Source organism: Castor canadensis, chromosome 6, assembly GCF_047511655.1.
Source record: "Castor canadensis chromosome 6, mCasCan1.hap1v2, whole genome shotgun sequence".
In the NCBI taxonomy this organism is placed as follows: domain Eukaryota; kingdom Metazoa; phylum Chordata; class Mammalia; order Rodentia; family Castoridae; genus Castor; species Castor canadensis.
Window position 1 is genome coordinate 86,566,719 of NC_133391.1, and position 288,358 is coordinate 86,855,076.

A 288,358-nucleotide genomic window follows, 5' to 3' on the forward strand; every position below is an offset into this window, starting at 1 on the left:
TTTCACTTTACAAAAACAAGGGGAAATATGCCTTAAACAAATTTCGATAGATTAAGATTTGAAGTTGGTATTTTTAGGAGAATGATTCCCAAAGGATAGAATTCTGAGATTTAAGAGGCAACAAAACCTGCAACATTTGTTAGGATGGTTTGTGCATAGCTCCGTGTGGGTGGTGCAGAGGTCACTGTGCTTTCTAAGGTTTCTCAGCCCTGGAATTCAATGATTAAGCCTGATAGTAGCATGGTGCCCAGGAGGAGCAAGCAATTGCTGCGAGAGTTCTCACAATTGCCTCAGACACAGAGGTTAAGAGAAATGACAGGGCAGCTTTAGCTTAATGTGGGGCACAGAGAGGAGAGCTGCAGGAAGACTGGTGACAAGTACTGATGTGAGGTCAATTTCCTGTTGGAGAACTGCCACCCGGACTGAGAAAAAGTAGCATGACTGAAAGTATCAATTGGGACAGTCACGCATCAGGAACTTGTAAGACAATGTATCACCCCAAATTTTACCCCGATGATGAAGTTATTTCTTGGCATATGACAGGTACTGCTTATTTCCTTATTGGTTTTTTTTGGGTGGAATTGGGGTTTGAACTCAGAGCCTTTTGCTGGTAAGGTAAGCTCTCTATCCCTTGAGCCACATATTTAGATTATTCCTTATTCTTTTAAAACATTGGTAAAGTTATTTTTCTCCTGATTTGAATTTTTTTATTGTAATACAATATGCACAATATAAAATTTTCCATTTAATACGTGTTTGTGTGTGTACAGTTCAGTGAAATTAAGTACATTCCCATTTTAGTCATTCCTCTCCAGAACTATTTGTTCCAAACTGAAACTCTGTACCCATTGAACAATATAACTCCTCATTCCTCCTCCAATAAAGTGACTTTGATAATTATCCATATTAAGAAACTATTAAGTAGAGGACACATAGTAGTTTTGGGAGGAGAAATTTAATTATGGTTATCTTATCTTAGCGAAAAATAATGAATATTTACTATCACCTGAAGAGTATGATTGCTTATGACTATAAGTTTCAAACTCAAGGAGAAATATCTATCACAATTTTTAAAAGAATCTTTTTCAACAGGGAGCATTTGAATCTAAAAAGGTAAGTCTCCCCCTACCCCCAATTTATGCACATATGAATATTCAGACTTTGGGAATATTTTCTCTTCTATAACTATATGGTTACTAGTCTATACCTGTAACATCATCTGTGGTTTGACTTTTATTAATAAATCATTGGCTTACAGGTAACAAAAGATTAATTGTGCATCACAGAAGCTGCTCTGCAGACTTTTGTACTTTCTTTTTTATTTTTGGCAGTACTAAGGATTGAACTCAGGGTCTCACACTTGCTAGGCAGGCACTCTATCACTTGAACTACAATTCCAGCCCTTTTCACTTTGGTTATTTTTAATATACAGTATTGTTTCATTCCTGAGCTGGCTTGGACAATCTTCTCTATCTTCTCCTCTCAAGTAGTTAGGATTATAGACTTGAGCCACCCCACTTGGTGACTGTTGTACTTCCTAATCTATTATTCTTTGGGTTTGTAATGATAATAGTTCAGATATAGATTCAAAATATTACTAACTTTGATGAATATTTAACATTCTTGATTCAACTCTAAATTATTATAGGAGTTGTGAAATACTGTTGTTTATTTTTAGTAAAAAATACGAGTGCTATTTTCATCCAGGTTTATTGGCTATATGATCAAAACAAAACTAGCTTAATTAACTTGCATAATTGTCTATAGGATGTGTAAAAAAATTAGCTGAAGAAGTGAAGGAGATACTTCACTATATAAGTAGAGTACTTTTTCAAGCAAGGTCTATGTCAATTTTCATTCATTTAAATGTTGCTTGTCTTTTCTAATTGATCTGTAAATATTTCTCTTCATCCTTACTCTTCTGCACTTTTGCTATACTGTTTCTAGGTTGTCTACTTTTCTCTATGCTTTTTGCTTTTTAAAAGTTGGAAAATCATCAGCTATTATCTTTCAAATATAGTTTATCTTTTGTTCCCATTTGATGAACCGTGTTACTCAATTGCTGCATTCTGAGTGAATCACATCTTCTAATGAATCGAGTCTCTCTTTGTTTATGGTAATACGGAGGTTTGGACAAGTTCAATATATTGTCTTTCTTCTTAAATTTCTAATTGCTCACTTTTCATTCACTTTTTTTTTTTTTTTTTGGTATTGGGAGTTTGAAGACAGGGTTTTTTGAGCTTGCTAGGCAAACACTCAAACACTCTACTGCTTGAGCCACATTCTCAGCCCTTTTTGATTCAGTTACTTTTCAGATAGACTCTCATATGTTTTGCCCAGGTGGCCTGAACTACTATCATCCCATTATATCTCTCACTTAGCTTAGCTGGGATGAGAGGTATATTACCACCATGCCCAGATTTTTTGTCGAGATGGGATCTCACCAACTTTTTTGCACAGGCTGGCCTCAACCACGATCCTCCTGATCTCTACCTCCCACCATCATTCATCTGTTCTTGATTTATTTATATCTATTTTGATTTTCTTCTTTTGTTTATACGTTTAAACCTAAAAGTGTTTTTATAATGAGCTCAAAGATTATTGCAATAATTTTGAGTTTTTATGAGATTCTATCTTTTTAGTAGTGAATGAGTCTCTCAAATATGATTTTCTTGCTCCCTTTCTTAGTGCCAATCCCTAGGGGTTTGGGATGATCCTTCCTTCTACTTGTCTATCCTTCTTGTCCGTACTCATTACTCTATGGACTTCAGTTTTAGGGTGGCTGTCCTTGCCCTCGGATCCTGATACAGGTGGCAGCACTGAGCTGGCCAGCAGTACAGCTTCAGTCCCAGCAGGGAGAAGTCCTTTGGTCTCTGACTCTGAAAGTTCACAGCTATATTCAAGTGTAGCCCCAGGAGTGATGCCAGCCTCTAGTCACTCCCTAGGTGTCCCAGTTTAGTGATGCCTCTCCTGTGTCTCTGCTTTAAAATGAATACCTACAAAGATCCAGCCTTTACTTCTGAAACTGTTAACCTGTTTCAGGTTCATGAATCTTTGTTAACTTTTTTGAGTGTGGTTTTGTCTTTCAATTCATTTAGTTTAAAAAAAAATTATTGCTGATTGGCAGTGGTGGCTCACAACTTGGGAGGAAGCCTGGGTAAGGCGTTAGCTAGACCCCTTATCTTCACGAATAAGCAGGGCAGGGTGGTGTGCGCCTGTCATCCCAGCTAGGAGGGAAGGGGAAATAGGAAGATTGCTGTCCAGACCAGTTCTGGGCAAGAATGGGAGACCCAATCCAAAACATAACTGAAGTAAAAAAGGCTGGGATGTCACTCAAGAGGTAGATTGGAGTTCAACCCTAGCATTATTGCTGTCTTTAGTTTAAAAGAAGAGAAAAAAAAAAAAGAAAGAAAACTCAAGGTGTGGTCTCAATGTCAGTTTACCTATGAGTGCCCATGTCCCTATGTGCAGGCTACCAAGATGACTAATGCTAAAATTTGTTTGTCAACTACTCTTTGAACTCAATATTTAATAACTTTTTAATGTATGCTCTCACTTGAAATCTGGGACATGGATCAATTGCTTCAGAGCACAGCCCTTTCAGTTATTAAATGATTATTTCAATGAAAAAGGTAAAAGAAACATGACCGCTATGAGACAGCCTGGCCTCTAATAGCTAGGTAATTCATAATTATAGATCTGGAGTCCATTATTTTGATGTTTGTATATAGTTATGCAAAAGCAATTTTTGGATTGAATGATTTGGATAATTATCTGAATTTTCTATTTAAAAAAAAAGTGAAAAGTGAAGTTGGGGAAAAATGCTTTGTGACACTTATTATGATAAGGATCAATGTATGTACATATGAATATATGAATAAAGAGAAAAAGGATCAAAAGTTGAAATAGAAATAATAATTTGTGATGTTAACACTAAAGAGAAAATTAAAGGTTGTTAGTTTGAAATTTCAAGCAGATCAGTTCTCTGAGTCACTAGCTTTGCAAAGTTTTCTTGGGTCTGTTTCTTTCTCTAATGAGTTTTCACAGAGCTTGATGTCAACAACCAATAAGGTAGTTCTCTGTGAGATTCAAAAATGGCTGCATTTGAGTATAGGAATCATTTACAAAAACTTGTATACTAATTAAATTTCAGTAAGAATAACGAGGTAAAAGATCATACTCACTAACCAAATTTAAGAGTGATACTTTGTTGAGCTGCCAAGAAAATTAAAATAAAAATATTCCCACATAATTGTATGAATGGGATGGAAATCCTTGACAGTGGTGTAAGGGTGTTACTCCATTTTTAAATTAAATGTTCAGCCACATGTCAGCAAGTTTGATGAAATGAGACTGGAAAAGACTCATGTGTTTAGTTACTATTTTTCATTATTAGTTCTTAAAAACTCAGTTTTGCTGAGACATGATTCATCCAAATCTTGCCTGAAGGAAACTGAGTGTGTGAAGAGTAAAACACAAGTGAAAGAAATTGTGATTTTTTAGTTGATTTGCACATCAAGAATATGTGTTCTGGGAGTGGACAGAAAGATAGGGGTTATGTAAACGTTTTTCTTTCTGTCTTTGAAGAAGAGGCTGGGAAATGGGAGAAATATTTATGCACACTGCTGGTGGAGAAATTCTAGCTGTGAATAAGCCTGATTTGGTATATCATGGAGCTCTTCCAGGCACAATTTTCATAAGCAGATTGAACCAAAAGATTCCTTGCCATTGCCCAGGTATTCAGCTGACTGCGAGTATAACTATGTGAGATATTTTATGCTAGGTCCTAGGCAATTTTTTTTTCAGAAACAGAAGATAATTAGGGATTCACGAAGGGCTTATGGACATGATTTCTAAAAGGAGTGAATGCTCCAGTGATGGTGGAGTGGCTCAAGTGATAGAGCGTCAGCCTAGCAAGGTACAAGGCACTGAGTAGTACTGCAAAAGAAGAAACAAACAAAAAGATGGTCAAAGGACAGCTCCAGTCCATATTTTTAAGTGTAAATTAAACAGTTGCTAAATATGTATCTTTGACAATTTCAATAACTTCCATTGGCTCATATCAACAACCCAATGTAACCTACTTTTTTGAAGACTTATTGAGACATTTGGAAAATCTAGTAACCATGCATAACCATGGTTTATGCACCTGTGAACTTGCTGTACCTTCTCTACTAAGAAGGAACTAAAACTTTCTAATCTGCTGTCTTATGTTTTCACTGGAAATATTAACTTGGATTTCATTATTACCATTTTTGTGCATGTTCACAAAATTTGTGTTTTTTGAAACCCGAATATCACTCAGCTATTCAGTTGGTGGAAGTTGGGAAGTTTGCGATTCAAGGCCAGCCCTGCAAAGAGCTAGGGAGACCCCATGTCAACAACAAGCTGGTGCCTGGGCACTTCTGTAATCCCAGCTATGTGGCAGACATAAGTAGGAGGATTGCTGTAAGAAGGTAGCTGTGGGCAAAAGTGACACCCTACCTGAAAAATAACTGAATGCAAAAAGGTCTGGGAGCAGGGCTTAAGTGTTAGTAGTGTTACATGTTACTCATGTCTAGCATGCATGAGGCCCTGAGTTCAAACTCCAGTACCACGAGAACAAAAACAAAACAAAACCCAACCCTTATAACATGGAAAGCAAGGCTGATGGATGGGATCTTAAATACAGATTGGCTCATTGTGTTCATCTAAGGAACAGGGGTAGTAAAGATCTCTGTGATTAATGATGTATTAATAAAGCAATAGCCAAATAAGTTGATTAAAAGTCCTCTGCCCATTATACCTAGGTTCTTCTATACTCTAATATTTATTCATAGACTAATTAGCAGTGACTGTGAACATCAAAATCTTAATAGCGTCTCCCTAAATGTCTTTGGTCTATTGAAGAATGTGAATAGGAATTGTTTAAGCCTGGGAGAACTGCACAAAGCATTGATTGTATTGAATAATGGTCTTAAAATAATGCTTGCTTACAATACAATAAAATATATTTACAACAACTCAGTTGCCAAAAGAACACACTGCAGCCTAATGCTAATAGAGTTTAATTCTTAATCATATTCTATGATTATTTTCATAAAAAACAATGTAGGACAAAGATTTTTAATCTTTGGATATGAAATTGAAATCGAAACCACAATAGCCTACACACATATTTTTTCTTTAAAATTTTGAATTAGGTGCATTTAAGACATTTATAAAGGAATTAAAATCAATATACTAAAATGAGTGTCCCATATAATTTAAGAAATAAAACATTACCTATACAATTAGAGTTATGAAGTATCTTTTCTGATTTTACATTTTACTTATCTCTACTTCTATCCTCCTCTGAGAACACGCTCCTGAATTTGGTACTTAAAATTTCCATGCAAGTCTCTTAATTTTGTATCGTAAATATGATTTAAATCATATGTATATGGTGCCAAACTGGATGCATACTTCTACTTCTGCTTATTGTACTTTTCTTTTCTTTTTGGTGAGGGAGGGTTTTAGACAGGCTCTTGATGGACAGAGTCCATCACCTGGCTGACTTTGGACATACAATCCTTCCTCCAGTGTGATGGGATTATAGTTGTACACCAGGATATCTGGCATGCTCATTGCATTTATTGCTTAATATAAATATTTGAAATCCACCCATGTTGATATATGTAGCTCTATTTTATTCATTTTTTTGCATTGAATGCATGCACCACCACTCATTTATCTCTTTTCCTGTTTACAGACATGAACTATTTTAATTTTACAGTATTATAAATAATGTTTCCATAAGAAGCCCTGTGTTAGGGCCCTTGTGTAACTCATGAAGTTCTCTAGTATCTGTAATTACAAATGGAATTTCTCGTCACAGGATATTCCATCTTCAACTTTGCTAGTTCTTGTCAAATTGTTTTACAAGTCAATTGCACCAATTTACATCTTCATCTGTGAATGAGTTTCTAGTTTTCTGTATTCTTGCCAACTCTTGATATCATCAGATTATGTTTTTCCTTAATCTGATTAATGTGAAATGTTATTTCGTTGGTATCTTAAATGATGCTTTCCATATTCCATGAAAAACATGAAACATTTCTTAATCTACTGATTGAATGATTGCTCATATTTCTTCTACTGTGAATTGGTTAGTGCATGCTTTTTTATTACTTTTCTTTGTGGCATTTATCATTTGAAAACAGTTCTTACATATGGCTACTAATTATGTGTTGTTAGTTTTTTTTCTCTATTCATTTAGTCCTATGTGCCTTCATTGTTTGGGCCATTTCTCCCCTTTGTCCCCCCCTCCTTCTCCTTCCCTCCCTTCCCCCCCACTCCCTTGCTTCCAGGCAGAACCTGTCTGCCCTTTTCTCCAGTTTTGTTGAAGAGTAGACATAAGCAATAATAAGAAAGACAAAGTGTTTTTGCTAGTTGAGATAAGGGTAGCTATACAGAGAGATTCCTAGCATTGCTTCCATGCACAAGTGTATTGCAACCTGAATTGATTCATCTCTATCTGACCTCTTCACTACTTCCCGGTCACCTTCCCATAATGACCTCTGTCATTTTAAGGTTACTGTATTAGCTCCTCTGCAGTGGGGGCATCAAACACTTTCAAGTTTTGGGTTTCCTACCTATCCCCATTCCTCCCATATGTGCTCTCCCCTTAGTGTGTGACCCAAGTCCAACCACATTGCTGCATTTGCCTTAGATCTAAACTTTGCATATGAGGGAGAACATATGATTTTTGGTCTTTAGAGCCTGGCTAACCTCACTCAGGATGATGTTCTCTAGCTCCATCCATTTACTTGGGAATGACAAGATTCCAAGAATGAAACTGCTATTTCTAATAGTATGTATGTGGCTAATGTTTTCTAAAAAAATCAAGATAGAATTCATATACTATACATAAAGTTATCCTTTTAAAGAGCTCAACTCAGTGGTTTTTAGTATACTCATGAAGTTGTGCAACCATTGTCATTTCTAATTCTAGAAAATTTTCATCATCTTAAAAAGAATCCCATTGCTCACCAGCAGCCACCCCTAAGTCCCTGCTTAACTCAGCCCCCAAACAGCTACCAGTCTACTTTCTGTCTCTATGGATTTCCACACTCTGTACATTTCATTGAAAAAGAAATCATATGACATGTGCTCTTTTGTTTCTGGCTTCTGTCACTAGTCACTATGCATGATGTCTCTAAGGTCCACCCATGTTGTGACATCCATCAGTAGTCACTCCTGCTTGTGGCTGAATAATACCCCATTTGTTTTTCCATTCAATGAATGATAGAAACTTGGTTTTTTTGCACTTTTTTGCTATTATGTGCAAATTTTTGTGACAACGTATGTATTCAATTCTCCTGAAGTGGAGTTGTTAAGTCATGTGGTAAGCTGTGTTTAAGTTTTAGAGGAAATGTCAAGCTGTTTTCCAAAGCAGCCACACCATTTGACAGTCCTATTAGTACTGCATGAAGGTTCCAGTTTCTTCACATCTTCACGTCCTTCTTCCCCCTCTCCCTAAATACTGGGGTTTGAACTCAGAGCTTTGCACTTGTTAGGAAAGTATTTTACCACTGTAACCATGTCTCCAACCCTTTCCATTTCACTTATTTTTCAAGTAGTGTGTCACACTTTTTGCCTGATCTATGACTAATTAGTAATATTTTTGGAAAATGTTTTTGGGATTTTGGTTGGAATTATATTAAATTTGTGAGTCAGATTGTGAGGAATTTGACATCCTAATGATACCATGTTATTGGGATCTATGATGCTATTATTAATACTTTGATTTATTAATTTCCTATCTGCTTTGTTTGCAAACTTGCATAACTTATTCAATAACATAAAGAGATGTACTTTGTCAGGTTTAGTTCTATACACTTTGATTTTTTTGTGACCATAATGAATAGTTTATTTTGAGCATTGCATGTTCGATTTGTTGCTAGTATGAAAAAATGTCCTTTTTGTTTATCAATCCTAAATCCAGGGATGTGATAAACCCAATAATTCTCATAGTTTGTTTTAATGAACTTCCTAAAGTCTATGAAGATAATATAATTTGTGAATATTGAAAACTCTCCCTTCCTACCTGTTACATTCTAAATTTTTCTTATCATAGTTGCCTGATTAGAATCTTTAAAGACAATGCTGAATTGAACTTTTCATAATGGGCATTCTTTCTTACTTCCAAATTTAATAGAAGTTTCTATTAAAGTTTCATAGTTAAGTATGATATTTGCTGCAAATTTTTGGTAGCTGCACCTTATTCAGTTAGAAATGTTCATTGTTATTGAGAGTTTTCTCATGGATGGTAGTTGAATTTCATTAAATACTTTTCTATATTATTTAAGACAAACATGCAATTTTCAAATTTGTGAGTATGAATAAATTTTAATAAAATACTTCTTTCATTAAACCATCCTTGAATTCCTGGAATGAATCAAGGTAAGTCATTATTTATTTTTTAATTTGAAGGATTTATTTTGTAACTTTTCATTTTTTTATTTTTTATATATGTTCATGAATTATTTTTTTCTACTTTCTAGCTGTATATTTTGCTAGCAGTTGATTGATCATGATTAATCAAAGTATCTAATTTTGTAGAATACTTTTTCTCCCTTTTTTGTAGTGATAGAGATTGAAACCAGTGCCTCATGAGTTCTGTGCAAGTGTTGTACTATTGAGCTGTACACTTTCCCTATAGATTAGTTTTTAAACATTCTTAAGAGCAAGATGCTAAGAATTGTGGTCTCTGAACAATGAGAGCACTTCTTTTTTCCAAATAGGTTGAACAAAATAATTTGTTTATAAAAACCCTTTCTTTAAAGTAGAAAAGAGACTGTTTGGGGAGAAGGGGTATCCTTGGGAGCAGGAGGAGGACAAGAGAGGGCAATGGGGATGAATATGATCAGGTACGATGTATATGTATATGAAACTATCATAACAAACCATTATTTTGTATAATTAATATACATAAGTAAATCTTTTCTTAAATCCTAATGCATTTTTCTTACATTTAAAACTTTTTTCCTTCTGGATTAATCTGTCTGAGCACTTTATTGATTACAAAATTCACTTATTATTTATATGTAATTTTCTTATTTTTTTCTGTAGTTATGTAGAATGTTATTTTTGTGCTTATCATGTCTTCCTCAAATACAAACTCTTGTATTCACAACTTCTATTATAGTGGTTTATGTCTTAGGAAGTCAATAGATATTTTTAGTTTTGCTTTGATTTTTATTAATGAAAATATTACTTTAAATAATACTTAGCTTGCGGTTCTACATATTTTGTGGAAATTCTGTGTGTCATCTTTTAAAGTCTGTAAATCATTGAATTTTTTTCATTTTGTCCTTTCCCTTGACTTTCATTCAACTCTACCTCTCCAGTATTCTCACCCCTATCCTAGATTTCTGGTTGACATTTCTGGTTGATGGTCATCTTTTCCAGGCTTTGATTGGGCCACTGAGCTAAGTGTCAGTGTAGTGAAAGATGTTCTTGACTATGATGTCTGATCATTGTATCCATGCTATATTCACTTATTTTTCCAAGCATGATTGTCAACAAAATTTCATTGAGCCCAAACAGCTTCTGTAGGTATATCAAGTTCTTTCACTTTAAAAGGCAGCACAAATCTTTTTACTGGGAAAATAAATGATTGAATCTCACCTCATTCTGAATGAATTAGAGTTGGCAGGCATGGGTGTCTGGAGCTGACTTGCAGTACTTGATGCTAAAATGTAGCTCCTTGTAGTAGTTATAATAAATTAAGGCTTCTGTCAGAGGCTGAAGTCATGAAAGTTAAAGAAAGAAGAAAAATATACTGCTACCCTTTATATTTTGGCTCTGAAAGGAATTTTAGTCTTCAGTGGGTTGACGGAACAAAATAGACAAACCAATATTTTAGGAAATTGTGCCAAATTTCATGTGTAGATGCCTGTGAGTGTCTTGCACTAAGCCGTGAGTTATAGCAGTGGAAGCCTAGAAAGGGAGAAATGATATATATCTTAAGGCTTGTAGAGCAGGCAAGTTCCAACTTCAAAATCCTCTGTTTTGAATGACAACATTGTCCAATTTCCTAGCAAAAAGCATGCTGTTTCTCTTCCTGACCCTTTTCCAAATAATGGGAGGGTTAATTTATAAACTGTCACTCATAGGACATGAAAATATTTTTCAGTTAAAAGTCCAGTGACAGGCACATGACAACACCAGTGGGTATTCACAGACAGGTGATAATTTTCTACAGCTAATTATCATTATTTTTCTACATGGGACAGTGTAAAAATGCAGAATAATACATACTTTGATAAGGTGCGCTTTGTATAAAGTGGCATTCCATATTAACTCTACCTAATAACTTGAATAGCTCTTTTTGTTTTTTTAAGGGCCACAACTAGAACAATCCTAGTCTGATCCACAGTTGGAACACTTTCTGTGAATATTTTTTATCCATGTATCTATGTTATCATTGCTATTGTGATCAAATTTTTAAAATGGGAAAATCTGTGGGCAAGCTGGAAGCAGTTTCAAGGTATCAGTGTCCTGAAATTGAATCTATTTTGCTCCTCACTCATTTCCATCTTGATAGATTTCAACGTGGCTCAGAACTCTTGCTGCTACAGAGCTCCCCAGCAACAGGAAACTGCCCAGACATCTTCCCAACGTCTTTAGTAGTCCATTTGTCAATGTACTGAAAATATTTAAATGATGTGGTTCACTTGTCTTTCCCGTTATTAGTTTTTAAATTGTGACAAATTAAGTGGGCATCCTCTGGCTTTAAATAGGCAGCCTGAAATATTAGCAGCAGAAACAATTTAAAATATTTTTAAAAATCTGAGAATGGCTCAGATTACTTAAAGTTATAATCATCACAAAACCAATAGCAATAGAAAACAGAGTTCAATACTGCTGCTGCTGGGTATTAGAGGGCATGAAAATAGTGATTAATTTTTCTGACTTCTAAAGATAACCTAAATAGAGTCAATCCACAAAAAGAGGTATGGAAACAGAAAGTAAAAAGAAAGCACATCTATTGCAAATGTAATTTAAATCTCATCATATTTTGAATATTCAGTGGGATCCTCCCAAGCTTTCAGTTTCTCTTTGGAGTGAAATAGGTTCTTAAAAGTGCATTCATCTATGCTGCTAGAGTATCATTTACTAACAAATGATTGCAGCTGCATCCCAGTGGCCTCAAAGAGTTTTAATGTTGCTTCCAGATGTGCTTAATTTATTTCCAGGGTATAATGTTTGCCATGGGAAGCTTGGATGATTTTCTCACTTATCAATGCCAATTTCTTGGAGGTAGGTAAAATTTTAGTCTACTTTTAGATGGAGAAATAGAACAGGAAGATATTATGGCTTCATTAATATCAAATGAGAAGCGCTTAACAATCTTGGGCAAAATATTAAGTCTATTTTCTACTTCATGAGCTTATGCACCTGGACTTATGCTTCTGCAAGGGTTTTCTAGAACTCTTCTTTCCAATATTCAATTTCATACAACTAATGATGATTCTCAGGAATTTAAAATTTTGAAACTTGCCTATGAGCCTAGCTTTCTAAAACTCCAGTGGTTGATTTGTTATAAAATATTAAGAGGTTGAAACAAATCTAATTTTCAACTACTTAAAGGAGTACTGAATTGTAGCTGTTAACATTCTTCTAATGTTGGATATGAATAATTGTATAAGGTATTTATTACAGAGCAATCATATAAATTTTATTTTGGAGCACATTAAAATGAAGACCTATTTAAATGTAAAATTCATAGTGTATCTAGAGCAATTGTGAGTAGTTATTAAAGCTACTTTGGTGATGTGCAAACTTAGCAAAAGGATTTTTGAGAGATTTTTCATGAATATAAATCAAGTTATTGAAGATATTCAAGTTTTTTTAATTGAACTTAAATACTAAAGTAGATGATCTAAACTAACACGTGTCAGAATCATAGAAAGCATCACTTTGTAAATGATCAAGTAGTGTCAGTATTGGAACTTCTACCATGGGTTTATGTCCTACACTTTTAGAATTATGGGTAAAATAGCATATTAATTCTGAATAACATGAAAGCAATGTGCCTGGTACCTTGGAAGATTTTATGAATTCAATTCCTTCTTTCTAATGTCAAAGTTAACAGGAGTATGTAATCTTCCCCAAAGAACTAAGTGCTGACTCATTGCAAAACCAAAAATTATTAAAATTATTGAAAATCTTTTATTATCCTTAGAAAAGGAATCACATTTCATTTCTTTTACATTGGTCAGGAAATCCATATAATGACCCATCCATTCTTCACATGTGTTTGTCAAGCATATGGTTATAAGGTAATGTCCAAAATCTTCAGTTTTTGGAAGTAAAATTTTTATCTGATTTAAGTAGAATATCTTGGCTGCATGTGAGATGATGAGAAGCTAAGAACACTGACAATTTTTTCATTGAGAAAATTCAGTTACCTGCTGGAATAATGCTGATTCTAGGTGCTCAATAACCGTGTGAATAAATAAGTAAAATGTGAATTAGATATGTTGAATAAGTGAATGAATGAAAGGTTACTGAATATATCTCCTAAATCTAGCTTACAGAGGTTTTAATTTAACTCCAAAATATCTAACTAAAACACTGGTTATTAGATTAAATAATTTCCCGGGGTTTGCAATTAAATTTTTTGCTTGGTAATAATCTTGTGTTATGTGAATAAGGTGATCAATTATAATAGTTTTAGTTCCTATAAATAGACAACTTAACTCATTCAGATCACTCACAAAATTAATCAGATGTTTTGACATCAGGACTTTATTTTGAAGCTTCCAGTTAAGGTACTTGGAAGGTAATAGGAAAGGCCATAGCAGTAAGTCCACAGGGTCATGCAGCTAACTTGTTTGCTAAAGTAGTATATTAGTATTAGCTTAGTTTTCTATTGATATAACAAAATATGTGAGGATGGGTAATTTATGAAGATAAGTTTATTTAGCTCATCATACTGGAAGTTCAGAGAGAATGGGGAGAGTTACTTTATAATAACATATTCTCCAGTAACTAATACACTACTGTGGGACTTAGTTTACTCTCTCAAGACCTAAAGAACTCTTATGGACCTCACTGCCTCTCAGAGCATTAATGAAATTTGGGGATCAAATTTCAACATGACTATTGGTGGGGAAAAATAAACCACAGCACATATTTCAACTGCAATTAATTGATACCAATTCATGTTGTCATTTCTATTTACTCAGAACATCGTTGTTTTGGCCAGATGACCTTGGAGTGTTGAGGGGCACCTCTCCAACCTGCCATGGGGAAACTGAATTGTAGGTATACTATACCTGGGATTACTTACATATATTTGCATGGTTTCAATCTCCTTTCTGTTAGTTACTTGCTGTCCAGGTACAGTGTAATATTCCAGCTGCCTATTAGACTGATTCACCCAGGTGTGTAGGGTCAAAGGTCTTATAATAGTGTGAATGCATTTTATAGCATTGAGCACCATGGGTAAAAGATGAGAAATATGGTTGGAAGAATACAAATCCAGAAGTCAGTTTTAAGAAACTATTTTCAATCACCAGATGTTTAAATTGGAAGTGGAGGATTCAATTAACATTAATAACCAGTCAAAATAGAAGTTGTCTCTCATCATGAACATACTCTATAATGCATTTTTGTAAAACTCAACTGTAGGGCTGGGGCATGCTTCAAATGGTAGGGTGCCTGCCTAGCAAGTGTGAGGCCCTGAGTTCAATCAAGTATCATCAAAATAACAACAAAAACTCAACTGTATCCTACAACAGTTTTGTTTTTTAATGGGAATTTTGTGAAATAGAATGTATCAGAATTTCTGTGTTACAAAACACAAACTTCTAGCAGTTCTACAAATGGTAATTATGTTTGTGGTAAAATTTTATGTGTTATACCTTTCATCTATTGTTAATTAGAAGAAGTTATCACCACTGTTAGAAAGACTGAATTATTGTTTCATTCTTTTTATAGGAGAAGATGTTACAAAATTTTTATTATATGAAGAGATGATAAAAAAATTCATTAAAAAATGAAAGACCATTAAAGGGGTCTTTCAGAGAGTTTGTTAAATAGTACTCTTGTATACATTTTTCTCAACACTGGAGCAATTTTTGTTTCTTGCATACTGCCTTTCATAGTCTTGATTCTTTTGTGCTCAGAACATCCTATCACTGAGGAACCACAATCATGCTGCTTAACAGAATGGTGATGCTGTCCCTCTGTTCCAAAGCCTTGGCTCCATGGTTGGTCCTGATATTGTAGCAATAATCCCCTACACTTGCTAAGGCCCAGCACTTTCCTCTAGGATTTGCCCCCTAGAGTTTGGGAAACTCTTTAAAGTTCTGCTAGAAATCTAGTGCAAATGTTTCATCTGCTTTTGGTTTGTGGGTTCTGAGCACATGGCTTCCAAATGTCACATTTAGAATGTAGAATTCAGTAATTTTCAAGCATTTTGGTCAAATCATCAATTTTATCCGCTGTTTTTCTGTGAATGAACAATACATGATATCTAGATCTTTTTCAAACATCTCTCTGTCTTCTCCTTATCTTATATAACGTAACTTAGCTGACATGTTCTTTTCAAAGGCTAAGAGCTTTTGGGGGGTTGTGTTTTGAAAAGAAAGGTGAGCTCTTTAGCTTCACTTTCTAAATATTTTAATAATGTTACTGAAGCCTGGGATGCCATCTTTATTCATCTGTCTCTTTTGTTTTTCTGCTCAATGTAGTGCTTATAGTGAATGGCAATACATATTAATAAGCATGTAGTTTAATAAGACTCAGGTTAATGATGATAATTATTCCTACATGGTGTATTCTGACAGTGTGTGCAAAGATATTCATTCTTCAAAAAAGCCCTAAGGCATTACAGATAATTCTGACATCTAGCACATTATCTTAGAAGAAGGTTAACAATGTTGTGTGATACTTGGCTTTCTCTTTTTTTTTTTTAAGTGAACATTTTAATTACCTAGGGATAATGTCCATGATTGGAATTCAGTGAGTGGGCATAGGGCCAAAAACTTTTCAGGAGATCCATGAGAGGGTTAGAATTTAACCATTAAAACTTACATAGGCTTGCAAGATTGAACACTAGGAATGAATAATCACAGTGAAGAATTAAGAAAAGATCAATATTTTAGCTTATGTTTGAGCTAAATTAGGTTCCTAGTATGAAGTGAATATTTTTTTGATTGACCATAATAAATGTATGAAATCGTAAGTTCTGCTTCTCTTTACTTCCCAAATTCTCTGCAAAACCAAACATGCTCCTGCGTAATGACCTTGGGCTCCGTTTTCCATGTTGTTCCCATCCCTTCCTTACTATCTGAAGTATTAATGACAAATGACTAATTAACAGTTCAGAATGACATTTCACTTTTTTACCCCCTGAGTTGATTACATTTTCAGAAGTGTTGAAATCTTAGCTCAGGCACCTCAAGTGAAACTCCTGCCTGGGCCGGTTTGGTAACACTAAGGAGTGAGGCCAAGAGAGTGTTGTAGTGAAACATGCAGGCCTCTGGAAGTGGAGCCACCATTGATCATTTCCAGGAGACTTTTCCTGCACAGAAGTTATAGCCCAGCTTTGTCAAACATTTACTTATTCAAAAGAAGCTTGGAATCCTGAATTTTGTGAATTCTTCCCCTATTAAAACATTGTAGATTAAAATAGTCCAATATTTTAAGGTCCAAAACCAGTCTAAGATGCACAAGTTTGTGATTTCTTGTTTGAATTGAAGAAATGAAGTTGTGATGAATATATTGTGTGCATTTCTACCTCTGAGGTATAAGAAAGTGGAGATCCCAAACTTCCTGAATGTAAGGCCAACTCTTTGCCCTTCTTCATGCTGTTTCATTTGCTCTGGGTGCCCATACTGCCATACTTTGGGGTTTTATTCACTTAATTTTTTTCAAAAATTTTGAACTGGGGTCTAGCTATGTAGCTCAGGCTAATGTTGAGCTAGCTATGTAGCTGAGGCTGGCCTAGGACCCATTATCCTCTTGCATTAGCCTTCTGAAGATTACAGGTGTGCAGTAGAATGGCTACTTTCCTACTCACTTTTGATGACCTTGATTAAATATCTTCCACTTTGTAAAGCTTTTTAAGCCCCTTATCTGCTTCCAAACCATTTCTCCACTACTTTCCTTCCTTATGGGATAGACCCAATTACCTATTGTGTTGCTGTGGCATCAGGTGTATACTATAGGTAACACTTATCTGAATGTGTACTAAATATCTGTGGATGTGTTGGTGTCCCCAGTTACCGATTTGAAGTCTGAATGGATAGACTCCTCTTTTTATCACTTTATCAGCAGTATATAATGTCTGCCTCATAATAAACAATAGTGTTTACTGAATGAATGAATGGATCAACAAATGATTATTAGGAAGCTACTTCAAGGCTTAAGTAGCCTTATAAAATTCTCTACCCCTAGAAAACTTGTGGATATTCAAGATACTAAGTATATATTTATTCAATAGGAAATGAACGCCAGCCAATGGGGTAGGTTATACTTTGAAGAGTTAGAGTGGCACAGAAGACATTCTCAGTGCCTGAGAGCCTTCAGTCACTTCCTACTAGGATAAAATAGGTTCTTAAACACTCCCTGATCCTTAAATGTAGTTAAGTATTAATAAAATTATGTAATATATGCATATATACTTAAATTTATTTAAATGAAATTATCAAGTATATATTCTATCATCGATCTCTCTCTCTATATGTATATAACAGAGATGTACTTATTGCTTTTTACTATGAGCTTTTAACATTTCCCTGAGTGCTTTTTCTAATTGAGGTAAACATGTAAAAGCTTCAGTACCACCACTGAGCAGATACTATTGAGGCAATTCCTTATATAAGGTCTAGTGGTTATGAAGTACATTTTTTAGAAGTGAGTCAAGATGAATTTGAATAAACAGCCATCTGGCAGTACTCTATCTATTCTAAATTATATGTGCACAAATAATTATTTAAAATGTATTTGTCTAAGTCAACGATATCTAACCCAGTCATTACATAGGGAAAGTATTCTGTTTGAGTCCTTCCCTAAGTCTGCAGCTCAGTCTTCTAGAAAACCATCTTACTTGAACCTATGACATTTGGATTTATATGAAAATAAGTTATTGATTAAGTTGACAATCTGATGTCAAAATATCACCCAAGAATTTTGTTCTACATGTTGACCAAGGAAAGCATGTAAAGGTGCTTCCTCTATAGTAGACATCTACATCCTTATGGTCAGTTCTTTTGTTCTATAGATGAATCTAATTAGTTGAATAATTTAGAGACAAAGTCAAATGATGCTTGCCAGTTGTTTAGTCACTTGTACATTTTGATAATAATTGAACAAGTTAATTAGTTGTGTGAGAACCAGCCAATGAGAATCAACTGAGTTAGAGTTGTAAGTTTGCAAACAACAGTGGTCACTGCTAATCTCTTAAGAAGAAAATAGTTTGTTACTAATTTAGTTTCTGTTAGCATGCTGTACACACAGCATACTGTAGTATTTGGGAGACTGTGCTGTTTTACTCACATTGGACACTTCAGCATCAAGCAGTTATAAACATGCTCATTATTCCCTTTGAGGCAATGCAAGCAATTCAACTAAATTCAAATGCACAGATTTTCAGCATGTATTTGAATCTCTTCCTGGGGCTAAGATAGACCTGCCTCTAGTCTCTCCACTTCTTTGGTAAGCCCTTCAATATTAAGCAGTGGAAAATAAAACAACAAATGTTATTCAGCAGAAAGATAAAAGCCCAATCTATGTAAAGTGGGACAGAAGAAATGGAAACAGAGCATGTGGATTTTGCATGCTGAGCCTCATAAAATGCAAGCATGAATTTCCTCTCATAGTGAGTGTGGTCCAACATTAAACAAAGCATGGGACATGATTATGAGAGATAGGATCAGTAGTTGGAGAACATACAGCAAGCTGTTTTACCCACATTGAATATAATATCACTCTTCCGATCTATTAGGCCCTCTTGGAGCACATCTTTGTAGATTTTTGCTGGTTCTCAGAAATGCGTTAAAAAACCCTACAGGCTGTAACTGAAATTACTGAATATTTTTTAATGTCTCACATGTTGACAGTCCCGATTTTTGTTATATAAGAAATAACTGCCGATAGTGCCATTTAAATCCCTACTCTTTAGGCTTGTGAATGCTAATGGCTGGGCTGCCGAACTTCAGCTTTTCCTGTAATCGTTATTCCTGGTTTCCTGTGGTGGATATGTATCGAACATAAGAAATTAGCTGCAGAGAGAATTAGAGGGTGTAAGTCTGAGTCATGTAAATGCCAAAAGCTTTTTGTGACATTTTTCAGACTTTAAAAATGGAAATATGTTATTTGCACAGTAGCTCCTGATGGAATATGACATACTGCAGAGATGTGGTGAGTTTGAGATTGGGCTGCAGGCCATTAGGAAGCCTCTGTGTGAGCCTGGGGTCTAAGCAGAGGAATAAAGTGAATGGTAGAAGCATGGAATTTGCTGACAAGCCAAAGAATCTTTGTTACATCAAGAACTGCTAATGAGAATTAAGAACTTGCTTGAACATGTTATCATAAATATGGTTTAGGAATATAATTTTCAAACGATGTAATTTTTGTCTTTATTCCAGATAATCTTACATCATCATCATCATTATATCAGCATATGAAAAAAATCATAGTTAAGTACATACTTTAACTCCTATATTTCAACTAAGTCTGAGCCATTTACTTAAACTGAAATAAGAAATCTCCCTAAATGGTTTCTGAATGTTTGCTGTGTCTTTAGAGGTCTAGGGACTAAGTGTGAGGGGACAGTAGAATTTCCTGTGAAGGAAGCAGAGGAGCCCCATTTATCACACTGTCCTCTACCTCTTGTTTCAAACCTTATAGAGATGGAGAACAGCCTATTGGGGGAGGTAGAAACTATCTCTGATTTCACCTGAAGTTTGCACAGTGGATGAATCTCTTTAGAGATTTATTTCTGCTTCAGGCCTTGTCTTGCAACCTGTTGAGCTCACATTTCCTATAAACTCATATACATAGGGGGTTATATCCTTTATTGTTTAAGGGTAAAGTAATTTAGTAATCTCATGCTAATTTTGATATTTTGCTGCAGTGTAATGGACTATCATGAGAAATAAGCTTATTTAGCCTCCTTTGCTTTCCATTCTAGAAAATTCAGTGTTTAGTTATTGAAAAATATAGATTCTAGATTCTGGGAAAAGAGATGGTTTATGTTTGGAAGAAGAGATGAATGACCAAGAGAATTCTGAAGGAATTTCCTAAGTGTTGTCTGGTAATAAATGATAAGTCAAACAAAAGAACAAAAACAAGACAAAACAAGAGGTAGAGGTCTCTTTTTCCTTTTAAGAATGCCATATGAAAGACTGTCCAGATTTCTCCTTTTTGTGTCCTATCAGTGTAATCCTACTATTCACCTTATATTACCAGTGATGCTTAATAATGCTGCTATCCCCATACCTGACATCAAATGATTTCTGTATATCTCCCTCCAGCTCATAACAAAAGACATGTTGCTTCTGTTGGAAATCTCTCCTCAGGCCTCCTTGACCTGTCTCTACATCTTCTTTTTGGTTCTGGCCCTTATTTTATTTCAACTTTATTAGACAGTTTTAGCTATTCTCTCAACCTCTTGTCTCATCCCACTTCTTCCTCATTATTCACATAAAAACAAATAATGCTGTTTATGTTTTCTCTTTCTCTACTGATGTCCAGGCACCTTGCAAACATGAGTCTGAAAAGAAGTATCTAACTCCCTCCTGAGAGACATGCAAACCTGAACTCATGACCTTTCTTTTCCATGCCCAGTTGAGAATCCTTCTGTTGTCCATAGGAAAAAGTTTAATGAACAGTCAAATCTAGTCCCAACTTGGTTCTTCTTCATTCTCCAGTTGACTTTGCCATTTTCCCGTGTTCCACCACCAAACCGACAGTCTCACGGCTACACAAATTATCATTTGCTTTCAAAACTTCGTATCTTTTTCATATTTAGTTCTCTGCCCAAAATATCTTTCTTCATCTTACAAACATCCTCAAGACTCTTTCTATCTAGCATATTTTTTAATACTTTCCTGACTTTCTTATGCTGAGTTAGGGTTTTCTTCCCTGTAGGCCTTTACATTTTGGCATGTACTTACCTTTTTATATGTCTGACTTGCCTGTAATATTACAAACCTCTTTATGATAGTGAGTTTATTTTATTTGTCCTTGGATTTCTAGCTTTTAGCACAGTATCCACAAATAAAACACAAATAAAAAAACCCCAAAAAGCCTATTGAAATGGATGAATAAATGAATTAATTGAAGATGTAGCTATTGGCACTCTGCACCAGTTGTGAAAAGTGGTAGAAATACATATGTTGAGTATCCCATACGTTGCATGTACAGAACATGATGCAGACAGCAGCAAATTCATGCAAGGAACACCTGCCGTTTTCCTTGCATAGACTCTCTGCTTACTTTGAGGTTTATCCATCAATGCCTTTTGAAGAAACATTGTTCTGCTAACAAGGGGCCACTTTATTGAGTTCTATTAGAGAATTTCACTACAGGTTTAATTATTGTTCACCTTGGTGTCAGGCTGCTGTCTCTTTATTAACTAATCATCCACTGGCCCAGTGGGGTTCCTGTAGCCTCCAGGTTTCTCAAGATATGTCAAATCTGATTATCTGCCCTTATTTTACATAGATTAAAATTTAAGTTTTTCTAAACTCAGTGAAGAAACAATCTCCTACTGCTTAATATATGCGAACTATACTAAGGCATGCCTTTACATAACCTGAACTGAGTTAGTCATTTGAGCTTTGTTAATTAGCTGTGGAAAGGAAAGTTAGATTAACCAGAATAGTAAAAGGATAGAGTTGATGAAATTTTTATTTTGTACTGCAGCACAGAATACTTTAGTGTTATTACAATTATTTCTAATTACCAGTTATGGAATAGAGATGACAGATTGGCCTTTGTGTATATATCAACATAACCTCACAGTTCAGAACTTATTTTTGCATCACCACTGCTCAGATAGGAAGAGACTATGAGTTTGGCTGCCCATCAAGCAACAGTTATTCTACAAACCATTTCATTGATTCCAAATCAATATGCTGAGAATTATTTTTATAAAGCCTAGCTTTATAAAAGTCTTTTAAGTTCAAATCTTCTGAAACATAAAGGTGAGATATTCTGAAATATCATGAAGTGCCACAGGGCATAAACTATGTCATAAATGTCTTTTCATTTTTAGCTGGCTCAAAAACTTGAGTTTAGTGTTTTGTGATCTTTTAGAAATACTCAAGTTCATCTCAGTTTATATTCTATGAAACTTAGTCATTTATGTGCCATAAATAATAAAGTTTACTACCATTTTCAAATATTCTGGGAAAAAATTTTCATATGCAGGTCTAATATATGATTAATAAAGTGTTAGATTTTTTTCTAAGTGTATATGATTATAGAAATTCTTTATATGAATTAGTTCAAGAAACCCAGAAGTTATGTACATTAATGAAAGTCATGCAAATATAAAAAATTCATGATTTTCTTCATTCCCAGGATATTTCCCAAAAGTTCACAATTTAATTCATAATTAATGGATAATCAGAAAATATTCACTTTCCACCTTTATGGTAATTATCATATAATTTCTGATTATTTTAGATTATATTTTTTACATTAAAAATGTGATAGTAATTTTGATATAATTTCAGTTTTATAGCAAAACTATAAAGGAGGTTGAACCAAAACAGAAAATACCCCTTGTGTTATTAATGCATGATAATTCAAAGATAAAATAATATTAAAACAAACCAGAAAATATACTTGAGTTTAAATCCATTCTAATTTTATCGAGATGTTGCTAGGCTTGGTTTCATTTGAAGGCTGTGTTTTCTTCTTAATTTTGTTATTACTTATGTAGCATGTTGTTTTGTGGTACTGGGGATCAAACCCAAGGCTTCGTGCATGCTAGGCAAACGCTCAACCATTGAGCCACATCTCCAGCCCTGCATGTTGTAGTCTATAAATAAAAAGAGCTTTTCAGTTGTTTCATTGCTGTGGGAATTCTTTTTTCAGTTCTATTTGTTGTTTATTTGTATGCATTTGTGTTTTAAGACCTTTTTAGTGGAAATTTGATCCCTACAACTCCTTTTCTTATGTTCTCTTTAAAAATATTGCATATATTGTCGCTATTTGGAGATTTATTCATTCCCTTATCTTGCAATGCTGAGGATTGAACCCAGGGCCTCATGTATGCTAGACAAGTGCTCTATCACTGGAGCTCACCCTGAGCCCCTTACACTCTTGAATCAGTACCTATTTCCACAAACGTTTTGAGTTTGCACTAGTAAAAATTCAATCTTATTAAGATACAATTTTAAACAAAAATGTAGAGACTTTAAATTACAATGTGTGTTTACAGCCATGTACACACATGTAACTCATCACTCCAACCAACATGTTTCTATGACTCAACATTTCCTCCTGCTTCTCGGCACTTCTCTCCATCCTACTTCCCAGCTCAAAGACCTGATTTTGGTTTCCATTGATTACTTTTGCCTTTCTTCGAACTGAATGTAAATGGAATCACGATGTCTAGTCTTCTGTGTCTGCGTTGTGTTGCTCAACATAATTCACTATGCTGCATACATCGGTTCTGTTTCTTTTTATTGCTGAGTAGTGTTCCATTGTTACAATATACTGTGTAGCTCATATACCACAATAAACCACATAGCTTTGAGCTATTTCTGCTTTTGAACTATTATGACTAAAGCTGCCCTGAAGATGCATGTACGTGCAGTGTGTGTGTATCTGTTTTCATTTTTCTTACATGACTATCTAGGAATGGAAATGCCGAGCTATATGTGTTGTTAACTTGGTAAGAAAATGCCCAATCACTTTCCAAATTGGACTCATATCACCACACAGCAGCAGTGCCTTACAGTTCCCCTCCGCTGTATCTTCATCTACACTTGCTTCTGTTAGTTTTATGAGTACGAGCCATTCTTGTTGGTCTGAAGTAGTATTTGTGATTTTGATTTTAATTTCTCTGATACTAATGAGCTTCTTCTTACCTTTTCATGTGTTCAATATTTGTAAGTATATCTTATGGTATAATTTGTCCAAATCTTTTACCCATTAAAAGTGTTTTTTATTTTTGCTGAATTAAAGGGACTTCTTTTTGTAATAGAACTTGTTCTTTTTGCACTAGTCCTTTATTAGGTCTGTGTATTACAAATGTCTCTTAGTCTGTGACTTGAATTTCCATTGTTTTAAAGGATTTTCTTTTGAAGAATGGAAGGTTTTAATGTTGAAGAGTAGTTTATCAATACCTTATGTTTGTGTTGATTTGTTCTGTCAGTAATACTTGGCCTAACTCAAAGTTGTGAAGTTTTGTCCTTACTTTCTTCTAGAAATTTTATAATTTTGTTTTTGCATTAGGTTTATGCTCTATTTTGAATTTGTGTGTGTGGTATAAATTTGATATTCATTTTAATATTCAATAACTCATCAGTATATAGAAAGACTTTTTTTCTATATTTTTTTCTTATGAACTTACAAATCTATTTGCTAAATCTAATAAAGTTTTTATTACAGGATTTCCTATGAACATAATTGTGTTGTTTGAGAATACATGGAGTTTTTAAAACTCTTTTCCAATAGTTATGACTTTTGTTTATTTTTCTTACTTTATGTCCTGGCTAGAACCTTCATAACTCTGAATATGATTGGACAGAGCAGACATTTTGCTTTTTACAGTCATAGAAGGAAGACATTGTACGTAGTGCAAAATTATGTATATATAAAAAATATAAAATATATTTAAAAATATATATATATACATGTTTATGGGTGCATTTGTCAGATAAAGAATTTCCTATTTGTTTATTCCTAATTTGCTGCAAGTTTTAATTATCAATAGATGATGAAATTGTAATATTCTTCTCGATATATCGACATGATCATATGACTTGCTTCTTTTATTCTGTTAATGTGGCAAATCATTCTTAATTGATTTTCAAACTTGGAAAAGCATTTTTTGCCCTTATTGATTTGTGTGTGTGTGTTTGTGTGGTACTAGTGTTTGAATTCAGGCCCTAAACTTGGAGCCACTCCACCAACCCTTTGTTGTGATAGGTTTTTGTTGTTGTTTTGAGGTAGGGGCTTGTGAACTATTTGAACCGCTATCCTCTTGATTTCTGCCACCTGAGAAGTTAGGATTACAGTTGGGAATCACCGGGGCCGGCTCTGATTTTTAACTAAACATTTTATTTGATTTTGTTTTAACTCTACTTTGCATATCAATTATACCCTCCTTGAAATTTTAGTTTGAAATATGTGCATATATATTTTTATATGCGTCTGCACATGCACACACTAATCTAAATCTATTATCCAATACCACTGTAACACTTCAGAACTAATAAAGTGGCCTTTTAATAGAATAACTAATTCTTCTGTCCTGTTAATGATGACATTCCTTGCTATTCATTTCCCTTATCTATATGCTATGATCATGTAAAATATTGCATTGCTTTAAACAAAATGTCTTTTAGATCAATTGAGAATAAGAAAAATCTTGGATGTTACTTTACATTTATGTTTTCTTTCTCTGATGCTTTCTTTATGTAGAGCCATGTTCTTTTTGAAGAACTTTTTTAATGTTTCTTGTAAGTCATATTTGATGATAAATCCCCCGCCCCTTTTTTAATCTAAGAAGTATCTATTTTTTTCCTTCACTTTTCAAGGATAATTTGTTATTGTTTTCCTTCAATACTTTAGATATTTCTCTCTACTCACTTCTTGTTTCATAGTTTCTGACAAGAAAACTGCTAGAATTGTAATCCTTATTTCTGTATAGGAAAGATGATCTCTAATACCAGCTTTTTTCAAGATTTTTCTCTTTATCTTTGTTGTCCCCTAGTTCAAATATGATATCCTTTTGTGTAGGGTTTGGTTTGTTTTACATTCATTATTATTCAGTTCAAAAGCCCTTGCTATTTTTTTTCTACCTACTCTTTACTTAGAAACATGTATAATTACTAAATATTTGAGAATTAACTAGGCATTGAATTTTTATTAATTTCTAATTAAATTCTTTGTGGTCAGAGACCATGTTTTGTAAGATCTCAATTTTTCAAACCTAATAAGATTCATTGTATGGTTATGTTGATGAATTTTCCATTTGTAGTTGAGAAGAACATATTTTTCAGTCTTTTGTTAATGTCAGATTAGATCAGATTGGTTGATAAAATTTTTCATGTCTTATATCTTTGTACCTTTTGGCACATGTATCCTGTCAGTAACTTTGAATGGTGTGTTAAATTCTCCAATTAAAATTGTAGGTTTGTCTGTTTCTTCCTTTAGTTCCACCTATTTTTGCTTCATATATTTTGGTACTTTCTTATTAGCCGTACATTTATGCTTGTTATGGATTCTGTTAAATTAACCCTTTTATTATTATATAAAACTCCCCTTTCATATAGTATTTCTAGTCTTGAATAATAGCTTCTTTTATATGAAAATTGCCAATCAAGCTTTTTTTTTTTTAATAAGGAGGAAAAGTCTCTTGTGGCTTGTAGTTTTGTATGTTTCAGTCCATTATCAAGGCATGAAAGCCAAGTACATTAAGGAGGGAGCCTGTGGCAGAGTAGCTGCTCACCTTATGGCAGCTGGGAAACAAAAGAGAGACAGATAGGATGGGGCAATATCCTCTTGAAGGACACCCATGAACACCCTAGCTTCCTTCCAATTGGCCCCACCTCTTAAAGACGCCACTGTCTCCCAATAGCATGACAGGCTAGCAACCAAATCCTTAGCATATGGTCCTTTGAGGGACATTTAAGATCCAAACCATAGTAGCTTCCTTCCTCCTCCCATCCCTTCCATCAGCCACTGATCTTTTCGATTCATGTGCATATTTCTTCATTGGGATGTTGATTCTTTGGGGGTTGAGTTTTTAGAGCTCTTTGTTGATTCTGGATATTAGTCACTTATTGGAAGAATAGCTGGCAGAGACTTTCCCCATTCCGTGAGCTGTGTCTTAAGTCTAGTGACTGTTTCTTTTGTTGTGCAGAAGCTTTTTTGTTTGATGTAGTCTCATTTGTTCATTCTTTCTCTTAATTGCTGATCATGGTGTTACTTCTTTATGCTATTATTTTTAGTGTTTGCTCTACTGAATGCAAATTTAATCTCATCAGAATATAGTTAGAACTAACATTTTACTAATCCACAACTTGCATTTTGTACATCTTATAAATATGAGAAACTAACAATATACTTGGCGTCTCAACCTTGTGTTATAATTTGTCAAATATTGTCATTTTACATTTGTTATAAAGTACCTTGTAGTTATATCATTTTTGCTGTAATGATTCAGTTGCTTTTTAAGAGAAATTAAGAGAAGGAAAAAGAACCAATCATTCATATTTACTCACAATTTAGCATGCCTTCTTTTTTTTTTTATTTTAAAGTATCTTTTGCTTTATTTTGGCCATACTGGGAATCCAACACAGAGTGCTGTACATGCTAGGCAAGGGCTCTACCACTGAGCCACATCCCCAGCCACTCCACCAGCTCTTTTATTTTTATGGTCTATTTTTTTTCCTTTTATTATTCATATGTGCATACAAGGCTTGGGTCATTTCTCCCCCCGGCCCCCACCCCCTCCCTTACCACCCACTCCGCCCCCTCCCTCTCCCCCCCCTCAATACCCAGCAGAAACTATTTTGCCCTTATTTCTAATTTTGTTGTAAAGAGAGTATAAGCAATAATAGGAAGGAACAAGGGGTTTTGCTGGTTGAGATAAGGATAGCTATACAGGGCATTGACTCACATTGATTTCCTGTGCGTGGGTGTTACCTTCTAGGTTAATTCTTTTTAATCTAACCTTTTCTCTAGTTCCTGGTCCCCTTTTCCTATTGGCCTCAGTTGCTTTAAGGTATCTGCTTTAGTTTCTCTGCATTAAGGGCAACAAATGCTAGCTAGTTTTTTAGGTGTCTTACCTATCCTCACCCCTCCCTTGTGTGCTCTCGCTTTTATCATGTGCTCATAGTCCAATCCCCCTGTTGTGTTTGCCCTTGATCTAATGTCCACATATGAGGGAGAACATACGATTTTTGGTCTTTTGGGCCAGGCTAACCTCACTCAGAATGATGTTCTCCAATTCCATCCATTTACCAGTGAATGATAACATTTCATTCTTCTTCATGGCTGCATAAAATTCCATTGTGTATAGATACCACATGTTCTTAATCCATTCTTCAGTGCTGGGGCATCTTGGCTGTTTCCATAACTTAGCTATTGTGAATAGTGCTGCAATAAACATGGATGTGCAGGTGCCTCTGGAGTAACAGTCTTTTGGGTATATCCCCAAGAGTGGTATTGCTGGATCAAATGGTAGATCGATGTCCGGCTTTTTAAGTAGCCTCCAAATGTTTTTCCAGAGTGGTTGTACTAGTCTACATTCCCACCAACAGTGTAAGAGGGTTCCTTTTTCCCCGCATCCTCGCGAACACCTGTTGTTGGTGGTGTTGCTGATGATGGCTATTCTAACAGGGGTGAGGAGGAATCTTAGCGTGGTTTTAATTTGCATTTCCTTTATTGCTAGAGATGGTGAGCATTTTTTCATGTGTTTTTTGGCCATTTGAAATTCTTCTTTTGAGAAAGTTCTGTTTAGTTCACTTGCCCATTTCTTTATTGGTTCATTAGTTTTGGGAGAATTTAGTTTTTTAAGTTCCCTGTATATTCTGGTTATCAGTCCTTTGTCTGATGTATAGTTGGCAAATATTTTCTCCCACTCTGTGGGTGTTCTCTTCAGTTTAGAGACCATTTCTTTTGATGAACAGAAGCTTTTTAGTTTTATGAGGTCCCATTTATCTATGCTATCTCTTAGTTGCTGTGCTGCTGGGGTTTCATTGAGAAAGTTCTTACCTATACCTACTAACTCCAGAGTATTTCCTACTCTTTCTTGTATCATCTTAAGAGTTTGGGGTCTGATATGAAGATCCTTGATCCATTTTGAGTTAATCTTGGTATAGGGTGATATACATGGATCTAGTTTCAGTTTTGTGCAGAAGGCTAACCAGTTTTCCCAGCAGTTTTTGTTGAAGAGGCTGCTATTTCTCCATCGTATATTTTTAGCTCCTTTGTCAAAGATAAGTTGCTTATAGTTTTGTGGCTTCATATCTGCATCCTCTATTCTGTTCCACTGGTCTTCATGTCTGTTTTTGTGCCAGTACCATGCTGTTTTTATTGTTATTGCTTTGTAATATAGTTTGAAGTCAGGTATTGTGATACCTCCTGCATTGTTCTTTTGACTGAGTATTGCCTTGGCTATTCGTGGCCTCTTGTGTTTCCATATAAATTTAACAGTAGATTTTTCAATCTCTTTAATGAATGTCATTGGAATTTTGATGGGAATTGCATTAAACATGTAGATTACTTTGGGGAGTATCGACATTTTTACTATGTTGATTCTACCAATCCATGAGCATGGGAGATCTCTCCACTTTCTATAGTCTTCCTCAATCTCTTTCTTCAGAAGTGTATAGTTTTCCTTGTAGAGGTCTTTCACATCTTTTGTTAGGTTTACACCTAGGTATTTGATTTTTTTTGAGGCTATTGTAAATGGAATTGTTTTCATACATTCTTTTTCAGTTTGCTCATTGTTAGTGTATAGAAATGCTAATGATTTTTCTATGTTGATTTTTATATCCTGCTACCTTGCTATAGCTATTGATGATGTCTAGAAGCTTCTGAGTAGAGTTTTTTGGGTCTTCAATGTATAGGATCATGTTGTCTGCAAATAGGGATATTTTGACAGTTTCTTTACCTATTTGTATTCCTTTTATTCCTTCTTCTTGCCTAATTGCTCTGGCTAGGAATTCCAGTACTATGTTGAATAGGAGTGGAGATAGTGGGCATCCTTGTCTGGTTCCTGATTTTAGAGGGAATGGTTTTAATTTTTCTCCGTTAAGTATAATGCTGGCTGTAGGTTTGTCATATATAGCTTTTATAATGTTGAGGTACTTTCCTTCTATTCCTAGTTTTCTTAGAGCTTTTATCATGAAATGGTGTTGGATCTTATCAAAGGCTTTTTCTGCATCTATTGAGATGATCAAGTAGTTTTTGTCTTTGCTTCTGTTAATGTGGTTTATTACGTTTATTGATTTTCATATGTTGAACCACCCCTGCATCCCTGGGATGAAGCCTACTTGGTCGTGGTGAATAATCTTTTTGATGTGTTGTTGAATTCGGTTTGCCATTATTTAGTTGAGGATTTTTGCATCAATGTTCATTAAGGAGATTGGCCTATAGTTCTCCTTTTTGGAGGTGTCTTTGCCTGGTTTTGGGATAAGTGTAATACTGGCTTCATAAAATGTGTTTGGCAGTTTTCCTTCCCTTTCTATTTCATGGAACAGTTTAAGGAGGGTTGGTTTCAGTTCTTCTTTAAAGGTCTGATAGAATTCAGCAGAGAATCCATCAGGTCCTGGACTTTTCTTTTTGGGGAGACTCTTGATTGCTGCTTCAATTTCATTTTGTGTTATAGATCTATTCAGGTGATTAATTTCCTCTTGGTTCAGTTTTGGATGATCATATGTATCTAGAAATCTGTCCATTTCTTTTAGATTTTCAAATTTATTTGAATATAGGTTCTCAAAGTAGTCTCTGATGGTTTTCTGGACTTCCATGGTGTTTGTTGTTATCTCCCCTTTTGCATTCCTGATTCTACTAATTTGGGTTTTTTCTCTCCTCAATTTAGCCAGGTTTGCCAGGGGTCTATCGATCTTGTTTATTTTTTCAAAGAACCAACTTTTTGTTTCATTAATTCTTTGTATGGTTTTTTTGGTTTCTATTTCGTTGATTTCAGCTCTTATTTTTATTATTTCTCTCCTTCTATTTGTTTTGGGATTTGCTTGTTCTTGTTTTTCTAGGAGTTTGAGATGTATCATTAGGTCATTGATTTGGGATCTTTCAGTCTTTTTAATATATGCACTCATGGCTATAAACTTTCCTCTCAGGACTGCCTTAGCTGTGTCCCATAGGTTCTGGTAGGTTGTGTTTTCATTTTCATTGACTTCCAGGAACTTTTTAATTTCCTGTTTTATTGCATCGATGATCCATTTTTCATTAAGTAATGAGTTATTTAGTTTCCAGCTGTTTGCATATTTTTTGTCTTTACTTTTGTTGTTGAGTTCTACTTTTACTGCATTGTGGTCAGATAGTATGCACGGTATTATTTCTATTTTCTTATATTTGCTGAGGCTTGCTTTGTGCCCTAGGATATGATCTATTTTGGAGAAGGTTCCATGGGCTGCTGAGAAGAATGTATATTGTGTAGAAGTTGGATGAAATGTTCTGTAGACATCTACTAGGTCCACTTGATCTATTGCATATTTTAGATCTTGGATTTCTTTATTGAGTTTTTGTTTGGATGACCTATCTATTGATGATAATGGAGTGTTAAAGTCTCCCACGACCACTGTGGTGGCGTTTATATATGCTTTTAGGTCTTTCAGGGTATGTTTGATGAAATTGGGTGCGTTGACATTGGGTGCGTACAGGTTGATGATTATTATTTCCTTTTGGTCTATTTCCCCTTTTATTAGTATGGAATGTCCTTCTTTATCTCGTTTGATCAATGTTAGGTTTGAAGTCTACTTTGTCAGAGATAAGTATTGCTACTCCTGCTTGTTTTCGGGGGCCATTGGCTTGGTAAATCTTCTTCCAGCCTTTCATCCTAAGCATATGCTTATTTCTGTCGGTGAGATGAGTCTCCTGTAAGCAACAAATTGTTGGATCTTCTTTTTTAATCCATTTTGTCAAACGGTGTCTTTTGATGGGTGAATTAAGTCCGTTAACATTCAGCGTTAGTACTGATAGGTATGTGGTGATTCCTGTCATTTAGTTGTCTTAGTTATTTGAAGGTTTCATTGTGTGTACCTAACTTGATGTTACTCTCTACTGTCTTGCTTTTTCTTATCCTGTGGTTTGGTGCTGCCTGTCTTTTCATGGTTAAGTTGGATGTCACTTTCTGTGTGCAGGATCCCTTGCAGAATCTTTTGTAATGGTGGCTTTGTGGTCACATATTGTTTTAGTTTCTGCTTATCATGGAAGACTTTTATTGCTCCATCTATTTTGAATGATAGCTTTGCTGGGTAGAGTATCCTGGGGTTGAAGTTATTTTCATTCAGTGCCCGGAAGATCTCACCCCACGCTCTTCTTGCTTTTAATGTTTCTGTTGAGAAGTCTGCTGTGATTTTGATGGGTTTACCTTTGTATGTTACTTGTTTTTTCTCTCTTACAGCCTTCAATATTCTTTCCTTAGTTTCTGAACTTGTTGCTTTAATGATGATATGTCACGGAGTAGTTCTATTTTGATCTGGTCTGTTTGGTGTCCTGGAGGCCTCTTGCATGTGTATGGGAATATCTTTCTCTAGATTTGGGAAATTTTCCGTTATTATTTTGTTGAATATATTACACATTCCCTTCGCTTCCACCTCTTCTCCTTCTTCGATGCCCATGATTCTCAAGTTTGGTCTTTTGATGGAGTCAGTGAGTTCTTGCATTTTCTTTTCACAGGTCTTGAGTTGTTTAATTAATAGTTCTTTGGTTTTTCCTTTAATTACCATTTCATCTTCAAGTTCTGAGATTCTGTCTTCTGTTTGTTCTATTCTGCTGGATTGGCCTTCTGTTTTGTTTTGCAGTTCTGTTTCATTCTTTTTTCTGAGGTTTTCCATATCCTGGCAGTTTTCTTCTTTGTTGTTGTCTATTTTTGTCCTGAGTTCATTTATCCATTTATTCATTGTGTTCTCTCTTTCACTTTGGTGTTTATACAGTGCTTCTATGGTTTCCTTTATTTCTTCTTTTGCTTTTTCAAATTCTCTATTTTTATTGTCTTGGAATTTCTTGAGTGTCTCCTGTACATTTTGTTTGACCCTATCCAGGATCATCTCTATAAAATTCTCATTGAGTACTTGTAGTATGTCTTCTTTTAAATTATTCTTGTGGGCTTCATTGGGTCCTTTGGCATAGTTTATCTTCATTTTGTTGGAGTCTGGATCTGAGTTTCTGTTGTTTTCATTCCCCTCTGGTTCCTGTACTAATTTTTTGCTGTGGGGAAACTGGTTTCCCTGTTTTTTCTGTCTTCCCGTCATTGTCCTTGGTGTTGTTACTGTCCCTGTACTGTGTGTAATTAAGTATTTTCTAGCTTGTAATAATAACAATGGTAATATTTAGAATGGAAGAGTGAGCTGAGATGGAAAGCAAGAAGTTAAAGAAAAGGGGAAAATAAATATACAGACAAGAGGGAGAAAGCAGAACAAGGTATCAGATGAGAGTTTTAAAGGTATAAACAGGGAGTGTTATTGTACTAATCGACAGTAAGCTGAACAGACATTAGAGAGACAGAGAGAGGATTGAAAATCAAAGATAAAAAAATAAAAAATAAGTAAATGAAAGTAATATCTATATATAAAAATGAATTAAAATAAAATGGAAAATAGAAAATTAAAAAAAAACAAAACCCCCCCCCAAAACTTCCAAGTTTATATGCAAAGCTGTTTCAGTCTTAATAGTTTGGGTGTCCGTCTCAATCTCCAGTCCTGGAGTTGGTGCCTCAGATGTTGTTCTGTAGTTGTCTCATCAAAGGGGATGCATAAAGTAGAACAAAACTACACACTCACACACACACACACACACACACACACACACACACACAAAAGCCCCACCAAGTGTCCCCAGTTCAAATGCAATACAGTTTCAGTAAGTTTTTCGACTTGCAGGTGTAATTCGGTTGTTCTCTCATCAAAGGTAGGGAGAAAAAGAAAAAAAAGCGTCTGGAGACAGTTCTGAGAGTGGTATCTGCAACTGTGGCTTGCCTGCCTGCTGCTCTCAGCCTGTTGCTGGCGGCGTTATTTATGCAGATCTCTGGGGTGAACTTAGCACTCACCTGGTCCCACAGGCTTTGTTTGCTCAGATTTCTCCTGTGCAGGAGCCTCTGCTACAGGCTTTCCCCTTTCCAAGAACTGGGACAGGTGACACTGCCCCCGCGTTGTCAGGCCTGCGTGTTTATTTACAGTTCATGTGGGAGGTGGGTCTTCCCCCCCTCTCCTCTGAAGTTTTCCTCCCACTGCCACTTTCAGAAGCTTTCCTGCTCCTGCTTACTGGGCGGTGCTGCTGCTACTGCCGGCCGCCATGTTTGTTTACAGTTCACGTGGGAAGTGGGTCTTCCCTCCTCTCACAAGCTTCCCCGCTCCTGGTTGCTGGGCGCGTGCCCCGCTCCCGCCAGAGGCTCTCTGGCCCGCCTGGCTTGTTTATTTACAGTCCCGGGAAGGATTCCCTTCCCCCAATCTTCAGTGCTCAGGGTGCCCCACCCTCTTTCCAGCGTGTCTTAACTGTTCTTATTGCTTATTACTTGGTTTCTCTTTTTTTTTTTTTTTCCCCGGGTGGAGGTCAGTCTGTCCAGGGGGCTATGCTGCTCTGGCCCAGGCTTGTCTGTGGGGCTACCGCGGTACTGCGGAGCTCACCTGGTCTGCGTCTTCCCAAGGAGTATGGGCGCCAGCCACTGGTGGCCCCGGGGGCCCTCCTCGTTTCTTTGTTTTATGTGAAGTGAGATTCTCTGCACTGGCTGGAGATGTGGAGGGGTCAAAGTTATGCCTTTTCTCAGTGATTATGCCTGCAAAGTGTGTCTCCAGCATCTCTCCAAGATTTCACCATAGGAGGGTCGCTTTCTGCTTCCTACCTCTAGCCACCATCTTGGAATTCTCTTGAATTTCTTCTTTTGAGAAAGTTCTGTTTAGTTCACTTGCCCATTTCTTTATTGGTTCATTAGTTTTGGGAGAATTTAGTTTTTTAAGTTCCCTATATATTCTGGTTATCAGTCCTTTGTCTGATGTATAGCTGGCAGATATTTTCTCCCACTCTGTGGGTGTTCTCTTCAGTTTAGAGACCATTTCTTTTGATGAATAGAAGCTTTTTAGTTTTATGAGGTCCCATTTATCTATGCTATCTCTTAGTTGCTGTGCTGCTGGGGTTTCATTGAGAAAGTTCTTACCTATACCTACTAAGTCCAGAGTATTTCCTACTCTTTCCTGTATCAACTTTAGAGTTTGTGGTCTGATATTAAGATCCTTGATCCATTTTGAGTTAATCTTGGTATAGGGTGATATACATGGATCTAGTTTCAGTTTTGTGCAGACTGCTAACCAGTTTTCCCAGCAGTTTTTGTTGAAGAGGCTGCTATTTCTCCATCGTATATTTTTAGCTCCTTTGTCAAAGACAAGTTGGTTATAGTTGTGTGGCTTCATATCTGGATCCTCTATTCTGTTCCACTGGTCTTCATGTCTGTTTTTGTGCCAGTACCACACTGTTTTTATTGTTATTGCTTTGTAATATAGTTTGAAGTCAGGTATTGTGATACCTCCTGCATTGTTCTTTTGACTGAGTATTGCCTTGGCTATTCATGGCTTCCTGTGTTTCCATATAAATTTCACGGTAGATTTTTCGATCTCTTTAATGAATGTCATTGGAATTTTGATGGGAATTGCATTAAACATGTAGATTACTTTGGGGAGTATCAACATTTTTACTATGTTGATTCTACCAATCCATGAGCATGGGTGATCTCTCCACTTTCTATAGTCTTCCTCAATCTCTTTCTTCAGAAGTGTATAGTTTTCCTTGTAGAGGTCTTTCACATCTTTTGTTAGGTTTACACCAAGGTATTTGATTTTTTTTGAGGCTATTGTAAATGGAATTATTTTCATGTATTCTTTTTCAGTTTTCTCATTATTAGTGTATAGAAATACTAATGATTTTTCTATGTTGATTTTTATATCCTGCTACCTTGCTATAGCTATTGATGATGTCTAGAAGCTTCTGAGTAGAGTTTTTTGGGTCTTCAATGTATAGGATCATGTCGTCTGTAAATAGGGATATTTTGACAGTTTCTTTACCTATTTGTATTCCTTTTATTCCTTCTTCTTGCCTAATTGCTCTGGCTAGGAATTCCAGTACTATGTTGGATAGGAGTGGAGATAGTGGGCATCCTTGTTTGGTTCCTGATTTTAGAGGGAATGGTTTCAGTTTTTCTCCATTAAGTATAATGCTGGCTGTAGGTTTGTCATATATAGCTTTTATAATGTTGAGGTACTTTCCTTCTATTCCTAGTTTTCTTAGAGCTTTTATCATGAAATGGTGTTGGATCTTATCAAAGGCTTTTTCTGCATCTATTGAGATGATCAAGTAGTTTTTGTCTTTGCTTCTGTTAATGTGGTTTATTACGTTTATTGATTTTCATATGTTGAACCACCCCTGCATCCCTGGGATGAAGCCTACTTGGTCGTGGTGAATAATCTTTTTGATGTGTTGTTGAATTCGGTTTGCCATTATTTAGTTGAGGATTTTTGCATCAATGTTCATTAAGGAGATTGGCCTATAGTTCTCCTTTTTGGAGGTGTCTTTGCCTGGTTTTGGGATAAGTGTAATACTGGCTTCATAAAATGTGTTTGGCAGTTTTCCTTCCCTTTCTATTTCATGGAACAGTTTAAGGAGGGTTGGTTTCAGTTCTTCTTTAAAGGTCTGATAGAATTCAGCAGAGAATCCATCAGGTCCTGGACTTTTCTTTTTGGGGAGACTCTTGATTGCTGCTTCAATTTCATTTTGTGTTATAGATCTATTCAGGTGATTAATTTCCTCTTGGTTCAGTTTTGGATGATCATATGTATCTAGAAATCTGTCCATTTCTTTTAGATTTTCAAATTTATTTGAATATAGGTTCTCAAAGTAGTCTCTGATGGTTTTCTGGACTTCCATGGTGTTTGTTGTTATCTCCCCTTTTGCATTCCTGATTCTACTAATTTGGGTTTTTTCTCTCCTCAATTTAGCCAGGTTTGCCAGGGGTCTATCGATCTTGTTTATTTTTTCAAAGAACCAACTTTTTGTTTCATTAATTCTTTGTATGGTTTTTTTGGTTTCTATTTCGTTGATTTCAGCTCTTATTTTTATTATTTCTCTCCTTCTATTTGTTTTGGGATTTGCTTGTTCTTGTTTTTCTAGGAGTTTGAGATGTATCATTAGGTCATTGATTTGGGATCTTTCAGTCTTTTTAATATATGCACTCATGGCTATAAACTTTCCTCTCAGGACTGCCTTAGCTGTGTCCCATAGGTTCTGGTAGGTTGTGTTTTCATTTTCATTGACTTCCAGGAACTTTTTAATTTCCTGTTTTATTGCATCGATGATCCATTTTTCATTAAGTAATGAGTTATTTAGTTTCCAGCTGTTTGCATATTTTTTGTCTTTACTTTTGTTGTTGAGTTCTACTTTTACTGCATTGTGGTCAGATAGTATGCACGGTATTATTTCTATTTTCTTATATTTGCTGAGGCTTGCTTTGTGCCCTAGGATATGATCTATTTTGGAGAAGGTTCCATGGGCTGCTGAGAAGAATGTATATTGTGTAGAAGTTGGATGAAATGTTCTGTAGACATCTACTAGGTCCACTTGATCTATTGCATATTTTAGATCTTGGATTTCTTTATTGAGTTTTTGTTTGGATGACCTATCTATTGATGATAATGGAGTGTTAAAGTCTCCCACGACCACTGTGGTGGCGTTTATATATGCTTTTAGGTCTTTCAGGGTATGTTTGATGAAATTGGGTGCGTTGACATTGGGTGCGTACAGGTTGATGATTATTATTTCCTTTTGGTCTATTTCCCCTTTTATTAGTATGGAATGTCCTTCTTTATCTCGTTTGATCAATGTTAGGTTTGAAGTCTACTTTGTCAGAGATAAGTATTGCTACTCCTGCTTGTTTTCGGGGGCCATTGGCTTGGTAAATCTTCTTCCAGCCTTTCATCCTAAGCATATGCTTATTTCTGTCGGTGAGATGAGTCTCCTGTAAGCAACAAATTGTTGGATCTTCTTTTTTAATCCATTTTGTCAAACGGTGTCTTTTGATGGGTGAATTAAGTCCGTTAACATTCAGCGTTAGTACTGATAGGTATGTGGTGATTCCTGTCATTTAGTTGTCTTAGTTATTTGAAGGTTTCATTGTGTGTACCTAACTTGATGTTACTCTCTACTGTCTTGCTTTTTCTTATCCTGTGGTTTGGTGCTGCCTGTCTTTTCATGGTTAAGTTGGGTGTCACTTTCTGTGTGCAGGATCCCTTGCAGAATCTTTTGTAATGGTGGCTTTGTGGTCACATATTGTTTTAGTTTCTGCTTATCATGGAAGACTTTTATTGCTCCATCTATTTTGAATGATAGCTTTGCTGGGTAGAGTATCCTGGGGTTGAAGTTATTTTCATTCAGTGCCCGGAAGATCTCACCCCACGCTCTTCTTGCTTTTAATGTTTCTGTTGAGAAGTCTGCTGTGATTTTGATGGGTTTACCTTTGTATGTTACTTGTTTTTTCTCTCTTACAGCCTTCAATATTCTTTCCTTAGTTTCTGAACTTGTTGCTTTAATGATGATATGTCACGGAGTAGTTCTATTTTGATCTGGTCTGTTTGGTGTCCTGGAGGCCTCTTGCATGTGTATGGGAATATCTTTCTCTAGATTTGGGAAATTTTCCGTTATTATTTTGTTGAATATATTACACATTCCCTTCGCTTCCACCTCTTCTCCTTCTTCGATGCCCATGATTCTCAAGTTTGGTCTTTTGATGGAGTCAGTGAGTTCTTGCATTTTCTTTTCACAGGTCTTGAGTTGTTTAATTAATAGTTCTTTGGTTTTTCCTTTAATTACCATTTCATCTTCAAGTTCTGAGATTCTGTCTTCTGTTTGTTCTATTCTGCTGGATTGGCCTTCTGTTTTGTTTTGCAGTTCTGTTTCATTCTTTTTTCTGAGGTTTTCCATATCCTGGCAGTTTTCTTCTTTGTTGTTGTCTATTTTTGTCCTGAGTTCATTTATCCATTTATTCATTGTGTTCTCTCTTTCACTTTGGTGTTTATACAGTGCTTCTATGGTTTCCTTTATTTCTTCTTTTGCTTTTTCAAATTCTCTATTTTTATTGTCTTGGAATTTCTTGAGTGTCTCCAGTACATTTTGTTTGACCCTATCCAGGATCATCTCTATAAAATTCTCATTGAGTACTTGTAGTATGTCTTCTTTTAAATTATTCTTGTGGGCTTCATTGGGTCCTTTGGCATAGTTTATCTTCATTTTGTTGGAGTCTGGATCTGAGTTTCTGTTGTTTTCATTCCCCTCTGGTTCCTGTACTAATTTTTTGCTGTGGGGAAACTGGTTTCCCTGTTTTTTCTGTCTTCCCGTCATTGTCCTTGGTGTTGTTACTGTCCCTGTACTGTGTGTAATTAAGTATTTTCTAGCTTGTAATAATAACAATGGTAATATTTAGAATGGAAGAGTGAGCTGAGATGGAAAGCAAGAAGTTAAAGAAAAGGGGAAAATAAATATACAGACAAGAGGGAGAAAGCAGAACAAGGTATCAGATGAGAGTTTTAAAGGTATAAACAGGGAGTGTTATTGTACTAATCGACAGTAAGCTGAACAGACATTAGAGAGACAGAGAGAGGATTGAAAATCAAAGATAAAAAAATAAAAAATAAGTAAATGAAAGTAATATCTATATATAAAAATGAATTAAAATAAAATGGAAAATAGAAAATTAAAAAAAAACAAAAAACCCCCCCCAAAACTTCCAAGTTTATATGCAAAGCTGTTTCAGTCTTAATAGTTTGGGTGTCCGTCTCAATCTCCAGTCCTGGAGTTGGTGCCTCAGATGTTGTTCTGTAGTTGTCTCATCAAAGGGGATGCATAAAGTAGAACAAAACTACACACTCACACACACACACACACACACACACACACACACACACACACACACAAAAGCCCCACCAAGTGTCCCCAGTTCAAATGCAATACAGTTTCAGTAAGTTTTTCGACTTGCAGGTGTAATTCGGTTGTTCTCTCATCAAAGGTAGGGAGAAAAAGAAAAAAAAGCGTCTGGAGACAGTTCTGAGAGTGGTATCTGCAACTGTGGCTTGCCTGCCTGCTGCTCTCAGCCTGTTGCTGGCGGCGTTATTTATGCAGATCTCTGGGGTGAACTTAGCACTCACCTGGTCCCACAGGCTTTGTTTGCTCAGATTTCTCCTGTGCAGGAGCCTCTGCTACAGGCTTTCCCCTTTCCAAGAACTGGGACAGGTGACACTGCCCCCGCGTTGTCAGGCCTGCGTGTTTATTTACAGTTCATGTGGGAGGTGGGTCTTCCCCCCCTCTCCTCTGAAGTTTTCCTCCCACTGCCACTTTCAGAAGCTTTCCTGCTCCTGCTTACTGGGCGGTGCTGCTGCTACTGCCGGCCGCCATGTTTGTTTACAGTTCACGTGGGAAGTGGGTCTTCCCTCCTCTCACAAGCTTCCCCGCTCCTGGTTGCTGGGCGCGTGCCCCGCTCCCGCCAGAGGCTCTCTGGCCCGCCTGGCTTGTTTATTTACAGTCCCGGGAAGGATTCCCTTCCCCCAATCTTCAGTGCTCAGGGTGCCCCACCCTCTTTCCAGCGTGTCTTAACTGTTCTTATTGCTTATTACTTGGTTTCTCTTTTTTTTTTTTTTTCCCCGGGTGGAGGTCAGTCTGTCCAGGGGGCTATGCTGCTCTGGCCCAGGCTTGTCTGTGGGGCTACCGCGGTACTGCGGAGCTCACCTGGTCTGCGTCTTCCCAAGGAGTATGGGCGCCAGCCACTGGTGGCCCCGGGGGCCCTCCTCGTTTCTTTGTTTTATGTGAAGTGAGATTCTCTGCACTGGCTGGAGATGTGGAGGGGTCAAAGTTATGCCTTTTCTCAGTGATTATGCCTGCAAAGTGTGTCTCCAGCATCTCTCCAAGATTTCACCATAGGAGGGTCGCTTTCTGCTTCCTACCTCTAGCCACCATCTTGGAATTCTCTTGAATTTCTTCTTTTGAGAAAGTTCTGTTTAGTTCACTTGCCCATTTCTTTATTGGTTCATTAGTTTTGGGAGAATTTAGTTTTTTAAGTTCCCTATATATTCTGGTTATCAGTCCTTTGTCTGATGTATAGCTGGCAGATATTTTCTCCCACTCTGTGGGTGTTCTCTTCAGTTTAGAGACCATTTCTTTTGATGAATAGAAGCTTTTTAGTTTTATGAGGTCCCATTTATCTATGCTATCTCTTAGTTGCTGTGCTGCTGGGGTTTCATTGAGAAAGTTCTTACCTATACCTACTAAGTCCAGAGTATTTCCTACTCTTTCCTGTATCAACTTTAGAGTTTGTGGTCTGATATTAAGATCCTTGATCCATTTTGAGTTAATCTTGGTATAGGGTGATATACATGGATCTAGTTTCAGTTTTGTGCAGACTGCTAACCAGTTTTCCCAGCAGTTTTTGTTGAAGAGGCTGCTATTTCTCCATCGTATATTTTTAGCTCCTTTGTCAAAGACAAGTTGGTTATAGTTGTGTGGCTTCATATCTGGATCCTCTATTCTGTTCCACTGGTCTTCATGTCTGTTTTTGTGCCAGTACCACACTGTTTTTATTGTTATTGCTTTGTAATATAGTTTGAAGTCAGGTATTGTGATACCTCCTGCATTGTTCTTTTGACTGAGTATTGCCTTGGCTATTCATGGCTTCCTGTGTTTCCATATAAATTTCACGGTAGATTTTTCGATCTCTTTAATGAATGTCATTGGAATTTTGATGGGAATTGCATTAAACATGTAGATTACTTTGGGGAGTATCAACATTTTTACTATGTTGATTCTACCAATCCATGAGCATGGGTGATCTCTCCACTTTCTATAGTCTTCCTCAATCTCTTTCTTCAGAAGTGTATAGTTTTCCTTGTAGAGGTCTTTCACATCTTTTGTTAGGTTTACACCAAGGTATTTGATTTTTTTTGAGGCTATTGTAAATGGAATTATTTTCATGTATTCTTTTTCAGTTTTCTCATTATTAGTGTATAGAAATACTAATGATTTTTCTATGTTGATTTTTATATCCTGCTACCTTGCTATAGCTATTGATGATGTCTAGAAGCTTCTGAGTAGAGTTTTTTGGGTCTTCAATGTATAGGATCATGTCGTCTGTAAATAGGGATATTTTGACAGTTTCTTTACCTATTTGTATTCCTTTTATTCCTTCTTCTTGCCTAATTGCTCTGGCTAGGAATTCCAGTACTATGTTGGATAGGAGTGGAGATAGTGGGCATCCTTGTTTGGTTCCTGATTTTAGAGGGAATGGTTTCAGTTTTTCTCCATTAAGTATAATGCTGGCTGTAGGTTTGTCATATATAGCTTTTATAATGTTGAGGTACTTTCCTTCTATTCCTAGTTTTCTTAGAGCTTTTATCATGAAATGGTGTTGGATCTTATCAAAGGCTTTTTCTGCATCTATTGAGATGATCAAGTAGTTTTTGTCTTTGCTTCTGTTAATGTGGTTTATTACGTTTATTGATTTTCATATGTTGAACCACCCCTGCATCCCTGGGATGAAGCCTACTTGGTCGTGGTGAATAATCTTTTTGATGTGTTGTTGAATTCGGTTTGCCATTATTTAGTTGAGGATTTTTGCATCAATGTTCATTAAGGAGATTGGCCTATAGTTCTCCTTTTTGGAGGTGTCTTTGCCTGGGTTTGGGATAAGTGTAATACTGGCTTCATAAAATGTGTTTGGCAGTTTTCCTTCCCTTTCTATTTCATGGAACAGTTTAAGGAGGGTTGGTATCAGTTCTTCTTTAAAGGTCTGATAGAATTCAGCAGAGAATCCATCAGGTCCTGGACTTTTCTTTTTGGGGAGACTCTTGATTGCTGCTTCAATTTCATTTTGTGTTATAGATCTATTCAGGTGATTAATTTCCTCTTGGTTCAGTTTTGGATGATCATATGTATCTAGAAATCTGTCCATTTCTTTTAGATTTTCAAATTTATTTGAATATAGGTTCTCAAAGTAGTCTCTGATGATTTTCTGGACTTCCATGGTGTTTGTTGTTATCTCCCCTTTTGCATTCCTGATTCTACTAATTTGGGTTTTTTCTCTCCTCAATTTAGCCAGGTTTGCCAGGGGTCTATCGATCTTGTTTATTTTTTCAAAGAACCAACTTTTTGTTTCATTAATTCTTTGTATGGTTTTTTTGGTTTCTATTTCGTTGATTTCAGCTCTTATTTTTATTATTTCTCTCCTTCTATTTGTTTTGGGATTTGCTTGTTCTTGTTTTTCTAGGAGTTTGAGATGTATCATTAGGTCATTGATTTGGGATCTTTCAGTCTTTTTAATATATGCACTCATGGCTATAAACTTTCCTTTCAGGACTGCCTTAGCTGTGTCCCATAGGTTCTGGTAGGTTGTGTTTTCATTTTCATTGACTTCCAGGAACTTTTTAATTTCCTGTTTTATTGCATCGATGATCCATTTTTCATTAAGTAATGAGTTATTTAGTTTCCAGCTGTTTGCATATTTTTTGTCTTTACTTTTGTTGTTGAGTTCTACTTTTACTGCATTGTGGTCAGATAGTATGCACGGTATTATTTCTATTTTCTTATATTTGCTGAGGCTTGCTTTGTGCCCTAGGATATGATCTATTTTGGAGAAGGTTCCATGGGCTGCTGAGAAGAATGTATATTGTGTAGAAGTTGGATGAAATGTTCTGTAGACATCTACTAGGTCCACTTGATCTATTGCATATTTTAGATCTTGGATTTCTTTATTGAGTTTTTGTTTGGATGACCTATCTATTGATGATAATGGAGTGTTAAAGTCTCCCACGACCACTGTGGTGGCGTTTATATATGCTTTTAGGTCTTTCAGGGTATGTTTGATGAAATTGGGTGCGTTGACATTGGGTGCGTACAGGTTGATGATTATTATTTCCTTTTGGTCTATTTCCCCTTTTATTAGTATGGAATGTCCTTCTTTATCTCGTTTGATCAATGTTAGGTTTGAAGTCTACTTTGTCAGAGATAAGTATTGCTACTCCTGCCTGTTTTTGGGGGCCATTGGCTTGGTAAATCTTCTTCCAGCCTTTCATCCTTAGCCTATGCTTATTTCTGTCAGTGAAATGGGTCTCCTGTAAGCAAGAAATTGTTGGATCTTCCTTTTTAATCCATTTCATCAAGTGATGCCTTTTGATAGGTGAATTTAGTCCGTTAACATTAAGCGTTAGTACTGATAGGTATGTGGTAATTCCTGTCGTTTAGTTGTCTTAGTTGTTTGAAGGTTTATTGTGTGTACCTAAGTTGAGGTTACTCTCTACTGTCTTGCTTTTTCTTATCCTGTGGTTTGGTGCTGCCTGTCTTTTCATGGTTAAGTTGGGTTTCACTTTCTATGTGCAGAATCCTTTGAAGAATCCTTTGTAGTGGTGGCTTTGTGGTCACATATTGTTTTAGTTTCTGCTTATCATGGAAGACTTTTATTGCTCCATCTATTTTGAATGATAGCTTTGCTGGGTAGAGTATCCTGGGGTTGAAGTTATTTTCATTCAATGCCCGGAAGATCTCACCCCACGCTCTTCTTGCTTTTAATGTTTCTGTTGAGAAGTCTGCTGTGATTTTGATGGGTTTACCTTTGTATGTTACTTGTTTTTTCTCTCTTACAGCCTTCAATATTCTTTCCTTAGTTTCTGAACTTGTTTTAATGATGATATGTCATGGGTAGTTCTATTTTGATCTGGTCTGTTTGGTGTCCTTGAGGCCTCTTGCATCTGTATGGGAATATCTTTTTCTAGATTTGGGAAATTTTCTATTATCATTTTGTTAAGTATATTACGCATTCCCTTCGCTTGCACCTCTGCTCCTTCTTTGATGCCCATGATTCTCAAGTTTGGTCTTTTGATGGAGTCGGTGAGTTCTTGCATTTTCTTTTCACAGGTCTTTAGTTGTTTAATTGATAGTTCTTCGGTTTTTCCTTTAATTACCATTTCATCTTCAAGTTCTGAGATTCTGTCTTCTGTTTGTTCTATTCTGCTGGATTGGCCTTCCGTTTTGCAGTTCTGTTTCGTTTTTTTTTTCTGTGGTTTTCCATATCTTGGATGGTTTCCTCTTTAATGTTGTCTATTTTTGTCCTGAGTTCATTTATCCATTTATTCATTGTGTTCTCTGTTTCACTTTGGTGTTTATACAGTGCTTCTATGGTTTCCTTTATTTCCTCTTTTGCTTTTTCAAATTCTCTATTTTTGTTGTCTTGGAATTTCTTGAGTGTCTCCTGTACATTTTGGTTGACCCTATCCAGTATCATCTGTATAAAATTCTCATTGAGTACCTGTAGTATATCTTCTTTTAAATTATTCTTGTGGGCTTCATTGGGTCCTTTGGTATAGTTTATCTTCGTTTTGTTGGAGTCTGGATCTGAGTTTCTGTTTTTTTCATTCCCCTCTTGTTTCTGTACTAATTTTTTGCTGTGTGGAATCTGGTTTCCCTGTTTTTTCTGTCTTCTCATCATTGTCTTTGGTGTTGTTACTGTCCCTGTACTGTGTGCAATTAAGTATTTTCTAGCTTGTAATCATAACAATGGTAATATTTAGAATGGAAGGGTGAGCTGAGATGGAAAGCAAGAAGTTAAAGAAATGGGAAAAACAAATACACAGACTGGAGGGAGAAAACAGAACAAGGTATGTCAGACAAGAAGATTTCAAAGGTATAAACAGGAAGCTTTAGTGTACTAATCGACAGTAAGGTGAACAGACATTAAAGAGACAGAGAGAGGATTGAAAATCAAAAAAAAAAAAAAGGTAAGAATAGAAATAAAAAACAAGTAAATGAAAAAAAAATCTATTTGTAAAAATGTATTAAAATAAAATGAAAAAATAGAAAATTAAAAAAACCAAAAAACCAAAAAACCAAAAAACCTCCAAGTTCAAATGCCGTGAAGTCTCAGTCTCCAATCCTGGAGATGGTGCCTCAGATGTTGTTCTGTAGTTGTCTCATCAAAGGGGATGCATAAAGAAGAACAAAACTACACACACACCTGCACAAAAAAACCCCCACCAAGTGTCCCAAGTTCAAATGCAATACAGTTTCAGTAAGTTTTTCTGCTTGCAGATGTGATTTGGTTGTTCTCTCATCAAAGGTAGGGAGAAAAAGAAAAAAAAAAAGAGTCTGGAGACAGTTCTGAGAATGGTATCTGCAACTGTGGCTTGCCTTTCTGTTGCTGTCATCCTGCTGTTGCTGGAGGTGTTATTTATGCAGACCTCTGGGGTGAGCTTAGCATTCACCTGGCCCCGCAGTCTTTGTTTGTTCAGAGTTCTCCTGTGTGTGAGCCTCTGCTACAAGCTTTCCCCTTTCCAAGCACTGGGAAAGGTGACACTGCACCCGTGTTCTCAGGCCTGCTTGTTTATTTACAGTTCATGTGGGAGGTGGGTCTTCCCCCCTCTCCTGTGCAGTTTTCCTCCCACCACCACTTTCACAAGCTTTCCTGCTCCTAATTACTGGGTGGTGCTGCTGCTCCTGCCAGCCGCCATGTTTGTTTACAGCTCACATGGGAAGTGGGTCTTCCCTCCTGTCCTGTGGAGTTTTCCTCCCTCTGCCACTCTCACAAGCTTTCCTGCTCCTGGTTGCTGGGCGTGCCCTGCCCCTGCTCCCACCAGCGGCTCTCTGGCCCACCCGGCTTTTTTATTTATAGTCCTGGGAAGGATTCCCTTCCACCAATCTTCAGTGCTCAGTGCGCCCCACCCTCTTTCTTGCATGTCTTATTTGTTCTTTTTGCTTATTACTCAGTTTCTCTTTTTTTTCCGCGGGTGGAGGTCAGTCTGTCCAGGGGGCTATGCTGCTCTGGCCCAGGCTTGTCTGTGGGAGAACCACAGTACCGTGAAGCTCACCTGGTCCGAGTCTTCCCAAGCTGTCTGGGTGCTGGCGACTGGTGGCCCCGGGGGCCCTCCTTGTTTCTCCGTTTAACATGAAGTGGAGATTCTCTGCGCCGGTTGGAGGTGTGGAGGGGTCAAAGTTATGCCTTTTCTCAGTGATTATGCCTGCAAAGTGTGTCTCCGGCGTCTCTCCAAGATTTCACCATAGGAGGCTCGCTTTCTGCTTCCTCCCTCTCGCTGCCATCTTGGAATCTCCCTAGCATGCCTTCTTGCCCCAGCATTTTCTGATGAGAAGTTGGTTATTACTTACATTTGTGGTCCTCTGTATTGATGTGTTCATTTTCTTCCACTGCCTTTTATATTTTTTGTCTGCTTTATTTTTGGGTTAAGTATTTTATTGTGATATGTTTAGGTGTTGTTTTCTTTGCATTTTTTCTAGGTTTAATAAACTTCTTGTACCTGCAATTTGACTGTTGTCCATCAAATTGGGACAACTCCCACTATTATGTCTTCAAATATTTATCTCCTGTCTTTCTGAGCATATAACTAGAGATATGCTTGACTGCTTGATATTTTTCTTTGAATTGTCAAAGAACAATTCATTTTTGTTCTGTTTTTCTCTAAAATTAAGATTGGATGATTTCAGTGACATTGTAATTAAGTTTACTGACCTTTTGCTCTGCCATTTATAAACTTCTCTCAAGCCATCAAAGTGAAAATTTCATTTCAGACATTGTACCTTTTAGATTTCCATTGCTTCTCCTTTGTCTTTCCTCTAGCTCCTTTCTCTTCTGAGATTCCCCATCTTTTCACACATTAAGACCATATTTTCTTTTAAGCCTTCAAGTATCTTAGTATAAGCTACTCTAAATTCATTGCCTATTAACCTTAATATTTAGACCATCCTGGGTACTGTTTTTATATTCATTACTTTATTTATTTAGAGTAAACCACATTTTTCAAAGGCATTGAGATTTTTTGTTGTTTTTGGACCTCTGTGGGTGACATATCATAAATGATACGCATTATGTCATCTTTCTAAAATAGTACCAAGTTTTCTGTTGATAGATGAGTAATTTCTTGGGAGGCTGCTATCCCCTCTCAAGGCCTGGGTTAGGCTTTGTTAGTATGTTTTACTATTAAGATACAGATTTTTCCAGTGTTTTAGGTGAAGGTTTTTGGGTCTTTATGGTCTTTATGAGTTCTCTTATAAGTGACTGGGCTAGAGCTTAAGGGTTTTCATAGACTATGTATTCACTACTATGTTTTCTTCACTACCAATTCCATAAGCACCTTTCTGCTAGAGCTTTCAGTCTTACCATTTTATCATGATATGTGCAAATCAGTCCTTGAGCTAAGGAAACTGCAGAGATTTCAGGGTTACTCTTCTTCCCACTTCTTTCTCTCTAATACCTTGTCCTATAAATTCTAGCAATTTCAATATCCCTAAGCTCTGAACCTTGCTTCCTGAGTTATGTGAGCCTGCCTTGTTTCTGTTGGTCTACAGTCTCTTCTGCTGTGTTAGGGAGATGAGTCAGAAGGTTTAGGTGACCATGAGATCACTTCTGTATTTCTGTTCTTTCAGAGATTACTGTCTTGTGCTGCCTCTTATTTAATGCCAAATAATAGTTATTTCATGCATTTGGTTCAGTTTTATACTTGGTTACAATGTGTGGGAAACTGCGGTACAAGTTAATCTTTCATGTTTAGAAGTAGAAATTGTATACTATTTTCTTTTAAAGGAGAAAATAACTTTTTATTGTGGAATATGGACCTGAAAGTTGTGAATCCAACCTTGTACAATTGTGTGTGTGTGTGTGTGTGTGTGTGTATCTGTTTGTGTATATCTATATTGTGTGTGGGGGGTATATCTATTTTGGCATTCTTATAGGCATTCTCCTTAAAAGTGGCCTGGACCTTGATATCTATTGTCTTGTATTTTTAGCTGTAGCACCTAAATACAAAATGCAGCAGTGAGGAGCTATAAGAAAAATGCAGATGTGATGGACTAGTAAATATTTACAATTAATTTCTTGAGTATTAAAAATCACAAGTAAAAATTTATGGTGCATTGTAAAATTATATATTTTAGCATGTATTAGGTGACATGAAAAACATCTAAAGTTGTCATATTATATTTTAAGAGCATCATACTACACAATATGAGTAATACTTGAAAACATAGTAAATTAATGTCATATGAAAATTTTAAATTTTGTTTTCTTTTCTTGTGAGTTTGTCATTTTTAGATTTAATACTACTTAACTGGAGATGTTCAGCATTAAATGTATTTCATAGGAGTAGGTGTGTAATTAAGAAAGAGAGAAAGCCATGTGTTAAACAGCATTTACATGGCAAAGAATTTGGCATGGTTCAGATTACAGTGTCTATTTTTGAGCATAACAAACCCATTGTTCTCATTTGATCTTGAATACTGAGCAGCTGGGTCCCATACTCTTTTGTTCTTCCTACACCCAACAGTCCCATTTTTTGTAGCTTCAACTTAACATATTCATTTTTTAAGAAAACTAACTCCTACTTCTTCAAAAAATTTGTTCACACTTTCTTTTTGTTGCTTTTTGTATATATCAGACACTACAAATTCTCCTTTTGCTTACTATTATTCATCCAAAATATTTTATCCTTTAGACTAAAACTTTTAGTTAACATTTAACTTGAGGAGAGCATCTGTGTATTTCTCTGTTCTGTGAAATTATCTGGTGAACCAATTCCTCCCTAAACTTGTGGGCTGTATTTTTTAAAATCCCTGTGTTTAGAGATCCAGTAGATGTTCTGTCCATCTTATGTGATAGTAAAAGTTTAAGGGTCATGTGGCATTAGTAAAACTACAAAAGCTCAATTAATAGTTTGACTTTCACCAAAGTAAAGCAATAAAGATGTCAGCTTTCATTGTATTTTCTTAATAATACTGTGTCCTGTGCCATTAATGTCTACATGTAATTTTTAATTGAAAACAATGGATAGTTCCTTTCTCCTTTTTAGCCAGATCATTTGTAATTGTGCATTTCTTTGTTTTTAGTTAATATGCATATTACAGAGAGTGTTTGTTTTGTATTTGATACACTATGCAAATGACTGATGTCTGCCTTGGCCACTTATGACTTAGGCTGGTTAACTCCCTGTTCAAGTTTATTATAGCCCCCAGAAGATAGAATGGCTTTTTATTACCAGGGATAGAAAAAAGCTTTTTCATACATACAACATGATTTTTCATTCACTTGTACACCCCACTTCTCTCTTCCACTCTGAGTTCCCACCCTTTCATATTCCTTTCAGGAAAAATGACTCAAGATTCACATATACTTACTTGATTTTATTAAGAATAATTTCAGTTTGGGAATGATTTGATATATTGATTTATCCCTATTGTTTAAAGTGTTTGGAAAATCTCTCATGTTAGAGAAACTCTTTAGATTTATTGTTCTATTAAGCATACGATAAAGGACCAATGAGTTCTCTTTTTATGAGTAAGTAGTCTTAAATTTTTAGTAAGCTGTTTACACTATCTGTGAATTTCTAAGGCAACATTTGATTTTCTTCTAGTTCCACTTTATAATTACTCTTATCTTCCCTTGTTCATCTGAAGTGTTGGCTTTTCTAGAGAATTTTCTTGTGTAGAATTCATTTGTTCCTGAAATTTAGAAAGCCAAGGGATGCTAAAATTTGAGTAGAAATACAAACATTTAAGTAATGTGAAAAAATTCAAATAAAACATTTTGAAATGGGGATTTCTATAAATTATTTTTCAGAATTAATTATTATTAATTTTCTGAAACAAATTATTAAAAGACATAAATTCTGGAGGGCTTCCAGAGTTTAGAAACAAGTAAAAAAATTTTTCTACTTTTTTTTTTTTTGTTGTTGGTGCTTGGGATGGAACTTAGGTCCTTGAATATGTTAGGCAAGCACTTTACAACTTAAGCTATGTCTTAGCCTTTTTTTATTTTTTTGTCAGTTTTGTGGTTTGAACTCAAGGCAGATGCTCTACCACTAGAGCCATGCTTGTAACTCATTTTTTGCTTCAGTTGATTTTCAGGTAGGGTCTTGCCGGTAGGAGATAGGCTTAACTAGGTTCCTACTACCTAGGGCCACTTGTGTAGCTGTGATCATAGGCAAAATCCACTACTTCCTGCTCGTTTGTTGGAATGGGGTTTTGCTAACATTTTGTCTTGGATAGCCTTGAACTGTGATCCTCTACTTCTCTACTAGCTGGGATTGCAGGTGAGAGCAACTGTACTTGGCTTTTATTTGGCTTTTGAGACTCTATTTTGGCTAGGTAAATACTCACTATTTTTCTGCCTCCACCTCTGGAGTAGATAAGAAATGGATTTAACAAAAGATAAAGAACAATATTGAAGATAATTATTTGCATAGTTTTCATAGGAAATATCCCTCAGAGTTACAAAATATGGACTGATTTTTACTAGGAAGTCTCTTGAGCCTTTGAAACTGAGGACCAATCTATTGACTATCAAAGTCCAACCACCTTGTGAAGCTATCTTACAATAACCTGGAAGCTTCTTAATCTACTTTAATCACATTATCTTCATATTTTATCTGTTGTAATCTTTAGGGGTGAATCTGAATGTGTGTCAATAACAGGTTGACATTGACCATTACTGCAAAATCAACTTACTTAATTGAGATAATCTTAAGTGACCTAGGAGAGCTGATAAGATTAAATTTTAACATGAAAATATTCACCCTTAACTGCATATTCATGTACTTGACAGCTTATTCCACATCTGTGTCTAACTTTACATTTTCAAATTTTACACAACCTGAATGAACTTTCTTACTATTCCTCCCATTCAAATCTGCACCTCCTACAGACTTCTTCACTTCTTTGCAGATGTTGTCATCACCCATGACTCCTCTTTTTCTCATACCTTAAATCCAGCCTGACTGAAAATCCTCTCCTATCTTCTGCATGTCTGAAACCTGGCCTCTCCACTGCTACTGCCATGGCCTAAAATTGTTAGTTTTTACCTCCTTAACACTTATTACTATTTAACATAAATTTTACTTCTTATCATGTTTATTTATGTTGTCTCTCCACACAATTTCTCAGATTTTAAGATTATGAAGACAGAGATTTTTTTTCTATTTTATTCACTCATATCCTAGAAGATTGCTTCGCAGAGAAGTTTACTACATATTTGTTGAATTAAGTTACTTATGGTGATTATAACCCAGGCAGCAGTATACCTACGTGATCTTAATTAGTCTTCACAGTTTTATTAAAAGGTGATTCCTTATTTTGCATTTTAAGGAACCTAGACTTTGAAGAATAATTTCCCCAACATCATTTAGCTTGTTAATGACAGAGTGAGTATTTTAGCCCTATTTGTTTAGTTGCACATTGGGAATTAGAACACCTCCATGATACTTAACTTTTGTGGCAATTAGTTCCAGCAACTCCAAAGTTAGAGAAAGTTGTTAGAAGTGCATAAGACTTTGTTATAATGGACTTATTCTATTGAGTATAATTAGAAGGTAATTGATCTACTCTAATTCTTATTGTACAAGTGGCAAGAACTCTGAAGGGTCTAAAATTTTACCCTACTTGGAAGCTAACAAATTAGTCTGAAAGATTTTATTTCATTTCATCTTTATTAGTAGAAAACAAGAGATTCCTAGGTTAGAGGTTACTGTAAATAATTAGTCTTTTAGGCCTAGACTTGAAGACAAATTGCTCATATGTTAAAATATTTGAATAGCACATTAATGTCTGTGGCTTAAATTCAACTGTGAAACCTAATGTCAGTTTCATTTTTAAACTGATCATTTAGGAGGGTATGTAATACATTTTATAGATTTACAAATTTAGTTGTATTTTTTGCCTTCAACTGAGTCTTTGAGCAGAATCACCCATGACACAGCTTCAAAAAAACTGAATGTGATTAGGGTTGGGAATCAGAAATCCTAAGCTCCGTGACTCCAGAAACCACCATGAGATGTCAGAGCTACACTTGGGTAATTCTGATTGCTGCTAGCCAAAATATAAAATTCAAAGACCAACCCTTAAATCAGCCTTTAATTACATCTAACAGCCATGAAAACCCCACATAGCACAGCCAGCAAGGTGTGTCTGGCCCTAGGAAAAAAGCTTCCTGGCCGTTTCTCTTTTTTTTTTTCCCCTCAACAAGCAGAAAACAGAGCATCAATCAGAATCAAACTCAGCAACATTCTGGACCCTTAGCCTGTGGAAAACCTCCTTACACTGTACCACACTGAGAAAAGTGGCACCATTTCTACTCACCTGTCCACTCCAAAGCTGCTTGCATGAATCTGCAGAACAAACAGGTGAGAATCACACACCATGTGTGACTTCCCTACCCGCCCCCCAGGAACATAACTCAGTGCAGCTCCTGGGCAGACTGAACCACCCCCAACAAAACTAAACAGCAAACTGTAATTTAACACCAACAGCAGAGGTGGAGGTGGAACACTGAACCTGCCCTGGAGAATGGGGTTGGGGCAAGGAGCTGAACTCTTAGTGCAGAACTCTCAGTGAACAGTAGGTAAAGCAACAAAGACTGAGAGTGAGGGCAGGCTGACAAGCCAACCTCCCAAAGGAGTCATTAGCACTGAGCAGAGGTTGGAAGAGGCACAAAGACTGAGAGAGGGTGTGGGGTGACAAGCCAATCTTCCAAAGCAGGACAAGTGGTGGATCTAGGAACTGGTCTTGTGGGACAGAGACCAACATTCAAAACTGAATTGCCCCACCTTTCTGGGAGAGGAGATGACCAGAGTTTCAGCTAAAGGGAAAAGCCTTTTGTCAATGCTGCTGCCACCTGTTGAAAACAACAGCTCTGACTACCCTGCATGAACTGGCAGACTTACATCACCTTCCAATTGCAACTAACCCTGTGGACAGAAGTAACCAAATACTTCTCACAAACCAGTCACCTGGTGAAACCACATCAGAGCTCTTGCTTGTATGCCAATACCAGGACTGGATGTCTAAGGAATAACTCCAGAACTTTTACCAAAAACTGTACTTTTTGTTTTTCCTGTACCTGGTGTTTTTTTTTGTTGCTGTTTTTTCTGTATTAACTCCACCATCACTATTTTCTTATCCCTATTCTTACCCCCTCACTTTCCCTCCCCTTCCTGTGCTACAATCCATTGTAGCACAACTACATGCTACATCTACAACTTCCCAACTACTCTTTCTGCCTCTTTTCATCCACTCTCTCTTGCTGTCTTTGCCTCTGCTTCCCAGCCCCCATATCTCTTCTCTCACTCACCCCTTTTCCCACTCCCCCTTTTCATGCCTACTTTGTGAATTCCCCAAATTTGTATATCTAACCTAATAAACACTATCCCCCAAACTCCCACTGTTTATAGAATAATAAACACTATCCCCCAAACTCCCACTGTTCATAGATATTATCACCAAAGGGTTTTCTATATAATATGTAAACAACTGATCTGGCATTGAACCTGGGAATTTGTTATTGCTAAATTATACCTCCAGGCCAGGGACAGGAAGAGCACATCAACCTACCTAACAACCAAGTCAGTCACAACACAAAAATTAAATTAAGGGAAAGAAAACTCAATTAAAACCATCAATTAGCCTAGCAAGAACACAGTTGCACAGCATGAAGTAGAGCGATGGGAAGAAGAAGGGATGGAAACCGCTCTCCTCAAAAAAAAAAAAAAAATAATAACTCAATATAGGATTCAGTGGGAAATGAAGAAAATGGAACCCAGTTCCTGACCCCAACAAAACTATGATAAATGTCACTAAAGAGCCCAGTGATGCCCGCAAAAAAATCCTCAGAGAAGAAATCACTGAGAAATTTATGGAGAAGATAAGAAACATGGTTAACAAGAATGTACAAGATGCACTCAAGAAATTTTTAGGCACCAAAAATAAAGAACATGAGAAGACACAGAGAGGGCTTCAACAAATACCAAAGTTAAACAAAGGATACTCTAAAAAGAGAGATATATGAATTAAAGATGACACAAAATATGAAAGAGGAGTTGAACAAAGATATGGAAAACCTCAGAAAAAAATCAAATAGAAATCCTGGAAATAAAAAGTCCCTTTAGTCAAACAAAAAACACAGTGGAAGACCACTCCAGCAGACTAGAGCAAGTGGAAAGACAGAATGTCAGAGCTCGAAGACAAAATAGAAGTTAAAGAAGAGACAGAAGAAATCTTAGTAAAACAACTCAAGAGCTGGGAAAGGAATATGCAAGAACTCAGTGACTCCATCAAAAGACCTAACATGAGAATCATGGGCACTGAAGAAGGAGAAGAGGGGCAAGCCAAAGGGAAACATAATATATTCAATAAAATAATAACAGAAAATTTACCAAATCTCAAGAAAGTTTTGCTATTCAAGTACAGGAAGCCTCCAGGACACCAAACAGACTTGACCAAAATAGACTCTCCCCATGGCATATTATTGTTAAAACAACTAGCATGAAAAACAGATAAAGAATATTGAAGGCTGTAAGAGAGAAAAAACAAGTAACTTAATAGGTAAATCCATCAAAATAACAGTAGGTCTCTCAATGGAAACCTTAAAAGCAAGAAGGGCATGGAGTAAGATATTTTGGGCACTGATGAAAATAATTTCAGGCCTAGGATACTCTACCCAGCAAAATTATCATTCAAAATTGACAGAGCAATAAAAATCTTCCATGATATTAAAACAATATATAACGCCAAGCCATTACTACAGAAGATTTTATAAGAAATTCTGCACAGAGAAGATGAAAGCAAACAAAACCATGAGAGGACTGGAAGTATCAAACCACAGGAGAAGAAAAGACAAGGAATCAGACAGTAGCATTGATTCAAATGTACACAATCAAATCCTTAAACAACAAAAACAACTAAATGACAATGATCACCACATATCTATTAATATTAACACTGAATGGTGAATGACTCAACTTCCCCATTGAAAGACACTGTTTGACAAACTGGATTATAAAGGAAGATCCAGCAATCTGTTGTTTACAAGAGACCCATCTCATTGACAGAAACAAGAACTGGCTTAGGGTAAAAGCCTGGAAGAAAATTTACCAAACCAATGACTCCTGAAAGCAGGCAGGAGTAGCAATTACTTGTATCAGACAAAGTAGACTTAAAACTTACATTGGTCAAACAAAATAAAGGACACTTCATGCCAATAAAAGGTGAAATACATCAAAAGGAAATAACAATTATCAGCCTATATGTACCCAAACTCAGTGCACCCAATTTCATCAAACATACAATAAAGGACTTAAAGTCACATATAGACTCCAACACAGTGGTAGTGGGACACTTTAATACCCCTCTATCATCAATAGTTAGGTTATCCAAACAAAAAAATCAACAAAGAAATCCTAGAATTAAATGACACCATAGATCAAATGAACCTACCTGATGTCTACAGATGTTGTCCCACAACACAATGTACATTCTTCTCAGCAGTCCACAGAACTTTCTCCAAAATAGATCATATCTTAGGACACAAAGCAAGCCTCAGCAAATATAAGAAAATAGAAATAGTCCCCTGCATTCTATCTGATCACAATGCACGAAAAGTAGAACTCAAAAACAATAGCAGAAAATATGCTAATAAATTGAGGCTGAATAACACATTGCTCAATGATCAGTGGGTCATAGAAGAAATAAGAGAGGAAATGAAAAGAGTCCTAGAAGTTAATGAAAATGAAAACATGTCCTACCAAAATCTATGGAACACAACAAAGGCAGTCCTAAGAGGAAAGTTTATAGCCATGAGTGCATATATTAAAAGGACAGAAAGATCTCAAATAAATGACCTAATGCTACATCTCAAACTCCTAAACAAAAAAGAACAAGCAAAACCCAAAACAAACAGAAGGAGAGAAATAATAAAAATAAGGGCCAAAAATAATGAAATAGAGACCAAAAAAAAAAAAAAAAGAATCAATGAAACAAAAAGCTGATTCTTTGAAAAAATATATAAGATTGACAAACCCCTAATAAATCTGACAAAAATTAGGAGGGAAAAGACCCAAATTAGTAAAATCAGAAAGGAGGAAGGGGAGATAACAACAAACACCAAGGAAATCTAGGGAGTTATCAGAGACTACTTTAAGAACCTATGTTCTAGTTAATTAGAAATCTTGAAGAAATGGACACATTTCTAAATACTTATGATCATTCAAAACTGAACCAAGAGGATATTAACCACATAAACAGATCTATAGCACATAATGAAATTGAAGCAGCAATAAAGAGTCTCAAAAAAGAAAAGTCTGGGATCTGATGGATTCTCTGTTAAATTCTACCAGAACTTTAAAGAAGAACTAATACCAACAATCCTCAAACTTTTCCATGAAATAGAAAGGGAAGGAATACTGCCTAACTAATTCTGTGAAGCCCGTATTACATTCATCCCCAAACCAGGCAAGGACACACCCAAAAAGGAGAACTACAGGTCAGTCACCTTACTGAACATTGATGCAAAAATCCTTAATAAAATAATGGCAATCCAAATCCAACAATATATCAGAAAGATCATTCATCATGACCAAGTTGGCTTCATTCCAGGGATGTAAGGATGATTCAAGATAAGCAAATCAATAAATGTAATACAGCAAATAACCACTTGATCACCTCGATAGATGGATAAAAGCCTTTGATAAGATTCAACATCATTTCATGATAAACCTCTAAGAAAACTAGGAATAGAAGGAATGTACCTCAACATTATAAAGGCTATATATGACAAACATATAGACGACATCATACTAAATGGGGAAAAACTGAAACCATTTCCCCTAAAGTCAGGAATGAGACAAGGATGCCCACTCTCCACATTTCTATTCAACGTAGTCCTGGAATTCATAGCCAGAGCAATAAGTCAAGAAGAAGAAATAAAAGGAATACAAATAGGGAAAGAAATAGTCAAAGTATCCCTATTTACAGATGACATGATCCTATACCTTAAAGACTCCAAAAACTCCAGCCAAAACTCCTAGACATCATAAACAGCTTCAGCAATGTAGCAGGGTACAACATTAACTTACAAAAATCTGTAGCCTTTCTATACACCAGCAATGAACAAATTGAGAAAGAATATAGGAAAACAATTCCATTTACAATGGCCTCAAAAAAATCAAATTCCTAGTAATAAACTTAACAAAAGATGTAAATGACCTCTACAACAAGAACTACAAACCACTGAAGAAAGATATCTAGTAAGAATACAAAAGGTGGAAAGATCTCTGATGCTCATGGATTGCCAGAATCAACATAGTAAAAATGGCTATACTACCAAAAGCAATCTACATGTTCAATACATTTTCCATCGAAATCCAATGACATTCATCACAGAGATTGAAAAATCTACCCTAAAGTTCATTTGGAAACACAAAAGACTGCAAAAAGCCAAGGCAATACGGATCAAAAAGAGCGATGCTGGAAGTATCACAACACCCGACTTCAAACTATACTACAGATTCATAGCAATAAAAACAGCATGGTACTGGCGCAAAAACTGATATGAAGACCAGTGGAATAGAATAGCAGATCTGGATATGAATCTACAGATCTTTGCCAACCTTATCTTTGACAAAGGCGCCAAAAGCATATGATGGAGAAAAGACAGCCTCTTCAATAAATGTTTCTAGGAAAAGTGGTTAAATGCCTGCAGAAAACTGAAACTAGATCCCTGCCTGTCACCCTGTACTAGTACCAACTCAAAGTGGATTAAGGACCTTAATATCAGACCTGAAACCTTGCAGTTAGTACAGGAAAGAGCAGGGAATACTCTGGAAACAATAGGTATAGGCAAGGACTTCCTCAGTAGAATGCCTGCAACCCAGCGACTAAGAGAAAGGATAAACAAATGGGACTACATAAAATTAAAAAGCTTCTGCACAACAGAACAAATGGTCTCTAAACTGAAGAGACCACCTACAGAGTGGAGAAAACTTTTTCAAAGAAAGAAGTCCAAATGGCCAAAAAAAACCATGAAAAAAATGCTCACCATCCCTGGCCATAAAGGAAATGCAAATCAAAACCACATTAAGATTTTACCTCACTCCTATTAGAATAGCTAGCATCAAGAACACCACCAACAACAAATATTTGTGAGTATGCAAGGAAAAAAGGAACCCTCATACACTTCTGGTGGGAATGTAACCTAGTCCAACCACTTTGGAAAACAATGTGGAAGCTTCTTTAAAAACTAAACATAGATCTGCCATATGATACAGCAATACCACTCTTAGGACATATCTGAAGGAATGTGACTCAGGTTATTACAAAAGCACCAGCTCACCCATGTTTATTTCAGCACTATTCACAATAGCCAAGCTATGGAAATGGCCAAGATGCCACACTACTGATGAATGGATTAAGAAAATGTGGTATTTATACACAATGGAATTTTATTAAACACAAAGAAGAATGAAATTTTGTCCTTCGCAAGTAAACGGATGGAACTGGAGAACATCATCTTAAGTGAAGTTAGCCAGGCTCAGAAGGCCAAAATCACATATTCTTCCTCATATGTAGATTGTAGACCTAAAATGAATGCAGCAATATTATTGCACATGGGTCACACACTATGGGGAGAACACGCACAGGAGGAACAGGGAAAGGGAAGGAAATCTAAACCTTGAATGTGGATGATATGCTCACTGTACAGGAGCGAATATAGTAATCTTAAACAGGCAGAGGCCACTATGGAAGGTAGTGAAGAGGTTAGGTAGAGATGAACCAACATGAGTTTTAATACACAAGTGCATGGAAGGAACACTAGGAATCTCTCTATATAACTCTCTTTATCTCAAACTTGCAAAGTGCTATGTTTTTCTTATTATCTCTTATATTTTTTCTTCAAGATAATTGGAGAACAAGAGTGCAGAACAGGTTCTTCCTGGAAGTGGGGGCGGGAGGAGGGGTAAAGAGGGTGAAGTGTCCTAAACAATGTATACAAATGTGAGTAAATGTAAAAAAGGATTAAAAAAATAACTGAAGGTGATAAGGAAATAACATGTCTGTATTAACAGATTGAAGCATTGGACTGTGTTCTTTTAAATAATAATAATTCTCATGTTAGGTTGTGTGATAAGAATTTTACTTTATATTATTCCTTAATACAATTTAGGTTCACAAGAATTTAATATAAATTCTGTGTTCAGGTAGACTTCTGTGCACCCTGAAGAAAGGAAGATATGAAAAAACTTCCAGTGGAGTAAAGTATTAACTAACTTTGAAAAAGGCATTTTTAAAATATTTTACAAAGATTCAAGTTTGGGGTGTATTGTTATAACTTCCTAGTATTGGTGTCACTGTTTAAATAAACTTTGTTATTTTTTCCATCAATAATTGTTCATTATTTCTTATTTTTAAATGCATTCTTAGATTTGTGCAAGATGCCAAGATACTATTCAATAATGAGAGAGTTTAAGGTAATGTTCTTTTATAGAGAGCACAGAGAGTGTGTTAGATCTTTAAAACAGGCTTTGGGCAGGACTATGTCAGGAATAGTGAATGAGGAATGGGAGATGGGAGTCTCATCCAATGAGCATGAGTCATCTGTTTTACTACTGAAGTTGACATAGCCTTAAGCAGATTTGCTCTTCAGTGCTTCAACAAAATATTTTACCCAAATGATAATTGGAAAGCCACATTTAGGACACATTTATTTAAGTTTAACTTTTATAGGCAAAAACTGAAGTAGGAATTTTGACAATATCAATACCAAGGATTCAGTATGTGGATATCGATTATAGTGATATTAATCAATGTGAGGTGCCTTAGGCAGACTGTTATAACAGAAAATCAGAGACAGTGAGGATTATAAAGAACAGAAGTTAACTTCTCATTGTTCTGAAGGCCAAAAATCTGAGATGTGGGTGCCAGTGAGGTCAGGTTCTGCCAAGGACTCTCTTCTGGTGGCAAACGGCTTCTTGCTGTAGTTACACATGGTAGAAAGAGGATCAGAAAGTTCCCTCCACATTTACAACTCATTTACCACCCAAAACCCCTACCCCCTAATACCATAATATTGGGAGTTAGGGTTTTAACGTAGAGTTTGTGTCATACAAACATTCAGCCTTTTGCCCATGGGTTGTGAAAAGTTTGTGGAGGGATTGGCTGGCTAGCAAGTATCCTCTTCCCATTTCCTCTGGGAAAGACTAGCATTGAAGCAATTCCAGTTTTCATTTTATGTTTTAGTCAGGCATGTGAATCTGAAAGTCTCAGACATTATTCAGGCGATTTAAAAGGTTTTCCACAAATGGTTTCTTTTATAATGCTTTAAAATGTGTGATGTGGTATTCCTAAAAGAATGTAATTTTTAAGTTCTGTACTAAAGATTTTTCACTCTGAGCCTCACCTGGTGATTGTAGATTCTAAACTTATTAAGTGAAATCAATGGACTGATTGTAATGGACTAAATGTTATGTCCAGTGAGTGATCTCTCTGTAGTGTATACCATGTCCTCTTTTTATATCTCTTGAGACTGAATTTAGATTTTAAAAAAGTTTAAGTATAGGGTGCTAATTACATTTTAGATTTTTACTTGTAGAATTCAAATCTATAAGTAATTTGCTTCTGCATGCTGTTGAATTTGAAAATGTTTATTTACTATCTGGATAATTGTGATTGTAGCATTCTTGAAGGTATTGTATAATTATTTGTTCGATCACTGAGATTGCCCAATGATAAATCAATCATTCCTATTACTTAACAGGCTGCTATTCTTCAGCAGCTGACTACTTCTTCAGCTTTCTAGTAATAGAACTAATTCTTTCTGCTTAAAGTTCATCTATATTATATTATTATGTTTTATTATTCACAGCTTCCAACTTGCCCCCTTTGTTTTTGGTGTGTTCTGAGTGTAGTTGTAATAAACACCTTAAAGATGCTTTGTGTTGTCTCGTGCAGATGGATAAATAGACACACACACACATATATGTGTGTGTCTATATATATATATATATATATATATATATATAAAGTGCCTTTTATGTATCAGAGATATATGTTTAATTGTAGAAGAGTATATCTCCCTTGAAAACTCTTTTATAATTTTGTTTAAAAATATATTTCCCATTAAGAACTTATAATTATTTTGTCAAGTTTTCTTAAAAAAATCACAAAGGTTTATGAGTGAGTTGCATTAAGTTTATAAATTAGTTGATAATTAATGATGATTTATAGTACTGAATCAGAATTTGAAATTTTGTAAGAATATATTGTCCAATATACAATATCTTATAAAATATCTCATAAAAAGTGTGGTGGCACACATCTGTAATTCCAGCTATTCAGGAGATGGAGGTAGGAGGATGATAGTCTGAGTGCCCTGGAAAAAAGCATGCGCTCTTTTATGCCTATGTGAAAAACTAACTGAAGTGTGAACGGCTAGTCATGGTTCAAGTGCTAGAATATTTGTCTAGCAAGTATGAGGCTCTTACATACAACCTCAGTACCCCCCCCAAAAAATCTTAAAAAACAAGGGATAATTAATTGAAATTAAATGGAAAAAATTTAGAAAACTTTTTTATAATTATAAAATTTATTGTAAATTATTAATTCTATCAAGTTTTGAACAAAGTTAGATTAGTGATCATATTTATTTTTATGTTTTTGTTTGTGCTCTTTTTAAAATTTTTTGTGCTGGGTGGGTATATTGTGGCATTAACAAAATTTTTTATAATATATCAAATATGTCATATTTGAATTCACTGCCTCCACCATTCTCCTTCATCCCCTGAACCCCTCTTCCTGGAGTAGTTTCAACATATGTCATTTTTCAATTTACATACATGTGTACACAATATATCATGTTCATCCTCCTTCACCATTTCCCTACTTCATCCTGCCTCCCACCAGTACCAATCTCCCCAGGCAGGACCTGTCCGACCCTCGTGTTCTCCAATTTTGTATAAGATAAAAAGAAGAAGAAGGAAAAAGACATTTTTGTTTGTTTAAAGGTGGCTATACAGGGAAACTCCCTTGTGGCACTTCCATGTATATATATATTTTAGCCTAAACTGGTTCATCTCCTTGATTTGTCTTTTTTCTAACATAGTGCCTTTCTTAGGGTGGTTTCAACTGGTTTAAAAATTCTGTATTCATTCTTGTATAGAGAGGACATCAACTATCTTCACCTTCTTAATGTCCTTCTTTTATTCTCCCCCTCTCCTGTGTGATCTCTTCCTAGCCAGATCTATTTTTCATTGTTTTGCTGTATTTGTATTATGTATATATTCCATTTATGAGAGAATACATATGGCTTTGGCCTTCTGAATCTGGCTAACTTCACTTAAGATGATGTTCTCTAGCTCCATCCATTTACCTGCAAAAGATAAAATTTCATTCTTTTTTGTGGTTGAATAGAATGCCATTGTATATAAGTATCACATTTTTTTAATCTATTCGTCAGTAGTGGGGCATCTTGGCTGTTTCCATAGCTTAGTTAATGTAAATAATACTGCTATAAACATGGATATGCAGGTGCTTTTGTTGCAACTTGACTTAAATTCCTCTGGGTACATCTCTAAGAGTGGAATTGCTGGATCACATAGACAGTTCTGTTTTTAGTTTTTTGAGGAACCTTTATACTGTTTTCCATGGTTATACTAATTTACATTCCCACCAACAGTGCATGAGGGTTCCTTTTTCTTCACATAATCAACATTTGTTGTTGTTTGTGTTCTTGATGATAGCCATTCTATCAGGAGTGAGGTAGAATATTAATGTGGTTTTGATTTGCATTTCCTTTATGGCCAGGGATGGTGAGCATTTCTTCATGTGATTTTAGCCATTTGGACTCCTTCCTTTGAAAAAGCTCTGTTCAGTTCTGAACAGAGTTCAGTTTTCTTCATCTGAAAAAGTGCTGACCCATTTCTTCATTGGGTCATTGAATTTTTGTTTTTAGGAGTTTAATTTTTTTGAGCTCCCTGTATATTCTGCCTATTAATCCCTTGTTAGATATATAGTTGGCAAATATTTTCTTCTTTCTGTGCGCAGCCTCTTCAATTTATAGACATTTTCTTTTGTTGTATAGAAGTTTTTTAAAATTTCATGTAGTCCCATTTGTCAATCCTTTCTCTTAGTTGTGGAGCCATTTGAGTTCTATTGAGGAAGTCATTGCTTATCCCTGTTAATTCCAGTTTATTCCCTGCTCTTTCTTGCTCTAGCTTCAAAGTTTCAGGTCTTATATTAAGGACCTTAATGCACTTTGAGTTGATATTTGTACAGGGTGACAAACATGAATCTAGTTTCAATTTTCTACATGCAGATGTCCAGTTTTCCCAGAAGCATTTGTTAGAAGAGGCTGCCTTTTCTCCATCATGTGTTTTTGGTGCCCTTGTCAAAAATCAGGTGGGTGTAGCAGCATGGATTCATGTCTGGCTCTTCTATTCCACTGGTCTTCATATCTGTTTTTGTACCAGTATCACGCTGTTTTTTTATTGCTTATGACTATGTATTATAGTTTGAAGTTGGGTATTCTGATACCTCCATCATTGTCCTTTTTGCTTGGTATTTTCTTGGCTATTCAGTCTTTTGTGCTTCCAAACAAACTTTAGGGCTGATTATTCAACCCTAAATGGTGTGGTGAACGCCATTGGAATTTGATGAGAATTGCATTGAACATGGAGATTGCTTTTGGTAATATAGCCATTTTCACAATCCATGAGCATGTAAGATCTTTTCATCTTCTGTAGTCTTCTTCAATTTCTTTCTTCAATGGTTTATAGTTTTCCTTTTAGAGGGGTTTTATGTCCTCTGTTAAGTTTATTCCTAGGTATTTTTTTGAGGCTATTGTAAATGGAATTATTTTCCTATTCTTTTTCGATCCATTCATGTTGGTGTTTAGAAAGGCTATGATTTTTGCAAGTATTTTTGTATTCTGTTACTTTGATGAACCTGTTTATGGTGACTAGGAGTTTTTTGGTGGAGTTTTTTTGGGACTTTTAGGTATAAGATCCTCTGAAGATAGGGATAGTTTGACTACTTCCTTTCCAATTTGTATTCCTTTTATTTCTTCTTTCTGTCTTAGTGCTCCAGATAGGAATTCCAAGACTATGTTGAACAAAAGTGGAGAGAGTGAACAATCTTGTCTCACTCCTGACTTTAGAGGAAATTGTTTCAGTTTTTTCCCATTTAATATGATGTTGAGTTTAGGCTTGTCATATGTAGTCTTTATTATGTTGAGATACTGTCCTTGTATTCCTAGTTTCATCAGAGCTCTTATCATGAAGGGATGTTGAATTTTATCGAAGGCTTTTTTCTGTATCTATTGAGATGATCATGTGGTTTTTTTTTTTTTGCTTCTGTTAATATACTGTATTACATTTAATGATTTGCATATGTTGAACAATCCCTGCATCCCTGGGCTGAAAAAGACTTGATCATCGTGTTTGACCTTTTTGATATGCTGTTGAATACAGTTTGCCATTATTTTATTGAGGATTTTGATATCTATATTCACTAAAGAGATTTGCCTATAATTTTCTTTTTTTCATTTTGTCCTTGTCAGGCTTTGGGATGAGTGTAATGAGTTTGGTAGTGTTGCTTCCCTTTCTATTAATTGGAAAAGTTTGAGGAGTGTTGGTATTAGTTCTTTTTTACAGGTTTGGTAGAATCCAGCAGAGAATCTGTCAGGTCCTGGACTTTTCTTTTTTGGGAGACTCTTTATTGCTGCTTCAATTTCATTGTGTGTTATAGATGTTTAGGTGATTAATATCCTCTTGGTTGAATTTTTGATGGTCATATGTGTCTAGAAATTCACCCATTTCTTTTAGATTTTCTACTTTATTTGAATATAGATTTTCAAAGTAGTCCCTGGTGATTCCCTGATTTCCTTGGTGTTTATTGTTATCTCCACTTCATTTTTAATTTTACTAATTTGGATCTTTTCCCTCCTCATTTTAGTCAGATTTGCCAATCTTACTTATCTTTTCAAAAAACCAGATTTTTGTTCCACTGATTCTTTGTATTTATTTAGGTTTGTATTTTGTTGATTTCAGCCCTTATTTTATTGTTGCTCTCCATTTGCTAGTTTTAGTTTTAGCTTGTTCTTGTTTTTCTAGGAGTTTGAGATGTAGCATTAGGTTATTTATTTGATATCTTTCTGTGTTTTTAATATGTGCATTCATGGCTGTAAACTTTGACTTATGACTGTCTTTGTTATGTCCCATAGTTTCTGATAGGTTGTGCTTTCATTTTCATTAAATTCCAGAAACTTTTTGATTTCCTCTCTTACTTCTTGGATGACCCACTGATCTTGGAGCAATGTATTATTCAGATTCTAAGTGTGTGGGTATTTTCTGTTGTTTCTTTTGTTGTTGAATTCTGGTTTTATTGCATTGTGGTCAAAGATTATGCAGGGGGTTATTTCAGTTTTCTTGTATTTGTTAAGATTTGTTTTGTGACCTAATATATGGCCTGTTTTGGAGAAAGTTCCATAGACTGCTGAGAAGAATGTATATTGTGCTGTTGCAGGATGGAATACTCTGTAGGCATCTGTCAGGTCCATTTTTAATCTATGGTGTCATTTAATTCTAGTGTTTCTTTGTTGAATTTTTATCTGGATGACCTATCTATTGGTGGTAGAGAAGTATTGAAGTCTCCCACCACCACTGTGTTGGGGTCTATCTGTGCTTTTAAGCCAAATAGTGCATGTTTAGTGAAGTTGGCTACACCCACACTGGGCACATATAAGTTAACAATTGTTAGATCCTCTTGACCTATTGCTCCTGTTATTAGTACAAAGAGACCTTCTTTGTATCTTCTGACTTATTTAGGTTTAAAGTCTTTTTCTGACAGAAGTATTTTGACTCCTGCCTGTTTTCATGGGCCACTAACTTGGTAAGCCTTCTTCCACTCTTTCACCCAAAGGCCATGTTTGTTTCTGTCTGTAAGGTGGCTTTCTTGTAAATAACATACTGTTGGTTCTTCCTTTTTAATCTAATTTGCCAATCAGTGTCTTTTGATGACAGAGTTGAGGTCATGAGTATTCATTGTTAATATTGACAGGTATGTATTAATTCCTGGCATTTAGTTGTTTGATAATTCCCATTCTTTCATGGCTATGTTTTCATCTTCTGTATGTAGGATTCCTTTCAGAATCTTTTGTAGTGGTGGTTTAGTTGTCATGTATTGGTTTGGTTTCTGTTTATCTTGGAAGATTTTTATTCAATTTTGAATGATAGCTTTGATGGTAGATTATCCTAAGACTGAAATTGTTTTCTTTCAGCACTTGAAATACCTCACTCTATGCCCTTATTGTTTTTAAGGTTTCTGATGAGAAATCTGCTGTTTTTTCCATGGGTTTGCCTTTATATGTTACTTGATTTTTTTTCTTTCTTATAGACTTCAATATTCTTTCTTTGTTCTCTGTGCCAATTGTTTTAACTATAATATGCAGTGGAGAGGTTCTATTTTGGTCATGTGTGTTTGGTGTCCTGGAGGCTTCCTGTATCTAGATGGGAATCTCTTTCTCAAAATTTGGGAAATTTTCTATTAATTTGCTGAATATATTGCATGTACCTTTGGCTTGTACCTCTTCTCCTTCTCCAATGATCATGATTCACAAATTTGGTCTTTTGGTGGAGTCACAGAGTTCTTGCATATTCCTTTTGCAGTTCTTGAATTTTTGTCTAAGAATTCTTCTGTTTTTTTCTTTAATGTCTATTTTGTCTTTGTGCCCTGAAATTCTGTCTTCCGCTGCTTTCAATCTGCTGGAGTGGCTTTCATGTATTTTTCATTTGACTTAAGGCACATTTTACTTCCAGAATTTCTGTCTGTTTCTTTTTTCTGAGACATTTCATATTTTTGTTAAACTCCTCTTTCATATCTTGTGCTGTCTTCTTTTTTCCATTTATCTCTGTTTTTTAAAATAATCTCCTTAGTTTCCTTTTGGAGTTTGTTAAAATCCTCTTTGAGTACATTTAGTTGTTTTGTGTCTTCTTGAGTTTTTGTATCTGTGTTCTCTTGGTATCATTGAGTTATTTTTGTATCTCCTCTTTAAGCTCATTGAACACTCTTATCATTCTTGTGATGTTAGCAACTTGGGGATTCAGCCTCTTCATTTTACCCTAAACCATCTATTATGTTGTTAGTCTTTTGAGGAGTTATATTCCCCTACCTTATTTTCTCCCCATGTTTCTTTGCTCCTGTGTTGTTGATTACTGAGTTGAGGGTTTTAATCACCAGTTACCTTTCCCTTGACTTAATTTCTGTGCTCTGACTAGCTTAGCTGTTAGCTAGGTTGTTGTAATATTTTTGACCCCTGACCTGGAGGTATAACTTAGCAATAATACATTTACAGATTCAATGCCAAACCAGTTATTTACATAATATGTAAAAAGTCCTTGGCAATATTATCTGTAAACAGCAGGTATTGGGGAGATAAAAGTTGTTTGCATAGAGATAGATACTTATGTAATTAAAAAGATGGAGCTAGAAGAGGGGGCAGGGTGGATGGGTGAGATGGAGAAGAGATATGTGGTGTGGGGACTTCAGGGTAATTAGGCCCTCATGTGTATAAAGGTGTAGTTCAGTTATTGTGGAGGAGGGTGCTATTATTAGGGATTGCAGAGGGATAGGAAGGATGAGGGTAATGTGTGAGGTTGTTATAATAGGCTATTCAGTGAGTGGTGAGTGTGGAGGAGGTAAGGACAAAGAGAGGAATTGGAGGGAGAGAAGAAGAAAGTAAAGAGAAAAAAGGAAGAGAGAAAAGAAGAAAACAGAAAAAATGGGGAAGAAAAAGGAAAGTGAAACAAAAGGGGACTAAGCAAATTGATACTTGGACAGAATAGAAGAGGGAGATAGGTAACAAAAAACATGCTAAATATGATATATATATATTTATATATAGTCTATATAGTCCAAGTTTCTTCCTTGTTATGAAGAGGAATGAGTTTCTTCTCAGTTCAATGGGTGTTCTGGGCTCTTTGATTTCTGTCTACATGCTGACTCTTTTGATAGGGACTTTCTCTGTGTCTCTGCCCCTTTTAAGATTGATATACTGAGCCATTTCAATGGATATTGCTCCTCTGTATCAGGCAGCTTTGGAGTGGGGTATCTACTCAGAGTGTTTGAGCCCAAACTTTTCTTGGTGGGATAGGCCATCTGGTGTAGGTGGGTTCTCTAAAGTGGTCCTGCTTGGAGCTGGTATGTGAGCAGTAGCCAGGCCCTACTGCAGGGCAAGCCTGGGAGCTAGAACTGAACTTTTTAGTCTATCACTTTTCTCTTGGAAGTCTGTGAGTTTCAGCCAACTACCAGTTTCTCTAGGGTGGTAGAATGTATTGTTTTTACCAGATGGCAACTGGGCTGCAGCCTTCTGCCCCACTCCCACCAGGTGGAGGTGAAACTTTCCTTCCATTTATTTGGCCATGAGTTTTGTCCAGGGAGTGAGCAATCTGTCCATCTTCTGCACTGAACTATGTGGTTCCTTCCAGAGCAAATGGTGAGTTGTGCTCACCTGGTGGGGTTGTAGTTTCACTCTGCAGAATTGGGTCAGCTCCAGAAAGGTGCAGGCAGGAGTCTGAGGTTCTATGTCTGAGATTATGGCAGGTCCTGGTCATCCCAGATGTTTGCAGAACTCGGTCTGCAGTTCTCTGCATGGCATTTTTGAGAGAGAGAGGGAGAGAAAGAGAGAGAGAGAGAGAGAGAGAGAGAGAGAGAGAGAGAGAGAGAAATGGGGAAAATGTGGTGGACCTGTAGCTGCTGATCTGCAGTGTCTGGGCTTCTGGGGCTGTTATATGTTAATTAAAGGGTTGGTTGTTGTTGCACATTATGTTCACCCTATGTATTGGTGGTATCTTAGTTGGCAAAAAAAACCCAGGTTACTTGATCCTTTCTATCACAAATCTGAAGTATTCTGAAATTGTGGAGCTCAAGGTTCTAGGATTTTTCAACTATCTGCCATCTTGGTCTTCTGGTTGGCTGGACTGTTCAAGTTATTGTTCTAGTTGTTGTAATTTTCCATGTTTCCTCTTCTTATATTTAAGAGGTTTTTTTTTAAATCAATTATTCACATGTTGGTATTTAAATATCCAAATATTATTGTTGTATTGTTTATTTCTCCTTTCAATTTTGTCAGTTTTGATTTATGTTCTTTTGTGTACTTCTTTATAAGTATGCATAGATTCATAATTGCTCCCCCAATTTCTTTATCTCTTGGTCATTATGAAATATATCCCTTTATCCTAATAATATTTTTCCTTAATACCCACCTACTGGGATTACTATAGCTATAGAAACTGTCTTATGACTCCTTTTTGTATGGTTTATCTTTTTTTCTTTAATCCTTTTTTTAAAAATTGAATTTGTGTCCTTGAAACTAAAGTGTGACTCTTGTGCATGCTATTCTTTTCTGTTAACTTAGCTATTTTGATTGGCATATTTAGCCCATTCACATTTAATGTAAGTTTTTGTTTTTTTTTTTTTAAACATTTTTATTAGTACATGATAATTTTGCAAGGGTTTTCCATATACTCATATGTTGTATGTCAGTTTGATCATCCTCTCCATTATTCTCCTTCTCCCCCAACTCCCTTCTTAAAATTACAGGTTCCAGTGTTCCAAATTCATACATGTTCCATATTCACACATGTATGTTGTATTCATACATATATGTATGTATTTGTAAATGTTCAGTAAGATTTTTACCTTGGCATTTTACCCAATATATTATACTTTAATCAGTCTAACCCCTTCTATTAACTCTTTCTTACCCTTTTCTCCCTACCCTGTATTGTTCAACAGTTTTCGATGTGTTTCATTGTAACTTGTCCTTACACAGATGTGATATATTTCATTAATATTCACTTTCTATCATTCTTTTCTTCCTTCTTTAGTTTCCTTTAACTGTCCCACTTTTGGAAACATGTTCTCTCGCTCTCTCTTTATATGACAAAATTTCATTCTTCTTTATGGCTAAGTAATATTCCACTGTATTTATATATGCCATATTTTCTTAGTTCATTCATTAGTTGTAGGGCATATGGGCTGTTTCCATAGCATGGGTATTGTGAATAATGCTGTAATTAACATGGATGTGCAAGTGTCTTTATCACATCCTGACTTACATTCCTTTGGCTATATACCAGGGAGTGGTATTGTTGGATCATATCGTAGTTCTGTTATGGAAGTATAGCTAATATATGTGTTTAGGCTTTTAGAAATTAAACTATAATGTATTTAAGTATGAATCTTTTTGTATTTATGCAACTTGGAGATTTTCAAGCTCATTGATTTCATTCATAGTCTTTATCAAACTTGGGACATTTAGGTCCTTTTTTTTTTTTTTTTTTTGCTTTTACTGTTTCTTTTCTCTCATTTTGGTACATCTCTGGTACATATGTTGATGTTATCCCACAATTGGTTAAAGAACTGTTTATATTTATTCAATCTTCTTTTTTGCTCTCAGATTGGATAGTTTCAGATTAGATTTACCTTCAGTTCACTGAATATTTTCCTGTCATCTCAGTTCTGCCTTTGAGTCCATATATTGGGAGAATGCGTACAATTCTGAGCAGGTAGGTCTTGGACTCCTACTATTATTACTGAGAGTTTCATCAATCCTTCATGAATGAGCACCCCTCAGTTTGTTGTTTGGAAAAATCTCAGGATCCGCATAGGGCTGTTTTCGACAACATCGTCCAGTTTTACAATTTTTTTGCATGTGGGAAGGATTTATTGACAACTTCATGTCACTATCATCAGTTGTCCCTCAACCCCACCCAAACCATTAAATATAATTCATTAGCACATATTTTAAAAATGACTCAAATCCAATATCTAAGAAAGGCAAATGAAAATGAAAATGAGATAATGGTTTGCTTACAAAATTAGCTAAGATTGTAATCTCACTCCTAGGGCTATACCTGAAGGAATGTGACTCACTTTACTCCAAAGGCACCTGCACACCCATGTTCATTGCAGAACTATTCACAATAGCTAAGCTATGGAAACAGCCAAGATGCCCCACTACTGACAAATGGATTAAGAAAAGGTGTATTTATACCCAATGGAATTTTATTCAGCCACAAAGAAGAATGAAATTTTGTCATTTGCAGAAAAGTGGATGAAACTGGAGCACATCATCTTAAGCGAAGTTAGCCAGACTCAGAAGCCAAAAAAATAGCATGTTCTCCCTCATATGTGGATTATAGACCTGAAACAAATGAAGTAATATTACTGGATATGGGTCATACACTAAGGAGAGACTGCTGCTCGGGAAGGATAGGAAAAGGGAAGGAAACCTAAAACTTGAATGTGATTGAAGTGCTCACTGTAGAGGAGCAAATATAGTAATGTTAAACTGGCAGAGGCCACCATGGGAAGGAGACTAGGAAATAGTGAAGAGGACTATTGGTAGAGATGAACCAATTTGGGTTGTAATACACATATGCATAGAAACAACACAAGTATCTCCCTGTATAGTTATCTTCATCTCAAATTGGCAAAAATGCTATGTTTTTCTTTTTATCTTATATGTTTTTCTGCAACAAAATTGGAGAACAAGAGGGTGGAACAAATTCTGCCCAGAAGCAGGGAGGTGTGTGTGTGTGTGGGGTGGCCCAAATAATATATACACATGTAAGTAAATGTTAAAATGATAAAATAAAAAAAAATTTAAAATTAGCTAACATTGAAACTTGTGAATATCAAATGCTGGCAAGATTTCAAAGATGTGGGCATTCCCATGTATTTCTAATTGCATTGTAATGTCAAGAAAATTTATTTTCTATTTTATTAATTATATTTCTCTCTTGAATATGACTTAGTGAAATGTTTTTAAATTGTCACTGTGCTTTAAAAATGTTAATTTGACCATATTATAGCATTAAAATTGAACTTGCTAGTGAAAAAATCTCTTTCTCAGACTTTCATGTATTCTCCCTGAAGGTAATTACGACTATGTCTTCTCTTGAATATTTTAAGAAATCTTCTCTGTATATAGTAGCTCAAGATGGAATACTATAATCTCTTTTCTAAATAAAACAAACCAAGAAAAAAAGAAACAGTTTCTTTCAGGGGTGTGTATCAGCAGGAGAGGGGAGGGTGAAAGGAGAAGCTGAAGGGGAGGTTGAATATGGTTAAAGTACTTTATACCCATGTGTGAAAACAGATCTATGAAACATGTTGAAAGTGTTTTAAGAAGGGGGAGGCAACAAGGGTTGCAGGAGAAGGAAAGAGGAGATGATTTGATAGAAGAATATTGTATGCATGGGTAAATGTATCACAGTGAAATCCCTTTGTATAGCTAATATATGCCATAAAAATAAAAGAGAAAAAAATGCAGATACTAGAATATTCACTACACAGTTTTCTCTAGCTTGCTTTTATCATTAACAAAATATCATGATGATCATATCTTCTCAATGTATAGAAATGCTCTTCAACCTAATTTTTTACAATATACACTAATATTTAGTACCTGCGAGGGATTGTTCCAGGAACCCCTGCAGAAAGTTGAACTCACTGGATGCTCAATTTGCTCATACACAATTGCATAGTGTTTGCATATAACCTATGCACATCCTCCTGTATTCTGTAAATCTTCTCTAGATTACTTATAACTCTGATTGCAATGCAAATGCTATGCAAATATACTATATTGTTTAGGGAATAATGACAATAAAACCCCAAAAGTCTGTACATGTTTGGTACAGATATACTTTTTCTTATGATTCAGCACTTCATTGAATCCACAGTTGTAGAAATTCTGGATACAAAGGGCTGACTGTAAGTCTCAGAAAATTACAGAATTTTTCACTTTTTTTCTTTGCCACTTTCTTTTCTGTTATTTAAAAAATTTCTATAATGGACATTTATTGATTTTTTAATTGTAAAGTAGACATTATTATTAAATATGTATAATCTTTAACCACTAGTGTTACTTTATAAATGTATTCTAGGAAATGATTTCAAATGTGAAAAATAATTATTAGCAAAGTATTTATAGCTGGATACCTACTCAATAAGAATTTCATGTAAACATCTAAATATATTGAGTAAGTACAATATAGCTCATTCATCTGACAGATACTTGTCATTACAATGACAGTAATGACTAATATTTTATTAAGTCCTACCATTATATGCTACATGCTGTTTTAAAAACCTTTAAATGTAATATTAGTTTTTATTATAAGAGTAATTTTGTGAGGTAAGCATTTTTGTTTTTCTTCACTTTATAGGTGAGAAACTAAAGCATTTAAAAGTTAAGCACTTCTTTGGTTATATGCCCAAGAGTGGTATAGAAGTTAGGTCTATTTTTGGGTTTTGAAGGAACTTTGTACTGATTTCTACATGGCTGCATTAATTTACATTCCCACCAAAAGTAAAGATCCCCATCCTCCATCCTAGCCAGCATCTGCCCTTTGTTTTCTTCATGGCAGCCATTGTGATTGGGGTGAGATGGAATCTCAGGGTAGTTGTGGTTTGCATTTCTTTTGGGGGAGAGGGTAATAGGAGGGAGGAAGGGAAAGGAGAAGGTGATGGGAGGTGAATATGATCTAAGTACATTATATATTCATATATATGTATGTATATGTATATAATAGCATAATGAAATCCACTATAACTTTAAAAAGGGAGGGGGGTGCTAAGAAAAAGTAATCAAGGGAGTGAATTTGATCAAAGAATATTATTTGCATCTATGGAAATACTGCTATGAAACCCCTTTCTACAATTAATTTATGCTAATGAAAATAACTAAATATAGAATAGTTAAGTAGCTTGCCCAGTGAAAAGTTTGTGATGATATGCAAAACATTAATTTTATCTAAGTTTAGGTTCCCTACGAAAGGGATTTTGAAGACATGCAGAAGAGGGAGTGCCTGGAGATCAACACAGGAGGGGAAGCCAGAGGAAGTAGGACTGGACAGAGGAAGGCTTTACAGTGCAATATGTAAGTGACCTTGTCACAATAAAAGTCTCAGCAGATGCTGTGGGAGTTGAGGTGTTTCCAAAAATGTCTTGAAATAGGAGGACAAGGCCTTTACTTCTCTGTGTCAGTCATTGGTGAAAGGTTGTGATTGGAGAGAAAAGGTGTGATTTTGGTGAGCTAGCTCTCTCTAGCGCTCTCTCTGGCTGAGAGCAGTTCTCTGGAGTCTCATTTAGCTGGGAGTTCTTCTGGCCAATACTCCCATTTGAAGAAATGAATGCTCTAGTCCTGAAGGGGATCTGGATGATACACAGGGCATCCACTGCAATCGTTGTAAATCCATACAAGGTAAAACAATAAATATTTATACATATGTACACATGTATTTGTTTATTTATTATTATTATTATTGTTTTGGTAGTACTAGGGTTTGAACTCAGGGTTTCAAGCTTTCTAGGCAGGTACTCTACTGTTTGAGCCACACCTCCAGCCCTTTTTACTTTGATTATTATGGAGATAGAGTTTCACTTTTTCTCCAGGCCAGCCTGGAACACAATCTTCCTAGTTTACACTCCCACTGTAGCTGGGATGACCAGTATGTGGCACTACTCCCGGCTTTTTTCCACTGAGATGGGGTTTCACAAACTTTTGCCTGGGCTGGCTTGGAACTGTGATCTTCCTGATCTCAGCCTCACACAAAGCTGGGATGACAGCTGCAGTGCCGTTATGCCCAGCATATGTTTGTATTTTAACCTTATATGGATAGATGATCTCTCTCTCTATATATAAAAACACATATGCACATGCCAGCATGTGTATGCATATATTGCATGTATATATGTATGTATCTATATACATATATGCTTAGAATGAAAAGAATGGATGCCTTCATGATAAGAAATCCATTTTTTCTGAATTAAATTACCCCTTTTATAAATGAACACTACTTTAAAATAACAGATACTCTCAAAAATTTCCTTTAGATGAATTAAAAAATCCCAAGTGTGTAGTTTTTTTTTAATGTACATATTAGAGTATGTGAATCAAAGTCATATGAATGGAAAGAAGCTAACAACTTAAAAAGACTATTAATTTCATATTTGAATAAGAAGGATAACTACAGTTATATCAGGTGGTTATATGTACTTTTGAAAGTTTCACATAAGAACATACAACTTTCTTATTACTGTTACAAAGTTCTGTAATTAGAAGAATCCCTTTCAGCAAAAACCTTCAAAGACAAAATCTACTCAGTCAGCTAATATGAAGTATTTGAACATATGTAATTTGGTTCTTGAGTTAGTCTAATACTCTTTAAGTTCTAGCTTTCATTTCCTCATTTTTGTGTTCTCTTTTTCTTGAAAAAGTGGAGAGAATCAAGACAAGGAAATGAATAAAAAGAACCTGGAGTCAAGAGGTGGATAAAATCGTCTAGATTAATAACGGGTACGGCTGCTTCTGGGTGTGTCAAGAGTACAATTTAGCTCAGCCTCTGGGCAGCTTTCAATATTCCTGACCAACACCAGGGCGCCAGTTTGCAGATTGCTTCTGGCTATTGCAGAGATCATTTCCACAAATATAAACTGGTCTTTTACAATTTTCTCATCTTTGCTCTGAGCCCTCTCACATGTACTCTGCTCTGGGGAGACCCAATATCAATTTGACATAGTCACTTTAGGCCCTCTTTCCCTGTATTCTTCTTGGTGCTTTAAAAGTCAAGGCTTCCTTCTAATGCCATTTATTTTCTTCATATCATTGCTGTGCACTTTTGATGGGAAACCCAGGAAAGTAGTCTAGAACATATTGATCTGATCTATCAAGACAATACTTAATAGTAGCTTGAGGGTACAAGTGGTGAGAACACGAATGACTTAAAATTCACATTCTGGGCTAGAAATCAATCACACTTTTCAACTTCTACCATCCAAATTTTTATACAATTTTTAGGAATTTCTTCACTTTAGGAGTCTTGAAGGAGCAAGTCTTAGTTTGTAAGAATTTAAAATTTTACCATACAGACATTTGTCTTGATCTTTGTTAAGCAGGTTCACCACTGCCAGATTAGCACTCCAGGAGTTATGAAGGTCATTATGCATGACCAGGAGTAGTGTCACAACAATAAAGTGACAAATCTCTCTCTCTCTCTTTGGTGGCAATGGTAGTAATATGGGCTGAATGGGCTTCCAGGGCAGAGGGGCTTTAGAATGATAGAACTTGTTGCTGTGGTCATTAGTGCTCCACCTTTGGGACACATAGTAGGATTACACTTTGTGGCTTCCTTGTTCCTGACTAATGAATTTTGAATGGAAGTAATAGTGTCAATTTTGAGTGACAGTATTAGCTGGTGTGAGACCCTCTCTAGTTCTTTCTCTCTGTCACATTGAACAGTAAAATGCCAAGTACTGACTTCTGTGAGTCAGGGTCTCAGGGAGGGACACTGAAGAGCAGAACTGCAGGTGACCTGTGGTGAGCTATTAGTGCTGGAGAGAAAATAGTCTTTGCTGCTATTAGCTGCAACACAACTTCATTCATCACAAATGATGTAATGGCCACCACCACAGTGTTCTTGGTGGGAAAGTGGCAGCACAGCTGATTGGTGTTTGGCTAGTATCCTTAACCACTTGGTTTTAAAGCATGGTTTGGGGCTATTAACAGAAGATAGTCTGTGGCCTGCTTCTTCATCCTTTTCAACATTTCAACATTTCTGTGAACGATCTGGCTTTTCTTTCAGTAGATTCCTTTTGGCTAAAACAACCAGAACCAGAAAAAATTTGCCCAATCCAACTCTTCAATAGGTTGGATTCTTTTAGAGTCCTGCTAAGAATTTCTCTTTCTTAAATTTGTATATAACCTTTAGAATCTATTTTTAAAATCTAAGCTTCCTCTTGAGAGTGACAAATTACATAAATTTGCTGAATGAATAAAAGCTATGTAATGTACTTTTCCCTAAATTTATTACTTTCAAGTTCCAACGGTTTATTTTAATTCTTATACAATAAATTTGATGAATAAACAAATGTTCATCCCTATTTTCCTTAATTATACTATTAACCTTATTAATATCCCTTCTTACCCTTTGCTGTCCAGATCGAACCATCCTGATCTCATTAAACTGACCATTTCAGTCCACAATGACTCCCAGGGGTTTCTGGAGTTGATTCAGACACTAAAAATCAAGTTCACCCGCTGTCTATTTCCGCCCAACCTGTGCTCGTCAGGAGACTGCAAACTGTGGAGACACACACTCAGCACAGCTTCTCCACTGTGCCAAGCTCTCCTTTAGGTGGAATTTGCATTAAGAGCTTCTTATATCCTTTCCGGCTTTAAGGTTTTAAGATACCTTTCTTTTCTTACTGCTGATTATGTAGAACCCACTTAACGTAAACATAATTTTGTGAGCTTGTGTTTTCATATTTTTTTTTTCCTTTTTCTGTCTGAAGTGACAGTGTCTCTTTGAACCTTGGGTGCTGTCCCAATAGAGCAGAGTTCCTTAGTCTTGGCATAATTGACATTTGGGGTGTGACAGATCTTTGTTGTTGGGAGTAAGGACTGTTTTTTTTCATGGTAGGATGTTTAGCAGCAACCCTGACCTCTCCCTATTAGTTGCCAGTAGGATCCCCCAAGTTATGATAACCCAAAATGTTTCAAGACACTGCCAAATAGCCCTGAGGGGAGATTGCTCCAAGATGAGAATCACTGCATTAGAGAAAATCCATTTGCTTGGCACTTTACTTTCCAAATGAGCTGTTGGTACTTTCTAACTTGAGAATTTCACTCTGTAATGCCCCTTTTAGATAATCCATAAAGATATTAATGTTAATTCCAAGTAAGGAAATAGCAACATAATCTCTCATTTTCATCACTACACTTTTAACATTATAGAGATATAGTCATGGGTTGCATATAAACATTTAAAGTTTTCAAGACAGGAGTATCACATCATTCTGTCTCTATTACGAGCATTTAGCAGTAAACTCTTTTATAGATTTTAGCACTTTCAAACTACTTTAAATCCAAAATAACAGGGTAAGCTAATTACTTTTTTCTTTTTCTTTCTTCAAAAAACCCAAAAATACAGTATTCTGTCTGAGAGGCTTAAAATGTTTGTAAGTGTCCTCTGTGTTCAGAGTAAAAAGAATTAAGCTTTTTATTATTTCGTGTATTCAGTGATAACACCACTGGTGGTGATAAAATCGCTGTTGTCAAAAGAACTTATTTATTACTTTTCCCTGTTCCTATTCTTGTACCCTTTGACCTGGAGGCCTCTAGCAATCAACGTGAAATAGCTAGCAAGGTCATGGAATGACAGTTTTGACAGATTTGTTTAGGTGGCTGGGCATGTGTGCCTGTGCATTCTTGTGTGTGTGTGTGTGTGTGTGTGTGTTGTGTGATGTATCCATATATATCTAGCCATCTAGATTTTTTTGGGGGGAGAGGGGGTTTGGGAGACAGATGTCTACCCTGATAATCTTTACTGATAACCCTGTGACTAGAAATTGACTTGCTACCTATGATGAAGTGAAAACGAGGCTGAGTCAGATAAAGAGGAAATGAAATAGAGTCTGTAGAGAAGAAAATGAGCATGGAGTCAATAGGTGAGAAAGAAGGCTGCTACACAGTGATTCAGGATTATTTGATCAATGCAGGGGAAAATGCAGGGGGAAATAGCAGGCAACCCAGTTGTTTAGTACTTTATCTACAAATCAGTAAGATAGCTGTCTGTGAAATGATTAGCTATTTCAGTGTTGAGTGGGTAATGCTATAGTGAGAAAAGCAGGAGATGTGAATGAACCAAAACAACTCAGGATAGATGCTATTTGGACCAGACCACTACTCATAGCAAAAATATAATTTTAACATTTTTTTGTCTCATCACTACCCATTAATATTATATACATTTTGCATTCTTTTAGAATAAATTGTAGACTGAAGGAAGTGCAAAGGAAAAATACAAAAAAGGCAAGATTTCTGGGTATCAGCATGGATTTGAAAGTTAATGGGAAGGCAGCTGTCAGGACAAGAGGAAACATGAATGGGATGGTTACCCTTGAGCATCAGACCATTGTGATTACTAGTAGCTGTTCCATTCAGTCTTGTCAGGGTCTCTTCACTCTCATGTTTTGAATGTGCTATTTGCTTTTTTTCAGTCTAGACCAGGAATATGTTTTAACTAAATTTATTATTTTGCTATGTCAAACTTAAAAAGAGCTGCTTTGTTTTAGTTTCTTACAAGTTTTGAAATATTTTCATCATATGCTTGAAGATATGTTTTACACAGCAGGTGTTAAGGATCCAATGAGGTCTGTTGGACAAATGAGTCACAAATATGTGTTCCATGAGGCACAATGGTTGAATAGAACCACACAGATGGAGCCGCCCTATTCTATTGAGGAAGTGGTATGTGTTTTTGTAAAAACTGTGATACACATGGTTTTTAGCCAAGGAGCCAGACTCTGAGAAAGTTTTTGGAATAATTTACTTATGTTGTACTGATTTGTGCAGTGGGAGTGTGATGTAAATATACCCTTATTGCATATTACAGAAAGGCCCATGAGGGTCTTAATAAAAGAAATTTGAAACATCTCAGGGGAGCTATGACAAGAATCTAGATAAAATGGATGCTACAAATGAAAAAAAACCTGTTATCTTGTATTTTTTTAAAGTGATGGAGACTAAGAAATAAGCTTGAGCATTTGGGTGAAGGATATGTTTTATATCTAATAGAGGGAAGATAATGACTCACATTTGATCACAAAACATGTGTGGTTCCATGTGTCATATCAGTGAGCAGAAAACAAAACTATTTTCTGAAGGTCTGGAGTTGAGGCCATCTAGAGCCTTTGTCACTTGTGTTTTAGCTAAAATTTAGTAACTAAAGTAAGGCTTTACTACCCAGGCAGTACATCTCAGAAAATATCTTTCTGGTATTTTTTTGTTTATCTCCAAACCTTGCCAGGTATTTTATCACTATGCAGCCATTCACAAGGATGGAGATTACTGAAGACCAAGAGAGAGACTTCAAGAAAGAGCAGTTCAGATCTTATTCTAAATGCATGGGGGACATAATCAATATACTTGAGTCCTATCTCCACTTAGTTGATTATCAGAGGAAAAGAATCAGCAAGGAGATTCAAGGAGTGTTTAAAGAGGCACAAGGAGAGGTAGGAGTGTGAAGAGAAGGAAAGCAAAGGGCTGTTTATCCTTTTTCTTCTTAATAAAAAGGTATAAAATCATCTGCTATAGAGGGAGCCAAGAATAAGCTACATTGGCATGGCATTTCCTGAATAGCTTATTGTTTGATGGCTTTTCTTGGTTAATTGTGCTTCTTCTTGGTTAATTGCATTCTGTTAGCTTGAAAGTAAAGGCCAATAAAGGAATAAAGTGTGGTTCCCACTGAGCACAGGTGAAGGCAAGCCTTTGATTAGTGACTATAGCTGTAGTATAAGTGTTTGTCACTATTTTTGACTTGCTTACTGGATTCATAATTTACATGAAAATGGCTAATGGGTGTACAGCTGCTGGGTTCCTCAGCTGGCCACTTGGTGTTTTGGAAGCTTCATTTCACTGAATTCTGGAAATGCTTCTTCATTTTCCCCACTTCTGACTTCTCATGTCCCCTGCCTGCATGATTACTTGTTAAGAACCATGTTGCTGTTTGTGGGTTAAATAGCCCAAAGGATAGACCCATATTTTTGCTGGCATTGGTGGGATTTTACTTATTTGTAATATTTATTTATTTTCACTTGGTCTTTATGTGAAAATGATGAAATTATTTAAGATGTTGTTCATGCTCATCAGTTTTCTACAGGAAATAAATAGATAGCTGGTGCAGTGGCTCAAGTGATAAAGCACCTGCCTGACAAGCATGAGGCTCTGAGTTCAAACCCCAGTACTGCTCCAAAAAAGTAAATAGGTACACATATGCATAGGTATGTGTTTGTGAGGGATAGAGGAAAAGAGGAAGGGGGAAGGGTAGGGGGAGAGAGAGAGAGAGAGAGAGAGAAAGAGAGAGAGAGAGAGAGGAAGGAAGTGGGACAGGGACAGAGTGAGAGGGAGAGAGGGAGGAGATTTCCTTTTGGACTACAGACAAGTTGATCAATTCCTTGAGTGTTCTATCAGATTTTTCTTTACTCCTTTATGCTTAGTTTCATATGTTTTATACATTATTTCTGGTCTGGAAAAGTTAACACTTTGTCCAGAGGTGTCTGATTTCAAAAACTGATGCATTTTAGACAATATTCAAATTAGACTCAATAGGAAATAGAAACTAACCTCTTTAATATTTTTTCTTTTGAATGTATGAGAATAAGAAGTAAAGGTTGTTACTGTAAACAACAAAACATTCTTATGCCACCTAAGGTTCAGCTGTCACTCTTATTTTCAAAAATACATCTTCAGATTTGCATGATGTACAATTGTTGAGCTAAAGCTAGTATTTATATTGATTTTAGCACCAAAAGACTTGAGGAGAGTGAAAATTTTGTATCCATAAAATCATGCATTGTTCAGAGATCTTCCCTTTTGTGATTAGTGGTCATTTTGAATGCACTTTGGTAAGATTTTTTTAAATTGAAAATAACATAATCTCAAAATATATACTGAAAGCAAATATATCTATGTGCTGTTAATTGCAACACTGTTCTTGTATATCATGGGATTTGGAATAGGAGGAAAAGAGGAGTCAAGGATGAAAACAGTATTTGCCTCTGCAACTGGAAGAATGGCATTCCACTTAATGAAATGGGTAAATACAGGACAAGAAAAGTGGCAGTGACAAAACTCAGAAACTAATTCTTGGTTAGTTTGTGATACTTATTAAATGGAGGTGTGAAACACACAGAGGGACATGGGAAGTTCAGGTTGATGAGGGCCTGGGCAGCTGTTTCATTTACTAAGGAATCTCTAGTACTCTGACCTAGTATTTCTTGAATAGCATTCAGTGCAGAGAATCACTTTGAAACATAAAATTTGCAGTTGTTGGTATAGTGTGGTACTTAAAGTCAAGATCTAAATGCGGTCACTAGAGGTGAGCCTATAAGGAGAAAAGAGATGCAAAAAAGTCGAGTCTGAGTACAGGTTCTAAATGAGATTGATCTCAATCTCTATCTGTATTTCATCTCTGTATCTATTTCTGTTTCTATATGTCTATAAATATCACTCTCTATAGCCATATCTATGTTTTTAAATTTACTCAATGTCTATATTTATACCCATATTCACATCTATATAAATGTCAATATCAGTTTCCATGTCTAGATCTACATCGATATACACACATGCGTATTCATTATAATGTATGCAAAAGATTATACTCATGTTTGGCTATTTTGTTTTAAATTTAATACTTCTTGGAGGTTTCTCCATGTCACATATCAAGATCTACCTCTTTCTTTTCCAATGGCTGTATGAGGTGTGGTTTTGGAACCAAACAGTTTGAGTAAAGAGATCCCCACTGATTAACATTTCATTTGTTTCTATTTAGATTATTCACCACTACTAATAGTATTCCATGAAATAGTATTGTCATTTTATCAGTGAACTTATATAAATGTATATCCATAGGATATATTCTAATAGATGAATTCCTGGGTTAAAACAGCATGCATTTTAAGTTTGATAGACAGTGCCAAAACCCTTCACCAAAAGCTACCTTCTCATGAAAACATATGAACTTTTACAGAGGTTATTCGTAAGGTTATTGATAAGTGTGTTATCTGATTCATTTATGTAAAATCAAAATAGTGACTGACACAAGTCAGAAAGAACCAAGTATAGGTTGGTGCCAGAAGGAAGGGTAGTGGGTGGTCTATCCCAGAGGTACAAAGCTCTGGATATTGTAGTATTATGACTTCTGGCTCCATGGATGCTCAAGACAGGGCAGAAATTTACATTTTATGTGGTAACCACTTCATATGAAACTTCTCATTGCAATAAACATAAAACAAATGTACAGGTAAGCATTCAAAATTTGATGATGGAGTGATAATTGATTAGCTATTTGGACAAATATCTCTTTATATATTGACACTCTTCATTTGTAATAACTTTAAATGAGTCATATTGTTAAATATTAAAAATTAAATATTCAAAAGACTGACCATCTACCATCATCATCACTAACTACCCCAGCAGTAGCAGCAACAAAAACAAGCAATTTAGAAATGAATACTTAAGTGCAATTTTAAGAAAAAAGGACTTTCAAAGTTATAAAAAAGTTGGTAAATTTTAGTAAAAATGAATGCTTTTGCAAAAAGTAAAATGAAGACAATACTAAATTCTAAACACTAATTTCTAAAATGTAGAAAGGCATTTGAGAAAATGCAAAAAGGAAAGCTAATATTGTATAAAAAATATTAAATTAAATGTATTAATATATCAAAATGCTATTATTAAACTAAACAAAATAACATTATGACTTAAGAAAATTGGCCAAAGGATGGAAAACTTCATTAAAGATAAATTAGTACCGCAATGTAGTAGGATACAAAATCAACTTACAAAAATCAGTAGCCTTTCTATATACCAACAATGAACAAATTGAGAAAAAATATAGGGAAACAATTCCATTTACAATAGCCTCAAAAAAAAAAATCAAATACCTAGGAATAAACTTAACAAAGGATGTAAGTGACCTCTACAAGGAGAACTACAAACCACTGAAGAAAGAGACTGAAGATGATACAGAAGGTAGAAAGATCTCCCACGCTCATGGGTGGGCAGAATCAACATAGTAAAAGTGGCTATACTACCAAAAGCAAACTATATGTTTAATGCAATTCCCACCAAAATCCCAATGACATTCATCACAGACATTGAAAAATCTACCCTAAAGTTCATTTGGAAACACAAAAGACCATGAATAGCCAAGGCGATATAGAGCAAAAAGAGTAACGTTGGAGGTATCACAATACTCAACTTCAAACTATACTACAGAGTCATAGCAATAAAAACAGCATGGTACCGTCACAAAAACAGAAATGAAGACCAGTGGAACAGAATAGAGGATCTGGATATGAATCCACCAACTATGCCCACCTTATTTTTGACAAAGGTGCCAAAAACATGATGGAGAAAAGACAGCCTCTTCAATAAGTGTTTCTAGGAAAAGTGGTTAAATGCCTGCAGAGAATTGAAACTAGATCCCTTCCTGTCACCTTGTACTAGAACCAACTCAAAGTGGATTAAGGACCTTAATATCAGACCTGAAACCTTGCAGTTAATACAGGAAAGAACAGGGAATACTCTGGAAGCAATAAGTATGGGCAAGGACTTCCTCAGTAGAACACCAGCAGCCCAGCAACTAAGAGAAAGGATATATAAATGGGACTACATGAAATTAAAAAGCTTCTGTACAACAGAACAAATGGTCTCTAAACTGAAGAGACCACCCACAGAGTGGAAGAAAATATTTGCTAGCTATATATCAGACAAAGGACTGATAACCAGAATGTACAGGGAGTTCAAAAAACTAAACTCCCTCCAAATTTATGAACCAATAAAAAAGTGGGCAACTGAACTAAACAGTTCAGTTTTTCAAAGGAAGAAGTCCAAATGGCCAAAAAAACACATGAAAAACATGCTGACCATCCCTGGCCATACAGGAAATGCAAATCAAAACCACACTAAGATTCCACCTCACTCGTGTTAGAATAGGCAGCATCAAGAACACCACCAACAACAAATGTTGGTAAGGATGCAGGAAAAAAGGAACCCTCATACACTGCTGGTGGGAATGTAAACTAGTACAACCACTTTGGAAAACACATGGAGGCGTCTTAAAAAACTAAACGTAGATCTGCCATATGATCCAGCAATACCAGTCGATACCAGTCCTTGGGATATACCAGAAGGGATGTGACTCAGGTTATTACAAAGGCCCCTGAACACCCATGTTTATTGCAGCACTATTCACAATAGCCAAGCTGTGGAAACAGCCAAGATGCCCCACTACTGACAAATGAATGATGAAAATGTGGTATTTATACACAATGGAATTTTATTAAGCCACAAAGAAGAATGCAATTTTGCCATTCACAAGTAAATGGATGGAACTGGAGCACATCATCTTAAGTGAAATTAACCAGACTCAGAAGGCCAGAAATCTCATATTCTCCCTCATATGTGGATTATAGACCTAAAACAAATTCAGTAATATTACTAGACATTGGTTACACACTAAGGGAAGAATGCACAAGGGAGGAATAGGGAAAGGGAAGGAAACCCACATGTGCATGGAAGCAACACTAGGAATCTCTCTGTATAGCTATCTTCATCTCAAACTAGCAAAAACCCTATGTCTTTCCAATTATCTCTTATGTTTTCTCTTCAATAAAATTGAGAACAAGGGGGTGGGAAGGGAGGAGGGGGGAGGTGGCCCAAACCATGTATACACATGTAAGTAAAGGTAGAAATGATAAAATAAAATAAAGGAAAAAAAAGAAATGAATATAATGACACACGCTCCACTTTTTTTAAAATTATTTTTGACCTTTGTATAAATTATATTATCTCTTGAGAAAAAAATTTATAATGAAATAAAAAATCATTAAAACTATTAGCATCAATGTTACTAATGTTTTTATATTTTTATGAAAGTAAAAACTATTATTCTATTTAAATATTCAACAGCAATGAAGTAGATTCCTCTGAATATCTCTATAGATTGAGTGTTATTCAGAACTTAACATTTGCTAAAAGTAATAAGTAATAGTAAGGACATGATTATTATATAAGAAGTGAAAAATACAAAAATTCCAATGGATGTTATGATTAGCTATTTGGAAAGAAATACCAATTAATTAAAAAAAGAAATACAACTATACAGTATTTAAAATGGCTATGTTTGGTTACTGAATCTCATGATATTATTCTGTAGATATATACTTCTGTATATTTGATATACTCTTTAGTTAGAATAAAAACTTTTCAGTTTTAAAACTGTAATTCAATTAAATGGAAAATAGCTTTTTCTTGTAAAAATTCACTCTGGTCCTTTTTTTAACTTTAGAGAAATAAAATTTAACCTTCATATTCTGAGGCTTTTCCTTCAATTCCATATGATAGGATGTCATTAATTTTGCCTCTTAGAAGATTGTCAGAGTTGCCTAGTCTTCAAAGCACTCCCTCCATCCTATTTGAGAAATACAAATCCTGTATTGTGTCTGTATTGTATAAGTGCCAATTTTGAGAACAGGCAGTGACAACCCCCTCCTCCACTTGAACGCTTATAAGTGCATCCATTTTAGAGTTTCCGAGACTGTAAACCATACTCAGTGCTTTGAATTTGTAGAGAATCTATCACCAAGGCTGGCAAACTGCCAAGTACTACGCCCCATTGAAGGGAACAGAGAAAGAAAATTGAGGCATTAAATAAGTTGCCTGCTGTAGGGTAGTTGAAAAGAAAATTGATACTCAAAATTCTCACTAAGTGATCTCTAGGTCTTTTGGATTTTTCAAACTACTGGGATACATTGAAGTGTTTAAATTTCTTCTATCTTATGACCACTGAGTTAGCAGAATTAATACTTGGGAATGTGAATGACAGTATGACTGACAGCAAAGTTTCCCTTGAGGGCAAATTAAAGTAGGAGTAGATGAGAACTATCCAATACATCTTTTTTTTTCACCTACTTCCCTGAAGACCAAAATCTTAGCTTTTTTTTTAATCAGATTGTTTCAGGTCTGAATCATGAGTTAGTATTGAAGTTAGTAAAGTAAATGTATATGTCCATGTGTAAATATACGTGTGTGTAACTAGGACACAAGTATATATATGCATGTTATATATATATGTAAGGCATGCTAAACACTTTTAAAATGTAAATTTAAAAGTGATATTTAGCTTGTTAAATAGTAGACTATGAGAATGTGGTGATTTATTCTTGTGCGAACATATGAAATCTCTTAATGGTTACCTAATTAAACTAACTAGGAAGCATATTATTTGCTTATTTAGAAAATACAAAGCCAGTCTTTAAACTTTAAGGTAGTTTGGAATGTTAATTAATTTGTTCTTACATGCTGGTGCATATTTGTTTTTGGCATACTAACCTCTGAATTGTGCTGTCACCAAGTAATATGCATGGTCTAAATTTTGACAGTGATTCTTGAAGGTAATAGCAGAATTCTCACAAAATACATTGGTTTTCCAACATTTGGAATATGGAGCAGTATAAACACATTTCCCTGGAGATCTCATTGGGCTATACATTTTTTAAGATGCTAGCACCACCAGCATCGCAGTCTCCAGCATCGCAGCTCTTCCATCTGGCCTGAGTTTCATTGCTTCAATTTGCACATCTCCACATGAGGAACACTCCAGGAACTAAAAACTCTTCTCTCCTTCATTATGCATGTGGCGTGCACTGCAATTTACCACCTAACAGATGTCATAGCTAAGTACCCAGGATCGTGTCATGATTCATTCATCTTAAGGCAATCTGCTTCAGAAATGCAAGACTTTTTATAAATTGGTAGAATTTCGCTTTTGAGTAATTCTATAAAATGCTGTCTGTTTATAATTTTAATTTTTTCTTAAACACAATTACAGACTTCAGATTGTTTTTTCAAGTGAGCTGCCTCTTTTTAGTTCCATTTTGACTAACTCTGCCACTGAAAAATAATGAAAAAGCATTATTTTATTTTTACTAGAATGGTTATAGTGGCAACTCTGGATATCATTCTAAAATTCAGATTTGGATGTCTAAGCAAATCTGGTACAACTTTATATCGCTGCCCTAATGCAGGCAAGAAATTCCTGCTGGGTGGTATTTTACATAATATTGTCATTAAACATGGTCTATCTTTAGTGGTAGAAGCAGGCGGTAATAAGTCAAATAGGAATGAAGAATTATCTGAATCTGAGGAGGTACACTTGCAAATGAGTAAGTGAAACTATTACTAAAGGTAGAAATATGACAGCCAGATTAATAGAGTAAAAGGTTGAAAGAAATGTTTAACTATTGGGAGTAATTATCAAAGGCTTTTTCGTAAAAGAACATATTACATAGTCTCCTATTTTTGGAGGCTTATTTTTCTGTGCTAGAATAAAGAACCCATAGAATCTTTGCTGCAGCTGTTTCGGGCTTGATTAATCTAAGTACTGTAACCATAAAAGGAAAAGTAGCTTAATTAAAAAATGTTAGAGCAGAATAGAATACATTTACAATAATTTTCCTTCCCTTTTTATCTAAATGCAAAAAAGAACACCATCCTTTCTTTTAAAGGGAGCAAATCAATATCTGAGCCTTTGCAATCACCCTCAAGGCCCAGTGTTTTATGCGTGGGTGCACAAACAAAGGAATCATAGGTTAAAAACCATGTCCCTCAGCATTAAAAAAAGAGAGAGAGTGAGAGAGAGAGAGAGAGAGAGAGAGAGAGAGAGAGAGAGAAACTATGTAAGTACAGTTACATTTATTTCTATTCCTCTTTCTGAGTCAAACACTATCATTGCAAGTTCCAACCTTAATCTCATAAAAATATTTGTACCACATGTATGCTTATCCTTTATTACTCATTTATGTTTTTAATTTCCCCCAAAGTGATCAAAATTGGTTTCCTAATCACCTTGAGGTGAATATGTCTTGTTGGGTTGATGATTAGATTGTTTATAAAATGAATTTATCCTTATAATATTTACCCAAGTGTTGAGAAGTATGAGGCAAAGCCACAGCAGTATAGTCTCACTATAGTTAAGACGTGTGTTTTTCTCTCCTGTGACTTTGGAAATTGATTTCCTATGTGCATTTGAAGGAACCCTATGGGAGACAGTTTTCTTATGATTGTGCTGTCAATTGCTTTCAGTAAGTACCTGTAATGATAGTCTGTAATGGGAGAGAGAATACATGGTCTCAACTATAACAGGTAGATATTTAAAATTTTGATTGTATGTTAGTAAAAAGTTCTCCTTTTGATAAGTTTAGGAATGCATCTAAAATTTTTCAAAAGTCACAACAGGAAAAGCACTGTATTAGGCAGAGTGTTTTGTAGTATTAATCATAAAACTCTATCATTCTAATATTGTGTTACCTCCCCAGCAGTTATCTCAATTGATTTAGCACACAGCCAGCCTAGTTCCACTGTGATTATTCTCCATCATGTCTGAGATGGATTACAATCCAGACATAATTTATTTCAGTGGGAATTTTTCATGAAAAATAGAATTGTTATCTTCAGTTTTACCCTATATTTGGTTTATTTTTAAGAGTTTTTACCTCTATGTAAAAATAATAAAACATTTAATAATTCCCAATAATATTGTGTAGAGAATAATACCAAGTACCACCCACTGTTAAGCTCCCCAGTGTACAAATTAAAGCCAAAACAAAACATAGCACACAAAATTAAAGGAAGGAATGGGATTAAACAGGACTAAATTGGAGAGTATATTATCCACTTGGGTTAACTTATATTATGGGAATACAACGCCATCCACACTCCTTCTATAAAGTTGAAAATACCACTTTGGTTTGTAGATCCTCATGAATTGATAGAGGAGGCCATTTGTTTACTACATTTTCTAATTCTTTTCCTTTTGGCTAAGTTGAAATCTATAAATGAGTATGTTTTAAAGATAAATTTCTGTCTTGTGTTTAGACGCATGAGGAAAATCTCAATCTTTTTATGTTTGTGGGGCAGTCTTTTGATTCTCCATTTCTTCTATGCTAAAAAATATGACTGTTGTCCTTCTGGCTCCTTTGGAATAAGGAGCTTACAGATGTAGATAAAAATGCCTAAGACTGAATTCTCAAGTTACCTTGAGTTGCCCTTGAATTGACTAAAAAAGCCAGAAACCTGGAAAGTAAACTGAGCTATCTTAAGGGGCTTGTCTTATACCAAATTGGCAATATTGAATAGTTGCATTTGAACTGTTTGCTGACAGAGAATCAAAACCCCCTGCCAAGTTACACCTAGCAAAAGACTTGGCTAGGGAGAAATGATACATGACATTTGCAGGGGGCATGCTTTCATATAGGTCAGAGAGTTTCTAGACACCTTCACATTGCCTCAAAGTATAAGCAAGTAGGGTCAACAAGTGAAGGACAGCAAGTGAGGCACATACACATTTTTGCCAGCAGACACAGGCCACTCTCTGGCTCTATGGGGAAGACCTGTCATGTGACAAGTCCCTTCCCTTTCACTTGCTCTCTGTTTGAACACATTACTGAAATCCATTGTATTTTAGTTTGCTCACATGGAAAATGGGTATCATGGGTAGGACCTCCTGGTAGATACTATAGGGCATAAATGAGTCGACACAACAAAATGCTTCAAACAGTGACAGGAACACCAAAGTCTACGCAAGCATCCATTGTTGTCTATGTTCTGTTTCCTCTATGTCAATTTTCCCCTTCTTTATGTATATACACTATACATATGCAGGCACACTCACAAACAGACTCATTCATAAAGGTATTATCAAAAGTGGATTAGGAGTACAATGGCTCCAAATGCCAGGTAATTTGTTTGGTATTGAAGAACCTCTCTCTATGCTTTCTATTTTTATTTCTTTCCATTTTATCCACACCCTAGGATGCTGACCCCTACAAATGACACAAATAACAACCTGAGTCAGATTTGTCTAAAGGAAGTCACCAACTGGAGATTGGAAGAGTTAAAGATATGACATTTAATTTCTTGCCTCCTCCCTTTTGGGATGTTGTTGATTGGCTGGGTTCTTCTGTTAAAAGCTGTAGCTCCTTTCATGGCTCCACAACTATAGCTCCTTTCTCCTTTGAGCCCAGGAGTTGTCTGCTCTTACTCTTCCTATCTTCAGTATGTTTAATCATTTCTTATTAGGTATGCTCACAGGTTTCTAAACAACCTTCCTCAATCACCCTGTTAGAATTCATGTCAGTTTTGCCTGGACTGTGATTGATACAGGTTCATAATCAAAATGATTTAATATCTTCTCTTCTCTTTCCTTACATCCTGTTAAAATGGCCAAAGTACAGTGAAATGACAATAAACTTGTAGAAAGCCTGGATATCTAATAGTCTGGGAAGCAGCATTGGCAATGAAAATCAGGTAAACTTTGGATCATGTGCCCCTATACAGGTGACCTTTCAATAATTGTATTTTCCCCCTTCCAAACAAATGTTTCGAATAATATGTAATCAGAATGCAGAAGCTGGTTAAAGTAGTATTCCGTGTGATTGTTTCCAAATTACCAACAGAATATTTGAAGCAGTCCTACCCTTGGGGAGGACTCACAAGAATAAGTGCTATGAAGAAGGAGGGCATTTGATATGAGATGTCTAGAATGCCTTTTGCAGGCCAGAGAAGCAGGACCATTTCCCATGCTACTAGTGGAGTAAAGAGACATCTGTCTGGGACAGCTCTGATAAAGTTGTGCCTGCAGAAGTATTTATAGAATAGACAGACTTTGGAAATTACTGCTGTTTTGCTCCAGTTTTCAGGGAATCTAAATTCATATAGTTATTATACAGTGAAAAAATCAGAATAAAAGTTAAGAATATATCATTCAGATAATTATAAAATGATCTGGCAATTTGGCTTATTTGCATCGATGAAGCTGGATTGTCTCTGTTCAAGCATTGTATGAATATCCATGCATATATAAAAACAAAATTCTGGAAAAAAGCTTTCTAGGTTCATTGAAACTTTATAGGACTGTCTGAAGTCATGAATGGTTTTCTTAATATAAATGTACAATACTTGAAAATAAGGACAAAAAAGAAGTGTGTGTGTGTGTGTGTGTGCGTGCACATGCACACTGTAGTGTTACTTAAGGCAAGTCTACAATACCAAAGAACAATGGGTTGGTGTCCACATAGTATTTTCTGTCCCTATATTAAGAAACCTATTCTTTATTTTAGTTTTCTTTGGAAAGAATGTACATAGTGTAAATTATGTTTTATAGTTTATATTTGAAGAAAATGATATAAAGAAAAATAAAAATTTCCCTTTTCTTTTTTCCATAGAAAATGTAAAGAATACTTAGTGGTTAGTGAAAATTAACTTCTTTCCTATAACAACAGCACTTTAAAACCACTGCCAACACAACCAAAAAATACCCTGAGCCATATGGTAATTTAAAAATAGCTTAGACACTTCTGAATATTTAAACATGTTTTAAATATGGTTTACAGTGGTAGAATTTATTATTGTGAAATTATTTTTAAACCCAGTTAGCATTATGGTGCTTTAAGGTCTTCCCCAACCAAAGAAAACCAAACCAAAGCATGAACAAAACAAAGGGCATAAAAGAAAAACAGAGAAAAAGAGGAGAGAGAGACAGGGAGGGAGGGAGAGGCAGAGAGAGAGAGAGAGAGAGAGAGAGAGAGAGAGAGAGAGAGAGAATGAGGATTTAAAGTGGTTAAGAGAAATAAACTCAACATAGTGTTTGGTGTCCGAGTTATTTGGTTAGTACCCGTCACACAAATGCTTTTGGAAAATGTAGCCTATGTACATACGCAAGAGAAGTTTATAAAATAGTATAGCTTTGGGAGAAGAGGGTTACTTCACTGAATGACAGAGGGTTTAGTTCTCTTCTGAACTATTTTAAGTGACTCTTAGGGCATCAACAATAACATTCCTTAGTCTTTCTCTAGACAAGAAGATAACCATATTTATTTATCCTTGATGAGATAATTCCATGATCTTAAAGGGGGTTTGGTAACAGGTTTCCGGAACTATGTTTGGAGTGCCTGACTCATTATTGGCTCTTAAAGATTGTTTTTCTGGCAGAGGAATTGGATAAAGTTCAGATTTATTAGGTCCCAAATATTCATTGATGCTTTTAGGCTCAGAATAGATAATTGGAATTTGTTAAATCCTGGATCATGAAGTTAATTAACTTCCTGGACTAAATGGACAAAATAATTTCAAAACAATGTAAATATCTGATTTTTATTCAACTTAGTCACTATTAAGAAACATATATTTTTTGCAAAGATTGTGGTAAAATATACATAACATAAAATGTACCATTTTAACAATTTTTAAATGCACAGGTCAGTGCATTTTGTATACTCACATGGTTATGCAGCCATAACCTTCTCCCTCTCAGCACCTTTACATTCTCAAACTAAAACTCTGAACCCACTAAAAATCTCTCCATTTTCTCCCTCTCACAGTCCTGACACCTCCAGTCTCCTTTCTGCCTTTATGAATTTGACTACTCTATGTACCTCATGTAAATGGAATCATACAATACTGGTCCTTTTGTATCCAGTTATTTCACTTAGAATAATGCCTTCAAATTTCATATGTGTAACATGTGTCAGAATTTCACTGTTGTTAAAGGTTAGATAGTATTTTTTGTATGGATAAATCCAGTTTTGTTTATCCATTCATCTGTTGGTGGACATTTGGGCTGTTTCCACTATGAACATCATTGTACATGTCTGTTCAAGTTCATGCTTTCAATTAATGTGTGTATGTAACCAGAAATGGAGTTGCCAGATCATATGGTAATCTTGGGTTGAATTTTTTTGAGGAACTGCCATAAAGAGGCAGTATCATTTTATAGCTCTACCAGCAATATACAAGGATACCAATTTCTCCATATCCTGCGAACTCTGGCTATTTTCTTTTCCTTCCTTCCTTCCTTCCTTCCTTCCTTCCTTCCTTCCTTCCTTCCTTCCTTCCTTCTCTCCTTCCTTTCTTCTCTCCTTCCTTCCTTCTCTCCTTCCTGCCTATGAAGCAATATCACATTATGGTTTTGATTTGTATATCCCTAATTATTGGTGATACTGAACATCTGAAATAATTTCAATGTTTGTTTTTAATTCCAAACAACACTAGACCCAGAATTGAAACTTCTTTTTTAAATTAGTTGGAGTGATCTAATATTGTTTTATTTTTAAAAAGAAGACTGCTAAAATTACTGTATGTTAAATAAATGATTAAGTTCACAGAATAGATAAAAGAGCATTATAATTGCTCTTTTGATCAAAAACAATTTAAGAATTATTTTCTATACCTTACAAATTGCTAGTTTACTATCTCATTTCCAGATATGGGAGCAGCAGATTCTCATTAGGTTAAAAAAAGTCTTCTAAAATATGAAGAAATATGAACACTAAAAGCAAACAAACAAGCTATCAAATAAGGAAATTATGGTGACAGAGTGTAAAATTTTAACTTTTAAACAAGAAGAGATAATACAATTTAAAGAAGCTGTGAAGTAAGTGAATGTTCTAATTTCAGAGGTCTTTATTAATTTTGTAGATAAATAATGGGGAACATGACTAGAAAGAACATGAAGAGCAATGTTTAAGTTAAGAATGTGGTCTATTTGGCAACAGATGAGCTGCAAAAATCAAGTACTATGAAGGAGGGTTTGGAGGAATTTTGCTGGTTGGATGTAAGAGGGTTTTTTTTTTTTTCCTATGAATATTTCCATTTGATCAGAGAAAGCTTTGTGGTGATATTTCTGAAGCTAGTGATTCTGATGCTGCCAGCCAAGGAGTTTCAATGGTTTTCTCTGAAAAGTAGTTTCATACTTCCTTTTCCAAGACAGTAAATTACCCAAACAAAAGTAACATGTGTAGTTTGCTGGAGGCCATATAAAGAAAGAGAGAAATGTGTTTGCGCAGCAACAAAAGACTGTGGCTTTATTGGCAACACCATCAAAGCTAATCCATTTGCTTGCCAAGGCAGTGTGAATCCACTGCAAGATGTGTCAAATCTGTTAGAGAAATAATTTTCCTGGAGAACCCACTTGCAGACTGTAGCTCTTTCTTCAAGCCTCTGATGGAGAGGGAAGACTTTTTATGACAGCACAGAGCTGCTTTCCCTTCTTCCAGAAATTACACATGTAAGTAACAATTTCCATTCTCATTGGTCAGCATTTTTTTGCATCAAATCACTGAAAAGATTTACTGTGGAAGCCCTTTCCTAGCTGTCCGATTAACAACCACTTCTGATCTTAGTGAGCCAGCATCACTGAAGATGTGATTCTGAGTTATTTTGAACCATGTTATTCTACCAGCTAGAAGTGTTCAATGACTGTTGTGAAGACATTTTGGAGAACTAAAAGAATATATTCCAAGTTAGAGAAATTCGGTCCTGTTTTACGATAATATATGCTAAATCTATGTAGATGAGGCAACATGAACCCGCAAAAATCGTACTTAGCTTCAGTTCACAGATTTTGTGATATTTCTTAAGTTCTCATTTAAAGATGATGAGGGGTACAGCCCTTTTGCTTGTGAAGATAAACCTTTACAATGCAAACCACTGAACATCTTGTTATCCATTTCGGCTTGGAGCTAGCTAAAATGACACAAACAAGAAAGAAAAATAAACCCACAGAGCCCTGCATCCTGTCATAAAGGTCTTGACTTTGAAGCCTAATATAATGGTTCACATATCATGAAAAATTCTGTGCTGCAATTTGTGCAATGTAATTCAGTATCTTCTATTGTAAACAAATATTCACTTTACCTTAACTGTCATAGAAATGGCCAGTGTTACATGGTATTCACACAACCTACATACTCTTAGGTTTAGGAGTTAACAATAGACTTCAGTTTATATATATAAAATGTATTTAATATAGTTCTTATGAAAATAGTTTGGAGACATGATCAAATAATTTTTATGGCTTTGACATCTTTATCGTTGAGGTTAGGTAGTAAATTACCAAATTTTACAACATACAACAATACTGCCTTGTATACAATTGACTTATAAAATCTAAGTAGAATGTAAGTTTTTTTGGCTATGGTGTTTGGTGCTGTTGTGTTCTTTCACTGGGAAATGAAATCTTAAGACAACTGTGGAAAATACTCTAGATCATTTTAGCCATAAAAGATACCAAATGGTCTCTTAGTCCTTTTTCCTTTATATACTATCCTGGCCTTTAAAGCTAGGATGGCAGAAAAGTAGCCAAGAAAAATAGGGAATGTTAGCCATATTCATTTTATTTTATCTTTTAAAACACACATTTGTATTATATTATGCATTTATAATGTAACATTACATTTGTATCTCTAATAAACTTATTGATATAGATCTTACAAAAAGATGTTTGAAGACCACTTCTTTAAGCAGTACTGAAATCATATAATCCTGGAGAATTACTGAGGGTAGCACATCAGGATTTTGTTTCATAGTCTATAAACCATTTTTCACTGCTTATATGAAGTATGTACTTAATATGTAGAACTGAATCATTTTCCAGAGCTTAAATTATTTGTCTTGATTATCTACTTTTCAAATGAGTTGGACAATTATAATATTCTCTTCATATTTTCACTTATTTGTTTTTCTTTTGAAAACCATTCAGTTTCATGAGCATGTAGACAAGCTAATTTTTGAGAGGAAGCAATTAGGGAACAGAGAGAATGTGTGTTGTATATGTGTGTATGTTTAGGAAGAAAATATTTACCAGATTTAGTAATAGTCTGTCCAGGATTTTTTTGTATACAATACAATCTTTAATGTGTAATTGAGATTTTCACATTTAAACATTGTCAGAGAAGATAATTTTAAATCTTTTTAAAGATTGTGAAATTACAGACATATATATGATTCTGGATAATCTTACTGCATATAAACAAACATCCCTTGATGTTTGTCTTGAAAATAAGCTGTATTATTGTTACTCAAATTCAGCATGATCAATTACTATTGCCTCATTGTAAGATCTCTGGTTCAGTAATTCACCTTGCTTTTTCCACTCTCTATGAATTGTTTCCAATGTACTCACTGATTCAACTTATTGGTTTTGCCCAAGATAGAAGATTAGTTAGTTAATGTTAGGATATAAATAATTAAAGTAAAACAATAGCAATATTGATAATCAGTGTCAGATATTTTTATTGATTACCATATTTAATCCTCATGTGATTCCTATAAGGTGAATAGTCTTCATCTTGTTTTTTACATAAGGAAACTTAATTTCATAGAGTAAAGTAACTTTCTGAAATCCACAATGCTAGTGATAGGAATTCAGAGGTGAACCTCATTCTACACGACTTCAAAGACTGTCAGAGAAAAATCCATTCCCAAGGTGAAAGTGCAAATCTTAGTCATTTTTTAACTCCTGGTGATAAAGTTGAGAATATAAATTCCTGAAAAAAATTTCAACCTCACATTCAAGATGATGATTTAAACTACTTAAAGGCCAGTTTTGTGGCTTATACCAGGCTATTGTTCTAAATTAAAGTTAACTCAAGTTACATTTTTGACACTATATTATTATTTATTAATTAGAAATAATATTTGCTGATATCTTTCCTTTTGGAAAATGTTCCTTTCTCCCTCAAAGGGGATTTCCCAGCACTGCAGGTTAAAAAAAAAGAAAGTAAAGTATAAATGTTTCAAAAGAAGATATTTTCCAAAACTAGATTTTTGAGGAATGACTTTCACTGCAAATTCAATGAACTAATTTAACAATTTCTTGCACACTTATTGTAAAAGCTGCAATAATTGCTTTGGATGCATGGGTGAATGACATGTTCTGCTCTCTTAAAGACAAATATATGCATGATTAATTACAATAAGATGAGAAATGCTGTGTAATAGAGTAGTTCACTGAATACCATGGGTTACTGAAAAAAGAATAATGGAAAATTCTAGAGGAAATGAGAGAGTGAAACAAATGAATGTGTCTTTAAATAATTTCAACTTAGAAAAGACAAGGAGGAAAGACATTCATTACCACACTTTTTTTTTATAGTGGTTTAGTTCTAATATTATATGAATAAATGATTATGAAATTGGCTTATTTAGTATTGACCACTGAAGCAGAACTGTAATGTAATACTGCTGCCTGAATATACCTCACTTTTCTTTCTTGAGTATAAGGCAGACAAAGGAGGCTTAGTGCAGAAGGAAATAAATGGCTGCTTCTCCCATAGCTCAAGCAACAGACTTGAGACTAGGACCAGAAAGCCTTAAATAATGACTGGTATATATAGATGCTGAGAAGAGCTTGGCCTTCAGTCTAGAACACATAAATGTTAGAGTGGACAATAGACCACAGGACATGGTCTTGTCTTACTGTCTGACAAGAATCGGAGGAACTGTTGAATAGGAATTGAGGCAAGGAATATGAAGAGATGAGGTTAGGAAGATTTCACTCCAATGGCTTTGTAGGGCTTTGTAACATGATGCTGCTCTCTTTTCTGTCTATAGGGGTAGAGAATTGGTTGCCTTTCACTGGACTTAAGATAGAAACTAGCCATACTTGAGTCACAGTGAGTTAGAAGAGACTGACCAGAAAAAGCAAAGAGGTATCCAGTAGAAAAGACATAAAAATTGAGAATACTTATGAAAACATATGTACATTATGGCAAAGACTTTACAAGTAGAGGTCCTCATTTTCAAACCAAAATGAAAATTAAAAGACAAATGAAGGTAAATTTAGTCACTGCTCTAAACTGAAGTAGTCATTTAAAAGACAAATGGAGGAAATATATTAAAGCACAGAGAAGAAATGTGAGATTAAATTAAACAATGTTAATATAACAGATTTGGAGGACATATGCTAAATATTTAACATGTTATTATTAGAATATCCAGAAAGAATCGAATCAACTGATTAAAGTATGCAGTATAACAAATAGCATAAAATATTTTTAAGACTAAAGGATAACTGCTTATGTACTTATGTGATATAATGAGAAAAAACATATATGTAGGTATATAATAATAAAAATTTTCCAAAATCCTATACTAAAGAAAAAAGAATATGTAAGTTGTTCCAAATAAAAACCAAGTTACCTGGTGAGGGGGAGTGGAGATTGAACAAAATATGCTTTTCATAGGCATAAATACGAGAGCAAAGAGCTATAATCCTAAAAATCTTATGCTTAGCCAAAATAGCATTTTACTTTTCAGAATAAAATACAGATATTTATTTGTATGCAAGATGAAAGTATTATATGAGTTTTATGTTGCTAACATTTAAGAGTAGTCCTTGTATGGAGAAATAATGTCTTTTTAAAAATTAATTTATTCACATGTGCATACATTGTGTGGGTCATTTAGAAATAATGTCTTGGCAGGAAAAGTAATTCTTATCTCTTTAATACTAATAATAGAAAAATACTCATTTTAGCATAAGTACCAGAAAAGGAAATTTAACAAAGTATAAATTTGAAAAGTCTAATTGAAAAAATAGATTTTCTAAATTAACTAGGGAAAAAAAGGAGAATCAATGCTAATTTGATCAAGAAAAAAGGAGAAAGACCCCAAATATATGCATAAAATAAAATGGAAGAAATAAAATCAAGTGTACTGCTTGCTTCATAAATGTGAGTAGGCTAACTATTGTTACTAGAAATGGTGACTTTAACCTGGAGCACCTGCAGCTCCAGTGCTAGGGAGGCTAAGGCAGAAAAATCAGTTGCACCCAAGGGTTGGAGACAAGACTTGGCAGCATAATGAGACTCAAAATTCTTAGATTCTAGGAATAAATGTAATACGTGAAATAAAATAAATTTAATAAAATAAATGAAGTAAGCTCAGTTTGATTACTTGGAAATTAAGAAACACACTGCCAAATGATTTTCAAATTAAAGAGGAAATAAAAATCCTCATGAATAACTCTACAAAGCAGGAAGTGCAGAATTCCATATCACTGCCTATGAAATTGGAAGAAAATACAAGCCCTTTATTACATTCATATTAAAAATGACAATGTTGAGCAATAATAAATTAATCTACAATTATCTTAAGACAATAGAAGAAGAATGAGAAAAATTATCCAAACAAAAAAAGCAGAAAAGGAGAGAACAAAAGATGAATCTGAACTTGCTGATACGTGAGAGTGGTTGTAATAACAAAATTTGTCATCAAAGATGGTTTTATGATCAGTTAAAGAGATCAGCTAAAGAGTTTCAGCTATAAAAACCAATAAGAAAAAAGAGACAGGAAAAATATACAGAATTAGAAAGAAATATAATGGCAGGAAAAATGAAAGGAATTATAGAAGAAACTGTAATTTTTTGACAAAATTTGAAACCTTAAAGGAAACAAATGTTTTTTTTTTTTTATAAAACTATAGATTGATGAAAGCAATACAAATGGAATACTGAGACAGACCAATTGCTATTGAAGAACTTGAATGGGTGATCATGGAGCACCTTTAAAAACTCACCACACCAAATGAATTTGTGGATTAATTGTATAATTTTTTAACAGTTTAACTTTACCATGCTATTTAAACTGTTGCCATGGAAAAAATGAAAGATTTGCTTAGAAGTTTTTTGAGCTCATGTAATTTTAATACTAAACCCTATAGAAAATAAGTATAGTCTAATTACCTTAAAAAATAGAGATAAGATATACCACAATAAATATTGTGAATCCAAAATTGTGGGAAAAGAGAAATCCACTTAGATGAGATGGAGTTTATTCCAGAAATGCAAAGTTGGTAAGTTATCAGTAATTAGTAGCAGAGCACTTTATGTAAACAAAGTAGAGAAATAACATGATCACAGAAAAAAATAAGAAAAATGCACTCCTGGTGTTTTGGAAAATCACAAGGTTAAATTGTAATGAAAGGAACATTTTTTTTGTAAAAATAAAAATCAGTATTTTATATGTGGCAAAATCATTACAATCAAAATCAGGAATGAAACAAAAATAACTGCCATAACTATTGTTATTCGTCAGGGTCTTGCAAATTCTAGATTAAATTTAAGACAAATTAAATAATTGATAAAAATGTGAAAAAACTGTTAATACACCTCAGAAACTGGTAAAAAATATCCACTAGAATTAATGAAATAAACCATAAATTATTTGGAAAAAAAGACATACAAAACTAGATGCTTTTCTAGATTGAAATGAGTCTAGAAAGAGATATGTTAAAAGTATGTTATTAATAATATTGTGAAAGAAAGAAAAATTTTAGGAAATAATCTAATAAGAAAGGAAGAAAACCTATGTATACAAGAAAAAGCATGAAGTCTTAATGATAGACACATGTAGAACACAAAGAATATCTCCAAAATTGAAGATTATTCATTTTAATAGAAATGACATGTTATCATACAATAAATGTAGCAAATTATTACTTAGACTCTCAATAAATTTTTTGAACTAGATAAGTATCATTAAAGTTTATATGGAAGAAGAAATGCTTTAATATTATCAAGAAAATTATGAAAGAAAATAATAAAGGAAGACTTGCCCTATAAAATAGTAGGTCATAGCACAAAGCAGGTCAACTCAAACCAATATGGTATTAGTGTTGGCGTAGATAAATGTATCATAGAACTCAATATTGAATCCAGAAGAAGATCTCAATATATATGAAATTGTAATTAGGATATAATGTATTTTGAGTTAGCTGGATAGGTTGGTTTGGCTACCCAACTATCGACATATAAAAACTAAATTCCAGTTGAGGTAAAAACCTAACTGCAAAAAAAAAAAAAAAAAGATAAGTTTTTCAAAAGAATCTTGATAAAATATCTTAGTTTGAAAAATGAGAAATTAAAGGAAAAGGTTTTAATCCAAATAAGAAAATGAGGGAGGATTCCAAGATGGCGGCTAGAGGGAGGAAGCAGAAAGCGAGCCTCCTATAGTGAAATATTGGAGAGACACTGGAGACACACTTTGCAGGCATAATCACTGAGAAGAGGCATAACTTTTACCCCTCCACACCTCCAGCCGGGGCAGAAAATCTCCACTTCACATTAAATGGAGAAACCAGGAGGGACCCCGGGCCGCCAGTCACCGGCGCCCAGATGGCTTGGGAAGACGCGGACCAGGTGAGCTTCGCGGTACCACGGTACTCCCATAGACAAGCCTGGGATAGAGCAGCATATCCCTCTGGACAGACTGACCTCCACCAGGGAAAAAAGAGAAACTGAGTAATAAGCAATAAGAACAACAAAGACACGTAGGAAAGAGGGTGGGGCACCCTGAGTGCTGAAGGCTAGGGGAAGGGAATCCTTCCCGGGACTGTAAATAAACAAGCCGGGCAGGCCGGAGAGGCTCTGGCGGGAACAGGGGCGTGTGCCCAGCAACCAGGAGTGGGAAAACTTGTGAATGTGGTGGAGGGAGGAAAACTCCACAGGAGAGGAGGGAAGACCCACTTCCCACGTGAATTGTAAACAAACATGGCGGCTGGCAGGAGCAGCAGCACCGCCCAGTAATCAGGTGAAGGAATGCTTGTGAAAGTGGTGATGGGAGGAAAACTGCACAGGAGAGGGGGGAAGACCCACCTTCCACATGAACTGTAAATAAACGCGCAGGCCTGAGAACGCGGGTGCAGTGTCACCTTTCCCAGTGCTTGGAAAGGGGAAGGCTTGCAGCAGAGGCTCCCACACAGGAGAACTCTGAACAAACAAAGACTGCAGGCCAGGAGAATGCTATGCTCACCCCAGAGATCTGCATAAATAATGCCTCCAGCAACAGCAGCTGACAGCAGTGGGCAGGCAAGCCACAGCTGCAGATACCATTCTCAGAACTGTCTTCAGACTCTTTTTTTTTTCCTTTTTCTCCCTACCTTTGATGAGAGAACAACCGAATTACAACTGCATGCTGAAAAACTTACTGAAACTGTATTGCATTTGAACTTGGGACACTTGGTGGGGCTTTTTTTTTTTGTGTGTAGATCTGTTCTACTTTATGCGTCCCCTTTGATGAGACAACTACAGAACAACATCTGAGCCACCATCTCCAGGATTGGAGACTGAGAAGGACACCCAAATTATTAAGACTGAAACTTCATTGCATTTAAACTTGGAGGTTTTTTGGTTTTTTGATTTTTTGGTTTTTTTTTTTTTAATTTTCTATTTTCCATTTTATTTTAATTCATTTTTATATATAGATATTTCTTTCCTTAACTTATTTTTAATTTTTATTCTTATCTTTTTTTAAATTTTTGATTTTCAATCCTCTCTCTGTCTCTCTAATGTCTGTTCAGCTTACTGTCAATTAGTACACTAACGCTCCCTGTTTATACCTTTGAAACTTTCTTGCTGAAACCTTGTTCTGTTTTTTCCCTCTTGTCTGTGTATTTGTTTCCCCTTTTCTTTAACTTCTTGCTTTCCATCTCAGCTCACCCTTCCATTCTAAATATTACCATTGTTATTATTACAAGCTAGAAAATAATTAATTGCACACAGTACAGGGACAGTAACAACACCAAAGACAATGACAGGAAGACAGAAAAAACAGGGAAACCAGTTTCCCCACAGCAAAAAATTAGTACAGGAGCCAGAGGGGAATGAAAAAAACAGAAACTCAGATCCAGACTCCAACAAAATGAAGATAAACTATGCCAAAGGACCCAATGAAGCCCACGAGAATAATTTAAAAGAAGACATACTACAGGTACTCAATGAGAATTTTATAGAGATGATACTGGATAGGGTCAACCAAAATGTACAGGAGACACTCAAGAAATTCCAAGACAACAAAAATAGAGAATTTGAAAAAGCAAAAGAAGAAATAAAGGAAACCATAGAAGCACTGTATAAACACCAAAGTGAAACAGAGAACACGATGAATAAATGGATAAATGAACTCAGGACAAAAACAGACAACATTAAAGAGGAAACCATCCAAGATATGGAAAACCTCAGAAAAAAGAACGAAACAGAACTGCAAAACAAAATGGAAGGCCAATCCAGCAGAATAGAACAAACAGAAGACAGAATCTCAGAACTTGAAGATGAAATGGTAATTAAAGGAAAAACTGAAGAACTATTAATTAAACAACTCAAGACCTGTGAAAAGAAAATGCAAGAACTCACCGACTCCATCAAAAGACCAAACTTGAGAATCATGGGCATCAAAGAAGGAGCAGAGGTGCAAGCGAAAGGAATGTGTAGTATATTCAACAAAATAATAACGGAAAATTTCCCAAATCTAGAGAAAGATATTCCCATACAGATGCAAGAGGCCTCAAGGACACCAAACAGACCAGATCAAAATAGAACTACCCCATGACATATCATCATTAAAGCAACAAGTTCAGAAACTAAGGAAAGAATATTGAAGGCTGTAAGAGAGAAAAAACAAGTAACATACAAAGGTAAACCCATCAAAATCACAGCAGACTTCTCAACAGAAACATTAAAAGCAAGAAGAGCATGGGGTGAGATCTTCCGGGCACTGAATGAAAATAACTTCAACCCCAGGATACTCTACCCAGCAAAACTATCATTCAAAATAGATGGAGCAATAAAAGTCTTCCATGATAAGCAGAAACTAAAACATTATGTGACCACAAAGCCACCACTACAAAGGATTCTTCAAGGGATTCTGCACACAGAAAGTGAAACCCAACTCTACCATGAAAAGACAGGCAGCACCAAACCACAGGATAAGAAAAAGCAAGACAGTAGAGAGTAACCTCAACTTAGGTACACACAATAAACCTTCAAACAACTAAGACAACTCAATGACAGGAATCATCACACACCTATCAGTACTAACGCTTAATGTTAACGGACTTAAGTCACCCATCAAAAGGCATCGCTTGACGAAATGGATTAAAAAGGAAGATCCAACAATTTGTTGCTTACAGGAGACCCATCTCACTGACAGAAATAAGCATAGGCTTAGGGTGAAAGGCTGGAAGAAGAATTACCAAGCCAATGGCCCCCGAAAACAAGCAGGAGTAGCAATACTTATCTCTGACAAAGTAGACTTCAAACCTACATTGATCAAACGAGATAAAGAAGGACATTCCATACTAATAAAAGGGGAAATAGACCAAAAGGAAATAATAATTATCAACCTGTACGCACCCAATGTCAACGCACCCAATTTCATCAAACATACCCTGAAAGACCTAAAAGCATATATAAATGCCAACACAGTGGTTGTTGGAGACTTTAACACCCCATTATCATCAATAGATAGGTCATTCAAACAAAAACTCAATAAAGAAATCCAAGATCTAAAATATGGAATAGATCAAATGGACCTAGTTGATGTCTACAGAACATTTCATCCAACCTCTACACAATATACATTCTTCTCAGCAGCCCATGGAACCTTCTCCAAAATAGATCATATCCTAGGGCACAAAGCAAGCTTCAGCAAATATAAGAAAATAGAAATTATACCGTGCATACTATCTGATCACAATGCAGTAAAAGTAGAACTCAACAACAAAAGTAAAGACAAAAAACATGCAAACAGCTGGAAACTAAATAATTCATTACTTAATGAAGAATGGATCATCGATGCAATAAAAGAGGAAATTAAAAAGTTCCTGGAAGTCAATGAAAATGAAAACACAACCTACCGGAACCTATGGGACACAGCTAAGGCAGTCCTGAGAGGAAAGTTTATAGCCATGAGTGCATGTATTAAAAAGACTGAAAGATCCCAAATCAATGACCTAATGATACATCTCAAACTCCTAGAAAAACGATCAAGCAAATCCCAAAACAAATAGAAGGAGAGAAATAATAAAAATAAGAGCTGAAATCAACGAAATAGAAACCAAAAAACCATACAAAGAATTAATGAAACAAAAAGTTGGTTCTTTGAAAAAATAAACAAGATCAATAGACCCCTGGCAAACCTGACTAAAATGAGGAGAGAAAAAACCAAAATTAGTAGAATCAGAAATGCAAAAGGGGAGATAACAACAAACACCATGGAAGTCCAGGAAATCATCAGAGACTACTTTGAGAACCTATATTCAAATAAATTTGAAAATCTTAAAGAAATAGATTTCTAGATACATATGATCATCCAAAACTGAACCAAGAGGAAATTAATCACCTGAATAGACCTATAACACAAAGTGAAACTGAAGCAGCAATCAAGAGTCTCCCCAAAAAGAAAAGTCCAGGACCTGATGGATTCTCTGCTGAATTCTATCAGACCTTTAAAGAAGAACTGATACCAACCCTCCTTAAACTGTTCCGTGAAATAGAAAGGGAAGGAAAACTGCCAAACTCATTTTATGAAGCCGGTATTTACACTTATCCCAAAACCAGGCAAAGATACCTCCAAAAAGGAGAACTATAAGCCAATCTCCTTAATGAACATTGACGCAAAAATCCTCAACTAAATAATGGCAAACCGAATTCAACAACGCATCAAAAAGATTATTCACCACGACCAAGTAGGCATCATCCCAGGGATGCAGGGGTGTTTCAACATACAAGAATCAATAAATGTAATAAACCACATTAACAGAAGCAAAGACAAAAACTACTTGATCATCTCAATAGATGCAGAAAAAGCCTTTGATAAGGTCCAACACCATTTCATGATAAAAGCTCTAAGAAAACTAGGAATAGAAGGAAAGTACCTCAACATTATAAAAGCTATATATGACAAACCTACAGCCAGCATTATACTTAACGGAGAAAAACTGAAACCATTCCTTCTAAAATTGGGAACTAGACAAGGATGCCCACTATCTCCACTCCTATCCAACATAGTACTGGAATTCCTAGCCAGAGCAATTAGGCAAGAAGAAGGAATAAAAGCAATACAAATAGGTAAAGACACTGTCAAAATATCCCTATTTGCAGATGACATGATCCTATACCTTCAAGACCCAAAAAACTCTACTCAGAAGCTTCTAGACATCATCAATAGCTATAGCAAAGTAGCAAGATATAAAATCAACATAGAAAAATCATTATCATTTCTATACACTAACAATGAGCAAACTGAAAAAGAATGTATGAAAACAATTCCATTTACAATAGCTTCAAAAAAAATCAAAGACCTAGGTGTAAACCTAATAAAAGATGTGAAAGACCTCTACAAGGAAAACTATACACTTCTGAAGAAAGAGATTGAGGAAGACTATAGAAAGTGGAGAGATCTCCCATGCTCATGGATTGGTAGAATCAACATAGTAAAAATGTCGATACTCCCCAAAGTAATCTACATGTTTAATGCAATTCCCATCAAAATTCCAATGACATTCATTAAAGAGATTGAAAAGTCTACCGTTAAATTTATATGGAAACACAAGAGGCCACGAATAGCCAAGGCAATACTCAGTCAAAAGAACAATGCAGGAGGTATCACAATACCTGACTTCAAACTATATTACAAAGCAATAACAATAAAAACAGCATGGTACTGGCACAAAAACAGACATGAAGACCAGTGGAACAGAATAGAGGATGCAGATATGAAGCCACACAACTATAACCAACTTGTCTTTGACAAAGGAGCTAAAAATAGACGATGGAGGAATAGCAGCCTCTTCAACAAAAACTGCTGGGAAAACTGGTTAGCAGTCTGCAAAAAACTGAAACTAGATCCATGTATATCACCCTATACCAAGATTACCTCAAAATGGATCAAGGATCTTAATATCGGACCCCAAACTCTTAAGTTGATACAGGAAAGAGTGGGAAATACTCTGGAGCTAGTAGGTATAGGTAAGAACTTTCTCAATGAAACCCCAGCAGCACAGCAACTAAGAGATAGCATAGATAAATGGGACCTCATAAAGCTAAAAAGCTTCTGTTCATCAAAAGAAATGGTCTCTAAACTGAAGAGAACACCCACAGAGTGGGAGAAAATATTTGCCAGCTATACATCAGACAAAGGACTGATAACCACAATATATAGGGAACTTAAAAAACTAAATTCTCCCAAAACTAATGAACCAATAAAGAAATGGGCAAGTGAACTAAACAGAACTTTCTCAAAAGAAGAATTTCAAATGGCCAAAAAACACATGAAAAATGCTCACCATCTCTAGCAGTAAAGGAAATGCAAATTAAAACCACACTAAGATTCCACCTCACACTTGTTAGAATAGCCATCATTAGCAACACCACCAACAACATGTGTTGGCGAGGATGTGGGGAAAAAAGAACCCTCTTACACTGTTGGTGGGAATGTAAACTAGTACAACCACTCTGGAAAAAAATTTCGAGGCTACTTAAAAACTAGACATTGATCTACCATTTGATCCAGCAATACCACTCTTGGGGATGTATCCAAAAGATTGTGACACAGGTTACTCCAGAGGCACCTGCACACCCATGTTTATTGTGGCACTATTCACAATAGCCAAGTTATGGAAACAGCCAAGATGCCCCACCACTGACGAATGGATTAAGAAAATGTGGTATCTATACACAATGGAATTTTATGCAGCCATGAAGAAGAACGAAATGTTATCATTCACCGGTAAATGGATGGAATTGGAGAACATCATTCTGAGTGAGGTTAGCCTGGCCCAAAAGACCAAAAATCGTATGTTCTCCCTCATATGTGGACATTAGATCAAGGGCATACACGACAATGGGATTGGATTTGATTGCGAGAGCACACAAGGGAGGGGTGAGGATAGGTAAGACACCTAAAAAATTAGCTAGCATTTGTTGCCCTTAACACAGAGAAACTAAAGCAGATACCTTAAAAGCAACTGAGGCCAACAGGAGAAGGGGACCAGGAACTAGAGAAAAGGTGAGATCAAAAAGAATTAACCTAGAAGGTAACACACACGCACAGGAAATTAGTGTGAGTCAACTCCCTGTATAGCTATCCTTATCTCAACCAGTAAAAAACTCTTGTTCCTTCCTATTATTGCTTATACTCTCTCTACAACAAAATTAGAAATAAGGGCAAAATAGTTTCTGCTGGGTATTGAGGGAGTGGGGAGGAGAGGGAGGGGGTGGAGTGGGTGGTAAGGGAGGGGGTGGGGGCAGGGGGGAGAAATGACCCAAGCCTTGTATGCACATATAAATAATAAAAGAAAAAAAAAAGAAAATGAGGAATTTTGAAACCAAATATAGATGTTGTTGACTATATAAAATTATAAAGAGGCATACTATACAAGCAATAAATGAAAAATACATGTTAAAACATTTGAATGTAAAAGAAGTATAAATGTGTCACATTATGCATTTATACATTTCTTAAAAATATATTCTAAACCACAAGAGGGAATGGAAATGAAATAACAGTTTACAGGAGAACCAAACAGCCTAAATAATAAGAAAAACTGTGAAGTCACTAGTATCCTAGGAAATTTGATAGTGGGTTATTGCTTTATATTCACTACTTAACAATGATCAAAAAAGCAGAAAAAAGAGCAGTAGCTACTTTTGGTGAAGTAATGTGGGTAAAGGGACTATTGATAGAAATGTGAAATGTTTCAGTCATTTTGCAAAAATAGTCTCAAAGCATTAGCTATTTCCAGTCATTATCTATATGTCATCTCTCTCTCTCTCTCTCTCTCTCTCTCTCTCTCTCTAATCTATCCCTACCTGCCTACCATCTAGCCATCCAGCCATCTGTCCATTCATCCATCCATTTACCTAACTATCTAACTATATCTTAAAAATCTCTCTCCTGCAAATCTATTTCATTGAAAGAAATACACTCATGTGTTTGGGGAGATCTAGAAGATAATGTATTTATTTGAATCCATCTTCATAGCAATATCTTGGAAATATTAAAAATTGTGTTGGAATAAATTATGGCATGCCTTGATCCTTGTCTATTATGTAAAAGTCCCATAGCATGACTACACAGGTCTATTTGAAGAACTTCAGAGACAAAAGCAAGAGGAGGAAACATGTATAGCATATTCCATGAAAAGCCAAGACCAACCCATGTAACCGTGCATATGTATATTCACACATACACCTTCCCACCTTATCTGGAGGGAAGTAAAGAAAAAATCAATAGGGGCAAATAAGAAAAAATATTACGCTAAGAAAGTCCTCACATATGTATGTATATATGTATGTGGGTATAAACAATTTTAAAGAAACTTATTCTAAAAATCCACTGTGGTAGATACCTGTGTTATCATAAAAGTTACAGAAGGTAAAATATGTTTTAAACTCTTAATTTCATCTTGGTGGTTCTGTGTTACATGTATCTTGCTATTTATTTTTGGTCATTAGGTAGGCAAAAATATCAGATATACTTCTGTAAATAAGAAGTTAAACATGCAATGAAGCTTTGCTAAATGTCCATCTTTGGACTCATACTGCAGGAACAGCCTTAGGAAAGCTTGAATCCATACCCATTAAAAATGAAGGATGCAAATGAAAAACATTTCAATATCTTTAGGAATGCACCATGGTTGTTACCACTCATGTTTGATGGGCAGCAATGCACAAGACTGAATCTCTACAAAAGATGAAAAGAGCCAGGCCTTATAAGAGCCAGTGAGAATGGAAAAAATCAAGCTTTTCAGAAGAGCCAGATGGAATTTAAATCTGACCCCTTATTGGCACCTAGACTCCCAAAATGTATGGAACAATGTGCCTGTAGCTTGAAATATGCTCCTGGTCCCTATATCTGATTGTCTGTATGCAAATTCTGTAGCTTTTCTTTATGTATGTTACTGGAACTTGCATCCTTTACCTGCACTTGGTGTCTTACCCTTGTACCATCACTGCACATGTTAGAAAACTGCCCTCATTCATTTATTCAACAAATATCTGTTGAATGTCTTCCACAGGCTAGGCACTACATCAGATGCACTTTATGTGTAAACTTGTATTACGGAATGTTTTTGTAACCTTGGTACATCTACTTTCTGGAAAAACTTCAAGATATTCTTGCTTACCTTTTGTAATATTAATAGCTTCCTATAAAGAGTTCCTACAATAGTTGTGCTAGAGAAAGTGCTACTTATTGTAGTGTGGTAGAGTGGCTTACACTGCATTCTGTGCAACAATAAATACTATAGAAAGGTTCTGGTGCATTTGATGATATCTGGCCAGCTTACCCATAATAACTCAGACTTCATTGTGGAAGAAGGGCTTTTTCTATGCAAGGCATAAAATCCAATTGATTTTTATGAAATAAGATGCTATGAAGAAGAAATGCATTAAGTGTACCGTATCACAATAATTCCACGTTGTAAGCTAAATGGCTTTTGGAACATTGTTGAAAATGCTGTCACTATTCTGAGCATACATAAAAGAGCAAGATAAGGCCAATAATTTAAAAGTCAATGCTATTCCTATACAAAGATTTCTTTCTTCAATTAATAAAGCATTTTCTCTTCTGTGTCAATTAAAAACAAAATCCAAAACAGCTTTATATGATATGATCAGACACAAAGCAATATGTAAGTTATGTTGAAACTATAAATTTTTTTATTGAATTTTGGGTTGTTACTATCTTTAACTTCTATTTAAGTTACCTAATAAAATCTGTTATGTATATTGTAAATGATAAACTTTTGCTTGGACTGTATTTTTCAATTGTTTTAATGTTAGTTTATTTCAGAAACCCTGTTTAGCTAAATTTAGCAAACATTTCAAAAATAATGATATAGGAATCCAGACAGAAAAATCACATCTGATTTTGAGACAGACTTGATCTGTAGCTCTTTTAAGTCAAACAAATGTGCAAGGAATTTTGCTACATGGATTAATGGTAACAGAACTGCTTACCTATTTTTTTAATTTAACACGCCTGAAGAATATAGAAAATTTCTATCATTAATAATAAAAGCTCATGGTTACAGTAACTTTGTAAATTGGGAGAGTAGACAGAAAACCAACTAGTCAACCAACCAGCCAGTAAATCTAATATCCCACATTAAAGATAATTCTCAAATGTTCCCCCAGGGGAATATTTTTGAGAGTCACTACAAAGTAGTTAAAACTGTGTGGGAGATTGTTGGATTTAGCAATTTTAATTTTAATTTTTGGTGATTGTAAATGAAGTGACAGACTGGTTTTGTACTTGTCATTTAGGTACTAAGTGAACATATGATTGAATGAAAGAAGGAATGAAAGAAAGATGGTTTTTAAAATCTCTTACTTTCTCTTATTGTAAGGCAGCATACATTTCATTGTCATTAACATAGCCATATGAAATAGAGCGTCTTACAAGTTTTATAAAAAGCTATCTGGTAATATGATTTATATAACTGTCTGTATACCTATCTGGTAATATCATATATATGTACCTTTGTGTGTGTGTGTGTGTGTGTGTGTGTGTGTGTGTGTGTTACTAAGGATTGAACCCAGAACCTCATACAAGCTAGGTGATTGCTCTTTCATTTGAGAGCTGCCCCCAGCCCTTTTATTTTTTGCATTTTGCTTCTGAGACAAGGTCTCTCTAGCTTTGTCCAGGCTAGTCTTGAGCTAGTGATCCTCTTGTCTTTACGTCTGGATAAACTGGGATTACGGGGTATAATTAGATCCTGAAAAACTATCCCATTAACATAAGATCTTATCTAACTAAGATATGGATATTCAGGGATATTCCTTTTAATATTATTTGTATAATATAGAAACACCTGAAATGAATATGATTTGAAAACAAAATTATACATCTATACTATGGCACATTATTCAGCTATTAAAAACCATGAATTATATTTAAACCTACTCACTTGGGGAGAGGTTTTATCAAGGTACTTTTAAGGGATAAAATGCAACAATACAAATAAATACCCAATTTATTTTTTGTGAAGCTAACAGTTACAAAATCCCAATATGTCATTATAAGTGAATATATGAGAGCAGGAAAAATATAGAAAAGATAAATGAGCACTTAATATGAATTATTTAGGGGTGGGAGTGAGAAGTAGTTATGTGGATATAAGTGGGAGACTCCCACAAGTAATTGTTAATGATCATTAAAAACACTACACTTCATAAGACTTCGTTTATTTAAAATCCTATCTATCCATCTATCTGTCTAGCTATGATTATGTATAAAGTAATTTGAGTTAGTTTGGATACCAGAATATTAATGGTGGTTATTATTGAGTGGTAGAATTATAATGTATGCTTTACTTCCTATCAATTTTATGTATTTTTTGGTCTTTTTTAGGTTGTTTATACTATTTGAATTTTTAAACTATCAAGGAGAATGAAAAAACTATAGTGAAAATTAAATGCTTAGGTTGAATTTAATTCACTCTTAGGAATAATAAAAATCTCCTGTCTTACTGATAATCAAATAATCAGAGGACAAAACCAATATATCTATTAACCAACCCATTAAAAATATATATATATATATGTGTGTGTGTGTGCCTTTGTGAGAAATATATCTTTTGAAAACATCCCTCTCTATTGGTATACTCTACTTTTCCTTTGAATATCAAATTTTAAAAATTTTACAGGGGGATAGAAATAAATAATAGTATAGCTTAACGTATATCCTAAAACTGACATCAACAGGGTAAGAAGGTTCAGGGAAATTGTTTTCAATAACTTCCTTTCTGTAGAAGTGAAATTTTCCTGAGGTAGATGACCTTACATTTGCTCTTTTCCCTTAAACACTCTCTTGAAACAAATCCTTATAGCAAATACCCCAGCTTAGTCAACCCCTCTCCATTGAGAGGCATTCAGTTTTCTTCAAGTTGGAGAGAATTTTTCTCCTTAGATTTGCCGTGGCTATGGAACAAAGGAACAGGAATGTCTCAGTTATGATGATGAAGTGGTTTGAAGGCTTTGACCCAGGCTGGCCACTGTTGTCCTGTTCAACAATATTAAGGTGGCACTGCAGAAAGCCCTGATTACTGAAATCAGGCAAGATATAATGTAAATCCTTGTGCTACCTGTCACTAGCGTGAAACTTGGTTCTGGAGTCTCAGTTTCTTCTATGACTCCTAGTTAAAAGATGTAGAAAAGCCTCAATGAAGTATAACACTCCAGCCATTCTCTGGCACGTCATAACTACTTGATAAATGGTAGCAGCTTTTGTTATTATTTATTCTCACATGAGTTTAAGTTCTCAGAATGTGTTGAGGTCATAGAAAATGATTGTGTCTGTGAATATGAATATGAGCATTATTTATATTGAACAAAAGGCTATCCTTACGTTTTTGCTACTTAAAGAAGTTCCATGCATCTTAATATATTAATGTAATATTTTACTTTCCATGAATTGGGAAGAGTGGGGAAAGCAGAGTCAATTTAGGGTGACCAGATACTTGCAATGCACTCTACATAGGCCATGTGAATTTACATACATGAACTTGAAAAAGGAAAGAATAACTGATGTATATATTTTTTAAAACAAAGATCCAGTGAAAATGAACACTGAATCATTAATCATCACTTTGCATAGCTGAGAAAATGTTCCATTTCTTGCCAAATTCACTGTTTACTGAAAAGAGGCCAACATTTACCACTGAAGAGAACATACTTGGAGAAGTAAAATGAAACATAGAATTAATCTTATGTATATTAAATATGTTTCTGGAAGCCATTTCATTTGTGATGTGAACCTTATAACTCCTAAATTTAGGAAGCGCACGTGAGGAATTGTCTTCCTGCGAAACTGCATTTCATTAAATAACACTTGTGTTTTTTTCTGCAGAAACAGCACTGAAAGAAAGCATCAGTTTACAGTGGTTCTCTCATTTCTTAAAAGACCAGTAAAAACTCAAATTATTTTTTAAGTAAGAAGAAATTTCTTATGCTTATCATAGCATATTTGTTCTTTAAAACAATTCATTTAAAGATATTGAAAAGTAAAGCAAAAGAAGAGAAACAGCCAGGCTCTGGTTGCTCACACCTGTAATCCTAGCTACTAAGGCAGAGATCAGGAGGCTCGCCGTTCAAAGCCAGCTGAGGCAAATAGTTCACAAAACCCTATCTTGAAAAACCAGTAAAAAAACAAACAAGAAAAAAAAACCAAAACAAAAACAAAAACAAAAAAACCCTGAGTTTAAACTCCAGTACTGAAAAGAAAAAAAAAAAAAGAAGAGAAACAAAATCATGAATAGTCTCATTACTCTAATACACATTCAATCATTTGGTGCGTTTTTTTCAACTCTTAATTTTTTTCCACAAAGTTAAATTGTTTGCCTATGTAGTTGTAATCTTGCTTTTTGTGAATGTTGTCCTTGTAACGAGCTTAAACTTTTTTGAGTAGTTAAAATAGACACAGCACTAACTCAACAAATTTGCATTTCTTCTTTCTAGACATAATGGGTTAAGATTTATCCTTTCTGATACAATGTTCTGTTTTCAGTTAGGTTTTAAAAAACTTCTGTGTCTAAAAATCATATAGTTAAATGGGAAAATAATTTACCCACACTATGTAAACTAATTTGACCTTTTCTCTGTAAATTTGACAACTTTTCATGGACTCCTGAATTAGATATTGAATTTGATTAATAACACTATTCAATATCAAATATTTTATGTAGGAAGTTGCCCATCATCATGCTTTTAAAGAAGATTAACGAACTACTGCGTTAAAACTGTTTGTTCTGTGGCATAATGAAAGGTTACATGGGAAAAAGTCCTGGTTAATTCTCTTGTAGTCTTCTTCAGCAATGGCTTCTTTTCATTTACCATCCCGTAAATGAAACATTTGGTCACTGTCACCGGTAGGCATTAATTGCCAGGAAATACATATTTAAATAGCTCATATTTTAGAGCACTTTAGTGATCACAGGAATTTAAACAGAATCTACTTTAGATTAAGATGTCAAAAGTACCAAAACTTGTGATGTGTGATGTGAAATAGTCCATATGCTAGACAAGAATAATCTTAATAGAAAGCTATTACATAATCATCACTTTTCCTACACTTAAGTGATAGTTGTTAATATTCAATTAAGATGCCTAGTTACTAGGCTCAGATGCTTATCCAAATCTCTAAGAAAACTTAATTTGTTTGACCCTGTAACCTGCCAACTTGGCTTTTATTTATCTTGTGACTAATCCAGTTGATTCAACAAGGGATCCCAGCCTACATTATTATTTTTATTATTATTGTTTATTGAGTGACAGTTCTTATAAAAGCAGAGTTACATTTCCTTGGGATATTGATTTTTGTTAAAAGGGAAATAAGCTCAGGCAACCTTTGACCTACATTAAATCTTTTTTATTTGCTAACATAAACAGGAACTAATCATAGGTGCAAAGGATTAACAGACACAGGAGACTAGATTATACATTTTAAACTTTACATTGGAGACCTGAGGGAATGTTCTAGTGTAGAATTGGATTAACCTTTTGACACTTTCCTTTAAAGTACCTCGAAGTTATATGGCTTTGTTTTCCAACTCTGTGGGTATTCATTTAATGCAATAGGTCTTGTGGTTATATATGAAACCCTCTTAACCTCTACTGAGAATATGAAATAAAAACTAGTTTCATCATTGGCTAGTCTCTAGTTACCTTTATGCAGAAGTTTTCCATAAAGAAGACACTATAACATCAATAGCACTGGTCCAGGGCTGTGTACATATTCCTCTGTCTGAGCACTTCCTGACAGCAGTCTTTTGCAAGAATGCTTCTTATTGAATCATATTGCTTTTCTTAGTGAATTCTATTTAAAGTATTTTCCAAATCATTTTATAAATTGTTTCATGTATGTAGACTGAATAAAAAGATAACTTATCTGACATTATTCGTGCTTTTTCTTTTCTTTGTCTATATTTATTTCATCTTTTAACATGAAAATGAGATTGTTCCTTGTATTAGTACTGATTGACACTTATTCACTTATTGACTAGATGTAAGGAGAATATTATGATCAGTTTTGTGAATTTTGAAGTAAAAACTTAAACTTCTGATACAAAAGAACAAAGTCCCCTTTTGAATTAATTACTCAGAAAATTATATTGAACTTTTACTTTTTTTGTCTTTATGTTGTCCTCTGTTTTCTCCTTTAATGAAATTATTTTATATAAATCATAATGATAAGTCCCACTTAAAATCAATTATACTTAGTTGCAAATTCTTCAATTTGATTTTAACATGTTGTTTTGGAATTTCAACACCACTTTAAACATTGAAATAATTTTTTTCTTAAGTGAAAGTGGTTTTCTCTAGTAACACTAAAGCTATTTTATAGTATTTCCTAACTTGATATTGACTTGTCAGTTAAACTTTTTGCCATAAAAAATATTCTTACATCAGATTATTTTTGCCAAACATTTCACATGGGTCTCAAATTGTAATCAGATCCTGGAATGTTTATTTGAATCTTACTTAGCTTTGTACTCCATGTGTGAAGCATTCTTGAGGGCTGAACAGAGGTAGTCAAAAAGTATCTGAGCACTGCTTACCCTCATGAAGCACTGAAGAACAGAGTAAAGGGGGGGCATGGTTTCTAAATTTTACCCAGCGTTTTACTGAAAGTAGCACCATAGGGCTATTGTACTAATAGATAGAATGATTACCTTCTAACCACTCTATCTTTGGACTACTTTTTCTGATAGTATTTAATTTAGAGTGTGAGAGGACCAATAGAACTTTTTCATTAGTTGGGTACATATGAAGTTTTACATGTTCAGAGATCATATGCCTGTGAAACTGACAAAAGCCCTGAGATCTGATTAATTCTCCAGTTTCTTAGACATTGTCTTTAAATAAAATGGGACAAAATATGGCCTCTCCTTTAACATAGTATGATTCTATTGCTATTGTTTAGCTCTATAGTTGCTGTTCTTTTTGGTTAGATGCAGAGTTCACATTTAAAGTTTGCATACATTTTTCGTCTTTTCCCCCCGTTATTTCCACACATTCCTTCTATTGTTTCTATTCCACATTATAGCATAGTCAATATTTAATTATTTACATGACATTTTATGTATCATGGTTTTGTGGTCCAGTTTCAAAAAGATAGAAACAATCCCGTTTTGTTCATTGAAGTTAAATATATTATGAAACAAATTGACAAACCAAGAAATCAGAAGCTATGTTGGTGTAATATAAGTAATCTGTCAGATTGTTTGTAAGAATTTTTCATTTTCAGTTTTTGCTTTAAAAAAGCCCACCTGTAAAACCCTTGAACCTTACCATTATATTGGTATTTAAAAAATAGGATTCATTAATAGTACAAGGGGGTTTCATGTGAAAATTACATGTATGTATAATGTATTATGAGCAAGTTTACTCCCTCTACTATATTCTTTAATCCCCTTCTTGCTCCCTCCCTTTAAAAAAATTTATTGACATCTTTTCATTCTTACTACACTTCTATTTTATAGAAAATATTCAGCAAGATAGAATATTATAAAAATGAGATTTTTACCATGGTTCTGACAGTGCTATTAAATATATAGCAGAATGTTTAGAATCATGTTTTTTCATCTTTCAAAAGAGAATGACAACGAAAACATGTCACCAACCAAAAGGAACAAAAATAATTTAAAAAGTGAAAATTAATGACTTCATGTCCATTTGTGTTTAATTTTGACACATCTGCTATGCTTTCTGATTTCAAAATATTTTTTAAAAAACTCTAAGGTAATTACTGAAAAATACCTGTATGGATCACAACAAGTCTGTATATTTGCAAGTGAGCTCATGCCTCAGACTATTAACAGGTGTTCTCTATTTTGATAGAATGCTCACAACTCTTAGTGTAGTTTTAAAATTTCCAGTGGTATAATTTAGGTGCAGTTTGACAATTTACTGAGCACAGAGCAACTCTTGCCTAAATAAACACTGCTGCCATGTTCATAACATGTTTTAAAATATTATACATACACACATTTCCAACTATCCTTTTCCTTTTAGTAGGAATAACTATCAACTGATAGGATTTCAGGAATTAGGTATGTGAATAAAATCAATACCATGTATTTTAACTGGTATATAAATTATCCATAAATTACATATGCATTTGTACACACATATATTCAAATTGCATTATCTATTTCAATGTACACATATATTCATTTTTTCCATTTAATACAGTGTGACAAGCAGCCTCCTTTACATGATTTTGTCATATATAGTAAACCCAGAGAGTATTGCAACTTCAGTATGTGATTACTGACTTAAAGAAAAAGAGCAGGAGAGAGGGAGAGGGAAAGGGCGAGGGAGGGAGGGAAAGAGAGAGGGAGGGGGAGATAGAGAGAGAGAGAGACCTCATTAATCATTTTAGCCTAGAGATGATAAATGGTATTTAACAGTATTTTCCATAGTGCTGAGAAAAATACTACTGAATTTATGTTTAGATATTTAGCCTGGTTTGAGACATCATCTGGCTTAACAAATTCTCTTTTAGTAAGTGCTTCAAAAACCATGGTTGTGTTTAGTGCAGGAAAGTAGTAATGCCCCTAGTTTGACATTTTTCTATATAGGTTATTCTTTAAAAATTTGCAGCTGTTCTTACTTTTCTGTAGAACAGCGGAGATACTCCTACAGTTACTTCCCACAGGAAATTATTCCCTGCAGAGACTGCATTTGAGATGAGGAGAAGATGTGAAACTCCTTAGCTAAAGTTCATGTAACTTTTTTCAAGCAAGATGTGAGATGTGTGAACTAAGGAAACAAGCTAACATTCAACTCTAAAATCTATGTTTAAAATGCAAATAGTATGGTGAATTGGTTACTAACAAAATATAATTGTTTTGGACAAGTACAGTTAGAGAGAAATCATATATATGAATCATAAAAATTTGTGATTTTTTTTTCTTATAAAAACTCACTTAGCCAAATTTAGACATTTGCAAATTAAAATCTGTGCTTTCTGGCATGATTAGGTTTATTTTCTGAAATGCAAATGATAAGAAAAGAATCTTAAGCTTAAAAGGAACTAGCTTAAAGCTTTGCAAATTTTAGAATGACATATGTTCAAAATGTCATATGATTGATGGATGTTTTTGTATTACAAAAGAATAGCTGCAAGCTTCATGATTAAAAATAGTCATCTACATTAGTCTGGTATTTGGAGATTTTGCCGTTGAGTAGGAGTCAGATGAAGTGCTTACAGGTCAGATAGAGGATTAGAGTATTGTTGGTGACCCATGTGCCATGGGAAGAGGCTTGACGCCCAGAAAAAGCAATGAAGTCTACCTTTGTTTTCCTGTACCCATTTGAAATGAATGCAGATAACTGCTCTTAATATTGAGATTGCTACTTGAGTTCTTTAAGCCTTAGCAGAGGTTCCTCAGTGACAAAAAGGGAATATTTCAGACTATTACAGGAGGGAATGGGTAGCAAATATTAAGATATTAATTTGAATGCCCACAGAAAATGGATTTGTTTTTATTTGTGCTAACACCTGTTTCTGCACAAGTGTCTAACTAATGAATACCAATTAAAGAACGGGTTAGCAAAAAAGGCCATATGCTTTTATCTGCCCAGTGAATTTGCTGAGAAGCTTGGATAATCGTCAGGTGAATATATCTGTTGTAAGTCACTCTATTAAATCAGCTGCTTTCACCAACTGTGACACTATGCAGGAGTTTAGAGGAAAAGGCCTTGCTTTGCCTCAGGCCATGCTTCTATTCTTTTTGCTTAATACGGAGATGAGAGAAGAGATGGAAATCTCAGGTGAAACCTCCAGGAGAAAATGCCCTTGTGCATTACAACTTATTTTTCTGGTCTCAGAGAATCTAAAATAGACTAGTTTTGGTGTCCTCCTGAAATCAGCATGGTTGGCCAGCTCTTTATGAACAAGGGGGTTTCATTAGCTTCTGAATTGAAGCATTTTTGCTGTGATACACAGTTTTCTCTGAACAATTTGCTAAGCTGTTTAAAAATCACAAAAGAAGGACATAAAATAAACCATTAAGTCATTCCATGAGATGTACAAAGGCTTTAATGAGTTAGAGATAGATGAAAAAGCCTTCTCAATTCACTAAAACTATCCATCTGATTAGAAAGATTTCTATCACCTTATCAACTAATCCAATAAATTGAATATCCATTTCAAAATGACTCCGATTGGGTTCATGTCCATCAGAAGAGTTTTCTGAAAACTCCAGAGTATTGTATAAAATTGGTAATTATTATCAAATTGCCACTGGAAAAGAAGTTTACTAGATCCTGATAAATCTAGAGGACTAGGGGGAAATGCCCTGAGCTGAAGGGTTACCACAAATCAAAAGTTCAGCTTGCATAGTTTTCTTGGAGATTATTATTTACTAATGAAAATATCCCTATGAGAAAATCAACTTTTTGGTAGTAACAGTGCAACTACTTCATGAGAAAATTATTTGGTATATTTTTTTGCTAACTCCATAAAAACCTAGCCAAAAAAAGAAAAAAAAAAACCTAATGTGACTTTGTATATCTGGAAAATATTTTAAAATGCCATACCCATGAGATAGTTAAATGCATAGGACCAGCTAATCAAATTTCCAGTTTTTGGCTGGTGCATGCCCCAGTCCAACAAAGTAAGATTAATGGGGTGTTAAAAGTCTATATGGGCTTGTCAGTTTTGTACTACAAATAGGGTATATTTTATCCAAATGTAGAAATTTTAAAAATTAATATGAATGAAATACAGCTATATATTTTTCTTTGCTTTTAAGAAGTCTATGTTTGCAGGACTGGCCCTTTCCATACTTGCCTCACTAATGGAAAGCGCTGAGGGAGGAAAGAAATGCTTTTGAGGGAATAGAGCATCATGAGGTCAGCTACAATGGAGAAATGCCAGATGTTGAAATTTAGAAGCAGATAATTTTACCTATTGAACTAGCCAAAAACATTCATTTTGAACCAGTATCTGATAGTACACAGGAAGACAGCCCCCCTTTATCTTTTTGCCAAATCACTTTTTCCATAGTCTCCACAGGAAAACTGGGGTGAAGCTGTTTTGCCCTGTGTGGAATACTTTGGGTAATGAGAAGGCGTCTTCATAAACCACCCCCAGGATTTCAACAACCTGGCTGTCATCCATATATTTGTCTACATAATGCCAAACACTTGGATACTTAGAAATATCCAGATGTCTGACTATATTTTTAACTTACCATTCAAATGATGTAGACCTAGCTTATGTCTTTGTATAATTTGAATTTGGTGGTAGTTGAATAGGAAAGGGCAAACAGAATTTCAACTTCATTTTTTTTTCTAATTGTTCCATACATTTTCTTTCTCCTGAGAGAGCTTCAACTTAAACCATGGATGTATTTGTTTTTAGAATCTCCAAAAGAAGTAAAATGCTTACACAGAAACAGAAATTTACATGGTGTTAAAAAAAATTGACATTCATTTGGATAATGTAGAGGACTGCTGAGAATGGCTAAGCAGATGATCCATGGAACCGCAGCTATGTGGCACTAAATTTTAGCACTGTGAGGATGTTATTTTTGGATATGAAATGCCCCTCACAGGCTACTGTGTTGAAGCCTTGGTCCTCAACTGGTGATGGTATTTTGGAAGGTGCTGGAAATTTTGGGAGGTGGAGCTGAGCTGGAGGAATTAGGTCACTGGGGGTGTGTCTTGGAAGATATCTCTTGCCTTGATCCCTTCCTGTGTTTCTCCTTTCTGCTTCTGGATGCCATGAAGTGAACAGTTCTGCTCCTCCACTGCTTCTACCATCATGATGTTTTCTGCCTCACCTCAGGTCCAAAATAATAGGGCTTAAAGAATTATGAATGAAATCTCTTGTAACCATGAGCAAAAATAAATCTTTCCTCTCTTAACTTGTTTCTTTCACAATAAAAGTTTGACTAATACAGAGGAAAAAGAGCAATAGACAAAGGCAGGCTTAATAAGAAAACTTTTTTTAATTAGTGTGATTTTAAAAGTCCCGAGAATTACATCTGTCATAAATAATTTTCCCAATTTAGACTAAATATTTTCTCTTCATTTTACCTTATTCTATACATTATCATGAGAGAATCTTTAATTTATATCTTAAGCAACATGTTTTAACATATAATCCTCTTTCCCACAATAGAATGGTTATGATTTAAGCATTTGTTGGGAATATATTTAATAACACTGTGTTCTTATCATAGCCTTGTATACTGGGGTCCTGTGGGGAAAACTATAAGAGATTGAAGCAAAGCCCAACATAAGATTGGTCAGAACTAAGTGGGGGACTAGAGAAGAGGGAATAGAAAAAGGTGAAGTGAGGAAGTTTCAGAAGAAGCCAGTATAATACAGTGAAAACCACTGTAGTTACTTCACCACTTCACTTCCACGCTGTGCACAAGGATCCAATTCTCTGTAGGAGCAACTGCAGGTTGTGGGGCCTTGCTTACTCATCACGGTCATCATGCATGCCTTAGTGCTTAGCAAGGACCTAGCATGTCGTAGATGCTCAGCAAATGGTTTTCAAGTGAATCCATAAACGAAGAAAAGAACTGAGTGGTTTGAAAGCTTCCAGGTTAAATTTCAAAGACTTTAGGCTCAGAAGAGTTTCAGGAAGCCATATAGGTTCAACTTGTCTTCAGCTAGCACTCAAACCACACCAAGAAAAAGCTTTCAATAATTTTCTTTTTAGAGACTCCCACATCCTTTCCTCAAAGCATATTTCAGCGTCATTAAAAAAATCCATCCTGAAACCTTCCTACTATGATTCAAGAGTTTTTCTCCTTAACAGAAGCAAACTTTTACTTAGTAATATAACACATCTTTTGGGGGTTTGCGGGGGATTGAACCAGGGCCCTCATGCATGCAAAGCACATTCTCTATCACTGAGCTACACCCTAACCCCCTTGGTATATCTTTTAACTTTTCCAAAATCTTTTGCACAGATGTTCCCTTTCTTTTCAGAACAAATTGCTCAGGAAACAAGGCAGGGTTCACTGTATTTATCCACAATTTCTTAATTTCCTGCCTAATTTGTTTACAATTTTTCCATCTTAGCTTCTCATTTCTAAAATGGGGATGGTTTGAAGTTGTCCCCAGAAATGTTCAGGCAGGTAGCAGTTCCCCAACTTTTCTCCCTTAAAATTGAGCAAAACTCAATTTAGGGTACTTAGAGATTTGAGGATTTTTTTCAGGAGCCAATTGTGAAGGCAGAGGTAAGGCCAGCATCCAACTCACCTCATTCTGATAGTTATGTTTGATATACTCACCCACTATACTTGTAATTCCTGTAGGCTCACTTGGGCATGGGCTGTGACAAGTGACCCGCATTACTTCTAAATATGACATAGATTTTATATGTTGAGAGATTTTCTTTCATTGCCTTGATTTTTACTTTAAGAGTTTCTTTTAAGACAGCTTTCCAAACTGCCTTGGTTGTGAGGACACCTTTTATAGCAGAAGTCCTTGCTTAGCCTGTGGACTTCAGCCTCAACAAGACTTGCAGTTTTATAATGAATAATAAAAGTCCTGTCCATTATTCTCCTATTTTGTCTCAACCGCTGTTGAGACTCTTCTCATACATATTCCCAATCTTAATACCTTTGTAAGGCTGTGCTAATTTTCTTTGCATTTTGATGAGAATTTTTATGAAATTCAGAGATATTAAATAACATATTCCCAGATACACATTTGGAAAGAGGCAGGGCCAGGATTTAGACCCTGATCTTTCTAGCTCCACTGGAACATGTGGTCTGAGAAATGGCAAGATTGTCCCACTTGTTCCAAGACAGGGGTGGTAGAACCAGGGGCTCAAGGTCAGCAAAGCAGACGCAACATTTACTCCAGGCTGTCTGTGGATTTTGTATAGAGGATGCCCTTTGTCTGCTTAAAATTGGTTATCTTTATAGTTAGAATGAACTACACATAATTCAGTTCTCCACTTTTCTAGTTTTATGAGCTAAGAAGTTTAACAGAACCCCAAGGGCAATCTTATCTATACTTGTCTAGAGCATGGAGGAAAACTCAATAAACTGGCTGGCTGAAACCATCATAAGAAAGAGACTGAGATAGAATGTAGAAAATTAGAGGAGATAAACCAAGTGGGGTTATAATACATGCACACATGGAAATATCACAAGGAAACTCCTTGTGTGGCTACCTTTATCTCAAACAAGCAAAAATATCATTTTTTCTCTTTTTCTTCTACAAAGAACAGGAGGGCAGAACTGGAGGGAGGTTAGTACCAGTGGGAGGGGGAAGATGGAGAGGGAAAGAGGGTAGAAGAGTGAATATGGTACAAAAGTGTGTACACATGTATGTGAATACAAAAATGATACCTGTTGAAACTGTTTCAGGAATCACAGGAAGGAGAGAGGGAGATAAAGGACAGAGGTGAGGGGGGTAAATTCAAGTATAATCTGTTTGATACATTGTAAGAACCTTTGTAAATGCCACAGTGTACTCCCATTATTATTAAAATTAATAATAATTTTTAAAAGCACACACACATGCAAACCCCAAAACAACAAACTTTATATTCAGGCAGATTTGGATTTGAAACTTCACCTGGTTAAACGAAATTTGGCTAGTTGCTCTAAGTTTTAGTTCCCTCATATGGTAATACCATTTCACAGAGTGGTTTTGACCAATAGGATCATTACCGGCAAAGGTACACTGTACAGCCCATAGTAACAACCAAATAAATTATGTTTCATTGTTATAAATTAAATATTAGTTTGTAGTATTGATAGCAATATAACTCTTAATAATTTATCATCAGTATTTTTTTCCTATAAGACAAGATTCCCTGAAAGCACAATAATAGGCTCTTTCATTATTTGTAACAGTAATAATTATGCTTCTTTGTAGGAGTAGGTATTTAAAATACAAACTTCCACTCTTTCCTGTGATGGGTTTTATTGGTCTTTTGAGATTCTATTAGCCAGAATGCAAATTTTATAAAACACAATAGGCCGTATTTATTTGTTAAACGTGATTCTTTTTCTTTTCATAAAGACAATAAAAATTTACTTGCAAAATAGTGATGATACAACTTCATAAACAGAATTCATTATTTTTATTGGATTAAATGTTTTATTAACATTTAGTAATTTTTAAAGAAAGATTCTCAATTATTATCTTTTACTGTAATAAAATAGTTTAACAAGCACTATATATCAACCTTGTCAAAAAACATACGTGGAATGACTTACAGACAGCAAGAAATTGTTATGACATTAAAATGGTGTTTTTCTGTCACTGCTGTGGGTAGGTTGATGTCCCAGATCTCTTTTATCTCTCCTTTGTTTGTTAAAATGCCCTGGCTTTCCTGCTACATTCCCCAATGCATAATGGCCTCGTGCTGTTTCAGCTACAGCCCTCTTGATTGAAAACCGTGTCTAGCACGGGAGGTATGCAAGGTAGTCTGTATCTGCTCTTAAAATCTCAGCACTGAAAAGTTTTCCTCTAGTGTTTGCTTCTCAGAGTGCTCATAAAGTGATTTGCTGTTTCAGCACTTGTAGGCTAGTGAGACAGTAGTATAAAATCATCAGTTATCACATGGTAATATCCTTTTATTAACCATTGACATAAATCAAGACATTTCAGGACAACTGGCAATGCCAGATGCTATTATTGGCCTAATGGTTAATACGTTTGCACTCTTCTACTTAGCTCTTTCGCATGCTTACTGTTCCTTTTTGTGTAAAACATTTTTAAAATGTGTGGGAGCATCCTAACTTTTCAACATCTATTTTGATATACATATATTTATGGGCACTTAGTTGGCTTTTCAAGTTTCCTGAATGGTTGTTATTCCATAAAGTGCTGGCACACTCTAAGTTCTGCGTACCTGACTTAGAAGCATCCTGCACTTGTACTCTGTTTGATGTCAAGCCCTTCTCCCTGCCTTTTAAATACTGAGACCTCATCTCCTCCCTTGCTTCTGACTTCTAAAGGAAATTTTCTTTAGAGACAGCTGGCTTTTTTCTTTTTTTGTCAGTTAGTGTGTAGCATGATTCGAACCAATCTCTGTTTGTTCACCAATATCTTGGCATATTCTTTTGGTTTTGTCCATTTCAAATCACAGTCAACACCATTTGGATATTTTTTTCCCCATACCTTTCATGCATGTTATTCATTTCAATTCGTCTTTTCCTTTCTCTCCTTATTCTTATATAAGTCCGTCTGTAAAATCTCTCCCTGTCTTATCTTCCTCTCATTTCATGTGCGTATCCCCATTGTGATATAGGTAAGGGAAAGTGACACTATCAAAGACTATGAGTTTTCATCATGTTAGGTGAAACAAAAAAGAGGACTACTAGGGATGTGGAAGGAGAAGGAGAAAGGGGGAGGGAGGATGGGTAAGACAGAGTGAGAGGGGGAGAATATGACCAAAGTACATAATGTGCATGTATGGAAATGTCATGATGAAACTCCTTACTTGGTGCAACGAATAAACATGTTTAAAATGATGCACAACACTTTAAGAGTTGTGGAAACATTTTTGAGGCTCTCTTTTTGTTTTTGGAATCTCAAAAACTCTCAATGTATCACTTCTCTCTTAATATACTTCCTTTTTTTCAAGATCCAAGATGCAATTTACTTTTTCTCATCCAATTTTGTGGTATTTAGTTGCTTGCCCTGCTCTACTCTAATCTTTTGTTATAGTACAGTATTTTGGGTAAACATGGACTTGCTAGGCTTGTGTAGAAACCTAAGCATTATTTAGGTCTATTGTTATTTTAGGTAAGTGATTTTGAGGTTGTAAATAAATGGTTTTTTAATGAAATTTTGGAATGAAGAAGCTGACACACTTTTGAAGTACATGGTAGCAAACAATGGAGTGTCCTGGGGATTTCTACGATGTTACATTAAAATTGAGTCTGCCTTTGAGAATACATGATGACTGAGAAGTGGTTAGATGGCAGAGTCTGTGTCTGCCAGCATCTCTTCTTTTCCCCTCGTTTGGCCCATTAACATGCCCTGACTTGGTTTATAGACATCTCTGGCACTACTTTTGAGATTATAGGGCTTCTACTCCAGACTGGCAGCTATAGGGCATAACAGTTTTACCTGTCCACAGCAGAAAATGTTGCAGAATTTTTTTCCATCATAAAGTGCAGAGAAGAATTTGCCTTAAGCCTGGGGGCATGTGAGTAGGAAGGATATATGTCTCATGGTTTGTTTTATTAAAATGTTGTTGGTCTAGAGACTGAATTGGCAGAGTTCTGACCTCAAAAGAAAGAAAAAGAAAAGGAAAAGGAAGGAAAAAATGTAAAAAGCAATGGCACTTCAAAAATCGGCATCTTTCTCCTTACACGACCTCATCTAATCCACACCAAATTCCTATGAGATAGTACGAGAATTATTCTTCCCATTATAAAACTGAGCAAACTGAGGGCAAGGAAGTTAAATTGTTTCCTCAAAGTCACATAGCTAGTAAGGCGCAACAGAGGTTGGAACTGAGGGAATATTTGCAAGTTGGGCATACAGAAAGAAAAGTGGAGAATTTCTGATATATTTATAAATTGTCTAGTATTTAGTAAGCATAATTGAACCTTGACAATGACTAAGAGAACCCTGAAGACATGTAAAGTGACTTATGGTTCTGATAAGTGATTCATAAAAGCCCTGTGAAATAATTATGAGACAAACTTTTGTTGATTTTGAAATTCCTTCAGTGGAAGTAAGATGCAGGCTTCCAAGGTTTAAGACTTTTCTTTAATGTTAAAAACTGAACATTTTGAGGTAAATTTAGAACCCTAGAGATTGGGACATTCCCACAAAGTAGTATTTTAATGTCTGGAAAAGAAAAGCTATTTTTAGGATATAAATGGTCAGAAATCAAACATGATGGAGAATCCTCTTTGCTTAATGTTAAATATTCAGGTCCTTTTGATGACCAGTGTGTGTTTCAGATAGATCAAAATATCTTATGTCTTTTTAGCGAAGCCCATGATAAACTAAAAGCATGGTTTCAGGTAATGTTAAAAGTATACATTTATAGAGTCAAGTTCTTTGGATAATAGAAAAAAAATTCAGACAGAGGGGAAAATGATATCTTTTTTGTGAATCTTTCCCAATGTCTCTTCAGTCTCCTTGATGAATTCCATCATCACAAAAATGACCTTTCCAGTTCATATCTCTTTTGAGACTAATGCAATTCTTTGCCATTCTGTTATAATGAAAGTATTACATGGATAACTATCCAGCATTATCTTCTAGAAGGAGAACTAATTTGGGAAAGAAATAAAGTACTTTAATACAGTATTCAGTCGCTCTCATTTTTTTTCTTATCCTTGCAGAGACCTGCTGGCTTGAACTAAGCAAGTTCATGTATGCTGTAAATACATTCAGCAACCTACCTAATGTAGAAGTAATTTTTATTACCACATTCATGGGCATTGTATGAATGCTTCGCTTAAAGAACAGAGTCTCAGATAAATTCAAAGGCATAAGTCACTGAACATGCTACAGATACCTCTGTCAAATTTCCTCTTTGGAGAAGTGAAAGTGAAAAGTATAAAGATCTGTGGCACTTTTCCTAGATGCAGCAGAACTTATGAACACGCACGGCTTGTCTCTACCTGTGAGAAGTGTCCTGGCAGTCTGTGTGTAACATAAACACTAATTATATACTCTTCTAAATTGTATATTTCTTTGAAGTGGTAGCAAAATACAACCTAGTGTGTGGTGGAAAGAGCTGAGAATAACGATGGGAAGCTTTCTTGGACAGGCTGGAGCATGCAGAAAGGTTAAATTTTTGGTGATCTCTAGTGACTTTACCTGAGAAACTGACACTGATTTTCAGTCTTTCCTTTCTGAAGAAAGGAAAACTGGTGATTGTGCAACGAGCAGTTAGCATATAGATCCAAATTATGACACATATTTACAAACAGATCTCATGGTTTAAGGTCAAGTCCTGACACTCCCCTTGCAGAAGGCCAATTAAATAGATATATAAATCCCTACTTGTTCAGTATGATAATAAACTCCTTAGTGTAATTCCTTAGAAGAGGTATAACACTTTGTAAAAATGCCTTTAGTATTACACTCCCTATGAGACAATTGGCTGGCAAAGATTTTAATTGCTATGTTGTAGATGTGGAAATTGAAGCTCAGAGATTTTAAGTGGTTTACCTAGGTCATACATATAGGCTATGGCAATGCAAACTGAGTTAAAATATGGAAAATAACAGGCAACTAGATAGAACAAAGAACCAATTTAGTTACTCAAACCTGTATTGTATCTGAAATTGATGGCTTTCACTGTTAATATGTCCCATTTTCTTCTGAATTCAGCTATTGATTAACTTCATTGAATTATTTAAATCTAACTTTTCACAGTAAATTTTCTTCTGACTGTACTAGCATTTGAACTCAGGGCCTTACACTTGCTAGGTAAACACTTTACCTCTTGAGCCATGAATTTTCATTGTTCTCAAAATATTGAAATGTATAAAATTAAGAAAGCAGAAAGTGAAAGCCTCATTTTTATGTAATTGTCAAAATAGCAAGTGTTTCAGAGATCTTTCTAATAGCCTGCCATTGTCATGTTAATGTTCTAGGTTGCGGTATTTATGTTCCAGGGAATAAGAGCTGTATTTAAGAAATAAATACTTGTTTATCAATTTGTGGATTCCCTTTTTTTACACCATCTTCCCTGTAATGTTGTTTTCCTCTTGAATGTTCTTTTGCACTTTCTCCAACCATTGTGTTTATTTTGTTTTTTTTTAAAACTTTGGCTCATACATTTTACTTTTGGTAGATTGTGATGGCATTAAATTCTAACCACCCAGTGACTACCTTTAATATCCTTTCCTAAAATGGCATATTTCTTTTGGCTGGAGGCTGCAGGTTTGGGATTTGTAGCCTCTTAACTCAGTCCTTCAGCTCTTAACGTACACTTTTCATGTATACCGTCCTTGACACCACACAGACATCCCATGTTGAAATCTTTTTCAGAGTCTCGACCTGTCTGCTAGACTAAACAGAGACAAGGAAACAGGTAATGACAGGATTGAAACATGGTTTGGGGATCTTGGGAGGGAAAAAGAAAGTAAGAAAAAAATTTTGATGAACAACATAGTCACCCAAGCTTGTAGTGTCTCATCAGAACCTCTCAATGTTTGGAACTTTTCCCAAGACTTGCCCTAGTGAGACAGAAAAGACTTATTAGATCATTGTGTCTGCTTCCCCACCTGGGCAGGAAAGAGTCTCCCATACGGAGAACATATGGCTTGGTCTTAGATTAGCAACAAAGAATGTCAGTTGGCAGACAGATGGAGGAGAAGCAGAGAATTGTATGAGCTTTGTTAGCTTGGACAAATGAATTTTAAAAAATCATATCTAGCTAGTTTAGTTATGAAAATAAACACTGACCAACCTGGGCAGAGGAAGAGGAGCTAACATTCAGTAAATGCATATTACTATTTAGGCAGGGTGTTTTAAAAGTCTTTTGTTCAAGTCCTCACCCTCATTGTTTCACTGTCTCCATTTTACAGATGAAGAAAATGAGGTTCAGAAGTGTGGAGTTATTCTGCCCAGGATCAGGGAGTCAGATATCTGACAAAGCCCAGATTCCACCCAGTAGTTTTGTTTGAAAGTTGAAGCTTTTTGAACATAATGATGACTTCATATATGGTAACTTTTTAGGTACTTCTTTCATTTCTTTTTTAGTATTATGGGTAAAGAGAGTCTCCCTGTCTCTTTATTTAAATTATTCATTCAATGAACTTGCTATAGGCTGCTGCCTATATTTTTTAATGTGAAGGTATTAGGAATATAGGTGTAGGCTGTGGACAAAAGAAATGAGAAAGAGGATATGGAATTAGGGCAGGTGTAAAACACTGCATTATAAATGTTTGCTGTCTCTCCCTGTCTGCTTCATACTTCTTGGTTTAGCTTGAGAGCTCATATTTGTGGGACAGTATCTGAGTGATTGTAGGGGAGCAAGTATCTTTTCCTAAAGTAACAGAGGCAAAAGGCAGTTATTCTTATCATGGAGTACATGGAATTGTTAATAAGGTTTGCTTTTTGTTTTTCCTTCTGCACTTCCACTGTTATGGTATTTTTGTTTCTGTCAGTTAATAGAGTATTTAACTTATGTTCATAATTCACAGCTTTGAAGATGAAGTTGTTAGTTGACTTGGGAGTTGAGGGTGAGTTTTAACACAGCGTGGGGTGTATAGGAGATAAGACAGATCTATGGGGAAAAGATGGGAAGGGGTTTACTGAGCCTTGTGAATCAGAAAACATTTGATATATTTCAAGAGATTCCAATGGAGACTTGGGGTTACAGCTACCATATAAATATTTATCCTACCTGTTTTTGTTCCTCTCTTTCCATGATTTAATTAAGTGTTTTGTACTTACTCCATTTCAGCTTTTCATTGGGCTTCTTTTGTTATTATTTTTAGGGACTACTGTTGAGTTATTATAGGAATTCTTGAATTACTAGAACATACCTTAGAATATTTTTATCCCTTCTTAAACACTGTAGGGGAACTAGAGCACATTAACTCCACTTATTATTCTTACCATCTTCCTTTTGTGACACTTTTGTCACAAGTATTTTAATTATTTCTATATTTAAAACTCCACATCATAGTGTTACTGTTTTAAACAGCCAAAATTTCATTTAGATTTACTAACACACTTATCCTTTTTGATAATCTTCTTGCCTACCTGTACTACCTTTGGCTCAATCTAGTATCATTTGCTTTCATTCTAAAGAAGTTCCTTTAGTATCTCTTTTTTTCAAGTCTCACAGGGTGAACTTTCTTAGCATTGGTTTGTTTGAAAATGATTTACATTCATGTTCTGAAAAGTCATGTTGTCTGGGTATAGAATTCCAAGTTGCCAATTATTTTCTTTTATCATTTTAAGTACAAATGTTTCTTGTTATGCAATGTATACATGTATCCAAACATTACATGCCATCTAATTATTATTGTGCAATTCTTATGTTCTTAAGTATCATTAAAATAAAGTTTTAAAAATAAAGAACATTTAGTGAGATGCTGAGATAGCATATAGACAACTATTTTAAAGAACTTCAAAAGAGTTTTGTAAATAAAGGGGACTGATGAATAGTATGAAGGCTATACAGTCATACTTTTCTTCTTTTTTTAAGATGGAAATATTTCAGATTACTTGCATGCTAATGGGAATGATTTCAAAGAAAGAGAGAGAGAGAGAAGAAAATGATGGTTATGCTTCAGGATCTAGATAGAAGAAAAATATTCTTAAATAGCATGGAATTCAATGGACAAATATAAGAACTGTACTTTGATAGGGGTATGAACAATTTATCTTTAGAAGGAAACCTTGTTTAGTTCCAAATCTTTTTGTAGTCATAAATTTGTTAGTGCAAATGTCTGGCATATACCTTTCTTTTGTGTTAACCTTTTTAAAAATGAAATAGAAGAAGTGAAATTGGAGAAGTCTGAGGAGAAAGAACATGTTAAATAAACATCTAGGGAGGTAAGAGAATGAATTTATAAGGAGAATGTAACATTTGAGAGTCTGTTTGAAATATATAAATTTAAAGTGCCACTTGTCAACACAGCCATGCTGTTTTTTCTACATGGTAAGATAGCAAAAAGAACAAAGAAATTGAGAGTGTCTGTGGAAGAAAGATAATGATTAAAATGGTGGTCCATGGAATTTTTCAATCTTTTAGCAGAGAAGTCTGAATAAGAGATATTAGGTTTGTGATATTGTGGGTCACACTAGAGCCAAAGAATCATTGTAGCATGGAAGGAGACTCCTGGAGATGAAAGGAAAAGACAAAACGTGGTCGTGATTTAACAGCTGATGTGTCATTGGTGATTATTAGTTCCAGGGTATGACCACAGCTAGAGTCTTAAGTCAGAGGCCCAACTCCAGGGATTCTAACATGTCAGGTCCACCTACTCCCTTCAATATAGCAGTTAAAGATATGAGTAGTGGTGAGGATTAGAGAAAAAAGATTTATTACATGCCAGTCCTACATTTCTGCCCATCGTTGGGTAGACATGAGCTTTGGGTTTAAATAGAGGAGGAATTGGGGCAGGGGACAAGAGTTATATATAATTAAACGGTACTGGTCAAAGATTTTGTGGTCAAGGTGTTGGATCTGGTCTGATTGATCATTATCTCAGGATTGGTCAGATGGGGTTTAGATAAGAAAGTTCTTGCTTCCTGGTGCAGAGGTAGTTTTGACTCTTGTCAAAACATTTTTATCTACAGGTCCTGTCATTCAGGAATCTAAGGTGACCACAGAAGACAATGGGCAAAAGAGGCAGAAGCAAAATGGAGGCAGAGCATTTGTAGGCCCTAAGTAAGAGTTTAAGAAACAGCTTCTCAGTACCTTATGTATGACCAGAAGACTGGGTAGTAGAGATGAACTGGATATTAGAAGATTGAATGCAAGGAGTTCAAGGAACTGAAATGCCTGGGTGGTTCTTCTGTGCAAGCATTGAGTTCACTAAACACCATTATAGAGGAATATGGAGAGAAGGGAAAAAATTCCAACTCAGGTCTTCAGACTTGTGGTGCTACAATAAAATATCATATGCTGGTTAAGTTATAAATAATGGAAATTATTTTTCACAATTTAGAATGCTAGGAAATCCTAGGTCAAGGGACCAGCTGATTGGGTGTTTGGAGACGACAATTCTTTGTTTCCAACACTGAACATTTTTTCTGCATCCTTCAGAGAAGATGGACATTGTGTTCTCATGGAGGAAGGGTTGGAAAGGACAAAGGACAGAGAAGCAGCTCCTTCGTATTCTGTTATAATAATGTGAAATTTTTTATGGATGTATACATTTATGCTATAGTAGGGATGATCAGGAAGATGAAAGATAACTGCAGTGGGGGTAGAAGAGGCTATAGTCTGATAGTATTGCTTTAGGTGATTTGATTACGAAGGGAGAAGTAATTATCAAGTTGGAGAAGAGAAGACAGTGCCTATCTCCTCATTTTTCAGACATGGTACAATTAAAGAAAGGAAGGAACTTTGGAGAAGATATTTAGCAGAGAGATCATTTCACTAGTGGCAGACTGTGGGTTCCACCATTACAAAAAATGAAAATTTTCTGCAGCTATTGAAGAGGAAGGGATTGTGCTATATCACGGGCTCTTCAAAGCCTTATGAGGACAAGAATCTCAGTCCTTAGGGATGAACCTGTGGTTTAGAAAGGTTTCTTGTAAAGACCAAGGCAAGTAGGGATGGAGTCAAGGGATTCAGTTTCATATTCTGACTGGTTAGGGCATGCCACTCAGAATTTGAACCAACCTATCACAGTGGTCAATTATAAACACCTGTTACCTTATTATCAGTGCTTGAAACTGAATCGGGTTTTGAGTGCAGAGGCTCCTTCTGACAGAAAGTTCTTTCTTGTGATTGTTCTTCAAGGCAGTTTGTTATGTCAGGGTGAGCATGTGAAATGGGAGAATATTGAGAGCTCCGTGTTTTTCAACTTTCAATCTCCCAGTATACCAGCATACACTAAATTATAAATATCTTCAATATATACCTGTAATTATTTCTAAAAGAAATGGACTTGTAAAGCCAGATGAGTTAGCAAATGCTTATAACCCAGCTCAGGAGGTCAGAAGGATCACAAGTTTGAGCTCAGTCCAGGAAAGTTTAAGGAAACTAACTCAAAAACAAAATGTAAACAAAAGGATTGGGGGGTGTAGCTGGAGTGGAAAGTCGTTGCTTAGAATGAGTGAGGCCCTGAGTTCAATTCCAAGTACAGAAAAGAAAAGGAACAAAAAGAAAAGGAAAAAAGGACATATTTCAGAGACATAAAAGCAATCATTACCTTGTATTTACTAATACTTTGATTTCCTTAGTTCCCTTGCTAGAATATGAATTGGATTGGATTAGAATACCTCTCAGGTCTCTTTTGGTGGCAGGGACTTGAAACACAATTTGTACCCTGCTTATAAACATTTGCTTCATCTACATGTTTCAGGTTAGGTGCTATTTCTATTTTGTCATTTGAACTCAGTCTTTTGATAAATGTCCCTTACGTCAAAATGTCCCTAACTACAAACAAATTATTTCCAGTCGACTCTGTAGTGATTTTCTGATTCTGCACAGAAAAAAAAATTATACCTGAATTTCCATTTTCTATCTATGAAACTTGTTCAGTCTTTCTCCTACTCATTCTCTCAATACATAAGGGGAAAATAATGTTTCTTTTTACTCTTGTGGGAGAATTTCTCATCTTTGCTAGTTCCTTCTTACATATTTTCCTGAAAGTTTTAAAGTACTTAACTGTTAAGTGCATTTAAGCTATTCCTAAATCTTTTAAGACATTTTCTTTTTTAAAAAGTTTGCCTCCTTTGTGGTCAAAATGAAGAAGGAGAAAAAGATTTTGCTGGAAAAGAATTCATGCTGTGCCACTTGTTCAGTTTCAAGGCCACTGTGTGCATGTTGCTAAATTTTTGTCTTTTAATGCTGTTCATCTCAATGCTCTTTTCTTACTCTACTGGAAATTATACCCTACTTTAATTGTTAGCAATGTATAGATTCTAGAGACAGAAGTTCAGTTCCACATGGAGTAAGTGTATTGTGCTTGCTTTCTATTATTGCATATCAGATTGCCCCAAAAATTAGCATCCTAAAAGGACATATTCTACTATCTTAGAGGTCAAGACTCTGCACAACATTAGTTGAGCCCTTTGAGTCAGGGCCTCCCATAAGGCCAAGTGAAGGTGTGAGCCATGTGCTAGCCTTCTCATTTTAAGGCTTAAGAAAGGTGTAGGATCCACTTCTAAGATCACTCAGTACTTCTTGGCAGTGTTCACTTCTGTGGGCCATTGTTGGACTTAGTGTCTCGCTTTCATTGGCAGCAGGACCCCCAAGTTCCTCACCATGTAACATCATCTAAAAGAAACTTGCTTTTTCAAAGCATCTAACTCTATTATGCCAGTAATATAGAAGTCACAGTTTTATGAAACCTCATTAAGGTATTGCTATCCGATCCCTTTGGCCTTATTCTGTTCACTAGAAGAAAGCCATTAGCCCATGCTGAAGGATAAGGGATTACACAAAGACATAAATACTAGAAGGTTGTTTTGAAAGTTATCTACCACATAAATTGACTCAAAATTGAAAAGGTTACATGTAGCTTGTCTTTAGTCACAAATAGGTCCAGAAACTTAAAAGATGTCATCAAATATCAGTTTCTCTCCATCACCTTTAGTAAGTGTCATAGCTAAATTCTCCTTTCATGGTAACTTACTAATGACTATGGATTTATATCCTACCAGTATGGTAGTGCCATAAGGGAGACTGAGTCCTATTCATGCAAAAGTCTCGGCTTTATAATCACTGATTGAGTCTGGTCATTCCAGGCCATGTGCCTTCTCCTGAAACTGCAGGAGGGACATCCCCATCTGAACAGCATGGACTGAGAGTGGCAGAAGGGTACCGCCTCAAAGAACATTAGGATGCTGGTCCTAAAAGAAGAGGCATATGAGTCTGTGCATAAAGAAATTAACAACAGATGAGTCAGGCTGTCCTAGTTTATTAAAGTGAAGCCAATTGCAACATGAAAGGCACAGTGGAGTTTGGGGCTGTGCTGCTCAAGAACTCTAAACACACCATTATTACCACACAGGAACAAATCAGACACATCCATGACTGAGTGTCTATGATGTGTCACATACCGTGCTAGGTGCTTTACATGTGTGGTTTCATGGAATACTTGCAGCAACCCTTTAAAGTTGGTATTCTTTCATTTTTATAGAGAAGGAATTATTTTTTGACATTTGATTTCAAATCAAAGGCATACTGACTCCAAAAATAGTGCTGTCATGATAACATACTATTGGCCAGCACATAATAATTTTTAAAATCTATTTTGTAATTATAGGAATGAGAGACCTATATTATATGTCTAAGCAGTGTGCTTATGTTTTTTCTTACAAAGTATGATTTACAATCTTACATAGTTTATGGTTTAGGATTCAAATAGTTCATCAAAATAAACTTTGCTAAGAGAATTTGAGGTATCAAAGAAGATGGACCTACTTCATTTTTAAAAACTATAATAAAAAATAGTCAAAACTGGGGGAAAACAATTTTAAATGTTATTCTAAATGAAGTTGATCTTATGAAATAGACATATTTCATTTTCTTTTTGTATTCATCTTACAATTTTTGGTGTACTTCCTTGATAAAATGAGAATGGGAAAATTCCGTGGAGAAATGTGCTTACCATTGACACATTAAAGGTTCCACATAGTGAGTGCCATATAAATGACTAGCTGCAGAACAGAAAACACAGCTCCCTATGATAATTTTTATCTCAGTTTCCCCATCTATTCAGTAGAAATAATAATCATCAAGATTGTATGATAATAGAAATAATGCATCAAAAGCAAAATTTTTAAGATGTAGTAAGTACTCACTTGCTATCATCCAAACAAATTAAAATAATACCTGACATAGACTCACAAAGTAATCAATTTGTTCAAGGGAGGGTCTTAAATAGTTCTAACTTAGCTTCATATATTTTTTAAAGTCACAAACTCATATGTATGGGCAGGGGCTAACGAATAAGGACTGAGTTGTAAAGGACTGATAACCAGAATATATACAGGGAACTCAAAAAACTAAACTCTCCCAAATTAACGAACCAATACAGAAATGGGCAAGTGAACTTAACAGAACTTTCTCAAAAGAAGAAATTCAAATAGCCAAAAAACACATGAAAAAATGTTCACCATCTCTAGCTATAAAGGAAATGCAAATCAAAACTACACTAAGATTCCACCTCACCCCTGTTAGAATAGCCATCATCAAAAACACCACCAACAACAGGTGTTGGTGAGGATGTGGAGAAAAAGGAACACTTATACACTGCTGGTAGGAATGTAAACCATTACAACCACTCTGGAAAAAAATTTGGAGGCTTCTTAAAAATCTAAACATAGACCTGCCATTTGATCTAGCAATACCACTCGTGGGGATATACTCAAAGGAATCGGACACAGATTACTCCAGAGGTACTTGTACACCCATATTTATTGCAGCACTATTCACAATAGTCAAGTTATGGCAACAGCCAAGATGTCCCTCTATTGACAAATTGATTAAGAAAATGTGGTATTTATACACAATGGAATTTTACGCAGCCATGAAGAAGAATGAAATCTTATCATTTGCAAGCAAATGGATGGAACTGGAGAACATCATCCTGAGTAAAGTTGGCCAGGCCCAGAAGACCAAAAATCGTATGTTCTCCCTCATACGATTTAGATCAAGGGCAAACACAACAAGGAGAAAGGACTTTGATTACATGATAAGGCGAGTGCACACAAGGGAGGTATGAGGATAGATAGGTAACTCCCCCCCAAAAAAGATAGCATTTGATGTCTTCACTGCAAAGGAACTAATGCAGAAACTTCAAAGCAACAGAGGCTAATAGGAGAAGGGGACTAAGAACTAGAGAAAAGGTTAGTTCTAGAAGAATCAATTTAGAAAGTAACACATATGTACATGGAAGCAAAACTAGGAATCTCCCTATATAGCTATCCTTACCTCAACTAGCAAAACCCCTGGTCCTCCTTATTAATGTTTATATTCTCTCTTTAACAAAGTTAGAGATAAGGGCAAAACAGTATCTGCTTGGAAGTGAGGGGGTGGGGGCAAGAGGGAGGGGTTGGGGGGAAAGGGAAGGTGCAGGGAGGGGGAAGGAGGGAGTGATGACCCAATCATTGTATGCACATATGAATAAAGGGAATAAAAAAAAAATAAAGTTAGCTTAGGGAAAAAAAAAAGAACTGAGTCATCTAAAGACAATATGACCAAGAAGAACATGCAAAGAACGTTCTCTTCAAACGCACATATTCCCAGTCACCATAAACTCTCTGAATGATAGACCAGAGCAACACCTCTTACCCAATTCTTATATTCTCTTTTAAGCTTTTATTATGTTGTTGTTTCTTGATGGGAGGTTACTCATGTCTTAGAAATTTCTGAATTTATTCATTATGTTGAATAGTAATTACCCAAAGATTTTGCAGAACAAAACACTATTATCTATAGTAGAAGTGCAATTACATTTTCTTTGTTAAGGGAATTCTGCATCTTTTGGGTCTTTAAAGGGAGGCAGACATAGTCTGGCACACGAAAGGGGAAACTGCTGACTACTTGCTTTCCCAGCTTCCCATGGTGCCAGGGTATAGTCTTGTGATTTAGGTCTCAGTGGAATATTGCACCAAATTTGAAGGTAGAGAAGCAGCTGTCCATAAAGAGACTGGGGTTGAGTGGAGCAGGCCAGGAAGAGCTCTCCAAAGCCCCCAGGAAGTATGGACATTGTGTTTCTAAGGAGCAGCAAAGAGGTCAGATCCCTGTGAGCAAGAGGCCAAATAGCAGATTTAAGGACATGTGTTATACACATTATCTCAAACCATTTAAAAGATGAAGCAATCGAGTCCAAGAGAGGTTAAGTGACTTACCCCAAATTGCATATTTAATAGCAAAATCAGTAGTCAGAGGCTCCTCTTCTGATCTTCCATTCTGTGCTTTTGTAAAGATGCCATTGTGGGTCTTTCTGTGGGTTGTCCCAATACTTTCCCCATACCTTTGTTTTGTGTTTCTTGTTAAAGAACCTATCAGAGGTCAGGAATCACCCTCTTGTGTTGCATTGTACACAGCCCAAAATTCACATAGCTGTTTTCTAAATACCTTTGGCAAATCATTCTAACAATAGCCTTATCATTCTACTTTGCTTCGTACCAAAGACTCGACTGAATTTTCTTATTTAGTGGAAATATTTTAGTGTAGATTTCTTATTATGGAACTCTTTAGCAAATATACATTATGCCTGTATCATTTATTTTAAGTCAGTTAAAATTTTTAAATAGAATCCAAAATTTCTTGTGCACTAAAAATATTCAACTAAGAAGACAAAAGATAAAATCATATTCGTAGTTGAAATCACTCATAGCATATTGGTATGCAGACACACACACATGCACACACATGTGCGCACACACACATATATTTATAACTAAACCAAAAATATTTTTTAAATCCCAAATGAAGAATTAGAGGCATTTATTGATAATGTAGCAATATAACAGACAGGTATTTAATTTGTGTTATTTTAAAAATGCAATTATTAAATATTCATGACATATAATACTTTATGATACTTAAATGCTCATACCAAAATCATATGGTGAAGATAAAATGCAGACAAAGAGTCTGGGTTCCCACAACCACCGACCCTCAAATGACCTGCTAATAAATGCCAGATTCTCATCTTGTAAAACTCCTATGGGAGAATAATAAAGGATGAACATTTGGCCCAACATTTATTTTTATAAAACAAGTACCTTTAGTTTTTCTTCACAAGAATCATTTTCCTGCTCTATAAAAGTCTGTGGCCCTTTATGAAAATGTGTGTCTCCTGTCACACACCTAGAGCCATAAATTTGGGCAGTTATACACGGAAGTTCAGATATCTGGCCTGGCCAATCTGGATGATTCAAGGAAAAGTCGATAGGTATGCTAACATATTCTTAAATTCCTATTATATTTACCAGCTAATTCTATAATTGTTTATTTCTTTTGGACCATAGTTTTAGTTGTAAAATTTTGGAGAATAAATTTGTGTAGATTCAAAACAGAAATGCAGTGGATTTGATTAGCTCTATAATTAGTAATTGCTATAGACCAAATATTCCTAAACTGTATAAATCTAGGGCTACTATGGGACAGCACACTGAAGATAATTATGGGGTTGTGACCACCATAAATGTAAACTATTATAAATATACAAAGGACACTGATAGGCGAATCAAAACTAAGATGCTAATAATAATTCTTGGCACCAAAAATTATCTAAGACACTCTTCAGCTTCACAGAATTTCCTTAAGAAAAGTTATTTCTAGAATCTCTGCATGTAATAGATGCTTATGCCATGTATATCTGTACTCACTTTGGTTACTGCTTTGAGCAAGAGTTTGTCTTGGGAGCCAAAGGCCTACCCCATGTAAGATACTTAGTCTAAGAAGGGATGGTAAAAAAAATCTTGTCCCATAAACTAGATGCTCCATATTGGAACAAATTTGCTCAATCACATACTGTCTGGGGAAAAGGAATAATAATTAGACTTTAAAAGCCAAATACCTATCATTCACAGATGTTCCTATTGACAGATTCTCCATGTGATTCACTGTGAATCTTAGTGTTTGAAGTTGTGGACACAGAAGGGTGTTTCTCTTTCTTACTTCTTCTTTAACATCACCAAAGGAACTCACTGCAAATCTCTCTGAAAGAAAAGACTTGGTTCTTGACAACAATTAGTGCTGCGCAGAATAAGAGGGGTAGTGGTGTAAGGGGGAAGAGGAGGAAGGGGAAGAAAGGATACATCAAAGGAGGGAGGAATGGGGAGACAGATGGAAGGAGGGAGGGAAACAAGGAGAGAAGAAGGGAGAAAAGAGGAAGAGTGAAAAATATTCCAAAACTCACAAAGAAAACTAACTTAAAGAGCCTATAAAATAAAATAAAAATTATTAGAATAATAATATTATATAATTATATATTCTAATAATATAATATAATTATATATTCTAATAATATTATTAGAATATAATATTATAGGCTTAAAGAGCCTATAAAATAAAAATTATTAGAATAATAATTATTATAAAATTATTAGAATAATTAGAAGCAGGAAAAAATTAGAAGATACAGATCTCTCAAAAGTTTAGACTCTCAAAAAGTTAAAAGAAGGAAAAATATACAGGCAGAAATGATGAAAGAAAAGAAAAGGTGAGTAAAAAATAAAATAAAAAATAAATCGGTGTGAAAAGAATCAAGAATAAGATAAACTTTGATGGAGTTGGTTACATGTTCCCTGTAATAGGAGGATCAATGGCAGTGGGGAGGGTAGACACAGCAGAGTCTAGGTTGGCAACATGAATCTACATTTTCAGTTGTATGACTTTTTGCAAAAGAAGTAACCTTTCTGATCCTTGATCTCTACATCTATTAAATTGAAATGAAATTTTTTTTAATCTCAAGAAGTTATCACAAGGATTAGAGAAGGTAATTATTATAATGTATTTAGAATAATGCTGGCACATTGTAACTAATTGGTAAATGTTAACTCAGTCTGTTTTGTATGTGTGTTAGTTAGCTTTTCCATCACTGTGACAAAAAAAATACTTAAGAAAAACATCTTTAAGGAGGAAAGATTTATTTTGGCTCACTTTCTCAATAGATTCAGTCCATGGTCCCTTGGCCCCATAGCTCTGGGCCTGTAGCAAAGCAGAAAATCATGGTGGAGTGGACATAATGGAGTTACTCATCTTATGGCAGCCAGAAGGAAGAGAGAGGGTGAGGGAGAGAAAAAGTTGCTGGGGTCAAGAAATACCTTTCAAAGGCAGCCTCCAGTGACTTACTTCTCTAACTAGGCTCCACTGCCTAATAGCCATTCAGCTATGACCTCATCAATGGATCAATTAATTTATAAAATTAATACTCATGTGGTCCATTCACCTTTCATAGTGCCACCAACTGGATAACTGGGACTAAGCTTTCAAAACATGAGTGTTTTGAGGGGGATAGTTCATATCCAAACCATAACAGTATGTTTGAAATACATCATGGCAAAGTATTTTTTTTTAAATAATGAAGGTAGAACAAAACTCATATAAAAAGTGTAATTTTCTGAGTTTTATAAGTAAACACAAATTTCAAAAATTATTTTTAAAATGCATATACTGTGAAATATTAATCTTAATAGAAACTTGCTCTACAAATATCTTCTTTTATCAGTTAAGAATATGAACAAACCAAAAAAGCCAAGGTAATTTTTCTATTTAGAGAAAAATAAAGAGATTCCATTTTTATCTTGGTAGTACTTGGAGAAATATAAAATGCATAAAAATTAAAAAGCAAAATAATGCATGCATCATAGAGGACCAATGAAAAAAGGCAAAGAAGTTTAGAAATGTAGAAGTGGAAAAACAAGGTTCCAAATATAAAAACAGATTTTAAATGATATGAGAAGTTTATATTTCAATTATTGGATTAAAAAACCAAATGGCATTTTATGTTATTTAATTATACATATTTGATATTAAAAATAAGAATATTGTAACTATAATAAATGTGTGTGTTTAATATAATACATAAATCTCTGTGTATGAAAATTATATTGCCTTCTATTCCATAAGCATGTAGATTATTTTGAGAAATTGTAATGATTGAAGAAAGATGTTTTTAAAATTTCAATTTTTTTAGAAAATAGTATTTAGTCAATATTTTCTGTTCTTAGTGTAATATAAATGGCCTTTAGTAGCAAAAGCTTTAATAATCAAACACATAACTTGTTCATTTGGACTTTTGTTAATTAATTTCTATTTAAACTGATTATGAAATGCTAGATAATTCTTGGATCACAGAGATCAAAACTGCATTTGTGGAGTATTTAGGAAATATTAGGCATATCAGAAGACAGAAAAAGGGTGGAAAGATATCCAATTCATGTTTTGAATCTGGCATAACCTTGATGCAACACCATAAAAAAAGACATCACAAAAAATTAAAGAACTTTGCATGTTAATGTAGATACAATATTCTAAGTGGAGTACTAGTACACTGGCACATTTATTCACTGAAACCAAGTAAGATTTATTCCAAAATGAAATGAGTTTTTAGTTCTCTTGTGTGATAACTGCATCAACAGTTTAAACAAAATAAACCATATGAGAATTTTAATAGAGGTTTCTTTGATAGATAATTTTAATAGATTAATAGAATGTTAATAGACACATAACCTTTCTGTGCTCCAGTTTCCTCCTTTTAAAATGCAGCTGATAAAGGTATATACCTCCGAGGTTTGTTGTGGGGATTAAATTAATTAATTTAGCTAATATGTTAAGAGCGGCTCAAAGTGTCAAACAAATATTAGCTACTGTTTTAAGAGCTATGCCCTTTAAAATGTAGATCACTGTCGCTATACTCATTGGTAAGATGAAGTCTATCTCTGGATAGAAAACCTGGATATTATGCAGATAACACGCTTTTGTAAGTTAAGTTATATGCTGGGAAAACAAGGAAAATTTAACAGATAAAAGTAGCAATAAAGTTCAAAAAATTACTATTAATCAAACCACTCTACTATGAACATTAGGATCTCTTTCTCCCTGTTGCTCTCTCATTCTCTCTCTTCTCTCCCCATGTTTACAAAAAATAAAATTGCATAGGAAATTATGCTATTTTATATCTGTTAATAAAATAGGTTCATCATGTTCAATCTTCTAGCTATAGGTCAGGAATTGTGTTCAAATACAATGAATTGTGACAAAGGACGAACCTAAAGTAGAAGTTGGTTAGTTTTCTTCCTGCAAAGATGAACAGAGCAAAGAAGACCAAGATTGGTGTGAAGGATCCCTTCTAGTATCAATATTCCAGTTTTCCTTACATATTTTATTATTACTCTTCTTACTGGGTTGGAAAGCATGTCTTTCAGGCCATTTCTCAGCCTGTTCAGCTATCACATATATCTCCTAGGCTGGAATATAATCAAGGGCAAAAATGTTCACCTATTTAATATAGAAATATATAATTTCAGCCTCAGTAATAAGTAAAGAAGTCCAAATTAATATTATGATATAATTTATCATATACCAGTCTCATGCAGTAAAAATTCTGAAGTCTTTTTTTCCTGAAGAACTGGTATGTATATTCTTATATATTGCTGATATTTGGATAAATTACTTTTTTGCAAATTGATATCTAGCAAAACATGCTAAGCAAGGAAAAAAATTCAATGACTACCATTTTCACATTTAGGTATTCTTATGAATAATACAAATTGATTTTAGTTCAATCATTTTCATTGCATTACTTTTTAACAATAGGGATCAGTTGAAAATAAATTCTATGCTTAGTAAGAAATTTATAAGAGAAATGATTTATAGAATTTATGGTGCAACTACAGAATGAAATATTTTGTAGATATTAAGATTGAGTTTTCGAAAAGTCCTATATCTATGCAAAAATATGTAGATTACATGCATGAAAAGTCTTACAATTTATGCAAAAATAAGTGAATAATTATAAAAAATCCAGAGTGACCGTATTTACTTATTGGAATGCATATTTATTCCTATTTTCTTTTTTCTTTAGGACTTTCCAAATTATTGGAAAAATGCATGCAAAATTATAATAACTGACATTGAGGTGACAATTTTATAAATCTTCATTGGCTTTGTAATAGAAAATATTTTGTTTTTAGGTAGTAACTTATAGTTGATCCATGTTTGTGTGTTTTAAGACTATATTAAGGCTTGGGACATAAACTGAAATGAGAAATTTCCCTGATGGATTCCATTTACATCATTTTACTTCTACATTATTTACTCTAAAGGTTTCATTCAGAGGTATAGCAGAACTTTCTCCTTCAGATTAGACCCACATCGAATCTACACTATTGCACATGATTTAGTTGTGACCTTTAAACTTAAGGGAGCATATTTCATATAGAATGCCCAACCTAAACACTGGCCCTACATGCCTATCCCTGTGATTTGATGTTGTATCCTTCCCTTTGCCTGGCATCACAACCATTTTTCTTTAATGTACCTTGTATAAAGGTAGACATATATGTTTAGCTGCTGACTCTTCTGTTTAAAACTCTTCACCAAAATATGTACATGACTCTTTACATTTGCACTGTCCACATTTTAATCCAAGTCTAGTATTTCTGCTGATATCTTTTGTCTAATTAACTGGCATCTCTTCAATCATTCTCCATCACATTTCCCCATTGTAATGTTTTCAGAACTCTTCAACATTTGATATTGTCATACTTCTTTGATAATTGATTTTCTGTCTCTCCTATACTTTAACATAGGGTCAGAAGAATAGAATCAACATCATGAAATCCCACTGTTTATTTTGAGTGCCTGGGACAGTATGTGGCACATAAGAATTGCTCAACAATTATTTGTTGGATGAGAGAATGAAGGAATAATGAATTGCAGAAATCTTGATACTTGAGATTGTCGGGGAGGTTTTAGATATTGTAAAATGAACCTCTGCTCTCCCGTCACCTCTCTAACCACTTTCTCTTAATGCATGAAAACATTCTAGAAAATATTTTTTTGTTTTCTTCTTTGATTATTGAAACTACAAGATGATTGTAGAAAAGATCAAAGCTGGAGCTTTTGTCTGAACATCAGCTCATGCGCAGTCAGCTTTGACCACTGGCATGCTACTGAAGGCAACATAGGCAAGAGAGATTGTAAGATTGGTGTTGGAATTTTTAAGATAGGAATTCTTCTTATCTGTGTGTCTTTTTTTGATATTTTGATTTTTCTTTTAACACATACAAATTCTAAGTACAAATCATAAATTTGCTGTTTGAATAAATGGCTATTTGCTCAGTTCTTTTTTTATTTATTATTTTGTAGTATAGTTTGATATTCAATTTTGAAGAAAGTTGGAGTTGGCATAGTGTCAGGTCAAGTAGTCATGATCATATCAATCTATGAACATACATAGTTCAAGACAGTTTCTTTGGCTGTATTATACCTTTTACCTATGCTGATGAATTTTTAAAGGAATGTAGAAATATTTTGAGAAATTTGTGTCATACATTGACTTACTTCTAACACATAATCTATAAGACATTCCAATTCCTTTGTGATTAAAGGAGTCAAAGCAAATAATAAAACTTTAAAATTAAAGTTTTTTTATTTTTTATAATTTTTAGATCCAAAAATGTAAATTAGTTAAAATTTTAATTTTGCATTTGTATAATCTGTCCTAAAATCACTTTTGATATTAAGAAAACTAAACATCATAGGAAGAAATTGTGTTTTTTACTTCTGGAAACTACTTCTTTCAGTTGTTAAGGACAAAGATAAGAAATTTATTCCTTAATGTTAAATAAAATAATATTGATCACAATTTAAATTAGTGGTTTCCAAGTAATGAAATATTTGTCACTCATGTTCTCCCAAATAAAAGGCTTATTCCTTGTGATCAAAATACACTTTTGTGCTTCTACTAATTCATTCAAATGATATTCCAAGTTCTGTGTAAATATTAGAAAACTAGATAAATACAAGTAAATGAAGAATTCCAGATATCTTGAGTATGAATGCTAATCAAAAATACACACATCTTTTTTCAAGGAAAATAAAATATTTGTTGCAAGAGATGAGGACTGCGTAAACAATGTTATTGATTCTTAAACCTGTTGGAAAATGGAGCTAAACCAAGGGAAAAGCCCTGGGGTGGTGGTGGGCGGGGAGGGGGAGCTGGATCTGAAGCTAGTTAAGCTGCATACATATGTTTGCTGACAGTTGGAAGGAAGAATGAACATTTCTCATCCACTTTGACTGTATTAGAAAGCTTTGGGAAAGCTTGTGGATTCAGGTTTCATGCTCTTTGCAACTGAATTCCTTTCCTTTTCATATTTTAAATTTGTAACATCTTCTATATAGGCCTTAAGTGAACATCCTGTTTTCAGGATTTCTAAAACTCCCTTGCTTTGAACAGTGTGCCACATGGCAATCCTACAAATACAAAGAGTCCAGCTGTTAGGATGGAAAATACCATATAAATCATTAAAAAAGCATCTTGTCTTACTACTTTGCAGAACCCACTGAAGTATTTTAAAGTAAAGGATGCTAATTTAAAAGCCTCCAAACAGCACTGTCATGATTCTTTGGATTTTTGGATTATAATCTCACAGTGTTTCATGAAGGGAAGCTTTATAAAACTTGTCCCCTGAATAAAGAAATATTTTTCCAGTAACTTCTCAAGGGCACGCTTGTCCCAGACTCCCTCCATGTGGTTTGTGAGATCTGAAACCACAAAATTAACTCTTCTTAAGTATCCATCTTTAAAACAGAAAGTTTTTAAGTTTTTAAGATTCTACTTATCTCCACCTGATCCTTCAAAAACAAACAAACAATAAAAAAAAAACCCAACAGCAATAACAAAAACTCTTGGGCACGTCTTCTGGATTGAAAATGTTTCTGGGAAGACAAGATTTTAGGAATATCCTGGAAAAATACTGAGTGAGGTTAGTATTCTGAATACTTGTGAATAGTTTTATTCCTAATATTATGAAAGTTTTAATTGAGAAGATGTTTTACATGCAGACAGAGGGAATTACAGTAAGAGAAGGAGTAAAAGTCTAATTGCTATGTGAAAATGGGTGGGTTGGGGACATGAATCTAGCTGTAAAGCAGTATCAAATGCTGAGTAAGTATTAGTTCCTGCCTTAGAAGTAAGCCAATAGAAATTTATAGGTGAAAGATTGAAGTTTAAAGTAGGAATATGGCTTGACCAAGGCCATTTAATGAAAGATATAGAATGAGACCTTCTACCTCCATTTTTAAAGTTCTGTATCTTTATGTCACACCACATTCCTATTATGCATTATGATGTTTAGACTTAATTGCCAAGATGGTTGGATTGGAAAGTGCCTAGGAGATTAGTGAAGTACACTTCTGAGTGTGTCTGTGAGGATGTTTCAGAGAGAATTAATTATGGGTGTGATGGGAAAAAAAGAAGAAAAAGAAGAAAGTCCAAGAGCCAGGCATTTTCTCTCTCTGCTTTCTAGCTGCCATGATGTGCCATGCTCCCTACCCCCACCCCCACCATGGTGAACTGAAACCTCTAAAACCATGAACCAAAATAAATCTTTCTGCCTTATGTTGTTTTGTGCAGTTATTTGGACACAGCTATGCAAAAGTAACAAATACACACATCTTTTTATTTTTATTTCTGGCTGTTTTGGGGCATGGAGGGTAAAATACAGGTTTTGGCAACATATCTCCCACAAAGATACCAAAGAAGTTCATTTGCTCACTGAACCTTTTTAGATATGCTGTGCTGATTGAATCAAAAAGGATGTGTGGAGTAAAGCATGGAGGAGATTGTTTTCTTTAGGTAGATATGGCCATGATTTTTGCAATAACCATCTTTAAAAAGAATAAACTCATTGAACTTAAGATTCAAACAAGGAAGTGATATATTTATTTAACTCATAAAAATTAAACATAGAAGCAATATTTGGATGCACACATTTGTAAAATCATTCTGCAATGAAATTTAAAGGCAGTTGATACAATGCCTCTTGTAGCATCAGATTAATGCTAAGTGCATGGAGCTTCCCAGTTTGACAAAGAAGAACTTAGATATATCAAATGTTAAACACATGGCTTTAATGGTTCTTATTAGGAGAATTCTTGTGGGATTTGAAGCAGTTGTGAGGTTGTATTCACTTCACTTTATTTCTTTCCTGTGGCTCTCCTATTTCCCTTTGGGATGTGTTTCATGTGTCTCTTATTGCTTTGAAGATTTTTCATTTCTATCTCATGCTTAACACTTGCCATTGACTCCTTGTATAACTTATGAGAAATGAATGGCATTCTTCCCCCTGAGTAACAGTCTTTATAAGGTAAATATGTTTGTACTGTTCTATTGTACACTAAATTAGGATTTTGGTTTTTGGTGTTAATTTTTTGGGCACTCATATTTTGATTTTTATTTTTGTAAGTAGTCTTTACTTTGTGGAACAAAGCAAAATAACAGATCCTATGACTTTGTTTTTAGACAAGAATATATTCTTGAGAACATTGAATAAAGGGATACCTTGATTTTTGACTGTCTTTAGATACATTTTTGCACTTTATTATTATGATGATGAATATAAGAATTTGAACCTGAAGATGAATATGCACATTGTTGTGTTATAAAAAGTTATGTCCAGGGCAGCATTTGAGATCTATATATGAGTGTTTGACTGAAAGTTATTTGGAGAAATCATCTACATTTTTTGGTTTGTTTCTGTTAGTTTATAGGTGGCAAAAGCATTGAATTTTGAGTATAAATTGATTAGCATTGATATAAAAGACAGAGAAAAATGCACTGGTGAATGTGCTTACAGAATGAACCACGGGAAAATATTCAGCCTGTGTTTCTGTTGGTGTATCTGCTCCTTTTCTGTTTTTATTAAGTTTGAATGATTAAATGGAAAGCAGATTAAAGGAAAGAAAAGTATTGTGGTTTGAACAAACGTACAGTCAAAAGAGATACTTCTTATTTTCCTAAATTAAATCTTTACTTTGGTCTTTCTGGCAGTGCTGTTCTTTCTCATAACTTTCGAACCCCTTTCTCAGTTCATATCCCTACCATATATCTTTATGGGTATTACAGTCACTGCTGTATTTCAAGCTTCTACCCTTTGATTAGAAAGAACAAAATTTTCTTAATCTCATAAGGATTATCTTAAAGTTACAAACAGTTTATTTGGTAAATAAAAAATATTCTAAGGCAGTTCAAGTGGAGATTTTGGCAAGTAGCACACATATGACTTATAGTAGTGATGATTATTTTAAAAAATAATCTGAATGCAGTTTCTTAATGTTCTAATTTTGATTCTCTTCCAAAATGAGTAAAAATTAGTTATAGCAATATGGAATCTACTTGAAATAAATTTAAGCTTCATTCTTTTTATGAAGAAAATCTGTAAGACCAGTTCTTTCTAAGCTAGAACACCCTAGTTAGATCTACATTAGATAGAGGAAAAAGTCCCTCTCCTTACCATTTTGCTGTGCCTAAGTGTTATTTTCTGGCAACACAATTGAATGAAATTGGTTATAGTTTCTATTTGACTTGCATGATATGAAGGGAAATTTTAAGTTAATTATAAGGTTTGCATCATTCTAATCACATTTTCACATTTTTTTTTTTTTTTGCCCATCATGAAATGTATTCTTTTGTCATTTGGTCTGTGAACTGTAGATATGGTGAGAAAATGGTATTTACATCGTTGACCAACATTTTTCTATTTTTCTTCCAAAAACCAATACATACATATATCATTGCATACTTTTCACTTAATGATTACTCCTCTCTAAAGTAAACCTTGTTACACCATTGATAACATGCATCAATTTATTAATGCCTTCTCGCTCTTACCTCCATGGTTTTCTCTTTTTTTTTTTGATTTCTTACTTCTTTGCTGTTCTATTTCAACATCTAGTCTTATTTAGAGTGCAGTGGAGGGGGTGAATTCAAGTATGATATATTTGATGCATTGGAAGAACCTTTGTAAATGCTGCAACATAACCCCACTCAGCACAACAATAATAAAATAAATTATATATATATATAACATAAAAAATAAAAACTAAAATCTGTGAGTATGTTTGAATGCACATATTTTTTGGTATTCATGACTTTAATTTATAATGTTCACCTGAACTTCTTTCTTGGAAGTATAGACTTAGAAATCTGTCTACTCAGTACCTCCAATTATCTATTGTGAATGTTTGACACTTTACGTGTCAGACACAAAACACTGCATCTCCCCAATGTTCCACACAAGCCTGCCTTCTCTCGGCTGCCACATCTCAGTCTATGGGAATTTCATTCTTCTGGAAGATCAGACCTAAGTCATCCTTGACTCTTCTTTTTCTCCTATCCTCCAGATCCCATTTTCATCAAATTCTATTGTATTTACCTTGTAAATATAGTCAGAATTCAACTTTTTCTTTTGCCACTGCTAATCTCTTTACTCAAGACACCATCAGTCTTTGTCTTAAGTCACTGAGGTATTCTAACATCCATCTCTTCGCTTTTTGCCCCCTCCCCACTTCCCTTTAACCCAGTCAGCTTAGCAGCAAGTGATCGTATTACCATTTTCTTCAAATGTCATCAAATCATGACATTCATCTGTTTAGAATTCTCCATTTGATTCTCAGCTCACTTGAAAAATATTTTTGCAATGACCTACAAGGTCATAAATGATCTGACTTCCCAAAGTCTTCCTTACCTTATCTCTTACTTCACTTCTCACTGCTCTGGCTTCTGTCCCTTGATGTCCTTAAAAATTGCAAATTGTACTAGATTTTCTTTTTGACTGAATGATCTTCCTCAAGATATTCATGATTCTTTAATCAAATATTGCCTTCTTATTGAGGCTTTCCTTAAACATCATATTGAATATTTTATTAAAGTTGCAATACCCTGATTTGCCTAGTATACCTCAATTACCTTTTCTGCTTTATTTGAGTCTAGATACCGTTTACCATCATTTAAAGACTCCAGATTTCATATAACTTTGTAAATGTCTATTTCCTAAACTAGATTTTAGAGAATATAAGCTCTATTAAAGGCAGCAAATTTTTATTATTTTTTTAAACCACTGCATCTTTGTGCCAAGAATAATGCTTGGCACATAGCATGTAATCAATAAGTATTTATTGAGAGAATAAAATAACATGAAACTAAAGTATCATAGTTTCTTTTTTTTAGTAAATTGGAAAGAGATATAAAGTATTATGAAAACAACTCCTGGAATGACATCAGGATCTTTTAGAAATGTGATCATAAGTAAATCCTATAAATCTTTTATTCAGTCATAAGTATGATTATGGAGCTTAAATGAGATAATGTATGTGAAAATGCTTGTCAATTGGTTAAGCATTTTCTTAATATTACTAGTGCCCCCCCCTTTGGGGATGAATTAACTTAGTCTTATAAATGAATTAATTTTATCAGTACTGGAATAACCTCTCTATATTTATTCATTTAGGAATTTTCACACTGTATTTAATAATTAAATCACAGGTTACAATGACTGGTCAAATCAATCAAGCTTTCTGGTAAATTAATTCCTAAAAAGTATCCATGATAAACATAACAAAACCTTGATAAACATCATTACTCTTGGCACTCTTTTTTTTTTTTTCATTTATTCACATATGCATACATTGTTTGGGTCATTTCTCTCCCCTGCTCCCTTCTCCCACCCTCTTGTCTCCTCCCCCCCTTGCTTCCAGGCAGAGCCTGTTCTGCCCTTATCTCTAATTTTGTTGAAGAGAAGACATAAGCAATAATCAATAATAAGAAAGACAAAGCATTTTTGCTAGTTGAGTTAAGGATAGCTATACAGAAATATTCCTAACATTGCTTTCATGTACACGTGTTACAACCCATGTTCATTCATCTCTAACTGATCTTTACACTGGTTCCTGATCCCCTTCTCATCTTGTCTATGTTTATTCTTGGAGTCATTTTCTCTTGTTTTCATGATCACTTTTCCAAATTAATATAAATACTTATGATTGTTCAGCATTAAGCATTTACTGAATGCTTACTAGTGGCATACTGTAAAAGCTACTGTGTAATGAGTAGTGTACATGTTAAATACAAAAATCAAATATTATTTAAATATATTTATTCATTTTTTATTATCTATCCTGTACATTATTGTTGCTAGGTGCTCCACATATGTGAATAAATTTAATACTGTGAATAACCTGATAAGGTCAGTATTATTATCTCTATTTTGATGATAAAAAGATAATTTGTTTAAGGTCATATTTGATATTATCTGTGAGTACATGCAAGTGTTTGCATGTTTTAAAATACCATGTTAAATTCAGAAATGAAGTTTTAAAATAGGAACATTATACCTGAATACTACATTAAACTACTCTTATTAAACTAGGTTTTGAGATCTCAAGTGTTGGCTTTTTATTAATTCTTATTATATAACCCATGTGCACTTTGAGGCACTAACATCTTGATATTTTTATGAAGTATCCTTGTGTCAGTCCTTGGCATTATTTTTAAGAGTAAAATATTGGCTAATTTAATATTGAGAAAATATTGGTTTAAGGAAACATTTCGTCTTTTCACCTACCTATTTACAGGATGATAAAGAATGGAGTGCAGTTTTTTGCTTCATGACCATATTTCTGCTGTAGTCTTGACCTTGATTCTTTCTCATATTTTATCTCCAATATTTCTTCTTACTTAGGCTATTGGTAGTCACTGTCAGTACAAGAGTGTCTCTTAAAATTACTCAGAATTGATCCTATTCAATTCTCGTTACCATAGTTGTTTGAGTACATACTGGGGCAAATTATCTTTTTTTTTCTTTCAGTATGGGGGTTGTAACACAGGGCCTCGTGCTCTTTAGACTGGTATTCTACCACTTGGGCCATACCACCAGCTTTTTTTTGCTCTGGTTATGTTTGAGATAGGGTTTCGTGTTTATGCCTGGGTGATATTTATGCTTCCCACATAGCTGGGGTGACAGACATGCACCACCACGCTCAACTTTTATTAGTTAAGATACAAATTTGATACAAATCCATTGATCATTATATACAGTTATTCATAGCACAAATTTAATGAAAAATTTATTATGTTGCAAGAGTTATGTAAGATAGGCAAAATACTTATTCTTAAAATCTAGCTGGGAAGGATAATGTTGGACAGATTATGAATTTTCATCTGATAATAAATCCTAAGAAGAAAATAAAGGTGTTAGGAGAGTAATGGGTGACCCTTAGCAAATCCTGTCAAGATTAGAAAGCATAGTGTATCTGTGACAACGTGGATGGACCTCAAGAAAATTATGTTAAATGAAATAAGTCAAGCACAGAAAATGTCACATGATCTCACTCATATGTAAAATCTAAGAAAGCAGATCTCATAGAAATTGAGTCAAGAGGGTGAAGAAATTAGGACGAGGGAGTGTCCATCAATGGGTACTCAGGTAAGAGCAAGAATTTCTGGTGTGCTGTTGTACAGTAGGGTGACTATGGCTAATCATAACAGGCTTCACACTTCAAAAACCTAGAAGAAAGTATTGTGAAAGTTTTCATCATAAAGAAATTATAAATGTTTGAGGAGATAGATATGTCTAACTTGATTTAAACACTATGCAATGTATACATGCATAGAAACATATCATATACCACTAGTGTGTACAATTTTTATGTACCTATGTTTCAGTTAAAAATAAATTTAAAAAAGAAAACATAGTGCAGTGAAAGCACAGTGAGAGAAGGGGAAGATAATTTAGGACAAATAGGGTGGTAGTGGGTAAGACAAGGGAATCTGAGTTTATTTTCAGAGAAAGCAATCTTGAAGCCAGTTCACTCACCCTTAGAAAATCTATTCTGGCTCAGTGTGGAGAATGGTAATAGGGTAAGGGAAAGAGCGTGTGTGCTCTGTGGGCTCACTGAGGTGACTGGTGGCAGTTACTTCTCAGCTCCTTTACTTCTCTCCCTTTTTATGAAGGAATGGAAGGATTTCCACGAGTCTTTGACACATATGCTCTGTTAATTGCATTTTAGATAGTTTTACTTTATACAAATTAAAATACTATGCTTGTTCCATGTAAAGTTATATGCATTTGAATTTTGGCAATTTTTGTTAGGTTTACACATGACATTTAAACGATGACTTTTTTTCAAAATATGTAATATTACATCATATAACATCAAGTGATTTTTCAGGGGACATTTTGATATGGTAAAGTCATTGAACTCTAATGTAATCTGCATTTGAATTGTTGCTTCGTTCCTATCATAGTATGCAGTTGTATCATGGGACAGGCAGTTTCCTGCCCTTATGAGGCACTGTACTGATGGGATGTGAGGTCATGTTGTGAAACACAGGAATGTGATTTAAAAGACGCTTTCTTCAATTTCGCCTGACATTGTTTAGTACACTGGCTTATAGGATTGTATAGGAAGTGAAGTATAATTTCCTCAATTCCAATTTGTTTTCATTTATTTTAATTAAAAGAGTAAGAAGATATTTTGTCTGTCTGAAAGTGGCCCTCCACTTAGTTTTATCTTGTTTTCAAGAAATCTGCTTTTCTTTAGGGATATTATTACTGACTTAACACTTTATTTTAGGAAAATTTTCCAGTCGTGTTGTGGTTTGTTCTACACCCTTTATCATAGTAGTCACGACAAAGAATAAAACAGCCACAGTTTTTAAGTTCCATACGAGTTATATTTATTTTTAGAAAACAATTGCCAAGTATATTATGCAAATGGTTTTATATAAACCGGTTTCAAGTGATATTGATACAAAATATTTTTGATACATTATATTTCAAAATTTGCTATAGAAAAACAGAAAAAATGATGCAATGATGCCACTGACTGTTTTTACATGTTTCAGACAATATTGCTGGCCTGCTCTGCTCATTACAACAGGACATAGAGCATTCGAGTTCCACAGAAACTCCAGACTCTGACTTGATATCTACAACTGGAACTTTGTATGCTGTGCTTTGTGCTATTGTGGTTACACTTGGGCAGAGGTCAGCATAACGAAGGCTCTCCTCTCTCATTCTCCTGCTGGCAACTGGCAGGTCTAATGTGCGTTGTTCAACACAGGTAGAACTGACACATGTTCAAGCCTGTTTAGGGCCAGCACAATGGTCCCTTTGGACAAAATGTGCCATAATGGCACTGCCAATATTCCCTTGTGGTTCATAAATAAGATAGGAGAAGCTTAGAAGCCTAGAAAAAAGCCTCAGCCTCATTAGCTTTACCCAATGAAATGGTACCCAGGAACAAAAAGGCCTCAGTGATTATACACACAAATTTTACATACGATTGAGCCACTCCAGTGGCAAAAAATATATACTTCATAAAGAACATACTTAACTATTATGTGCACATTTACCTATTAGACTATTTCTTTATGTTAGACATAATGGATAGAAATGAGGATGAAATTACATGAAGTTATTAAGTTCATCTGACAATATAATTTTAAATTTTACATATTTTATATAAAAATCATGTATTATTAAAATTGAAAAATACCATAATCTCAGAATAAATCAAAGTCATCCTCAAAAATCAACTTTTAGGAATATAGCTATTCACTCTTTGGTTTATTTATGACCAACAGTTTCCACAGACATATAATATGATTGCATAATACAGTTACAAGTATATAATTATGTATCTTTTATTTAGGAAACACAGAGAGAAGCAATATTTTATGTGGTATAGAAATATTAACTAAATTTAATGCTCATAATAAAACTATAAAGATTATTATTATCCCCATTAAATTAACTCAAATGTCATCAATGGATAAATGCTAAAGATATGTTTATATATTTATACAATAGAATATTATTCACCAAAAAGATGAATTAAGTACTGTTACAAGTTACACTGTGTATGAATCTCAAAAATATTATGCTACTTTGAAGAAGAACCTACCAAAAATGTTAGGTAGTATATGATTCCTTTCATGTTAAATAAGATTAGTTAGTGCTAAGAGATGGGAAAGAGGGAAATGGGGAGTGGTGACAGTGATATATAGTGTTATTCTGTGGTAATGAAAAGCTTTTGAAACTAAAGGTGGTGATTGTAAAGCATTGTACACACACTAAATGGCACTGGACTATATATTCTTTTTCTTTTGTAGTAGTGGGAATTGACCTCAAAGCCTGGCACTTGCTAGGCAGGTGTGTAATCATTTAAGCTATGCCTCCAGCCCTTTTTAGCTTTTAATTGTTTTTTAGACAGGGGTCTCTGATGTTGCCTAGAGTAGCCTCAGATCACTATCCTACTACGTATGGTCTCCCACATAGCTGGGATGATAGGCGTGAACCACTATGTCAGACACCATCATGATGGTGATGAGGTCTTGCTAACATTTTGTCCAGTTTGGCCTCGAACCTCAATCCTCCTGGTGTCTGACTGCAGAGTAGCTAGAATTACAGGTGTGAGGCATCTTACCCAGACCTGGAACTGTACACATTAAAATGGTTAATCTTATGTTGTATGAATTTTACTTCAATTAAAAAATAAATAAAAGAAAACTGATGTACACAGGGGTGAAATAATTTACCCCAAATTACCAGGCTAGTAAATTTCAGATCCAGGATTTAAAGTCAGGTAATGCGAATTACAATGAGAGGGTTCTTTTTTTGGCTTTTTAAAATTAGCATGTTACAGTTGTACAGGGGGATACATCATGATATTTACATATGTGCTTATAATAGATCCTGATCAGATTCACTCCCTCCATCATTGTCCCTCATCTCCCTTTTCTCCTTCTTAGAACAATTTCAGCTGATTCTATTCTTCTATTTTCACATATGAATACAAAATTCATCTACCATATTTGTCCTCATTGACCCTTCCCTCCCAATTGTACCCATTGTGGGACAGGGCCTGTTTTACCTTCCTATCCTTCATATTTTTAAAGGTTTTGCCTTGGCATTTCAGACATGTATACATCGTGTTTTAATGAGATTAATCCCCCATTACCTTCTCTTTTTCTATCACCCTGCTCATAGTGGGAGACTTCTGAATGAGTTAAGCAAATTCAATTTATATTTTGCATGAAAGACTGGGATTAGGCAGAAGAAGGAGAGGCAATTGTAGTGTTTCAAATAGATACTGGGACTCAGTAAGAATGAAGGCAGAATCAACAGGAGAGTTTCTGAGAGGTTTCAAGGTTTAGGACAAGAAAGGGTGCTTTACCAATCTTTCTTCTGGCCATTGGTATAGCACCTTCATGATTCAACTAACTGGTCCTGGGAAAGAAGACCTGGGACAAAAGTCAACCTTTTTTTGATTCCCATCCTCTCTGACTGGATAGTGCAAGTTTTTTCTTTACTTGATAGGATAGGTTGTTTCTGAACATTTTTCATTGATAGAATGACAACAATATCAGTATTATTAAGTTAAACCATTGTTTAATAATTATTTACTCATATTTTTTCTTTAAATTTCAAACCCCAGTAATCAGCTGCTGGGATTCTTATAGACACATGTCGACTTTTTTGTTCCTGTTGTAGTATTCTCTTTTGTTATTGAACTACAGATATAGTTGCCATTACAAACTATTTATTATTGTCTCCAAGAACCTAGCACTTAAAGCTTTAAAAAGGGAGATTTGAATAATTCTTACGTATATATAAAATAGATGAGTTTATTAATGCTTACAATAGTCTTGAAATGGTAGGTTTAATTGAGAAAAAATACTTTAGGTGAGTGAATACTATATGCATTCAGCCATCATAAATTTAATTGTAAATCTTTTGTCAAAAACATACAATTGACAAGAAATTGTTTTCACATAGGCTTCACCAAGGCTTCATTTTATTTTCCAAGTCAATTACATTTGGTCCTATAGGACACCTAGAATGATATCCAAATCATAGTTCAGCAACTTATTTTGGTTGAGTTCCACATACATACTATAAAATTCTTAAAGAACTCAAGGAATATACTTAATTTTTTATATTATTAAAGGATGCTAGGACCATATACCTTTCTTAGGAGCTGTCTTTTTTTTTTTTCTTTAATGGTTTCTTTTTTAGTTTTTTTCCATCTGCTTTTCTCCCACAATCTTGGGACTGTTTTCCACTTGACATTTTAGATACTCCTCTCTTCCAGCCAGCAGAGCAACAAAGGCAAGCTTTGGAAGCCACTTGATTTTCTACCTGAAATGAGCTGAGCTTTGAAAAAGCTGAAAAAAATATTCCTTGGTCACTATATTTCAGAATGCTGGAAGAATGAAACAGACAATGTCAACCCAAAGACAAAGACCAGAAAGAAGCTACTTCATGTGTGAAAGCATGTCCTGGAAGACAGCCACTAAGGAAAAAGGAACATTAAAAGAAAAAAAAAGTGGAGAAATACATCTTCAAAGCAAATGAAAAGAAACAGACCGTTCTTTAAAACAAGAAAGGAAATTGGAAAAAGAACATTGGGGAAGGGAAAAGCATGTAGAATTTCTTCTAAAAGAAGGCACAAACCCAGCTGTTAGAAGTGAGAATGTGGCAAAATAGGGTACGGAAGGAAAAGAAGATTATTGCAGGCATAAGCAGCTGCAAGTGCAAGGGGCTGAATAGTGAACAGGGCTGATTGTTCTGGCAGTGACAAGGCTCCTGCAGCAGAGTACAGAAAATGAGGAAGCAAGCAGTTCAAGAGGGAATGGAAAAGGGGCTCTTGCCATATCACATATGACAGAGCTTCTTAAACTGTTTGTGGAGAAGGATTCTTGTTCTCCCTCTTCTTATAAAACAAGGTTCTACTGGTAGTGCAGGGTTCTTCTGTCCAAACTTATGGGCATAATGAGCTACACATAACTCATCCTGAGTCTGGCAATACCTGAACTATTCGGTTCCTTTGCAACAAAACAAATTCAATGGCCATGTAGGTAGGTAGAAGACACAGTATTGCCAAATCAGTGTTTTCAAAAGCTGAGTAAGATTAAAGGATTTGCAATTTTGAATCACACACAAAAGAAACATTAGGCAAAGAACACATTTTAGGCAGTCAAGGGCAGAAGTAGAGAGTTTAGGAGTCTAATGTAAATCAGATATAAACCACAGGCTATGACTGTGAAGATTAAAGATAGATTCAAAATATAGCTTATTTATAGATGGATAGTGAACATTGAGAGTGAAGAAAGAATCAGTGATGATTCAAGAGTTCTGTGTGGAACATTGGGGCAGACATTACACATTGAATGGGGAGGAGTAGTTGGGGACAGACATGGAAATGGTGGAATCAAGATCCAGTTTTGACTGTGCTAATTATAAACTTGTTATGAGTGAGTGACATTGATTAAAAATCCTATTTGTTTAAAAAAGTATTTCTCTTTTATTGAGTTAAAACAAAATGATATATCCCTGATCCTAGAATTCTAAGCAATCATCTCAACAGTGGTTTTGATTAAGTAATGGAAAGGTTTGATAGTAATACTGCTAAACAATAGTTAGGTCTCTGTGCACAGCTAGCAGTTGCCTGGGGATCAGAAAAATTACTGGCCTATAAGTAAAAAGATATCCCAATATCGGTACACCATATCTCAAAATGTTTCATAGGCCTTTTATGAATCAAGTTCATTTCAGTTTTAGATTAGAAAAAAGTGGATTTGTATTTGAAGTTGCATTGCAAATACAGGTCTACACTTGGATCTAAATGGTGGTGATGGAAAAATGTTCTTGCATAGTACCTTAGCTTATGGGAAAGAGGGCTGGAAAGGAGAAATAGAGACAAGTCAGCAACTTCTTTAGAGTTCAGAGAATACCCTTTGGATTCATACTAATTGGCTTCAAAGGTCCTAGAAAATTTGACCCCAGTAACTGCCCTGTTGAACTTTGCTAAGCACAAACAGCAATTTAATTCTTTGGTTGGCTGGTAAGGACATGACAGGCTATCTGAAGAATTTCTCATTTACTTAGAAAATTCCCTATGGTATACATGACAGCATTAATTTAATACCTTCACCTCCCAGTTGTATTTTTACCAGGCTTATGAAAAATATTATGGTTGATGTTGCCACAACAAGATACATTTCATGTCATTTGTTACATTTTGGTGTGAATTCTTACTTCTGATGGGGTTTCTCCTTATTAGTTCATTTATCTGCATTCTGGCTCAGCAACGTTTGTTTTACAAATCTATCTCTAGAATTTCCTTTTGTCTTAGATAACAGGCTTAAATAGCATTTCTCTAACCTTGACTTTCAGTGGAAACCAACAGAGAGCACAATTATTGTAGCTAATGCTGAAGCTTGTAGAAATAATTTTAAACATTGTTATTTTATTTATTTATTCACTTATTTGTTCATTTAGTTAATTTTGAGACAAGGTTTTGATGTATAGCCCAAGCTGGCCTTGAACTTGCAATCTTCCTGCCTCAGCCTTCTGAGTGCTGGGATTACAGTCAGGCGTCCCTATACCTAGGTGATATTTAATTTTTTAATACACATCAATTCAAGGGAAGGAATTTACATTATTCTCTTCAATTTTTATTTCCTATGGTGATTCTTTACACATAAAACAAAAGTGAGTTGTTTTATTGGGAAAATATCACTAAAATTTTGATTTGTTCTTTGAGGCCATCAATTTTCTCAGAATGTTCATTGATAGAAGCATATCCTTAAGGAATTCATTTAGTCATGGTTGAAAAAGTTAAATATGACAAATTCTTCACTTTGAAGACAAAGGGTTGACAGAGGCCAACTGCTTCAACTTCAGAGATGATGACAACAGCCAGTATTAATTGCTGCTAAATGCACCAGACACATCCTTTATTCCCCATTGAGTCATATCTGTGTGAGAGGGGCTTGCTCAGTAAAGATATTATGAACAATATACTGGATTCTTTACTCGGGTTTATCCCAAGAAAAGTAGTCATAATGACAAGATTTTGATCAGGCTATTAGCTACCCTCCTCTTGAGCTACCAGGTTCTAATGCTCAGGACTAATCTATTTGATAGTATATTTTTGTACTCTTATTTATGGAGCAAATTCCCTCCAAATGTGTATTGCAGCCTTTTTATGCCTTTGAAAAAACTCCCATACTAAATATAAATATTTCTCTCTGGGTGAGACTAGATTCTGCTGAGCTGGTATCTATAACTACCCAGGGTCTGCAGTGCTCTTATCCCTAATGCACTGTCTGCACCAACTGGTAATAACTCAGTCAGCTCTGAGCTTTCCAAACCAATCCTCAAACCCACTCCATCAATTTTTTTGTGTGACTAGTGTGAGTTTCTTTTTCTTACTAAAATCGCATGCTTTTTACTGCATCCAGGTCCCAAAGCAGTAGGTACTGTTTGTTAAATCTGCAGAGAGATTTAAAGTATTGGTTATCAATACTCCACAGTTGTTATTGCTAAGGAATGAGATTTTTTATTGTCAGGCTAGTTCTCCAGATCTCAACCGGCAAATTTTAAAGGAGTTGCTATAGATTTTAGTCCTCTAGGGATTTTTTTCCTCTCTAATCAACATAACACACTATATAACTGGAACCTCTAGAACTCTACCTAACATGTATAATGTGAAAGTGGGCTTTCCTTTTAAAACAAGAACCAGTAGCTCTTTCAGATTTTATGAATTTATGAGTAACCCAGTCAGAGAACATCATATTGATCTGGATAAACTCTTAACCTGGAAAATTTGCCCCTACACACATTTTTTCCAATGAAAAAATGTTTGTGTAGTGAAGCACAAACATTGAGCTAGCCAGGTGACTTATCTGGTCTTCTCTATATTCTTGGGATTAAAGAGGATACAAAAGACAGATTCCTGGATTTTTGGTAGAGGAAATTAGCATGTACACAAGAAAACTACCACTTTGTGTGTTAAGTGTTGGGACAAATATATGTAAGGAGCACAGTGACTTGTTACTCCTTTGTTTTTAACAGATGGAATAATGCATTTTACCTTTGGATAGTGAAAGGATCAAGAAAATTTCCATAAAAAAACAAGTGTTAGACTTGAATCATAAAGAGTTTTTCTAGGTGGAGGAGATGTGAAACACTCTGCAGCCAAAGGATATTAATTTGACAAGGCACAGGTATCAAGAGAAAGCATGTTCTTTTTTCCTTCATGTTAACACAACTTCTCTTTCAGTATGACTTCAATCATTAAGGCAACATAGACCAGTCACAACCTCTGTCAGGTACACAGGTTGGCTGATAAATGCAAGGGTTATAGTTTTGTGCTAAAAAGAAATAAAATTAGCTGGGCACCTGTGGCTCGTGCCTATAATACTAGCTGATCCATGGGATACTGGTTCAAGGCCAGCCTGGACAAATAATTTGTGAGAAAACCTGTCTTGAAAATATCCAACACAAAACAGGGTTGGAGGATTGGCTCAAGTGGTAGAGCACCTGCCTAGCAAGTGTGAGGCTGAGTTCAAACCACAGTACCACAAATAAATAAATAAATAAAATAAATGAAAAATTAAATTAAAAAAGAGTTATGGTGAGATAGAATTTTATGCCTAGATCATAATTTAGTATGAAAATAATTTTAATGCCAGAAAAAATATTAAGTTAATATATCTGAAGTAAGGATGGATTTGCAAGACTATGGTTTTTATTAGTGCATAATTTTTTTAAAAATCAGAATAATCCTACTAGTGTAGAAGAAATTTATATAGTCAAATAATTCCCAGATATTTTTATAATTATATCAATGTAGATAAAAAGTAAATGCTCATGCCCTGTGTAAATTAGATCATAATCTGCACACTATATTGATAAGGTGTTTGAGAGTTCTATCTGCATCAGTATGACAGAAGAAATGATGTCAAATGTTTCATTCTTTGTGTTTTTTTTGGCCATATTGGGATCATGCTTGCTAGGCAAATGCTCTACCACTTGAGCCACATCTTCAGTCCTTTTTACTTTTAGTTATTTCTCAGTTAGGGTCTCTTGCGTTTTTGCCCAGGGTCAAATTCAAACCACAATCCTACCACAGCCTCCCACATAGCAACAGGTATGAAGCATCACACCAGCTTAGTTTTTTGCCTGGGCTGTCTTTGAATCACAATTCTCCCATCTCTATCTTCCTCTTGTTGAACGGGAATTGCAGGTGTGAACCACCAGTCAACTCTTATTCTTTTTAATATGAACTAGCTACTCAAAATGGTTGGTGTGTGAAGAGCAATATGATTGTATGAAAATAATTTATTCTTTATCACAATTCCCATACTAATAAGGAACTTGTCATTTACTGATGGTATAATTACAGTCTTTTTGAAAAGGAAAGAAATTAAAATGAAATGGAAAACAAACAAATGCATCCTAAAAAGCCAAAAGACTGTGGCTATGTACTTTAGTAATTATTTTTGAGATTTATTTTTGACAATTTGCAATTGTGACAACAAATACTTTCTAGTAGGTGTAAATTCTTTTCTTTTTATTTCCTTTCTTCATATGTGCATACAATGATTGGGTCATTAGTTCCCCCTTCCCCCCTCCCTCCTTTTCCCCCATCCCCTCCTTGTCGCCCCCACCCCCTCGCTTCCAAGCAGATACTGTTTTGCCCTTACCTCTAATTTTGTTGAAGAGAGAGTATAAACATTAATAAGGAGGACCAGTAAATTCTTGATGAAGTTAATTACTCAACAAAAATTGTCCTTCTTTTCACAGCTTGTATCTTCATTTCTTCCATAAGCCCTTTCTTATTTCTACCATGTTAAAACTGATTTTCCTTAACATTCTCCTATGACACAGGCCAACGGGGGAATCAGTTCTATTAAAGAAGATCTTTAGAATGAAATCAACTGTGGAATGTTTTACAAATGTGGTTCAATAAACTCCATATAATTTCAAAAGAAAATGATGCATACAAGAGCACCTTGGGAATTAGCATAAAAAAACACTGTTTCACTTAGATTCTTGCAAGAAGGACCTTTGGGAGAATAGGACTACTTTCAAATAGCCTGATGGAGGAAAAAAATCTCTTACTGGGTTCTAAAGAACAAGATTTGCATATTAATAGAAGATTAAAGTGCCCATCAAGTATTCTGAAGCAGTTACTTTCTCTTGTCTATTTTGTTCTTCACATAAACATCTTTCATAATAAAAAGAAACTTGTGCCTTTGCTATTTCAGCGAATCTCCAGGGTTTCCTATTACAATAGGACAGATTTTTGAAATGTCTAAAATCCTTGAATAAAGCTCTCTGGATTTTTATTTATTAGCACAAGGAAGGGGTTACTTTTAGGGGAAAAAAACAGAACAATTTAGAAGGACATATCAAAAAGAGTTTTTTAAGGAAGACTACCTCAAAAAAATGAGAAACAAAGAAAATACACACATAAATAAATAAATAAATAAAATGTGAAAGCCTCTTGTAGTGAATAATATATGTTTCAGAAATGAATTTTAGAAGTACTGGCAGCCAAAAGGAAAGAAAGCAAAAAAAAAAAAAAAAAAAAAAGGTGGAAAACAGTCCTGCAGCATTCTAATAGAGCTCCACTCTCCCAGAAACAGAATTGTTGCTACTCCATATTTTCCCACATTAGTTTCTGGGAATGTTGTGGGAATCCTCTTGTCATGAAAGGGAAGGGTTGTCCCTCATGAACAGCCATAAAATGTAAAATCCAGAAATAGATTTGAGAGAAAATATTAAGCAAAATTAATGTAAAAATTTGTAATGCAAGAATATTGCTGTGTGTGCCCAGTTTTAGATAGGAAAAAAGTAGCATTTATTCATTTAAGAACAAAGGATATCGTGTGTCATAAGAATTGAATGCACATTTCATGGGTTTCTCCTCATTCCCTTCCCCTCATTTCTGGTTCTTTAGGTTTCACAGCTGCCTTCAAGTTGAAAGACCTGAGACTACTGCCTTTCTACTGCTTTATCTGGAGTTTGACAAGGAGCAGTCATAGGCAATCTCAGGGAACATGGATTTTTTTCATTGATTTTAATATAAACGACTGGTATTTTTCAGGTGAATTCTCTAAGTCAGACAATTTACTGTTTAAAGAACAGCATCTGTCTGTCTCTTCAATTAAGAATGTGTGGAATAAAAATGAATCATATGTGGATTAGCTTTTCACACTCTCTCAGGGTCTTAAATGTGAAATAGCCATTCCCGTTACGATTAGGTTGGTATTCCCTTTCTATGAATGTACTATGTGTATCCTGAGCTTGAAAATGATACTTTTAACAGTGGGCTTTTGTGTGCCTATTTGCTCTTGCTTTCTTGGTTTTGGCTTCTAGGCTTCACTAACTATAATGACAAAGAAGTGTGGAGAAGTATGAGGACTAGGGCTTTGGAAAACTCAACTCACCTAGAAGTGCTCCTCCTTTTCCTCTCACTTAGAAGATGAGCACAAAGCTTCCTTGCAAGCGGCACCAGGCATTCCTGGGCTCAGCCTCAGCAGCTTGTGGCTAGGGCGCAGGTCTGAAGATACTGTCTGAGCAGTGACTCCAAGCCTTTGCAGAACCTCAGTGCTCCACGTATCTTTTTTTTTCTCCCTGCTGTTCTAGTTAGTTCTTGGACTTTCCTGTCCTACCTTAAATATCTTCGTGTTTTCTCTGGTTTTGTGATGCATTTCTCTCCTTTAATCCTTTTTGACATAAGGTACTTCCAAGTATATTGCCTTAAAAAAAGAAATAAAGAAGCCAGATTCAGTGCTCAACACTAGCTACTCAGGAGGTAGACATCATTAGGAGAATTGAGGTTAAAGGCCAGCCCAGGCAAAAAGTTCAGGAGACCCATCTCAATGAATGACTGGGTGTTGTGGCACACATCTATCATTCCAGCTACAGGAAGCACAAACAGGAGAATCAAAGTCCAGGCTGGTCTTGGCGGAAAGGCATAAAGTGAGATCTTATATAAAAAATAACCAACATCAAAAGGGATGGGAGAGTGGCTCAAGTGGTAGAGTGCCTGCCTAGCAAGCATTTGGACCTGAATTCAACCTCCAGTATCACCAAAAAAAAAAAAAAAAAAAAGATACAGTGTGAAATATCTCCTGGTATGTTCCTCCCAACTAAGTAGCTGTATTAAGGTCTAAGCTCCCATGTTTGGTCTGTAGTTTTCTTTCATACTATGAGTCCTGTCGAGGGACTGAGCAGAGTAATATCAGCATTTCTAAGGAAGGTTGTTCTGGCAGTATGTTTCTGGCTGGTAATTCTGAAGACTTTTAGAAATTATTGTAAAACACTATTGTCAAGGACATCTACCCAGTATTAATAGATGTAAAAGAGACAAAAATAGACACTCTGAAAGTGTCTCAGTGGCAAATTTTGTTTTATTTTTATCAGATTATTAACTTTATTTTTACAAAATTCCCATTATTTCTTTATGAGCCAAAGTGAGTGAGCTGGAGTTGTAGCTTTGTGGTAGAGCACTTAGAGAATGCACAAGGCTCTGGGTTTGATCCCAGCACTGCAATAAGCAAACAAATAAACAAATATGAATAACGCACAAAATTTTCATTTTCAGGGCATGCTAGTAACTATTTGTTTTGAGCATTTTTTTCTGGAAAAGAAAATGACTTTAAGTCAGATTAAATTATTTTGGTAAACATATCAAATAGCTACTTAAATAGCAAGGCCACTGGGTTCTGTTTGCAACTTACTTGCATTGAGTTGACTCAACTGTCAATTGTTGACTACTGCTGTCTTCTTGAGTGTTTCCTTCTTTGTCCCTCAAGATACCATTTTCTCCAAAGTATTCCCTCCCTTTCTGATAGCTTCTTATTTATCTTACTTTTAAGCCTAGTACCTCTAAGTGGACAATAACCACATGAGCTTGTATGTATGGAGCCTTTTCTGTCATAGTGAAGACATTGTACAATGTCTTATGAGACATACTATTGTCACATGAAAACTAAGGAACCTGCAGCTTGGGAGTTTGAATAACTTACCAAAGTCCACGTAAGTGGAGAGTGACTGACTTGCACCCAGGTGTGCATGGTTTACAAATTCACCTGCTTGACAAGTTTTTAGGCACATCAATTTCAGCCTACCTGCTAATTGGTAGTGGTGGTCGTGGTGGTGGGGGAGGGGCTCTGCAAAGCTTTCTTTTAGAATTTCTTATGTTGTATTCAGAGGTAATTTCATGAATTTTGGGAGTTTTAACTCTTCCCTGTATTTTGCTGGTTTCCAGATCTATAGTCCTACCAGTGTTATCATATACTCTGTGTACTGGATTTCCTCTCTACTGAGCACATCTATTAAGATGTCCTATAAAACCAAAAAGAAAAAAAAAAAACCCTAAAATCATGGGCCCTAAAACCATGCTTATAAAACCTGAATGTACCTATTAAAAAATAATATTGCTTAACCAAGCTAATTGTTCAATTTTATGTCTTTCCATTCCCTTTAGTCCAATGGATTACCAAATCCTATCAGTTCCCTGTAACATTTTTGTCTGTTTTATATTATCTAGATTTCTTTTCTGTATCTACTCCCTTGGTTATGTTTATATGAGGGCTGGAATTCTTAATAGTTTTATAGTTATGATATGAACCAATGTTATGTTCATTGTAGAATATCTGGAAAACATAAAAATCAAATTGAAGGAAACTAAAATTGCTCTTGTTCTTTGCACAAAAAACTAGAATACCATGCCTATTTAGAACATTTCTTCTAACATATTTCTGTTGCACATTAAAAATATTAGCATCATACCCGACATACTATATTATACCTTTCTTTTACTTTAATAGGTCATTAAGAGTTTCCCACATAATGATATTTTTCTACAATATGGTACCTAATGTCTGCTTGGGGTTTTGTTATGAGGTTGTTACACAATTTGATCACTCCCCTATTGTCTGGTAGATAAAATGTTTATGGATCTTTGTACACTTAAATCAGACTGCACACCTCGTTAACTTTTTAGGATAGATTCCCAAAAGTACTAGCTTATTCAGATTTTGTGTTTTAAAAAAAATATTTTCTTATGAAAAAGCAATAGACATTATTGTGTATAGATCAGGACAAAAGTAAATACAATTTTAAATTATAATGTAACTCAAGAAAAATAATTTATGTATATTACAATTTGGTACTTCCAAATTTGAAATTTTATCCATATATCAAGTGAAGCAGTGAAATCTTTCTTATATATGAAGTTATTTTCATTTCTCTATATAATTTTTATTTCAAAATTATTAGCTTACAGTATGATTCTTAAAGAGTACACAATTGTGGGGTTATCATAAATATTTAAATAAATTTCCTATCATTTAACATTAAGGGTACATTATTATAAGTAACATTAGTACCTATCTTTGCAGAAAAATTTTTGCTTGTTCTCTTCTTTATTCTTTAACATGATTTCTGAACATGCAATCTCTGAATCAAAAGATAAAGCTATTTCAAGATTTTTGATAAATATTACCTATTTTACCACCAAGCTTTTGATTAATTAATTTTAGCAATATAGGAGACATTGTTTGCTCTCAACAAAATTGATTTCTTTTCTTTCATTTTCTTTTTAACCAAATATATAAAAAATATCTTAACACTCAAAATTGAATTCATTTCATTATGAATTAGTTTGGATATTTCCCACATGATAATTGGCTGTTAGTATTTCCTTTTTGTTCTAAAGGGCTCTATTCATTCAAAAAGTTAACAATAGAATAGATTCAACTTTTAGGTATATACCCAAAAGAATCAAATCCATGTTTATTGGAATCAAACCCATGATTATTATGGTACTATTCATAATAGCCAAACTATGGAAGCAGCCTTGGTGCCCACCAATGGATGAATGGGATAAAGGAAATGTGGCATATATGCATCATAGAGTTTTACTCAGCCACTAAGAAGAATGAAATTATTTCATTTGCTGAAAAATGGATGGAAGTAGAGATCATCATTTTAAATGAAGTAAGCCAGTCCCACAAAGACAAGTATTACATATTTTCTCTCATTTGTGGAAGTTAGAGGGAAAAGTAGAAAAAGAAATCCAAGGTCATGAAAGTTAAAGGCAGATACTGGGAAGAAAAAAGAGAAAGGAAAACAGGGAGAAGGAGGGTGGATTAGAAAGAGTAATAGAGAGGGTAAATATAATTAAAGTATACTATGTTCATATATGGAAATACAAAAATTAAAACCCTAGGTTTGTGCAATAGATATATTCTAACAAAAGAATAAAAATTATAATTAAAAGTGCTCTTTAAATATCAAATAAGTGCTATTAGTTTTTTCCAAGTTTATCTCATTTCTTAATTATTTTAGTTGTATTTGATATTATAGATTAATTTAAACTATTATAAAACCAACTAAGTCTATTTTCAATTTGCCTTTTCACTTTTAACCTTTTTGGTTTAAAATATATAAAATATTAACACAGTTATTTTAAGAATATAAAGGACTGCATAGGGTTTGGCATACCTACCTACAAGGCAGCAAGTTAACTCATCACAATTTCATGGATGCTGGCAGAAGATACTAGACTCTTGGAACAGAGATAACAGTGCATTATATACTCAAAGTGATAGCAGTAGCAAGCATCTCAGCATTATTTTTATGCTATTAGTTCCTTGATTTCTACAGGTCAACACAAAAAGAGGGAGGTGGCACCTATATTTAGCTGTTTGCATGACAGGAAAAGAATTCTGAACTTAAGGAGTATGAGTCTTTCATGACTGGCAGCATGCCTGCTCTTTGCTGTGGAGGGAGATATTTTCCATTCATGACTATAAGCAAACCTGCCCTTCAGAGGGGAGATGCTATCCCAATATAGTCTATTTGTTATGCCAATATCCTTTAAAAGATAACAATAAAATTTAGGACATGTTAGTCTGGAATACGACACCTTAGCCTTTGAGGAAACAGCAGCAGTAGAAAGTTCTCTCCAATATTTTCTACACTTCTCCCTTGAAGGAGGCTAAAATATAATTCTCTGATTTTCTTTTAAAGTAATCCTAAAATTTTCACCTGGGCAATACCCTCCCTATACACAGTCTTATCTCTGAAAATTCAGGGAAATAGAGATCAAATTACACAAATAGCCTTCCAAGTTTCCTCTAGTTTATTACCTACTTTGTTATCCTGCTTTTTCCTGTTGTAGTTCTGCATCATCATCTGCTGCTGTTCATCAAACCCAAGCACAAAAATATGCAGGCTTCCTGTTTCTTTGGGTCCTCATCGCTGAAGTCTTCCATGTCATGCAAAATTCAGACTAAATGAACTGGCATGATTTTCTTTTGTTAATCTATCTTATGCTATATGGCTAGCAATGAGTGACAAAAAAACATCTTTTGTTGCTTGCAATAGTTTGAACCAAAGTCAGTGTCTTGCTTTATGAGATGAGTTAAAATATAAGTCACAATGAAAACTGTCTCACAAGAGAAAATGTTTAGTAATCAATCAATACATAATGGGCTATGATGGAAAAATCCATTCTTTCATCTCTTTTGTCCTCAAGTCCTAATTTTCAAACAAAATCATTTTGTCCATTGTTGTTCTTAACTCTTCTCATATATCCAGAAAACATCCATATTTACTAACAGTATCTTTATATATTTCATAATAACTTTAATAATTTACATTGTGCTACAGTTACAAAGTGACAAATCCCAATGGGATAAAAAAAATCTGGGCATATTATCTGCAAAAAAGTTTTTTTCTTTCCAATGGTTTATGCTTTTTTTTTTGCTTTGTCTGATAATTTTTTTGGCATAAGTGTATCACAAACAGATTTTTCGTTTATCATGGTACAGCTTTCTCTTTCAACAGTCAATATTAGGAATATATTTATTCATCATTTGTCTAAAACTCAAATACAATTTGGTATCCTGTATTTTAACTGATAAGTCTCAGAGAAAAGTTTTTAAATATATTTTATATTGGATTCTGATATCGATTCATGGGATTAAAAAGCACTAATGAAGGTTTTATTTTTAGTTTGTTGCATTGAATTTTTGATGCAGTGTAGCTGGTTTAAGTTGGTACATTGCAGACATTCAGCCAGTGCTGAGTTATTATATTGCTTATATCGTTTTTTGTTTTTCACAAATGACATTGCCAGCTTCCTGCCCATTCTTTCTGGCTGGTTAGCAAGATGCTAGCTATATATAGATGGGACTCAACTTTGTCACCCTTGTGAATACTTCCAGAGGCTATGTCTCTTGCTCCTGAGAGGCTGTTGGAGACCAAGCAGTGAGCATTCAGCCTGTAAACTAAAAGGGGATTGTGCCTCACTTCTACTTTACTTTTTCTCCATTTCTGACATCTGAGTATTTACTTTTATTACTTTCAAAAGTTTCTTTTCTATTGAGCATTTTTATATATGTAGTAGAAGAAAATTCCCATCAGTATGAGCCAACCTTATGTCTTGATAATGTTTTATTCTAATTCTCAGTTTTATCTTAGTATTGGATGCAATAATACTACTTCTTATATGAAGCGGTGAAAATTAAGAGGTTAGTTAAGACAAGAAAACCGTAGCCTTCCTAGAACACAGAATGTGACTGACAATGAGTCTGGTTTCTCTTAGATTTTCAAGTTTTTCTTCTATCTCAGTGCAATTTGCTCTTTTAATACTGTTTGCAATTTTTGATTCTGCCCTGGCATTTCTTATATTCCTGCTCCATTTCACTTAGTTATTTTTCAAAATTTTCCTTGTCCTCCAGCCAGTTGCTTTTATATATTTTATAGTTCATTTTCATTTTAGAGAGCAAATATTTTCTTGAATCTAAGAGAGAGCACAAACAGAAGCTATCAGAAATTTGCTTCCTTAGTATTTTCCCAAAGCAGATTCTCTTTCTTTTTTAGAATATACTTTTCTTTCTTTCTTTCTTCCTTCTTTTCTTTCTTTCTTTCTTTCTTTCTTTCTTTCTTTCTTTCTTTCTTTCTTTCTTTCTTTCTTTCTTTCTTTCTTTCTTTCTTTCTTTCTTTCTTTCTTTCTTTCTTTCTTTCTTTCTTTCTTTCTTTCTTTCTTTCTTTCTTTCTTTCTTTCTTTCTTTCTTTCTTTCTTTCGTCTCTCTCTCTCTCTCTCCCCCCGCCTCCCTCCCTCCCTCCCTCTTTCCTTCCTTCCTTCTTTTTTTCCTGCTCATGTAGGTTTCATTTCTGATCACTTATTCTTGATTTGGGAATAGTGTTTCCATGCCTGGCAAATGTTTCAAAGAAGAATGTCTGGATTCTTTGTGGACCCTGGATCTGTACTCCAGGACCTTAGTGGAATGACCTACTTAGCTATTCATAAACCTGTAAGTGAGATAGATAATCCAGCAACAGCTGAAGAGAGTGTGGGTTCTCCCAGAAGAACAAATTTGTCTATCCATGATTTCTTCCTAATTACTGAAGCCCAATGGCAAGATTTTCAACCAGCTATTTGGCTTTATTTTCCTTCTACACCTCTATATTTGTATCACCAGAAAAACTCTCTACTGTTTCTGTCCCTCCTCCCACTCCCACCCTTCACCAAATAGTTATAGTTTCCCTTACATATCTAGTATTTGAGTTACCTTATCTACATTACAAAGAGAATTGTTTGTTCAAATCTGCCATTAGACTTTATTAGGCATCCTCGAAGTATAGACTACATGACTGGGTATTAGAGGAAGAAAATAAATTACTTTGTTTTTATTATACTCTTTAGTTTTGTTAATGTGTTAACAAGACAAGTTTAATTCACATAAAGTAGTAACATAAACTTCATTTTTTATAGTGTCTATAACATGTCTCATCCTATGTGCTTTGACTTTTTTTTTTAATCTCTCTGGCTTGTGAAACTAAAAGTATCAACAAAACAGCAAAAGACTATGTTAATTGCAATGCTATAACTTTCTACTATCTTAAATCAATTACTGCATGGGAATCTTTGATCTTTAAATTTTCCAAGTAATGGTTTAGATAGAAAAATGCTATCTTTCTTTTTTTTGGTAACTCTTTATGCATTTGCTGATTTAAAAATTTAATTTTCGTTCTCCTCTATCACTTTTTCTATACATATACTAAATGATTCCATTAAAGAAGATTAGTTCCATTACTTAAGAATTTTAAAATTATGCTTATATCAACTCAGTGTCTGAATTATACCAATTTAATTCCACTATTTTTATTCATTTTAAATAATATTAACTACAGAGCTTTTGAACTACACATAGAAAAAGGTTTCACTTCCACAATTCATTTCTTCAATGAAATCTATTTTTAAAATGCCTTAGCATCAATGTAAGAAATAAAAATTTTTAGAATTTGGAATATGCAAATAACCACAAAGTAGAGAAATTTTTAATTCATACTTCTTCAGACTAGTCATAATCTTTTTTACATAAGCATTTCATCTATTTTCTACAAACAGGTATAAACATATCTTATAAAAATCTGAACTTTGTATATTATTTTTATATAGCCAGCTCTTGTACCATAAATATTTTTCTATTCCACTATGCTTTTTGTACATTAGTTTAAATGGAGCCAGAGCATTTCCATTTAACCAATTCCATATTGACTGTATTTTCGGTTCCTTCCATATTTTTCCGATTTTAAACAAAACTTTCATGGACATTGTTTTTCAGACACAGCTGTAATTCTTTCCTTAGGGAAAATTTCTCAAAATGGAATTTCTGGATCAAAGAGGATACACTATGCAACGCCCTTGCTATATATAGTCTACCTCATTTCTCTACTAAAAGGATACATCAGCATCTATAGCCTCCAGCAGCTTACCAGTAATCCCTTAAAGTATGTCCTAAGGTTTTTCATGGTAGCCAATGATGCTGTTGATGTTAGAGTTTTTACTTAGTAAAGTGATAAGGACTATCTGAGAGGTACATTAAGGAGTTCCTTTTTTCTGATTGTATTTCCAGTCTTGCTAAGATTACTTCTCAGTTTATTTTTCCTACTGTGTATATTTCATGTACTACTTGCACTTGAGAGATATTCAGAAGCATATGTTATTGTGTCTTCTTGTATAAACTGATTTAGTAGAATAAATGTATATATGTAATATGTTAGACAGAAATTTACATGAATATTTTACTAGAATCTAATTTGTTTTCAAATAATAGCATTGTATGAATCCTATAATAGTAAAAGACTCTTGTGGCCTCAGTGAATTGTGGAAGGCTATCAGGTTTAATTAGACTCCCAAGGGCTGACTTGACTTGAATGGGCCTGTAGGGCTCTGCCTGGAGGTGGAATTTTTATAAGCAAAACTTTAAAAATGGGAAACGGGAGTATGATAAGGAAATAAGGAAATAACCAACAATTACAGATTTCTTACTATGTTCTAATGTTTACTTAAGAACAAGTTGAGTAATGTTATTTTTTCCCTTTTCATGGCATTCCAGGAGACTCAATTGCTTTCTTACCCAAAAATATATGCTCATAACTCAGAAAAGGTTATCTATGCAAATCAGTAGCTTGTCTTATGATTAGACTCTGAATTTAGTTCTGGATATCTTTTTCAGCACCATCTGAACTTTCTGGTTTATGGCAAAGTTTAGTAATTGCAATTTTGTGACATTTAAAAAATAGGGCAAATAATTTATAGTATGAAATATTATCAGAGATAGGTTCTGATAATTAGGTGAATATAAGACACCAGCTATAACCTTGGGGACTTTTCATTTTTGGAATTCCTGGTGCAGTTAGTGCTTCTTTTTCTTTCTTTTAGTTTTCTTTCCTTTTTGTACTGGAGTTTGAACTCAGAGCCTTACACTTACTAGGTAGGAGCTCTACCACTTGAGTCACTTGACTAGACCCAGTTAGTGCTTCTTGTATCACAACTGCATTGTCTCCCTGAGTCTGGCATTTTGGCATTTGAATGTGGCTCATTTAGGACAACAGAAATCGATGATGCAATGTTGAGGTGACACAAGTCTCTACAGAGCTAGATGATCCTTATGAGGTCCTTCCCTTGAGTCATGTTTATTGTTTCAGCAAAACTAGGAAATTATTGTTTAATATGACCATTGGCAACATAAGCATTGACTGCTCTAAGCATGCGATATAATTATGTATCACATAATTGTATCTCTTCATTAGGGCAAAATGAGTTGGAGGGAGAGCCAGTGGTTGGCTGGATTTCTGGCAGTAGGGCAAGTCTAGATTAGTTAATTTAATTGCAATAAAAACCAGTTAAAGTACTAAGTGCAAGGTGAATGTCCTAGGCATTAATCATAGCCAAGCCTATGTGTATAGAAACAAGTTAGGTTACCAGCAATGCCAGAATCACTCAAGCACTTACTAATGTAAGCCAGAACTTAAACCCAGGTATGTTTATGTCATGCTACCCTCACTAAACTCATTATTCTTTCTGTGACTAGACTAACTTGATTGCCACAAAAGGATGATTTTGTTTGAGAATTAAGGAAGAGAATGTTGCAAAGTTAAGCTAGGATCAAATGATGGAAATATAGTAAGTTGGAATTTTGCAGACCTGTCTCTTCGTGCTGCAATATTTCCAGTTTAGTCTCATGGTCTGTTATTTCCCAACTTGCTTGATAATAAGAATTACATATAATACTCCAAAAATTGTGATTCAGGGATTCGGGCAGGAGTCTGCAATCTGAGTTTTTAACATTAGCCTCAAATTATTCTTTGGAGAGTATGTTTGAGAAACCTGCCAAGTATCTTTTCTGCTAGTAGTGATAATGCTACTTCTACTTAGATAAGGAGTCATTTATGGAGCAGTTTCTGTGAGGAAAGTTTTGTGGGAGACACAAAGAGGAATAAAGTTGGGTTACTGCTTTTGATGAGTTTCCTTTAGTAACTGAAAGAGACCTCAATAACTCTCCGAACCACTTATAATTAAGTAGGCATCTTATTAGGGAATAATTCATTATGATTTGATTTTGGTTTAACAAAATAAATACACTGAAAGTACTGGGGACTATTCACCTGTTTTTTTAAAAAAAGATTTAAAGTATCTCTTTTCTTGGCTTTGTGTATTTTTCCATATTTTGTATTTTCATGTTTCAGAATATGAAATTATTAAACTTAATATATAATCATAATGTGTATGTTTCTATTATTGGTTGATATCTGAAATACATACCCTCTAATTTATTAAAGAATGTCTTAATTTCACCAAGAAATGAAAAGTTTCCATTGCTTATCTATTTAATCAAGATATCTCATGCTCAAAAATTCAGCTTGAAAGATATTTTATAAAGCCAAGAATACTTGAATTTTAAATTCAAAATCTTGGCACCATAGCTTTTATCATTTGATAACACAGAAAATATATAGTCCTCAAACCTCTGTACTTTTTTCCCCCTTCATTGTTGTGCTGGGTGGGGGTACATTGTGGCATTTATAAAAGTTTTTACAATGTATCAAATATATCATACTTGAATTCACCCTGCTGTCCTTTATCCCCCTCTCCCCATTCCTGGAATAGTTTTAATGGGTATCATTTTTGCATACATACATGTGCAAATTTCTGCATGTGTTCACCCTCCTATCCCCTTTCCCCTCACTTCTCCCCTTTCACTGGTACCAACGCTCCCTACCCAGGACCTGTTCTGCCTTCCTGTTCTCTGATTTTGTAGAAGAAAACAGAAAAAAAGAAAAAAATGACATTTTTTGCTTGTTTGAGATAGATGTAGCTACACAGGGAGTTTTCTTGTGATTTTCCATGTATATGTCTATGGTAACTCCACACAAATATTCATTGGGTGCATTTCCACCAAACTAAGAGTTCCCAAATGTAATACAAATCCCCACTAAGACTGTGTCCAGCATGCAAAACTGAATGAATAATTATGGTATGAATATTCCAAACAATTTTGCTTGAAATATTCAGATATTTGAGGCAATAAACATTTATTATAGTAATCAGAAGGGACTCAAAAATTCTCTACTTTTGAATACCTCTTTTTAAAATTATAAGCCAAAAAATCTATCTTAGCCTGAATTTGTAACTACATAAACTTATAGCTAATTTATGGCTAAAAAATTTTAAATCTGAATTATCCAGATAAATTTCTTACTTTTTCACTTCATTTTTTTAAAGGTCTTGTCCTCATTTTAACATTGACACACCATTTTCTTCGGGGCATCTGCAGTCTGAATTAGGAATGCTGTTTTTCTATCTTGAGAAACTGTGAAGCTTAGATTGGACTTGACTGAATTTAGTGTGCCATGTGATTCAGATCCCTGGGTGTTAAGCATCCTACCTTTGAAACTTGTTATGTTCTCAGCATTCACCTTCATTCTCCTGATTTGAGTACCTTCCAGTTTATTCTTCACTATTGGCTTTTCTGTTCAATTTAGTTCAGTTTAATGTTCTGATTTTTTTTTTCCTTCTACAGGACAAGAACTAATGCTCTAATTTAGAGGACTCAAGTACCATTTTTGCCCATTCTTCATCAGAGATTGCACTATTCAAGTACTTTGCTTTTTTTAGATGAATGCCCTAATTTGTTCCTGTTATACAGATGGAGAAATCTTAGTTCTATATTAAAAAGGTCTCATCACCAGCTTCAGACACCTTGGAATATAGAATACAAAGAAAGTAGCATAGGATGAATAAAAAGTTCTTTGACTATAGGAATGAAAGCCCATAAAATAGAAGGTCAAAATTATCTTATTTTTTGAATAGATAATCAAAAGGGACCTTCCAAATGCAAGCTATGTCATATCTGTGTGTCCAAAGACAGCTGAACTTGAAATTGTAATTTACCAAAATTTTGTGAATAACAGTATGAAGGAGTATTTGGAAAACAAAAAGATGTTGGTAAGTATGTGTAATCAGTGTTTAAGGTAACCTTTGTAAACAGGTATGCAAAAAGGTGAGAAATTCACAAGCCATATTTTAAATTATCAAAATTTAACTTACCAAATGTACCAGGATGAAATAACTTTAGTGTAAGAACATAATGTGAAAATTAGACCACATTTGACTAAAAACATACTCAAGAGTTTTTCATCTGATAACTTGAACAAGATTTGGAAAGGAGCTAAGAAAATTTAGAGTTTCTCAGAAATTTCAAGTTTTAGTGGGAGATCATTGAGTGTCAATGAAAGATCAATAACAGTCAAACTGGGGAAGTCAACAGACAGAGTAAAAATATATTATTCTTTTTTGTTTGTTTATTTAACACATGTCAACAAAATGAGTTATTAAAAGTAAATTTCTAATATTTATCTGTTGTCTTTTTATTTTTAATTGGAATATATTAAAGATGCATATATAGAAGATGCAGATCTTAAAAGGACAATATGATTTTTGCTAAATGCAGACATCTTTGTCAGCCACATCTAACATAGGTGGAATCTATCAAAGTATGGAATATTTTTATCAGACAAGAAAGTCTATATGGCTCCTTCCCAGTAAATCCCTTTCCCCATCCCAGAGGCAATTGTTGACTGATATTCATCACCACAGTTTAGTTTGCTGCTCTGAAACTTTGTGTAAATGGAATCATTTTGCACACACTCTCATGTCTCCTATTTTATCTGTGTAGTTGTGAATATCAACATGTACATTTTTAATTGCTGAGTAGTAGTTTGTTGTTTGCATGTACCACAACTTGCTTGTAGATGCACATTAAAAATATTCTTGGCTTTTTATGAATAGAGCTACCATGATCATTTTTACATCTGTCTTGGTCATAGACATCTGTTTTATTACTTAGGGGAGCTTTAACTCTATAAGGAACATACAGTTTGCTAATGCTGTTGAACCATTTTCCATGTTTGCCAGCAATGTATAAGAATTTCATTTCTCTTCATTCTTGCCAAAATTTTAATAGTTACTGTAATGAGTATATAAGGGAATTTATTGCAATTAATTCACGTTTCTCTGATGTCTAATAATGTACACAATTTATTTATTGATGCATTTATTGCACATTTGTGTATCTCCCTTTGTAAAGTTTCTACTTAAATTTCTCTCTTTGTCTCTTTTTCTCTCTTTCTCTCTCTCTCTCTTTTTTTTTTGGCAGAACTGGAGTTTGAACTCAGAGCCATGTGCTTTCTAGTCAAGCACTCTACTACTTGAGCCATGCTGCCAGCCCATTTTTTACATTTTAAAAATTATTTTTCAAGTAGGGTCTTGCTTTTATGCCTCGGCTAGCCTGGACCATGATCCTCATGTTTATACATCTTGCATAGCTGGGATGACAAGTGCACACAGATTTTATTGGCTGACATGGGGGAGGGGGCCTCTCATAAACTTTTTGTCCTGGCTGGCCTTGAACTGCAGTTCTCACAAACTCCATCTCCCAAGTAGCTAGGATAACAGGCTTGAGTCACTGCACACAGATCTAAACCTTTTGTTTATAAATTGGTATTTTTGTCTTTATTATTAAGTTGTTTAAGTTACATGTACAGAATCAAGGTTATTTTAAAAAATGTGTTCTATAAATACTTTGCCCTATCTATGACATGTCATTCAATTTCACAAAGGATCATTTTGGTGAGCAAAAGTTTTTAATCTCAGTGAAGTTCATTTTATCACCCATTTCTTCTATGGTTATGTTTTCTGTGTTTTGTGTAGTAAAACTTTGTATATCTAGTTATGATATTTTCTTTTTTTCCCAGCGGTATTAGAGTTTTATGCTTAATATTTATATCAGCTATTTCTATTGGATATAGTTCTAAATGGGGTTAATTCACATTCTTCCCAGCATCATTTGTTGAAAAGCTTTCTTTTCTCTTTAATTGCTTGCAACAAGCAAAAGTTGAGCCGTCTGTTAAGTATAGTTATATTCCTAGAGCTTTTATTCAGTTCCTTTTGTCTGTTTGTCCTTAGGCCCATATCACACTGACTTGATAACAATAGCTTTGTTTTACTAAGCATTGAGATAAGATTGTGCAAATCCTATAATTTGTTCTTCTTTTTAAAGACTGTTTCCTCTATGTTTTTTGCATTTTCATGTAAAGTTAGAAAAACTTGTCAATTATGTCAAATGTCTTGCTGAGATGATGATTGTAATGGTAATGTATATATAGATTAACTTTTGAATAATCACCATAATAACAACGAGTCTTTCAATTCATAAAGCAGTTCTTTGTTTATTTTAGTCTTTTCTTTTTTCAGCATTGTTTTGTTAATATTGAAATCTTGCAACTTTCATTGAATTTATTTCTTTTTTCTTTCCTTTATTTTTTTGTGGTGTTGTGGATTGAACACAGCCCTTCGGTCATACTAGGCAATTATTCTACCACTTGAACTACATCATCATTCCCTGAATTTGTGTGTCTGCATAAGTCTAGTTATTAAAATTATATTTCAATGTGTTATTTTCTAATTATTGATACATATAAATATAATTTAGTTTCTTAAATAATGACAGTTTGTCTCATGATATTAAATTTATAGTCATAGTGTTATTAAATTTTCAATTAGAAATTTTAGTCAATCATATTGTTTGTGAATAAATAAAATTTTAGTTCTAAAGAAGATGAGGGTGTAGCTTAGTGATACAGTGCTTGCTTAGCATGTGAGAAGTCCTGGGTTTGGCCTCTAGCACTGCAAAAAACAAAACAAAACAAAAAATTTCTTTCTATTTCTGGCTTATTGAGATTTCTTTTTTCTTTGCTATTTTATTTTATATATTTATTTTTTTTATTCACTTGTGCATACATTATTTGGGTTATTTCTCCCCCACGCCTCCCTTCCCCACTTCTTAATCAATAATTTGATTGGTAAATTGCTAAATCATTTTTCTGTACCAATCGAGACAAACATGCCTGTATTATTTTCTTTATTACGTTAATGTGTGAATTGTATTGATTCTTCCCATCCTGTTTTGCACTATCATTTAACTTCTGGATAAATCTCATTTGACTGTGTGATTTCATTCTTTTTTTTAAATGCTTCTAAACTTTGTTTTGCTTATGTTTTATTAAGATGTCTTGTGTGCATTCTCGTTTTCATGCACTGCACTTGTAACGTTTCGGTGTCAAGATTATGAGTAGTGAAGAACTTTTTCTACTTTTTCCTTTCTACATCTTGAAATAGTTATTGTGTAATATTATTGTTTCTTCACTATGTTTTTGATAGAATTCAACTATTAAAACCTTTTGTCCTGGCATTTTTACAGTGGGAATGCTTTAATTACCAAAACAATTTCTAGATCTGGGGATGTGGCCCAGTGGAGCAATGCTTGCCCAGCAGGCACAAGGCCCTGGATTCAATCATCAGTACCACAAAACAACTTTTTTTTTTTAAAGTCACAGATACAGGAATGTGCAGAGTTTCTGTTTTCTCCTGTGCCAGTTTTGACAATTTGTTTCTTTCACAGATAATGTCCATTTTCTCTAATTTCTTAAATTTATTGGCACAAATTGCTAACAGTACTCCCTTACCTGCTTAATATCTTTAACATTTATTGCTATGACCCTTTAAGCATTTCTACAATTGATAATGTATTTTCTTTTTACATCAATTTAACTGGAGTTTCACCAGTTTTATTAGTTATTTCATAACAAGATATTGTTTCATATCTTTTCTTTGTATTCCTTCCAGTATTTTGATTTCAGCTATTACTTTTATTACTTACTTTTGACTGAGTAGAATTTGTTCATCTTTTCATAGCTTCTTAAGGTGGAAACTTTTATTAGAAATGTTTATTCTTTTACAGTTTTTTCTATAAAATTGTAGGTATCTAATAAATTTTCCTTTATTTTTGTTTTCAAGTTATTATTTTTTTATTTGACCCATGGGTTATTTAAGTGTTTTTCTTAATTTCCTGATATTGGGGCACTTTTGGATGCATTTTTCTTATTAATTTCTAGTTTAATTTCACTGGGTCAGAGAATATGCTCTATGATTTTAATGTTTTAAAATTATTGAGACTGATTTTATAGTCCAGTTTATGGTTTTTGTTGATTTTTTTTTCAGATTTGAAAAGAGTAGGTATTCTACTTCAATAGGTGTCTTCTGTGACAATTTTATCAATTTATTGGTGAAAAATTTCCAGTATTATATCTTTACTCTTTTGTCAACTTATTCTATCAATTCATGACAGTAAAATATTAAAATCTCTGTAATTGTGGACTTTTTTTCTGTTTTTCTCTCCAGTTTTTGAGTGTTTTGCTCCCTTGTGTTCTCAAGCTCTGTCATTAGTGTTATTAGGATGGTTTCATTTTTGGTGACTATACCCTATTAGTTTATAAAATCTCTTCTACTCTTGGTTTTTTATTTTATGTCTTGATCTCTATGTGCCTGATATTAGTATAGCTTGTTCAGCATTCTTATGCTTATAGACCACATGGTATGTCTTTTACAAATCTTTGATTCTGAATATATTTGTGGGTATTTAAAGTTAGTTACTTATAAGCAGCATATATTTGTGTAAACTTAGAAAGCTGGTATGAAGGCTACGAATATAGCTCAGTGGTAAAGTGTTTGCCTAGTATGCACAAGAGTTGATGCCTAGCACCACAAAACAAAACAAAACAAAGCAAAGCACAGCAAATCAGAACAGAACAAAACAAAAAGCAGCAGCAACAAAAAAGAAAGAAAAAGTTGTTATGACAATTTCTTACTTAACTGGAGAAGGAAATTCTTACTCTTAATTGTACTGTATGCTTTATTATTTGAATTTAATTTTACTGTGTAACTGTTATAATCTTAGTATGGTTGGAATGAACTGTACCATCTCCAACTCAATTTTCTCTTTGTACCATTTGCTCATTGTCAACTTTTTCCTTCTTTCTGGTTTATTTTTGCTCATTCCTTGCCTTTGTGATGTTGTTGGTATACATTTGCTTCTACGTAACATGTGAGTTTTATTTTTATTTTCAATTATCTATTGTTTTTAAAGTGATAAAGGAATGAGGAAAAGGGATTTTAAATTTTATCACATTTCACCAGTCTCACATTCTTCATTTTAGGTTTCTTCTTCAGCCTGAGGAAGCCCCATTATCATTTTCTGTAGTGCAGTTCAGCACTGTTTGGGATAAATTTTCTCAGCTTGTGTCTACCTGAAAATGTGTTATTTTGGTTTCATTTTTGAAAGATATTTTTACTTTATCTAGAATTCTAGGTTGAGGGATTTTCCCCTGAGCTCTTTTTTTTAAAGCATTTTAAGTTAAAATTTTTTTTATTCATTTATTCATGTGTGCATACATTGTTTGAGCCATTTCTCTCCCTCCACCCCATTTTCCCCCCACTCCTCCTTGCTTCCAGGCAGAACCTGTTCTGCCCTTACCACTAATTTTGTTGAAGAGAAGACATAAGCAATAATAAGTAAGACAAGGCATTTTTGCTAGTTGAGATAAGGAAAGCTATACAGAGAGATTCCTAGCATTGCTTCCATGTACAAATGTGTTACATACTAAGTTGATTCATCTCTACCTGACCTTTTCTCTAGTTCCTGATCCCCTTCTCATATTGACCTCTGTCGCTTTAAGGTTACTGTATTAGTTCCTCTGCAGTGGGGACATCAAACACTTTCATGTTTTGGGTTTCTTACCTATCCCCATACCTCCCATATGTGCTCTCCCCTTAGCATGTGACCTAAGTCCAACCACATTGCTGTATTTGCCCTAGATCTAAAGTCTGCATATGAGGGAGAACATATGATTTTTTGTCTTCTGAATCTGGCTAACCTCTCTCAGAATGTTCTCCAGTTCCATCCATTTACTTGAGAATAATAAGACTTCTTCATGGCTAAGTAAAACTCCATTGTGTATAAATACCACATTTTCTTAATCCACTCGTCTGTAGTAGGGCATCTTGGCTGTTTCCATAACGTGGCTATTGTGAATAGCGCTGCAATAAACATGGGTGTGCAGATGTACTTTAAACCTTGCAGTTTGTGATCATGTTAGCCGTCATTCTTATTGCGATGCTTTCTTTTTTCAAGTTATGTGTTAAGCAGATCCTTTGAAATTGGGAAAGGACTTTGCATTATGACATTCCCTATTTATTGGTATATTTCACAAAATTAACTATTATTTGGCTAAGTATGATTATTTTTGTGTATTTTATATTTATGGTTTATTGAACTTTTTGGATTTGTAGGTTCATATTTTCCCAACACTTGACAGTTTTTGGCATTATTTTTCTCATATTTCTTTGCATCAGTCTCTTTTTCCTACCTTTTAGGATTTCAATTACATGTGTGTTGGAGTGCTTCATATTACTTTGCATTCTTATGATAATTTTGGATATGTCTGCCATTTCTTGTAGTATTACTTTCTATAATTTGAATGCACAGCATTTTAGGATTTTGCTGTCACCATGGTATAATATACTACTTTTTTGATCATATAAGCACTCTAGATGAAGCTAAAACCTTGAGTAAACTTCAAATCATTTTCCAAGATTTTTTTCCTCAAGAATAAGGCAGAAACATGTGACCAGTATTTACAGCTGTGTTGATTTAAAGTTTTTTTATTAGTGTATGATAGTTGCACAGGGAGTGTCATTGTGACATTTCATATATACATATATTGTACCTCAATTTTATTCATCCCTCCACTATTCTTCCTCTTTTCCCACTTCCCTTCTTAAAATAGTATCAACAGATTTCAATGTTCCATTTTTGTACATTTATAGAAATTACCTCAACCATATTCATCCTCTTTCACCCTCTTCATTCATGCTCTTCCTCCCAGTAATGCCCTCCCTTTAATACGACCTGTTTTACATTCGTGTCCTTCACTGTTTAAGTGTCTCTTCATCATTCAGTGGGGTTTTGCCTTGATATTTTACCTGTAAATATATTGTGGTTTAATTCATCATACCCCCCTATTGCTTTTCCTCATCCATTTTCCTCTATCCCTCATTGTTCAACAGTTTTCAGTGCATTTTTTCATGTCTTGTTCCTACATAAATATGATGCATTCCAATATTATTCAACCCCTATCATTGTTTTCTTCTCTTTCTCCTTCCTTAGTCTCCTCTAACAGTCTCACTTTTGGAAACATGCTCTGTTTATATATGATAATGCCTGTATTTTTATCAATCTTTCATATATGAGAGAAAACATGCAACCTTTGTCTTTCTGAGAAAACATGCAACCCTTGTCTTTCTGAACCTGGCTTATTTCACTTAACATGATGTTCTCCAGTTCTACCTATTCACCTGTGAACAATAAAATTTCGTTTTCCTTTATGACTAAAAATACTTCATTGTATGTCTATACCACATTTTCTTAATCCATTCATCAGTAGTGAGGCATCTGGGTTGTTTCCATAGCTTGGCTGTTGTTAATGATGCTGCAATGAACACGAGTATGCAAGTGTCTTTGTTGTGTCCTGACTTACATTCCTTCAGATACACGCCTAGGTGTGGTAATGCTGGATCATATGGTAGTTCTATTTTTTGTTTCTGTGGAGCCTTGGACTGCCATCCATTTGATGCTGTGTATTACTATTTATCACTCAATTTCTCTTACCTTGCCTGACTTACTGGTTAAGAAATCCTAAAATAACAATCTTGCCTATTTTAAGTTCCAGGTTCTCATTTTGGGGCAGTATATATTAGACCATGAAATATTCCCTTCATAATACTGTGGGGTGATTGTCATATTGGAGTAGTTCTCTCAGGTTCCCATTCTACAGAGTCTCAGTTTTTATCCTTGCCTAAGTTGCTAAATTTCCATCATAAATGCATGCCTGAGGTCTGAGAATATATTTTTCTTTCCATTTCTGCCAGATTGTGGAGAGAATATAGTCTATCTTGCTATCTCTAAGTTGTTACTTTTCCTACCTCTAATTTTACATTTTTCAAGGATTCAGTATTTTGCTTTCTACATTCTTTCCTTCTCTTGGAGAGATTATTTTTACAGCATTTGGTATCACTTACACATGCTTATATCTGCATTTTTTGAATTTCTATGGCATACACTACCTCTCTACTAGACTTCAGACCTACTTGTTCTGTCATTATGTATACTCTAATCAGTGCAAAATGGGACTATGGATACTGCCACTGACTTTCTCCTGCTACACCTTCCTATTTCTATCAGTGGGCACCACAATTTCTTATGTTGTTTAGTTTATAAACTTAGATTGCTTATCAGAGTCTCCCTTCCTCTTGGTTCTTACAGCTTTTCTGAATTATTCTTAGTAATGCATACTTTTATTCTCTGCTATGTTCCTCATGACTGAATTTTTGTTATTTTAAATTCTAAAATAAAGTGCAAATTTCACATCATGAGTTTAAGTCCCAAATTATTTTCTCAACTTAATTGCCCATTTTTCATTGCATCAATTTTTGAATATTGTTGGATTTTTCTACTAAGAATTGTCTGCTTAGGATAGAGTGCCTGCCTAGGAAGAACAAGACCATGAGTTAAACTCCAGTTCAAAAAAAAAAAGAAAAAGAAAAATTTGATGATTCTTTACACAATCTTAGAATTCAATTGAATTCTACCTCCCATGAACTCACAAATATTATAATCTGTTCTACTAATCACTCATTAGTATATATTACCCACCTATTTTTTCAATTTTAAAATCATGTGGCTATTTAGTTTGTGTTTTATTAATATTTATGTGTATATGTCATCTAAACAATATGGTCAATCATGGTGATTTTATGTTGCCTTTCTTTGGTGTACTCAGAGACCACAGTACAACGCATGACACAGACATTTTCACAAGAAGTATTTGTTTATTGAATTAGCAGTTTTTCCTGTATAAGAAATTTCTCATTTTTTGGCTCTTTTCACATATATTTATTTATTTTGAATTGACAGATAATATGCATTTATCATAAATGATTTGAAATACACGTATATATAAAACACATCATGGAATAATTAAATCTAGCTAATTAAAACATGTATTACCTCATATTGTTCATTTTTGTCTTGAGAACATTTGGCATCCACTTTTCCAGCATACATTTTTAAGAGTATAATATTTTGCCACTAAGTCACTGTGATATATAGTAAGCTTTCTGTATTCATTCCTCCTATCTAATTGCAATTTTGTATCTTTAGACCAATATCTTCTTACCCTCATTACCCCAGACTTTGGTAACCACCATTCTGTTACTCAACCATGAAAAGGAAGGAAAAACTGTCATTTGAAATAACATAGATGAACCTGGAGGACACTGTGTTAGGTGAAATATACCAGGCACAGAGAAACAAATACTACATTATCTCATTCATATGTGGAATGTAAAAAGTTGATTTCATAGAAGCAGTGTGTACAAAGAGCTCTTGGTGATGGAAAGATGCCTGTGCTTACAAATTTCTGACCATTCATCTTGAGCCAAAATTTCTGCCTTGTTTTCCATTCAGATTGTTTACTAGAGAGTCTTGAGATAAATTTGTGGCTAGGGAACTTAGAAATAGCAACATTAATTAAGCAGAACTAATTTGACTGATTCTTTGCTTTAGGTATGAATTATATGTCAAATAGAGAATTTGGTGGAAAAGTTACCTCAGAAATCCTGCTTGCTCTTGACTGCTCTATCTTGACTTACATAGATTGATAAATATTTTCATAGCAGTATACTAGGTCCTTCAATTTCATGTACCAGTTCTCTCTGTTCTTTGTCAATCTTAAAAAAAATTTTCTGCTACTAAAGACATTTCCATTCCTCTTCCCCTAAGAGAAGCCTCTCAGTTTATGGTAATTGAGTCTTTCCATTTCACTTTTACCAAGAGAGTCTTTAATTGGTTAGAAGTGGTTGAGGATCAATTTATTCTCATCTTCAACATCTGGTGAAGTCTTTTTGATGGTGTACTCCAAGTCAAAGAAATCATTGTCACAATATACTGTATGGAATAGGTTGGGTTGATCCAGTGAGAAGGTAGGGGATATCTCTTCCTTTTCTACTCTAGGCTTCAACTCTCACAACAGTACAACTTGTTCTGTGTATCCAGTGGTTGTGTTATGAGAGCAAAATGATCTGTGATATTGTTTAAACACATATAAAAAATTCTTAAAAGTCAAATTGTTGGTGTTATTAATCAAATTGAAAGAATGACATAAGATGTATGTTTATCTTTACTAAGGATCTAGGTTTTATGATGAGTCACTAATTTTAGAAAAATATATAAGGCAAGATTTTCAAAGTTATTTTAAAAGGGAGAAAATCACTATTCCTTCTGCTATTGTAAATGACACCTAGTCTGTTTCTATCATGAGAGAAATTAGTCAGAAATGTTGAAATTAGGACAACTATTTCCTGAAGTCTTTAAATAATGCTGTTATTAAATTTTTCTTGCCCACAGGAAAGAACAATTCTAATGAAAACTTTCTACTACTTCCACACATAGTCTTTAAAAATGTACAGTTAGAGATAAAGAGCTAGAAGTTAAGAACTGATAATTGATTCAATGTAAAAAAACCTCTTGACATTACATATGTCTTGAACAACTATCAGGTACATATCTAATTTTGGATTTTAATTTTATCAAAGAATTTTTCCTATTTGTGTAGAGATTTATCTTCAGAAATAATCTTTTAAAAAGTTTTTATTATCATATTATTATTATACTGGGGGCATGTTGTGACATTTTCAGATGTGCTTACAATATATTTCAGTTAAATTCACCCTTTCCATCATTCTTTTTTATCCTCCCCTTCCACACCACTGCCATTCCTGGAATAGTTTCAACAGGTCTCATTTTCCATTTCCATACATCCGTATATAATATTTCCCCATATTCATCCTCATACATGTTTTCCTTTATCCCCTTCCCACTTGTACCAATTCCCAGACAGGACCTGTTTTACCTCCCTGTTCTCTGTTTTTGGAAGAAGATATTTTTGTTTGCTTAAGATAGCTATATAGGGAGTTTCATTATGACATTACCATGTCTATATGTATTATGTCCTAAATTGGTTCATCTCCTCCATTTTTCTCCTTTCTACCTTAGTCTCCTTGGTGGTGATTTCTACAGGTTTAAAAATTCTATATTCATTCTCGTATAGGAAATGCATCAACCATATTCACCTTCTTTACTTCCTTCTTTTATCCTCCCTCTCCCTTCGCTTAGCATGACTTGTTTTTCATTCTTGTCCTTTGTTGTTTAAATGTCTGTTCATGGTTCACTGGGATTTTCTGCCTTGATATTGTACCTGTACATGTGTTATACTTAAAAATAACATGGATAATACTCTTTCTTCAAAAATATCTTCTATAAAAGACTATAAACATAAATTGCATTAGTGTAATGACATTTCTTCATGACTCTACACAATAACATGAAACAAGTCTGAGATAATGCATATTCTAAGTTTTGACCAAGCTGTCAAGATAATTTCATCAAATTTCCACCATTATGTGACTATGCAGCTTACCTGGAAAAGCCTAAGTAGTAGGTACATTGGCGCATCCAACTTGAAATCTGGTGAATGTCAGCAACTTTATTAGTTTTGTCCATTCATGTTCTCATCTATAAAAAAAAAACTATGTGATTATAATAGTATACAATAATATACATAAAATCATTAAAATAGATTTAGAGATAATAACCTTATATATTGCTATATCATGTAGTGTCTGACATAATAGGCATTCAATAAATATTTGTGAAAGTCATATGTGAAATATCTATCACTTCTGTTATTGTTCAGGTCTTTATTATTACTTGAAACATATGAAATACAGTTGACATTATTATTGCTGTTTTTGCCATTTTGTTAGTTTTGGTCAATCCCACTTTTGACAAGGGCCATAATTTAGGATTTATTTAGCATCCTGCAGAAATTTACAGTTAATTTGGGAGATAAGGCTTTGTGGGCAAAGGAAGAGAGAAGATGTGCTTTTTCTGGTTCATAGGCAGGACTCTTTTTTTAAATGTGGTTTTATTTCATTTATCTCCCTGTAGAGGCTTAACATGTAAGAAGGAACAAAACAGGAAGCAGCTGACTAATATGAACAGTGATTTCAGTGATAATCTAGTCAAAGTTGTCTCAACACGCTGAAACTCAAAAGGTGATTGTAACCAGGGGATTGTACAAATTCTTCAAATAATTCTACTATTAGTAATGAATGTTCATGGCAACAATATCACCCACCAATTTAATTGAGATAAAATTTGCACAAATCAAAATTCACCATCTTTACATTTTAAAGTATACATTTCATTGCTTTTTAGTATATTCACATTTGTGTACCAATACTACCACTCTCTAATTCCAGACCCAGGCCATCATCTTATTCCAATAAACCCTGTATTTATTAGCAGTCAATCCTAGCTACCTCATCCATAAATCTCCTGGAAATTATCTATCTTCAGTCTCGGTAAATTCACCTATCCTGGATGTTTCATATACACAGAATCATACAACATGTGGCCTTAGGTGTCTCTCTTCATGCTTTCAAGATTCATCTATATTATACTGTGTGTGAGTACTTCATTTCTTTACATAGTTGAATAATATTTTTCTTTTTGAGATAGTATCTCACTGTGTATTCCAGACTGGCCTGGAGCTTGCTATGTAACCCAGGTTGTCCTTGTACTTTCAATCCTCATGCCTTTGCCTCCCAAGTGCTGGGATTACAGGCTACATGACTGGCTATTTTATTTATGAGTATATATTGGTTGAATCTCTGTCCTTATCCTTGTTTTTACCTGTCACATTCTCACCTACTTGTTAAAAATTGGGGTAAAATTCACCTCAATTAAAATAGATCATTTCATTCATTTTAGAGTATATAATGAATTTTTTAGTGTATTTCCAATGTTATGCAAACATAGCATACAATGCAAGCATTGCCACTGTTATTATTTTATCTTATTCTTTAGTTTGACTATTTCATAAAAATGACATCACAATATGTGGCTTTCCTGCCTGACTTCTTCTTTCACTTAGCATTATATTTTTGAGGTTCATCCATGTTGTAAATATTGCTGTAAAGATTTTGAAGTGTATTTTGAGAATGAGGTGACTCTAAAAAACTTGAAGAAGACAGCAGAGTGACTCTAAAAGTAAAGTGACACATCAAACAAATAAAATTTCAGGATTGTAGGAGTAATTCCTACTGACATCTGTATTGATTGGATAATTCCTTGGATGATGTGGTCAGTTCTTGACACTAGTTAAAAGAAACTCATTGAGTAACTGCAGGGCATTTAACGTTGCAAAACGATGAGGAACACCATGTAACAGAGTGAAGGTGGAGAAGCCAGAAATACGCAGATGATAGAAAAGCCTAAGGGGACATATGATAATTTCTTTTAAATATCTAAAGAATTGACATTTTCGTCTAAGAGTTGACTATCCTTTGGCTCTAGAGGGATGAACAATAGATGAGTGTCATGAATACAGAATTTTTGACTCAACAGTAAATATTTGATATTTAGACATGCCTGAAACTGGGTGCGCTACTTTACAAAGTAGAGAATTCTGCACTTGAAAATGATTCCCTCTCAACAGCAACAACAAACAAAAGTATGGCAAAGGAGTCTAGGTCAGGGCAGGTAAGTGGATTGGATGATATCTCCTGACCCCTTTAAACACTTTGATTCAGACTTGTAACATTGTGCTGTTGTTGCTCATTCTGGTACCTTATTTGAAAAGAGGAGGGCTGGCTTGTCTTAGTCAACACTCATTCTAGTATCACCAAGCTCTTTGCAGCAAACTTCTATTCCATTTTCCTTGAGAAGGTGACTTGTGCCTTGAGAATATTTACATTTTCATTCAAACTTGTAGATTATCACAATTTCTTGATCAAATCCCTGGTCTACATCTACTCTCAAATAAAAGCTCAGTCAATTGTTCCATATTGTGAAATAGTATCAGTTTGTTCTCTAGTTTTATTTTGACTCTTGAAAACCAAAACAGGTGTATTTTTTAGTGAAGGAATTTTTAGCACCATGTAGAATGGGAACTTTATTCAATAATCAAAGTTAATAGATGTGTGATCTGGGAGAAGATGTTGAATTTTCTGGTCACCATATAGGAAAATATCCATTATACATTTTACTTAAATAGTAACAACAAATGAGGTAAAAAATATTTCAGTAGTTCAGAAAGCATAGTTATGTCTAGTGTGCTGTGGAGAAGAGTTTAACTTTATTTCTGTTTAAATACCATTCTTTAAAAATATTCTTTCTGGACATTTTCCTCCAGGCTTCTTGTGGAGTATATCTACTACAAAATATTATACACTACTTGGTAGAGTGGCATAAGAATATTTTTGCAACAAATATTAGACAGAAAGTTAGATACAAATTTGTAAATTACTGTCTGCATTTTCAAAGAAACAAAAAGGGAAACACATCAAACTAATTGAAAATGTTAGTCGCTAAGCTAATATTTGACTTTTGGTTTATCTTCTTATTTTTCTAATTTTTTTCTATAGATATCATATATTATTTTCATAATTAGATTATCTTTAAAAACACAAACCATATATTCTTATGCTAGTACCATATTTGGAAAATGTATATTTTTTTCCTTTTCTCTACTCCTTTGCCATTAAGTATGTTTTCCATCTTTCTCTCCTCTCCTACCCTAATTTATCTTTGTAAATTTGTGGGAAGCCTTACTCTTACATTTCTTTTTTTGAGAAGCACTCATCCATATTTATTTTTCCACATGAAAGTGTTAAACTTATTAATCCTCATGAAAAGCCCATAGCCATCACAGATGTTTACCATTTATTAATCCTCATGGAAAACCTGCACAATCATCCAATCCTTATTCCTTTGGCTTTTTGCCAGCACCAACATTGGCCTTTGCTGTCCCCCTGACTTTCTTCACCCTATTTTTACGTTCCTTTCACTGTTTCCTTGAGGTCTTTTTCTTCTCATATAAGCCATGTCTTGCAAGTCTGTGTTTGGGCTCATTTTTCTTTGCATAATCCAAGGAATCATAAATCATGCCAAAGCCAGTTGTCTTTCCACCACCAAAATGGGTTTGAATCCAAATACAAAAATGACATCTGGTGTAGTCTTGTACACTTTAGCTAGTTTTTCATGAATTTCTGTGAAATTTTGGTACTGTTGCCTTTCCAGGATGAAGGACATCGATGACCATTTGTTTCCTCTGAAGTAGTCTGTTGGTCATGAACTTTCTGGTATGGATAGTTACTGTGTCATTCATTATGGTGGGTGATCCTCAGGCAGTCAGGAAGAAAAAACATCATCCATATTTATAAATGAAGTTCATCTTTTCTATGTAAATACCCTCCTAGGTACTCTGTGAGGCCAATCAGCAGTAAACATTGAGTGAAGAAATCCTTTGTCACAAATATTTTTCCCAGTGTTACCTGTTAAATAATCTAAACAATGGGCTGCCTCTACTTTTCCCTGTGTGGCACATGGAGATATAGGCATGGTTGGGGCGTTGGAATGAGAGGAGGGTATTTCTGAGCATGATGGAGCAGGAGTAGTGTTGTCTGGCTGGTATAAGTTCTGTTTGATTTATCTAGTGATAGATGAAGTGCATGGTTTTGAGCAAGTAACTTTTTGCCAGGGAAAAGAGCACACAAAAATCTCTTACATACTCACTGTATGGGACTATTAAATTCCAGGACAATAATTTAGCATGTTTAGATCTATGTATTCTTGTTTAATAATGAAAAGTCTTTTTTTTTTGGCAGCACTGGAGTTTGAATGCTGGGCCTCACCCTTGCTAGGCAGGTGCTCTACTACTTGAGCCATGTCACCTGCCTGGTTTTTTTGTGTGTTGGTATTTGTGTATGTTGAACTATTTGCCCAGGCTGTCTTCAAACCATACTCTTCCTGATCTCTGCCTCCTGAGTAATTTAGGATTACAGCATGAACCACTAGTGCCTGGCAAAAATTCTGGATTTTGAGGCCATTTTGTACTTGATATTTTATGCATCTGTATTGTGGGCAAATGTTTTATAAGTCTATAAATATTTCTCTGTAGATTATTCCAGTGAACTACTCTAGTACCTCCATGGAATACACTGACTTTGAGACTTATAAAGGATAAAGGAGAAGATAGACTTTGACCACAATTATGCAAATAGATTGTTCTTAGTCTTTAGCTATCTTTGAAATTGGTTCCCTTGGTGGTATCTGCTGGAGGGGGGTGTGTGTTGATGGAACTGACATCATGTATTTGTCACACCTGGAATGAATAGTATTTCTCTGTCAAGTTTGAAAGTCAGAGGCATCAGAAGAAAGTCAAGAAGACTGTATACAATCACAGAGGAACTGCTTTCCTCTCAGTGCTGATAGCTATTCACAGCCTTGGAAGGAAAACAGTTGCACTGCTTGTCAAGTGCTGTAGAGAGACATTTGCCAAAGACCAGAGGTGAGGTAGCAGTAGCTGTAGAGTGATTCTTTACTACAGCTTGATGAAAGTGAAAATTTTAATTGAATGAGGTAGTGTTCAGCTATTAGGCACATACTAGAATTATCTTAGGTCTTTGTTAAGACTCTTAATTAGGGCCATCAGCAATTCTGTCACTGGAATAAGAACGCATACAAAAATGCTTATTTCATTTTGGGGTATCCTATGTTGACAATCACTACTAATTTGAATTTTTTTTCAAAATTCCTTAAGGATTCCAATTTAAAATATGCTATTAAAACACATTGCTTGGGGGGATTTTTCCCATTGGGCTAATTATTTTACATGCATTAATGCATGATGTTCTCGTAACACCATGCATTAATAAGTTATGCTATAGGTTAGGTAAAATTATAGCCATCATTTAGCAGTCAAGGGGATTTTGGGGAAGTTTAGAGGAAGTAACTTATCTGAAGTCTCACAGAGAAGACTGAATTCTTACCCAAAGCCCTCACTTCCAGACCATGAATAATTAATTACTAAGGTCCATCTTTTGGGCCTATTTTCTGTGTGGTACCTTAATTTTAAGTATTGGTTGTGCTATTATAGCAGAGTCTCATGGTGTAACACTCTGTCTTCCCACTGATTTCAGTGCAGCTGTGGTCATGAAGTGCCATTTCTAGTGCTGCACACCAGTCCTGCATCAGTGAGTGTATTTCCTGTGCTGATGTCAACCCATGGGCAGTTAAACTCAGAAGTGTGGGAACATAACGACACCAAGAACAGCTCTCAACCAAGTGTGTAGAAGTCGGTGGATGAGTCCCCTAGCCTCTTCAGCTTCTAGTAGGACAATTTTGAAACATGATAATCATGGTGTGCTTGAAGATGCCCCCTGTCTGTGAGCCCTATTCATTCTTGTTTTTAACCAGCTACTAAAGTATCCTTTACTGTTTTTTCTCCTTTCTCTAGTTTCTACTGCCTCACTCTTTCTTTTCTGGGACTTTTTCCTCATATAAATGAGTTGTATTCATGCCCTTCTCAGGCTGTACTTTCAGGAGAATATCTCATAAGACAGTTTTGTTACATTTTATGGGTGCCTGGTTGTTAACTCTTGCAATATGTATTCTAAGCAACAATCCCTTTATACTATTTCCACTTCATTATAAAGACTGATCAATTTTTCTTCCAAATGTTCATTTTCTATTCCCACAACCTACCTCATAGCTCAGGCCTTTATCATATTGTCCCTGAAGTATTATGTTAAGCTTCTAGTTAGCATACCCTCTTCTATCATCTAAGACTTCCTGCAAACTGACAATCCACAAATTTTCCTCCAGTGTCGATTTCATCTGTCAGTCCCCTTCTCAAAAACCTACAATTACTACGAACAATTTATCACATCAAGTCTGAATCCTTCCTTCCAAGTTAAGATGCATTTTCTTCATAAAATTCTCTAAGTCTGAATGCTCTATTCACTGTCTGTGTGTTTGAATTCTTATAGTACCTATAATCTTGCCACAGAGTTTAACACATATTTATTATATTGCGCTATTCACATATTTTTATATCTTAGTCCACTAAATTATAGGCTGCTTGATGTTATAAACTATGATTTGTTGCTATTCTGCATTTTCCATAACCTAGCGTAGTTCCAGGTATGCACACACACATATACACACATAAACTAGTTAAAACTTTTCAACTGAATTCATTCTTAAAAACTTTCTACAAGGGGAAAATTCATATTTGATTTTGAAGATACATTTTGTGAAAAAAAAAAACAAAATTTGGAAGGAATTTTGATTTGCCCAAACTTTGAACAAATAAACAACAAGTGAATGTCAGTTATCTTAATTTATAGTTCTAGAATATATTCAATATTCAAGTAGCAAAAGTCAGCTTCAAAAGAGAACAAAATTTGCACATTTTAAAACCTAAGGTATCATTGAATATTTAATCATAGATAGAGAAAGGACCCTTTGAGGACTTTCACACCTTGAAGTATATTATTTAGCCAAAATGTCACTATTGCCATCTCTCGGTCACCCTGTTGAGCCCCATGTTTATTCAGGAGGCTGTGGAGAAGGAATAATTTCACATTTCTTAGCATCTCTCCCAATATTCCCAATGACACATTTTCTTCTGGTTTAATCTCCCCTCCCTCAATTTTAAGCTCTGAAACTATAGTACACATTATTTAATACAGCATACAAGATTTAGTATAATGCTACTAAAATGTGAAGGGTAATAGGAGTTGCCCTATTTAATACAGTAATTTGCTATCGTCTAGAGAGGTGGGTGTGCGTGTGTTTTCAGAAAGTAGAGAGGAAATATGTCTAAAGTATCCCAAGCTTGAAACTAAAAAATCAATTTAATTCCCTTCAGAGCCTGTCCAGGTGTTTTTCCAGGCTGGATTTTTATAATTACTTAAGTATGCTCCATTGCAAAGGTCCTAATAGAAGCATCTAAATCTTACTGGGCAACCTCAGGGAACAAAGATATTCTCTTAAAAACTTGATTGCTTTTCTATGGAAGTAGTTAGCTTTGATTTATATCACTTCTGAAGGGAGCTTCGCTGAGGCTTTGAGTAATCCAATAAGGATCATATAATATACTCCCGTTTACATCTCATAGAGTTGCTGTGTATGGAGCTCTTTGTTTATGAGTCAGGAAATGGGCTAAAAGCTTCTTAGGTTCATCTCTGTTCACAAAATTTGTTCTGGGGGAAGTAATGGCCTTTTGCATTTTAATAAGCAGTAAATCTCAAGTATTACAATGCTCAGTAACAAGCTATCTTTGGCAGTGTGGGTTTTTCTGTGTTTTTGGAGCTTGCTCTTATTCAGCAGTTTGGGTAAGAAGATAATTCTTATCTTGTCTCTATATTTCCATTTGTTCTGGAGGATACTGCCCATATATTTTTTTTTCTGAAAATAGTCTGACCCTCCTTCATGAGTGGCTAAGGGGGATATGAAAAAGAAAGGGAAGCCATATGAATGTCCAGACATTTAATCAAGGTTTTATAACCTCATCTAAGAAGACAATTGCATGCTATCGTACATCATGTCCCCTTTACACATTGATTTCTTAAGTATTTGTAGTTCATCTAATATTCAGTGTAATGTCTTAGGTCCAGGGTATGATGCAGAAATGAAAGTGATAATACCCTGTCATACAATTGCTTAAGGTAATCTTAATGCTAATAAGCATCATGGAATCTCCCAAAATGGACTCTACTTTCATTTTATGATATGCATGCCTTTCTTGGACAATTTATTTCTTTTTAGTAAAACTGTCTCCAAATAAGACCAGGTATGTAAAATCCCAACTGTGTAAACTTGCTCGGTTTCAACAAAAAAACCACTAAACAAAGATCTGGTTTCTATTCACATGTAGCTAGAAACTTTGAATGGGAGTTCTCATAGGATAGGGTTGTTTTCACCTGGCACTTTGGTTGTATCTATGTGACTTGATTTGCCTACAGCAGAGTGATTTAAGGGTCATGATTATTCTAATTTGATCTGATCAATTGCTTAACAGTCAATTAGGTGGTGGTTAATTTGATATGCTTAAGCAGATGGATCCCTAAATTCCAATTTAATGACTAGCTTGCTTTCTTTATGGAAAAACTTTCACTAATATTATGTGATTAAATTTGGTTTTTTAAATGTTATGAACATTTATGCAACTTAAGACCATAGGGTATTATGATGATTTAAAATAGAGAATAAATATTCACATAATATTCTAATAAGAAAGGGTACGTGAGTAGGTGTTTTCTAGCTATATTAAAGGGATTGCATATTTCCCTTGGGATTCATCTTTTCATTAAAAAAAACCCCAGAATTTGGAATGATAGGGAATCTTTGGACTCCACCCTGAAGTTCTTCTTTTATGAAAAAAAATGGAGGGCCTTGGAAGCAAAGTGATAGGTTCAAGATAGAGTCACAGCTGGGATATGAACATTGGATATGAGTATTTAGGTCAAATAAATTCACAGAATTCATTATTGTGCATATATTAGGTGTTCTCATTTTATTTCTATGAACTTTTTTCTTCTAAACATTAATATATTTGAAATTATATGTATTATGAATAATAGCATATTCTCCCATGCTTCTTTTCCTTCTACAAGTGTTTATGGAGTTCCTATTACTGAGTATAGGTATGAGTGACTCAGTAGTGAACACGAGACAAATGAGGTTTCAGTACCATGGAGCCCAAATGCTAATGGGGGAGACAGATAACAGTGAATGGCCAAGAGACATGAGATAGCTATAAATACTGTGCAGAGATTTAAACTGTGTGTCATGAGGGAGTGCCTGTGTGTATATCAGGCAATCTGGAAAGATGACATTAATATTGTGACAGAGCTCAGGACACACTGCCTCAAAATATGATACTTTGGCATTTGAGGAAACAGCAGAAACAGAAAGACCATTTGCAACTTTCCCTCTTTCTTCTTGAAGCAGCCTAAGAGAGACTTAGGAAGGTCTCTCCATCTTCTTCCCCATCTGTTTTCCCCTCAGTACCCTAATGTGACAATATCCTAATGTGACAGGTTTCCTGCTCTATAATCCAGAAAGAATGTCACACAGGAATGCTAACAATACTCTGAACAAATAGGTCTTCCTAAGTTCTCCTCAGTTTATTACAATTAAATCATAGCCTTTGTCCTCCAATCAGACTTTTGCACCATTGTCCATAAAAATATACAAATTTCCCTGTTTCTTAGAGTCTTCATTTCTGAAGGGTCTTGTGTGACCGAAACCATGTGTTAAATAAGTTTGTGATGCTTTTTAATCTTGTTTCTTTGCCTTTTATTATATAGATGTGAGCCATGAACCTTGGAGTGGGTGAAGAAAAGATAATTACTTTCTCTCTCCTACAACTGAGATATCAGTAAGAGGACCTACACATACAGATTGAAAGACAGTGGCCCATGGAGAGGGAAGATCAAGGACGAAGGCTTGGTGGTGAGAACAAAATTGGCATAGTCAAGAAAAAAGCAGGAACTGGTTTTTCCAGAGCAACGCTATCCAATAGAACCACATGGGGCCAAATTAGCTACTTACAGCAGCATTATTCAGTCGAATTGTCTTTGATGACAGAAGTAAAATCAGCGTGTCAAAGAGACACCTCCACTCCTATGTATATTGCAGCACTATTCACAATAGTCAAGATATGGAATCAACTTAAATGTCCATCAACAGATGAATGGGCAAGGAAAATATGGTACCTACAAGTAATGGAGCATTATTCAACCATAAGGAGGGATGAAATTCTATCATTCATGGCAACATGAATGGACCTGAAGGACCTGAATGGACCTGAAGGACATTATGTTAACCGAAGCAACTCAGGCACAGAAAGGCAAACACCACCTGATTACACTCATATATAGGAGCTTAAAAAGTTGATCTTGTAAAAACTGAATAGAATGGTCATTAACAGACTGGAGGGTTTAAGGAGGAGAATGGATGGGGGAGATGAGTGATTGCTCAATGGGTACAATGTTAGTTAGGACGAATAAGTTCTGGTGTTCTATAGCACAGCATGGTGAATACAGCTAACAACAGTGCATTGCATCATTTTTCTCAAAATAGAAGATTTTGAATATACTCACCACGGAGAAATGGTAAAATGTTAAGGTGGTAAAAATGCTAATTACTTTGATTAGATCATTATTCAATGTATACATTAATCAAAAATCACATTGTAACTTATAAATATGCATAAATATATGTCAATCAACAGTAATAAAAAATAAATCTTTGTGTCGTTCAATTTGGTAGCCACAAAAAGTGACTACTGAAAAAGTAGACACTAAAATATAGCTAGAGTGAACTGCATTTTTTATATGTAGTGAATTGAAATAGAAATAGCCACATATTCCATGGACACCATAGGTCTAGAATGCAGAGTGTAAGAGGTGGGCAGTGCAGGGAGTTTGAGTAAGTTCAATGAGAGGGATAGGAAGGAACTAGATCTTGTGACGTTTTGTAACAAGTGAGTTGGAAATGACCAGGATACTTTAATAAGGCAATGCGATGTATGTTTTTTTATCTTAAAAATACTATTTTGGCTGCTGAGTAGAGTAGAAAATAGTCAGCAGGAATGGGAAAAGGGAACCCATTACAATGGCACCATAATAATCCATGAGAAATATGAAAGTGGCTTGAATTAGAATTGGACACTTTCAGGAACACAAACACACACACTTTTTCCAGTACTGTAAATCAAATCTGGGGTCTCATGAGTGCCATGTAACCTCTGTACCAGTGAGCAGAATCCCCAGCCATAATAAGACTTTTTTGTTGTTGTTTTATTATTATGTTTTCTGAGACAGGGTCTTGCTATTTATGTTGTTCAGACTGGTCTCCAACTCCTATGCTCAAGTGATCATTCCACCTCAGCTTTCTGAGTAGCTAGGACAACAGGCATGAACCACCACTCCTGGCTACGAATATTATTTTATATGTAGAGTTTTACTATGTGGTAATGGAGTAGACATAGAGGAAAGAAGGATAAACAGAATCAAGGAAAACATCTAGCTCTTTAGTTGAACATCTGAGTTGTCAGTGTAGCTACTAAGTGGTGAAGGTTAAAGGAAGAGAAGGTATGAAGTGATAATCATGTTTTATTAATTTATTATTGGATTTATGTTTTTCTGGTCATATTAAGCTTGAGATTCCTCTGAAAATCTAAGCAAAAATAATGATATAGGGAGTCAAATAAACTATCTTTCTAGTGTCTACCTTCACTGAGAGGACAGGGCTAAGTATATAAGGAATTATATATATTTGTTTCCTCTGTATACATTTGTGCAAACTATAATGTATATGTACATATACAATACAAGTGCAGGTACATACATGCATTAATAAAATCTAAAGTAGTGCAGCAAAGTGATGGAACTGCTTTTTCTATAAAAGCAGACAACTTCAGCATAGTTGCTGAAGCAAAGATTATTAGCAATAAAAAAGCACTTACTATAAAAATAAATATCTTGGTCACATGAGTAAAGAAAATTCCTAGTAAGATCATGCAATATGTATGCTTGGAAATTTTTAAGAATCAGCAAACAAATCTTTCCTAGATATTGTGGTGTCACATGCTGTGTGGTGGAACAAATCAGGCTAACCTTTTGCCTCGATCCTTGACTTTCTTTCCTCCCTCTCAATTTCCTCCTGTGTGTACTACACCTGCATGGTACTTGGGACAGATGAAGTCTCCCAGGAAGACTGCATGGCTGTATATTGATAATGCTCAGGATGTCCAAAGGGTTTTGTGAGTAGTCACACACATCTGTTATTAGTACTATCATAGTGACATCCTTTGGCATCATTCTTCTCAAGATCTACTGTGTTTAGCAGGGATATGAACTAAGCTCTTCTCCCTATGAGGGCCAGAATCATCACTGTTAAACACTAAAAACCATTCTGGCATCAACATAAGGCTTTGGTGTGGCTCAATGTTACTAAACATTGGAAGATGAATTAAGAGACGTTATACTTAACACTATGTAGGATATTAGTGTTCCATGTTCTGAGCGAAGTCATTAGGTGTTCTCATTAGTCAAATTCTAAGGAACCCTAGACATTCATTGACTAAGTGACCTGCTGCAATCGATAGTTTTGCATCAACAGGTGAGTTAATGCAGTTACTAGAGGAGAAGGAATTATAGGGAATAAACTGCACAAAATATAAAGAATGAGAAAGCCAGAGAATTAGGTGGTGATTATTTCGGGACATCTTAGAAGACTTGGGGAGAATTTACTTCAGTTCCTTGCTGTGAGACACTTTGTTGGTCAGATGAATAATACATGCATCCTCATCTGGATACACCTAACTAAACTTAAATATAAAACCTCTGAACCTTTATCATGACAAGTCAACTGTATTCTGATATTATAATCTTGGAAAAGCATGATCTGCACACTTTCATGCTCATTCTTGGAATCAATAGTGCTATAATTTTGAACAACTAGATGATGATATGGCAAAACCCAAAGCAAAACAGTGTCTCTGGATTTATCTTGAATAGAGGTAGCTAGAAAGCTCCCAAGTCAAAGGACAGATGTCATTCTCATGGACTACACTTCTAATTTTATCCCCTTTCCTGCACTGTTAATGCCAGCTTTGCTTCACTTCTACGTAAGTCTCTCTTTTGACTTACTGCTCCTGCTCCCAAACAAAGTGATCTTGGAAAATCTGGTTGCTGCACCCCTAATAAATCCTTTAAAGATTAACAATTGCAAATTAAGAAAACTAAAGCTCTTGTCTTTAAAACATCTTCAAACTCATTTCTTGGCACTATGCCTCCTACTTCTTGGCTTCAGTCACACTCAGCCTCCCTTTTCCCCCAGGGTCTCTTTGCCTGTGTCTGCCATAATCTTTGTTTTTGTTCCTCCTAAATGTTGACTCTTCAGAGAGACAGATTATGCCATATGAACTGTTTTGTCCTTTCACGTCCTGTCTTACTTTGAACTGTACATTACTCTCTTGCTTTGTAATATTTATTTATGGTACTGGGGTTTGAACTCAGGGCCTATACCTTGAGCTAATCCATGAGTCCTTGTTTTGTGATTTTTTAAAAAAAATGTTTATTATTCATTAATTCACATGTGCATATATTGTTTGGGTCATTTCTCCTCCCTGCTCCTCTCCTCTACCTCTCCACCCTTCCCTCCCTCACTTTCAGGCAGAACCTCTTCTGCCTTATCTCTAATTTTGTTGAAGAAAAGACATAAGCATAATAAGGAAGACAAAACATTTTTGCTAGTTAAGGATAGTTATACAGAAATATTCCTAGTATTGATTTCATGTACAAATGTGTTACAATCCAAGTTGATTCATCTCTAACTGATTTTTACACTGGTTCTTGATCCCCTTCTCATGTCAACCTCTGTTGCTTTAAGGTTTCTGTATTAGTTCCTCTGGAGTGGGGACATCAAACCCTTTCATGATTTGGGTTTTCTACCTATTCCCATATCTCCCATATGTGCTCTCCCCTTGTCATGTGATCCAAGTCCAACCACATGGCTGACTAACCTTGTTCAGAATGATGTTCTCCAGTTCCAACCACTTACTTGCAAATGATAAGATTTCATTCTTCTTCATGGAGGAGAAAAATTACATTGTGTATAAATACCACATTTTCTTGATCCATACATCAGTAGTGGGGCATCTTGGTTGTTTCCATAACTTGGCTATTGTGAATAGTGCTGCAATAAACATGGGTGTGCAGATGCCTCTGGAGTAACCTGTGTTGCATTCCTTTGGGTATATCCCCAGGAGTAGGATTCCTGGATCATATGGCAGGTTTATATTTAGATTTTTAAGAAGTCTCTAAATTTTTTTCCAGAGTGGTTGCACCAGCTTGCATTCCCACCAGCAGTGTGTGAGGGTTCCTTTTTCTCCACATCCTTGCCAACACCTGTTGCTGGTGGTGTTTTTGATGATGGCTATTCTAACAGAGGTGAGCTGGAATCTTAGTGAGGTTTTGATTGGCATTTCCTTTATGGCTAGAGATGGTGAGCATTTTTTCATGTGTTTTTGGGCCATTTCAATTTCTTATTTTGAGAAAGTTCTGTTTAGTTCATTGCCCATTTTTTTATCGTTTCATTGATTTTTGGAGAATTTAGTTTTTTGAGTTCCTCGTATATTCTGGTTATCAGTCCTTTGTCTGATGTATAGATGGCAAATATTTTCTCCCACTCTGTGGGTGGTCTCTTCAGTTTAGAGACCATTTCTTTTGTTGTGCAGAAGCTTTTTAATTTTATGAAGTCCCATTTGTCCATCCTTTCTCTTAGTTGCTGAGCTGCTGGGGTTCTATTGAGGAAGTCCTTGCCTATACATATTAGTTCCAGAGTGTTTCTTGCTCCTTCCTGTACCAACTTCAGAGTTTCAGGTCTGATATTAAGGTCGTTGATCCATTTTGAGTTGATACTAGTACAGGGTGATAAACATGGATCTAGTTTCAGTCTCTTGCAGATGGATAACCACTTTTCCCAGCAACATTTGTTGCAGAAGTTGTCTTTTCTCCATCGTGTATTTTTGACACCTTTGTTAAAAATGAGGTGGGTATAGTTGTGTGGATTCATATCTGGGTCCTCTATTCTGTTCCACTGGTCTTCATGTCTGTTTTTCTGCCAGTACCATGCTGTTTTTATTGCTATTGCTTTGTAATATAGTTTGAAGTCAGGTAGTGTGATACCTCCAGCATTGCTCTTTTACTGAGTATTGCCTTGGCTATTCACAGTCTCTTTGTTTCCAAATGAACTTTAGGGTAGATTTTTCAATCTCTGTGATGAATGTCATTGGGATTTTGATGGGAATTGCATTAAACATGTAGATTGCTTTTGGTAGTATAGCCCTTTTTACTATGTTGATTCTGTCAATCCATGAGCATGGGAAATCTTTCCATCTTCTGTAGTCTTCCTCAATCTCTTTCTTCAGGAGTTTGTAATTCTCCCTGTAGAGGTCATTCCCATCTTTTGTTAAGTTTACACCTAGATATTTGATTTTTTTTGAGGCTATTGTGAATGGAATTGTTTCCATATATTCCTTCTCAGTTTGTTTGTTGTTGGTGTATAGAAAAGCTAAGGATTTTTGTAAGTTGATATTGTATCCTGCCACCTTGCTATAGCTGTTTATGGTGTCTAAGAGTTTTTGGGTAGACTTTTTTGGGCCTTTAAGATATAGGATCATATCATCTGCTAATAGGGATATTTTGACAGTTTCTTTACCTATTTGTATTGCTTTTATTTCTTCTTCTTGAATTGCTCTGGCTAGAAATTCCATTACTATGTTGAATAAGAGTGGGGATAGTGGGCACCCTTGTCTCATTCCTGATTTTAGGGGGAATGGTTTCAGTTATTCTCCATTAAGTATGATGTTGGCTATAGGTTTGTCATATATAGCCTTTACAATGTTGAGGTACATTCCTTCTATTCCTAGTTTTCTTAGAGCTTTTATCATAAAGTGGTGTTGGATCTTGTCAGAGGCTTTTTCTGCATCTATTGAGATGATCAAGTGGTTTTTGTCTTTGCTTCTATTAATGTGCTGTATTACATTTATAGATTGTGTATGTTGAACCATCCCTGCATCCCTAGGATGAAGCTGACTTGGTCATGGTTGATGATCTTTCTGATGTGTTGTTGGATTCAGTTTGCCATAGTTTTATTGAGAATTTTTGCATTGCTGTTCATTAAGGAAATTGGGCTGTAGTTCTCCTTTTTGGTGGTATCTTTGTCTGGTTTTGGTATGAGAGTAATACTGGCTTCATAAAATGAGTTAGGCAGTGTTCCTTCCCTTTCTATTTCGTGGAACAGTTTAAGGAAGGTTGGTATTAGTTCTTTAAACATCTGATAGAATTCAGCAGTGAATCAATCAGGTCCTAGAGTTTTCTTTTTTGGGATATTCTTTATTGCTGCATCAATTTCATTTTGTGTTATAGATCTATTCAGGTGATTAATATCCTCTTGGTTCATATTTGGATGGTGGTAAGTTTCTGGAAATCTGTCCATTTCTTCAAGATTTTTTTAAGAATATAAATTCTCAAAGTAGTCTGATAATTTTCTGGATTTCCATGGTGTTTGTTGTTATCTCCCCTTTAGCATATCTTATTTTACTGACTTGGGATTTTTACCAGGGAGTTATCATTCTTATTTATTTATTATTCTTATTTATTTTTTCAAAGAACTAGCTTTTTTGTTTCATTGATTCTTTCCTTTTTTGTTGTTGTTGTTGTTTCTATTTCATTGATTTCAGCCCTCATTTTTATTATTTCTCTCCTTGTGCTTGATTTGGGATGTGCTTGTTCTTGTTTTTCTAGGAGTTGAGATATAGCATTAGGTGATTGATTTGAGACTTTCTGACCTATTTATACATGCACTCATTGCTATAAACTTTCCTCTTAGGACTGCCTTTGCTGTATCCCATAGGTTCTGGTAGGTCATGTTTTCATTTTCATTAACTTCCAGGAACTTTTTAATTTCCTCTTTTATTTCATCAATGACCCATTGATCAATGAGCAATGTTGTTCAGCTTCCAATTGTTTGCATGTTTTTTACTGCTGTTTTTCTTGTTGATTTCTAGTTTTAATGCATTATGATCAGATAGAATGCATGGGATTATTTCTATTTTCTTATATTTGATGAGGCTTGCCTTGTGCCCTAAGATATGATCAATTTTGGAGAAGGTTCCATGAGCTGCTGAGAACAATGTATATTGTGCAAAAATTGGATGAAATATTCTGTAGCCATCAGCTAGGTCCATTTGATCTATGGTGTGATTTAGTTCTAGGATTTCTTTTTTGATTTTTTTGTTTGGATGACCTATCTGTTGGTGATAGGGAGGTGTTAGTGTCTCCCACTACCATTGTGTTGGAGTCTATATGTGTTTTTAGATCCTTCAGAGTATGTTTGATGAAATTGGGTTCATATAGGTTGATAATTATTTTTTTCTTTTGGTGTATTTCCCCTTTCATTGGTATGGAGTATCTTCTTTATCTCGTTTGATCAATGGAAGTTTGAAGTCTATTTTGTCCAAGTTAAGGATTGCGAAACCTGCCTGTTTTCAGGGGCCATTGGCTTAGTAGATCTTCTTCCAGCCTTTCACCCTCAGCCAGTTCTTGTTTCTGATGATGAGACTGTAGGCAGAAGATTGTTGAATCTTCCTTTTTAATCCAGTTTGCCAAGTAGTGTCTTTTGATGGGGGATTTAAATCCATTAATGTTCAGTGTTAGTATTGACAGGTATGTGGTGATTCCTGTCGTTTAGTTGTCTTTGTTGTTTAAGGGTTTGATTGTGTGCAGCTAAATCAATGTTACTCTCTACTTTCTTGCTTTTTCTTCTCTTGTGGTTTGGTACTGCCTGCCTTTTCATGGTTTTATTGCTTTCATTTTCTATGTGCAGAATTCCTTGGAGAATCTTTTGTAGTGGTGGCTTGCTGGTCATATCTTGTTTTAGTTTCTGCTTATTCATGGAAGATTTTTATTGCTCCACCTATTTTGAATGATCCTTTTGCTGGGTAGAGTATCCTAGGGTTGAAGTTATTTTCATTCAGTGTCTGGAAGACCTCACTCCATGCTCTTCTTGCTTTTAAGGTTTCCATTGAGAAATCTGCTGTGATTTTGATGGGTTTACCTTTGTATGTTATTTGTTTTTTCTCTCTTACAGCTTTCAATAATCTTTCTCTATTCTCTGTGCTTGTTGTTTTAATGATAATATGTTGTAGGGTAGTTCTATATTTTTCAAGTCTGTTTGGTGTCCTGGAGGCTTCCTGTACCTCGATGTGCATAGTTTTCTCTAGATTTGGGAAATTTTCTGTTGTTATTTTGTTGAATATATTATGAATTCTTTTTGCTTGCACCCCTTCTTCTTCTTCAATGCCCATGACTCTCAGTTTTGGTCTTTTGATGGAGTTGGTTAGTTCTTGCCTATTCCTTTCACTGGTCTTGAGTTGTCTGACTATTATAATAGTTTTTCAGTTTTTCCTTTAATTACCATTTCATCTTTGAGTTCTAAGATTCTGTCTTCTTCTTGTTCCAGTCTGCTAGAGTGGTCTTCCATTTTGTTTTGTATTTCTGCTTCATTCTTTTTTCTGAGGTTTTCCATATCATGGGTTACTTCCTCTTTGATATTGTCAATTTTCATACTTAATTCATTTATCTCTCTATTTATGGAGTTCTCTGTTTCACTTTGGTATATATTTAGGACTCTTATGATTTCATTTATTTGTTTTTGTGTTTTCTCATATTCTTTATGTTGTTGTCTTGGAATTTCTTGTGTGCCTCCTGTACGTTTTTGTTGACCAAGTCTAGTAACAGCTCTATGAAATTCTCATTGTTTGCAGAATTTCTTCTTTCAGGATGTTCTTATGGGCTTTGTTGGGTTCTTTGGTATAGTTTATCTTTGTTTTGTTGGAGTCTGGATATTAGTATCCATTTTCTTCATTTACCTCTGAATCCTGTACTCCTTTAATTTTGGGGGGAGAATGGTTTCCATCTCTTTTTCATCTTCCCATCATTCTGTTTGGTACTGTTTCTGTCCCTGGTCTATGTGTAATTTAGTATTAGCTAACTTACAATAGTAAAATCAACAAAACCAAGAAAGAAAGGGATAAAAGAAGAACAAAAAGGAAGAGGAAAAAAATAGAAGAAAAAAATGGAGAACCAAAGAAATCAACAGGAAGAAATGATGGACAAACAGTGAACAAGACAAACAAACACTTAAAGAAAATAAAGAAAAAAGAAATCCCCAGTTCAGGAACACTAGAATTTCGGTCTTAGTAGTTCTGGTGTTACTCCTTTAGCATCTAGTCCTGATTGTCTGCGTCTCCTAGGCAGGTTTGGAGCCATAATCTGGTGGTATTGGGGCCCTCCTGTGGTGGGTGGTGGCTATTGTCTGGCAGCCCTCATGTGGGTGGCAGCCTAGGGAGCTTGGGTGCCAGCCTGATGGGGGAGGGCTATGTTCTTAACTGTCAAAATAACACATTCCTTTACATAATGGCTTTGTGAGGATTAATGAAAAGTTAGCTACAAAAAACAATGATGACTATGATAATGAAAACATCACAGAACTTCATGAAACATAGTAGACCAGAAACATATAATGGTCTCATAAGAACCTAGCATTAGTTTTTCAGCTGAACTTAGACATGTGTTAGAAATAAATTTACTTCTTTTGACTTTAATGAATAAAATCACATATTACATATATATAAAGTATCCAAATCATATAGTTATAGAAGCAAAGGCCCTTTTTTGGGCTGGCAGAATTGCTTATGCCTAGCAAGCATGAAGCCTGAGCTCAAACCCCAGTGCCACTGAAATTTTAAAAAAAGACACTTTTTTAATGAGAGGAAGAAAAGTGAAACAAGAATCACCAGAAAGCCTTTTCATTCTAGAGCTCTTACCTTATCTCAGCCAAAATATGCTTTTAACCCCAGGGAAACAAGTTATTGGAGATTCTGCAAGAATTACAATTTTAGCAGTACTTGGAAAGATTCCAAATTGCAAAATGGAGAATGAAGACACAATTACCAAAATAAAAAAAAGACCTGCAAAAAATCAACAATTCACAATCACTTTTATTATTTATACATTTATCCAAATAACAAAAATGTAAAAAAAAAATAAAACTATAATGGACAAAAGACAAACTAAACCATGGAAAACTCAGATTATCCATGAATATATCTGGCCCAATACAAGCTACTCAAGAGTAAAGCCTAAATATAATCCATGCACCACTTAAATAAATCTCTGGCTTGATATTTTTCCTTGATCCTTCCTTGTAAAGAAAAACAGCTACCTGTTTCCATATCTATCCCACCACCTAGAATGAAAAATCACACTCATTTACACTCAAAATTTCACTAAATTTGAGATACACTAAATAATTTCAAGGAAAAGAATTAGCAAGAGGGAGTTTTAAGATACCCACAGCAAACATTTTACTTCAGGAAGGAGTACCTGAGACCTAGGCCACTAATAATTAAAGTAATTAAAGTAGCACTTAAGTTGCTGAGTATCACAACAAAGTAAAAGTGTAGACAGGTTTAAAGTTTAGAAAGCTTTTCACCACAATTAAGAGCTGATGATTTTCATTGTTGTTCTTTTCTTAATTTTCTTCTTTTCTGCTTAATTGAAACAAGATTTCCATTTGACCTTTGTCCTAAGATAAATTCACATTTATCTTAATTCGATTTTCTTAGTCCTAAAACAATTTGCTAAGGAACTGTGGGCTGAAAATATATTGAAATGATCTAGTTGCCATACTGAATCTCCTAGTCGAAAATTCTCACTCTGATTTAAGCCTATGTTCTGACATATTAATATGAAACAAATGAATTTATAAACAGGAGTGATTCTGTGGAATTCTATACACAAAGAACTTTAACAAGATCTGAAAAATAACAATTTTTCCAAGATACAAAGATAATCCAGGGAGGTAGAAAAACTGACTTCATTTTTGAAGGAACTCCTAAATTCATGTGCCAATTGACACACAGCTTCAGGAAGTCAAATTTGCAATCAGAGGACACTAGGATGAGAGGGATAGATTTTAAGAGTACATCTGGAAGAATAAGAGAAAATAACTCTATTTCTTTTTAAACTAAGAACTTTCACATTTCCAGACAAATTACCTACATTCTCTCAGCAGCCACAAAGAAACAGTATCTTCTCATCTGTGGGCCCATCAGAATCACCGTAGTAAAGCTACTCTAAGTTCCCCACATTGTAGGGTAGATATAGGAAACTCATTTTAGGGACTCCACCTGGATGTACTGAATCAGAAACTCTGAGATGGGGTTCAGAAACCTATGTTTCAGTAAGCCTTCCATGTGACATCGATGCTGTTCAATGAAGTTTGAAACATACTGTTGCAGAAGTCTAACTTCCGCATCCCCATTCAAAGATACAGCCATATTGTAATAATATGGTCAACTGAGTCAGGAGCTGAGTCAGGTCTAATGTCAGTTGGGAATTATCTTTGATAATGATTATAAGATAATTAACATAGTGAAAGTTAACATCTCATCATTTTATTCACTTTTTGGTCCTAGGTAATTATTTATGGTTTTTCTGGCACTGGTGAAAAACGTATAACTTTAAAAAGTTTGTAGGTTTGTTTTGTTTCATTTCATTTCATTTTGTTTGTGACATTATCTCACTATATAACTAAGGCTGGCCTCAAACATAGGATCCTCCTGTTTTTACCCCTAAGTTCTGGGACTACAGATATGTGCCACTAAGCTCAGCTTTAAAGGGAAACTGTAAAGGGAAATATTGTCTAATCCATGAAATTTTTTCATGTTTTTCCTTTAGGTAAACAACCCTAGAAAAAATTATTACACTGTGATTAATTTATATACATTGAAAATTCAAACAGGCAACTATATAAATGTTTACACCAAATCAAAAGCCAGTTTCAACAAATATAGAATTTCTAGCTTTGAAATTATTCATCAGCTAGAACAGAACAATTTTCATTGAGTTTTATATTGCTTTACAGATATCATCCTAATAAAACACGAAGCACCATGAACAACATTATAAAAAATTTTCAGGATTCTTAGATTACTTTTCCTCAAGATATTTGCATAATCTTATCATTCAAGAGCTGTGGATGAATAGACTGTATAACAGCAGTTTTAGAATATTCAGTGTATTTTCAGAAATGATTGACAGTCTCTCCTTTCTTAACCCTAAAGCAAGATGTGGATTGCAGATATGTTACATCAGTGCTGCAGGTGCATCAAGACTGAGTTAGGAAGGACTGATCAGGACAGTAATTCTTAAAGCCTCCTTTTTGGATCAACAGCATTAGCAAGGAACTTGTCAAAATGAAATTTCTACATTCCAGATCTAGTGTCCCAGACATTTTAGAAGTAAGTCTAGCATGATTCTAACAAACACCCCAGATGATCCTATACACATTCAAGTTTGAGACTTACTATTCCAGAGAAGTGACTATACATGCTTCATTCTTCTAATATATAATGAAATATTATTATGAACTGTGATCATCTTTTCAAAATAAAATGTTTAATTTTCTCATTTAATGGGATAGCGTTTAAGGACTACCCACTTTTTACCAGGGACTGTGCTAAGCATTAGGCTGTAGTGAAGAAAACAACTTTTGTCCTTAAACACCCTGAGCTCACAGACTATACTACCTAGTATGGTCTGCACATATAAGTATGATATATTTGATATATTGTAAGAACTTTTGTAAATAACACAATGTACCCCTACCCAGGGAAATAATAAAAAATACATAAAGAAAATTTTAAAAGAAAAGATACAAACAGTAAAACAAACAAATAATTATTAAATAAAAAGGAAGATTATAGTCAGGCACCAGTGGCTTATGCCTGTAATCCTAGCTACTCAGAGGCAGAGAGTAGGAGAATTGTACTTTGAAGCCAGCCTGGGCAAATAGATCACAAGACCCTATCTTGAAAAAAAAAAACTTAAAAAAAAGTTTTTTAATTTTTAAAAAAAGAAAAGTCCAAGACATAATGGATTCTATGCTGAATTCTATCAGATGTTTAAAGAAGAACTAATACCAACCTTCCTTAAACTGTTCCACGAAATAGAAAGGGAAGGAACACTGCCTAACTCATTTTATGAAGCCAGTATTACTCTCATACCAAAACCAGACAAAGATACCACCAAAAAGGAGAACTACAGCCCAATTTCCTTAATGAACAGCAATGCAAAAATTCTCAATAAAACTATGGCAAACTGAATCCAACAACACATCAGAAAGATCATCAACCATGACCAAGTCAGCTTCATCCTAGGGATGCAGGGATGGTTCAACATACACAATCTATAAATGTAATACAGCACATTAATAGAAGCAAAGACAAAAACCACTTGATCATCTCAATAGATGCAGAAAAAGCCTCTGACAAGATCCAACACCACTTTATGATAAAAGCTCTAAGAAAACTAGGAATAGAAGGAATGTACCTCAACATTGTAAAGGCTATATATGACAAACCTATAGCCAACATCATACTTAATGGAGAATAACTGAAACCATTCCCCCTAAAATCAGGAATGAGACAAGGGTGCCCACTATCCCCACTCTTATTCAACATAGTAATGGAATTTCTAGCCAGAGCAATTCAAGAAGAAGAAATAAAAGCAATACAAATAGGTAAAGAAACTGTCAAAATATCCCTATTAGCAGATGATATGATCCTATATCTTAAAGGCCCAAAAAAGTCTACCCAAAAACTCTTAGACACCATAAACAGCTATAGCAAGGTGGCAGGATACAATATCAACTTACAAAAATCCTTAGCTTTTCTATACACCAACAACAAACAAACTGAGAAGGAATATATGGAAACAATTCCATTCACAATAGCCTCAAAAAAAATCAAATATCTAGGTGTAAACTTAACAAAAGATGGGAATGACCTCTACAGGGAGAATTACAAACTCCTGAAGAAAGAGATTGAGGAAGACTACGAAGACTACAGAAGATGGAAAGATTTCCCATGCTCATAGATTGATAGAATCAACATAGTAAAAAGGGCTATACTACCAAAAGCAATCTACATGTTTAATGCAATTCCCATCAAAATCCCAATGACATTCATCACAGAGATTGAAAAATCTACCCTAAAGTTCATTTGGAAACAAAGAGACTGTGAATAGCCAAGGCAATACTCAGTAAAAGAGCAATGCTGGAGGTATCACACTACCTGACTTCAAACTATATTACAAAGCAATAGCAATAAAAACAGCATGGTACTGGCAGAAAAACAGACATGAAGACCAGTGGAACAGAATAGAGGACCCAGATATGAATCCACACAACTATACCCACCTCATTTTTAACAAAGGTGTCAAAAATACACGATGGAGAAAAGACAACTTCTGCAACAAATGTTGCTGGGAAAAGTGGTTATCCATCTGCAAGAGACTGAAACTAGATCCATGTCTATCACCCTGTACTAGTATCAACTCAAAATGGATCAACGACCTTAATATCAGACCTGAAACTCTGAAGTTGGTACAGGAAGGAGCAAGAAACACTCTGGAACTAATATGTATAGGCAAGGACTTCCTCAATAGAACCCCAGCAGCTCAGCAACTAAGAGAAAGGATGGACAAATGGGACTTCATAAAATTAAAAAGCTTCTGCACAACAAAAGAAATGGTCTCTAAACTGAAGAGACCACCCACAGAGTGGGAGAAAATATTTGCCATCTATACATCAGACAAAGGACTGATAACCAGAATATACGAGGAACTCAAAAAACTAAATTCTCCAAAAATCAATGAACCGATAAAAAAATGGGCAATGAACTAAACAGAACTTTCTCAAAATAAGAAATTGAAATGGCCCAAAAACACATGAAAAAATGCTCACCATCTCTAGCCATAAAGGAAATGCCAATCAAAACCTCACTAAGATTCCAGCTCACCTCTGTTAGAATAGCCATCATCAAAAACACCACCAGCAACAGGTGTTGGCAAGGATGTGGAGAAAAAGGAACCCTCACACACTGCTGGTGGGAATGCAAGCTGGTGCAACCACTCTGGAAAAAAATTTGGAGACTTCTTAAAAATCTAAACATAAATCTTCCATATGATTCAGCAATCACATCATTCTGAGCGAGGTCAGCCAGGCTCAGAAGACCAAAAATCATATGTTCTCCCTCATATGCGGACTTTAGATCTAGGGCAAATACAGCAATGTTGTTGGACTTGGATCACATAACAATGGGAGAGCACATATGGGGGATATAGGAATAAGTAGAAAACCCAAAACATGAAAGGGTTTGATGTCCCCACTCCAGAGGAACTAATACAGAAACCTTAAAGTGACAGATGTCAACATGAGAAAGGGATCAGGAACCAATGTAAAGATCAGTTAGAAATGAATCAACTTGGGTTGTAACATTTTTGTGCTTGGAAGCAATACTAGGAATCTTTCTGTATAGCTATCCTGAACTCGAGTAGTAAAAACACTTCGTCTTTCTTATTATTGCTTATGTCTTCTCTTCAACAAAATTAGAGATCAGAGCAGAACAGGACCTGCCTGGAAGTGAGGGGGGAAGGAGGAAAGGGTGGGAGAGTGGGGCAGCGGGAAGAAATGACCCAAAGAATATATGCACATATGAATACATGAATAAAAATAAATAAATAAATAAATAACCTGGATTTGCAAAAAAAAAAAAAAAGAAAGAAAAAGAACATAGCCTTCTATGGGTTTTCTTCATTGCCTAAAGAAAATGTGGTTCGTATTTTTGCCTGTCTTTGTGAAGGTATATGGTAAATCTGATAATTAAAAAGCATCTTAAAAACAGATAATAGGGACCCACCTTGGTCTGGGACACTGGGACAGAGTGAAGCATTGTTATAGCACTGTTAAAAACTGTTAAATCACTGTTACTGATAAGCCTTTGTTGTAAGCACCCTCTTGAAAATTTGTTTTTCCTTTAAATGTGCTGAGATTTTGGGGACTAGGGAGACTTAACTCCTTAATTGAGAGCTGCTAGACCTTTTCCAGGATGGGGAGTAGCTGCCTTGAGTGAAAGACTGCCAGGCAGGCTGCTTGGTTGCCCTCCTGCCAGCCCCTGCCACTTCGAACCCAAAGCCCAACTTCAGCTCCAGAAAGCACTGCCCAGCCAGCAGCTTGCATTAAACTTTTGTCACCATAGCAACTACTGCCACCAGAAGGAAAGTACTTCTTTCTCCTGGTAGCCCCTCAGAAGATCTATGACTGGTGACAGGGTCTATGTCATGATTTGGACAAACCAAACTCTTCATTTGCATTAAAGAATTACACAATTTGTACAAACACTTTGTCACACACCCCTGCCTGGTTGTATAAGCAGGCTACTCAGCTCACTTTGTGAACAGCTAAGAGCTACCCTCCCATGTTGCTCCTTCATGTTGCCATGTAGGTCCAAATAATGATTCTCTGCAGCATACTTTTGATTCTCATCATTCATAGAGTAGCTGAGTTGGTAACACAATGAAAAGGTGAGAAGTGCTAGTAGAACTGGTGGCAGTGACCAGGTGGTGAGAGCAAGAGCAATGCTGGCAAGTGGTTGAGGCAGTAGTGGTAGCCATTGACAGGAGCAGTACTGGGGTAGGAGCAGTCAACTGGGGCCTCACCCATGAATAGGAATGTTGGTGGACTTGTACCAATTGCAACTAACCAGGCCCATGGCATCAGCAGAAAGCTGCAGAGAGGAAAGAGCTGAGTAGTGTCATGTTGATCATAGCTTTCAGACCTGCAGGGTGGCCAGAGCCAAGATGTCAAAAGTGGCAGCAAAGCAACTCCAGCAACAGCAGGAGAGCTGTCAATGGAGGTGGCCTTGGGCAGATTTCAGCTGATCTTGTCTGTGGTGGTAGAAGAAAGCTGTGGGGCAGTTGGAGTGGGCTATCAAATACTCTGACCCTGAATCTGGAGTGAGAGCTGTAACACACACCTGTTCCAGGCTCTCAAGGCTCTCAGAGTCTTGTGGTCAGGTTCTGACCAAGGCATGGAAGCCCATGTACAGCTCCCAACTGTCAAAGGCCTCTGTCTGACCCCAGGGCATGGAAGCTGTGACACAAGAGGGTACAACCTGCTGCTGTCCACTGTCATCTGGTGGCATGGCTTATAAAACCATGGTGTGACTGGTGGAGATTCTCCTCACCTACCCACGATTTCTACCTGGGTAGAGAAGGAGGACCCTCAATTGTGACACACTGACCAGCTTCTTTTAGGACAGATATTCCTGAAGTGTTCAGAAATTGTTTTATTCTAGTCCTCACTTTTTAAAGGACACTGTTTTAAAGAAATGTCTATTCCTACTTTAGGACAATTGCATCAAAAATCTGCTTCTTGAACTGAAATGAATTTAAGAGTGAGCTTCAGTTCTATGCCTCCTGTTTCTTTGTCCTTGTTCTTGAAACATCTAAAATATGCTTTTTGGAAATACTAGCAATATCAGTCAAAGAGAAAGATGTTGAAATACAATTGTGTCCCTTACTGTCTCTGAACAAGCAGAAAGTTTGGTAGCTAATAATTGGTCTTATGGAATGCCTGAAGTTAATTGCAGACTTTCTGCACATAAGAAGAGAAAGTTGTATTAATTAGAGGGAGTGTCTTTAAATGTAGCCCCAAACTTCACTGAGTCCAAGTTGATAGTCTGCATAGAAATCAACTCAAAATAAATAACTTTTCTTTTTTCTTAAAATAAATCTGTCTACAGAAACTCAGGTAATAATCTGTCCCAAAGGAATCAGTGGACTATGCAAAAGCCCTATCATTTTTTAAGAAAATAAGTTCCAAAGGTATAAAACTTTCAATTAAATCATGTGGTCTATAATGAAATAAAACCAAGAGATGCCGGCTTTGTCTGTATACACACACACACACACACACACACACACACACAATTTTGCTTATTAGATCTTTGGAAAAATTTTCTTTACTTTTTATAATGACATGTTCATAGTGATAAAACTATTATACAGATAATTTTCTAGTCTGGAGGAATCTCTTAAATTCCATGGAACCAAAGATGTAAAAATCAAGGAAGGCAGGTCTCTGTCTCCTAGATCATAGCAGGTGCCAGAGCCCAGGCTGTGTTTCTCACCATGTTTTTCAAAGAAAGTTAGAATAGCTATTAAATTATAAAAGTGCATATAGTTCCCTGTTTCATTCTCTTCATAGAATATCAATGATCATTTTTCCCTTTCTCTTGTGCATTTAAAGTTTACTACATACATATTATACAATTAAATTGTTCAAATATTTATTATAACTTTCTATGTATAATATCCATTGTATGTTACATATGTAATTATTAATGTTACATATTATGTGTTGTATATCATATCTGCTGAGCTTATCATCATACCAATGATGACCAGGTTATTTTAAGTACTCTCTTTTGAAAGAAGCCATTTTAGAATGATAATGCTAGTTAATGGTGCCATCACTTGTACTGTGAGTTGAATTCTAATTTAGTCTTTGCAGCGACTGGTTGCTAGACTTACAGAAATGACTTCCTGTACACTCCCAGATTAGATTAGTTTCTATTGCTACACCTGTTTGAATGATTTTTTTATAGTAACATTCTGGTAAATTTGGACAGTTAGCAACTTTGAAAGACTATATAATTTAAGAAACATTCTTGTGATAATTATTATTATTACTGTTAGTATTTTGATGCAGATCTCTGGAATATTCTGATATGAAAAATTTGGAAAGGAAGCCACCATATCATGAAAAATGGAGAGATTAAAGAATTTTAACTACAATTGAGAAGAAATGACTCTGAAGCAGAAAGGACTACAAAGTGATTATAATGTAACTGAGACCCTCAAAACAAAGACTAAAACAAACTAGAAGGTGACTACATTAAAAACAATAAACTTCATTTGTCCTATGAAAATTAAATTAAATTAGGTGCACATGACATATCATCTTTATTGTTCACACAAATAACTAGAGTCATGCATACCAATATTCACATCCCACTTTTCTTTCTGGAAGAAAAAGAGCTCTCAGCATATGAGTTCATGTATACCACTTACTAAAGTTTGCAGTTTAAATTAAAGTAATGTAGACAGATTGTGCTCTGACCACTTGAAGAGTGGACCTTCAGTTTTTCTTTTCACTTTTGGGTTATGTTTAAAAATGACTCTCTGTACTCTCCAGCCTTCTAGACTACTGCAAATCTTCCCTGGTTCAGCCACTGATCTATTTCACCTTCATGTGCCCTACTGCCATGCAAAAAAATGTGCACAGTAGACGTGGGATAGTTATGCACTGGATTGAAGTCATTGTGCTTAATCTATTTGTAGAGAACAGAAGTAAGTGATGACAATTCATCAAAGCCAAGTAGCTGGTAAAGAGTTTGATCTTATTCATTTATTTGCATTTGATTATTAAATCCTTCAAAACACATGTGGTCATCATATGCAGAAACTTCTGTATTTGAAGTGACTAGCTGTTTTTCTAACTTCAGTCAGGATAAAGCATGTTCCTGGCAATTCTTCTACATCTGTGGAGCAGAGATAGTCATGTCATTTATTTTTCTATAGTACTAAAATCTAACTCATGACCTAAGATATTTTCAAATAAATTCTTGAAGAGAATTTAGTCAAGATCTTCCCATCAGCAGTATAGCTTTTTTCCTCTCCCATACCTTATATGCATTTGTTATCATTACTCATATTTATGTACATTTTGATCAGACATTTGTGCTTGATCCATTGCTTAAGCATCATTGTATTTTTTGCATCATCCATCAGATTGTTTTGCATTTAGTATGTTCTGAATTTTAATGATTGAATAAGTATTATCCATAGCAAAATGCATTATTTAAAGGCAATGCTAGGGATTAGATAAGAATTTAGATTCTGGAATTAGACCACCGCTTTGTTTGAATCCTGGATTCTCAACCTTTGACATGTGCAATCTTGACTTAATCACCTACCCTCCTCTAACCTTTGTGGACTTGCTGTGAAGAGTAAAGGTTCACATAATGTACGTCGGTCACAGAGGAGTACCTGTTTCATAGTTAGTGCTCTGGAAAATTTTTTGTCCTTCTTTTCCACTGAAATTCTTGCCTTCTGGTTATGCAAGTTATGAAGATGGGACTTGTGAAAATCTGGGATTTTACCTTCCTTCCAGATGTCCAGATGGCAATTAAAACTTTGGCATTCATTACTACCACTTAGTTATCTTCACGTCAGTATTTTGAGACAGCCAGGATTGTTATTTCTGTATGTTCTTTTCCTTTTCCTCTTCCCTTCCTTTTATCTTTCCTGTCCTTTTTCCTTCCCTTCCCTTCCCTTATTTTTATGCTTGACAGGCAGGTGCTTTATTACTTAAGCCATGCTGTCAGCCCAAGTGGATAGATATTCTTTTGGTTTACATGATGTCATTTATCATTTGAAGTGGGGTTTCAGAGGAAATAAACAAAAATTCATTGTGAAGATACACTATTTTCATATATCACTGTTTTTAATTAAAGAAATGTCAAATCATTATCTACAATGCATACCAATAAATACCAGGGAACTGGGGTAGAACTCACTGTTACAGTCAGAGATTAGAGCATGCCCACCTGAAGACTTGTCAATGACTTTCTTTTTGTGAAGTTCTTGAAGAAGCTATGCACACAAGGAACAAATGACAATGAGAGAGCTTGGGCTGTTTATTGTTGTTGATTTTTGTGGAACAGGTCTATTTTGTGACATTCTAAACCTGAGCTTTCTGGTCAGCTGTGTCAAAGTATCTGCCTTAGTCTTATGTCCCAAGTGTCTTCTCCTTACCACTTAACTCTTGATCTCATTTTCACTCAACTTATGAGTACACATTGGTGAGAACTCCCAAGGAATTGAGTTTTCATGTGGGAAAGAAAAACTGGAAGATGACATGGCCTTTAAGTGCCTTTGCCTTTGTTTATCAGTTCTACTCTCTTGGAGGCCTGTGTTTTGCAGCCCACTGGTAAATGCACTGAAACTGTCTTGGATTTGATCAATCAGAAAAGTTTTTCTGCTTTCCAGGAGGACAAGTGGGGCAGAAGAATGGGGATAAGAAGGCCGGACATGGATGCTCAAGTCTGCAGTTCCAGCTACTTGGAAGGTGGAAATTGGAAAATTGGTTCAAGGCCAGCCTGGGCAAAAAATTTGCAAGACTCCCCATCTCAACAAAAAAAAGCTGGATGTGTGTCATGCACCTGTCATCCCAGCTACACAGGAATCAAAAGAAAGAGGATCAAGGCCAGCCTGGGAAAAACAAAGAGATCTTACCTCAAAAATAATCAAATCAAATAGAGCTGCGGATGTGGCTCAAATGGTGTGCCTGCCTAACAAGAACAAGACCCTGAATTCACACACCAATACTGACCCCCCACCAAAAAAGGAAAGGAAACATGAGCCATAACTGGTTGGGAAAAATGAAAAGATAGATTTTTCTCATTAAATTCTAAAATACATGTTCTCTTGAAGAGATTATTTTGCCTTTAGACATAAAGTGGTTTAACAAATGGATGTTAAATGATCAAATAATGCTTATGAAATTTAAAGACATTGGAATATCACATGTTTTCACTCATATGTGGAGTCTAGACCTAGCAGGTGGGGAAGGGGAAGAGAAGAGGGTCAATATTATAAAAGTACATAATTTATATTATATGTATATGAAAATATCATAATAAAAACCACTAAAAGCTATTAAAAAGGAGGGGCAGGAGGGTAGGGCTTAAGAAAGAGTAATATAAGGGATAATAAAGATGGGGCAAATTTGATCGAAATACGTTATAGGAATGTTGTAAATATCACAATAGAACCCTTTTGTACAATTAATTTGTGCTAATAAAAATTAAGTTAAAAAAGAAATTGTAAAGCGTTTTCTTTTGCATTTCAAATATCTACATGTCTTTAGTATCAGTCTTACTCATTTGCATTTTTTCTATTATTTTTGATAGTACCCAATTAATCTATTATTGGAAAATACCCTAATAACCTTATGTTATGTATAAATAAATCTTCATATTTCTTAAATGCATTTCTACGTGTTTTAAAATTAGAATTTTTGTGTATCTATGTGGAATCCTATTTTAGCTTTTAGTCTTCATGCTTTATTTGGTTGTCTATAAGATCTATTTATTTTAAGGCACTAGAGAACCTGGACTCATTTAATTGTGTTATGAATCCTTTAGGTTTTATCCCTGGATTTAATAGTTCTAGATTCACATATTATCCTAATAGAATGACCATGGTGATATTTAGTTCTCAGATAAGAAACACTGTGATATCTTGGGGTTCTTAAGTAGAAAGGAAGGAGCAGTAATTGCATTGGTGGTAACAACAAAACAGGCTCACAAGGCAGTTGGTGGTAGAAGGAAGCTAACATTTATTCCACCAATTTTCAAATTGGTCAAATTATACATGTTATCATATTTAACTCTGTCACTACTAACCCAGTGCTTCTGACATACCTTGCAGGCAAGGAGAACTAATTTTTATAGAAGATGAACATCTTGCTCAAAATCATTAATTGTGTAAGTAGTAGAAACTGAACTTTAACTCAACATTGTCAAGCTTCAAAGACTGTATAATTTTATTGTTTTCTCTATGCCTAAAGAAGTAACATTAATGTGACATAAGCATTAGAGCTTCTCCTTTCATATTGATGGGACTCTTCCATTTGAAGAGACTTGAGATGGCCTACTGGAGGATGAAGACTTGGAGAGAGGAAAAGCTCAGCTGTTCTAACAACATTGTTATAACTATTCCAGCTGAGGTCCAAGAATGCGAATGAGAACACTACACTATTGGGGCTAGATCATAATACTAACTTGACCAGTCTATAAAATTATGGAAGATAAAGATAAATGATTTATTATTATTTCAAGTAACTAAGTTTTAAGGTGATTTGTTGTGCATTAGAAGCCAATTAATACAAATAAAGTAGTTTTAAAATAGTGCGGGTGAAGTTACAAGGAATGTTTTAGAATTCCTAATGGGTGAAATTTGGCATAATTCAAGGGAAAGAGTATTGACTTCAAATTCAATGACAATAGCCTATAATGTGAATATTGCATATCATGTATTACGTTTTTTTTTTGCATGCATGGTCAGTGTTAGTCTTCCTCATTCCTTCATTTATCTCTATTTCATAGATGACTAAACTGAGACTCAGAATAGTGAAGTAACATATCCAAGGTCACAAACATTTAATATGTGCTGTTGTCAGGATTTGAATCCTCATGGGGACAATTTGAAAATTTTCTGTTGCTGTCAAATAGCCTCAAGACAGAAGTCATGCAAGAGTGGAACAACATTGAAGAGAGCAAGTTTACAAGCAGGATTGCTTGTCTAAAGCTGTCCACTCAAATTATGAGAATCCATCACTTTCTGGTAGGACAGTCTTTGTTAAAAATTATAGTCAGTGGGAAATACCCTGTGATAAAGTTCAAGAACACTATAGATTACATTAGGATAAGGTGAAAAGTCAAAATGAGAATAAAAGTAAAATCAAGAATATTAAAAAAGAATTCTTATGTCAACTCTTCTCTCGGGGTGTGGTAGCCAGCCTAAGGAGTGGAGAGAGGCATATCAGATTCCATTATGATATCTCAACCTTGGATTCAAAAAGAGAAGGGAGAGTCAAGGCTGACACATGAGGGAGAAGAAAAAAAAAACAAACGACTATTTCAGTGATATTTTTACAGCACTCTTCATCAATCTGGAAACCTTGTCTTGGACCGTTTAAGTTCTCCTTGTACCTGATAGGCTTAAACTAATTTTGACTAGCTCATTATGAGCAGATGTTCCTGTCATATATTAGCTATGATAAATTCACTTTGTCCTGCTTTTTTTCTGTTTTAAATGATTTCAAAACAGTATTGACAAAGTTTAACTTAAGTTCATAGCATACAAATGGCTACAGGCTTGCACATAGTAATACTTGAATTATGCAGTAAGAGTTTTATCATTGGTATAAGCGTCTCAAGTCAAACCTTGCTCACAGAAGGAAATAAAACCATCAGGAGCAACATCTTTGAATCATGAGTGTTTTAATGTGTGTATAATGGCAGCAACCTTCTCCACTGAACAACATATGGGTTGATCTTCTCTTAACCAATGAGTAATATGGCATAAACAAATTAAAAGTGGTGTCATATGACTTCACAGTCAAGTAACCAGAGTATAATTAGTTTTATTTAATCTGGAAAGCAAATTCATTATTGCCAAGACAGTGATTCAGTGCTCTGAGCTAAATGAACTAGATGCGGAAGTTTAACAGTCAATTTGCACCATGTGTTTTGTAAAAAGAAAAAGCCCCAAGTAGGGCTGTAAGAAAATTCTTTGAGATTTGAAAATGAAATGGGAACTCTTGGTAAAAAAGCAAAAAGGCAAATAAATCGATTTTGTAGTGATAGTGAGAGTTAGCTGAATACTTACTCTGAGGAAAGTGACAGTACCTGCGGTACATCTATCTGTCACCACTAGTTCACAATCCTCTTCGCTACATTTAAGATACTAATGATTTGGGTGCCATGTGGAATAACTTAATGAGCTACACATGTTTAATGGGAACACTTTCATTATAATCTTGATGTATTTCAAGATCTCTTATAAAAACTTTACACTATCCAACCTACTGTGAAAGTAAGTATATGGAAAAATCCAATAAAACACTAAGCACTTACATTGCCTTGATAGAAGATAACAATAACTATCTCTTAAATGTGTTTAGTTCTTCACATTTTTATTGTGCTTACTTGTTTGCATATTTGACATTCATTATATCAACCATAGGCTATTTGGGGCAGATGTAATTGCACCCATTTTGCACACAAAGCAACTGAGACTCGAACATAAAGTCCCCGCTTACAGAAAATGAAAATAGGAAGAGAAGACAAAGTTTCTGGTTTTGAGAGAATAATCTCAAAAATTTTTACATTGAGTCTTTCTCTGTAGAACAAAATGTGTTTTTTACCCACCCAATGAAAGTTCTTAGAAAGGCTTTAGAAGAAAGAACCTCCAAAAACCTCTGAGACCAACAATGGCTAGGAATAGTTCAAAGCATGGGGCTTATATGTTTCCTGAAATATTACTAAACCTTCAGTATTAATTCTGAATATATATTCTTACATCATTCCAAAAACAGTTCTTATGTGGGATTGAGTTCCATTTTAAAAAACCTTTTGGGTTCTAAGAGGTTGGGGTTTGTTTATTCAGGGCAAAGCCAAATGTTTAGATCTGTAAAATAGGGCTGCAAGTCTTATGAAAGCAAGTTTTCTAGAAGATTTCAATACTAGACCAGCACATTCCTATAAGCTAGTTACCTCAGAGAAGATAAATGAAAAGTGATGTGTGACTAACAACAATTTGGAAATGGGCAAGAAGTTATATTTCATGGCAGGTAACTTGGATGATTTGGATTTGAAGATCTGATATCATAAAAACAAATAAATACTGAGGCAGTTTGACTGGAAGGCACTCTGTTAATGTTTTCAAATTTTTCCAGTGTTTCACTAGTATGATTCCTATTGAATTTAATAGAAGTGGCAGGTTTAAATCAGGAAGTTATAAAATTCGATGATGGACTATAATAACTATTGAAACTCTTCTGCCATTTGAACAAAATACACTTGATTATCTTGAATTTAGAGCTCAGGAAAACACATGCTAAAGAACAGGTTAGCGAAACTGTAGTACTACTGTGGTAGTGTCTGTTTAATCACTAATGCTTGGCACATTTTATGTAGTTTGAATAAAAGAACTAGAAGTACTTTTGACAGATAGACATAGAAGCAGGTATAATGCTTTTGGTATTTCCCAAATATTTATAAAATTGTCACAAGTCAGTTGCAATCTGATAAGGCTACAAAATATTAGTAATATTACCATAAGTGTTATTAGAATATTTTGTCTTATTACCTGTGTCTTGTGTTTTACAACAAATACCAAGTGTTATACCTGGGATAAACTCTCAAAATAAAAATTATTAGGTCAAAATTCAGTCATTCTAAGTTAAAATTTCTAGTATTGAAGCTGAGTAGTTTTTATTAAAAAGAAAAATGTTGTCTAGTGGGTTCTGATAATGAGCTTCGTTTTGTGATTGATTGAGCTAATTATTGGTGATTTGCTATTCTCAATCCTGGCACAACATTACTCTCCCCAAGATTTTTCGATTCTACTCAGAATTTATTCACAAACCTCATTAGTTTGAGGGAATATTAGTTATAGAAAAATAATAATGATCAAAACTTACCCACTAAATATGAAGAATACAATATTCAGTTGAAAATTTGGGGAAATATGTAATTATGTCTGTGCAAAGCATGTCGAGAAGAAAACAACTTTAGAAGAAAAATCCATTTATGATGCATTTTATAATTGCCATCTTATTTGCAATTAATTTTTAAAGGTCATGAAATGTGACAAAGTATAGCTTATTTGATGTTTGAGTCCTATTAAAACAGAGTTCTTCTACCTAGTGCATCCATGCACTCTAGCACTTGATTTTTCATAATGGTAGACTTGTGTCTTTGAATTATATTGTGAGTCATCAAGGAAAAGATAATATTTTCCTTCAGTCTAATTTCTGTGCTAAGTATATTTTATTGTGGTTTAATTTTTCATAATCAATGATATATGCATGGAATTAAGAAGAGTAATAGTCTATTAATCAGGTTATTTAATTAACCATAACACATAGTTTCACAATATCCCAGATAAGGGAGTTATTTATAGGTGAAAATAAATAAACTCCAACTCCATGTTTTTTTTTTTTACCTTGAAATTTCTTATAGGACATTGGTTACCAAATTAGAATCCTGCAAATATATCTTGAGAGGTATAGAAATCTGTCTCTTCGGTTCACTTCCAAGTAATAGGTAGTTATTAAGTGCTTGTTTTTTTTTTTCCTGTCATTGGACAGTGGGAGCTGGATGGTTAAATATATTTTAAATTTTTTGCCCTAACTTTTATCAGTTCACTTGAAACATGTTGCATTTGTGCAAGGCTATATCAGTGATTATAAGCAGAACTGATGAATTAAATACAGCTTCCATAAAGAAGTATCTCTATATATGGATATTGAAAGTTTTACTCACATTCCACTTTTTAAAAATTGAAATGTTAAATGCACCTTAGGAACATTCACACTGTATCCCATAATTTTATACAATTAAAATAAAATAAAATATTTAATATGTGTTACAGAGAAAATTTAAAAATCTGCCTGTGCGTGATTCAACCATAATTTAATTCCAGCACAGATTCTGAGATGATCCTGAGGTGCTGCTGGGACAGAGAATAGGGTACCTAAATTGGGATATGTGGATGCTTCCATTCTGAAGTAGCTGTTCCATTACTGTGTGGCAAAATGAACAACAAAGAAAAGGGAGGAAACAGTGAACTTTTCACAATAATAAATTTATTCAATATAAAAAGTTAAATGCCTTGTTTTTTGTGATCTGATGATTACAGTAGGTGGAATTTTTGTTTTTGTTTTAATGCACTTGGCAAAATAAAGTACTAGTAATCCTATGGTGGCCTTCCAAACGCTTTTGGGAAGTATTTGAATCCATGGAATTCACTGAGTATAAGTGATTTAGTGTGAATAACAGTGGACTTACTTTCCAAAGGAATGGAGTTGATTCAGATCTGTGATTTTGTAACTTCATGTTCTTGAGTATGGCTGAATCTCAATTCTTCATTTGTGAAATAGATTCAGTACCAATTACAAGGGCAATAATACATCAATGATATAGTATTTGCATTTCTCACATATGTGCCTTCTCTGTAATGACAACTAGTTACTTCAGGTGACTGTGTTTTATTAACTGCTATACTATTTAAGTTCCACTTTCTCAAAGCTATTTGATTGAGAGAGTACTAAGGAGCCACTCTGGGCTAACTTCCCTTTAAAACTTGAAGTTCCATTTATACTGTTATCAAATCATCAGGGTACTTTCTTGATCACTCTGCAACAATCCTTTGTTATATGATAGATACAATTCTTTTTAATCTCTTGCTTATGTCATCTGAAGTCTGTCATTCAACTCTTTAAGGGCACAGTGGACTTCAGTGACAGGTCAACATGGAATATAGAGTGGACACCCAGTATAGAAACCACAAGTCTGTAAATTGCAATTGGTTCAGCAGAATCTAGGATCTTGAAAGAAAGATTAAGAGAAACAATCCTTCAAAAATAAAAGGAGAAATAATAAATGCTATGTTTTTCTAACCCAAAGGCTCTTACTCTATGAAATGCTGGTATAAAAGATGAAAGCTGGTGAGTTCAACATTATTTTTATTGGAATAAATTTTCATGTGGAATGTCAATTTATCCTTGAGCATGCAGTCTTGCCAAATGTAAAACTCTCATATATAGTACTTTTAAATTTGATCTCTTGGCATGTCAAGAATTCTCCTACTACTCGTTCAAAATAAGATACCTACCTAATAATGGAAGCATTTACCTCAAATTCAGTATTTAAATTACTACTTTGAATGACTGCTGAAATTAATTCAATATCAAGTTTATATACCTTTATAATTTTTTTTTATTTTGACAACATGGTTCTGTAAGCTATGATTAGTTCAGGGATTTTGTGGGCATGATATACAAGATAAGTAGGTTGAAAAGTTTTTGACTTATCAAAGCCACATTTTGAGAAGTAAGGAAATGCAGTTTTCTTGACTGGCATCTCCATAACTATTTGCACAGTTTTCCCGGCTGTTTGACAAGTTCTCATTTGTCTTTAACATAAAAGGACTATAGGGAGAACAACCTCAGACCTATGAGGTATTTTTAAAATCTTTCATGAACAAACAATATTTCAACCACAGGGCAAGAATTGACACCTTTTGGATTTTATCACAATGCTACTACTAAAAATTCACTGAAATTTTTGCTGTAAGGGACATTTGAACATCATTCTTACACTCTCTGGATTAACATTTAAATATTTATGCAATTTTTCAGTCTAGAAGAGGAACTGCAAGTCTTCCCTGAATGAGAGGTTAAGCAAAGGTTATGATGTTACAAATTAGAACTAAATAGGACACTGATACTGAGAAACTGGAATCCTGTTAGTTAGACTAATAATGAATCAAGTCAATGAGACAAAGGGTCCCTCAAGGTGAGCTTAGCTAGAGTCTGAATATAAATGGCCATATTATTATTAATGCTTCCATTCATGAAAGTGCTATAACACTCATTTATGCCATGGAAAAGACAATGTGAATCCATGTAAAAATGTGAATAAAGGGGAAAAATTCATACCTCTCAATTTGAACAAAGTTTAATAAAGAGTTAGATAAGTTTGCCTAATTTGTAATTTGTTTCCTCACAATTTTTCCATGCTATGTAAGACTATGTATTGTTTTTATTTACAGTGGAATAGTGACATTAGTTCATTTTAAACTGAAGCCTTATAAAAAAGTATGTCAATACTAAGATCCATTTGGAGCCTTAAATAGTTACATACCCTGTTTTTTTTAATGAACTATTCTCACTGTTCTGGTACATTTCTGACTACATGTGTTGAGAGAATGAAATGATGTGCAGGGCAATGATGTTTTGGTTCCTTTAGCTGATGTTTTTATCTCTGTTCTTATGTATAGGTAGAAATGCTGTCTCCACATTTGAAGACAACTCAGAGGCTTGAATTTATCAAGTTTAAATCTACCTTTATTATGTTTAATATTTATGTTTGAAAGGTTATCTCTGTACAGTTAATGATTGGAAAAATGACATACTTTGATCAAATGTGTTGAAAGTTACAGATCTAAGTTTGGATCTGAAGAAAAAAACTGGAAGTAAAAGGGAACATGTCATAAGTGTATTGAATGAAATGATTTTATATGAAGCTTAAGATAAAAACAAGACTGTTTTTCCCCAAATTTGGTTAACTTTCTCTGTGAGGTTGTGAAAAGTCATACTGTGCTGAGAATGATATTGTTGCAGTAACATTTAATGTTTTTTATTGAAACTTGAAGTTTAAAAATTGAATTAGATTCATCTTGTTCTGTTTTAGCAAACTTTATCTGGAATATGATGCCAATAAACTTTCTACAAATATTCATTTATTCTTTCTGATGTTTTAGCAGACAAGACAGGACATGCATTAGTTTTAATATAGTACACATCGAGTTGTTTTTCTCATGCTTTTTAAAACAAAATAATTTAGATATATTTGGATCCAATGAGAATGTGCATGTAAATAAACAGTGTTGCTAAGTTAAGCATCATATTTTGCATCCATTTTGAACCATGTTCTCTGTCAAGCTATGTGAACATAGTGTTGTGCTGAGCACTTGAGGCTTCTGCCTTCATGGGGCATAAGATCTATATTAGCAATAAACTGTTTTGAAGCCAGCCAAAAATATTGAAAACTCTTTTATAGTCATGCATTTTAAATTTTTTGTCTTCTAAATGCCATGGTCAACCTTCTCATATTTTGAAAAAATTTACTAATAAATCAGATTCTCTATGATCAATGAATTTTCCCATTAAAATTAGGAAAATAAAATTATCTTTCTCATAATCAAGTTTTCAATAGTATTATAACCATCTTTACTCACTGAATTTGAATTGATGAAGCATTTTCTTGAACAAACTTTTTAAAGTATTTTGGAATTGCTCTTAAACTTTGGGGAATATCTCAAATTACCCACCAGGCAATAGCAAAGTATTTCTTGTATGTTTTATTTTATGGTTGCTGAATTGGCCTTGGGATTTATTAGTGAATGCCTTTGGAAGTCTCGGAACTCTGCTTCAGAAATGTGGTTTCTTTTTGATCCCCTTCAAATCCCTTCTCTTCTTAACCATCCCCAAACTCCTAAATTGAACACTCTGTGCATAATCCACATTTATAATAAGACTAAAGAGATGTTTTGCATCCCAGTCTTTCACGACCAAACTTAAAGTTTTGATGCAATTGACAATCCCTATTCTCTTGAAAATCTTCCTTCTCATTCTTTTTGCCCTTTATTCCTTTTCTCATCCATGAGTAATTTTTTTCCACAGAAAAGTACACCATTGACCCACTTCTATTCACAATTTATAAGTTCTCTCTAGTAATACTCATTTGCACTTTGATGTGAAACATAACTTTTAATTCTCTCAAATCTAAATTTCAATCTTCCTGATTCCAAGCCCAAATTCTCCACTGCTGCTCTTTATATTTATATAGACACTATGTAGGTGCTCATCTACAACTCCCTGCACAAGCATCCCACTAGCATACCCAGGAATGCAGATAGGCAATCAAAAATTACTTCTCTTCTGTGTTCTTAATCTCTTGAATGGGAATTAGTGTTAAATCACATTGATTCCTCACTCTCTGGTTTCTTAGAACCAATTGATTGCAAGTTCTAATCAGCGCTATCTTTACAGAACTCTCTCTTACACCTACCATTTCCTCATTTCTGGGGTTACCACAACAAGGAATCATAAACCTGGTTGGCCTACACAGTTCTGGAGGCTAGGAGTCTGAAAAATAAGTCTTGGAGGTTTGGTTCCTTCTGAGGCCTGTGATGGACATCTTCTTCTTTTTTCTCTGCACAGCATCTTCTACTGTTTCTCTATGCCCAAATTTCCCCTTTTCCTAGGAACACCAGACATATTGGACTAGGTTTCACCCTAATGACTTTGATATAACTTGATTTCCTGTGTAACAATGTTTTCTCCAAATAAAGTCATATTCTGGGGTCTTGAGGGCTTAAAACATCACATATTTTTGTTTTTGAAGGCCATAGTTCAGTCCTACTACATATCAGACCCTACTGTCAATACAATTGAGACCAAGGGGAGGGAGAAGCTCTACCTCACGGAACTTAAAACCTAGGAGTGGGAGGCAAATGACACATTATCTTTAAAAATGGACATAATAACGTATTGAGATGGTCTTGATTTTGGACTTTTAGAATAATCTTCCTCCTCTCCTTGTCATTCTTCACTTCATTTGTATAGTCTGTGACATTCATTGCCTTTATACTTCAATAATACTATGTAGAACTTTGTACTATAAATTAACTGTGAACACATCTGTCTCTAAGACAAGTGAGTTCTGCAAGGACATATACCTGAATTCCAAACTCATAGTATAAGGCCTGGCATGTAGTATGTTCCCATTAAATGTCTGTTGAATTGACATATTTTCTAGTCGCTATTCTGATTTCAAACTCAAATTGAATTAGGCAGCAAACTCAAATCGGAATAAAACTCATGAAAGTAATATTCTTTAAGAGGTGATATGTTTTGGTTTATCCAGTGTAAATATAAGCCAAACTGGTCTAGATATCTATCTTTTAACATAACTTAAATGATTCATTAGTTAAGGGTTTTATGATGATAACAGAAGCATTAAAGAACGTGGCTGACTCATATTACAGAAGAAAAACAGTGCAGTAATGCTATTTACCTGTAGAGCAACCTATGTATAAAATTAATATGCCCTCAAGTTCTTGTATGCTTATCTATACTTTACATATTAGAAATTAGTGGAAAATCTTCAGCCACATGTGGCTTAGTCAAATATTGTCTCTTTTGTAGTGTAGCCCTTATATTTCTTCTTGTAAATTTTGGTCCTCGTGATTATCCTTGATAATGCTGTGAGCAATTGGCCCTTCTTTATTATTTTATACAATATTCTCAACATTTGTTCATGTATTTCCTTAAAGATCCTTCTTAATACATGATTTTTATCAATGGCATTTCCAGGTATTCTTTTTTTTTTTTCCTAGCAATCGCAGTTATGTTTCAGACAAAATTGGCTTGGTGCTTCTTTGCTTGGTTCTTATATGACCTCTTTTTTTTGGTAGATGGGACATATTTAGTCTTGCAGAAAAAGTAACTGAAGGGACAGTCTCACAAGAGTTGTGCTGGAAAGTACAGATCATTGGGCAGAAATGTAAATTCTGTGCTAATGTCCCTGTCTGATGAACTGGCTTGGAACTTCTGTCTGCAAGTGTAGCCTGGTTTCTCACAAAGAGACTGGATTTCCTCCTTATAAGATTATTGAATGGTAGATGAGAAAGAACTTGGAAAAGTGAAAACTGTCAAGTAAGTGGAAATAGTAATACAACTTTGATGTCTTCCCTAGGACTGGCCTGATGACTGATGTGTAGTGAATAAATTTGAAGACAGAGTTCAACTTGAATTTCTACCCTGAGAGACTGTGTCTCCGAGTTTGTGCATCCGATTGCTTTTTTCTTTTTTAACCTGTGAGTGTGCCCACTCTGTGAAATTTTGTGAATACTATTTGATGTACAATCAGGGGAGAGGTTAACTTGAATTCAGAGCAGAGATGTGGTATGGAAAATGGGGGCACTAACCTGGGCAGAGGAAAGGAAGAGGAGGGAGAGGGGATTGTGGGAGAACAGAGCAAAATGTATGCAAATAAATGAGGAGGTTTGTAGGGTGTAGATGTGAGGTGTTTATGGTTTACAAAAGAAACAGGTCTTGGGAAAAGGGATTTGACTATGTATTTTTGTAAGCTAAAGATTGGGTATATTTTAATGATCTTTTAAAGTCTTAAGTAAATATTGAATTTCCTTTTTAATTTTTTGACAGCTGAACTTTGCTCCTTTGAAATTTTACTCCATGCATGGACTGCACAAAGTGGACATTGCATTTATACTCTAGTTATGAATAAATAGGTAAATAAAGAACAAGTTTTCCCTAAGAATTGAGAAGTAGAAGGTCTGGCATATGAATTTTAAAAATTTCATCTTATTTACCTTACTGAGCTCTTTGAATTGGAGTCAAAGTTGTGGATAATTATTGAAGTAAAACAGGAAATGGTAATATTAGAATTCTAAGGGTACGTGGTATTTCCATCACCATTTAACAAGAAGTGTGGAGTAAAGAAATACCTGAATATAAATTTGGGACATTGTGAGAAATATTTCTGCTTCCAGGCCACTAAGGTATCATTTAGTAAATTGCTTCTTCCGCACTCTGACTAGAGTTGCCAAATTTCTATGAAGTAAGGATTCTAGTCAGAAAAGGAGTTAAATCAATTTCATTTGTTAGCCTAAATGGTGTGTCTGGCTGTGCCTTTGTGAAGAGTGGCTTTATTTGTGCTGAGTACCACCTATGAAAATCAGTTTTTGCTCACTGGCGGTGTCTGCAGGATTAATCTCTAATGTGTGGAAATCCTCCAATCTCATTTTTGATCTGGAAATCAACTATTGGTTGTGATTTTTAAGTAGAAATTCCTTTCCTGAGTCAGAAATATGGATATGTCCATGAAGATGGTGTGAAATACACACACGTATCTGCACAGAGTTAAGTGAAGAGTGTTGAAGAGACTTGTCTTTATATCTCTGCTCTTGGACTTTTGGAAGACTCCCAAACTTCCAACATTGCTTTCTGGTTTTGGTTATAACTAGTTTTGGCCACTAATAAATCTAATTAAATGTTGAAATAGTAACACATTTTGGGACTTTCATCAATATTACTTCAATCTGCATTAGTTTATCAAATTATCCAGCAAAGATCAGGACCTTCAGTAAATGAGTGTGAAAAGTGCCTGAGAAGGAGTGAGTGGATTGGTTAGAGGAACATGAAGAAGACAGAAGGGGAATCAGGGAAAGAGTGACTGTGTAGAGCTAGTGAGGAGGAAGTGGGGAAAAAGAAGGCTGTTTCAAAATTTAACCCAGGATCAATCTTGTCCTGAACAAATGATTAGAAAAGCACCCAGATATTTTTCTTTTACATTAACTACACAGAGGTTCTCTTTATCACATTCCTGAAGAACTTAAACCCAAATTTACCTGTTGATGATAATTAGGTTGTTTCAAGAAAATAATAAAATGGAAAAAAACAGCACAAAAAGATATTTTTAGATGTCATATTACCTTTTGAGTTGCATTTTAAATTAATTTCCAGTAATTCTTAATATTTATAAAATATGTCTAAAACTAGTTTCTATTGTTTTAGTAGAATGAATGGCAAAACAAAACATTTGCTATGTTTTTTTCAATACAGAATTGATTTCAACTTATAGAGGAATCCAATGTTAAGGTTTGGTATTCCTGCTGAAAACACCATCTTAAAATGCATGGAAAGAAGACCCTATGCATTTTATTTAATTTGATCTGAAATCCATATGCTGTCATTTAGTGAGATCAAGTGTAAGAGCCTGGTGGGTATAAAATGTGCTCTGCATGGTCTTATTTAGAAAGATGCCTCAAATGTGAGTTTTCACAAGATTCATAAAACACATTTTCACACTAAATTTGACACAGACATATATTATAAAATTTTCCTATTGCCATTTGAATATAGAATGAAAAAGTTTCCCTTGAGTTTGTGTGTTTTAAGTATAGGTAAGGGAAAGTACAAGCTGTATCAACACCTGTCACTTGAAGCTGCATTGTGGAAGACTTTTAAAAAGATTATGTGAAGAAATATATCTTTCCTCAATACAGATGTCTCAAACTACACATGTGAAAAAAAAAAGATGTGCTCATTGTACAGGAATGAATATAGAAATTTTAAACTGTCCGGGGCCACCATGGGAAGTGGACTAGGGAGGAGTGAAGAGGACTGGAAGAGGCAACTCAATTGGAGCTGTAATAAGCATATGCATGGGAACAACACAATCTCCCTGTGTAGCTATCTTTATCTCAAACTAGCAAAACGTCATGTTTCTTGTTTTATCTTTTATGTTCGTTCTTCTACAAAATCAGAGAACAGGAAGGCAGACAGATTCTTCCTGGGGTGTAGGGAGGTGATGTGTTGGGGGGAGTTGGCACTGGTGGGAGGGGGTATGTGACAGGAAAAGGGGTAGGAGGATGAAAATGGTGCAAACCATGTATACACATGTATGTAAATGCAAAAAATGATACTTGTTGAGACTGTTGAGGAATCAGGAGAGAGGGGACGGGGTGGGGGGAGAAAAGTGGAGAGGGGGAAATTCAAGTATGATATATTTGATACATTGTAAGAACCTTTGTAAATACTACAATACACCCACACCCAGCACAACAATAAAAAAAAGAAAAAAAAAGAGTCTCTAATGGGTTCTATCATTAACTCCTTAATTAAAAATGACTTCAAGGAAAGGCACACTGTTGTTATTTCTGCTGAGCCGGATTGGGAGGGAGCAAGAGGTAGAGTGAGTCCTGTGGCAGTGTATGTATTTATTCAAGGTGTGTAGCTTTCAAGGAAGTCTACCTTATTTGACACAAACTTCAGCTTCTATGATAGTGTGTGGGCAGTGTCAGTGATTCTGGGCTTTTTGGCTGAGTGCTGGAGTGGTAGAGGAGAGCATAGCTCATACACATGTTGAAGAACACACCAACATGTCCTCAGTGACATGGAGATGGTGATATGGGCATTCCTGTTCCAAATCACACTCAGTCATTACCTACACATAAGTTGTTAAGGTTACGTAAGAAAGTTCTAATTTAAATTTTTTAAAATTAATTTTGTTTTTCAATTAGTATACATTAATAATATGCAGGGATTTCATTGTGATAATTCTGTACATGTGTGCAGTGTGAACAAGTTCACCTCATTATATTCCCATTCCACTCTCTCTCTTCTTCCCCCTTTCACAAATAGTGTTTGATGTGTTTATTATGCTGTCTTCAGCATAGTATACTTTGATTCTTTTCACCACTCAGTTTAAATTTTACAGAAAATTGCATACAGGGTAGTGGTACACCTGGGTGAATGAGAGGATATTCTACTACTTTTTTTTACACACTTCTATACTGTTTATCTTTTAAAAAGTATTTTAAAAATTTTAAAAGGAAAGAAATTTCCATCAGTGAAATGTCATAATATTATTACCTATTTAGTTGGTTTTTCTGGAAATACTGATGAGGTTTATTTGGGGCTGTGATAGAAGTCTATATTGTAGAGAAACGGTTTTATTTGAATAATGTGCACATGCATTTTAGATTAACACAGTTTGTACATGAAAGCAATACTTTAAGATGGTGTTTAAAAGACACGAACATGACTACAGTGTTCATTGATACAGACATTGACTTAAGCCATTCGGAGTTGAGTGCACATGTGGATGCAAAGCATGTGATTGTGTCATGCATGGGCAGGTGTCTGTAAAATCATGAAGCCCTCCAAGGCATACTGGAGGAAAGGTACATCTGTTGCAATGTCTAAGGTTTCCCCAATTACATCTTGGTTAAATAGTCAGTCATTCAGCAAGTATTAATTTAGCATTCACCAGATATCAAGGGAAGAAGAACTGGCTGGCCCTGATCCAGATCTTTTGCATAGTCTCACTCTGTGTATTTCTCAGCACTGTCAGTAACAGCATTTCCCTCAAGATGGCCAGATGAACGTGTTGTCCAGCCAGCCAGATGCTCCCTTCCCCATGGCACAGTCATCTCTTGTTCCAGTCCTAGATCCAAGTCACAGGACTATGAAACGAAGGAGTAGGCATTCAGCTCAGCACTTAAATGGGTTTTCAAGATAGTTTTATGCTGTGGCAATTTAGCATTTCAATCTATTGTGAACCTATTGATTTGCTTTGGGAAACTGAATGTCCATACTAGACAAAATTCTTGGTTAGTTTAAGTTAGTTTCTATCAATAATCTCAGGTAAAGTTTTCTGATTTTAACTACCTCATGTAAATATATGTATAGTATCATAAAAATCACATATAACAGAGAAGAGTAGATGTGCCATTTCTGAGATAAAAGCAGTTAATAATTTAATGTACACACTTCCAGACTTCCCCCACACAAATCTACAAGAAACACATTTTCTAAAAGTGAAATAAAAATATATATACTGATATAGAACCTGCTTTTATACTTCAAAAATGTGATTCATACTGATAAATGTAGTGTCTATATCCTTTTATCTGTATATCTATGGCTGTCTATTGAATATCTTTGATGCTTATATTTTCTAAAACTAATCTAAAACTCGTTAAATTAGTAGAAATTAGTTATACTCAGGTTTTGCTAGCCAGTGGTAATCCATAGCTTCTTGTATAAACACAAAGTGTTTAATTTCACTTGTCAATTACCCATGAAGTCAAACTCATCTGTGAGTTTGGGATAAGAAACCCACAAATTCTACTCTATATGTTTGGTAGATACATATAATTTTTACATTAAATGTCTAATGTTTTAGGCACTGTAATATAGACTTGCTTTTTCTTTCGGAATTCCTTCCTTCCTCCCTTTCTCCTTCCTTTCTTTCTCCTTCCTTTCTTTCTTCTTTCTTTCTTTTTTTGGCCTCTTTCTTTCTCCTTCCTTCCTTCCTTCGTTCCTTCCTTCCTTCCTTCTCTCTCTCTCTTTGACCTCTTTCTTTCCCTCCCTCCCCCTTTCTTTCTTCTTTCTTTCTCTTTCCTTCTTTTCTTTCCCTTTCTTCCTCCCTCCCTCCCTCCCTTCCTCCCTCTTTTCCTCCCTTCCTTCCTTTCTTTCTTTTTTTCTCTCTTCCTAGTTGCCAGGGACTGTGTCCAAAATCCATGTTGGAATATTCTGTCCTCATATTCCTCATATCCAATGTAGTGCCTTCCCCAGGAACCCTGCAACTCTTTCAGAAGAGTTCACTTCTGTTGAGATTTCATGTGTAGCAGGTTCAGATTGCCCTGGGATTATCATTTCTTTTTAATCAGTAGCTAGCATAATAGTCATTCTTTTGCTTTTCAATAAAGAAAATTTATGTTAAATGGGCATGCAATTTAACTTTCCAGAAGCAGAAACACCCATTGGTTTCCAAGGGACTTTAGGCTTAAGGATTGAGTAGAAAGAGAGAGAACACTTTTTCTTTGATCCTAAGGAGCTGTTCATATTGAGAGAGTAGTCATTCACATTATGGAATTTACTTTTGCTTGTACTAGGATTGGCAAAAAGCTTATATAAATAGGCACGTTTCTTGAATCCTACTTCTGAATCTTCAGATAAATTATGACTACATGTCCTACTGCTGCTAAAAAACAATCAGTTGTTCCAACTGTGTATGTGTAACTAAAGTCCACTACTGGCTTTTTCTTTTGTCTAGAGGTTCCTGGTCTCAGATGACCTGCAGTAATTATCACTTAGCCAGATACTATGGTGTCATATTTATCTATACACCAATCTCTTCACATACTGAGTGTTAAGCATATATTTAAAAACATACCTTTACTATGTTAGTCACTATACGAGGCACTTAACATACATGATCTAATTTACCTTATAATTTGAAATTGATTCAGATCACACTTAGAGCAAAAGAATTCCAAACTCCCTTGCATACCACTGAAGGCCCTGTGTTGTCTGACTTGTGCCTAATTCAGTGGTCTAAATTCCTACCACACTCTCTCCTTTGCTCTCTCCAGTAATTACTTATTTGTTTGCTATGCTTCAGCAGTTCTTTAAGTTTTATGTTGAATCAATCTTCATAATAACCTTGAGGTAACTATTGTTATTACCATGTTATACGTAAGAAATTTGAGAGACACGGAGTTCCCACACTCAGGAGGTTTGTGAGGCTGGAATTCAAACTTAGGCCAATGAATTATGAAGAATGAATTCTCTTAGCAGTACTGGAGATTGAACTCAGGGTATCATACTTGCTAGATAAATGCTTTACTATTTGAGCCACTCCCCAAATCCAAAGAATGATTTCCTAACATGATACAACATTGTATTAATCCTCAATAAAGTAAAAAAAAATCACAAATTCAAGGTGTTCTCAATGGCCTTGAGGCTAAAAGTGGTAGTTGCTTGAGGAGTCCTGTAGAAACTTTTGGGCATAGTTGGTTGATGTGCAAGTGACTGTTTTTACAGTGACCTAGTAAATACTGACATTGTAAAGGAAAGGAAGACATGACTTTCATCTTTCCTTCTTGCTGTACCATTCCTCAATTCTACATTTAAGCATTTAGAAAAATGACTCCCTGAACAGCACTGGAGATTTCTCCTCTTACAATCCCCCAAATACCTACTCTTAAATAATGATGATCATATGTTCTTCATTAAGTTTCTATTCCGATTATCCAGCTCTGTACTTAGGTAGGGTCAAGCTTAACAAACATTTAGAACAGTAACCAAGTAGGGTTAATAAAAGGAAATAAAGAAATAAGAAAAAAAAAGAAATAAAAAATAGCAATTAAAATTCTTTAGAAATAAAGTTGACTTATAATGGTGAATTAAGGGAGTCATCATTCAGGAAATTACAAATCTTTTGACTATCCACAAGTTATTTACAGGATGTATGTGTAACTTTATCAGTGCCTGTGACCTCCAAGTCCCCAATCCCACTATTTTCTGTAGGGGCACTCAGGGAAAAGGAAAGGTGAGAAAGAAGCACTGATAGAAGTAGTACTTACAAGTGGTGGTCATGTCCCTAAGGAATTAGGATTTTCCTAAGAAATCTCTCTGTTCCAGCATGCTGAAGGGGAAGACAGTGCTCAATGTTTTGAAACCCTCCAAAAGGAAAAATTATCATGACTGTATGTATGACATAAATTGCTTCATCAAACTTAGTTTAAAATAATATAATAGTAGTAGATTTAAATCAATTTAAGATAATTGTTAACTAATGTATTAACTTAAAGACACCTGAGATACATTATCATGCTAGAAAAGCATTTACCAAGTTTGTCAAGAAAATCTGTTTTACACTGAATATAATGCAACAATAGAATCATCCACCTTTATTAATAATGAGCTGGACTTGGAATCATTGATGGTTTGGAATAATATAGTTAAGAAACTAAATAACCAACATTGTTTTCAGTGGCCTGTCTGAAAATCCCTGTTAGGTTCAAGTTGACAAAGGCTTTGTGGAGGACTTGTATGTTTCAAAATTTCATTATTCTGGTTATGATATTAATATAGGCTTATTTTAAAAAACTTACGATGTAGAGAAAACCATCTAGGATTAAAAAATCCAGAGGTCAGGTAATTCCTGTTTTATGCTAAATATAGTTGTACCTCTATTTTTTTATTTCAGAAAATTGGCATAACAGCATATTCTCCACATTGTTACTTATATCAGTTTATATCTTGGACATCGTCCATGTCAGCAAGTAATATAAAGAAGAAATTATATCATTTTAATGGGTACAGAGTATGCCTTTTTTGTTTCATATTTATTTTGGGTAGTGCATATTATTGGATATTTGTCTTCAAAACATTACCATTATAAAACTGATAAAATTTATTATAGACCTCTAAACCTATTTCTTAGCAATGAGTTGGCTATATCCGAAGTTGTGCATATTTTTAAGGCTTTTGAATCTGACCCCTAAATATTCCATTATAATACTTTGCCATGTTTTCTCTGCATCACTTTTTTCTTTTTCTATCAATAAAGAATAGAATTTTGGAGAAATGGTATAAAACATACATCACAATGTAAACAACTCAAAGTCTTATTACAAGCATTGAGTGGTTCAGTATGAGTTGTCATAACAAAATCTTACCATTCCCTAAGTACTCACCATGCACCAGACACTAAGCTAAGTGCTTCAAGAATACAATTCCATTTGATCTTTACATCCACCTTGTGGGAGACATAGTTAATCCCTTTGTATAGATGAGAAACTGAGACACATATAGGTTAACTGACTTATTAGATATTGCTCAACATTGTTAAGCCAGTCTTTGATCCAGTTATACTGGATTGGAAAGAGTATGCTCATATCTAGCATGCACAAACTCTCTTGACTATAGACAGCCTATTGTACCAGATGCCATTTGGATCTTAGAGTGTAAAAGGGGCATGTGGACATAGGCATACTGGGGACACCAACAACATAGCTTGTCTTTGGACAGCTCTGAACCCATGTAAGACAGATCAGTTCTTCAAAACCTGAATGCATAATCCATCAAATCAATTGCTTACTACTTAAATTTGTTGCATTGATCATTATGTTTATACAGAATGTACAGGTTTTAAAACCAATAAGCATATAACAGGCTGTGGACTGATCCTGGGTTTATATCTCAATGTAAATGGAATAAGTAAATGGGAGACCAGAAGAGACACTTCTGCATGTATCTATGTATCTATGTTCTGTGAGTCTTCTCTGAGGTGACGATTAGAATTTATCACTTACCTAAACCAGTGTGGGTTCCAACTGATTTGATAGTTGGGGATTACTGGCAGTGGAAATGAATTCTTATCCTATTTTGTCTCATTATTACAACTAATGAGTATATGAGTCTAGGAATTCAACCATAGTTTTCTCTACCTTTCTCCTCCCCTCTATCTCCACTCCTACTTCTATCTCTGAATGATAAATTAAATTCTTTAGAGAATATCTTAAGCTGCTTAGACTGAAGGACAAAATCTTGAATTTGAATGGAGCAAAATAAATATCCAGCTGTAAGTGCACACCTTTATGAATGTCATTTAGATTGAGAGGAAACTTGGCATGTAATGAATGTTTTACCCAAAGAACACATCATGTCTCCTTATCGTTACTACTTGATATGCTTTGAAAATGTAAACCAGACACAGAAAATGAAAAATTGCATGACTCTAAAATTGGTTTTGGATACTACCCACAGAAGATATTCTGTGCTCATTTAGTTTTAAACTTGTTAAGCTGTAACTTGAAGTGTACTATTAGTTTTGAGCATCTGCCAGTCATTAAGTGCTTTAGTGCCCAATGTTTTATGTCTTTGAAACTTTCTTTTAGTTCACTAATTATTTGATATCATTTGATGGCAGCAGCCTTAGGAAGAAATATATTTGTAAATATCAAAGAGTTTTATATGCACAATTTATCTCAGTGCCTAAAGTTGTGTGTGGACAAAGCATGCTCTAAGGCAAATTGGTCTTTCTATGTGTTATTTTGTTGTCTGATGTTTTAATGAAAAACAAATACATTGATTTCATTGATTCTTTTCATTTTTATTTTTAATTTTTAGAGACAAGGGCTCACCATGTAGATCAGGTTGACCCCAAACTGGCTATGTAGCCCTGGTTAGCCTTGAACTCACAATCCTCTTGCTTCAGCCTCTCAAGTGCTGGAATTATAGGCATGAACCACCATGCCTGACTGGTTGAGTCTTTAACAATGGATTGTACCTAATTGAATGAAATTGAAATATTTCTTGCTGTATTATATTCTTAATCCTCCCAAATTTCATTCTCCCACCCTACCTGTAGCAGTGACCATGGGTTTACGTTTGCCTATATAGAGTATCTCCGTTTTCAGAATTATTAGAATTCATTTCTGTAAATGGAAAGAGCTTGTAATGTTCTTGAGATCTCCAATATTTTACATGGCAATGGTATACGGGAGCAGTAACTCTAGTCTAACTACTCAGCCTTGGGAGCCATGTTTCATGGTCTTTCTGGGACCAGCCTTATGGACAGGCTTTCAGGACAGTAAGATTTATAATAATGAAATCATTGTTTCTCTTTTTCTTCTCTTAATTGTTGTAATTATTACTGTGCCTGCAACTCAATACATAGTTGTAGATGGAGGAATTATAATATATATATAATTATATTGTTAATTTTTCTAATTAATTATACATGTCCTAGTAGTATAAAGTCTAATTATCTTTATTTTAATGCCTTCCCCAGAATTTTTAATTTGTTTAGGAGCTTCTCATTTGCTTAAGAACTTCAGGGCCATATTTAATTGGGTGTGGGTGGATATTTTGCTTTTAAAAACCAATATGGTAAGAACAGTAGCAATTACAATTCTGCTATTGTACAAGATGCATTGTGTGTAGAGAGAGTGGTCCCACAGAGTTCTGTTAGCAATGACTTCCCTCTGCTGTTGCTCCAGCCACTGTGGCACCTCACTGGTGGGGCCAAGACTACAGTTCTGTGTAGTTCATATTTCCAAATTCAGTCATTTCTCCTTTCAACAATAAGAATCCCATCATCAGCCATTCAAACATGTCACCATATTGCCTGAAGATCCAGGTCTCCAGATTCAGCATCCAATTTTTTCTCAGTAGATTTGTTTTTATTTTGTTTTTGCATCTTTGGGGCCCTTTGCTGTCAGAGCATTGTTTTCAGGTCACACTGGTCTACATCCTGGTTTCCACTTCAGACTCAGATTAGTCCCTCTTTCCCTGATGACTTTTAGGCTTCTTTGGTAAACTGACCTATTAGAGGGTGTATATCTATCTTGCATGCTATCTTGTTCCTCATAAAATAAAGTAATAAGGTTCAAAGAGTCTCATTTTTGGCACAGTGAAAAAATCTGATAGTTGTTAAGTGTCTGTTCAGTAAGAAGTCTATTTAATCTCTCTTTTTTGCAGTTGCCTTGTTACAGAATGAATGTTATATTTAAGTAGGATCTTGTGGGAAGTTCTATCTCTATAAAAATTGACCCAAACAATGTATAGACATGTGAGTAAATGTAAAAATGATAAATTTAAAAAAAGTTTATCTTCAAAGGGGTTTCTCAATGTATGCCTGCTGTGAGTATACTTTGGTTAGTTTAACTGCTTCTACTACTCTCCCTTACCCTTTTCTCCCCACCCCCATTATTATTATTATTTTATTTACTTTATTCATATGTGCATACAATGATTGGGTCATTACTCCCACCTTCCCTCCACCCCCTCCCTTTTTTCCCACCACCTCCCTCTCGCCCCCACCCCCTCACTTCCAAGTAGATACTGTTTTGGCCTTGTCTCTAATTTTGTTAAAGAGAGAGTATAAACATTAATAAGGAGAACCAGGGGTTTTTGCTAGTTGAGGTAAGGATACCTATATAGGGAGATTCCTAGTTTTGCTTCCATGTACATATATGTTACTTTCTAAATTAATTCTTCTCGAACTAACCTTTTCTCTAGTTCCTAGTCCCCTTCTCCTATTGGCCTCTGTTGCTTTAAAGTTTCTGCATTAGTTATTTTACATTGAAGACATCAAATGCTATCTTTTTGTCTTTTGGGGGGGTTACCTACCTAACATCATACCTCCCTTGAGAGCACTTATCATGTAATCAAAGTCCTATCCCCTTGTTGTATTTGCCCTTGATCTAAAGTCCGAATATGAGGGAGAAAATAGGATTTTTGTTCTGGGCCCGGCTAACCTTGCTCAGGTTGATGTTCTCCAGTTCTATCCATTTGCTTGTGAAAGATAGGATTTCATTCTTCTTCATGGCTGTGTAAAATTCCATTGTGTATTAATACCACATTTTCTTAATCCATTCATCGGTGGTGGGGCATCTTGGCTGTTTCCATAACTTGGCTATTGTGAATAGTGCTGCAATAAACATGGGTGTGCAAGTGCCTCTGGAATAACCTGTGTTGCATTCCTTTGGGTATATCCCTAAGAGTGGTATTGCTGGATCAAATGGCAGGTCTATGTTTAGATTTTTAAGAAGCCTCCAAATTTTTTTTCAGAGTGGTTGTACTAGTTTACATTCCCACCAGTAGTGTATAAGGGTTCCTTTTTCTCCACATCCTTGCCAGCACCTGTTGTTGTTGGTGTTTCTAATGATGGCTATTCTAATAGGGGTGAGGTGGAATCTTAGTGTGGTTTTGATTTGCATTTCCTTTATGGCTAGAGATGATAAGCATTTTTCATGTGTTTTTTGGCCATTTGAATTTCTTCTTTTGAGAAAGTTCTGTTAAGTTCACTTGCCCATTTCTTTATGAGTTCGTTAATTTTGGTAGAGTTTATTTTTTTGAGTTCCCTGTATATTCTGGTTATCAGCCCTTTGTCTGATGTGTAGCTGGCAAATATTTTCTCCCACTCTGTGGGTGGTCTCTTCAGTTTAGAGACCATTTCTTTTGTTGAGCAGAGCTTTTTAGTTTTATAAGGTCCCATTTGTCTATGCTTTCTCTTAGTTGCTGCTGCTGGGGTTCCATTGAGGAAGTCCTTGCCTATACCTATTACTTCCAAAGTATTTCCTACTCTTTCCTGTATCAACTTTAGAGTTTGAGGTCTGATATTAAGGTCCCTGATCCACTTTGAGTTAATGCTAGTACAGCCCAACCCCATTATTCAGCAGCTGTCAATACATATCCTTATATTCTCTACTTGCACAGATGTTATGTATTTTGAAATTGTTGATGCTCTATCATTCTCTTTTCCTTTCTCTCTCTCTCTCTCTCTCTCTCTCTCTATATATATATATATAAAACATATATCTTTAAAATATATGCAAAATTTTTTAAACCAAGGTTCACATTTTTCTTAGTGTGTTCTCCTCTGTATCTCTTTTTTCTTACTGGAATAATTCTTTGTTATCATTTTTGCTATTACATACTCTATTTCCAGTCAAGTGACACTGAGCTTGAGCAATCTCATATTTATAGCTGTTTTCATTTTTGTGCATTTTAGTGGGTTTCATTATGACATTTTCATACATGTATATAACATTCTTAGATCACATTCACTCCTCAATGCCCTCTTGTGCCTCTTCCCTCTCTCCCATTGGTCACCTTCCTTTTCCCAAATTGGCTCCGTCTATTTCATGTCTTTTTTCTTTTTTTTAAATTCTAGATTCCACATAAGAGGGAGAGCATGCAGTATTTGCCTTTCTGATTCTGGCTTATTTTGCTTAGCATGATGACCTCCAGTTCCATTCTTTTCCTGAAATTGCTATCATTTTGTTTTTCTTTATGGCTGAATAAAATTCTACTGTGTATATACATCACATTGTCTTTATCCACTCATCCATTATAGCTGTCTTCTTTTGTATTTTCTGCAGCTGGAGCTTATGAACCCAAGAGGAGGAGCTTTTTCACTTGGTTTTATTACCATGTCCTGAACCCAGGAATTAATGATGTGTACTTATTAGTAGTGATTATGATGACACTCTTCCATGCATTTAGGCTTGAAGGTCTTTATCAGCAACAGCGTGCTGAAAAGCCTATGGGAAGGTTCATGCAGCACTTCCCCAGGATTAATAAGGACATGTGAAAACTTTCATAATGGCGTAGTTGCCACCCCTTTTCAGGGATGCAGATGAAAATTTCACTCTTTATTCAGTTGTCTGAATAGGGCTTAAACAGTAGAAATTTAGAAGTGGGTGATTGAAAATGGTAATTCTTAATGTATGATCTATTGATCAATATCATTGGCATCACTTGGAGTTTGTTAGAAATAGGAAACTCTTGGGCTCTACACAAGACCTTCTGAATTAGGAGAATCTCAGGTGTTTCCCATGTATTATAGAGAGAAGGAGCAGTCCTTTAAACATACTACACACATCCCTTTTTATCACTGTGACAACTTACACTTTGTTAATTGGCCCTTGTTATGCCTGATAGTTGGGGATTGATTTATAAGTGTTGTATCTTCAAGAGAAATGTTTCCTACTTGTCTTTTAAACACAGCATGGTTATTTTTCTGAGGATTCATCAGGATGAAAGAAAAAAATAAAATGCAATATAGCTCAAATAATATGAAAGAAAGTTATTGCTGCTTCTACTGTGTTTCATTCTGGAATTCAATATGTTACTCAAAAGGTCAATGAATATATCTAACACAGTTCCTAATGTTCTGAGGAATGAAAATGAAACTGGCCAGAAACCAATTTGAATACTCTCTGGTGCTATTTAATCAAAGAAACTTAGATAAGGTAACACTTTGTGTAATGGGTAGGCAAAACATTTCATATTAAAAGTTCATTATCTGCTCAAATTAATGAAATGTCTTCATTCATGCTTTTTAGCATCAATTTAACTTTTTTATTTCTATAGAAATTCCTTTAGAAAAGTGAAATTGGTGTTTCTCATTAATTTAAGGGGAGCTGATTTTGAAGTTGTTTATCCAAGAATCTCCACACATGGAACAGCTCACAAAATAACATTACTCAATCACATTCAATAAAGTGTCCTTTACAACAAGTTCATGTTTCATAAAATAATTATTTCTAATAAATAGAATAAAATAATGAAAGTGTTATCATCCCAACAGATATTAAACATTAATCTGTAGTACACACTATCCAGAATATCTTGCTTTAATGAAAAATTATTGTGGACTTATCATCTGGAGGGCTATGCTTTTTTAAAGTGTTGCCATATTCCCTCCTGAGAAAGAACACTACTTATAGTGAATTAATTTATCAGCCAGGAATATGTAGAAAACAAAGGATATTTGAAAGTTTCATCTCATTCCTAAAATATTCCACTTTATTTTCAGTAAAAATCAATTTCCACTACAACAGTTTTTGATGTGATGTAGACATATCAAATTTGCATAAGTTCTCACTCTCATTGGGAATTCATTGAAAGATAGCTACTGATGTATCATCTGATTTCCCAATGAAATGGTAGAATAGGAGCATGAATTTTATGTGGCTGCTTAATTAATGGTTTGGTAAGTTTTTGTTGTAGTGAATCTTAACATCATCACTGAAATAATTGGGTCTCTTAAAATATATTTGTTCACTCATTAATGTGTTGGTACTATGTGCCAGACACTGCCATACTTAGAAAACACTGAGTCAAATTATGACATTCCACTTTTTTTAAAATAAAAATACATGGTGATAGATAAGTCTAAATTGTTTTCTAGGAATGCTGTTTCAATATGGTCTACTACCATCAGAATATGAGGGACCTTAACAATATTATCATTAGTGAGGGTTTGAAAAATAGAAACATCCTAATTTCTTATTGGTTCTCTTCAGTTAAACACTTAATATGCATTTTTTGTATTTCTTTTCCTGTGCAGTATTTTTCTTGCTCCTTGCCATATTTTAAAGTAACATTACATATTACAATAAAATAAATTTTAATTTATTATAATTGTTTTCCCTAATTTATTATTTTCACCACTTATTTTATTTTCTTAATTATAATTTTGATATTCAGAATTTTAAAATTTGTATGTTATAATACATGACATTTTTAAAGACTTGTTTATTCAACTAATATTTGTGGTTCATGGTTCTTCACCTTATAACAAAGAGAGAACTCTGCAGGCTAACAATTTGGAACCAGACCAAACTGAATGCTGCACGCTTGGTTAAATTTCTTTTTTCTATCTTTAACTGAAATGCAGGCAAACCCATCTAGTTCCCAGTCCCAATTCTAGGTGGCATATTTCCTATTGTGGTTCTGATGAATTGACAGGGCATCTTTTCTTACTCTGCTGTGTGACCCCAGGAACTGATGGGCTGTGTGAAAAACACCCATCTTGGCCTCTGCCTGGACCTAGAGTGTTGTTTGGAAGATCTCCCCAGGTGGAGTGAGCATAGAGTTGCTTCTTTGTTACCTATGATTCCTTAATATTATATGTGTGATTTCACTCTCAATAAATATTGTAAAGGGGTAAAGAGAAGTCTGCACTTTTACTATCTAAAAAATATTGTTTATGCTGTTGATAGAAATAGGTCACACTTTTTTGCATTGTTAGGGATCAAACTCAGGACCTCACACAAGCTAAACTTTGTTCTCCTACTAAGCTGCATCCCAGTCTGACACTGGCCGCTTTTATAGTTTATTCAAATTCTGGGTTTCTGAGACAATTTGGGTAGCACCAAAGTGGCATCTACTTTCCTTAAGACTAGCAGACATTAAGCAAATAGTTTAACAAATAATATTTTGTGAAGAAGAGATACAGGCTCTTATGTGATTATTAAATAGGATTTATTCTGAGTGTAGCTCCTGTGATTGCTTACATTGTTGTTTGACCTCTAAAATTATATAATATGACTTTATGAACATCTAGAAAGTATAAACATCCTTATTTAGTATAATTACCAGAATAATTTTGGTACTGGAGATTTTATAAGGATTTGTATATGTTTGATTCCAATTAATTATCCACCTTTCCTTATTTTATTTGTGTAAGATTGCATCATCTATGCAAATATATTACCAAAAAACCTTCCAACAATTTGTTCTAATAATAAGAAAGGAAAGCATCATGGCCTACAAAATAGAACATTGGAAAGGTAATGCAGAGCCATAAAAACTATTGACATGGGTGCCTGTAGCTCATGCCTCTAATCCTAGCTACTTGGGAGGCTGAGATTGGGAGGATCACATTCCCAGGCCAACCTGGGCAAAAAAGTTTATGAGATCCCAGCTCAGTGAAGAAAAACTGGGTGTGGTGGCTCATGCATGTCATCACAGCAAAGGTAGGAAGCACAAAATAGAAGGGTTGTGGTCCAGGCCATCCTGGACAAAAGGCAAGGATCCTATGTCCAAAATAACCAGAGCAGAAAAGGCTGCAGAAGTGGCTTAAGCAGTGGAGCACCTGCCTAGCAAGCACAAAGCCCTGAGTTCAAACCCCATACCCTCCAAACAAACAACCCCCCCCAAACTATTGACACGTTGAAACCCCTATGAATCAGAATCTTCAATAATGTTGGAAGAAGGTTATATATGGATTTTTTTTCTTTCTTAAAAAATTTATTATTATTGTACTGGGGGTACATTGTGACATTTACAAAAGTTCTTACAATATATCATAGCTGAATTCACCCCTCCATCATTCTCCTTATCTTCCCCTTTTAGTTAGTATTTAAACTAGCTTGAATTGCAATGGCATTATTCCTCATCTTGTTCACTTTAATCACTTTCGGTTCATATAAGTTTGCTATTCTACTTTTTAGTATATATTACTAGATTTTAAAATTCAAGTACATGTGGTTAGTCACTTGTCCCATTTTACATTATTATGTACTGGTGCTGAACATATTTCTCTAATTTCCTGATACTTTTTCTGAGTGCTGATCACTGTTTTGGGGGACATATTGCTATAATTGTTGACCTTAAGTATAAAATAAAATATTACAGTATTTTTTAGGTTTCCATAAGGATATCATTTTCACTAGACCCTAGCTATAGACATTAATAAAAGTAGTATAAATTCAGTAAATAACATGAATGAATGACTAAGTGATTTTGTCACTTCTCTTTCCAATTGAAAAGATATACCAATGAATATAGGCTAAAGTAAGTGCAAAAGATATTGAATGTTTAGGTTGTCTGAATAAAATGATGCCACATTTAAAAAGTGTTAATTGTTAAATTGATTCCAATTTAGAATAGATGTGAAGATAATCACATGAACTCAAAACTATGCTCTAGACCATAAACAAAGCATAAGAGTATAGTGGCAATGTAACAAAGCTGCTTGGAAGTGTTGTGGGGGTGCAACAGAGGTGGTGTTATGACTGATCATTTATTAATGATTCAAAAAGAATTTGTGAATAGCACATTGGGGAGCTGAACAGCTTGTGCTAAACTGAGAGATGTTGCAAGCAAAAGAAAATAAGAAATATAGCTGACTAAACAAAAGAAAATATAAGGAAATTTGTTATCAAAGATATATATGTTAGAGATAATAAAACATATAGAATTTATTTAAACAAAATGCTGAAGAATGACCAACTATTTTTTTGGAAACAGATACTACTTTATGTTCCTAAGGTGAGGGTTCAATTCTTTTCAGGGTGTGGTACCCCTGTGCTCCTATTTGTCTTCTCACTATCTAGGTAGTGTAGGTGCTTGTCTTATGCTGCTCTTTTCATTATCATCTGTGCCTATATATCTCTTACAAACAGATAACCACAAAGGAAAAAGGGCTAAAATGCATTAAAAATATTTTTCTTTAGACATCCTTAGCACAATGATTAAGGCTACAAACTCGGGCCAATTTGTATGTCTGATTTATGACTCTACCAGTTATCTGTATAATCCTGGCAGGTTATTCTGTTGCTCTGTGCCTCACTTCCCTATTTACAGTGATTTGCTAATAAAGTCTCTGAGACTGTTGTGAATACATGTAAGGTGCCTGACACACTGAAAGGCTATATGTATTAACTACTAATACTGCTGCTATTAATTATATAATTACTTTATGTTTGCCTTGTAGATAGAGATTGAACAAACAACATTTATCAAGAGTTCATGTCTAAAGAGAAACGATATGACTGAGTAATTTTTCAGGCTTTGGAATTCCTCTTAGTAAGAGGGGTCTCCTGGGTATTGAGACTTTTCAGTGATATTTTAAATTATATGGATCTAAGTGACTCTGGTTGAATTAAAATTCATTTCAGAATTAGAATATTTTAAACATCTAGTTCTCTTTCTCAATTAGGTAAAAAGTATTATCTGAGTGAGTATTGGGTCATGCTATTAGGATATGTGTCAGAGAGTTCATATCAAGCTCAGACATGGCAGAACGTAATGTGTCATCAGTCAGGCAGGTAGATGCCCTGACACCATGGTGTTGGGTTAAGATAAAAAGACAGACTCCTTCTCTGATGATCATTAGGGACAATAACAAAAAAGAATGACTTTCCCTGTTGTCCCTGACCATAATGTAGCTAAGTGAAACTGTGGAGTAAAATCAAGTTTACATAATATAAAATGTTTATATGCCCTTATCTGATATAGATATAATCCATGACAGATGCCAGTATGAAAAGTGATAAGGATGAATCACAACTATCACCTATTTAGATATGAATGTGCATTTTGTTATCTTAAAGCAAAAATCTTCCATAAAGAATAAAACAATGCCAAATGGTAATCTTTCTTTTCCTTGGGATACTAATGAGAAAAGCTCCATTTATTTGCCCATCCACTATCTTGTATAGATAAGGTAGTCTTGAAATGTGCAACTGAACTTGATAAACAAACAGAGATGTATAATAAAAGTTGATTAAAGAAATAGATGAGAGATTTATGAACAGAGATATTTACAAGCAATGGAAAATGATGAACACACAAACAGGTTAGGCTGCCTAACCTAACACTAATGTTGGAGTAGCTTCACTTAGCTAAGTTTTGAAGATAATACAAAAAGTAAAACAAATGCAGTCTTATTATCAGGAACAATTTCTTGACTATGAGAGCAATTCAGTGCTGAGAATCTTCTCAAGTAACTTGGAATAGCTCTGGGATATGGACTTGTTAGAAATAGAGGGAACTCCTCCCCTGAAACATAGATATAGCAATAACTGCATTGAATGCCAACGAATGGAGGAATGCTAACAGACATTTACCCCACAGTTAGAAAAATGAAGAGCCTTTTCCCACTTCTGGTTTACATTGCTGGTAATGTAGCAAATGAAGTGAAAAAATACACTAGGAAATTAAGACCTGGCACGATCTAGTGCAACAGAAGTTTAGTTTTTGCTTGTTTTTTTATATTACTTTGCATGTGCTACCTCATCTATCCAAATATCTAAAAGAGCTCATGGTTATTTAAGTTCTATACAAATTATAGGAATCACAATAAAAAAGAAGAAAATATTCATTATTTCACTCCACCCTATGTTTTCTCAAAAAATACTTCCAAAATGATATTATCTTGTGCAAATAAATCGTTACTTTTTCTTTTTGGTTTTATATGTCCCTATTTTCCAGTCTCCTTCAGTGCTATTTGTAGCCATAGAAGTTTTATGCTCTGGTCTTCTCTCCATCCCTTCCCTAACTGGAATAAGGTCAAGACGGTAAGGACAGGAACTACCACTGAGCAACATGAGTTGAAAAACCTATTTTGAAGGCCAACAAGAAAGAGGGAAGCTGATCCCTGTGGCAAATTTGTGGAAGAGAAATGCCGTACTTTTACACCAATGTGAGAAATATGCTTTTATCTTGTTAGTGTAGCATCTCATTTACATCAATCAAAGTGACATCATGAACATACCTCCATAAAATTCCATAGTGTCAGTTCTTTCTGCTTTAAAGCAAGAATAATAACATTCCTTACTTCTAGCCCAGTTAAATGAGGTAATCTCTTTAAGATACTCAGCATCATGTCTACCACATATTATTCACTGAGGAAATGCTGCTATATGTTTGATTATAAACTTTCTTTCTTTTTGTTTTTTTGCAGTACTGGAGTTTGAACTCTGGGCTTTCACCTTGAGTCACTCCACAGCCACTTTCTGTGAAGGGTTTTTTTGAGATAGTGTCTTCTGAACTACCTCAGGGTTAGCTTTGAACCTTGATCCTCCTGATCTCTGCCTCTTGAGTTGCTAGGATTACAGGTGTGAGCCACCAGTGCCCAGCAATTGTAAACTTTTGTATCAGCATCTTCAATGTTTCTCTCTCTTGACCTGTGCATTTACTTTGCTGATTTAACTTTGAGTCAATCCATCTGTCTCATGACACCCACAGTGTTGAACAATTATATGAAATATGTAGCTTGGACAGCTCTGTCCTTGCTGAGCCTTCTGTTTTACATGTCCGCATCTTTACATGTTCCTATTTCTCCTTCCATTTCAACCAGTAGGACTCCCAGATATGACTACTTTGCTTAAGCCACTTAAATGAAGGCCTGTCCCCCCAAATTGAGCATGTTATGGTAAAACCTTCAATTTACCACCTCTTTTCCACACTTATGGAGGTCTTTGTGTCTTCTTTTATTTCTTCCCTTCTGCACATCACCTATCTCTGTCCTCTCTAGAATCAAACTGTCTCTACTTCATTGCCTCCAATTTGCTTTTAATCACTTGCTATTCCATTTCTGTTCTCAACTTTCTAATGATACTTTTCTAGCAAGGTTACTATATGATAAATATAATGATTATTTTAAGACATTTAGGCAGGATGAAACTTGAAATTTCCTTTCTTAAAAAATGTATTTTCTTTTGTTAATCAAAGCACCGATTACTTGTTTCCTCCCTCTAATTTTTTAATAAACATTTCATAGTCTCTTTCTTTTTCCCACTCTCATGCATTTTAAATACTGATATTGTTTTGGGTTTTGTCCATAACTATCTTTTCTTCACTTTCTTGCTTCTCCACTATTGCCATATGTTGTCTTTCACTGATGTGCATTCTGACTTCCTTAAACATCAATTTTAACCTCATGCTTCCTTGTGACAGATTGACTCACTGAAAACCATTTCAAACCCCCTTTCAGGATGTTGTAGCTAGAGGCTGGAAATATAAAAAAGAAAAAAAAAACCTATTTCCCAGACATTTTTGCACCTCTTGGCACCTGTTCTGGCTTCTGTGAAGCAAATGCACTAAGTGGAAGTTTCAAGGTTGATATGAGAGATTAAATGGGTCTCTGTCAAGCAATGTTTCTATGCCTTTGATTCTCCTTGTAGAAGCTTTGGTATTTGGTCCTTATCTTCATGTATGTCCAAATCCAGTGAAATGACCATCTTTTTGAACTAATTAATCAAAATTGACATGGTTCCTAATCTGGTAGCTGTTGTGACTGCATTCTGATTCTATTGCTTTCAGATCTTAGCAGATGTGATAACTCCATTATTGTACAGGTTCTTTTCTTCATTCACTGTGATGTTCCTGGGAGCTCAGACTTTTGGCTTTCCATGTCTGCAGTAATTCTGCCTGTGCTCTGTAGCTTCTTCTGGGCCTCTTTTTACTTATTCTAGTTGGCGTGGGTTTTGTGTTCTTCCACAAGGAACCGTGACCAGCTTTACTTCTAAACCCATGTTTGTAGCCTACTTGTGTCATTTAAACTCTTTACTCCTTAAGTATTACTGTCTCCTGGGTAATTCACCTTGCTATACCTGCAATGGTGGCAAATACAACAGATTGAAAGCTAAGTGCATTATCTTTCCACAACAAACTTAGGCCTCTTTCTGAAGTTCCAAACATTCTACTTACACCAGTGTCTACAGAGTAACCTAGCTTATAACTTTGTAGGACATTTCTCTTACTTCCTACCTTTAACTTGTTACCATCTACTTGAATAGTTTTCTTGTTGTCATATCTAGGACTTCCTTCTTCTTCATAATTGCTTTAATTGAAGCTCTGATTGCTTTGGCCCATAACTTTTCAAGTTCTCTTTGCCTCTATATTCTTACTCTCCTCCAATTTTCTCCCTTGGTTTGGGTAATTATCAAGACACAAATTTGAAGATGTTATTGTTTAAAAAATCTTTTCATTGTCTACAAAGTAGAGTAAAATATATCTAGTAAAGATATACAATGTCTCCCTGAACTGGTTAATAACCATCCCTCTAGGTTGATCCCTGACCCCTTACATCTCAGACCCTAGCTATTCTGAACTACTTACAGGTCCCCCAACATGCTTTTTTATTTTTATTTTTTTTGGCTGTCTATCCATCATGTTGCTTGAACTAGGAATGGAAAATGTAAGGCTTTTAAATATTTTTTATATTATATTACCAAATCAATTTACTTGTAAGATAACCATAGGGTTGGCATTCCTTTTAATGTTTGGAAGGAAAAAATATTGCAACAAATAGTTACAAAATTTTACTATTTTAGAATTTTGGATAGTTGAAGTGATTTTTACTATTTCCCAGCATGAAATAGCAGGTGTAGGTCATCATTTCAGGTTTTCTTATGCAAACCTTGTGTTCTTCTTACTATAACTTAAAATGAAAGACAATGGATGGGGAGGGATAGGAAATAAATATTTATGCAAAGTTGGGGTCTTGGACTCTCACTAGTATAAATAGTTCCACATTTCTCATACAGTGGTTTTTCTAGGAGGCTTTCCAAATAACAAGTTAAATAATTTTAACATTCAAACTTTCAGGTATATAACATCTGGAAAAAATTAGTGGTTGCTTCTTTAAAAATGTTTAGAATTGTGCTGGACACTGATGGCTCACACCTGTAATCTTAGCTACTCAGGAGGCAGAGATCAGGAGGATTGTCCTTCGAAGCCAGACTGGGCAAATAGTTCGTGAGACCCTATCTCAAAAAATCCCATCACAAAAAAGGGCTGGTGGAGTGGCTCCAAGTGTACACCCTGAGTTCAGCTTCAGTACTGCAACAAACAAATAACAAGTATTCAGAATAAATTCTGCCTCTTAACTACACATTATAGAACTATAGCTGTTTCCTGATAGAAATGGAAGAATAACTTCTTAAAATGTGTTTATCTCCAAGTTTTCTTATAATACAAGCTGATGCTTTAATTGAAGGACAGATAAACAAATGACTATCATCATATATCCTTTTGCAGAGACGGAGAAATTGAGGGAAAGAAAAGTGAAATTATTTGTTCAAGGTTATGGGAATATAGTAGACAGTAAATTACTCTTCTTCAAGAACTCTTGTTATTTGCCTTGATTTTTTTTTTTAAGTGAAATCAACAGCTTCACATCAGCTACTGATCAGGTACCAGATGGCAAAAACTACCACCTAGGGCTATATTCAAACCAATGAAAGGCCTGTATCTCATTACTGGTCCCCTGAGCTCTCCATTCTCCCACATGGTAGTGTCCTTTTCAAGTAGAAAAGTGACATTATTTTAAAAACTGCCCTTGTTTTGGTTAACCAAAAGATTTTTGATAATTTAAACAGGTTTGTCCTTTTAGATTTTTGATTTTGTGTGACATTAATAAACTTATATTTCATATTATTACAAAAATTAACAAAAATCCCAAACTAAGCTACACAATAACATCCCCAAATCTTGCTTCACTATCAAGAATTGTAAGTGATTAGAATATAGCAAATAAAATATAGACATTAAGTTAAACTAGAAATTCAAATAAACAATTTTAGCATACATACCACTCAAATATTGAATGAAACATACTCCTACTAAAGATCATTTTTTTATATGAAATTCAGTTAACTAGAAGTCCTGTATTTCATCTGGAAATTCTGTGAATGAAGAATTGATATTTCAAACTGTTTTGTATAACCAAAAATATAAGAATTCATTAATGTATGTTATGATGTCCACTAAAACACTTTATATTCTGTGGAAAGCAATAATGTCTTATAATGGTTTACAATGCTGAAAATCAAGGGAGAACATCAAGGAAAAAGACTGGCTACTGTTCTGGCTTAAAAATGTTATTACATTTTAATAGCATGAAAAAGAATATAGTAAAATGAAAAGGATTATATGTTTTTTAATCCCTGTTATAGAAATAGACCTAAGGAATAGTTCAGCAGTTGTTTTCCATTTTCTCCAAATAAGAAAACATGCTGCACCTGGTTGGAAAGCTACTGGGTAAGTTTTACGTTCTGTAATGTTGTTCACTGAATAACAAACTCAGAATCATTGCATGTTTAGTTCTGTAATTCTGTCAGGCAACACTGTGATGGTAGAGCTGTAACTCGTGCCATAAGAATGCTTCAGTGGTGTTTATAATTAAAACCTGGCATATAAATAAGAGGAAAATATGGAAAACTTTTCCCGAGTTACAGATTTCATATTTAACTTTTTCCTTTTATTTCAAAAGGAGTGAAAGAAATATGACTATTATTTCACTTTCTAATATATATGCATGTGAACTCAAATCACACAGCCATGGTAACAAGAATATTGATGATAAATATAAAGAGTATGTTTCAATCCCTTTTGGGTGTACATTCTTATCTTGACCCATACAGATTTATACATCTAGCATCCTTTAACACTGATGAGTATAAGCCTCAGTTACTAAGGGAAGGAGCATAAATCCTTGTTATTCATGATATAAGTATCTCTATCTCTAAGGGTTACCTTTGTAAAAACCAACAAAGCAACGAATGGGAGATTCAGGGAGATGACATTATGCTCTCAACCTAAGACAATATAATAGGGATAGCAGTTTTTGAATCATAAGCTATGTATTCTGATTATACTTGTTATGTGAGTACTTATCTCATGTATTATGCTACAGCTTTAGTTGATATTTTAACTCAGTGGTTATTTGAAAAGTGAATCTACTTTGTTGTACTTCTCATCTTTTTTTGTTTTTGTTTTTGAAGTGTTAAAGTAAATAAGTCTACCCTGAGAGTGCTGCCAGCCATTTTGTCTTCTGAATATTCAGGCTATTGAATACCTTTGGTGACTGCTATTTTTTTCTTAATAATAAATATTTTGTAACATGAAATACCCCATAAAAATGCAATAGAGAAGAGAGTTGTTTTTAATGGTTTGCATGTTAAAAGTTTTATTTTATGGACATCTATATAGTACTGATTTATGATTTCATGCTTTAAGTAAGGTAATTGTATCATTATGTGATTAAAATAATTAGAATTATATCTGCAAATCATGTTAATGTTAAGAATTTATATCAAGATGTTACTTTGTTTTCAGAAAACCATTTTCTTCTGGGCATTGGGACAGCAAGTGCGAAGAGTCCTTATTGTCTATTTACAAAAAAGCCGAAGAACACTGCTGTGTTCTTAATATGTCCTCCAAAAAGAAAGATTCAGAAACTTAATCCCCAATTCAAAAGTGTTAATAAGTGGCATCTAATGGCAGGTAGTTAGGTCATGAAGGCTCACCCGCATGAGTGGGTTAATATTGGTTATAAAATTGTTGGGACTGCAAGTTCAATCTCTTTTCTTCCTGGTGCTCTTGCCCTTCCACCTTCCACCAGGGGATAAACTTACAGGAAAGCTTTTGACAGATGCCACATCCTCAGTCTTGGACTTCCTGCCCTCCAGAACTGTAAGAAACAAATCTCTGTTTATTATAAATCATCTACTATGTTCTTTTCTATGGTAGCAGCACAAAATGAACTAAGACACCATCAAACCTGAATCCTCATTGACATGTGGCAAAGGCTGAGAAGAGACAGGGTGGCAGGAGTTTCATATGCACTTCAAAATAATGAAAAACAGTTATTGGGAAAATGTCATGTACTCACAGCTCATTCTCCTTGTCTATTCTAATCTTATTTGTACAAGTACAGGCAAAAATCCACTAACAACAGAGATCGTCTCTTTCTCTTTGTTGCAATTTAGTATTGATTGCTATGCGGGGAGGTTGACATGAATCCCAGAATGGGTTTAATTACAAGTATACACAGAAAAATAATTGGCAGAATAAGTAAGGGATTAGTTAGCAGGTTTCTTTTTACAGAACCACCACATTCTACTTAATTGGTAGTAAGCAGCAATAAAGAATTTTAAAAAATAGACCTGCCCAGTCAGTTTAAAATTAATTTCTCCTTTTTTTTTAACCAACCCCCACAAAAACATTTCAATGACCTCTCTATTGTCTTAGTACACATGCCACCACTGACTCAACAAATGCCAAACTGGGCAATTAGAATGAGTCATGGAAGAAAGAGAGTGAGTGGTATGGTTTTCCCATTAAATATCACAAGAAGTCACTTCCCAAAACTTGTTTGAGTATGATATGAAGGATAACAATAGATGTTAGTATTTTTGCATTTTTGATAGCCTTTCATATAGCTCTGAAATTTTAGCTCAGTGATATCTTATCTATTATAAATTAAATAGAAGAAATCTCAGAAGTAAATCTAAAACTTCATTTCATAACACATTTCTTTACTCATTGGTTGATTATGTTTCCAGTGTCTCATTTTGTTTTGGGAAGAAAAATGATTTCTTGGGTCATGCTGTTATTAATATATTTTAAAAAATAATCAAATTTAACTCCAAGGTTAGTTGAGAAAACAAGCAAAATGAAAATGATAATTTTTGATGTGAAAACTTCAAAAAGTAAAATAAAACACAATGATATTCTTTGCTTACTCAAACTGCCTAAGAGATATTGGACTTATTAATGGTATAATATTGTAGAAGTTGGGCTTGCCAAGACATTGCTGTTCATGTGAATAGTTCATTATAAAGTGTGCTAGGTAGCTAAGAAATACTTCACTGAATGTATTTAGCTTTCACTTTTTCTAAGCTCAGTATTTTCTTCCAACTATAAAATTATTTTCTCTAATAATTTAATATATCTTTCTATAAAATTAATAATAAGGTTCTATCTGTTGATTACTATGTTTCTCTACTTCTGCCATGTTGGGTTTCTTATTGTTTTATGTGAAAAACTTTTTCTCTACTTTGTAAAACTAATATAATAATTTGTGTAATCCTATAGATATGAAGATTGATCTTTTACTTAGTCATTAATTATCTGCCCATATCACTGTGTTGGAAACATAATATTTATTTGCTAAACACTAGTAACTGGCAGCTGGTAAAAATGCTAAACAAGAGGGTATTATTTTGAATTTTACTTTTGTCAACATGATTACATAACAAATACAGTAAGTAAAATTTTCTAGATATTTTTCCTTAGTGTATATATTTTTACAAATAAAGTGATTTTTGTTAGTGTGTATCAATTTTATAAAATAATAGGTTTCATTATAACATTTTATACAAGCAAATTACATACTTTGATCATATTCACCTCCCATTATGTATCCCTACTCTCACCTCCCTTGGTCTCCTTCCTTTTCCTAATAATCTCCCTTCTGTTTTCATGGTCTCTTCCCTCCCAGATTCCACATAGAAAGAAAGAATGCACTACTTGTCTTTCTTATACTTTATATACAGCTGGAGTTTTCTTGTGAAAAATTGCTACAAATAAGAGTAAGAAATGCAAATAATGCTATAATGATGTTTTGGTAGAAAGTAAAGATAATTATTTAAAATTCCCAAGCTCTCCATTTTGATTGATACATATGAGTGTGATTAGCAGGCTGATTCAAAGAGCTGTAAGAGCTGAGTTGTTGCATTTTGAGATTCAGGTGTACTAACATAAAGAAGTCAAATTGAATTTACCTATCTGACTCAAATCAATGAAATGAGACTCTTCCTGTCATATCACTAAATGCTATAATGCAACACAAAGTACAGAGCCACTGTTGTGTATGATTAAAAATGAAAAGGAGTTTGAACAAGGTTTCTCTGGAGCAGTCTGGCACTCATATGACAAGAAAATGTAAAGAAGTTTGTTTCTTTATATTTTAGGAGTAGTAAATTACAGAAGAGTTATCTCACAGCATGTCCACATTAGAATTTCTGTGAACATGGACTGCAGGTATGTGGGAAAATTGAAATAAATTTCGTATAATTCAAGACTGCACAAGTAGACATGGTGGTGTAACAGTTAAAAGTTTTAAAAGCATAGTTCAAGAGGATCTGTGTTATATCAAATGATAACAACTTCTTGAATTGATTGGAACAATGGAATTTTGAAACATAACTAAAGAACCAGTGATTCAATCTGATCTCACAGCACTAGTACATTTACAACTCATCAGGGCTTTCATTGATCAAAGACAACCTGTAACATTAGCTGTCAGGAACATTTTTTATAACTATCTCAGGTAATTATTTTGAAGCCAAATAAAAAATAGAGGTAATATGTGGCTTGTTTTCTTATTAGACAAGTTAAAAAGTCAAGAACACTTATATAAACTACAAAAATGAAATAGAAATATGATTTCTACAAAATCACACAAAATACCTTAATTAATAACCAAAAATATAAGAAGACAACAAAAACACAAAGTAATGAGAAGAAAAAGAAAAAAAAAACAAATATGAGAAAAACTAAAGTAATTAAAAAATCAACCCTCTAGGATATATGAAGATGTTTATTTTCCATGATCTTCATGAGAATGGAAAATGTAGGTAGTATTTTAAGACTCATGAGCTTGGGATTAAACTGCAAATAATGTAAAATATTTTAAAGATAAGCTAGGAAGCTTTAGAAATTGGAATTGTTACCCTGAAACTTTCTTGTCTGATGGCATTTTTGTAATAGTTCAGTATTTATATTCTTTCTAAGGTATAAGTAGTGAAAATTTAAGGATATTCTTTTCCTTGAATGTCCACAGCTATTTTAAGAGAGGCATGTGTCTCAATGATTAACGGGCAAGTGATCAAAATTTTTGAGAAAGATGAATTTTATTGCTCAAAAATGATATTTGACTAAAAATGCAGTGTTAATTACTAGCATAATTCTCTATGAAAAATTTTCAATATAACTCTCACAAATGCATTTATGCATTTTAATTAAATTACTTTCAGTTTTAGAGTTTTATCTTCAATAAATATTGACTGTAACATTTAGGTAAATAATGATATAAATCAAATTGGAATGGAAAGGAATATATTTTAACATACACTCCTAATTTTGTGTCTGAGGAAACAGGTTAAGACACATTGAAAACCAAGTCTAAGTTATTTTGGCAAAGCAAGGGTGAAATCTTAATTCTTCCAATTCTCAAACCATTACTCTTGGCCACACTGCCTAGATTTCATTGTTAGTACATTGTGTATCTATTAAATTAGATTTTAAGAACAATAAATAAATTTGCTGCTTAAACACTTTTCCCAAATACCCCCTTCAATGCAAAGAACATAAGTGTATAATAAATAATATATTTTTGGAAATGTTAGAAGTACTCTGTAAGCAACCCTCAGAACATATGACTTGTGCTTCCTTCTAGACATGGTGACAATAACCAGGAGTAAATATAGGACATTGCCTATAATCTCTCTTGTAATTTTAGAATTTCTTCTGTGAAAATTAAGAAATTATTTATCACATGATTTGTGAAATACTTTTTAGTTGTTACAGTTCAGTTAAGGGTTATACTAAGAATTACAGTGAACTCTAACAGTAGTCTCTGGACTGGTGCACTTAATTTAATATATAAGTAATCCTAATATTATATCTGATGAAAAGAAAGAGTACTTATAGAAGTGGAATCCTTAATAGGGGACCATTATAATAGCTCTGACTTGACTCATTATTATTATTACTTTCTTGGCAAAGCCTGCATTCAGAGTTTCTGTAATATATCCTCTCAAACTCCTGATATAGAATCACATTTTAGCTCTGATGTAGAATGGATGTAATTTGTTGCAATAGGTAAATATCGACATATAGAAAAATGAATATAACAAACACATACACAAATGTTTTCACACACACAACTTTTTTAGTTTGCATAGTAGGTGAAATTGTTAATCCTTTTAGTATATATATGAACCTTTAAGGCATATTTATATTTTATCTGAGTAACACGTACTGAGATCTTAATACTGTTTGGAAAAACTCAGCTCAGCTCACATCTTCCTTTTCAATAAGCCTTAGTAAGAGAGCCCCTTTGTGGGAAGGGAATGAATCTACTCTCTTGAAGTACAATGATCAATTTTTTCTCATTATGTCTAGTTGGCTTTTTAGGATACTTAAAATTTTGATGAATAATATACCACCACTTTTTCTTTGATGCATTTCTACCATCTTCTTTTCACTTTTTTATTTACTTCTAAGAGAATTCCATAAAAGTTGTTAATCTTGGGCTCATTTGACAAGCCTTTGCAGGCTAGAATAATTAATTAAAACAAACATGGAAACATTGCAAATAAATAATAAGATAAATATGTAAAGAAAAGGTTGCTGACCAAGTTATAATAATCAACATTATCTTGAATTCCAAAACATAACCACATCTATGGAGCCATTACTTTGGGCTTTATTTTTAATTCTTGTCAATCTAAATTATCTATGGATAGCACTTTCATCTTGCTTCATCTTTAACATAAAGAAGATATAGATTACTTCATTTAGTCAACAATGTTTTTGTAAAATAAGTACAAGTGTGTGTTACTCTTGGGATAATAAAATATTAATTACATATTTGAAGGCAACATTACCATTAGCAAAAGTTAATCATTTGGTACAATGTGTCACCTCAGATTTAAAAAAAAAAAAGCCTAACTAGATTATTTTTCCTCGAGTACCTAGAAAGTTAGTGCTCTCTGGGATGCTTAAATGGAGACTTCTGATGGCTTTCACAGAAAACTTGATCCTTCTGAATGGAGCAATTACATGATGAGTATACAACTTTTAGTAGAAATAAAAAAGCATTAAAACTTAAAAGTAGCTATTAGGCTTGTTTAACATGGATAAAAGTAGTAAATACACAATTTGAATGTGGTTATGTAATATGGGTTGTTTAAGTTGTAGATAAATAAGTCATGGATAGTTTTTAGAGCTGTTGAAGGTTGGAAGGGCAGATATAAAACTGTAGCCACTTTTTTTGCATTCAGAGTGTATTTTCCTAAGTCTCACTGTCTTGTCTGTCTGTCTGTCTCTCTCTCTCTCTCACACACACACACAGAGTGAATGGAAGTCTTTTGTCCAAGAATAACTTCAGAGTCAAAGTAACTCAATACATAAAGTGGAAAACATATTTTAAAACATGACAGAAAAATAACTACATTGGAATAGTGGTAATTTAGCTAACATTTTGTCTTTAAAAAGCTTTTCATCTGTTTCATTATCTGGTAAGAAAATGGTGTCCATTTGGGCCTACTAGATATAGAAAATTATTGGTGAATGCATTTGGAATTATTGATTATGCTGAGGCATTGTAAGAATTGTTAAAAGGAGACTGAATCAGAGGAGTTGAGCTGAATTCTCTCCCTGGTGGTTTTGCCCTTTTCTCCCCTAACCATCTTCCTGCCCTGTACAGAACCTTCAAATAACAGGTATGAACCTAATAAAAGAATGTGGTTGAAAAGACATTTATAGTAACATGTGATGATAAGAGCTAGAAAACATAGAATTATGCATATTTATCAATACAGTAGTATTTACTTTCATTGATGTGGGGAAAAAGGACTGGATCATAAGGTTAGTTTCAAATCTCAGAGAGCTGCATGAGTGAATATTTAAGGAGTTTGGCTTAATTCTTTATCTATCAAGAGAAGTTCTTTGCTGTGCTTTTGCCCTCCTTTTGGGACTGACTTAATCCCAATCCTTAATAGATTCACGATTAACTTTTAGGTTTTACTTTTCTTGTCTTTTTTTTCTTCCCCTTCTGTGTTTTCCATGATTCAAACTCAGTTTATCCAATACACACACACACACACACACACACACACACACACACACACACACACACTCTGGAGGTATGGCTTAGGTGGTAGAGCACCAGCCTAGCAAGGGCCAAGCCCTGAGTTCAAACCCAAGTACAGAAAAGAAAAAAAGAAAGAAAGAAGACAGCAATTGTCAAATTCAGTTCATATTTTGCTTGACATAGCTCTGAGGTGCCTGATTTAGTGAGTTTGTTTCAATTCTTTTTATTGGGATATATTAATGTGATAAAAATTTCCACTTCTGACAGCACATATAAATGTAAGCCCATGGATCAGAGCAGAAATGTTCCTCTTCAGTGATCAGATGATGTGTGACAGCTAGCTCATGTACCTGCAAAAAGTGTTTAGGAAGTCTTAAGAATGGTAAGACATTCTAATCATTGCAGGGGGAAAGTAAATCTATTTCCTTTATAAAGGAATGTAAGTAGAACAATTTGTCAAGCTGAAATAAGGCAAAGAAATAAAGCATGCTTTAAACATGTCAAGCATTATATAAACTCTAAACATGGTTCTTAGTACTAAGAAATACAGATGCCATTAAAGATTTGTCAAATAGCCATTCTAAGATTTAGAGAAGCCCAACTTCAGACTGGGTGCTCACCTTACATAAGTCTATAGAGATTTTGTCAAACACTTTTAAAGAAGCAAGTATTTTATCATGAACATGAATTTGCCTGCTGGCTAGTCTAGGCTCAATGGACTTTTTGTTTTGTTTTATTTGGGTGTGTGTGGATAAAATTCCACATTGTCTGGTAGGTAATGAGTCTGGGCTGGATCAAATCTTGTCAGGTTCAGATTAGTGTTGACCCTATCTTTAGGGTCACATTTTCCACTCCTCACAGCACTTTACAAGCTTCAGTGTGCATGAAATTACAAAATACCAAGCATGAGAAAATATCTCCCAGGTTGTTTTTGTGGCAAGAGAGCCTAGAGAAATAAAGTGATTTTCAGCTCTTTGCGTTTTATTACTTTTTGAAGAAAGAAAATTTGGTTAGGGTCAGTTTTCAAGTTTAACACTTCATCAGCCCATAATTGCACTCATTATTACCACAGCCAGCTTCGCACTGGAGTTTGATTAATAACGATATGCACTTCAGTAACGCTTTCCAGTAAGTGGCACTAATTACACTGTAACTGCTGTTCAACAACCAAGCAAGTGTAGCTACAATGTCATTTTTATGGAGCCAGATTTGCTCATAAGGGTACATTGATAATGCTAACATGGAAGTGAAGTAACAAAGTGTGGTGACAAAGTTGTTACTGCTTTAAATTCCATAGACATAAAAATATGGCATTCTGAGTTTCCCATTGGTAAAAGAAACTTTTGATATGGACTTAGTAAATCCCTATGAAATGTAATTAGCATGCAGTATTTGCTCAAACTATTTCAGTACTTAGAAGTCCAATTGGTAATACAAAAGCAGAGTCTTTAATGGGAAGACTAGAGTTAAATCTTCTTTGCCTCTTCCTGGGCAATATACTTATCTTCCTTGAAGTGACTACATATGTATAATGATGCTTTGTTCTATGTTTGTGACTTTAAGATTAAATGAGATAAAATATGTCCAATAATGCCTGAGTTGGTAAATTCCTAACTTGGTCTGGTAATACCTAAGTTCATAAAAGTTCCCTTACAATCGTTTCTGATGATATGCTTTCTTCATCCATTTCACCATTTAGTAGTAAAGAATGAACTCTTGCTATCTCAGTAAGCTTTCTAAATTAAATAAATACAAATGCTTTAAAATGTGTACATAAATAGGAAGAACATGTGTTACAATTTAATAGGAAAGAATGCAAATTAGTCACCATTATAGTACAAAGAAGTTACTATAGGAAGTAAGGAGAGTGTTTGATTCACAAGATCGGATGTTGTACAAAAGGCTGGTCATCCATATTTGAAAGAACTTTATGCAAAAATTTCAGCAAGATCTCAAGGAAGATTAAATACTAGAAGAAATGCAATAACTTGGATTAGAAATGTTTCATCACATAGTGATCCTCTGTTACTAGAGAATGATTAGGATCTTCTGTACTACTTCAGTATTTTCTTCTAATCATTGGGTTCCTTGCTTCCCACCAAATGTTGCTAAGGAACAAATCATTGCATTACCTAGAAGAGGAAACATTGTTTTTAAGGAGGAACCACAGGGAATGGGCACTGTCCCTGTGTCTCTAACAGTATGGTATATAAATAATGCATATGAGAAAACATAGTGAGTGGTGATTGGACAACTGAATAAGGATTCCTGCAGGAAATCAGAAAAATTTGGTAGAAAGAAGATCAGATGATCAAAGTAGAATCACAAAATCTTTGAATTGCTTTTTTGTCCCCCTACTTTTGTACTCAAATTGAAATTGGGTATTTTTGAGTCTCAAGCCTGTAGGCCTATGGTCTGTAACTACATCATCATTTCTCCTGGTTCACAGACTGGTCCTATAGCGTTGGCTCCCCTGTGTCACCAAGGTGTGGGCTGAAGACCTTGGACTTTCAGCCTCCATAAGTCCATGGGCCAATTTCTTACAATAAATCATATATACATATCCTACTGGTTCTGTTTCCCTGGAGAACACAGATAAATGCAGCAGTCAACTGGTTGTTTTGGGGAAAAGCAGTGAAATTCTCTCCTAACTGTTTATATCTTCTACATATGGGCTGCAGAGGATTATCCTAAGACCCCAGGGAAAGGGATTGGCTGATTGTACTTAATCAGCTTTCACAGGGATTTTACAGTTTATAACATAATTTGATATTTGTAATCCCATTCAATCTTTCCAACAGCTCTATAATGCCAATTCAATAGCTATCTCCATTTTTTAATGGGAAAATAGTTTTCAGAGTACTTCAGTTCAATTCAACAATACTTGGGGCCTGCTTTAATTCAAATTCTCTATCAAATATTGACGTTGCTCCAACTCACATAAAATGGTATATTGTGACCTAGGCGCTAGACCAAGTTCTGACTCTGAACACTATGCTCTTGCTTTTATACCATTCCTCCCTGTGCTGGAAAAGTGCATCATCATCTCTTAGTTGCTGAATCCAAATATTGCATTGTGATCCTGGGTTCTTCTCTTTCCCCAGTTCCTATATCTAGTGCATCAATAAGCCTGGCTAAGTTCAGAAATATATATCCTGAATCATCTACTTCTCTCTATTCTCAAACTTTTTTTGTCCAAACAACTTTCATTTATCTATGACCTGATTTCTACAGCAATCTGCTATCTAGTCATTTTTATTTCTATGGTTACTCAATGAATCCATTCTCCACTCAGCAGTTAAAAATATGACTATTTCATGTCATTCCTCAGCATAATTTGCAATGCTTTCCCATTATATGTCAAGTACATTTTTGCAGGTGGTAGCTCATGGTATGAATTTTCCTCCCTCATGAGTTTTGCCTAGAACCTTCAGTCACTCTGCCTTTTTGTCTATTTCTTGATCATGCTAAAATTACTCTTGTCTTAGGTCCCTCTACTGCTTCTTCCTTACTCTTGCTTGGCTTCTGATCATGCAAATATCAGCTTAAATGTCTTCACTTTAATGTGAATTTTCCTGAGCACTCAGTATAAAATAACCATCTGGCTATCCATCTTTAGTGAATATATATGGAAGATGTATCAAAATGCTAATTAATGGAAAAAGATGTGGTCAGAGGTATGACAGATAAATGCCAAGACAGGACTGTTCAGTAGAGCATAGTATAAAAATTAAAGACATCAGCAGATAGCTTTTTTTGGAAAAGAAAACTTTTTTGTCTCCAGAGATCTTAGGACAACAACTAGTTTAAAAAGGGGAAGACACTGAGAAAATAAACATGAGCTTCAAGGAGCAAAGGAGGAAGTTTTCATGAGTATTACTAACAGGTGAATCATTTTTCAACAGAGTTCAGAATAAATCTTTGAGTTAAAAAATGCTGGTGGGAATGCAAGCTGGTGCAACCACTCTGTAAAAAAATTTGGAGGCTTCTTAAAAATCTAAACATAGACCTGCCATATGGTCCAGCAACCCCACTCTTGGGAATATATCCAAAGGAATGCGACACAGGTTACTCCAGAGGCACCTGCACACCCATGTTTATTGCAGCACTATTCACAATAGCCAAGTTATGGAAACAACCAAGATGCCCCACCACTGACGAATGGATTAAGAAAATGTGGTATCTATACACAATGGAATTTTACGCAGCCATGAAGAAGAATAAAATCTTATCATTTGCAAGTAAATGGATGGAACTGGAGAACATCATTCTGAGCAAGGTTAGCCAGGCTCAGAAGACCAAAAATTGTATGTTCTCCCTCATATTCAGACTTTAGATCTAGAGCAAATGCAGCAATGTGGTTGGACATGGATTACATGAGAAGGGGAGAGCACATATGGGAGATATAGGAATAGGTAGAAAACCCAAAACATGAAAGCGTTTGAAGTCCCTACTCCAGAGGAACTAATACAGAAACCTTAAAGCGATGGAGGTTAACATGAAAAGGGGATCGGGAATCAGTGTAAAGATCAGTTAGAGATGAATCAACTTGGGTTGTAACACATTTGTACATGAAAGCAGTACTAAGAATCTTTCTGTATAGATATCTTTAACTCAACTAGCAAAAACGCTTTGTCTTTCTTATTATGCTTATGTCTTCTCTTCAACAAAATTAGAGATAAGGGCAGAACAGGTTCTGCCTGGAAGCGAAGGGGGGAAGGGGGCTAAGGGTGGGGGAGGAGGACAGGGGGGAGAAATTTCCCAAACAATGTACGCATATGCAAATAAATGAAAAATAATAATAATAAAAAAAAGCAAATTGCTAAAACAATGTTTACCAAAGGAAGTAGGGGAAGCAAGCTCTCCAACCTATAAATTGTATTAAATCATGTTTTCTTTAAAAAAAAAAAACCTCATAATTTTGCACTTATTTAATATCTTTATTTCTTGCTAAGTTTTGTTATCTAAATACTACATTGGCCAGAAAGATAAGTTGTTTTGAAAAGGATAATGGCCATTATGAACAAGTAATTTTTAAACTGATTTTGTTTTCTTAAATATTGGCTGAACTATTATATACTACTCAGACTAACATTAGTCATAGGATCTAACTTCATTACAATGCAGTATCATGGTAACAGTAGCCAATTATTTATGAATCAGTGGGAACATCTGGAAGCTTGACCTCTTTTTGATATTAAAAGTACTTGGAGCATTTGCTGTGTTTCACTATTAGTGCCACTTCACTTATTACATGTTCTGCCAATGTATTATGTAACTAGACTGATTTTATTCTGGCTTCATAAGGTCAGTTGGCTGTGAAGGGATTGAATATTCTAAACAATGCCTTCTGTATTTATCTCTTCATTGATACAGCACTCTGTTACCTGAAAACATGTTACTTTAGCATTACATAGTATGTTATGTAATATCAAAAAGAAGAAACTTATTATTTGGATCAATCTTAACTTTATATTCTTCAATACATGCAGTCATATATATATGTATATATATTATATATTATTACATTTTCATCAATTGTATCTAAAACTGAAATTATACGTACTCTCAGGTAGATTTTTTTCAGTTAGTTAAAAAGAATGTTTCTATTTTGTAAAGATTTATTTCCAGTGTATTTTACATAGAAAGAATAGATGGTGGGAAACCCATGTTTTGGGGACTAGGTAACATATGACTCAAAATGTCTGCAAAGATTCATATGTCTTTAGGCAAATATGCAAGAATATCTCAGACAAAACAAGGACTATGTAATTAAGTAGATCTATCCTACTTAGGTGGATAATTCCAAATTGCAAATAATCAGTTATTCTACTTGGTTTTGTTGGGGTGTTTTTTGCCAATAGACTTCCACTGTAAATCATTTTGCTTAGGCTTATTTTCATTAATGGAATATTTTTTAAGTATCAGGATACCAGACACTAGAAATAAAAATTGATGAATAAGAAATAGTCTCTTGTTCTAATGAATTTGAGTCTTTTCATGTGATTTGAACACAGAGCAGAACAGCACTAGGACAAAATGTTTAAGTAGAATGTGAGAGATAAATGCTGTTATTTAAGTTAACTAATATAAATTAAATAAAATCTTAAAGTAACTGTTCTGTAGTAAAGATCAAACACAGACAAATAATCAAAACAAAATGCCTGCTTAATACTTAATCTAATTATTTTCCAAAGTTTCTATGTATTTTTATCAGGGTGGTTCAGTATCAACACTGAAAAATACAGGGTGGAAATGGCAAAGCAACAATGTGAGCTCCTAGAAGTGGCTCTGCAAGGTATTCATTTGGAAAGTGACTTTTTCTTATTTCAATAGAAAACAAGTATTTGGGAAGACATTAACTCCTTAAATATGGGTGTGGAAAATAAGGCATTGGAAAGGAGAGTGCATCCTTTGTTCGCTGACATAGAGAAGAAAACACATCCAATGGCTGTCTCACCCCTTATCCTTCCTAGTGCTTCTTATACTCAGGTTGCTACAATTGTGTGCTTTATCTAGTTGCTCTAACAACTGATTGGATCAGCAATTTGACTCTAAAATCAAGCACTCTCTAAATTGAGTGTGATTGACTGACTTGACACTTCATTCTGAGAGTGTTAAATGTGAAATATGAAGATGAAGGCAACAGCTGGCCAGAAGAATGGTACAGAAGTTGAGAGTCATATTCCAAGAAGCCAGGGTGCATGGCTCAGCTGGTAGAACACTTGCCTAAAAAGTTTTAAGGTCCTGAGTTCAACCCTAGTGCCACCAAAAAGAGAGAAAGAGAGGGGAGGAGGGACAAGAAAAGGTTAAATTAAGGTTTGGGGTACAGAGAGAAGCAGAAGCACAGATACAGAACAGTAGAGTTATCTTAGCTCTAGAGTATAGAACAATAAATGATTGCTTCTGTGGTACTAAACTTCAGTTACCATCATTGAAGCAGGTTGGTGACAACTTTAATTAAGAAGTGCCATGTTGCATCCATGTTTATTGCAGCATTATTCACAATAGCTAAGCTATGGAAACAGCCAGGGTGTCCACTACTAATGAATGGATTAAGAAAAATGTGGTATTTATATACAATGGAAGTTTATTCAGCTACAAAGAAGAAAGAAATTTAGTCATTTGCAGGTAAATGGATGGAACTGGAGAACAACATTTTAAATGATGTTAGCCAGGTTCAGAAGGCCAAAAGCCACATGTTTTCTCTCATGTGTGGAATACAGACCTGATATAAATACAGCAACTCTATGAAAAACAGGTCATGCTAAGGGATGATCACATGTAAGAGGGAAGTTAAGAAGGTGAATATGGTTGATTTACTCCATACAAGAATGAATATAGAATTATTAAACTGGTTGAAACCACCATAAGAGAGGGAGTAAGGTAAAATGATGAAAAACAGAGGAGATGAACCAATTTGGGCTATAATTCATATATACATGGAAGTGGCACAAGGAAACTCCCTGTGTAGCTATCTTTTTTTTTTTTTCCATACTAGGGCTTGAACACAGGGCCTTCACCTTGAGCCACTCCACCAGTCCTATTTTTGTGAAGGATTTTTCAAGATAGGGTCTCAGAGAACTATTTGCCCAGACTGACTTTGAACCGCGATCTTCCTGATCTCTGCCCCCTGAGTAGCTAGGATTACAGGTGTGATCCACCAGCGCCTGGCTCTGTGTAGCTATCATAAACAAGCAAAAATGTCATTTTTTTCTTTTGCAAAATTGGAGAACAAGAGGGAGGAACAAGTCCTGCCTGGGCCCCCCCAGGGAGGGTTACCAGTGGAAGTGGGAAAGAGGTGGAGAAAGAGTATGGGAGGTTGAATATAGTGCAAACACTGCATACACATGTCTGAAAATGGAAAAATGATATCTGTTGAAACTATTCCAGGAATGGGGAAGGAGGCTATAAAGGAGAATGGTGGAGGGGGTGAATTCAAGTATGACATATTTGATATATTGTAAGAAGTTTTGTAAATGTCACAATGTACTCCCACCCAGCACAACAATAAAAAAATTTTTAAAAATTTTAAAAAAGACATTAGCTGGTCTTCAAAAAAAAGTGTTCAATGCCAAGCCAGTTATTTACATAATATATAAAACTCTTGGCAATATTATCTATAAACAGCAGATATTGGGGAGATAACAGTTGTTTGTATAGAGATTGATACTTAGGCAATTAAAATGATGGTGATAGAGGAGGAGATAGGCAGGGGACAGGTTGAAGAGGAGAAGAGGTATGAAGAGTTGGGGCTATAGGGTAATAAGGCACTAATGTGTGTAAAGGTGTAGTTTAGTTATTGTGGGGGAAGGTGTTATTGTCAGGTATTGCAGAGGGATAGGAAGGATGGGGGTAATGTATAAAATTGGTGTAATAAACTACTCAGTGAGTGGTCATAACTGGGGGGTTTGGTACCGGTGAGAGAGGAAGGAAAGGGTGTAGGAGGGTTAATGTGGTGGAAATATGTATTCATGTACAGAAAATGGAAAAGTGATACCTGTTGGAAGTGTTCCAGGAATGAAGGGAGGGGAGAGAAAGAAGAATGATGGAGTAGGTGAATTCAACTATGATGTATTATAAGAACTTTTGTAAATGTCACAATGAACCCTCACTACAACAATATTATGATAATTAAAAAAAGAAAAACAGTAGGAGAATAATGAAGGGGATGGACCAAATCAGGTACAATATATGTATATATGGAAATTTCACAATGAAACTTCCTTATAGCTATCATATACTAATAAAAACATTTTATTTAAAAAGTATCATGTTCAGTAATTTCAATGAAGGAAAGTAGAAAACTCAAGGGATTTTCTATCGTAAGCCCAAGCCCTTAAGAGAAACAGGTCTCTGAACAGAGTTTTTACTACCTGGGAAAATTCCTTAAACTCTTTATACAGTTAATTGCCTCCCTCCTATATCTATAGAAATAATGTTTGGCAAGAAATCTGACAAAATATCAGAATTTCTTAAATGTCCCTGTCTTTAGAAAGTGAGAACTAGAGTAACAAAGACCAAGTAGTCATGAGATGATGGTGATTCTGAATGTGGGATCAATTCGCTTAATTCCTTGTCCTTATTGAGGAAAGAAAGGCCCTAAAGGACCTTAGGCCTTTTCTCTGGGGAGTGTATGTATCTCAGCAGAAATGTCTATAATGTAAACCCACTCTTGCGCGATAAGATTAATGCTCAATTGAAAGAAAGAAGCAAGGACAGAAAGCATGCAAATTCTTGCTCATGAGAACCATATTCCTCACAGGCACTATTGGGCAGAAAAAGGTGTTCATGGGGTAGACTTTGCCATAAGGTAGTAATGCCATATGCCTCCCAGAAGCAGGGCATTGGGAGGTGGAGGCCAGTGTTCTTCATGGATCCAACTGAATACCATTCAAATACCTTTTCTACTTTTCATTCTGTGTGATTCCTCATTTCTTTTCTATCTTTCATTAAGTAAATTGTCACTGTTCTGTACCCAGGCCCAACCTTCACTTTGTGTATGAATGTGAGGACCCACCTACTTAGCAAGGATTTCACGAAGGGGATAGAGCACCTATTTCACCCTTAATAGTATCTTTTTTCCTTTGTGAAGCTTAACTATAGGACTGCTGCAATGGTTTCTTTTGTTTATGCTCCTTGATTTCTTTCATTGGGCATCAAATAACTGGCAGGCATAGTTCTTCTGTAATCTTCAAGATGAAGAAAAATGGTGAAATGATAAATATTCTAAAATATTTTAGGGTGTGGAGGAAGGAAACTAATGATAAGTTGCTTTGATTCTTTAAGTAATATAGGAGGCAATGTTAACCACACAGAGAAAAGATTGGGATAGAAATTGGTAATAAAATTTGGAATCACTCCTGTGAAAATATGGCAGGGAATCAACTGGAGATGAATAAGGAAATTGCAATAAGGTTCAAGAGCTGATGGATAGCATGCCTTATTACAGTGATTTGCAGCATTCCCCCCTCCTCGAGTCATGACCAATGTCCTTTGGCAGAAGTCCATGTATACGGATGGGAAAATTTACATCTTTATTTTCAGTAACCTTGAACCTAAATTTACATTTCCTTCAATTGTGAATATAGGATGTAAACTACATTAGTATTAGTATTTCTTATGACATTTTACCCATTTGAAATATTACATATTTTAAATCATATTAGAGTTATAGAATCTCAAGATATCAGCAATTATAATTAATAACATTTATTTAATGTTAGTGCAAAAGCATGTGTATTACCATGTTACAATTTCAAATATTTTTTCAATAATTTATTTCAATATAATTTGTTTGCTTGGTATTCTATAAAATTTATTTTCCTTTTGAATTGAAAATATTTTTAGAAGTGTTCTGTGGTGTCCACAGTCTTGATCAATTATCTGAAAGAATTCATGGCACATAAAAGACTAACAATTCCTGTTCATTGATGTATCAACATTTGTCATGAATTATATAAAACTTTTGAATGTGAGAAATGTGATAAAATGGAATGAAATATTATTATTAAAATGGGGAGAAAAATATAAGCAATTTCCTAGTTTTATCAGCTAAAATGAGAAGCTGCTTTTTGTCATGTCATATTTTTAATATTGTGACTTAAGTGGTATTTTTCTTTTACAGATGCCCAGGACATTCTGTTATAGTCAATTAAACCTGTCTCATTAATCCTCTCTACCCTTCAGTCACAATGCACACATAATGTAGCATTCATATTTTAACATTGTACATTCAACAGCATGATTTAAGGCTGATAAATAAGTCCTGTGGTTGCTTGCACAGGGATTTTTGTAGGTGAATATTGATTCAAAGTCTTTGATTTTTTTTTAACTGATTGATGAAACAGTGCCTAAATGAGGTGATCAAAGAAAGCTGACAGTTTAGCATCAAAGCAAGGATTATATTGTAATGGCTATCTGTTCCTTCCTCGGCATTTGCCATGCCAGTACCCCTTCCCACACTTTATCTAGCAAGACAATCAACTTTTTATTTTGTGAAGACATTCCATTTCTAGTCTTAATTCCTATGATTCAGATGCCCACTCCCCCTTTCTCCAGCTTCAGGGTAAGCATATAACTCAGAATAATCAGAGAATTCTATTCTGTTTTCCATAGTGATTGTAATAGGTAGAGGCATAAATGATCTAGGCAAATGGGACTCACTTTGAGGGACTTTCAATTGAGAAAGAGCTCTTGTGGCTGAGCGATCATGTGACACCTGAAGCTATTGGCAGCCATCTTTCCACCACGACAGCAGAGACTGCTGGAGAATGAGCGCTATAGAGGAAAGTGGCATAAGAGCCATAGCAAATCTGATGGTATAATTAGAACCTTGATCCTTCTATGCCTGAAGTTAGCATGTGGAATTTCACTCTTGTACACTTACATATGTGAATATATGTGTACCAGATCAGTTTGCGGTTCAGCTACTTATAACAGAGTCTGGATGAACACAGAAACTTTTCAAACTCTAAATTCTAATTAGCCTGGAAAATTATTATTAACCATGAAATTCTCATTAGTGATGCATGAAATAGTCAAAATAAGAATAGCAACAAAAGAAAATTATTTCATACTTTTGAAAGTCTTGCTTTAAATTTAACCATGACTAAGTATGGAGGGAGGAAAAAGCTGGCTATTTCAGACAATCAATGAACTGTATACATGAGCTAATTACTTGAGTGGATTATTCATCTATTCTCTAGAATGCCATAATTTCAAAACTGGCAATTTTTGATCATTTACACCCTTTGAAGTCAGAGTCTCATCAATCTTCTCTTGGATTTGTATTCACGCAGAAACGATGGGCTGTCCTAGGACAGTCAGTGTTGCTTGGTCTATTGTACTGAAGAATAAATGAGTAAGAGTCTTGATTACCTTACAAATAAATCTGGATAACAGTTATATTAATTAAAATGCCTGGTTCTGCGGCTATTCGGAACTATTTATACGTGATTTAATTCATATCAGCAGCTAATTTGTATTTAATGCAAACTAATGGGTTTTATGTAAATGGAGCATGTGGCAGTCTATTTAAAAAACAAATTATCTCTAGTTTCATTTCAGTTATTTTAATTAAATTTAGAGTGTGTGTGTTGTGGGGGGGATGAAGGGGAAAGGGATGTGTTATATGTGAAGTAATGATTAAAACCAATTTAACTCTACAGAATAAGAAACAAGCAATTGTTTCAACAGACACATTGGCCATTTCACAAAGTTTGGAGATGTCAAGAGAGTTATATAAAGAAAAACCTGTGAGATCCTTTAGGGTATGATTTTCCTAACACAATGGTTTTAAATTATAAATCACAAATACTTATAAGCACCTGTGTAAATAGGATTCATTAATTTTTTTTTAATTTCACTAGAAATTATAGTATGATAAATTGTCCATAATTATATATATATATATATGTATGTATCTATCTATATATGTATCTATGTACCTGCAGGTATATACATATATATATATATATATATGTATATGTGTTTTTATTTTATTTTATTTGGGAATTTTCAGAGTGTTATATAAATTAGTTCATTAATGGTTCTTTACTTGCTTTTTTATCAGTTGCTTAAACCAATGGAATCAATATTTTAACTGTAATAAAATTCTCTTTAGTCTGTAGATTATATTTTTGTAAATCACCCCTAATTACATTTGTCAAATTTTGCAGGTTTATTTTTCCAAAGAGAATTTTCCTTTTATCTTCATAAAATAGAAGAAACAGAATTAATTTTGGTATTTGACCTGGAATTAAAGAGGGTTTTGGCACATTATGTAGTTTCTTCTATGCAGTCCGAGTCTAGAACTGTCTTTTAACTTAGGTAACTTCAAAGTTGCTGTGCTTCTCACTTTTCCCCAGCTAGATTATAAATTCCTTAAGAATAAAAACCCAATTTATGCATTTCTACACAATTAGTATGATTTTGTTGCATGTAGTAGATATTTAATGCATGCGTCTTGAATGTCATCTCTTAAAAAGTGAATCAAACATTGTATGGCTAGCAAAATTTTCCTTTACTCTGAATACAATATCAAACATATTTCTCCCTCTCATGCTTTCAATTAAAGAATAAAAACTAAATTGAGTAATTGTTTCTAGACCTAATTTTCAATATTATCTAAAAAATTCACATACTAGTCTATCTTAAAAGTTGTATTAGTGTTATGGAAAAATAATATAACCTGTTGGGCTCTGGGAGTTGGGAGATCTCCAAAAGGAAGCAGTGATTGATCTAAGGCTTGAAGAAACTTTCTAAACAAACACAGGGTAGATTGGGTTTCCATGATACAGAAAAGCAATGTATTCCTTATGAGATATTGTATTGTATTAATCACAAAGAATGTGTACTATCATTAAATTCTGTTTTTGAGAAAACAAGAAATCACAACCTAACCTTAAATCTCTCCCAATTTTACATTTGTAAGACTACAGTCATTTTAGAAATACCTTGAATTTTTCTACCTTGAATATTTTAGAATCACTTAAAGATGCAATGTCAAATATTAAAATACATTTTATAAACAGTGACATTAGTATTTATCCACAATTAAACAATATTGTCACATACTTGTACAGGAAAAGATAATCATTTTTTAAATTTCATGTTTCTTTGTCACCAGAGACAGAAAAAGCAAACCAAACAATTGTTTTTGGTTAGATTGATCAGCTGACAGCCTCTCCACCTTGCTGGTTGTCCTGGGAGTGTTGACTTTCCTACATAGCAGACTCAATGACTTCTGCTTCAATTCAACAGCCGCCAATTTGGAGCCATACACAGCAACTGCACTTCTCTAGAGAAACATTAACAGATAAAATTAGCCATATTTAAAATGAAAGAACATTCACTCAGTAAAAATGATTGGAAATCTACTTTATGAACAATGGAGTTATATTCCAACAAGTTATTTAATTAATTTCATCATAATTCATTTCAGGAATATTGTAAGTATTCAGAGAGTATAATAAATGCTTGTTCAGTACTGTTAGGTACCAGATGCACCAAAATAGAGTGGTCCTTTTTCAAAAACAGACTGTGGGAAGCTGATGTGGGATATAGGAGCTAAGTAAGCTCATTCAAGTAAGTCCATTATATACACAAATTGTAATCTATACAAAACATGCCTTAAGGGACATAGTTCAAGGAGGAGGTGAGAAAAAGAAAAATGTGTTTCCAAGAGCTCACTGCTATTCTTTTTTCTAGCAAAAAATGAGTTAGTAATACAGCGTTACTTGTGTACTTGCCAAATCGCTCTTCTCTCATCACCTTCCCTTTCTGATCCTTCTCCACCCACCTCAATTTAGCAACATCAGCCATCTATATTGATTCAATTGGCAGGTGATTTATCAGGTCAGCATTTCATCTTCCCTACACAGCCAGAATGTGTCCTGGTCCTGGTGCTGCAAGGGGGAACAAATGGATAGTTCTTTGATGCTACAAGGACACCAAGCTGATAAAAATTTGCTCCTGCATTGAACTTGATGTGGAGGTGGAGTGGCTTCAACTTTTAAAAGTCTTCTCTGTAACTGATGACCCTCATTGATATTCACACTTCAAATGCAGATAAATCGTCTCAGTTTTTTTTGTTTGTTTGTTTGATTCTAGGTCCAAAATCTTCACTTCCTATACATACATATTCTGTTATCTCAAACTGACAGTATCTTTCTACCTGCTGAGTCACTTCATCCAGCCACTTATTCATCTATTTATAGGCAGTGGGATGAAAAAATACTGCTATTTAAACCAAAATCACCTGCATTTTCTTCCATATACTAGAGAGTGGGATGATTTATAACTGAGAGAAGATTCTTTGTTTAGGAACATAACATGGTCCTCTGTTCCTAAACTAGACTGAGACAAAATGACTATGAATATGAGAAGAACCCAGAGTTTTCAAAGGCACTTTGGAACTAAGGAAGGGAATAGCAAGGCCAATTCACAAGTGACTGTCACGTGGAATAGTATAGGGTCTTGAATTAAGAGGGAAACCTATGATGTATGAAAATAGAATGATGAAACTTATTACAATTATTTTTTCAAAGGGGAATAGAGGGGAAAGGAAAAAGTAGTACAGGGAGTGGATATGATCAAAATGCATTGCATACATGCATGAAATACCACAGTAAGTCTCCTTCATACAATTTATACATGTTAATAATTTTTTGATAGTACTGAGATTTGAACTCTTGGTCTCACACTTGCTAGTTAGGCACTCTATCACTTGAGTCACATCCTCAACCCTTTTTTACTTTAGTTATTTTTCAGATAAGGTCTCATGTTTTTGCCTAAGGCTGGCCTTGGACAGAGATCCTCCTTACCTATGCCTTCTATGTAACTGGGATCAGGGGCACACACTAACAAGTCCAGCTCATTTGAAGAGACAGGGTATCACTAACTTTTTGTTCAAGCCTGGACTCACAATCCTCCTGATCTTGGACTCCAAAGAATAAAAAAATTAAATAACAAACAAACAAAAAGGAAAGACCCCATGCTTAGTAGAATGATCTTTTATCCCTCTCATGGAATTCTTAATAATTTTGGAACAAAATACCTATACTTTCATGTTGTACTAAACCCTGAAAATTATGTAGTCAGATCTAGGTAGCAGAACTTTTCTTAAATTTAGCTATAATATTGAGTTAAATATGGTTCAATATTGTGGGTCAAATGCCTTAAAACTACTCAATGTGTGAACCAATGTACCAGCTACTGTGCCAAGATACCTAGTCACAGTAGAGACTCATATCCCAGAGTCTTTGTGGTTTCAGACACGAGGGCTGCTGCATTTCACACACCTTCAGGTGAATGTATAGAATTAGCACTGATTTAATTAGACTGAGACTCCTATTTTTCTTTATTTTAATGGTATGTATTCTATTCTATGTTTTTGCTAAAAATCTGATTTTCATAATGAGATTTGCTAGGGAACAAGTTAATTTAATATGGACTACTTAAACATAATTCATTTGATATTTATTTTTTAAAAGCTTTTAGGTCATATGAAGAATGTTTGAGTAGGAAAGGTTGGGGTAAATTTTTTGGAAGATAGCTGTTCATATTCTTCTTTATGATTTTCAGACTGAAGTCAGTCTTTAAATATAGGATTTATACCATATATTTTTTCACCAACTTTCCTTAAATCTAAGCAATAAATTGTAAGAAGCTTGTTAATCAGAATTGAATGGCAAGTACTTTGGGGGCCTTTGAGGAAAAGTTTTTTTTGATGATAATTCATCCATAGTCTGTTCTCCCTTGGATAGTGGTTACATGAACACAGGATGCATGGACCTGCAGCAGCCATCATGTGACAATAAAGGAAAAGTCATGAAAGCAGAAAAGAGGAAACATGGAGGGCATATGGATGAAGCCATTTTGGGGCTGATTTAGTCAATGTTAAAAAAAACTTACCTCCAGAATTCTTGTTAATTTAATATAGTGGTTCTTGAAGTATGGTCTCAAGACCAATGGCATCAGTATTATTTAGAAATTTGTTTGAGAACAGAATTTTCGGGCCCCACATCAGTTTATTGAATCAGATATTCTGAGTTAGACCAAGCAGTCTGTGTTGTAAAAAGCCCCCTTGTAATTCTGGTGGATGCTAAAGTTTAAGAACTTCTGTTTTAAGTTACATTTTGTTAACAATTCCATTCATTGTAATTCAAACAACTAAAATTTAATTATAAAAGATTGATACACTTTCAATATGATTTAAAAGATAGTATATTCATTTGCTGTTGTTTGTTGATAACACACAGATTTGCTCAGCATTTAGAAATTACTGTTCTTAGTATTCATTAAGGATTTATCGCTTTGTTCAGAATACCTACCTGTAGGAATAATTGTCATCAGATACAAATTTGGTTTGACAATATTTATTATTTGTCTCATGTTCAAACTTGTTAGTTAAATTTTCACTGCAACCTGAAGAATTGTTTTTTTATCTGAATGGAGAACATTGGGATAAAGAGAAGGAGTAGCTATCAAAGTTATAAAATTTGATATAATCAATCTCTTTGTAAACCAATCTACACCGTACGATATGATGCCACATTCTTTAATTAAACTTAGAGTTGTCTATCACTTCCCAGTAGCTCCTGTTCTTACTAAGGACCCATGGATGCTCTGCTGTCAGCTTCCTTCACTTCAACCTTAGTGTGACATGTCTTTTCTACAAAACTTTCCATTGTTTCCTCTCTGTCCAAAGTAATATTCAAAGTCTGAGGATGTACCTTCCAGATATTTTCAAGATGATACATTGAGGCACAGGGAGAAACACTAAAATGTTTCATTATGCTTTTTTTTTAATTGAATGTTCGATACACCAACACTGCTATGCTGAGCATGTTTGCGTAGACTAAAAAATGTGTGGTCATTATGCTTTCTAATCTAAAAATATGAAATAAATCTTTACTAATAACACACCATGCAACTAGCTCTAATGTGCAAATATGGTCCATTCATTGACTGGTATGTAGATCATATGCAATGTTCAATGAGAGTTATCTCAAAGAAAGAATGAAAGTAACACATTGGGTAGAGGGGGTCCATGGAGTCTCCTTTATTTTTTTTCCTGTCAGCACATTGCTAGATATCCAGTTATTTGTGCCATATGAAGTGAAATTTTCAATTATATCATTTAGTTTTAGCCATATGAACTTTCACAAATTATCTGAGGGAGTTAAAATGTTCCTAGAAAGAAATTGCAGGCTGAAAGTATCATAAGTAATGTAAATGCAGATGAAAATGGTGGTGCTGGTGCTTGCAGTTTTGTTCATGGGAATTTTATCGTCTTGTGATAGGATGAAAGCAAGTATGTCCCAACATGACACCATGAAATTTGGTGCATGAAGAAGCACCAAATTTTTCTTTTAAATGACCAAGAAGAGTATTTGGAAAGTGAATTTACATAACTTAAAAAAAAACAACCATCACCCTAAGTATATAATTATCTGTGTATATTAGCTAATGATAGTTTTAGCTGTAACTATATCTATCTTTATACACACTACACACACTTTTTCTTAATGACTTTTGAAATTCTATTTAGCTACTTATTCTACTGTAAATTAATTTTAATTTTATTTTTTTAACCAATTGAAAGTATTTGGTTGAAAAAGTTTGTAGGCTCTAGACTCATAGAATGAGGTCAAGATTCCTTATTTTTTGCAGCAGTGTTTCTGGTAGCTGAGCCCAACTTGCTTTTCAATCATAATTTTCCTTTACTCTTCCTTCACGCTCTGTGTGTTTCTGCCACACTGAAGGAGCTGCTTGCTCTTCAGCATGCCCAGCTCTACACTTTCTCAAACTAATCTCAGCCAGGAGTCATTTCACCTTCTTTGAACCTTCATAATGAGAGTTGATACTTTATAGCCTTTTAAGTTCTCTGAGGGCAGAATTCATTATCCAATTCATTTTCCGTTGTTCCCTGTAATGCATAGGATATGGTTTCCAAGAAAATGTGTTAGAAAGAAGGAAGAAAGCAAAGAAGAAATATCGACTGTGCGAGCAAAAAGAAAAGTTCTTTACCTTTCCTGTCGGAAGGTTCAGGCTGATAGGGAGGTACCTAGCTATTCAAATTAATTCCCTTAATCATCTCATTTTGAAAATGTACTTCATTTGACACTATATTTCAAGACTAGAGCAAGTTTAAAATATCACCAGACTGCTGTCTTTCTGTCATGTAGTGACATGTGAAATATTACTTTATTCATACGTCCATCACCAGATGACAGAAACTATTGAACTACAACAAACAGGGAAACCAGAGAGGCAGGGGTGTGGGGGGCAGAAGACTTCTATTCTATCAGACCCAGGTGGTAGTCCCTGTGCCATTGTTTCCTCAGTGTGCACAGGTAACTGTTACCAAACTCTTTCTTCTCTATTACTCTAATGTTTAAAATGGCTCATGAATTTGAACAAATGAAACACATAAAGAACTTAGAATACTGCATGGACGAATGAATGTCCTCTGTATGTTACTTCTTATTATTAATCATTCTTCCCCATTTCATGTGTCTTTAAGGCCTAATTTTAAAGTTAATTGATTAGCATGGTAGAATTATCTTAAGTTCTATCCATATCTTAATATTTTATGCTTTGATTATTTAAGATTTTCTAATGATTATTTCTCATAATCAGAGTTTTTGTTTCTGCAGCTTAAAGTTGCTGTAACATTCACTAAATTGCCTATTTAGCATTATGGAAAGTAACAAAGAAAATCTATCTGCTTACAAATAATAGTGAAAGGAAAACTGTTAAAGTAAGGGATAGTGTAAAATCAGTAATATAAGAAATTCCTGTGAGTCAATGCCCTGTATAGCTATCCTTATCTCAACCAGCAAAAACCCTTGTTCCTTCCTATTATTGCTTATACTCTCTCTACAACAAAATTAGAAATAAGGGCAAAATAGTTTCTGCTGGGTATTGAGGGGGGGAGAGGGAGGAGGCGGAGTGAGTGGTAAGGGAGGGGGTGGGGGCAGGGGGGAGAAATGAACCAAGCCTTGTATGCACATATGAATAATAAAAGAAAAATGAAAAAAAAAAACAAAAACATACACATGAATGCCAAAAAAAAAAAAAAAGAAATTCCTCAGATCAGAAGATATTAGCCCCAGATCAAGTTTCCATTGAATCTCTAGTAAAATGAAGAAATAAAAGCAAAACCTTACACCAAGACTCATAATTGTGTAATGTCACCACACTCAAATTAAAAAGACATTTCTATAAGAGTGAAAAGTGAGGACAAAAGAGGGCTGTTCCATGTGTTAGGAAATCAGAAAGTCATTTATGGCTCAATGCTATCCCATATCCTGGAAGTCCTTGAAACATATCTCTGATATTCTGAGAAAAGATGGCTTTCATCCTGTAATATTTTAGTCAGGCTGTTGTGAGAGGAAATAAAACAAAGTCTCAAATATGAAAGGCCTCAATAATTTATCTCTCATGCAACCTGCTGTAAGAAGGTTATAATATTGAAATATTATTACACTTATAGGAATGCTGTGGGAGTAGAATTGGAGAGTGATGATGGTAGAATAAGAGAATTTAAACCTCAACTACTAACTAACAGGAAATGAGTAGATTCTGCCAAAAATTGATAGAGGTATGAATTTTAAGTAGTTTATTTAGAAAAATGATGAATTCCAAAGACAAAGCTAAATGAACTGGAAGCCTTTAGGCATGAGAATTCTGGAATTGATGGTCAGGCATTATGAGTCCATACCTCCTCTTCTCAAGCCCCAAGCCTCAATTAGGGGCTTGAGAAGAGGAGGTATGGACTCATAACATCCATGAGCATGATGTTTTGGTGCATGAGGTTTCTGTGCTTAAAGTGTCTGGTGTCTTTGAGGTCTTGAAGGAAACTGGAGTGGGGATGACTTTTTATTGACTTTTCAGTGACTTAAACAATGAGGTTAGGACCTGGGGAAAAGCCCCTGGGGGTAGCAGATCACAAGAAAAGCTTGGCCTAAGCTAGTTGTGGATTCAAGTGGTTGTATGACAAGTTGTGTGAATGTACCAGGTATCACAGATTCCCACAGAACTGGGAGACAGTTGAATCAATGGACTGAGCCTCCCCGTCCAAGAAGCTATGGAAGTGAAGGGAGACTAGAGAACAGATAGTTATTACAGGTGCTTCAGAGTAAAGGAGGCCCAGGGATACCACTTTACCTTTCATCACTTACAGACCAATAGGCATTCCATCATGTGTAGTATTTCTTTGATAATATCTAATCTCAAATGATCTGATATGAAAAATTAAGCACTTATCTGAGGAGCCTAACCAAGAGTGAATAATCAGGTTTGAATACTTAGATAAAGCCCCAATGAAACAAAATGCTTGAGGAGGTATATTGACACCTGAATTAAGATTTTTTTTTCATTTAGTAGAGAGGAGTAGCTGAGAAAAGGGTGTGGGAGGGTAAATATAGTGCAAATACTGTGTACACATGTATGTAAAGGGAAAAATGACACCTGTTGAAACTACTCCAGGAGTTGGTGAATGGGGGGATAAAGGAGAATGGTGGAGGAGTTGAATTCAAGTATGATGTATTTGATATATTGTTAGAACTTTTGTAAATGCCAGCATAACAATAAATTTAAAAAAGAAAATTCAAATATACCATCATCAATAGTTTTGGAACTCATAAATATGATTTTAAAACATTAGTATAAGTCAAATCAGTTTATTATCTTTGCTGAGACAGAGTAGGTCTTTAAAAGGAGAGTACTAGAAGAAATCAGAGCAGAAACAAGTGACACTGTACTTCTGCTGACAGCTCCTACACTAGGCTAGTGTCAGGGTCCTACTGTACTATGAGGGAGTAGGAAGTAGAGATTTGCCATGTGTCTGGAGGGAACAGAGAGAGACTTCTGGGGAAACAAATGAATTTTACCATCAACATCTGAGGTAATAAAAAAGATTCTAGCTAAAAATCAAATGAACAGAAATTTTAAGAAGGAAATACAGTGAGGGGTGGATATTGACCTAAAGATACAGATACACATTGTCTGCAATTTCACTTTCCATGGCTTTAGTTACCAATGGTTAATGAGAAATTAAATGGAAAAATGCCAGGAAGAAAAACATCACAAATTTTAAGTTGTGTGCCATTCTGGGCAGTATGATGAAATTTCATAAAATCCAGCCATTGTATCTGTGATATGAATCATCCCTTCGTCCAGTGTATCCATGCTGAATGTGCTACCTGCTTGTCATAGCTTAGTAGCCATCTCAGTCATCAGACTGACTGTGGTGGTTTTGCAGGTCTTATATATAGGTGTT

General features: G+C 34.8%; 1 long non-coding RNA gene and 1 pseudogene across 1 annotated transcript; one reads left to right on the forward strand and one right to left on the reverse strand.

Moving 5' to 3' along the window:
• The first annotated feature begins 201 nt into the window (after window positions 1-201).
• LOC141423900 (uncharacterized) lies at window positions 202-201,973 on the forward strand. The gene is made up of 3 exons (XR_012448663.1): window positions 202-543; window positions 14,217-14,291; window positions 200,969-201,973. It is a non-coding gene; the product is annotated as an uncharacterized lncRNA (long non-coding RNA).
• On the reverse strand, window positions 194,575-194,979 carry LOC109679090 (small ribosomal subunit protein eS24-like; annotated as a pseudogene).
• Window positions 201,974-288,358: the final 86,385 nt, after the last annotated feature.